This window comes from Dromiciops gliroides, chromosome 1, assembly GCF_019393635.1.
Source record: "Dromiciops gliroides isolate mDroGli1 chromosome 1, mDroGli1.pri, whole genome shotgun sequence".
Lineage (NCBI taxonomy): Eukaryota > Metazoa > Chordata > Mammalia > Microbiotheria > Microbiotheriidae > Dromiciops > Dromiciops gliroides.
Window position 1 is genome coordinate 154,060,900 of NC_057861.1, and position 288,358 is coordinate 154,349,257.

The 288,358-nt window shown below is 37.8% G+C and overlaps 1 protein-coding gene and 2 pseudogenes across 2 annotated transcripts; 1 reads left to right on the forward strand and 2 right to left on the reverse strand.

Moving 5' to 3' along the window:
• Nucleotides 1-8,485: 8,485 nt before the first annotated feature.
• On the reverse strand, nt 8,486-64,718 carry RIPK2 (receptor interacting serine/threonine kinase 2). Of its 2 annotated transcripts, none has more exons than XM_043977873.1 (11): nt 63,592-64,718; nt 56,386-56,539; nt 52,480-52,635; nt 37,292-37,449; nt 30,937-30,986; nt 29,628-29,786; nt 27,738-27,823; nt 25,203-25,286; nt 18,030-18,117; nt 13,242-13,391; nt 8,486-9,412 (listed from the first exon to the last, which is right to left on the reverse strand). In XM_043977873.1, exons 1-11 carry the CDS (start codon nt 63,786-63,788, stop codon nt 9,063-9,065), a joined length of 1,632 nt encoding a protein of 543 aa, XP_043833808.1. In that variant the 5' UTR covers nt 63,789-64,718; the 3' UTR covers nt 8,486-9,062. The 2 variants fall into 2 exon arrangements, with proteins under 2 accessions (XP_043833808.1, XP_043833801.1); XM_043977866.1 differs by having other exon boundaries at nt 13,242-13,394.
• LOC122736839 lies at nt 42,281-42,850 on the reverse strand (annotated as a pseudogene).
• A 22,411-nt stretch (nt 64,719-87,129) lies between the features above and the next one.
• Nucleotides 87,130-143,110, forward strand: LOC122746702 (annotated as a pseudogene).
• The last annotated feature ends 145,248 nt before the right edge of the window (nt 143,111-288,358 follow it).

A 288,358-nucleotide genomic window follows, 5' to 3' on the forward strand; every position in this document is an offset into this window, starting at 1 on the left:
GAAACGGACATTTTATTTACTTTATTTGTATAATTCCAAATTGCTTACGAAGATGGTTGCACTTATTCACAGCTCTACCAATAGTGGATCTGGTGCAACTCTTCCAACATTGACTGTTCCCATCTTTTGCCATCTCTATCCATTTGTGGGGTGTTAGGTAAAATCTTAGGATAGTGTCGATTTCTTTAAGGCTGACTTTCTTTTTAGAAATATTTCAAATCCTCTTTTTATTAAATGTCCATTTTTCCATATTGATGGATAAACTCAGATTCTTGGGGTAAGTCACCTTGGATTGCATCTTGCACCATTTTGCCTTTTGGAATACAATATTCCATTCCTTCCTGCAGTTTCTGGCAGATGCAGAATAGTCTTGTGCTGTTCAAATTACTTTTCCTTTATATTTGAAAGCCTTTCTCTTGATCCCTGGCAGAATTTATTGTTTGACAGGTGAATTGTTAAATGTAACCACTATATGTCTTGGAATTTGTAGCATGGAGGTTTTTTTCCTGAAGGTAATCTATAGATTCTTTGAATTGGTACTTTGATGTGTTCAGAAATTCTGGGCAGGTTTTTGTGGTATTATTTCTTGCATTATGGTGTTGAGGCTTTTTGGCTTGTTATATTCTTCTGGGAGATCTATAATCCTTAGGTTGTATCTATGCTTCCTGTCTTTGAGATTAATGGTTTTTTTTTGCTTATATTTTATCTTCTTATCTTTTAAAATGTTTTTGATTTTTCTTCTCTTCCATATTTTTCTTCACTATTATGTATTTGCATTTTCAATCAGTTATTCTCTCTTTTGTTTCTTTTGCATCACTTGCCATCATGAACTGAAATTTTTCTATTCTGCCATTTATTTCTTCTGTATAGGCTATACATTGTGTTTTCACGTTTTTTTTATTTGGAGGTTTTTTTCCCCCACAATTGGTTTTTAAAACATTCAAGCACATCCTGCTATGGCTTCATGATGTGTTGGAAAGGTCCTTTGCCTCCTCAGGTGTTACTTCATTTCCATTTGTCTTGCAGTATTGTATTATATAAACTAGTGGCTGGAGTGTGTTAGTCAGTGGGAGAAGGACTGTTGTCTTAGTACTGTTAAGAATTAGGGGTTGGGGGCAGCTAGGTGGCACAGTGGATAAGCACTGGCCCTGGATTCATGAGGACCTGAGTTCAAATCCAGCCTCAGACACTTGACACTTACTAGCTGTGTGACCCTGGACAAGTCACTTAACCCTCATTGCCCCACAAAATAAATAAATAAATGAAATTAAAAAAAAAAGAATTAGGGGTTGGGGGCAGCTAGGTGGTACAGTGGATAGAGCACTGGCCCTGGAATCAGGAGTACCTGAGTTCAAATCTGGCCTCAGACACTTAACACTTACTAGCTGTGTGACCTTGGGCAAGTCACTTAACCCCAATTGCCTCACTAAAAAAAAAAAAAAAAAGAATCAGGAGTTGGTAGCTTTCTTTCATGTTAATTCATCCTGTTTTTACCTGGGTTCTACTTGAGTTTTACTTGGGTTTGGGTTCTTGGGTTCTTGGTGTCCTAAACCATGGAGACAGCTGGTATTGCTTTCTGTCTTGTGCATAATTCCTATTTTGGAGAGGTTTAAGAGGTCATGAAGATGAGAAAAAATGTTGAGTCCTCCATCAGTCTTCCATCCCCCCACAAGTTATTCCGTCTTTCTGGTCCTCAGTTTCTTCATCTATAAAATGAATGGGCTGGACTTAATGATGGGTAAGGTCCCTCCAGCTCTTAATCCATAATCCTGATTTAAAATTTGATTTTGGTTTTGATGGACCAGCAAATCACCTACCTATGAACTGAATGATTTTTTTAATTGGGGGAGGAGTAAAATATGATTGAGACTATGGGGAGAAGGACTGATGGGAGATTTTGTTCTTTCTTTCCAAGTTCTGCTTTACATTTTGGACTCTTGTTATTCATTCAGATTCACTATATTCAGATTGTATTCATTGCTGGAGGGAGAAAAAAAACTATTTTCTCATCTTAAATAATTCATTTAACCTTTTTGGGCTTCAGTTTCCTTATCTTTAAATTAAAGAATTTTGATTAAATTATCTCTTTATCCTCTTCCATCTTTAAAATTCTGCCCTAATTATCCATCACAATGGGTATAGTCATCACCACATTACCAACTTCCCAGGAAAGAGGCGTGACAGTAAATATTAACTCATTACTCAGACATCTAGCCAATGACCAGATTCAACATGCATTTCCTCAACAGCATCAACATAGCTGCTATAATTTAAGTCCAGGCCTTGGACAGCTGAAAACTTACTTTATGAGACCTTCAGTCCCCCTCACCTGGGCACTAATCCCATCACCCATTGTCCCAGGACTACTGCCTGAATTGCTCTCTCTCCCTATAGTTTTGACTATACTGTGCCCTGAGGCACAGTTATGCAGTATAGTATACAGCATAGTTACACATTAGAGTAAAATCTTCATCCTCTGCTCTTGACACTATGCTTGAGCTTTTCTGTGATTCTGCATGTCCTTCTGTTTATTTATTTAATACCAACATTTTTGTCCCACTTCTCCAGCTTCAGAACTATTTCCTGGGCTGCCCCCTATTGTAATATGTATACTGTTTTAAAATAAATCCTCTCACCTCATCTATAAAACATTCCTAATTGGAATAATAACTCAAAGCATGGTATAGTAGATGGAATGTTTGACTTGGATCCAGGAAGACCTGGGTTCAAGCCCCCCCCCCTTTTTTTTTTGCAGGGCAATGATGGTTAAGTGACATGCCCAGGGACACACAGCTAGTACATGTCAAGTGTCTGAGGCCAGATTTGAACTCAGGTCCTCCTGAATCCAGGGCAGGTGCTTTATCCACTGCGCCACCTAGCTATCCCATAAATGTTTATTTATTGATTGATAGCATGTAAGCTTCATTTGACACCTGCACTTATTTGTTGTCTAGATATCTTGTATATGGTTGTTCAAATGATGTTTCTGTCTCTAGTTGTTAGTTCCTAGAGAACAGACAGCAAGTCTGTTAAATTCACTTGTTACAGCAACACTTAACCTGGAACACCATGCAGACTTTTCAATGTTTCAAGGATCTGTGATTTTGTACATGTGCACAATTCCTCTGGCAATGTGCATTGCAACCCTTCTTTAAAGCAGTGGCTTTCTAGTTTTGCTGTGGTACTCTGTTCTTTGCCTTTTAACACCTGGAATAACAATTTTATTGTCATCTTGATCTCTAAATTCCCTTTCAATTTTAGTGGGGAAATCATCTCATGTCATTCTTATGAAATTTCACCCAGCCAAGAGAATGATATCAAGTGAAGCTCCAAAGACCAAAGAGGTGTTTTTTGGAAGGAGGTTAGGCAACATTTCCTTGATAAGCATTTCATATTCCAAGCAACTCATTTAGGTCAGATCAGAATGATTGAAAATACACTCACAATTAGAGATCTGATTTCCTAACAAGTCTTTAGTTTACTGTCACTTTCTTTTTCTTCTTAAAGGTTTATCTTCAAGAAGCATAAGATGGAACAATGACATCGCATTTTTGTTTGTGGTAAACCCTCTTAAAAAGTTTCTGTTTAGAGTATTCCCAAAGACATCATGGGTAGTGTTAGAAGAATCAAGGTCTTAGACAATGGACAAGAAAAGACTGGCACTCAAATATCAGTTTGGATTCAGAGCATAATTTATATAGAGGAATTTTAGGGAGGTCTATGCCTTATTCCCTAACATATTAAGATGAAGCTATAAAGCAGGGCTTGTGTCTTCATCTAGCCCCTGGGGCCTTATCAGGTATTTACATATGTGACATGTGGTGCAAAAAGTCTGCCTACATTAAGCTTACAGGATGGCAGTATTAATTATCCAGCAAGGGAATGCAATGTCTTAGTTGCTCACCAAAGCAGGACTTTCCTTGAGCCAACAGCCCATGTTTTCAACAGCTTCTCTCTGAAGAATGTAAAGGAGAAACTTCCTAAAAGCCTATACACTAGACAGCACTCACCTGCAAATGCCTGGCCTGTCCCCCCTTATTACCAAATCCATAGTTTCATAGGATCCTAAATTTAGAGCTAGGAGGGACTTCAGAGCCCATGGACACCAAGCCCCTCATTTTATAGATGAGGAAATTGAGGCACAGAGATATTAAATGACTTGCCTAGGATCACAGGTTTAGTTAGGTATTTGAGGTGGGATTTTAGCCCAGCCTTCCTGAAGCTCATTATCTTATCTGTTGTCTGCTGTTTTAATAGTAGCACCAAACACTTTGCCTTAACCCCAACTTGCCATATTCAGAATTAATTTGAGGGATGAAATGGGATATTACTAAAATATTAAATATAATATCTCTGATAATATACATATAACTCATAAACTCCACCCTGTCTGGACTCACTTCAGAGTCCACTACACTCAAAGCACCTGTATACTTGTCATGTCATGTAGTAAACTGCATCAAGTGAAAAAGTAGATCAAATACTCCCAATTATAGATACCCATCCCTAGTCATCGCCTCAAACTTTTCCCTTTTGCCCTTTATAATTTGTGAGCCACTTGCACCTGTAGTATGTTTAGGAAGGGCAAAAGTGATGGGTGGGTGTCCACCCCTATCTCAGATCACAGACTAGAAACAAAGGAAAGTAGGAAAAGTGAGGAGAGGACTCCTAGTGAAATGGGATTTACAACAGCTGGCTGTCCTGGCAACTTGGGATCTTTTTTCTCCTTACAGTTCCCATCCCATCTCTCTGCTCCAAGACAGGAATCTCTCCCACATTTCTGATCTGCAGTCTTTCTTCTTCTTCTTCTTCTTCTTCTTCTTCTTCTTCTTCTTCTTCTTTTTTAGTGAGGCAATTGGGGTTAAATGACTTGCCCAGGGTCACACAGCTAGTAAGTGTTAAGTGTCTGAAACTGGATTTGAACTCAGGTACTCCTGACTCCAGGGCCGGTGCTCTATCCATTGTGCCACCTAGCCGTCCCTGATCTCCAGTCTTTTACTCATACAGCAGCAGCAGTAGCAGCAACTCTTGTTGCAGCAGTGACAGCAGTAGCTGCCACTTTAGCCACAGACCCAGTTCCTTTCTTTTTACCAAGCAGAAGTCCAGCAGTCTATAAACAAGCGTATCAGTCATTTCCCCAATTGCAACCAAAAAGTCTGATGCTCAGAATCAATAGAAGGAAAAGAGGGAGTCAACACTGGATGTTGAAGGTATTCTTGTCTCTCTCTCTCTTTCTTATCTTGAGGCTTCCAATATATTGGAATCACATGTTTCTTGAGATCCCAGGTGAAAACGGAGGACATGCATCCTTCTCATGTGTCAGGATCATCAAGAAATGTTGTCGGTTTCTTCTTCACTGAATCACTGTCACTGTGGGCTCAGGGATAAATGATAATTCAAAGAGACAGAGAAAGGCCTGGGACACCTAAATTAAACTAACCCAGATTAGTCAAAATTGTTCACTATCACCCTTGCTCAACTCCAGTATAATTTGGAGAGTGAACACTTGCTCCAAAGCCACCTTGCCAACCTTGTCCACTATTATCCTATACATCATCACACCAAAACTTTGAGAAACAATTGTCTACACTTGCTGCCTTCACATTTTAAACTCTTATTCACTTCTCCACACCTTGCAAACACTGACCACACCCCTCTGTTGAAACTGCTCTCCCAAAGAATATTGATGACAGCTTTACTTGCTAAATCTGATGGCCTTTTTTTTTTTTTTCTGTCCTCATCCTTCTGGACCTCTCTACAGGTTTGGACAACTGATCACCCAGAGGTTTTGGATTTGCCCCTTCTCTCCTCTTTCAAACCTCTCTCCCTTGTGGATCTCATTAGCTCTCATAGGTTCAATCAATTATAGCTGTGTCCTGATAAGTACCAAAAAAAAAAAAATGAATCCCCTGAAGTGATCACATCTTCAAAATGAGGGTTAAGTGACTTGCCCAGGGTGATACAGCTAATAAGTGTAAAGTGTCTGAGGCTGGATTTGAACTCAGGCCCTCCTGAATCCAGGACTGGCGCTTTATCCACTGTACCACCTAGCTGCCCCCACACTTAATATATTTTTGAGCTGAAATGTTAAAAGTAATTTCAGAAATGCATTTGTTTGTATTAAGAAGTTGATACTATCTCTAAAAGGGATCAAGACCTATTTCATAATGTTTTACACCATCAAAAGAGGAAATTGGGTGTTAGCTTCCTTTTCCCACGGGATTAAATTTGATACTAGTATTATAATGAGATAATAAAATGCAAACTGGCTTCATTTTAAAGCTGAAACAATATTTTATAGGCATTCATATCATCAGTGGTCTACATTTTGAGACCTGGTTTCAAATCCCATCTCTGTCCACATGGTCAAGTAACTTATCCTCTAAGAGAAACTCTTCCCTTGCCTGTAAACTGACTTGGACCAGGTGATCTCTGAAGTCTGAGATTAGGAGATCAAATGATGTCTGTTGATAGGAAAGGCATTTTCAAGTTTTTCCACTAAAGTGCTGCTTTACTACCTTATTGTGGTATACCTAGTCAGTGATGCCTGATGCATAAGCATTTATTAAGTGCCTACTATGTGTCAGGTGCTGTGCTAAGTGCTGGGGTACAGAGGCAAAAGATAATTTCTGCTCTCCAGGAGTTCACAATCCAATGGGAGGTGACAAGCAAACACTATCTCTCTCTCTCTCTATGTATATATATATATATATATATATATATATATATATATATATATATATATACACACACACACACACATATATATATACATATATATATATACATATACATATACACACACATATATACACATATATATACATATATATATACATATACATACACACACACAAATAAGCCATATATAGGCTAAATAGGAAATAATCAATAGGAGGTGTTGGGAAAGGCTTCCTTTAGAAGGAAGGATGTTAGCAGGGATTTGAAGGAAGTCAGGGAAGCTAGAAGGGAAAGCATCCCAGGCATGGGGAACAGAGAAAATGCCCAGAACTGAGAGGAGTGTCTTGTTTATGAAGCAGGAGGAGGCCAGGGACGCTAGATCAAAGAATACATGTTGGAGAGTAAGGTTTAAGAGTAAAGGTGGTGGTGGTGGGGAGGGGTTGTTATGAAGACCTTTGAATGTCAGAAAGATAATTTTATATTTGATTCTAGAGGTAATAGGGAATCACCAGAGTTTGTTGAGTTGGGGATGGCCCAGAGGGTGCCCTTGGATTTGGGAGGCTATGCCAGGGAAGTACAACTCAGAAAGCTCTTAGTAAAGATGGAAAGACTTTGAATATCAGTCTAGGGATGGATTGCCTATAGGGTCAGATATCTAGAGCATCTTAGAGGCCATCTAGACATTTTGAGGAACTAGAAATTAATGCCTATGGAAGTTAAATGACTTTTCTGAGGTCATATAAGTATTGTCAGTGTTAGGATGTCAATCCCAGATCCCCTGACTTGGTAGCCAGGCTGCCTTTTCCCTGTGCCACACCATGATCTGAGGACCAGGCTAGTCAGTGTCTTTTCTTTTCTTTTCTTTTTTCTTTTCTTTTCTTTCTTTTCTTCCTTCCTTCCTTCCTTCCTTTCTTTCTTTTCGGTGGGGCAAAGAGGGTTAAGTGACTTGCCCAGGGTCACACAGCTAGTAAGTGTCAAGTGTCTGAGGCTGAATTCGAACTCAAGTCCTCCTGAATCCAGGGCCAGTGATTTATCCACTGGGCCACCTAAGGCTAGTCAGTTTCAAAGAAGACAGGGTGTTGATTTTTTAGCCACAAGAATAACTAAAACTATCTAGGAGAGGCAGTGTGTGGTAGTGGATAATACTAATTATACCAGCTAGCATTTATATAGCATTTTCGGGTTTGCAAAACCATGTTGTTAACTAATTTGATTCTTAGAAATCTGATCCTTGAAGGAGGTGCTATTTGACACATGAATAAACTGAGACACAAAGAGGCTGGTTAAGTGTCTTGCCCCAGGGTCACACCTAAGAGAAGTGTCCAAGGTAGGAATTCAATTCAGGTCTTTCTGACTCCAAGTTCCATACTCTTTCCACTGTGCCATCTTGTATTTTAAATAGACTGTTTCCATGTAAGGAAGGCCTAGGTTCAGGTCCAGATTCTGATTTGTCACTTAAATTCTCAGTACTTCAATATGACACCCCAACTCTAAATTGCAGAAGAGGTGTCATATTGCATTGGTACAGGGGGTTTCCTCACTCAAGAGTTCTACAAACCAAAGAAATAAATCACAGGTCTGATTTTAAAAAGAAAACAAAACCAACCCCCCCCCCCCCAAAACCATTAAGTTAAAAAGGAACTTCCATCTTGCATTAATGGTGGGAGTGGTTACATTTCCAAAAGACAGATCCCTGAAATCCATAAGGACTTTTTGTACTTGGTCTGGAGTCAGGAAAACCTCCGTTCAAATCTGGCTTGAGACACTTACTAGCTGTGTGGTTCTAGGCAAGATACTTAGCCTCTGTTTTCTCATCTTTATTTAAGATGGGGATAAAAACAGCACCTACCTCTCAGGGCTGTTGTGGGGATCAAATGAGAGAATAATTACAGCACTTAGCCTAGCACCTGGCATATGGTAAATTCTATATAAATATTGGCTATTATTATTGTTATTGTCACTGTTGTTATTTGATGAACAAAGACATGTTTTTTGAAATCAATGCACTTTAGGCAAGTAATAAATACTTCACAAAGCTAGCAATTGTAGAAATGGCTTACATCACAAAAAGAGAATGTCATACAACATTTCTTATGAACAAGTACAAGTGTAATTATTTTATCCTTAAAACAACATCAATTTACAAAACACAACATAGCAAGCTATCTACTGCAGTGAAAAGTCGTCCACTTATATTCATAAAAAAATACTTTGATGTCCTATGTGGTTGAATCCGGAAATAATTAATATTAACTTTAAAAGATATCTCAGTGATATACCTAATTCTCAAAATATTGTTTATAATTAACGTTGTAGCTGAAGTATGAGAGAGAAAAGAATGTCTTTTCATATATTGACTTTCCCTCTGGGTAAGCAAACACTTAAAAGCTTTTGTTTTGGAATAAATTTAAAGATGTTACCCTAGAAACCAAAGATACTTCTGGGTAAGGCTGAAGACCCAACTGTCTGTTATCTTTCAATTTCTGTACTATAATTTTGGCAAATTCTTCTCCTTGAATGTCAGAGGTATCCAGCATTTGCCTGACTTTTGATGTCCGTGTAGGTTTGGTGTTAATAAGTTCATAGTCTTCCTTCATAAGCAAATCCTTAGAAAGAAGGGCATCTAGACACTGGTTGAGGCAAGCTTCAGTCATCTGGTTTACAATATCTTCCCTTTTGCTTTGGATCCATTGCTGGGCAATATCATTTCCCTGATTCTCTGACAGGAAGTCTAATGGAAAAATACAAAAGACAGATGTGAAGTTATAGAAGAATATTCTTTACTTTTCCTTGTAGAAATCCTCTCAGTTTATTGTTTTAGAAAATCCTCTAGTGGTTCACTTGCCAAGTGAAGTTTAAATTCATTAGGCTGGCATTTAACACTTTCTCCAAGTTTAGATGGCACTACTATTCTATTCTTTTAAAAATGTATTGTTAGGAACTTAAATATCAACAAACACAAACCTTTCCATATACAAATAATTGAAAAAGATCTACTCTAAATGTTCATATGGACTATTTGTACCCAACCTGTGGTAGAACCTTCCAAATTCATATTGGTCTCATCAGCTACAGTTGGAAACACTGTACCTTAACCCCAACACAATGATGTCATTTTATTTTATCTTTTTTTTTTTTTTGCAGGACAATGGGGGTTAAGTGACTTGCCCAGGGTCACACAGCTAGTGTCAAGTGTCTGAGGCTGGATTTGAACTCAAGTCCTCCTGAATCCAGGGCCAGTGCTTTATCCACTGTGCCACCTAGCAGCCTCATGATGTCATTTTAATCTTCTTCAAGAAGAAAGTACAACCACCATCCCTTACCCGTTGAGAAAGATGAAAGTATAGGAAACTCTAGGAGAGGTGAAAATAGTTCCTGTCCTCAAGAAGCTCATCTTCTAATGGTGTGTGTGGGGGCAATATACAAACAACTATGTACCTGCAAGATATATACAGTCTAAATGGGAGTTCATCTCAGAGGGAAGAAATGAGGAGAAAGGGCCTCTTGTAGAAGCTAGTTAGCTTAGTTTTGAAGAAAGCCAAGTGAGGACAGGTGGCAGAGGTGAAGAAAGGAAACACTCCAGGCATGGAGCATTGACAGTGTCAAGAGATAGAATATAGTGTGTGAGGAACAGCAACAAGGCCAATGTTACTGGGGTGTAGAGGAAGACGAGGGGAGTAAAGTATAAGAAGACTGGAGAGGGAGGATTGGCTAGGTTGTGAAGAGCTTTAGAAGCCAAACAGAGGATTTTGTATTTGATCCCGGAGGTAATTGAGACCCTGGAGTTGACTGAGTATAATTATGACACTGTCAGGCTTGCACTTTAGGAAAGTGCTCTTTGCCTGCTCATTAGAGGATATACTGGAAAAGATGGGAGGCAGGGATTTCTAGGACTATTCATACCACTCTGCTCCAGACAAACTGAATTACTCACTATTCCCATACATATCCTGCACTTTCACACGTCTGTGCCTTTTGGAATTTTCTCCCTTTTTTTTTTCCTGCCACACACATTGCACAACTATCCATTCTTTTTTTTTTTTTTTTTTTTTTTTTTTTTTTTTTTTTTTTTTTTTAGTGAGGCAATTGGGGTTAAGTGACTTGCCCACGGTCACACAGCTAGTAAGTGTTAAGTGTCTGAGGACGGATTTGAACTCAGGTACTCCTGAATCCAGGGCCGGTGCTCTATCCACTGTGCCACCTAGCTGCCCCCTCAACTATCCATTCTTTAAAATCTAGATCAAATGACACCTCTTCCAGGAAGCCCTCCTCAATTCCCTTAGTCAATAATAGGCTCTTTCCCCTCGGACTTTACATAACATTTCATTTGTGCCTTCTATGTAGATGGCATGTATCTGTGTTACAGTTATTAGGTATTGTGTCATATCCCTCTACTAGACCACAAGTCCTCAGAGGTCAGGAACTATAATTTATCTAAACTTTGTATCTTCCTTAGTGCTTAGCATAATGTTCTAACAGTTGGCAACTGATAAAGATCAGTCAAATTGCACTATCAAATACATAATAAAGATATACAAATAATAATAAACATCAGGTAAATTGTACTCTCAAATATGTAACACATATAGATATAATATACTATAATAGATATCAATTGAAATATATAAAGTATGAATATTAATTGAATTGACCTATTAAAACTATTTCTTCTCCTAAGGAAAAAATAAAGCATCTAAAATTTGAACCTTAATCTCACTGAATGTTCTGTTAGGAGGATTTTTTTCCTTCTATTTTCCTTTGGACTCAGGCATTTGCATGGCTCTTCTAGATGGAACAGGGAAGTGCAAGAGGCAATGAAGGGAATGCCAGAAGTTTGGGATATTCTTTTATCACCTAGAACATCTTCCCCACTTACTCTAAATTCACCAACATTTAAGACAAATATACATATATTATTATTTTTTTTAATTTAAGAAAATGGTCCGTTAGTTTAAAATGGTTCTCTTTTCCAGGCTAAAATGTGTTTTTGTTCTTGTCATACTACCCTGCTTTTGTTCCTTTATTTCCTCCACTGTGACCATGTCTGGATGGTATTACTTACCAACTCTGCTGAAATCTTATCCATCAAAGCCCACCTCAGATGCCACCTTCTCAATCAGCTTTGTCTTTTTTCACCTTGCTTCAGTTGAAAATAATTCTGCAATTGTAGTCTAATGTTGTTGTTTGTCCTTTGTTCTTGAAGACGATCATAATATTATAGTCTAATGTGGGGTAGCTAGGTAGCACAGTAGATAAAGCACTAGTCCTTAAGTTGAGAGGACCTGAGTGATCCTGGATAAGCCACTTAACCCCAATTGCTTTAAAAACATCTGGGGCCACCTCTAGTCATCCTGATAAATGTTTTGTCACTGAACCAGATGACTCTGGAGGAGAGAGTGAGGTTGGTGACTTTGCACAGCCCTCCTTCGCTTAAATCCAGTTCATTGCAAGTCATGGTTCTCTTTGAGAACAAAGGACAGTGGGCAGCTAGGTGGTACAGTGGATAAAGCACTGGCCCTGGATACAGGAGGACCTGAGTTCAAATCCAGCCTCAGACACTTGACACTTACTAGCTGTGTGACCCTGGGCAAGTCACTTAACCCCCAGTGCCCCGCAAAAAAAAAAAAAAAAGAGAGAGAGAACAAAGGACAAACAACAATAGTCTAATGTGTATTATAATTTTTTTGAGCACATATCTTTCCTATTATATTGGAAACTCCCTGAGGATGATGAAGCCTTATTCATTTCTCTATTATCCTATGTGACTAGCACAGTGTGTGCCTTCAAATACTTATGGGATTCACTAAAAATTCCTTCTCTCCAAAGAGAATAAAATTTGAATATTCTGATGTTTGAATATTTAATAATTTTAATAAGTATTAAGTCACAGGCCATTCTCAAGATACTATTCCTTATCTTTCTCCATAGTCAGGTATTCATCCAACCTCATTTTGACCAATGCTACCCATGGCATTTCAGTATGGTAATATATAATGTGTCAATGGATAGAGGCAGTGGGTGGTACAGTGGATAGAGGTCTGGACCGGGAGTTAGGAAGACGTGAGTAAAAATCCGGTGTCAGGAACTTCCAGTGTGACCATGGGCAAGTCAATTCACTACTGCCTCTGTCCTCATCTCTAAAATGTGAATAATAATAATACCTAATAATAATAATAAGACCAGGGTTGATGTGAGGTTCAAATGAGGTAATATTTGTTCTTTTTTTGTTGTTGTTGTTGTTGTTGTTTTTTTAGTGAGGCAATTGGGGTTAAGTGACTTGCCCAGGGTCACACAGCTAGTAAGTGTTAAGTGTCTGAGGCCAGATTTGAACTCAGGTACTCCTGACTCCAGGGCCGGTGCTCTATCCACTGTGCCACCTAGCTGCCCCTGAGGTAATATTTGTAAAGCACTCTATAAATTTTAAAGTGCCAAATAAATATTAATTATCATCATCACTAACATAGAATTATGGACAATACAGTCAGGGTTTCTATGAGACATATTGATTATTCATCTAGCCAATAATACCACTTTAAAAATGTCTACTAGTAACTTTTTACCTGGATTTCCTTCAACTGTGAGTGGATGTATTACTGCTGAGGAACACGTTGTCTGGTGGCTGCAAAATTTATCCCTTTGAACTGAAGAAATGTTACCATCCCAGCTATGATTTACTGCAGAATGAGGCACTGCTGAATACTTTTCATTTTCTACTGGAAGACACAAAGATTTCATTAGTTTGCCTTATTGCAAAATATCCCTTACATCACCCTGGTAGTCCCATTCCATTCAGTTTATGTCAACAGGCATTTATTATAAAAGACATCATGCTCAAAGGCAAGAAGAAAACCAGGCCTTGCACTCAGACAGCTTAACTTTTACTAGGGGATATAACATTGCTCAGATGAGGGCAGTTAAAACATCTTCAGGGGAAGAATACTAACAATAAGGGGGTTGGGAAAGACTTTCTGTAGAAGGTAGAGACTCACTGTGTCTTGAATTAGTTAGAAAACAGTCTCTTGTGAAATGAAGATGAGTATCTACCTGTGTTGCCAAAAGAGATGGTTATCCAGTGCTGGCCATGGAAAAAGGAATGTTGTTGTTGGTAGCTCACTGCTGACATATTCATATGAAACTAAGCGTGAAAAAAGAGGAGGTACACCATCTTCTCCAGATAGACCAAGGATATCAAGGAAAATCTCCCAACATTTACAAAACTTGACAACTGGTAGGAACTTCTGGTAATTCACAAGAAGATATAATATCAAAAGACCCCTTCAAGCTTCTCTAGAGATCACAAAGGCCAGGAAAATAAACTAAAAACCGGGTGGTATTTTTGTCACAGTTGCTGAATTAAGGCAGGAGCTTTATTTGTAAAATATGGCTAATAATAGCATTTATCTCATAAGATTGTTATGAGGATCAATTAATATAGCATATGTATTTTGCAAAACTCAAAGCATTTTATAAATGCTAGATATTATTATTGTTGGTAAGTAGTAGTAGTAATGGTGGTAGTAGTAATAGTTGGGGTGGTAGTGTTAATAATAATGGTGATGGTGGTAAATGCAGTGGTAGTGGTGGTGGTGGTAGTAGTAGTGGTAATAGTAGTAGTAGTAATGGTAGTGTTGTAGTGGTAGTAGTGGTGGCTGCAGTGATGGTAGTGGCAGTATTAGCAGTAGTCGAAACGGCAATAGCAGTAATAATGATGGTGGTAGTAGTAGTAATAGTAATAGTAGTAATAGTAGTGGCAGTAATGGTAGTAGTGGTGGTGGCAGTGGTAATGGTAGCAGTAGTTGCAACAGTAGTAGAAGTAATAATAGTAGTGGTAGTAGTAGTGGTGGTGGTGGTGATAATGGTAGTAGTAGTTATGGTGGTAGTGGTACTAATAGTAGTAGAAGTTGTGTTAGTGGTAGTGGCAGTGATGGTGGAGGTAGTTGTAGTAGCAGCAGTACTAGTACTAGGAATAGTAATAATAGTGGTGTTAGTAATAGTGGTGGTGGTAACAGTAGTATGTAGAAAAGAAAAAGCTAGCTATGAGAACGGCTAGCTATGAATAAGGTTTGGATACAAGAATAGTGGACTCTTGGGCCACTTTGATCTAGTGTAATATAACAAGCACTGGTCAGAGATAGAATGTTTTTAATACGGACCATAAAATATATATTTGCCTAGTGACTTTCATATATGATCAAAAGAATTGTAATCTGAAAATAAAAAAGAAGGGAGATCTAGTCAGAGTAACAACTCCTATTTTGTTTCAATTTTTTCTTCCAAAGAGAATGATGTTGGATTGTTGATGATAGAAGAAAAATGGGCAATAGTGAATTTGAAAGTGGGGAGATGGAGATTAAGAACTTAGATTGTTAAAATGAGTTCAAACCACCATACCCATGGAAGATAATGCCCCATTAGTGAAACAATTTCAGAAAGTGATTGTTAATAATAATAGTGATAATAATAGTTAGCATTTATATAGAGTTATATGGTTTGCAAAGCACTTTCTTTACATGTTTGCTTATGATCTTTTAAAAAATACATTGCATGGGAAAGATTCTGCAGAACTGGAGCTGAAGCAACATCTTCCCGACTTCCAAAAAGGAGAAGGTAGATTCTTTAAACTGTTGGTGTATGGTCTTGACTTCTATTTTTGACAAAACTGAACACATGATTAAAGGGAAAGTTTATGAGCCCTTAGGGAAGTGGTGACTAATCTGAGTCAGTCTGGGTTGCCAGATTAACCTAATTTCCTTTTTTGATAGGGTCACTAAATTGGTGGCTCAGGGGTATGTTGTAGCTCTGGTATCCCTGAGTTTCTATAGAATATCTGAAAAATATCCTCATATGATCATTGTATACAAAAGATAGAAAAGTAGGCTTTATGACAGGTCAGTTAAGTGCATTTGAAACTGGTTGAAGAATCAGACCCAACAAACTGAACAGCAGATTGATGTCAGTCTGGATGTAGGTCTTCAGTGGAGTACCTGAGATGAGATTTTTATCAACTTTGTAAATTGATACAAAGCTAGGGAAGGAGTTAACTAACACACTGGATGAAAGGCAAGATTCCAAAAGGTCTTACTTAGCATGCCAGAGTAGGGGTTCTTAACCTAGAATCTGTAAACTTACAAAAAATTCTGTTGATAATTTTATTTGAATATAATTGATTTCCTTTGTAATTTTATCTATTTAAAAACACGGTTCTGAGAAGGGGTCTATAAGTTTTGCCAGACTGCCAAAGGGGTATGCCAGGAATCCAAAAAGTTTAAGAACCCCTGGGCTAGAATGATGGACTGAACTTAATAAAGTGAACCATAACAGGAATAAATGTAAAGTCCTACACTTGGGTCAAAAATATAGCACAGGATAGGACAGATGTGGCAAGACAACAGTTTATGTGAAAGAAAACTTGAGTCTTTTAGCAGAAGTCAAGCTCTATATGAGCCAGCTAAATAATATAGCAAAGGTATCATTTCATTCCTGGCCTCATTATTAGAAGCATGTTTGGTCATTTCAGTCATGTCTAACTCTTCATGACCCCATTTGGGGTTTTCTTGGCAGAGACACTGGAGTGGTTTGCCATTTCATTCTCCAGTTCATTTTACAGATGAGAAAACTGAGGCAAACAGGGTTAAATGAGTTGCCCAGGGTCACAACCAGTAAATGCTGGAGGCCAGATTTGAACACAGGAAGATGTGTCTTTCTGACTTTAGGCCCAGCACTCTATCAACTGAGCTTCCTAGCTGACCATTAGAAGTATAGTGTGAACATGTATAATAATCTCTGATTGCTTACTGTCTCAGAGAGGAGGGAGGAAGAGGGAGGGAGGGATAAAATTTGGAACTCAAAATTTTAAATAAAAATGTTTAAAAAAAACAAGCATAGTGTCCATTAAAAATTAAAGTCATAGTTATGCTGGTCATATTATATCTAGAATATTTTGTTTGGTTCTGGGTGCCAGAATTTAGGAAGGCCTTTTACACTTTACAGCAGTGGCCATCAAACTCAAACAGAAACAGGGCCCATATTCGGCACTTCTGTGCTACAGAACATCCAGGTAAGCACAACAAGGATAATGATTGTGCTATAAAAGGATTACTAGACAAGTATCTGAAGGGCCTTCTAAGGAAGGAAGAGGCAGGAGAATTATTATAATTGACCTTGGCAGAAGAATTAGCAGAGAGGAGGAGTTTAGATTAATATAAGGAAAAGCTTCCTAACCCATTAGAGCTTTCCAAAAGTATAATGGAATGCCTTAGGACATAGTGAGTTTCCCATTTGGAACACTTTAGAGGTGGGATGGATGACCACTTTTGGGGAATGCTATAGAAGTGGTCTCTCGCTCACTTATTTGTTGGATTAGATCACTTCTTAGGTCCCTTTCAGTTTGATTCTACGTTCTGTTTCATCTGCTCTCCATAGACACTCCACTAACTCTTCTCTTTCTCTTTCTTTCTTTTCCTCTTCTTCTCTTCTCTTCTCTTCCCTTCTCTTTCTCCTCTCTCATCCATAGCCACACATCCACATCCATATACTTCACCAATCCTAATTTGTGATGGTGTAGAAAAAAGCACTAGATTTGGCATCAGAAGACTTAGATCCTAGGCTTGGCTTTGGAATTTACCGGGTTAGTAACCATGGGCTAGTTACTTAAGCCTCTCTCTGCCTTGTCTACCTCACTTATAAAAGAGGAATTATTTTACTCATACTTCCTATACCACAGGGTTTCTGTTAGGATTAAATAAGATAATATAAATCAAGGTGATTTAAACTGAAAATATTTCAATTCACCTATGATTTTATTGAACATGAGATTACCCCCTATATTGGTGTAGACGACACCACATCCACATTTCCTTGTCCTGTGCGATTCTTATTCCTGTCCTCCCAAATCTTTCAACATACTGAATGTTTCTCTCTAATGTCTTTATAGTAAGTTGTGAAGTACTGTCCCAAATCTGTTATTTCATTAGTAAAGGGAACTTCCTGTGAGGATTTTTTTTTTAAACCAATGTACCTGAGTAACTACAATTTATTGTCTTAGAGACCTTGAGGCACTGAGATGCCAAACGACTTTCCTAGGATCAAAAAGCCTGTATATATCAAAGGTAAAATGAACCAAGGTCCTTCTGAATTTGAGGGAATTCCCTATACATGATTCCATGCTGTAGCTCATTGTCTTCATCATTATTATTAACAATATTGTAATGGATTTTAAATATACATGAGATATGCACTTTATAAATATAATATAATATAATGCACTTTATAATATAATATAATGCACTTTATAAATTTCAAAGAATGTTGAATTTTAAGAGAGAAAGGAAAACTTTCAAATTACACACCAGAAGAAAAGAAGTTGTCTTGAGTGGCCGATACGGACCTTGCTATTCCATGATCGCTCCTTATAGTCAATAGATTACCACATGATTCCTAAAATGAGAAAGAAATAAATCAAATAGTATTATTTTTTTTCAAAACTATTTAATAGCATAACTCCTAAAAGATCTGAGGCCTTAAGTTTGCTTTTCAAAAGAAAAATAAATAAAGCATTATTTTTTATCTATTTTTGCCCTGGGCCTGGGGTTTTGAGTATATAGGGAACTTGCAGCATAGTCTCACATGGGCAGTGTGGCATAGTGGATAGAAGACTGGCCTTGGATTTAGAAACATGTCAATTTGAGTCCTGCTTCTGACTTTTACCAGTTGTATGGTAGGTCATTTAACTGCTCATTACTCCAGACAGTTCTCCAATACCATAAATTGTACAATTAAAAAACCAAACCAAACCAAACCAAAATGAACAGAAAAGCAAGTGAAAGACATGAACTACTTAATATAACTTAGATACTTAATTCTATTATCCATACAATTTAGTGGGAGTGATGGCAATGAGAATATATTATAAGGGATTCTTTCCCCTCCCCCATTATTCCTTGTGAATGTTGAAGAGCTTTTTTATGTTAGATAGAACACTGGATAAGATGTGTGAAATTTGGGACCCTGGCTGTTGGTTGACCGAAAGTAACTTAATCTCTTAACACTTGAGTTTCACCATCAGGAAGATAGTGAGTCCATAGGATGAATCAGTTACCCATACCTTGCAGTCTTATATGGCATTGATGTTTAATTAAATTCAATAAAAATAATTTAAATGTCCAACTCACTATGTGGAAAGCAGTGTGCTAGGTACTGGAGGTAGAAAGAGGAATAATGGTAGGGTTGGCCCTCAAGGGAGCTATATTTCTCACTTGGAGGATATAATATGTTCATACATGAGTGCACATAATATTGAATATTATATGTGAGTGAGCATTCATATACCTATGAGTGAGAATGAGTCAAACAAAGCATCAGGAAAACTTAAAGAAGGAAAGAATAATTTCTGGAACTCGAGTTAAATATTGAAGAAAAGAGGATTTCATTAAGTAAAAATGAGCAGGGAAACATATTCCAGGCATGAAGGACAGTCTGGATAAAGGTGGAAAACAGGAGACAACAGGACAAGAATGGAGAGTAGTCCAAGTTGACTGGATCACAGAAGGGAAAGGTAGGTTAGAGTTAGAATATGCAAAGTCTTAAATACCAAGTTAAGGAGCTTATACTTTATCTGATGGGCTATAAGTAGCCATTGGACTGTTGTTGTTGTTGTTGTTTTTAAAATCATCATCAGATCTCTGCACTTGGAAGGTTGGTTTGGCAGCTGTATGAAGAATGGACTGGAACATGGAAATTAAGTAGAAGAAGGTAGCTATTACAATAGTCCAAGGAGAAGTGATGATGGTGGAAAGGAGAAGACAGATATGAGAAAGAGTGTGGAGGGAGAATCTATAGGGTTTGGAACTAATTGGCAGTGGGTGGTTAGGGAAAGTGTTTAATATGACTCCAAAGCTTTAAGACTTGGTTACTAGGAGGATAGTAGCACCATCAGTAGAAATGGAAAGTTGGGAGTGGAGGTATGTTTAAAGAAGATGAATTCATTTTGGTACATTTAAAGTGCTGGCAGGTAGAGTTGACTGAGAGGCAATTAGAGAGATGGGACTGAGGAGGAAAGACTGAAGTTAGATATGCAGATTTAGACATGATTAGCACAAAGGTAAGATCACAGAGGGATAGAATATAGAAAGGCAAGAAAGCAAAGCTAAGGAGAAAGCTTTTTTTTTTTTTTTTGGTGGGGCAATGAGGGTTAAGTGACTTGCCCAGGGTCACACAGCTAGTGTCAAGTGTCTGAAGCTGGATTTTGAACTCAGGTCCTCCTGAATCTGAAACCAGTGCTTTATCCACTGAACCACCTAGCTGCCCCCAGGATAAAGCTTTAAAAGAGGCGAAGGAAAAACTAGAAAAGGAGATGAAGGAGCGAAGAAATAGGTAGGAGAAAGAGGAAAAAGCACTGTCATGGAAGTCAAGAAAAAGAAAAAGTATCCAGAAAGACATAGGGGTCAACAGGGTCACATGCCACAGAAAGGCCAAGGAGGATGAAGACAGAGGAATAAAAGTGTTTGAACTTAGCAAGTGAAGGTCATTAGGGTCACCCAAAAGAGCTGTTTCAACAGTGATGGGATAGGAGTACAAATTATAAGGAGCTGAAGAATAGATGAAGAATGGATAGGTAGGGATTAAGTGGAGGAAATGATTGTAGTTTTTTAGAAGCTTGGTAGCCAAATGGAAACGAAGATGTCTTAATGTAACAGCTAGGTCAAGGGAAGTTTTGTTTGTTTTTCTGAAGAGTAGAGACATGAGAACTTTGTAGACTGAAACTATTAGAAAGGGGCAACCAATAGGGCAAATTTCTGAAGAGGACAAGAAAGGTTAGGATGAAGGGCACATAGGAGGAGGCTGCCCTTGCCAAGGAGGACAGCTACATTGTTCTCAAACCGAAGCAAAGGCTATGTGAAGATACAGGGGACGGGAGATGAAGGAAGTTATGACTGATACTCTCAATCCATGGAAAAATTCAGAACAAGGGTGATATACAGGGAGAACAGGAAAGTTTTTCAGGACTAGAGGTAAGAATGAATAGCAGGTTGAGGAGTGGGGGGTGGGGAGAAGAGAAGGGAAAACAGAACATTGTTAAAAGAAAAAGGGACTTTGGAGTTCAGGATTCTGGAAGTTGTACAGGTTTGAGTAATGGTGAGGCTTAAGGTGCTGTGATCCCTATTAGTAGCTGTCAGGAGGCTAATTCTGGAAAGCATTTTGGATCTATGTCTCCAGTGTCACTAACTGTGTATTTCCTTTGACCCAATGATACCACCAGGTCTGTACCCTAAAGAGATTTTAAAAAGAGGAAATGGATCCATTTGTAGAAACGTTTTTTTATAGCAGTTCTTTTGTGGTGGCAAAAAAATCCCTTGGAAACTAAGGGGCTACCCACCACTGGGGAACTGGCTGAACAAATTATTGCATATGAATGTAATGGAATATTATTGTGCTTGAAGAATGATGCACGGGACGATTTCAGAGAAATCTGGGAAACTTGTATGAACCAATGCATAGTGAAGTGAGTAGAACCAGACCAATTTATATAACATTTTAAGGACAAACTTTGCAAATCCTGAGAACTCTGATCAATCAGGATTCTAGAGGATGGATGTTGAAGCATGCTTCCTACTTCTTAACAGAGAGGAGGTGATGGACTTATGGTGCAGAATGAGACGTCCTGTTTTGGACAGAATCATTGTGCGAATTTGTTTTGCTTTACTATGCATATTTATTAAAAGGGTCCTTTATTTCTTTTTTCTTTTTGGTGGAAGGGGTGGTAGGTGGGAGAGAAAATGAATGCTTGTTAATAGAGAAAAATTTTAAAAAGAAGTTAAAAAAGAATTTATAGGAAGTTACTCAATAAATATATTTTCCTTAAAACTAAAATTAGTGAGGGATTCACTCAATATCCCAGGGATAACTTGATTACTTTGATGGATTTGTGATCTCGAATGTAAGCAATTTCCAACAGTGCAAAACACACTACCTTATCCTATGTGACTAGAGTTCATGAATCTTCCTAAGTTATTCATAGAGAATCATCCAATATTCTGGGGATATTCTTCTACATCTCTTGATATTGTGTGGATACCACTAGTGTGTGCAGGCTGCCAATCGATTATCACTTGCTGTTGCTATATGACTTGTTCATTTCCCTTTCTGGCTTACATCTCTCTGGTGATGATCTTTATGCATTTTTTGCATGAAATTCTTCATTGATACAAAGATGCAGCCTACTTATGTCCTCTAATATACCTCTCATTGCCCTCTGGGTGATCTACAACTTTAATTCTTTGTGGAGTGTGGTGTTCAGTGATTTAAAGGGATAATCACTGGAGGAAAACATAATTAATAGTTGGACCTTTGCTTAAAGGAAAAAAATTTTACTGAGAAAACTAAAGCCATTCTTTATAAGCTCCCTCTTTTCCCTTTATTTTTTATCTAAAAAATAACCGACCTCCTCTAGTCTCTCTTCCTTTACTCCAGTCTAGGATCAAGAGATTGCCATTTTCCTTCCTAACGCAAATCTCTCTATCTGTACCCTTAATCTCAGCCTTTCCCCTCTCCTGCAATAGGTTGCTCCCCAAATCACTCCCCCTATCCCCTCAACTTCAGCATCTATCTACTTGCAGCTTCCCTGATGCCCACAAATACACTAAGGTCTCCATATCCTTAAAAAAAACCCTACTCATTTGACTTCAACCAAGTTATTAGCCTGTATTTCTCCTTAGCTGTCTACCCTCAATCATTTTTCAGTTCCTGAATCTCTTGTTCACTTTTATTTCTTTGGAAAAAGAAAAAAAATAAAGAAAAGAAATACAATTGCATTAAATTTTATCCCAAGAACTATCTGTGGATTTGGCTCACGAGAAGTTAAAATCAAAAACAGATGAAACAATCAACTGTGACAGATGTGTGAGTAGTAGCTGCTGCTTCTCTCTGTGTGTACTGTATATATATATATATATATATATGTGTGTGTGTATATATATACTTATACACATACATACAGTGTACATGTATGCATGTATATGTATACAAGTGTATATATGCACATATAGTATTCTAATTTTAACTTCTCATGAACTAAATATTTATAGACATGTATAAATATACATAAATCTGTATATATACATATATATATATACCTGTAAATATCATATTTGTACATAGTTGTTTCCATGTTAATTCCCCCATTAGACTGTGAGCTTCTTGAGATCAGGGACTGATTTTTGCTGTTCTTTTTACCCCCAAAGCTCAGTACAGTGCCTGGCACTTACTTAACAAATGATATGTCTATATTTATATCTATACATGTGTATGAATGTATGTATTTCTATAGCCCTAAGTCTCTCTCCTATATTCTAGTTCCGTATCACCAAATGCTTATTTGACATTTTGAACTAGATGCCCCAAAGGAATCTCAAACTCTAAATGTCCAAAACGGAATTCATTAACTAAACTCCAAACCTATTTCTTATCTTCCCCGCTTTCTATCAAGGGTACCACTATACTAATCACCTAGGCCTATAACCTTAGGGGTCATTCTCAGCTTTTCACTTTCCCTCATCCCACATGTTCAGTTTATCCCATTGAATTTACCTCCACATCTCTTGTATCCTTCCCCTTATTTCCAAGGTAGTTACTACCCTCATTCAGATCTCTCACCATTACCACAGCATCTTAATTGGTTTCCCTGCCTCATCTTTTCTTTCTTGAATCCAACCACCACACAGATACCAAAGTGATTTTCTGAAAGCACTTATATAGGAGGCATTTTATATATAGATTTAAGGTTTGCAAAATACTTAAAAAATATTATCTCATTTGATCCTTACAACAACCCTGGGAGGTAGGTGCTAGTATTATTCCCATTTTACAACTGAGGAATCTTACGATGAGAGAGGTTAAGTGACATGCCCAGGGTCACAGAACTACTAAATGTCTGAGGTCAAATTTAAACTCAGATCTTCCTGACTCCAGGAAGTGTTCTATACACTAAACCATGTCATTTCCCTGATCAGTACCTTCCAGAGCCTTCCCATTACCTTTTGGATAAAATACAAATTCCTATGATATTTAAAACCCTACAGAACCTGGCTCCAATCTATCCTTCCAGGTTTAACTTCTTAGACCATGGGTCATGATGGGGTTACATAACTAAATGTGTAGATTGTAAAAATTTTGGCAACCGTTAAAGGTTAAGAAGCTTTGTTATATACCCATACACCTGGGGTCACATGAAAATTTCTAGGGCGAAAAGTTGTTGGGAGTGGATAACTTTAAGAAGCCCTGGTCTAGACCACCAGTGGTGTCAGCTTTAAATAGAAATGAGAACCACTAAAACATACATAAGGATTCCTGTGGACTGCATAATGACTTAGAAAACCACATGTCAACATTATCTATGTTCCATTATATTTTTATTTATTTTGTTAAATAGTTCCCAGTTATATTTCAATGAAGCCTCAGCCTTGGGCTGTGCATTTGACACTTTTGGTCTAGACAATAGGAATTCTATAACTTTTTTTTTTCTGTGTGGACAGTCAAGTCAAACTCTTCTGAGTGATTACGGTTCTCATTTGCTCTCTTAAATATTTTGGAGGTTGATGCAGTCACCACAATGTCACCTACAAACTGGAACTCCTGGAGGACCTTAACATTTGGAGGGAAATATTCCATTTAGAACCTCTAAGGAACATCCTAGTGTCACAGTGGATAGAGTGCTGGCTCTGGAGTCAGGAGGACCTGAGATAAAATCTGGTTTCAGACATTTACTGTGTGATCTTGGGCAAGTCACTTAACCCTATTTGCTTTAGTTTCCTCATTTGTAAAATGAACTGGAGAAGGAAATGGCAAACCACTCTCATATCTTTTCCAAGAAAACCCCAATTAGGGTCATGAAGAGTCAGACACCACTGAAAATGACTAAACAAAAAACTGAACAATCTCTGTGTCAGTATACACTTTTTGGCAACAATATGTCTCCTTGTTTTATGTCTTGCTTCATGTTAATAATCAGAGGGGTTTTAAATAACTCTCTGTGGTTACATCTTTCAAAGAGTCTTTTACGATTTTAAGATATTTTTATGTGTCGTTTTGTTTTATCAAATTAAAATTTTTTAAAAGTCAACAAATAATTACAGTGGGATCCTATATTCTTGTACCATTAAGTCAATTTCTTGTAATGAAAATTATCTTTGGCATTTAGCAGAAAGATATTTACACTCTTGTAGATAATAAATAAAGCGATAATCATATATTCTCACTTTCTGAATCACCATAGTCTTTTTGATTTACATCGTGGCTAACAATGGGGATCAAAGTAAAAACAATAGAAACAAACAGCATGAAACATCACTGGTTTGGTAGCCTGAAGACCCCAGCTGTAATCCAGGCTCTGTCAGCGGCTAGCTCTATGACCTGGGACAATTCAAATGACCTCTTTCAGTCTTAGTTTTGTCACTTGTACAATTATAGAGATAGACTATGACTTTTAGTGCCTTTCCAACCAGAGAATTTATAAAGTAATATTTTACCTCCTGTGGACTATGATTTGCAGGTATGTTGAGAGGATACTCCATAGTCTTCTTGGAACATAAGGGAATGATATTTGACTTATTCTGTAATTGAAGAAAACAAATTTGTACTTTTAGTTTGAGATGACTATTAAATTACTGAAAGGTAATAAAGTCTACTTAAAACCTAAATTCAATCTATTTAACTTTCTGCCTATTGCTATCTTTAAAATGATCATCTGAACTACAATGAAGAGAAAATTCAAGATACCTTAAGGTAAACTTTATGTAAAATAGTGTATACTTTTGGATTAAAAATAAATCAGTGAATTTTACCTTAATTAATTATCTTAATAAACTTTCAGACCTATCTCTGTAATTCTTATTTTGGTGCTTATAAAATTCAGTTAAATAATTCTGATGCCAAAAATAGTTTCTTTGAATGATTAATGTAAATTAATATACACATGACATTCCTGGACAACTATGGTATATTCAAATGGTTTCATGAGTTTAATTAATGAGAGAATTACCAAGGGATGTTTTTTGGGGAGGGAGAAAAATCTCAATTTTTTCCACTAAAGAAATAGGTAAAATTAGCTTTAGAAAGAATATACTGCTTGAAGCTAGAGAAGATTTAAAGCTGAACAGAAAGAACCTAAAATTTCCAAATAGACCAAATCCAAGAATGGTTGATTTTTTTTTTCTCAAAAAATTCTATAAGAGTGGGCAGCTAGGTGGCACAGTGGATAAAGCATCAGCCCTGGATTCAGGAGGACCTGAGTTCAAATCCAGCCTCAGGCACTTGACACTAGCTGTGTGATCCTGGGCAAGTCACTTAACCTTCACTGCCCCCCCCCCCCAAAAAAAAACCTATAGGAAACAAAGATGTCATCTTCTTAGGAAACCTGAATTCTATTGCTGGCTTTATTATTAACTAGATCTCTTCATAGCTCTGTGCCTCATTTTCACTTAGGCAGCTAGGTGGCTCTGTGGATAGAATCTTGGGCCTGATGTCAGGCCTCTTAAGTTCAAATCTGGTCTCAGACCTTTATTAGCTGTGTGACCTTGGGCAAGTCATTTAACCCTGTTTGCCCTAATCCACTTCAGAAGGAAATGGCAAACCACTCCAGTATATTTGCCAAGAAAACCCCATGGCTGGTATTGGCATGTTATAGTCTATGGGGTCATGAAGAATCAGACATAACTGAACAACTCAACAACAACAACATTTGCCCTGTTTTACAAGATCATTATGAGGATAAAATAAAATAACTTCTATCACAACATTTGGAAAAGGCTAAAAGCACTATGTTAACATAAAATTATTAAATGGTGAACATATCAAAACGTTCCCAAAGTATTAGGTAGTCCTAAACATGTAATCTATTTTGAAGAAATGCCCAGCAGTAGGGATTTACAAGCCACATCTGTCAAAGTATTATATTCTAAACTCTTTGGTGTTCTAAAAACATAGGTATACGCTTCAGCACAAAGTCTATTAATCTAGTACTTTATGATAGACAATAGACTCATAGAAATACAGGGTTAATTTTGAGCTTTAACTAAGATAATCAGAGAACTGGACTCTGTCCTAGAGCACTTTGCCAAATTACCTGGAGCATTTATATGAAAACAATTTTTTCTGGACCTAAATCATACAATTATGCCAATCCTAAATTTATTTCATTAACAATAGTATATATAAAGGGGCAGCTCGGTGGCGCAGTGGATAAAGAACCGGCCCTGGAGTCAGGAGGACCTGAGTTCAAATCCGGCCTCAGACACTTACCAGTTGTGTGACCCTGGGCAAGTCACTTAACCCCAATTGCCTCACTAAAAAAAACAAAAACAAAAACAAAACAAAACAAAACAAAAACCAATAGTATATATAAAGACAAAATGTAATCAACAAGGTAAAGCATTAGAATCTAGTCACATTCTCAAAATTGCATTACTGATTTTTTTACACCTTTAACTTTACAAAAGAAATACTGTCTTTCCAACGACTCTTGCACAATAATTGGCCCTCCACGAATATTTGTTCACTTGTTTTGCTTTAATACAAAACCTTCCTGAAAAAGTTGTCAAAGTCTCAAGAATGTGGTAGAAGGGAAAGGTGCCTTTAAGGGAGGAGAAAAATAAATAGTTGTGAAGTGAGAAAGGTTCTGGTTATATGCTCTGGAAACTGCTGCTTCCCCTGTTCAGGTCTAGCTATACACATACAGAAACTCCCCATGCTCATAAAAAAATCAAATGAACAACAAACAGATTTAGAGTTAGGGCCAAATCTAACCCTCTCACTTTACAGGTAAAGAAACTGAAGCCCAGAGAAATTGCCCAGGTTATACAAATGGTAAATGTGAGAGCCAGGATTTGAATCCAGGTCTTTTGGTTCCAAATCTAACACTAAGGAGTTGCTAAAATACTGTCTCCTCAATTAGCAGAAAGGACTGAGGTTGGAAAAGCTGAAAGATCTTTTGAAGAAGATGGACTCCTCTTGCTAAAGTTTACAGCACATTGATTAACAGCTAATATAACACACATACTACTTACCTTAGTTTTCTTCAGCTGGAGGACAGCTTCAAGAATGCTAATGTCTTCAAAGGTTCTCACAACTGGTTCAAGTTCGATTAAACATTCTAGGTAAAAAGGGACATTCACATGTTTAGCTGTCAGCTCATAAAAGTGAACATAAACAAAAAATAGTAATTTCAGCTACAGATTACAGCTGAATTCTATTTTTAACTTAAATTATCTGAACTCCCTTATCTACTTTTAAGAATTTTTTTTGGTAACAGTCACAGAACTGGGAAAGGACTTAAATGGTCTTCCCTGAATGACTATTCTTGGGGAATGACTCTTCTTGGAATAACCCCAATTACTAGAACTCAGTATCTCTTGAGAGAGTCTGATAGGATTAATGGGAATTTCTTTCTTATATGAATTCAGAATCTGTCTCCTTTTATTTCCATTACTAGTTTGTAGTTCTGCCCTCTGGAGCCTCATTTAGCTCCTTATTTACCTTAAGCTTCAAGTTCTTCCTTCCTCTCCCCTTCTTCCCCGCCCCCTGCCAATTGTTTCAATGCTCTCCAAACCTTTAAACTCAAATTTCAAAAGGTACAGATTTTATAATGCCCTTTTGTAAAGTAAATGAATAAAAGTATACTTAGGGCACAGTAAGAAAAGTTGTCTCCTTAGAGAAGACAACCATATACATTAAGTTCAAACTGTTTTTTTGTCTGAAATCAAATTCCATCAAATTTTATAATAGAGGTTTGTGATAAAAATTTGAGAAGACCCAATAAAATTTAGTTATTAAGAAGAATATGGGGGCAGCTAGGTGGCACAGTGGATAGAGCACTGGCCCTGGATTCAGGAAGACCTGAGTTCAAATCCGGGCTCAGACACTTAACACTTACTAGCTGTGTGACCGTGGACAAGTCACTTAACCCCAATTGCCTCACCAAAAAATTTTTTAAAAAATGAATTAAAAGAAGAATATGCTTTGTGTCATGTATATAAACTTTGTTACACATATACATACCCTCTAAATCAGAGAGATTCTTATCGTGTGTGTGTTTGTGCGCGTGTGTGTGTGTGTGTGTGTGTGTGTGTGTGTGTGTGTGTGTGTGTCCTTTGATAGGCCTATGGGGCCAGTTTCAAAATAATGTTTTTACATGAATGAAATAAACCATATAGGATGACACAAGAAACTAAAAGTAATGGAAATAAAGCGGTAATGTTTTCTCCATACGGAAGTTCTCAGACTTCCTGAAATCTTTCCACGGAGGTTAAGGATCTTTATTCTAGATTATATGAAGCAGGGGAAGTGTAATTTGATTTATGGAATATTTGAGAAAATGCAATTTTATTACTTTTAAGTACACAGTGTTGCCTAACTTTATCCTTGGACTTGCTTTAATGAAACCATGTGAATGATTTTAACTAGCACAGTAATAATAACAAATGGCATAACAGGAGTACTTGAAGGTAATTGAAGAGTTTGCCTTTTCTCTTAGACATTTTAAATACCCTCCAGCAATTCAACATTCTTCCCACAGTCATGTTTACAGTTTCAATCTGTACTACTTGTGAATAAGAGGTCTGTTAAAAAAGGGCAATTTCAGCCCAGACTATGTGCAATGAAAGCCAGTTCTAAATGAATGGAGTTTTAACAAATGATAAAATTCAAAGCAAATTCAATGTGTTTCTCACTACAGTTTGGTGATGGTGCCCATTAAAGAACATGTAGTATAAAATAAAAAATGCATTACTATCTGATGTACCTTGGTATTTTCATAGCCAATCTAGTTCCAGAATCAGTATGATCATTTATAATGATCTTTTGATTTTTTTTTAAGTTTTACAAGCAGTATATCCAGATTGAAAGATATTCAAAATTAAGAAAAGATGTTTGGACTTTCCCTTCAACAAAAAACTCACTTAAAAAAGATGGCCTTTCATCTGGATTTTGTGCCCATCCATTTTCAATCAGGGAGATCATCCGAGTTCGATGTGGAATGTCAAGTGATAAGCTTTCTTTAGTGTCAGGTCGAGTTCCCTTTGACACACTATACATTATCTGCAAGGGGTTGATAAATTCTGTCAAAACAGACATCATGGGTTTATTAGACATTATTTAGGACCTGATGCAATCAATGTTATCAAAACTAACCAAATTAAAATGGGCCAGCTTTAAAATTTCATAAACAGTTATCAAGAATCTTAAATACTAAGCGGAAAAAACCTTCAAAAACAACTGGAAAAAGATACATGTATATGTATATACATATACATACATATACTGTAGAACCCAGACAAATCCATTTAAAATATATTCACATATATATGTTTATATCTATATCTATATCTATATCTATGTAACCCTAACTCTAACCCTAATTAAAAAAATGTATAAAAGTAGACATCATGAAAACATGGGTCACTAAAATCTTGGCAAGATAGCTTATATCTGGACTTGAGTGTCAAAGGATGTATATCCAGAGGTTCAAGTCCCATCAGACCCACTCTAGGTCTCTTATGACTATTCTGTTAACAACATTTCAAGGTACAGTTACCATTTAGTGACAGCACAGCAATGGTTAATCTCTGTATAACAGTGGGCCAAAATTTCTTTCCTGCAGTCTAACAGATGACATTGTCCTTAGTGGAGATGTGGTTCAACATAAGGCAGACTTAATGTATTTAGCCCCAGCTTGATATTTAAAAAGTCAGTCACAGAAACAAAATAAAGTTAGTCTTCTTTGATCAATGGGAAGAAGTCAAATGACTTTATATTTATATATATGTATATATATAAGTATGTAAATTTATACACACACGTATATATTTAAAATGGACTTGTCTAGGTTCCACAGAGCTAGTAGTCTAAGCAGGAGGGTACTGGACTTAGACTGGCTCTCAGAAGCCAACTGTTACAAATCAGGGCTTGAGAATTTGTTTTGTTGATTGTGTAGACTTAAGAAAATAATGGAAAAAATATTAACCATGAATGTTGTTTGTATGTTTTCAGTGAGCGGGTTATTAAACATTTACCCGTGCTCTCCTGACCAATCCCCTGATTTCTGATCCAGTGTATTCTTTCCACTCCATTAGACATGGTGCCTCAATTAGTATCCTTTATTAATATTAGGTACATTCAGAGTCAGTTTATTCTTAGTTGGTTGTACATGTGAACATTTAATAAGTCTTTGAATAGAGTAAGGTAGGAAAACTGATCAAGCTTACTTACCTTCAAAGGGTTGTTTTCTGGACAACACCTCCCACATGATAATAGCAAAGCTGTTTAAGGGAGAAATACATTGGAATATTTTATAAACTCAAGTTGCATAATAAAATAATAGATTTTAGTTGCTGACAGCAGTGCTGTGTCTTGAAAGAACAAGGTGGGGGCAGCTAGGTGGCTCAGTAGATAAAGCACCGACCCTGGATTCAGGAGGACCTGAGTTCAAATCTGGACTCAGATACTTGACACGTACTAGCTGTGTGACTCTGGGTAAGTCACTTACCTCATTGTCCCCCCAACCCACAAAAAAGAACAGTGGTGAAATATAATAGAAATGCTAAATGTCCAAAGAGGTAAAAGCGTCTAGTGTTTGCTTGTTTGTTAAGGGAGGAAAAAAATTAGCTCTGCTTTTGCTAAGATAAGTTGAACTGGTTATGTAGGTATGCTATAAACCTTTATTACTAGGAGATCCTTAGACTGGACAGATACCAAGTATTCTAGATTAGATTGAGTAGTCATATTTCAAGAACTAGAAAACCTTGACTAAGTACCTTCATATACAAGGATTTCATTATTTAGGCAAAACTAAAACTAAAACAGTTCCCCAGTCAAACTAACAACTTGACTCTTTTTTGGTATTGAACAAGATGCTTTTCATTTTCTAGAATCACAGAAAATCTAGAGAATCCAAATTCTACCTTAACACCTCTTTTTGAAAAAGCTGGCTCAGTTTTGGTAGAGGAAAATGATTTTAGCTATGTGAGTATAGTTCACTTTTGAAATAAAAGCTTCATCATTTTCCATCCATAGTGGGAGAACAGCTCACTGCTTACTTTTGGTGAAAATTGCCTTTTATAGACATTTTTCCTATTGCAAACCTTAAAGGATTCTGGAAATGTCACCCACCTGAATTAAGAGATATTGAATAGGTGTGAAACATGAATAAGGAACCAGAGAGAAGCTGGGGGTAGGGAGGAGAAAGGGGGTGGGAAGACTTGGTAACTTGAGCACGAAGAGACTTATTGTCATTGGATTCAGAGTATGCCAGTAATTTCTGCTTAGTGGTGTCCCTTAGACTAGACTACAAAAAATATAACAATAATAGTAATGTTAATAATGGTGATGATGATAAGATAGCTAGCACTTATACAGTGCTTTAAGCTTTGCAAAATGGGTTATATATGAGAGGATGAAGTGGAAGGTTCAATGGGGCTGCAGGATTTGACACAGAAAGAGAGAAATCTAAAGCTGACATTAGAAAGATATGATAAAACAGAGAATCTTCCAGGAATGGTAGTGCTCCTAATCAAAGTAACATGGTCAGTAGAGTTGTGCTTTGGATAGAGCACTGAGTCTGGAATCAGGAAGACTACAGTTCAAATCCAACCTCAGTTACTAGTTGTGTGACCCTGGGCAAGTCACTTACCCTCTGTCTCAGTTACTTTATCTGTAAAATGGGATAAAAATAGCACCTACCTCCCAGGGATGTTGGGAGAATCAAATGAGATAATTCTGAAGTGCTTGGCACAGTGCCTGGCCATATAGTATGAGCTATAGAAATGCTAGCTATTTTTATGATTATTAAGAGTCTAGGCTCAGATATGAACTAAGAACAAGAGATGAAACTCGGCATTTTCAACTAAAGATAGACTCAACTTTAAAAAACTGGCTGGTGATATTTGACAACAAACTTTCCAGTCAGGACTCATAAATGGATTAGAGATGAGCATAAGACTTTCAGGGGTTGGGGGACATAGAAACCTCTGGGAGGGGCCAAAAAATGATGACTAGGTTGATGTAGGACAGGTCAGAGGAAGAATCTCGGGGTTATATGGAAGTTCCTTCCTCATCTATGGAGTAAGAACTAGATTAGGGCCTGTAACGGTTAGGGTGGCTGAAGAATGAAGAATGAAAATAAAGTATATAAAGAGGCAGAGGGGATGGCCTGAGCTCACACATGGAGAAAGGTCTAAGAAGCAAATTTTGGAAGTGATTAAGAGACCTACCAAATTGGGCAGCAACATCAACCGGGATTAACAGTAAGAGTCTTGATCATCTAACCCAGAGTTGAAGCAAAGAATAGGAAACAAAGCCTGGGTATGCTGTAAATTGTGCCAGGGAGGCCAGAACATGGCAAGATTTGAGTTAAGTTAGAATAAGGACTTTTTGTCCTTATTTTGTAATTTGCTTTTCCTTTCCTTCACTTAGTTCTTGGTCTGAAACTTTGTTGTGGCATGAATGTGATTATGGGTTCCTAAAGGTTATGTCAGTGGATTGTGGGTGCTCTACCAGGTGCTATACCAAGAAAAGCTGGGAGATGGAATGAATAATGGCTATCATCCGAGGACACGCTTCACGAAGTTCGGCAAGGTTCATCACCAGACAGGCCAAAGGATGGCAGATTTCTGGGCCATTTTAATTCTTGAAGATCATTTGTTAAGACAGACCTCATGTTATCACAATTTGTTCTATGATTCTCAAGTGTATTTATCATGTTAGGTTACATAATCAGGACTAAAGAGAAAAATTTGCCTTGATGGGAGGGCAAACCCCCAAACAACAGCATGCTTGCATTAAGTACTGAAATAAGTTTCAAATATAGGATTTTTTAAAAAAACATCATCCTTATTTCAGCTGAACTACGGGCTCTATCTGCTGTTAGGCCAAGATAAACTAGGGAGGTATGCCTATCTGTGGAGGTCAGGTATGATTGTAGCATCTGTTGTCATGGTTCCAAGAACAAAGAGGGTGGAGAAGGCTATGATAACAGAAGATGAGAGGTTGCAATAGGACAAGTGTGATTACTTACCGTGGGGTTTTCCCTCACAGGGCCTGGGGTTTTCCCCTAATTGAACCCTAGATATTTGGAGTTTATTGTCTTAGGTCAATATTAAATAAATACTCCATTGTCTTGAAGTGTTTATAAGTCTATGTGTTTGTTGGGGGGGGGTATATTAGAGAGTTACAGGGAAAATCCCTCTTGACATCACTGGATATCCCCTCTGAATCTCCTTGACTACATTCATTCATTCATTCATTCATTCATTCATTCATTCATTCATTCATTTATTTATTTATTTGGTGAGGCAATTGGGGTTAAGTGACTCGCCCAGGGTCACACAGCTAGTAAGTGTCAAGTGTCTGAGGCTGGATTTGAACTCAGATACTCCTGAATCCAGGGCCTGTGCTCTATCCACTGCGCCACCTAGCTGCCCCCACCCCCTCCATATATTATTTTTTTTTTTTTGGGCGGGGCAGTGGGGGTTAAGTGACTTGCCCAGGGTCACATAGCTAGCACATGTAAAGTGTCTGAGGCCGGATTTGAACTCAGGTCCTCCTGAATCCAGGGTCGGTGCTCTATCCACTGTGCCACCTAGCTGCCCCTCCTTGACTACATTTAGAAAGTATGACAGAACAGAATATAGTGAGGTCTAACCCAGTTCACAATTCTAGAGAGCAGTCTGTTTTGGGTTAGTCCTGAAGTGATCAGTTCAGACTAGACCAAAGTTACTCGATGTTTCTTTGAAATTCACTCCAGACTTGACTCAGTCTCAGGGATATGAGGAACCAATCAGCTACTAGCAAGCATTAGCTGGAGAAGGGTCAGTTAAGTCAGTCAACAAGTATTTTTTTTAAAGGCTTACTATGTGCTAGGCAAAAATGCTAAATTCTGGAGATGGAAAGAAAGGTAAGAATGGTTCTTGCCTACAAGGAACTCATTCCTTTTATTTTGCAGGGCAATGAGGGGTTAAGTGACTTGTCCAGTGTCACACAGCTAGTGTCAAGTGTCTGATGTCAGATTTGAACTCAGGTCTTTCTGAATCCAAGGCCGGTGCTTTATTCACTGTACCACCTAGCTGCCCAAGGAACTCACATTCTTTTTTTTTTTTTTTTTGCAGGGCAATGGGGGTTAAGTGACTTGCCCAGGGTCACACAGCTAGTAAGTGTCAAGTGTCTGAGGCCGGATTTGAACTCAGGTACTCCTGAATCCAGGGCTAGTGCTTTATCCACTGAGCCACCTAGCTGCCCCTAGGAACTCACATTCTAATGGTGGATACATTGTGCAAACAACTCTGTACATACAAGATAAACAGACAGAGTAAATGAGAGCTGCTCCATGAACAGGATGCTCTGTCTGTTAACTCTGGACATTTTCTCTGGCTGATTTCTTTGCCCGGAACAATCTATCTTCTCTACGGCAACTGGCAATTACTGGCCTCCTTGGCTTCCTGTAAGTCCCAACTGAAATCCCACCTCCTATAGCAAGACAACCCTTCTTAATTTTAGTGCTTTCCCTCTGTTATTCCTTATTTATCCTGTATGTACTTCCCTTTGTATATATTTGTTTGCATGCCTTCTCCCTTATTAGGTTGTAAACACCTTGAAGTCAGGGATTTTTCTTTTTTGGCCTCTTTTTGTATCTCCAGCACTTAGCACAATGCCTGATGCATAGTAGGTGCTTAACTAATGTTTGTTGATTGATGCAGGTGGTCTCATATGGAAGATACTCATAGTTTGAGAGGGTTTAGGAAAGGCGTCCTGAAGAAGGTCATGTTTGAGCGGAGTTTTCAAGGAAGGCAGGGCAGCAAGGAAGCAAAAGTGAGAAAGGAGAGCACTCTGGGCCTGGTGAGAACGAATGAAGAGTCACAGAGTTGGGAGATGGAGAATGTGAGGAACAGTAAGATGGCCAGTGCAGCCAGAGCATAGAGAAGTAAAAGGAAAGACCGAAAGGCAGGGAAGAGCCAGTTTGTGAAGGGATTTAAAAACCAGAGGATTTTGTATTTTATCCTGAAGCCAAATGGGAGGCTTGAATGGGGGAGGTGACTTGGTCAGACCTACACTTTTTTGTTAAGTCATTTCAGTTGTGTCCAACTCTTCCTGACCCATTTGTGGTTTTGTTGGCAAAGATGTTTGAGTGGTCTGCCATTCCTTCTTCAGCTCATTTTTACAGATGAGGAAACTGAGGCAAACAGGGTTAAGTGACTTGCCCAGGGTCACACAGCTAGTAAGTGTCCAGGGTGAGATTTCAACTCAGGTCCTCTTCACTCAAGGGACAATGGTTTATCTACTGGTTTATTACCTAGCTGCCCCCAAACAACAACATCAATAACAACAACAACAACAACAACAACAACAGGTAATTAACATGTTAAAAGAAATTCACAAAAGCATCAGAGGACTTGCTGCTAAGACATTATTGAGCTATGTATGACTTTAGGCAAGTCATTCAACTTCCCTGGGATTCAGGTTCCTCATCTGTAAAATAAGGGGATTGGACCAGGTGTTATTAAGGTCTCTTTCAGCTCTAAAACTATGAAGTCTATTGGACATTAGGCAGTTACATATGAGAGGGAAATTTTCTCGAATCCTGCTTTTTCTATATTCTTTTTTTTTTCTTGTCAGATGGCCTTATTTCTTTGGAACAACATAGTGTGATATGTATTATCCTCTATTGTTCTAACAACACAGGTGTGGCCTAGCATCTATGTACACAAAAATCCCAAATTATGAAACAGGTGTATATATTGGGCAGTTATTTGCATTACAAGATTTCTCCATACACACACACACACACACACACACACAAATTCAACATTGGAATCCTTTAAATAGCCCTTCCCCAGTCCATTTAAGAACAAGTTAGCTTGTTTAAAGTTAATTGTTATAATTGCACATGTATAACCTATATGTGATTGCTTACCGCCTCAGGGAAGGGGGAGGGGATAGAAAGAAAGAGGGGTAGAATTTGGAATTCAAAACTTTAAATAAAAATGTTTATTATAAAAAGTTAATTGTTAGTGCTCTTCCAAACTGCCCTGCATTTGTTTTTATTTATCCTATGTATATTTATTCTGAATCTGCTTAGAGATATATTCATCCTCTTTTCCATGAGAATGTAGGGATAGTTTCATTCTTGGGCTTTGAATCTCCAGCACCCAGGATAGTAGCTGGTACAAAACAAGAACCTAAATGTTTGTTGACTGATTTTTTTTTTTTTCTGCGGGGAAATGAAGGTTAAGTGACTTGCCCAGAGTCACACAGCTAGTAAGTGTCAAGTGTCTGAGGCTACATTTGAACTCAGGTCCTCCTGAACCCAGGGCCAGTGCTTTATCCACTGTACCACCTAGCTGCCCCCTTGTTGATTGATTTTTAAAAAAACAACTGTAAGGCAGTAGGAAAACAGATTGTGATGAACACAACCTTTAACCTACTAAAGATTTGTATTGCGTTAGAGAGAGATATAACTGTAGTTATAAAAAAAGTTTCCCACTAAGTTCCAATTTTTTTTTGAACCTCATCTTGCAATAGGGGGAATAACCTTCTAAATGGGTTAACTATATGCCAAAGCAACATACTATACCTGTATATATCATGTTTGATGCTGGCTCGAGACTTCTGGCTGAGGTCATAGTTTTCAGGTGGCATGTAGATGATGGTCCCGCCCTCAGGAGTAGATATACTACTTCTTGACTTAGATAAAGACATCTGCCGCCATTTTGATAAACCAAAATCTGCAATCTGTAAAGGAAGGAAGTATATAATAACCATTTTCCCCTTGAATTCCTATGTTACTTTGGTATGCTGAATCTCTATTCCACTTATCATTTAATTTTTTTATATAGTTATCTGCATTTTTATCTCATTGCTCTATTAGAGTGGAAATTCCAGAAGGGCAAAGATGTCTTGTCCAAAATTTATGTTTTCCATAGTGCTTAGCACAGTACTCTGCATAGAACAAGAACTTCAATAGAAACTTTCTGAATGAATGAACATTGTTTTTAAAATAATGACTTTCTATTTTTGTTATTAATGTCATAGAAGTGACTTATTCTTGAAATGCAGAAGATCTTAACACCATATTTTTTCCAACATCTTGCTAATTGAGATTCCAAGGTGATCAATTCAAATCCCTTCCACGACCCAAGTGACACTCTCATAGCAAACTGGCAGCATTAGAAAATCAACTGATTTTACAAGATAGACTGGTATCCCATTATTGGCATGGATCCCATTATTGGGGACATTTGAATACTTCACATTTCATTAGTTTCATTGGTGTGGACACTTTCTCCAATGATGCACTGTATGCTTTCTGCTTTTAGTGGAGCTAAAAAACATATCATGGGGGGGCAGCTAGGTGGCGCAGTGGATAGAGCACCAGCCCTGGAGTCAGGAGTACCTGAGTTCAAATCTGGCCTCAGACACTTAACACTCACTAGCTGTGTGACCCTGGGCAAGTCACTTAATCCCAATTGCCTCACTAAAAAAACAAACAAAAAAACCCCCCACATATCATGGGGAGGCCAACTTTTCTGGTGATGAGCCTCTTCAAACTTAGCAAGGCTTATCCCTGAATGTCAATGTGTCTCCTGCCATGTGCTGGCAATCTTTTTAGCTTGGTAAGGCTTGACAGAGCTTATCATAGTCATTTAACTAACACATACACACACACACACACACACACACACACACACACCCAGAAAAACAGGTGACTTCCATGTAATGATGAATTCTCATACAAATTATATGAATAAAAAGTCTCTTTAAAAATGGAGTGATTATATCTGTAGAGAAAGCTACACTGCTATGGTATATCACTTCAGAAGTCTTCTATCTACTTATATCTCAGACCTGGACCTATATTTTATGGAACTTACATTATGTATCAAAGTTATTTGCTTTTATTGTAAAAATCAGCAACTATCCTTAACGTTTAAAAATGCAACTAAACACCATTGTAATGTAGTTGCCAATCATTGTTGTCCTTTGCGCTTTGTTTTCTGATTGACTTTTTTTTTTGGTGAGGCAATTGGGGTTAAGTGACTTGCCCAGGGTCACACAGCTAGTGTCAAGTGTCTGAGGCTGGATTTGAACTCAGGTCCTCCAGACTCCAGAGCCGGTGCTCTATCCACTGCACCACCTAGCTGCCCCTTGCGCTTCATTTACAAAGAGGACCAATGACATCATAGGGTGAGGTCTTGATTTGTGCATGAATTGGATTTAAATTGTGCAGAGTTGCACAAAGTCATCAGTCAAGTCACTCTCTCTTCCAGAGTCATCAAAGTCCAATGGCAAGACAAAAATCAAGATGACTGATGATTGGTCTGGAATGTGTTGGATGACCTTGGCATCTTTGATATCCGACCAAGCTCTAAGTAAGCACCCAATAGCACCTGCTTCGGCCACCTTCATGGAGCTGCCAGTAATGATTTTGAATAGACCACTGGTACAATAACATGTCCCTCACCCCAATGTGAATATACAGGAAAAGCCTGGAACAACACAGTAAAGTCAACAAGGGAAGTGTAAGCTCCTTTTTTTTTTTTGGACCAGAATTATTAAGAGATCCTATCATTAATTGTTACTTCCATGAGATTTTTATAGCAAAATGGAGATATAGACTGAAAATCCATGTCCACACCCTATATTCAACAGAATAACACTCTTTTGAAGTTTTTACTGGGGATGAACAGCAAACACTTCACCTACTAAAGATTTAATAAATATTTGTGCTGTTTAAAGTTGACCTTAACCAAGGGGAAAGTTAGGGTTGTGGACCATTCCCGCACATTGTCAGACTTGGTTGATGGATTGGTTAATTTTGTTGTACTTACAAAAAAATTCCTTTTTTATACTTTATTACAAGGGATAGCTTGCTGGGTTGCAGGAGATAAGAGGGAAATAAAGGCAATGGAAAACCAAAATATATTAACAGAATTTTTTTAAAAAGAAAAATTGTTAGCCATAAGAAATAAAGACCTATTCAATCCTGAGTAGATATTTGTATAGTATTATATAGTAGAGTAGATAGTATTTGTTATTTGCCCCAGAGAAAGCACTTGCTCTGAAGTCAGAGGGCCTGTATTTAAACTATCCCTGATTTGTACTTTTGTGACCTTGAATAAGTCACTTAACTTCCCATGGCCTCACTTTCCTCATTTATAAAATGAGGTGTGGGACAGATGGTTTCTGAAGTCCTTTTTTGCTTTAGGTCTATGATCTTAATTTGTCAGAAAAATGATCCTGAAAAGCTTGAGAACTATTATTTTATGGTAATAGGAGCAGCCTTTAGAGATATTTCAAACCCCTATTTTTCTTTCTTTCTTTCTTTCTTTTTTGTGGGGCAACGAGGGTTAAGTGACTTGCCTGGGGTCACACAGCTAGTAAGCATTAAGTGTCTGAGGCCAAATTTGAACTCAGGTCCTCCTGAATTCAGGGCCTGTGCTTTATCCACTGTGCCACCTAGATGCTCCCCCGACATTTTTCTTAAATTAAAAATTAAGGTCAGAGCATTAAAATATTTACAACAACATTAAATAAATATTTATTAGGCTATGTGCAAGACAAAATATTTGGAAATGGGTATACAAAGACAAGAAAAAATAGCCCCTGACCTCAAGAAACTTATTTTCTAATTGACAGAGGAGGAAGACATGAATTAAAATTGTTTTAATATTTTGATGGTTTTGTTGACAACCCAAATGTAGCTAAATGTGAAAAGGCATGTTCTTCCATGTTAAAGTGTTCGTTCATTCATTTAAGGATTTGTTCTGTGCAAAGTACTATGTTAGAGACTGGGGGAGATACAAAGTTTGAATGAGACACAGTCCACCACCCTTAGGGGGAGGCTCTTTTGGGGAGGGTTGTCACATAAACACAGATAATTAACACATCATTATATGATACTTTCAGGTCTTTGTAGGACTGCATACAACATTTATTAATTTGACTAAATACTGTTACTATGATGTTCTTTTTAAAATGTTTTACTTTATAAATGTTCTTATATATTCACCCTGGAATATATTGAAGCAATATATGGGACCATTCTGGTTTGGGCTGGTCTGGGGATGTTGGTACACTGGAAACCTTCCAGCAGAGACTGGATGTCCCTTGTTAAGCGACACTGTAGTAGAAATGATCCCTTGTTCAGGTGCTAGCTGGACTTCCCTCTGAGATTTCTGGGTTAAGCTACCAGGGAGTAGAGTCAAGGGGAGGAGGAGACACCATGAAAGTAATTAAAGGGCTCCAGGGATCTGTTGTCAGGTGGTAAGTGAAACTGAACCTGGGAGCTCGCTGCCCCTTAGTGCTCCCTGAGAATTTTGTGCGTTCCAGAATTGGCTTCCTGTTGGCTGCCTCTGCCTCACCCAAGATTCCTGATCTCTGTGTTTACAAATTGCAGGTGAGTAATCTGACCTGAGTTCTGACTGCTCTCTTTGTTAGAGGGTTTGTTTTTGGTTCTGACCCTGCACTGTGTACCATGACAGTAATTAATATAGCTACAATTCTCAGTGGGAAGGGCCAGACACAATGGGCTTACTCCAGAAGATATGGCTCAATGAGCCTGATTCTTCATCAGTGCTGGGGTGGGGGTGGGGGAGTGGCGAGGGAGGAAGGAGGGAGAGGGAAAGGTAGGAGGAATAATAGTAGCTTATAATTGAAAATTTTCAATCATCTACTCAGTTCATTCTAAGGAATGGGAACAGTCTTTAATTAATAATGGTGGAAATAAAACCCAGAGCCATGCTGCTTTCATGTCAGTCAATACCTCCCTAAAGAGATGAGTAATTATTTGAAGGCAAATATGGAATCATCATCATTACTATCATCATATTCAATCTTTTTTTTTTGGATGAGGCAATTGGGGTTAAGTGACTTGCCCAGGGTCACACTGCTAGCAAGTATCAAGTGTCTGAGGCTGGATTTGAACTCAGGTCCTCCTGAATCCAGGGCCGGTGCTTTATCTACTGCACCATTTAGCTGCCCAGAAAGGTGGCTTGTGGACATTTTTTTTGTGGGGCAGTGAGGGTTAAGTGACTTGCCCAGGGTCACACAGTTAGTAAGTGTCCAGTATCTGAGGTCGGATTTGAACTCAGGTCCTCCTGAATCCAGGGCCTGTATTTTGTCCACTGTGCCACCTAGCTGCCCCCACATTACCATCATCTTAGCTGATATGTATACAGAGTTTGCTGGTTTATGAAGTGCTTTATGTATATAAGCTAACCTGACTCCCAGCCAAGAGGGAATACAACTACCCCCATTTTTTTTTTTTAATGAATTAGGCTATTTCTTTATTATTGAGTTGGGAAGTTGGTGGGGGGTAGTGAGGGCATGTACCCAGTGGTGAATCCTCCCCACTGACCAGGCAGCAGTTTCATAAGGCACCTTATGTGACCACCCCCAGCCCCTGGGGGGTGGGGAGGGGCTGGAGCTGAGTACCCAGGTGGTCACCAAACATTTTGCTTGAAATTATCCAACACATGAAGTAGGGGCCAGAGCTTGGCTTCCAGCAGTGCAGTCAGTCGGAATCCCTCCATTAGCCATTCTCCAATACAAGTCCTGCTGGCATTTATTTGTTCTTCTTTGACTTTAGGGCTTTTGGCTGGTAGATCTCCTCAGTGAAAGGCTCTTCATACACAATGGTGACCGTGTAGGTGACAGCCACAATGACTGTCAGCAGGAGGCCTGTAGGGCTGGCATTCATGACTGACTACCCAAGGTAGTTGGCTGTGCTTCCCCAGTACATGGGATTGTCTAAGACATTAAATGGAAACTTTGTCACTCTTGCTTCCTTCAAGATTCCAAAGTAATCACCTAGTTATGTCCCAATGAATCCAAGAGCATGGAAACTGGAGAGCACAGAGATTATGCCAATTCCCATGATGACAAGGCCTACGCAGTAGGCCTCTAGGCAATCCAACCCTTCCATATTTGGCTAGTTCAACATAGCCTGGGTAAAGCAGTGAGACCTGAGGAAGTTCAGCAGCAGGATGATCGTACCCAGACAGTAACATGCCACATAGGGAGATCCAAAGGCTCGGCTCACCTTTCGTGTTTTGTGTTCCCATCTTACAACCTGGTAAAAATTCACATTCCTGAGTCCTCTGTAGCCGTTGTACCAGCCTAGCTGGCCCCTCATGGTTCTGGCTCTGGTCTTTCTTGAGATTCCCACCCCCCCCCGCCGCCTCCTCCTCCACCCCGTCACCCCATGGCCTGAAGGTTGCTGCCACCCTTGGTCTGAGGGATCAAAAGGGTTTGCGAAAGCTATCTATTCCCATATGAAAAAATGCTCTAAATCTCTAATGATTAGAGAGATGCAAATTAAAACAACTCTGAGGTACCACCTGACACCTATCAGATTGGCTAAAATGACAAAAAAGGAAGATAATAAATGTTGGAGAGGCTGTGGGAAAATTGGAACACTAATGCATTGTTGGTGGAGCTGTGAGCTGATCCAACCATTCTGGAGAGCAATTTGGAATTATGCCCAAAGGGCGATAAAGCTGTGCATACCCTTTGACCCAGCAATCCCACTTTTAGGTCTTTTGCCCAAAGAAATCATGGAAGGGGGAAAGGGACCCACATGTACAAAAATATTTATAGCTGCTCTTTACGTGGTAGCAAGGAATTGGAAGTTGAGGGGGTGCCCATCAATTGGGGAATGGCTGGACAAGTTGTGGTATATGAATACAATGGAATACTATTGTGCTGTAAGAAATGATGAGCAGGAAGAGTTCAGAGAAACCTGGAGGGTCTTACGTGAGCTGATGATGAGTGAGATGAGCAGAACCAGAAGAACATTGTACACAGTATCATCAACATTGAGTGTTGACCTACTGTGATGGACTATATTCTTCTCACCAATGCAATGGTACAGAAGAGTTCCAGGGAACTCATGATAGAAGAGGATCTCCAAATCCAAGAAAAAAAAAGAAAGAAAGAACTGTGGAGTATAGATGCTGATTGAACCATATTATTTCTTTTGTTTTGGGTGCTGTTGTTTTTTTTTTCTATTTTGAGGTTTTGCATCACTGCTCTGATTCTTTCTCTTGTAACAGGATTAATGCAGAAATAGGATTAATGTTATTATGTGTATATATATGTGTGTGTATATATATATCTATATGTATATGTATAGATATATATAGATATAACCTATATCAGATTACCTGCTGTCTAGGGGAGGGGGGAGGGAGGGGAGGGAGGGAGGGAGAAAAATCTGAAATTGTAAAGCATGTATAAACAAAAGTTGAGAACTATCTTTACATGTAACGGAAAAAATAAAATATCTAAAAAAAAAAAAAAAAAAGGGTTTGCGACCCTCGCTAGCCCCTAAATTTCTTCACACATCCTCACTGGAGCTTCCCAGGTTAACCCCCCCACCCCTGCCACCCAGGATCCCGCTTCACACACTTAGCATCAAACTACCCCCATTTTAGAGAGAAAGAAACTGAGGTTTAGCAAGGTTAGATGATTTACCCAGCGTGGCATAGCATGTAAATGGAAAAATAAAGATCTGGACCTAGGTTCCCTGAATCCAAATATTGCCAGGAAACATGTTCTTCCATGGAGAAAGACATTGGATTGGATGTTGCCAATCATGAGCTGTGTGACCTGCAACTTCAAATTCCTTAATTTCCTCATCTGTAAAATGATGGTGTTAGACTAGATGGTTTCCAAGGTCCCTTCCCATTTTACCAAACTAAAATTCTATGATATTGAGAGAAGTAGGAGGGAATGACTGAAACCCTGTTAGATCTTTTAAGAGGGCTGGAAGGTTCCCTCACAGGTGACTAGGTTAGCTAACTTTAAACCAAGGCTCCATTGCCATATTGAAGCTTATGCAGACCGATGAATTCCTGAATCACAGATTTACCATATATTTTCTTTTAGAGAAGAGATCACAGAATCTTAGAGCTGAAAGGACTCTTGGATGTCACGTAGTCCAAATCCTATCTGTACTAGAATGTCCTCCACAACACCTGACAAGTCATCATCAAGCCTTTGCCTGAAGACCTCCAGTGAGAGGCAACAACCATCTCAAGTAGCTCTAGATGGTACAGTAGAAAGAATGCCGGACCTAAAGTCAGAAAGACTCCTCTTCCTGGGTTCAAACCCCACCTCAGACACTTACTAGTTGTGTGTCCTTGGGCAAATCACTTCACCCTGTTTGCTTCAGTTTCCTCATCTATAAAATGAGCTGGAGAAGGAAATGCCAAACCACCCCCAGTATCTTTGCTAAGAAAACCCCAAATGGGGTCACAAAGGGTCATACATGACTGAAATGACTCAACAACAAATGGTGAGGGGCTTTTCCCTTTCTTTTTTTTTTTTAACCACCTACTCATTTCCTGAGTTTGAATCTTATCTCAGAGACTTACTAGTTATATGAGCCTAGCTGCCCTTCTAGTATTATTAATATACTATTACCAATACTACATGATAATTATCTTAGTATCATTACTCCTATTACTGCCTCTTGAGTCTTTTTTTTTTTTTTTTGGTGAGGCAAGTGGGATTAAGTGGCTTGCCCCGGGTCATAGAGCTAGTAAGTGTTAAGTATCTGAGCCTGAATTTGAACTCAGGTCCTACTGAATCCAGGGCTCTATCCACTGTGCCACCTGGCTGCCCCTTAGAGAAAAAGCTTATTCCCTCTTACACATGCCAGTCCTTTAAACTATTTAAGGCCAATTATTTCCATCCTTAAGTTTTTTCTTTTCTGGGCTAAATAGCATCAGGTCCTTCAATTGATCCTCATACAGCATGAACTCAAGACCATTCACCATTCTGGCAGCCCTCTTTCAACCTCTCTCTTCCTAAATATGGTACCCAGAACTGAACACAAAACTTCAGCACTTCTCTGGCCAGGACACTGGACAGCAGAAATATGCCATTCCTAGGCCAGGACACGATGCTTCACTTAATGCACATAATACATATGATTGCATCAACTTGCTTGGCTACCATAACCCACTTGTGACTCATACAGAACTTTTTTGCTATTGTTCCTTTAGTTGTTTCAGTCATGTCCAACTCTCTGTGACCCCATTTTGGGGTTTTATTGGTGAAGATACTGGAGTGGTTTGCCATTTCCTTCTCCAGTTCATTTTACAGATGAGGAACTGAGGTAAACAGGGTTAAGTGCCTGGGGTCACAGTAAAGGTCTGAGGTTAGATTTGAACTCAGGAAGTGGAGTCCTCCTGACTCCAGGCCCAGTACTCTATCCATTGCACCACCTAGCTGCCCCGTTTCCCCAGGTCTTTTGTAGTCTGGTCAATATGTTAGAAATTGATTCTTTCAACCCAAATTCGTCTTAACTAAATTTAATCTTATTTATTTTGTCTTAACATTCTAGACTGTGAAGAAAGAACTCTGAAAATCCTGAGACTGTCTCTTTTAACTGTGTCATTTGAAAATCTGATAAGCATGTCATTTATATATCTTTATCCAATTCAATGATGAAAATGTTCATCGATATCAGATCAAGAATAAATCTCTACTGGAGATCCCCTTCCCAGATAACACTGAACTATTAATGATTACTCTTTGGGTTTGGCCATTGAACTAGTTCCAGATTCATTTAGTCATTTAGCTATGCTATCATCTATCTCTACCTTTCTGTCTCTCTTTCTATACTTTACAAGAAAGAGATGAGAGACTTAGTCAAATGTTTTGCCAAAATATAAGTAAACTAAATCAACACCATCTCCTTGCTTTACTATTTTTTTTAAAAAAGGGTTTTGTTTGTCATGATGTTAATGAAGTCATGCTAACTCTTCAGGATCAACTATCAACTTAATAAGTGTTCTAAACATCCCTTCAATATTACTTTCTAAAATGTTACTGAGAATTAAAATCTAGCTAATGCTCCATCCCTTTTTAAAAAAAATATAGAAAATATTTGTCCTTCTTAAGTTCTAAAGAGCCTTTCCCATTACACATGGTCTTTAAAAGAACAGCAATCACATCTTCCAGTTCTCAAGGAGGTAGTTCAGGGGCCCCGGCAACTTGAATTCATCAGGGGGATCAATCAGCTCTTTTACTATTTCCTTGCTTATATTGGGTATCAAATGCCTATTAGCTATTTTTTGTTCCATCCTTTCTAGTTCAAAGATCAATCTCTTTGGCAAAGAAAACAAAAGCTCTGCCTTCTCTTTGGTGTCAGCTATCATTCTACCCACCCCAAGAAAAAGTGTTAACCCTTCTTCAATCCTTCTCTTCTCTCCAACAATATGCTCCCTGTCATTTTTTGTGTCTATTCATTTGTTTCAGTTGTGTCCAACTCCTCAGGACTCCATTTGGGGTTTTCTTGGCAAAGATATTGGAGTGGTTTGCCATTTCTTTCTCCAGCTTGTTTTCCAGATGAGGAAACTGAGGCAAACAGGATTAAGTGACTTGCCCAGGGTCTCACAGATAGAAAGAGTCTGAGGCCAAATTTGAACTCAGGAAGAGGAGTCTTCCTGACTCCAGGATTAGCACTCTACCCACTGCACTACCCAGCTGCACTTTGGTATCTTTAGCCTTCCCCCAAAGTCCCAGTGTACTCTGAGCTTTTAACACTCCTGACATTATTCTTAAATGACCAGGTTATGTTTCTGACCTTCTAAATTTCCATTTGGCTCATCTATCACAACCCTATTCGCTGGTCTCAATGAAACTTCTAGCTACTTCATCTCTTTCTAGTCACTTCATCATGTTCTGGTCTCACTTTTCTCCCTTTGAAACCTTAACATCAGTTTACCAGTTTAATTTTACACTGACCACTACTTTCACATCCCTTCCTGTCTTACCATTTCTAGTCTCTTATCTTATCATTTCTCATTAATTTCCAAACCTCAACCCTGTATTACTCCCACAATCCATTAGTTCTACTAAGAACTGCTAAAGACCACTTGAGTAATAATATTACTCACTAAAAATTCTATTAAATCTCAACTGGGCTCTCACTTCTGCATGGTGATCCTTTTAGTATTATTTGCCTAACCCCTCATTCTGTTCTCCGCAGTATCTGTTCAAAACCTTCTCTTCCCAAGTCACCTATACAACTCCTCTTCCCCACCTCTCCTAGCAGAAGACCATGCCTCACTTAGATTATCAGAAGTTCCTTCTCTCCATTTCTATAATTCAAATTTCCACAACACCATTCCGTGCCCTGTTCTTTGTATCCAAATATCAGAGGAAGACAGGGTTCTTTTCCTAGCCAAGGACAATCCTTCCTACTTGTTCCTCTTCATCATCCAGGAGCTTCCTCTTTGAATCATCCTCTCTTTATAATCTTCCGTCATTCTTTATCTACTGGCTGCTATCCTTCTGCTTACAAATATGTCCAGATCACCCCAATCCTTAAAAATGAAACCTTTTTCTTTGACCCATCCCTCCTTCAAACCATCAACCTATATCTATCCCCATTTCAACACCAACTCCCTAGGAAAAAAGCTGGCTATACACATTACTTACACTTTCTCATTACCCACTCACTTTTTGACCCATGGTAACCTGGCTTCTGACCCAACCCCTTCACCTAAAATCTCTTCCCAAGATTACCAAGGATCTCTTAGCTATTAAATCCAATAATCTCTTCTCAGTCCTTATCCTTCTGACCTCTCTGAAGCTTTTGACAGTTGAGCAGCTTTTGACTATATTTTCCTCCTAGGTACAATCTCTTTCTGGGTTTTCATGAAATCACTCTATTGATTTTCCTCCTACCTATTCATTCTCAGACTCCTTTGCTGGATCATCATCTATGTCCTGCCTGAGTGTGTACTCCAGACCTCTGTCCTGGGCAATCTCCTATTCCCTTTCTATAATCATCCTGCTGATCTTATAAAGCTTCCATGGATTCAACTATCATTACTATGCAGATGACTCTCAAATATACAAATCTTCATTTCTCCTGAGTACTACTTCTGATTCATTAACTGCCTTCTGGATAGTTTAAACTGGATGTCCTACAGGCACCTCAAAAGTCAAATGTGTCCACAATAGAATTCACTGTCTCCCAACTTCCCCTACTTCCCTGTAAAAAAAGAGAGAAAAACTAAACAAACAAACAAAATCCTGTTCCTAACTTCTCTATTTGTATCAGAGGCACGATTATTCTTCCAATCACCGGGGTTAGCAGCCTGGGAATTGTTCATGACTACTCTCTTCCTCTCCTTTCTTTGCAAATCAGCTATCAATTCTTGTTGGTTTTATTTTCATCTTCATCATTACCACCATCACCACCATCATTGTCAGCATTTATATAAGCACTTTAAAGTTTGCAAACTGTTTTACATGTTATATTATTTGATCTGTACAACAATCCATTTTATGAGGAAACAGAAGTTTCAAGATTAAATGATTTGCTCAGGATCACACAGTTAGTAAGTGTCTGAGGTAGGATTCAAACTCAGGTCTTCCTGTCTCTAAGTCCAGCACTCTCTCTACTTAGCTATGTAGCTGTCTACAATACCTTTCTCATTCATGGCCTCCTGTTCACTTATACAGTCAAATCTCTAATTCAGGTACTCATCCCATCTCACCTGTACTATTGCCATAACCTCCTAGTTTTTCTCTAGAATGTCTTTATTCTCTCCCCTCTCATATACATCTTCCTCACAGCTACCAAATTGAATGAATGAATAAAATATTTATTAAGCACTTACTATGTGCAAAAGGGCAGCTGGATGGCAGAGTAGATAGAGTGCCAGTCCTGAAGTCAGGGAGACTCATCTTGCTGGGTTCAAATCTGGCCTCAGAAACTTACTAGCCATGTGGCCCTGGGCAAGTCCCTTAACCCTGTTTGCTTCAATTTCCTCATCTGTCAAATGAGCTGGAGAAGGAAATGGCAAACTACTCCAGGATCTTCGCCAAGAAAACCCCAAATGGGGTCACAAAGAATCAGACAAGACTAAAAACAACTGAACAACAACAATGTGCGAAGCCCTGGGGATATAAATAGATCACAAAGAGGAGGCCAGTCTCTTCTCTCAAGAAGCTCATATTCTAACGGAAAAGATAACACATGGAAAGGTTTAGCCTGCAAGTCAGATGGAAAGTTCCCATGGTCCTTAGGCTGTAGCAGCAAAGCAGATGGTAATGCCTCTTCTTTAACATTATTTCCACTGATAAAATCGTATCATTTTAAACCATTTGATAGTTCCAAAGGCTTTAGGGACAAGAACATCATTTCCTTGGTCTTCAATAGATATTCAAACAACATTCTTAAAGTACATGTCTGACCATATCACTCCTCCCTTCTATTCCTTCCCATCTGAGATGACTCAATTTATCCCTACTGTCACCAGGATAAAATACAAACTCCAGTACGTCATTTAAAGCATTTCACAATCTGGTTCTAATTCATCTTAGCAGACTAACTACTCATTACCCTCCACATGTACTCTATATTCCAGTCAAACCGGCCTTGTTGTTCCCCGTACATGACGCTGCATCTTTTGAATCCTTGTCTCTGCCTAGGCTGTCCTTCAGTCCTGAAAGGCTCTCTTCTCATACCTGCCCCAGAGAGTAGCTTCCCTTTAAGGCAAGCTCAGGTGGTACCTCCTGTAGGAGACCTTTCTGGATCATCTAGTTGTTAGTGCTCCCCCCTCCCACAGGAAATTATTTTTGATCTACTCTATGTGTTTTGAAAACATTTATCTGTATATCTGCTATTTTTCTCTAGTAGAATGGAAATTCCTTGTGGAAAGGATCTATTTCATTTTTGTATTCAAGTCTCTATTGCCTAGCACAAAGTAAGCACTCAAAATGTCTTGCTGAATTGAATCCGTCCTCTATCACTTGCCCTTGCTTCCATTTTCAGTACATCTTTTAAAAACATAAGTTGGTTGGTTAGTTCCCTGTAGGTTTCTTATTTTTAAAAAAATCATTTGCTTTAGACAACTTCTCTTCTTCCTCCCCATTGGAATTGTTTCTCTTTGGTCTTCAGAATCTCTTGCTTAATAATTTTACACCCTCCTATGTAGAGTTTTTATCCATAGTGCTACCTATCTTTTTTTTTTCCTGAATCCTTGAAATATGTTTTCTAAATCTGAGGTGGGTTAAGTTCTTGTAATATTTATATCTATTTATATGTAAGTTCATGATAGGTGCACAAATAAATATAATACAAGGTATGGACTTCATGGAGGTGGTAGCAACTGAGATGAGCCTTAAAGAAGAAAAGGATTTTGATTAGGTAGAGAGACAGCAGCTCACTTCCTTTTCCATTAACACATTTCTCAGATGAATTTGTCAAATGATAGAAAGGAAAAAGGAATCTGAGAGCTGGAAGGGACCTTGGTAGACACCCGGGTTCAACCCATGCACAAAAGGAATACACCTCTGCTTGAAGACCTCCAAGGAGACCTCTTCAAATAGTCCATTCTATTTTTGGACAGCTCTAATATTGAGGAGATTCTCCTGACATCAATTTCCATTGCTCCTGGTTCTCTCTTCTAGAGCCAAACAGGGCATATCTAATCCTTCCTCCACCTGACAGTCCTTCAAAAAAGCAGCTTGTATACAGAAAGCAGGTAATAAATGTTTCTTGAGTTGAATCAAGGCTGGCCTTGAACAATGCTACTACCCAGTACTGACTGCCTGATGAGCCCATTTATTTCATTTTGAAACGGCTTACAGAGCCTTTCCTTATTATGGACTTCCCTCTTTCATAATGCCATTTGAACATTTTAAGAAAGTGATCGCAGCTCAGCAGAGTATTTTCTTTTACATGCTAACACTACCCAGTCACTTCAACTCAAATATATGGCTTTGAGTCCCTAACATCCTGGTTGTTCCTCTTAAAGTACAGTGCTCAGAACTCAACATCTACTCCAGATGTGGTCTGATTAGTACAGAGTACAGTGGAATTGTTGTTATTATTGTTGTTGTTGTTCAATACATTATCAATGACTGTGGGAGGCCAGATGCATGACCAAAAAAGAAGGCAGGCTGACTATGGATATTCATTGGGATATTCATGGACAACATATATAATCCATTGGTAACTATGCAATGTCAAGACAATTGGAGGAAGGCATAATGAACAGATCTCCTGTGGAAGATTTATGGGAGGATATAGACAATAATAATATAAAATTAAAGGGTGTGGATGGGCTATAACCTGCACTTGCTGGAAGGAGTATACACACAGATCACTGATTCAATGAAGTAATAATATTTTCCTACTAGACTGTAAGCTCCCTGAGGACAGAGTACTCATTTTATGTATTTATATCAGTGCACAGCATACGGTTCTACACAAAGTAAGTGCTTGTTACATGTTTGTTAAGTCCGTTGGTTTTGGATCTGTTCCAATTACAGGGAGGCAGATTTCAGCTAACATAAGGAAAAACTTGGAAACCAAGGTAGTACAAAATTACAAAGAGCTGTTTTAAGGAGGGGAGGGAAGGAGATTGATGTAATGTAGTGAGGTTTTGTTCACTGGAGGTCCCAATACAGAGGCCAAATGATCAATTGACAGAACTACTACTGAAAGAATTCAAGTTTGGGTTAGGGGTTAGACCAGTTGACCTCTGAGTTACCTTCCAACTCTCAAGCTTTAAGTAAGGCAAAAATCTCAAATGTTAAATATACACTCAATGCTATTCAATAATAATTTTCCAAAACATTACTTTAGGGGTGCTTATGTTTCCTATGAATTCAGGAAATATATTGTTATCACCCTTGAATTTATATCAAGGTTAATAGCTTAATTATAAACTACAAAACAATTACCATAGGGTACTCTAGAATTAAGATTGAACAAAAAAAGTCTATGTTTACCTTAACGTGAAATTCATTATCCAGTAAGATGTTTTGAGTCTTCAAGTCATGATGCAGCAGTGGTGGGTTCATATTGTGAAGATAATTTACTCCCAGTGCAATTTCATGCAGAATCCGGAATCTCAGTGCCCAAGCAATGTCAGGATAGTCATTTTTCTTTATTAAAACAACAGCAAAAAATAACCATATAGTGACTAAATGGCATAATATTTTATACTTGAAACCTTTAAATATGTTGGATAAGAAGCCTTAATTCTCAGGTGCTGGGTTTATATAAAAAACTGTTTCTGTGGTCATACCAATTAATTTTCTAGTACCTTAGCTCCTGCCCCTTACAGGGGGAATGTGCTGGAGCTAGGTCCTACTGAGAGTCTGAGAGAGTTGTTAAATGTTCAGTGTGAGCATTTGTCCCTTGGAAATCAGCAAGGGCTACAAATCAGGGCTTGATTTATTGTTTTGTGGATTGTCTAGATTTAAGAACATAATAGAAAAAATGTTAATAATGTGAATCAAACTTAAAAATAACTTATGTGGACAGAGAAGGTTATTAAACATTTCTCAGCACACCCCTAGGTACTACCTACATCACAGCGTTGCTGTAAAGAAGATGCTTTGTAAACCTTAAAGTGCAACATAAATATGAGTAATTATTAGGTAACCATTTTTAAAAATGACCCTTCAGTACATTAAAAGGTACCCCTTAGGACATGAAAGTAAGAGGGTAGCTTTTCAGGAGGTTAAAACAGTCATAAAATCAGCCAGGTAAAAAAAGACTAAGAATGAATCATTCCTTACAAGCCTCTGGGTTCATTTTTCTCAATGTTGTGGAAAGAACAGTGTCTCCTAAAAGCCTAAGGCTAATCTAGGGGAAATTCTCTGGGTCACCTTTGGGGCTAATGGACCTTAGGAATTGGGGCAGATCAGCTTGAGTTAGCTAGACTATAAGCATTTTAGAGTAGCTTCTTGTACTTAGCACAGCAGCCCATGAAAAAATAGATATTTTTTTATATTTTTATGATGAAGTGATCTCTTTGTACTTTTTAATGATAAAAGTATTTTATTTTTTTCTTTGTACTTTTTGACGCTCTCCAGGGAACAGCAGATTTGGAAAACAATGCAGAATTTAAGTCTCTGCTGTCTTAAATCTAAAATGGCTGTGATCAATCAACCAGTGTATTTTAGGAACTGGGGTTACAAAGGCAAAAAATACATACAGTTCTCAATCTTAAGGAGCTTAAATAATGTTAAGAGAGACAGCATATATATATAAGTTATTATATACTAAATAAAAGTGGAGAAAATAAATACAAAGTAATTTTAAAATACAGTATCATTTGAAAGATCAGGCACTAGTAGTTGGAGGGAATGAAGAAAGACTGTGTATAATGGTGCCAGGAATTCCAAGAGGTGCAGGTGAGAGTGGGGAAAGTCTTCTAGGAATGGAATACCGCATGCGAGGAACAGAAAGAAGGCCAGTTTCTTTGGATCTTTGAGTAAGAGGAAGCATGTTATTTTTCACTTTCTTTCATCTTTTCTTTTATTCATGTTTTCTTATGCAAAATGAATAATATGGTAATATTTTACATAATTGCACATGTACAACCTAGATCTGATCGCTTACTGCCTCAGGGAGGGAGGAGGGAAGGGAGGGATAGAATTTGGAACTCAAAACTTCAAATAAAAATATTTATTTTCAACAAAAAAAAGAGTGGTATGGAGAATAACGTACTATTGTATATAGTGTTGACCCTGATAAATTCTTACAGAAGAATGAATGAACAAACAGATGGAACAGGAGAAGCCTGGTAAGCATCCACCTAGGCAAATATCTAGTGTCAATATTCTTTGCCTGAATCTCTAACAGAATATGGTTTGTAAAGGTCATTTGGGCCTTTAACAGCTTAGTTTCTTCTGTTTTTCTAAATCCTGAATTTTTTTTGGTAATTATATAAAACATTACCATATTAGTCCTTTTGTACAAGAAAACTTGGGTAAAAGAAAAAATGAAAGAAAGTGAAAAATAGTATGCTTCAGTCTGTGTTCCATCAATATCAGTTCTTTCTTTGGAGGTAGATGGTATGCTTCGTCATTAGTCCTTTGGGATTGTCTTGGATCACTGTATTGCTGAGAAGAGTTGTCATCCACGGTTCTTCATCAAACAATATTGCTGTCTCTCTGCACAACATTCTCCTGGTTCTGCTCACTTCACTATACATCAGTTCATATAAGTCTTTCTAGGCCTTTCTGAAATCATCCTGCTAGTCACTTCTTATAGCACAATAATATTCCATCATAATCATATATCACAGCTTGTTTAGCCATTCTCTAATTGATGGGCATACTCTTGATTTCCAGTTCTTAGCCACCATAAATAGAGCTGCTATAAATATTTTTGTGCAAATAGCTCTGTTTCAATCTTGAATTTTCTAAATAGTATTAGTGTACTAGCCTGGAGAGATACACTGGGGCCAAGTACAGAAGGGCTTTAAAAGCCGAACAGGAAGTTTATATTTTATCTTAGAGCATAAGTTCTTAACTTTTTTGGTATGTTGGAGTCCTCGGATTGTTTTTGAATGCATAAAATAAAATACGTATAAATTGCAAAGAGAAACAATATTGAAATACAGTAATTAGACTATTAAAACAAACAGACAAACAAGTTCAAGGACTCCAGGTTAAGAAACTTTGTCTTAAAGTAAAAACATAAAAGTCAGTAAAATGCTAAACTGTTATATAGTTCCTTTAAATAAAAAAAAAGATTCTAAAAATGATATTAAAAAGACTATATCCTTTTTTTTGTGAGGCAATTGGGGTTAAGTGACTTGCCCAGGGTCACACAGCTAGTAAGTGTTAAGTGTCAGAAGCCAGATTTGACCTTACTATATCCTTTTAATTTATTTCACATACATTCACTAAATTGGTTAAGTTAGAGCTACAGGAATAGGTGTTGAAAGCATTTACCTTTTTTTTTTTTTTTTTGGGAGAGGCAATTGGGGTTAAGTGACTTGCCCAGAGTCACACAGCTAGTAAGTGTTAAGTGTCTGAGGCCAAATTTGAACTCAGGTCCTACTGAATCCAGGGCCGGTGCTCTATCCACTGTGCCACCTAGCTGCCCCAAAAACATTTACTTTTAATCCTAATTCTTATGATAAAATCATTTTTGGTAATGGGTAGTGAGCTGCAAAGTTTAAGGATGAAAGCTATATAACCATCAGGGTGCTGACAAACGATTAACAACCACTCTCCAAAATTGCATGCTATACTTTAAAATTTAATACTTTAAAGTATTTTATATATTAATGTACATGATATATAATTAACATGTTTAATATATTATAATCCTATATTAATACTTTTACATTTTTAAGTTTAATCCGAATTATTGACATTTTATCACTTGAAATGTGGACATTCAACAAGATACTAAATCAAGTTAAATTGGTAGCATTTGCTGATTCCCCAGGTGTAAATGCTCACAATGAAAATGTAATAGTTGTCTCAGGAACCCTCTGGTACATTACACACCTAGCTGGCTATTAGCCTGCATTTCCTCCCTTTTCTGTCCCTCCCCTACCAGATCTCAGCAAAAGTGAACACAGATGAGTATAAGGGGCGAGTGTTCTAAAGGTAAAGCATTCCTAATAGTAATATTTTGGTCCCTCTCTCACCCAATGCAGGTGGCCTTAACAGTATTTTGGCCTACGTGAACTGCAGGATCAACCACAGACATACCGGCAATATTGAAAGTTTTACCACTGAGAACTTTCATTACTCTTGTTTTCATTCATCTAAGGTTTTCCTTCCCTAACTAAGCTGAACAAACAAGAGTCACTAAGCAACACATCATCACCTTCATGAAAAGCAAAAGAGGAAAAAAAATGACTGCAGAAAATTTGGTGTCCTTACCCTGTGCAGGAGTTCATTGAGTGATCCGTTGTTCATGTATTCAGTGACTATTCCCAAGAACTCTGGCTCATAGCATATTCCCAAAATTGGAAGGATATAACTAAATCTTGCTTTGTGTAAAATCTTGGCTTCTCTTAAGATATCACTTATTTCACTAGAAGAAGAAAATGCATGTTTTAGTGTAAGTAATGAAAAATGAATACTTATGGCAATTCCATTAGCTAGTCATGAATTCATCACTAATTAGCAGTGGGATCTTTGGCACTTTGCTTAAATACTCTGTTTTAGCTCCCTTATCTTGAAAATGGGGCAGTAACAATCCTAACCATTGCACAGGATGGTCATGGCAATAAAATGACATCAGCATCTAAATGGTAAGAAGTGATAAACCAATGTAAGGGATTGTTATGAATATTAAGCTTTTGTTAGGACAAGAGAAAAGATGTGTTTGGAAAATGTGTTTAGGAAACATCTAAATTAGAATCAGTTTAGTGAGTGATTTATAACTAGTAAATACTGAAAAGTGAATAAATGATTTTGAAGAAAATATTGCCATTTGTCTGTAATATGTAGATAGCAGGTTAGAGAGCTGGTCTTAAAAGCAGGAATACCTGAGTTCCAGTTCTATATCTGGACAGCTACTTGAATATCTGAACCCCTAATAAGTCACCATCAGCAACTCTCTAAGACTACAAATTGCAAAGAAGTAATTTATCTGCCTGTACTGGTAGAGAAAATTTCCTCATGCTCAAGTTACCTATATGTAAAATAAACAGCCCAGGTCCAGTACCTTTGCTCTCTATATATTAAACTTCCACCCCCATCCCCACCCCACCCCACCCCCAAAATCCTCAGTATCCTATTAGAATTTTGTGGATTTAGAAAATCAGAAGAGACTAGCTGTACAAGGCTCAAAAGCTCCCAGGCCACATTTTTTAGGGACTTGGGCAAAGAACATTGACACTTGAAATTCACCCTGGTAGTTCCTTACCTTTAACTTCCCTCTTTTGCATATCTATGGAACGAAAAAAGATTTTCCTATTTTGGAATGGACAAAATTCTCCTATAAGAATCTATAGAATGGGGGCAGTTAGGTGGCGCAGTGAATTCAGTGGATTCAGGAGGACCTGAGTTCAAATCTGGCCTCAGACACTTGACACTTACTAGCTGTGTGACCCTGGGCAAGTTACTTAACCCCAATTGCCTCACCCCCCCCAAATTTATATATATAAAAAAATTTATAGAATGGGTACTATATGCAAGACACTATGCTACATGGTGCTGTGAGTTATTTGAAAAAAATGTTTCAGTGTGTTAAGGAGTTTATAATCTAGTAAGGTGGGGGAAAGAAAAAAATACTACACTACAAAGTAGGAAGCCCTATAGATTTATAGATTGTTAGAGCTAGACAGGACCTTGGCAATCATCAAGTCTAAATACCTCATTTTACAAGTAAGGAAACTGAAGCCTGGAGAATGACTTGCTTAAGGTCACACAGTTAATGGTACCCTGGAATTTGAACTCAAGTCTCCTGATTCCTAGGTAAAGAAGGCATCTTAGGGGGCAGCTAGGTGGCACAATGTTTAAAGCACTTGTCCTGGATTCAGGAGGACCGGAGTTCAAATTTGGCCTCAGACACTTGATGCTTACTAGCTGTGTGACCCTGGGTGAGTCACTTAACCCTCACTGCCTAGCGGAAAAAAAAAAAGAAAAAGAAAAAAAAAAAAGAAGGCATATTAGAGGCCATCTAGTCCACCCCTCTCAATTTACAGATGAAGAAACTGAGTCCCAGAGAGATTCAGCAATCTGCCCAAGGTCACAGAAGAAGTAAGCAGAAGAGCTGGGATTTCAGCACAGGTCCAATGACTCCAGATTCAGTGCCCTTTTTTTTGTCCTAGAAAAATTGGCAGGGTATGGATAGGTGGAGGTGGTACTAGATGAGGGCAGATAGAAAGATCCAAACAAAAGGTTAGTAGGGTCTAGACCTGTGACTTCGTTGCTATATGGCCCTCTAGAATAAGGAAACTCCCTCTAATCTTTCAGAGGGAATAATAAGGGCTTCTGAGAAGGGGAAATCATATAGGTATACTTTTAGAATATTAATGTAGAGAAGGACACAAGATAAAATTAGGACCTTAGAGATTGGAGGGAGATGATTTAGGGAAGATGCAGTGAGGGAATGAACAGTAGCAAAAGAAAGGAGAGGAAGGTTGAATTGACACTGAAGAATCACACAGGACAAGGAGATTCAGTAGAGACTGGGCACAGAGAGTGGTCAGGAGGAGTAAAAGATGACTCCAAGGTTTTAAATATGAGTGACTTGGAGAATGGCAGCGTCATTAATTGAGAAACAACAACAGGAAAGTCAGGAGAAGGAGGAGCTGGTATCGGGGTGAAGATGGGTTGACTCTCAAGCCACTTCAACCGGTTGGCATTTCCTGGACTAAGGATAACTAGGGATATTCCAGACCAGACACTCAGACTTGCCCTGAGCTGAGTTGTTACGAGAAGTAGAGGCAGGCAAGACAACATTTATGAGGTAATTTCACTGCCCAAGAGCAGGAGAGAAGAAAGTAGAAATGATGACTCCCGGGCAAGGAGACATAATGTTAGATAATAGTCCTGGGATGAAAGTTTCAGTTCGGCTTTAAACAACACCTAGCAGAGTGACCTCAACTGGCTATTGATGTTCTTTAGTCATGTCCGACTTTTTGTGACACCATTTGAGGTTTTCTTGGCAAAGATACTAGAATGGTTTGCCATTTCTTTCTCTAGCTCATTTTATGAATGAGGAAACTGAGGCAAACTGGGTAAAGTGAGTTGCCCCACATCATGCCACTGGTAAGTGTCTGAGGCTGGATTTGAACTCAGGAAGTTGAGTCTTCCTAACTCTAAGCCCCCGTCCAAGCTGAAGCCCTATCCACTGTACCTTATCATGTAACTGACCGGAATCTCAACAAATGTTTACTGTACTGAATGGAAGCATCCCTCTTCTACCCAGACACTTTACTTTTTCACTTTTACCAAAAGTGAGATGAATATTCTTGCTTGGTAGGTGGATGGGGGGAAGACAGCATTTGGGAGCAATGTTCTCTGTCATGTTTTAGGAAAAATAATTGAGCTACATTTTTTACAATGGTTTTAATACATTTCAGCAGCTCAGACTGGAGGAAATAACCCCATCAGATTTGATCTATATACTGTTTTTTGGGGGCAGGGCAATGAGGGTTAAGTGACTTGCCCAAGTCACACAGCTAGTAAGTGTCAAGTGTCTGAGGTCATATTTGAACTCAGGTCCTCCTGAATCAAGGGTTGGTGCTTTATCCACTGTGCCACCTGGCTGCCCCCTGATCTATATACTATTAAAGCATGCACTGGGAAAATGAAAAATCAATTGTTTTGTCCACAGGGCACCAAACATCTAGTCTGATTTTTTGCCTTCTCCATTTATCTTTTTCCTTTTGTCTTTTCTATGGGAGGAGGATCTATTATTTCAACCACAATGCCAATTGGATAGAAGGTAGAAGTTGTTCAATGTCACCTGCCTCTGAAATAAGAATGAAGAAGTTTTATGTCAGTATAAATACCTTCCCCTCTGAGGCCCCCCACCCCTACCCCAGGGCTGTCCTACCCCATGATCACAAAAGACAAAATCATAGATAAGTTCTCACAGACACTGTTCCTAGATATCTCAGATTTCCAGAATCGGTATTAGAACAGCCCAGAAAATAAAAGTGTGGGGCAGCTAGGTGGTACAGTGGATAGAGCACTGGCCCCGGATTTAGGAGGACCTGAGTTCAAATCCAGTCTCAGACACTTGACACTTACTAGCTGTATGAGCCTGGGCAAGTCACTTAACCCCAACTGCCTCACGAAAGAAAGGAAGGAAGGAAGGAAGGAAGAATGAAAGAAAGAAAGAAAGAAAGAAAGAAAGAAAGAAAGAAAGAAAGAAAGAAAGAAAGAAAGAAAGAAAGAAAGAAAGAAAGAAAGAAAGAAAGAAAGAAAGAAAGAAAGGAAAAGGAAAAAAAGAAAATAAAAGTGAGGTTTTGCAAAAGGATTGCGGTTCTGGAGGTAGAAGGGCCATTTAGTTCAGCTCCTTTGTTTTACAGATGAGGGAAGTGAGGCTCAGGGAAGTTGAATGGCTTTCTTAAAGTCACACAGACTGAGCCTGAGGTGGGATTTCTATCGAAAATTGATCCCTCTGTCAGACCATTTCTTCTTATTTTTGGTTCCCAAAATGGTCACTGGCCAGGAGGCAGGAATATTATTATTTTACTTTATAGGTGAGGAAAGAAACTGTGAGTCAATGTCCTGCCCAGCCCTGTGCTTAACCTAAGTAAATACTACTTTCTTAAAGACCAGAACGAAGGCATTCCAATGTCAAAGGCCTTGGTAACAAGTGGGAGAACAGGATGCATTGTGAAAAGCAAGAGTGGGCTTGAGGGGAGTTTGATTCACTGGTGTTTATAAATTCGTTCAGAAGGTGATGGGTGCTGAAGTGTTGTAGGGGAGAAAGTACTAAGCTTAGAATTAAAAGGACTCCACTGGAGTGCTCTGTGCCACTACATATGATCTTGGCCAAGTCACTTTAGAGACAGTCTGAGACTCAATTTGCCACATTAGGATAACTACTGACAGACCCTACAATTCACATTTATGTAGCTTGTTAAGGTGTGCGAAACACTCACCTTACAATTTAGTGAAGAGGTACAGATATCCCCACTTTACAGATGAGGAAATTGAGGCTCTGACTCCCTTGTGATCAAGTAGGTAGGTCATGTCCAAGGTAGAATTCAAAATCAGGTCTCCATTTCACTTTATCCACTACCCCATGATGCCTCTGATTTGATGGTTATGTTACCTTATAGCTATAAAGTGATATTAAAATTCTTGTTACTCATACTCAGGCAGAATCAGACTTAACTATTGAGACCAAAAGGTTATCAAGACTTTCTGATGATGAAATATGAGTATTGCCATCTCTAGACAATGAGCAACTAGGTGGTGCAGTGGATAGAGTGCTGGGCCTAGAGTCAAGAAGACTCATTTTCCAGAGTTCAAATCCAGCTTCAGACACTTACAAGATGTGTGACCCTGGGCAAGTCACGTATCCTTGTTTGTCTCAGTCATCTGTAAAATGACATGGAGAAAGAAATGGCAAGGCACTCCAGTATCTCTGCCAAGAAAACCCCAAATGGACTAAGAAAGAGTCAGACATGACTGAACAACAACAAATTTCTAGACAGAGGATTCTTACTGTACCTCTTTCCCTGCAAAAGACACTTTAGTTAAAACTTGCACAGTTAATAACCAGTTCTGTGCTTATAAGGAAAATAAATGTTTTTAGAGAAGACCAAATTATTTAAAAATATCTAATGGACCCATCAATAATATTTACATATAATATTTGCATAGGAAGGCCTAAAATTTATCTACCCTTATCAACAACTACTGAGTCAACATAAAGTCCTAAATCAGCTCTTCCAAAACAAAAGGAGCCAGAGTAAACAAACATCAAATCCTATGCATCATCAGACTGTACTCTAGTGTACAAGTGAGAGGCACCAAACTCCAGGGGTGTCCAAGTATCTAATGCTGTAAGCTGCCTGGTGGTCTACCCAAGCTTCAATTTCTGGCTACTTCCCACTTTGAATTGTTAATAGTTGAAGATAAGGTGGGAATGGGGGGGTAGGGAGTACAGCAAGGTGAAGAGATCCTGACAGTCCTGGGAGATAGGACTTGGAAGAGGCTGAACAATATCTTAAAAGTCTATTTAAAGAGAAAAACTCACACCGGGTTTTTCACTATACTGTAGTTTTTGTTTGTTTGTTTGTTTTTGTTTTTGTGGGGCAATGGGGGTTAAGTGACTTGCCCAGGGTCACACAGCTAGTAAGCTGCAAGTGTCTGAGGCCGGATTTGAACTCAGGTCCTCCTGAATCCAGGGCCAGTGCTTTATCCACTGCGCCACCTAGCCGCCCCTATACTGTAGTTGAATATTAAAAATCTACATACGCTTGTAGCAGAAAGGCCCCTTGGCCTAGAAGTTAAGCACGCGCACACACACACACATATATCAAACAACAAAGCCCTGAGTTTTCTGCCACCAAGGGAGGATGGGCAAATCACTTAACTTCCCTGGGCCCCAGTTTTCATTCCTATAAAATTAAGAAGTTGACTTGCTTGGAAGCCCCTTTAAGTCTCTTATAAATCTAATATTCTATAATTCTGTGGGAAGAGAAAACGCTGCCACCATGAAAGTGCAAAATGACTGTAGGGTACAGTTAAATTACAAAGGAAAGAACAGGATACACACAGACTAGTGTCTATGTCTAAAGTTGTCACAAATAGATATTGAAGTATTTTTTGTTTGTTTCTTTTTTTGTGGGGCAACGAGGGTTAAGTGACTTGCCCAAGGTCACACAGTATGTATCATGTCTGAGGTCGAATTTGAACTCAGGTCCTCCCAAATCCAGAGCCAGTGCTTTATCCACTGCACCACCTACCTGCCCCCACAAATAGATATTGAAGGATTAGGCTGCTGATAGTTCTGGAAGTGAAATCGAAAGTAGAGTTTCCTTAAACTCTAAGCCATTTCCCTTAAATCGGCCAGAGGCCATGAGAGTCAGTCCCCCACCAGTTACTACACACTACAGTTAACATACGAATAATAGGCAGTTTCTCAGGCAGCCAGTGTCCTCAATTCCAGAGTGGGAGGAGTAAATCTAGTCTAATACGCTACAGTATTTAAACTTTCTTAAAAAACAATCAACAAGAGGCACAACCATAACAAAACAAAACAAACCCCCTACTGAGCCTCTCCCAGAATTTTTTTTTTTAATGGCTTATCCATAAAGGCCAAACACAAAACCAAAGCAAAGGGAGGTGCATTTAGAGATGGCGTGGCAATGATACTGGATTTGGGATTTAGGAAACAGGCAGACAAGGGGGCACAAGAGCGAAGGTTAAATTTTCCTCACGCTCTTCTCCTACCTGCTTTTACTCTAAATCACAAGACAGCCTTGGTTAGGAGGAGGTGCCCAGGGAGAAGCAGGGAAGCGCTCACTTGGGCAGGTGAGGAGGTGCGTGTGCGCGCGCGCGTGCGTGTATCCTGGTCACCTCCCCAAGCCGCGAAAGGCGCAGAGTTGGGGTGTGCACATTTAGGCGGCTGGGACGCGAGTACCTGTGGACGTCGAGGAGGGTCATTACCTTTGCTGCAGCGGGGTCTGGAAATGCAGGTGTTTCACTGCCACCTGGACGCGCCAGTCGGAGTGGCGTGCCGAGGACACGGTGCCAGATGCCCCCCGGCTCAGGAAGCGCAGGTCGGCGAGCTTTTGGTAAGGGATGATGGGCAATGAGCTGGAGATGGCTAAGCTGTCCCCGCTGTCCACGCTGTCCTCGTTCATCCTCCTAGCGGCTCCGCTCCACTCACTGTCTGAGCGCTGGACAGAGAGGAGACTGCCCCCACTCTTCCAGTTACAGGCCGGTGTTTCTGGAGGGATGGTTCCGGGTTGGCAGCGGCTACTACACTCCCACCTCCTTCTCTTCCACCTCCCGCGGCGGGAGCGCGGGCATTGGTGCTTCTCCCCCTCCTCCGGAGGGCAGCGGTTGGGGACTGGCTCCCTCCCCTTTAGCACATGGGGAAAGCAAACTCCCTCCTCCCCCGACTCCGCAAACTCTTTAGGGGTGCGAACAAAGAAACTCTGCTGTGCTTCGACCGTCCGCAGCCCCGAAAGTGCTCCCCAGAAAGCGAGAGCAAACTTCCACCAAAGTTGCTTCGATCTTGACGTATGCTTTTCCTCCCCACCCCCGGAGGAAATTGAAGAATTCTTCCCGAACACTGTCTGGGTCTGGCTCCGGCCGCTCCTCCCCTCCCAAACTTGCCAGGCTACGTCAGCAGCTTAAAAACCTCCCCAGTCCTGGATCCGCGCGTGATAGAAGACGCGCGGCCGCCTGGCACTGGCCGCCCGGCCCAGCCTCCTTTTCTTTCCCCTCCCTGAGCTCGTAGGGATCACCCGATTCAGTCCCTCACACCCCGTGGCTCAGCGATCTCAGCCTCTCCGCCAACTCGCACTGTGTTGGAAGCCAACTTCCAGGTCTCCACCCTTGCAAGACACCTCCTCCTAAGAAGGGACTGTCCGGATGCTGCACTGTGGGAAGTAGGAGAAAAGTTTCGTTCTCGAGGCTTAAAGAAGCAAGGCGATCGATCGGGGGAACTCCTCTTTTGTTTTTTTCTTCTACCCTCCCCTGGCTTCAGGAAAGGCCAACCCTTTCTCTTTGGGAAAACCCCTAAGCGTGGCCGGCCGGTTGTTTTCCGCCTGGTCAGCAGGATCTTCCAATGGATCTTGGTAATTGCATAAGAGGAGATCGATATCTGAGGTGGGGAGTTTGGGTGGGGTGGGTAAGGAAGAAAGTAGCAAACTGAACTGGATGGAAGACATTGCTGAAAAACGCTAGAAAGCATCGGTTTTGGAAGGTTCTTTAATAAGATTAATTTTTGCTTTTTCTTTATTTTTCTCTCCCTCCTTCCCTCCCTCCCTTCCTTCCTTCTTTCACCTCTCACCTTTCACCTTAGTCTCAGGAATCAGACTAAGTCTTGTTTGTAAGTCTTTCCCATTGCTCCATCCTTATGTGAGCAGCAGGGAAAGAAACCTATCATAATATAATAAATTATAAAGGCATTTTATTTTTTAAATACCCTTTTAATTTTCCCCTCGAATCTTTTTTCTTCTTCTTTTCTTTCTGTCATCTTTAATCCCCTATCAGTGTATTTGGAAGGAGGGCATTCTTTTGAATTTGCTCAGGCATCCAGCTTTCTCAGGTGTCTAGAAAGGATCTCTTGAAGTCATCTAGTCCAATCTCACTTAGAGGTGATGAAACTGAGCCCCAGAGAGTTGTGACTCACATGAAGTCACATGGCCAGTGAGTGTCGGGTTAGGAATTTGAATTCTGGACTTTTGACTGAAAAAATCGAGTGCCTGAACCATTACACTAGACAACTTCTATTGGGAGGCAGGGTGGGAGAAGGAATCTAACTTCTTTTTTAAAAAACTTCTGACAGGAAAGATGGACTAAATTTCTCCTCGGTTCCCCCCCCCCCCTCCACATCCCCTTGATGAGGATTTTGTCACTTTGCTTCTCTAGAAGGAAGCTCTTAGACCTAAAACCACCTATTTCAATCAAATCAAACTTTGGCAATGAGTTTCTTGTTCCTCACTCTTTTTATGGAGGGGGTGGGGGAAATGGAGAAAAAGAGGACATATATGCAAAGATTTCAAGCTGGAAGAGATCAGGGTATCTATCCTCTCTCATTTTGCAGATGGGGCAACCAAAGTCCAGAGAACTTACATAACCTGTACAAAAGCATCAGCTGCTACTCAGTCCGCTGTGGGATCTTAATGAATATGACAGAAATAACAGGGGTCATCATTTGATTGAACAACAGGCTTGTAGATACAAAATATTTGCCTGCTGCAGGCATCCTCAGCTACTCAATAAGCAAGTGTTTCTTGTATTACTGCATTACTTAAAGGGCAAGTAGCAGTTACTGGTTTCATTGAGTGGAAGATTTTAATGAAAATTCTAAACCTTTCTTCTACTTTAAAATTTTTCCTTTAGGGCAGTGATGCCAAACTAAAAAAAAAAAAGAAAAGAAAAGAAAAGAAAAGGATCACATATTGACTTGGAAAAAGACGAATGAACCTTATGTTGCATTGTATTTTATTTATTTTGTACATTTCTCAATTTCAGTTTGATTTGGCTCAAATGGACACTCAGTTGGACCACTTGTGGCTTGTGTGCTAGTTTGACAGCTCTGCTTTAGAGAAATAGTTCGATAGTTCATTGAATAGTTGACATCGCACTATTGATGGGGATCAAAAAAGAATACTGCTTATAACCCCAGCCTATAATTTAATTTTCCTAGATTGCCATGCTTCCTTCAAGTAGGTAGGATTTATGGAAATGAGGTATAGTTGAACATCTAAAACTTTTAAGGTCTATTCAAATTAATTTTTTTTTGAAACTGAAAACAATAGGCTGTTTATTTGAAATGTGTAAGATAAGATTTTTTTTTTTTTAGTGAGGCAATTGGGGTTAAGTGACTTGCCCAGGGTCACACAACTAGTAAGTGTTAAGTGCCTGAGGCCACATTTGAACTCAGGTACTCCTGATTCCATGGCCAGTGCTCTATCCACTGCGCCACCTAGCTGCCCCTAAGATAAGATTTTTAAGGAAAAGCTAAGGTGCCTCATTTTACACTGGATCCAGAACACAGCCTTCATCTTACAGAACCAATATCTCCATGTCCTGCAAAGGCAGATAGACTTGCAGGGGGATGAAGGGTGGCATATGACCAGAGAACCTTTAGGGAAGAAAGCATATAGACCACAGGAATAGGGAGATCCAGGACAGTTCATGCTTGAAGGTACCTTGGGGTTCAAGCATCTACTTAATTCCAGGACTTTAGCCATATCAGCAAGTCACTTCATCAAGTATTTATTCATCTCTTATTATGTTTTAGGCACTGTGCTAAGCCTGGGAACACAAAGAAAGATAGTTCTTGCCTTCAGAGGGCTCTCATTCTAATTGGTCATGATGGTACTTAATGCTTTACTGTACTATTTTGAAATTGTAAGGCTAAGGGCAGAATGTGGTGGTTTGATCCTTAAATGCCCTCAAGGAGGATAAGGGCCTTGAAGTCAGGAAGACATCTATTTAAATCCTGTCTCTGACCGGTACTTCTTATATGATAAGTAACTTAAACTACCTCTTTGTGTCTTGGGATATTCTCTAAGATAAAGAAAAATACATGGTTTGTATTCAGGGAAGGATTTTACATACTGGGAGTTCCTTACATTTTGATGAACTCATAGGTCCAGAAAAGAATAGGTTTGTATATTATGCTCTGCTGATTGCTGGAAGATAAGACCACTGATTATCTAATACACTGCTAACATTCTCACTGTGTATCTTTTTTTTTTTTTTTTTTTTGGCTGGGCAATGATGGTTAAGTGAATTGCCCAGGGTCACACAGCTAGTTAAGTGTCAAGTGTCTGAGGCTGGATTTGAACTCAGGTCCTCCTGAATCCAAGGCCAGTGCTTTATCTACTGCACCATTTAGCTGCCCCCTTCACTGTGTATCTTCTAAAGTTCAATATAGAATCTCAGAGTTGGAAGAAATTTCAGTGAACATCAATCCATACCTGAAAAAGAATGCCTCCTACCTTTTACCTGACAAGTGGTTATCCAGCTTTTGTCTAAGGACTACCCGTGAGGAGAAAACTCATTACCTTTCTAATCAACCTATTCTACTTTTATAATTAAAAAAAAAATAGAGCTAGCATTTATATAGGGCTTACTATGTGCCAAGCATCTTAGTAAGTGCTTTGCAATTTTTATCTTAGTTAATCTTTCCAACACTTTGAGAGGTAGGTCCTATTACCATCCTCATTTTACAGATGAAGAAACTGAGGCAAACAGAGGTTAAAGTGACCTGTCCAGGGTCACACAGCTAGTAGGTATCTGAGGTCACATTTGACTTGGGTCTTTCCAGTTTAAGGCCCAGAGCTCTATTTCTCCACCAAGATTTTGAATAGATCTACTTTTTTTTTCTTTTTAAGTGAGGCAATTGGGGTTAAGTGACTTGCCTAAGGTCACATAGCTAGTAAGTGTTAAGTGTCTGAGGCTGTATTCGAACTCAGGTCCTCCTGACTCCAGGGCCAGTGCTCTATCCACTGCACCTAGCTGCCCCAATACATCTACTTTTAAGGAAGTTTCTTCTTATGTTATGCCTAAATTTGCCTCTTTGAAAGTTCCAGCCTTTACTTCTAGTTCTGCTCTTTGTGATCAAATAAAACAAATTGAATTACTTTTCTATAAGAAAGTCTTTTAAAATTAAATTTTATTTTTTTCAAATAGCAAAAATAACATTCTTTCCTACCCCTTATCATTGAAAAATAATTAATCTTTTAAAATATTTTAATTAAAAAAATTTTAAAAATTAATTAAAAGTTAAAATATTTAAATAAAAACAAACATTTTAAATTAAAATTAAAATTTTAAATTACATTAAAAATTTAAATTCTTGAAGACACCTATTATGACCCTCCTGAATCTTTTCTTCTCCAAACTAAACATTTCCAGGTCTTCACCCTATATGGATAAACTTAAAGTCCATTAAAATACTGGTTTCCCTCTTTGGGATATTCTTCAGTTTATCAATGTTCTTCTTAAAATGTGGTGCCCAGAACTGATCACAATACTCCCAGTGTGGTCTTAACCAGGGCAGATTACTACGTCCTTGGGATAGAAGCCATGTCTCTCTTAATGTTGTTTAAGATTGTGTTAGCATTCTTAGCTTAGATAACATGCTGTTGACTCATGCTATTCTTGTAGAAAAGCTAGTGTCAAGTGTCTGAAGCCGGATTTGAACTCAGGTCCTCCTGAATCCAGGGCAGGTGCTTCATCCACTGCACCACCTATTGTTAATTTGACAGGAAGTCTTCTGTGGAGTGCTCTGGGGATGAGAGCTTAGCTTTGTACTGTTTAACATTTTTTATCATTGCCTTTGACTTACCATAAATAAATGCTTATTAAATTTACATATGTCATAAAACTGGGAGGCATCGTTAGCATAATGAATCATACAGTCAGGATCCAAAAAGATCTTAAAAGGCTAGAATTTGGGGCCAAATCTCATGAAATGAAATTTATTAGGAATAAAATAGAAATCAAATGGGCAAGTATAAGATTGTAAAAGCATGTTTAGGAAGTAGTTTGAAGAAGGAGAAAGGGAAGAAGGGGGAGTTTTTCTATTATTTTATTAAATTATGTATTTTATATCTACATGTGTACATCTTAAAAACTAACTAACCTAACAATAGTTTAGTGTCTCATATAGACCTGTTTGCTATATGTTGAGATATTTGGGTTGTGGAGGTTTTGGTAGACCATAAACTATATATCAGTAATAGTGTAATGTGACTGCTGGAAAACCTAGCATGATCTTGGGCTGCATTATGATACCGTATATTCCAGGGGGCAGCTAGGTGGCTCAGTGAATAGAGCACTGGCCCTGGAGTCAGGAGGACCTGAGTTCAAATCCAGCCTCAGACAGTTAACACTTACTAGCTGTGTGACCCTGGGCAAGTCACTTAACCCCAATTGCCTCACTAAAAAAAAAAAAGAAAGAAAAAGAAAAAGATAACGTATATTCCAGGAATAATAAGGTGGTGTGTAGTTTTGCTATTCTTTGTTCAGGTCAGACTATGGCAGAGGAAGAGCAGGAAAGCATACTGCAGCTAAGGGACACAATTTGGGTAATGTGGAAGTCTGTGGCTCTGGGAATCCTGTAGACCTAACAAAACTGTCTTTGGAAACACTGATGTAATGAGAGAACAGAAAAGAATCTAGGCTAGAACTTTGTATACCTATAGGTGGGGGCTGTGTAGTGCTTGATATCCAATAAAGGATACCAAGGAGCAGTCAGGTAGGAACAAAAACTCTGAAAAGTCAGAGAAGACATAGCCAGGAGAAGGAGGTCAGGTGTCAACAGAGATATCAAGGAGGATGAGGACTGAGCATGCTTCCTATCCTCATCCAAGTTTTGATAACATTACACAGGACAGAGCCCTACAGCTAGTTATTGTAGACCATTATACTGGTTAATATCCCATTGGTCTTTCTCGTCAATTCAGCAAATATTTATTGAGTACCTGTAATTAAAATGAAATGGTTTTCCTTTAAGAAGTCAGGTTATAACGTGCATAAATTGCTCATTAAAATGCATGGTTTTGCTCCAATAAAAATTAGGGATGTAGAACTCAAATCAGTATAAAACCTGTGGTTCATATAACAAGTTCCATATAACAAGATATATGCAAGTTCCAACTTGGAGTGCCGATTAACATCCTAGTTCTTTTTCTATGGGTCAAAAGTATGTCTGATATGGCTAGGTAAGGTGTGTCCTCTAGAAAGTGTGGAAGATTTGTTGTGGTGAATCAGTATAGTGTGCTTGATAATAACATCAGATGATGCATAATGCTGATAGAGATAATAGGACTTAAATAACCACACTGTTTTGCCTGCTATGGATTGTACAATACTGTATAATAACAGAGATGTAATCATGTTGTTATTAAAATCACATGTAGAGATTGTGGTAGGTCACTCACGATAGAGACATTGGTTTCTCACCCTTGTGAGAATCAGGGTGCCACGCCCTGCTGAGAAAGACATTGTGAGAACCAGAGTAGTTCTGCCCTGAGGAGAAAGCATGTGAGTTGGCGTCCGGAAGTTGCCTGGCATCTGGAAGTTACGTCTATAAAACCACCTGTAAGTTATGTCAATCAATGCTACCAGCCAATCAGCTTGGAGCTGTGTGTGTGTGTGTGTGTGTGTGTGTGTGTGTACACAACCCTGCTTCCTGTTTTACAAGGGGCTTCTGGGAGAACCAGCTGTTGGTGGCAAGAGTGGTGAGAGTAGAGAGAGTAGATGAATCTCTTTATTTCTCCACGTGTTTCTCTTTACTAACCCCTAATATACTTTAATAAATGTTTAATGCCCAAAGACTGGTGCTAAAGCTTCTAATTTAAGGCGACCACACATTAGATTTTTAGACATCACAGTTAGCTTTTAAACATCACACCCTAATTAAATACCCTAAACAAATGGAGATAGTTTATATGTTGTAAACATTTCTAATGGCATTCTTTCTAAAAAGGAAGTATTAAGGTGTTTTCCTATAGCCCCAAAACAAGGTACAAAGATGTTCCTTTATTATAGGATCTTATCCACTGGATGAAGGCTGCTGACACCATGTAGGAAACAATCACGTATTGACTGAGAGAATCAGTGATGCTCCTTGGTCCTATCTATCTGTTTATCTACATAAATATATATCAATCCACACCCCTCCTTGTCCTTTTCCCTCTCCCTCCCCCTCCCTGTACCTCTCCATCTTCTTTCTCTCCCTCTCTTTCTCCCTTTCCATCTCTCCTCTCTTCCTCCCCATCTCTTTCAGTCTAGGAGGTCAAGAGAAAGAGAGGCCTGGAGGAGAGAAATTTTATTCACCCCCTCCCTTGCCGTCCCTGCCCCTCCCTCCTTCCAACAATACCCATCAGTCTTATTGCTTTAAGTAGTACTATACGTAGTAGACATACAGATACAGAAGGAAGCATCTTTAAGGAGGAGAGGGACTTGTGGCAGCAGAAAGGAAGGGAAGCCATCTATGTGTGTGTGTGTGTGTGTGTGTGTGTGTGTGTGTGTGTGTGTGTGTGTGTGTGTGTGTGTGTGTGTGTGTGTGTGTGAGAGAGAGAGAGAGAGAGAGAGAGAGAGAGAGAGAGAGAGAGAGAGAGAACGAGTGAGCTCTGGCATTTGAGAGTTGAGTTGAAGAGAGGAGAAACCCTGAGAGACCAGCTGTGGTAGCATGGAGAGAACTGAAGCTGTAACATTGCTTTCTTCCCCATAAATCCAGGACACTTCCACTAGGCACAGATTTAAAATATAATGGCAGTGAGGTGCCTGAGTCCAGGTTACTGATTACTTTGGTAATGTAGTCTGGAAGTCCTTTGTTTCCTGGGGAATCCTCAAAGAGTTCTCCTTTGGGCTCAGGGTTGCTGAGCTAATTAGGACGGAGGAGACAGAAATCCCATTCTCCTCTTGCTGTCTTCCACAGGCATCTCCTGACTGATTTATCTTCCACTCTTCAAACTGCTGGATGGCTCTCTTTCCTTTTTATAGGCTCATGGTGTGTGGGTATGTGCTTGTATGTTGTCATTGATTTGGCCAATCACTGTTTCCTATGTGGTGTCAGATGCCTTCATCCAATAAGCAAGGGCCTAGGATCTTCTCCAGTTGATTAAGGACCTTCTTCACACCTTCTTGTGGAGTCTTGGAATATTCCTAATACATAATTATGCTTTTTTCACACCTTGTTGTAAGGTTGTGGTAAAACTCTTTAACATACCATTATACTTTTAACATTATAAGGGGTTTTATAGCTCAACAAGAGGTGATTATATACTTGACACAAATGTGCTTAAATCAGCTTAGTTTTTAATATAAAATGCAATTGTAAATTACACCTTCCTTGTTCATGCATTTCTTCCAAAGAGTCAAATGGAAGGTTTAGTACCTATTAGTAGGACTGGTGGCATTTCTGTAGTCCCTGCTACTGGGAAGACAGGCTGGTGGATTGCTTAAGCTTAGTAGGGTTAAAGCCTATTGAGTGTCCACATTAGGTCCAGCACCAATGTGGTTGGGAATGGGGGAAGGGAATGAAGCTGCTAAGGATAGATGAAGCAGCTCAGGTGGGAAACAGAGCAGGTTAAAGCACCTGCATTTGGGTTGGCCTGTGAGTGGTCTTTGCACTTCCAACCTAGGTGAGATAGAGAGACCTAGTCTCAAAAGTAAAATAAAACAAAATAAAGCATATGCCTAGTTCAATGTTTGATGGGTTTTTTTTGCAAAAAAATCCTCATGAATATTTTAATGAGCTACATGTATAATATAAAATTCAACTTTACAGCAAGACTGCAAATATAATAATTTTATTTTTGGACTGTGCAGATACTGCTCAGCTTGCCACTTTTAAAGCAAAATTGAGTTTCTTATTCAGAGTCCAAAAATGTAGGGAGTTCTAAAAATATAGCAGAAGCACTTCCTCACACTGGTTTCAGAACTCTAGTTTGTGCAGAGATGTTTCCATTAGATTCACAGAGCATGCTTTAGAAGGAGAGACTTCATTTGGTCAGATGTACAGTCTGCAGATCTTCAACAGGTTCCCACTTTTGGTTAAAACTTTTGAGGCTCGGAAGGATTCACATTTTCCCATGGTTCTGGCTTTTTCTTTCTATTAACGATCATATCAGTTTTGAAAAGGGAATATATGGACACGTAGAGTGCTCCAATTCCAGTAATACTCACAAATGTGATCAAAGGAATAAGTTCTTTCTTTTTCTTCATGAGTTTGTAAGAGGTTCATGATTGTCCCTTTTGGGGTGGTGGTATGGTATTTGGGTGGCTCTTGCTAAAGCTGAGAACTATTGGGGTTGCTTTTTTTAAAACTACTGGAAGTATATGTAGAGATAATTTGCTCTGAACTCCTTATTTTATAGATGAGGAAATTCAGAACCATAAAGAGTAAGTTACATGTCCAAGGTCATATAGCTAATTAATAGCAGATTGAGCCTAACACCTTACTCTCTACCTTCCTAATGCTATTTCCTCTACATTTAGAATTTCACATTCAAAGTTGTTACCACTGTGAACAGTTTTACCATTTGTAGGAACATCAGGAAAAGATGAGGTTAAAAAATTAAATTCTTACCCTACTAAGTACATAGGATGACAGAGTTTTGACTACATATAAAACTCAGACTCATCACATTAGGACTTTAGAGATTCCTTTTCTTGAAATGAACCACTGCTTTAAAAGATGATGTTCAAGGAATCTGTGGCTTGTGTGTTATATTATCCTTTACATAGAGACACATGGGTTCCTAGTGGCTTTATTATTTATAAATCAGAGATTGCTAGATGAAATGTTACCTTATCTTTTTTTGTTTTTGTCTTTTTTTTTGTTTGTGGGTTTTTCTTGTGGGACAATGAAGGTTAAGTGACTTGCCCAGGGTCACACAGCTAGTAAGTGTCAATTGTCTGAGGCTGGATTTGAACTCAGGTCCTCTTGAATCCAGGGCCAGTGCTTTATCCACTGTGCCACCTAGCTGCCCCTGCCTTATCTTTTAAACAGAGTGCATTTCCTCATTTCTTTTGGGACTTTTTAATAGTTTCTTATTTGATAGAGAATTGAGATATGTGAATCCCTAAAGAAGATCTTTATCACGCCACCCACAATAAATATGAGAGTGACAAGCTCTGTTCTCATTCCTAGGCCCTTTAAAAAATAATATTGAACATGAAATAATGAAAAGTGAAATGAGCAGGACTAAATGAATGTTGTACATAGTAACAAAAATTTTGTTCTAAGAACAACTTTAAATGACTAATTTAATCAAGTACAAAAGACCTATGAAGATGCTATACCTCCAGAGAAAGAACTGATATATAGAAGTATGCATAGTATGATTTATATATATGCACGTATATGTGTGTATGTTTAATTGTAGCATTCTCTAAGGTGGATTGGGGAGGGAAGGAGAAAAAGTAAGTGTATAGCAGAGAACAAAATAAAACTTAGAAGGTAGTACAGAAAAGCCAGGTAACTTTGAAAGTAATGTGTAGTATTTATTACATTTTTTTAAAAAAAGTAAACAGTTTGAAATGGAAATTCATGATTTTATATTTAATCTTCTATATTGTGCTGTGTACATGGAAATTATTTCTTTTTTGGTCTTTTTGTATTTAAGTTAAAAATGAATAAAAAATTTAAATAAAAAAATAAAAATAATGGAAACACAAGACTGCAATCAAATAATGAATAAGCATTAAGGAAGTATATTAAAATATAGGAATGGAGAGAAAATTGATATTTTTCACCATTTACTCTAGCCCTGAATTACTTCTTCATACATCTGCAGAGTACAATTGTCCAGTTTCATTTTATAGAAGAGAGAAATTCAGTAGCAAGTGGGAATTCCCCACCAGCATAGACTGGATTAGGAAAAAAAAAGTTTATTGGTGGGATTTTCCTGGGGAATTCCATTGTCTTTGGTGTTCCACTGGACATTTCCCCAAGTACATAGCATGAGGTTAGAACTAAAAATTCATTTCATTGTAACAATTTTCCACTGAGATAATTGTTATGTTCAGTGTATATGTGTTTTTAAAGACAATTTTTTCCCCAAAAGCTTAAGCCCCATACACTAAGTTAAATATTTAGTGAGAAATGTTATAATATTCATCAGTTGTTTAGAACATCATGAGAATTAGGCCAAAGCCCTATATTTAGTTTCCTTATTATCATATTGACTGGGGTAGGCACAAAATAGGGGTAGGATTGTTTGGTTTGAGGTAGCTTATTGTGTTTGACAAAGGGCCTGCTCAGGTTGCCATGTATTTTCATTAGTTAATCAAAATATTGGGGCATCTTTTTCAGAACAGAAAGACTTGGTCTGAGCCTAGAATATGGTTAGTTTTTTGATTTCCTGAGAGGAAAAGGGAAGGAAATAAGCATTTATTAAGCTTCTAATATGTGTCAGGCACTTTATGAATATTATCTTATTGGATCCTCATAACAACTCTGGGAGGTAGCTGCTATTATGATCCACGTTGTACAGTTGAGGAAACTGAGGCAGACAGAGGCTAAGTGACTTGCTCAGGGTCACATAGCTAGTAAGTGACAGAGGTCAGATGTGAACTCACCCAGTTACTTTATGCACCACCCAGCTGCATAAAAAGGGAAAAGCTTCCTTAAGGATTTTGGATACCCAAGGGAGCTCAAAGCCAACCAGTCTGCTCTTGCTACCTTTAGACTTTTCTGGTCTTAATAACTGCTCACATTCATCCATTATTTGAAGGTTTGTAAAGCACCTGATGTCCATCATCTTACTTAAACTTCACAACAACCCTGTCCAACCCTATCCAAAGAGGCTACTTGCTAAAATAGAGTAACCTCACTCTTATTTCTGTTATACTCTCCTTCCTCTGTGACCCTGTCACCCTCCAGGATAGGAATAGAGGTCTTGGCTATGTTGTAGGCCCATGTAATCTATAATTGCCAGAATTCATTTCATACTATCTGGTTTAGGGTTTCTACCCTTCTTATTATATGCATAACAATTATCAATCTAAACCTGGAAGGGACCTCCGAGCACATCTTGTCCACTTCCTTTATTTTACAGAAGACACAAAGGAGGTTAAGTGACTTGGCCCAGGGTCACAGAGGTACCTGCAAATGTTAGAGGTGTGTGATTTGAACCAGTGTACTCTGACTCCACAGTAAGTAATTTTCATATTTAATGACCATGGGGTTTGCTCTGGCAAATTTTATAATTGCAAGTGCCATCCGTCCTCACTCTGTGAATATAAATGAGTTAATATTGCTTGGCTATATATGTGTGTATGTATATATGCATATGAAAACATATATCTATATGCTATACAATATGCATAAGATATAATCACATGTATGTATACATGCATAGTAATAAATGCATATGGATATGTGTGACACACAGGCACACATATTATACTTATCTATATAGGTCACTAATTGAGACCTTTTTTCCTTGCTAGGATCTTTGAATGTCCAAAGTGTATTCTCTTTCTCCCCTAGCATTTTTGTAAGCATTCCTTTGTGGAATGCTAACAGGGAAAAGCCATAAGCAAGAACCCTGAATTCTCACTTGAATAGATGACCCAAAGCTATTTTCCTGGTTCTGGCTAGGAAATCATAAGATGGATCTTCTCAGAAAGATGATTGTCAAGGTTAGTTGACTATGCTTATGTATATCTATGTGATTTTTATTACTTATTGTTCATTTATTTATTTAGAATTTTCCTCAAGTTACATGTAAAAAAATAATTTTTTCCACAGTGATTTTTAAAACTTTGTGTTCCCAGTATCATCAACATTGAGTGTTGATCTACTGTGATAGACTATATTCTTCTCACCAATGCAATGGTACAGAAGAGTTCCAGGGAACTCATGATAGAAGAGGATCTCCAAATCCAAGAAAAAAAAAAGAACTGTGGAGTATAGATGCTGAATGAACCATACTATTTCTTTTGTTTTGGGTGCTGTTGTTTTTTCTATTTTGAGGTTTTTCATCATTGCTCTGATTCTTCTCTTATAACATGACTAATGCAGAAATAGGAATAATGTTATTATGTGTGTGTGTGTGCGTGTATATATATATATGTATATATATACATACATATATGTATATATATATATATATATATATATATATATAAAACCTATATCAGATTACTTGTTGTCTAGGGGAGGGGGGAGGGAGGGGAAGGAGGGAGAAAAATCTGAAATTGGAAAGCTTGTATAAACAAAAGTTGAGAACTATCTTTACATGTAATAGGCAAAAAAATTAATTAATTAATTAATTAATTTAAAAAACAACAACAACAACAAACTTTGTGTTCCAAATTTTCTTCCTCCCTCCCCACCCTAAGAAATCAAGCAATTTAATACAAGTTATACATGTGCAGTCATGCCAAACATCTCCACATTTGTCAGGTTGTGAAAGAAAACAGACACAATACCTTTAGAAAGAGGAACTAACAAAAAAATTATGCTTCAATCTGTATTCATATACCATCAGTTCTTTCTCTGTAGATGGACTGCATTTTTATAAGTCCTTCTGATAGCATCCTGCTCATCATTTCTTTCTTTTCTTTTTTTTTTTTTTAGTGAGGCAATTGGGGTTAAGTAAGTGTTTTTTTTTTTTACTGCCCCTCCTGCAATCTGCCCTCCCTTCCTTTAACTCTCCCCCACTTATCCCCTTCCCCTCCCACTTTCCCGCAGGCCAATATATATTACTATACTCACTTGAGTGTGTTATGTTATTCCCTCTTTGAGCCAATTCTGATGGGAGTAAGGCTCACTCACTCCCTTGTTCCCTCCCCATCTTCCCCTCCACTCCATAAGCTTTTTCGTTTTTATTTTATGTGAGCTACTTTACCCCATTCCACCTCTCCCTTTCCCTTTCTTCCAGTGCATTCCTCTTACCCCTTAACTTTATTTTAAAAATGTCATCATGGGCCAGCTGGGTGACACAGTGGACAGAGCACCAGCCCTGGACCTAGGAGGAACTGAGCCCAAATCCGGCCCCAGCCATAAGCTACCCCACCCTGTGTGTCCCACAATAAAAAGGATAAACAAAAAATAAATGCTTTACAGATATCATCCCCTCATATTCAATTCACACATGTGCCCTCTAAGTATATTCCTTTCAGCTGCCCTAATTCTAAGAAAGTTCTTATGAGTTAGAAGTATCATCTTCCCATGTAGGAATGTAAACAGTTTAACATTTTAACACCACTTTTTGGTGTTTTACCTTTTTATGATTCTCAAGGGTCTTACATTTCAAAGTGAAATTTTCTATTCAGTTCAGCTCTTTTCATCACAAATACCTGAAAGTCCTCTTTTTCATTGAAGTCCCATTCCCCCCTCCGCCCCCAAAAGATTATGCTCAGTTTTGCCAGGTAGGTGATTCTTAGTTGTAATCCCAGTTCCTTTGCCCTCCAGAAAATCATATTCCATGCATTCTCATCCTTTAATGTTGAAGCTGCTAGATCTTGGATTATCCTTACTGTGCCTCCACAGTACTTGAATTGTGTCTTTCTGGATGCTTGCAATATTTTCTCCTTGAGCTGGGAGCTCTGGAATCTGGCTATAATATTCCTGGAAGTTTTCATTTTGGGATCTCTTTCAGCAGGTGATTGGTGGATTCTTTCAATTTCTATTTTACCTTCTACTTCTAGAATATCAGGGCAATTTTCCCTGACAATTTCTTGGAAGATGATGTCCAAGCTCTTTTCTTGATCATGGTTTTCAGGTAGTCCAGTGATTTTCAAATTATCTCTCCTGGATCTATTTTCCAGGTTAGCTGTTTTTCTAAATTACCCCCTATCTTTTTTATTCATTTGGATTTGCTTTATTGTGTCTTGATTTCTCATAAAGTCATTAGCTTCTATTTGCTCAATCCTAATTCTTAAGCAATGATGTTCTTCAGAGAGCTTTTGTACCTCCTTTTCCATTTGGCCAATTTGTCTTTTCAGGCTGTTGACTTTTTTTCATGACTTTCCTGCATCACTCTCATTTCTCTTTCTATTTTTTCCTCTACCTCTCTTACTTTTCCTTCTACATCTCTTACTTTGTCTTCAAAGTCCCTTTTGAGTGCTTCCATGGCCTTCTTGGAAGCTTTGGATATAGGAGCTTTGACTTTGTTATTATCTTCTTCTGGGGGTGTATTTTGATCTACCTTGTCATTAAGAGACTTTTGATGGCCTGCTGCTTTCTCTGCCTACTCATCTTGCCAGGCTCTTTCTTGGCTTTTAACTCCTTTTTTTTCAGGGCAGTGAAGGAATGACTTGCCCAGGCTCACACAGCTAGTAAGTGTCAGGTGTCTAAGGCCAGATTTGAACTCAGGTTTTCCTGAGTTCAGGGCCAGTGCTCTATCCACTGGGCCACCTTTTTTTCTTTTTTCTTTTTTTTCCTTTTAACTCTTTAATGTAGAGCACTGCTTCCAGGATGCACTATCCCAAACTTCAGGGGGTCCTAGGTGGTACAATTTAATGAGAGGCTCATTTTCAGCCTGCCTGGCCTATAAGTAACCACAGGCCTGCTTGCTCTTTAACCCGGAAGCAGAAATCTGATTGAAATCTGATTCTCAGTGGTCTAAAAGCTTGGCATGCCTGTGCCCCTCCCCCACTGGGCCTCTGCCACTCAAGTCCACTTCCTGGGCAATGTGCTCTGCCTCTGCTCCTGTGGAGACCCTCACTATTTCCTCCCAGGAAACCACTGGACCCCCACAGTAGCCTGTGAGCCGAGATTCAGAAGAAGCTGCTGATGCTGAAGATTCTGAGGCTCTGGAGGCGTGTTCTACCTGGGGCTGAATCTGCATCGTGTGCTAAGCTCCTCTCTCACCCTGGTATAACAGACCTCTCCTGCAAAACTTCTAAGCTGTCTTTGACTGGAAAACAATCTCACTTTGTTCTTTTGTGGGTTCTGCTGCTCTAGGAATTGTCTTATGGCATTTTTTTGAGGTATGTGGATGGATCTGTTTGGAGCTCCCAGAATCACAGCCTTTCCTCTGCCATTTTGGCTCTACCCCCCCATTACTTATTGTTTACTTTTACTTTCACTCCTATAACAGGTGTCCCCTTGTCTCCCAAGTTATAAGTTCATAGGTAAGTGTTTATTTGACTGCAAATTACCCTACGATAGCTGGAATCATAGATAAGGACTACCATAACTCCTTGGTTAGCCAATCCTGAGGAAAACTGAAACATTCTAGTCCCTTGCTTTCATCTTTTCTCTTTAAACAATTACTGTGATCATAGATAGACCCCAAAGGACAAATCAAAGGCAAAGAGTTAGTAGATAAATACCTTGTTCCCCAACAGCGACAATTCTTGAGCCCTACCTAAAGGAGGGAGTATTTCTAACATATCAGCTTTTCCCATATATGAAAGGGAAATCTGGAAAACAATCTTTGGAGAAGGTGCCACAACATCACACCACCTGAATCTGAATGTAGATTTAGAAGACTGTGACACCCCTCTTCCCTGCCCCCCTTTCCCCAGCTCCTGTGGCCTATAAAGAAGTATCTTATAATAAATCTCTTTTGTACACCTGAATCTTGTGTATGGGCCTCCTCTTTTTCCTATCTCTAATGAAGATACCAGATTACCACATAATTGTTCATTTGGAGAGGCCTTGCTGCCTAATAGAAGAATTGAAATGGGTAAGAGAAACAGATCAAGTCTTGTTTTAAAACACCTTATTCTTACACAGAATCTTCATTCTAATTTCTGTTGAGTGGTCTTAATTGGTGGCACTTGGATCCTGATGGTGAAACAGTTGGCTTTGTATAGAAAGGTAACCTTGTCACTATGTGCATGCATCTTTTACCTCTTCAGCTGTCACAAATGTATGCCATTGATCATAAGGGTGTAGTGGAAGGAGTGTCAAATTTGGAGTAAGAAGGCCTGGGTTTGAACTCTACCCTGCTATTTACCACCTATGTGACATTGGGCAACCACGATACTTTGAAGCCCATGGGGTAGATGATGACTGCTCTGGTATTTCCTCTATGAAAAGAGTGGCTCAGACTTGACCTGTCAATTTCAATAAACATTTATTAAGTGATTACTATGCATAGAACCATATGCTAAGGGAGATGCAAAGTTTAGATAAGAAATAGTGCTTGCCTTCATGGAGCTTATAGACAAATGGTTGAATAAGACACAAATACAAATGCAACCATAATATGTACCATTGCCATCAGGTGAATTAGAAAATTATAACATCAGGTGCCACATGAGGTCCTTCTACCATAAATCTGAGCATCCTATTGGACAACTCGATAAGGGGCTATACTGATGTACTACAAACTAACCTGTTACTGAAAAAGGAACTTCATATATACATGGCAACACAGGATGTGGTACAGTCACATGGATTGAAATTGTTAATGTATATAGGTGGTACAGTGGATAGATCACTTGAAATCAGAAAAATTCATCTTTATGAGTTCAAATCTGGCCTCAGACACTAGTTGTGTGACTCTGGGAAAGTCACTTAACCCTCTTTGCCTCAGTTTCCTCTTATGTAAAGTGAGCTGGAGAAGGAAATGGCAAATAATTCTAGTATCTTTGTCAGGAAAACCCCCCAAATAAGGTCATGTGATGATTAAAAATATGAGAGACATAGTTTCTGGGTAATTTAATAATTCTATTAATAAAGCCCACTGGCTATTAATAAAAGGATAGTTATCTGGCCATCTATCTCAGACCAAAGACCCCTAGTGGCCGTGGGGTCATAGTTTATATGCCCTTTGAAGATGAGGTGTTCCTAAGGGCTGTCTAATCACCCCTCATTGGTTATTTGAATGGGAGGTGGGCTGTCTTGGGGTTTGTGGCATAGGTCACTCAAATCTTGGTCAAAGAGACATTAATGTCCATATCACCTATTTTAATAATTTGGAGAATCAATATTTTTCCAGGACCTGTCTGACCAAACACAACGAGTAGGAATATACCCATTAGCCTAAATTTAGATTTCTTTTACAGTGTGATTAAATGTTGGCCTGGGTAAATCTCTAAGAGAAATTTCTCACATAGTAGATTTCTGGATGAGGAAGTAGAAAAGGGGAAAAACCTTGGACTTAATACAATAAGTAGTTATTAAATATAAGAAAGAAATTTCTCACAGTCACAAAGAGTCAAACATAACTGAAATGATTCAATAACCACACAAAAACCCCAAACATTTCTAAGAGCCTAATTTACTCCTGGGAATGACTAGGTAAAATTCCTATGACTTTATAAATAATGCTAATTTTGTCACCTTTCAACACATTTGATGCTAAGTCCTTACTTAAGGCTTGATTTATTTTTGTTTTTGTCAGAAAAAAATCTTTTAAAAATATGTCTATTTTGATACTGATTTGTTTGGCTTAAAATAATAGCCGAATTATAATTATTTGGGGGTTCATGGCTTTTAAGTTAAGTAGCGAGGTGGGGGACAGGATCAGAAATAGCAGAATGGCATTGAGAGAGAACTGTGCTGGCCTGGCCAGCCTGATTGTTTTTGTTTTCAGTTTCATAGCACAAAAGGGCTGTCTTCCCTAGTAAGGAAGAGCTGAATTATGCAAACCTCTGAGGGGATAAGGATGCTGTTAGAGCCTCTGTAGCATCTTGATATCTGCTCAAAGATACAGCCCAGCCTAAGTATAGAGCCACTGAGGCATTGTGACACTCACAAGACAAAATATTCCACTAAGGTGTCACAAGAGGGGGGCCCCAGGAAGTAGGGAAGACCCTTCACATGATTCTTTTTGTTTACTCTGTCCTATAAAAAGTTGGCAGTTTCTTTGCTTCAGAGAGGTTGAGATATAGGATCTCTCCTCCTGGCCAGTTGTTCTATTGCAATAAACTGAATTCTACTTTTATCTAAATTATTTGTTGTATGAGTTTAATTCTTTAATTGAGGATATCCAAGAACTACACATGACAATAGAACTGTCAACTTTATGAGCTATTTGTTAAAGTTTTGTTTGACTCATGTTAATATGTGTGTGTGTATATATACATACACACATGTTTTATATATGTATAATAGATGGATTAAGGTTTGCAGAGCACTTTCACACTATCTCACTTGATTCTCACAATAGCCTCTTGAGGTTCTACCCTATTATTATTCCCATTTTACCAATGAGGAAATTGAGGCTCAGAGAGATTAAGTGACTTTATCCAGTGACTAGCTGACATAGGATTTTATTAAATAGTCATTAACATACTGATAGTCAACTCCATCCATTGGAGGGAGTCACCCACTGCCATTGAAACCACATGCCTGTTCACTTAGGAGATGTTTTAGCTCTGTGGTCTTAACATTCACCTTGATATTGGTACCCAGTTCATCTAGCACTTTTGCTTTTCACTATTTGCTATAGTCCATGTAAATATTCATTTTTCCTTCTCTTTACTACCCTGAATCTTTTGGGCAGACTGAATACACATACTGTAAGTACCCGGAGAAGAACCCAAGATTTCTCTTCCATCACCAAGACACTTGGCTACACTTCTTACCAACAATTACCCAGAATGCTATTGCAAGTCACCCTGCTCATCTACTTGCAACTTGTGACACAATTTCATGTGGACAATGAGATTTACTTCCAGTTTGTCCTTTCTTCTCCTTGCACTATAATCCTCTAGGGGAGACTGCCTTACAAACCATCTTAAGATAATAACATGCCTAGAGTCATGACTAGTAAGTGTCTGAGGTAGGATTCAAACTCAGGTCTTCCTGACTCCAAGTTCAGTGCCTTATCTACTGTGCCAGTCAGTTATCTTTACATGGTGGTGTGTTTTTTAAAATTATTGCTATTGTATTTTATAAATTAATTGCTATTTATATATTAATGGCTATTGTATCTGTTTTGGCAGTAAGCATTTATTATTAATTAATATCAACAAAGTATTGACCACATGTCTCTCTAACTTCTTATAGTCTCAGGCCTTCATACTTACATAGTCCTAAGAGGAAGAGTATGCACCAAGAGAAAGCATCTGAGCTAAGGGAGCAGGTCAAGGGAGTCAAAAGAGTGACCCACAAATGGTCAGTTATCCAATTGTTACATATAAAACTCAGATACAAGCAAAAAAATTAGAACCCTATTACTTATACTTAACATTATTTCAATCCCCCATCTGGAGGATGAGATTCCTACTAAGGAATTTCAGACTCCTATTTATAAGATGTACTCCAATACAAAATCAAAATCTTTTCATCACAAATGCCTGAAAGTCCCCTTTTTCATTGAAGTCCCATTCCCGCCCCCCCTTAAAGATTATACTCAGTTTTGCCAGGTAGGTGATTCTTCATTGTAATCCCAGTTCCTTTGCCCTCCAGAATATCATATTCCATGCCTTCTCATCCTTTAATGTAGAAGCTGCTAGATCTTGGATTATCCTGACTGTGCCTCCAGAGTACTTGAATTGTGTCTTTCTGAATGCTTGCAATATTTTCTCCTTGACCTGGGAGCTCTGGAATCTGGCTATAATATTCCTGGAAGTTTTCATTTTGGGATCTCTTTCAGCAGGTGATTGGTGGATTCTTTCAACTTCTATTTTACCTTCTGCTTCTAGGACATCAGGGCAATTTTCCCTGACAATTTCTTGGAAGATGATGTCCAAGCTCTTTTCTTGATCATGGTTTTCAGGTAGTTCAATGATTTTCAAATGATCTCTCCTGGATCTATTTTCCAGGTCAGCTGTTTTTTCAAAGAGATATTTCATATTGCACTCCATTTTTTCACTCATTTGGATTTGCTTTATTGTGTCTTGATTTCTCATAAAGTCATTAGCTTCAATTTGCTCAATTCTAATTCTTAAGCAATTATTTTCTTCAGAAAGCTTTTCTATTTGTCTTTTCAAGCTGTTGACTTTTTTTCATGACTTTCCTGCATCACTCTCATTTCTCTTTCCATTTTTTCCTCTACCTCTCTTACTTTTTCTTCAAAGTCTTTTTTGAGTGATTCCATGGCCTGAGACCAATTCATATTTTTCTTGGAAGGTTTGGATGTAGGAGCTTTGACTTTGTTATCTTCTTCTGAGGGTGTATTTTGTTTTTCTTTGACACCAAAGAAACTTTCTATGGTCCTCATTTTTTCTGTCTGTTCATATTCCTAGCCTATTTCTTGACTTTTAAGTCCTTCTGAAAGTGGGATACTACTTCCAGGGTGTACTCTCCCAAGCTTCAGGGTGTCCAAGGTGGTACAATTTGAGGAGAAGCACGTTCTGCCATTCCCTGGCCTGTGTTCTGGTCTGTAAATTACCTTAGGTCTGCTTGCTCTTTAACCTGGAACAGAAATCTGGTTCACTGTGGTTGCAAGCTTGGATGTGCCTGCACCCTTTCCCCACCTGGGCCATCACCACTCAAGACTGCTTTCTGGTTTTTGAGCACGGGTAACACTTTAGGGTTCTGCCACATTACCAGCAGAAACCCCTGGTATCTTCCCCCAGCCAACTGCTCAATCCCCTCACTGGTCCATGAGCTGAGTTCCAGAAGTAGCCACCACTGCCTCTAGCACGGCCTGCTTGGGGCTAGATCTGCATGGTGTGGCCACAGGGCTGGGTTCTACTCTCACTCCAATACAACATTTCTTTCCTGCTGACTTTCTAATCTCTTTGCCTGGAAAATTATCTTAACCCATCCTTTTGTAGGTTCTGCTGCTTCAGGAATTGTCTATGGCATTATTTGGAAGTATTTGGAGGGGATTGTGTGGGGAGTTCCTTGAAGTTACTGCCTTTCCTCTGTCATCTTGGCTTCATCCCACACAAAATCAAAATCATATAAAAGTTGCCAGATTAACTTCTAGTTGTAATAACCTCTAACAAAAGTGGATGTCTCTGTAAGGTATTTGCAAGAGTCCACAAGTTATGCTGATATACCCTTCTTTACTACAGAACTGAGACAATTGTGAGATTAACTAAGAAAAGGATGCATATCCTGGTTTTATCACTCTTTGCATCAATTATCCCCTTGATAATATGAGAAATTAAAGAATATAACATAGCTGGTAACAGATATCAAGGCCAAATCCAATATTGTGTTCATCTTATGACATCTGAGATGATTATAGGAAGTTACCACAAAAGAATAGGGAGTAAGGGAGGAGAAATCTTTCCCAAACTTAATGACAATTCCAGGCAAAAGTTACACAGACAGCCAAGTGTATTGAATTAGGCTCAAAGTCATTTGGTTGGGATATGTTTCCACTCCATGTATCATATTGGGGAAATTAAGTGAGGAGAATCTTACCTCAGCCCTTGTAAGAGTCATTCTCCCTCCTTTCCCCATGACAATCCACCACCTGTAATTCATGCATGTAAGACCTCTCAGGGTTGTTGGCACCATGGCTCATTGGCTCAGTAGTATTCCTCCATGATCATACCTGGAATCAGATTCAGAATAATATCGATTAATAGTCCCATAATGTCTTAAATAATAAGTTCCATTAATCAAAGCCTCATATGGATTCAACATAGAAGATAATAATGATAACAAAGAATGTGAATTTGCTTCTTGACTCAGGATATAGTTACAATATACAATAATTCCAAATAATACTACAAATATATAATTACCATAAAATAAATTAAATGACAAATGTGAATGATTAACATCATTATTCTTTACTACATGATTTCTATTGATATATTAATAATTACAATCACATTACCTCAAGAATCAATGTAATTTGTCCATGAATCCCTTATTTATACGCTAAACCTATACAATCATCAACATATTCTTTTTTTTTGTTTGTTTTGTTTTGGGTTTTTTTGGTGAGGCAATTGGGGTTAAGTGACCTGCCCAAAGTGACACAGCTAGTAAGTGTTAAGTGTCTGAGGCCAGATTTGAACTCAGGTCCTCCTGACTCCAGGTTCTCTATCCACTGTGCCACCTAGCTGCCCCCATCAACATATTCTTTATCCATAGTGTGTACTGCCAAAAGTTTTGTCTTTGATGGAAAATCAGAGTATATTCTAATATAATAGCTAAAGCACAATTTTAAAAGAATAATAATCCCCATGATAATAAAAGTCCATTTAACTAAAACTACCAACAGACCAGACCCCTGTAACCAGATAAACCGTGAAGAGTGTTCCCACCAAGAGCCCTTATCAGGTATCCCATCAGTTTCTTGCATAATTTGCTGAGTGTCATTCATAATTCTCTGAAGCTGATGGACATTTGTAACAATCTACCCATACCTATTAATACAGGAACAACAGGATTAGTTAATGAGAGTACAGGCTCCTCCTGAAGCTACAGTGAGAAGATCTAAAGCCAATCTATTCTGTAGGACTGTTTTTGCTAACAAGTCAATTTCTTCCTGGAGAAAGAAGAAAGCTTTACTTGTCTGAGCTACGGCTTTCAACCTCAGCAGAAACATTTCTAATTGAATCAATTACTGCCATCATACCAAATGTGGGTACGATAGCCCAAAAGAATATTTGGGAACATTTGAATTGGACATACAGAATCAGGTTTGCTCACTAGACTGATCTTGAAGTTTAAAGTCATATCATTTGTCTAAGGTCTTGCTGTCTTGTTCTACATTCCTGCAAAATATGCCCTTGTCTATTTTAGTAGTGACAAATTTGTGAAGGCTGATGGTGAGTTTTTGCCACTTGTACTAGATTTCTAGATATTTCCTGTAGGGAAGCTAAAATACTTTGGATTGTGTTGGTTTCCTCAGGGGTCATGGTGTTTAGCACATGGTCTTTGTTTTGTGCCTCTTTCTCCAACTTAAGTTTCTCCTCTATTTTACTCTCTATAATCTCTTCCATCTTTTCTTTCTCTTTTCCTTAAGTAAGTCTCTCTTGTACTTCCTTCTGTAAGGGGCTAAAATTCTAGCTAGTCTATCTAAAATACCTAATGAGTGGTCGCCAATAAATTATAAGCTTTAGCAAGAATTTAGACTTTTAAGCATTTATTATGGAAAATAAAAATTTGGTGAGAGAGAGAAAGGCCTAGGTTCATCTATCTATTAAAGGGAGAGCGCATTTCTAGCTCCACTCTCAACCAGAGTCCTGATGAAAGAGAGCGAGAGTGCCAGCCTCACCCCCTCTTCCTTGCACAAGCCAATGCCACTTCCTGACGCCAAAGAAAAGCCACATGTCTTGCCCTCAGGCACCTTCTCCTCATGGTGGAGCTTTCCTACAGTAAGTCTCCAGCAGGTGGCGTCATTCCAATTGTTACAGTTCTCTACTTTCTCTCTTCTCTCTCTCCCCCCTTATTCCCTTCATATACATATGATACAATTTCTTTTATTCTTTCTGTTCTCAAGTCATTCCACCTTGGACAATTTCAAAATACCTCCTTCTTTCTGGTAAAGATTGATTTACAAAATGACTACAAATGAAATGTGCATCTCTATGATTTGAGGGATCAAATCCAGTATATTGCTTGGCACTCTTACATAATCTGTCATGAAATCTGTGAGGTCTTTCATTAACTTCCTGAGTCATATCTAGAAATTTTTGCCAGTTATCAGTTATCTGTTTTGCTAGCTCATGATTTCATTGCTTTTTAATAATGTTTCTCTTGCTTCTTGTAAGTTATTAAGATGCTCAGGGATATTGGGGTCCCAGTTAGGATCTTCTAAAGGCCAGCAAAGATATTGTTTTGCCATTTTTTTCTCCAGTAGATTAAGGCAAACAGAGGTTAAGTGACTTACCCAGGGTCACACAGCTAGTAAATACCTGAAGTTGAATTTGAACTCAGGTCTTCCTGACTCCAGCCCAAGTTCTCTATCCACTGAACCACCTAGCTGCCATATGCTTAATAAATGCTTATTGGTTGTTCAGTTGATCCAGTTCAGCATCCCTTAGTCCCATTTTGCAGATGAGGAAACCACATTAGAGAAGTTTAGTAACTTTGCTGCATGAAACCTTTATGCAGATTTCCCTTTGGGGAAACTGATCAATCAGGCAATCAGCCCATTCATGGTAGAGAATCTAATTGGACCTGTGGCCAACTATTGAAAGCTACCAGACTCTTCTCCTGTTCCATCCTGTTTCCCATAAATCCCAGCTCTTGTTTGCATACCTAGGCCAATCTTTATTCATTACATCTACATGTCTCCCCAGTGATAATCAGTGATCACTAGAAATTTGTCAGAATGATAGAATTAGACTCTTAAAGGCATCATGGTCCCTTGAGATATTTTTTAGACTAGGAGAGTTGGGGACCTGAGGAAGGAACCTGGGGATCTCTCTGTAGCTCTCTGAAGTTTCTGGAGGCAATGTACTGTCAAATCAAAATCTCAGGCAATTGAGAGGCACCCAAAGGGAATGGATGATGTCAGAGCCACCTCAATCCACTGCTGCAGTGTATTAGTAAGGGAAGGTATGTTTCTTTGTTTGTGTGTGTGTGTGTGTGTGTGAGAGAGAGAGAGAGAGAGACAGATAAGGAGCTAGTTATATAAATAGGTCTGCCAACTCTGACACCTCAAATCTTATCTCTTTTATTCTCCTCCCAGTTGATGTTATTTTTTTTTTTGGGGGGGGGACTTAATTTCTACCTGCATAATGACTTTAATTTGCAAATTTGTCCCTGAGTACATTTGCCTTAATATTGTTTGTTTTTAGAAAAGAATCCTGTGAGGCCTCATTCAGAACTCAACTTTAATTAATCACCTTAGTTCCAATCTTTACTTTCCTTAACAACACAGTTTGGAAGCAGGAATGCCTCTGCCAGTCTCTGGGCTTTCATTTACCTTGTTTTTCATCAGCATCAACTCACCTCTTCAGCCAGTCAGCTGGACCCTGTGACATCTCAGAGAGAGATAAAGTTTATTTATTTGATAATGTTCACAAAAAGACTTTAAAAATGTTTTATATCATATGTACCCTCCTTCTCTAGGCCTTTAATTTTATGAAATTATCCTGTGACTTTTTTTATCTCATCTTTGAAGTTTGTCCTACTATTGGGGTATGAAATTTATCCAGTATCCACTTTTGCAAAGGGTTCATTTAGCCAAGCTATATTTATTGAATTCCCTGAGGATATACAATATGTATTTGTTGGTTTGGCTAAAAATGAAGGACAACCTTCTGTCCTCAAGAAATTTATAATCGAATAGGGAAATACAAACATGCAATCAACAGAAAGTCTTTATGTAAATCCAGCAATTATGAAAGTAGAAAAAAGGGAAGGGGCAGGTCAGAATTTACTCAAGTAGTTTGGGCAGTGTGATTAATTGAGTAAAACCTCCAGGAGCAAAAGAGCAAAGGAGAGAAAAAAGTTAACTGCAGGAAATTGGGAGGTTGAACACAACTTAGGCTGCTAGACTGAGTTAGAAAAATGAGGATATAGTTGCAACTGGGTTGGAGGAAATTAAATGCTGGTTGTCTGATTGGTTGGTCCAGGTAGGGTAGCTAGTTCCCTATTTCATTGCCTGTCTACTTATTGGCATAGCCTACATGGCCACCAAATGAACCAGTCTATATCTTCTTGCATTCTATGTTTGCTACTGTTTCCATGGGAGTCAGACTGAAGTCAGAGAAAGGCTCCAGAATGAATACTTGGGGGGAAGAGGTGATTAGAATGCAATTATGAAAAAAAAATAATACAATTATGGTTTCCCTTGAAGAGAGGACAGGATTTTGTTTAGGTTTGGTCTCCTTCCTTGAGGTTAGAGGATCCGTGGTTCAGTGATCTCTGCCCTCACAACTTATTAGCCATAGCCCTGGCTTAAGGGCTGTATACAGGGAAGCTACAATATTATGTGTTCTTAACTCCAAGTTCTTGGGAAGAGTTGGCTACTAACAAAGAAAACAAGGTAAGGAGAAACATTTGGTACCTAATAGAACTGAATCAAGATATTTTGGCTTTTGGTGGGAGAAATAGCATTTCTGGTAGGAGAAATGAAGAGAGGGTATAACTCTGGAGATCTGGAGAGGTGCTTTCTTTTTTAACATAGCTCTTTGCAGGAAAATTGTGTCTTTTATGTCCCAGGAGATCTCAGATCCTTGGAGAAAAGGGTGCCAACTGACAATGGGATCCTTGGGAAGGTAAAAATTCCCTGTTTATTCAGGGAGTATGGAATTGTTTATCTGTCAGATTTATGGGCAGGGGAAGAATTTAGGACCAGAGAAGATAATAGAGAATAAAATTAAATGTAAAATAGATCATTTTGATTATATAAAATTAAAAAGCTTTTGCACAAACAAAACTAAAGTAACCAAGATTACAAGGAAAGTAGAAAACTGGGAAAGAATTTTTGAAATAAATATCTCTGATAAAGGCCTCATTTCTCAAATATATAGAGAACTGCATCAAACTTATCAAAATACAAGTCATTCCCCACTTGATAAATGGTCAAAGGATATGAACAGGCAGTTTTCAGACAAAGAAATTGTGTTGTTTAAAATCTAAATTGTGGGTTCTAATCTGCCCCCAGTCTTGAGGGGAAGCTGGCTAAAATCATTGATAAATTCAGCAAGAATTTAGGCTTTTAAAGATTTATTAAAATATATATATATTATAAGTTAGTGAAGAGAGAGAGAGAGATTGAGAACAGATTCCTTATAGCATGGAAATCCTAGCTCAGATCTAATTCGGTATAGCCAGAGAGAAAAAAAGCAATTTCCTTTCCTAGCAGCCCACTTGAAAGCGCTCACCACCAAACAAATGTCCTGAACAACAAGGGGGACTCCTGTTCTCCCTCTCTCAACACGTACCTCTTCCTCACCAAAAAAAATGAGTTCTTCCCTCAGCAAGCATTCACTTCCTCATTACTCTCTCCCTCCCCCAAAGGGGAGGTCCTTCAAGCTGGTTGGTTGAGAGTGATCTCTTGTTGACGTCAGTAGTACACCAACATGTCACTCAGGGCCAGCCAGGTGTGGCCTCGATCCAATCCTCCTTAAGTCAGTACTTAGTCAGTTTCTTATTCTCAATTCAAACAATACTAAATCAATCAGGTGAGGCCCCTTGGAGTCTGCCAAATTCCATTATTTTATCACAAAATCAAAGCTATCTATAATCATATGAAAAAATGCTCTAGATCATTATTGATCAGGGAAATGCAAATTAAAACAAGTCTGAGGTATCACTCCACACCTATCAGAAAGGCAAATATAACAAAATGCAAAATATTGGATGTTGGAGGGGATGTGGGAAAGCTGGGACACTAATCCACTGTTGATGAAGTTGTGAAAAGATCTACCCATTCTGGATAGTAATTTGGATCTATGCTCAAAGGGCTATAGAACTGGGCATACCCTTTGATTGAGCAATACTACTTATAGGTTTATATCCCAAAGACATCTCCCCCAAAAGAAGAAGACTTATTAGTACAAAAATATTTATAGCAGCTATTTTTGTGGTGGCTAAAATTGGAAATCAAAGGAATACCCATCAATTGGGGAATGGCTAAACCAACTGTGGTATGTAATGGTGATGGAATATTATTGTTCTATAAGAAATGACAAGCAAGATAACTTCAGAAAGGCCTGGAAAGACATGTATGAAGGGATGTATTACGAAGTGAGCAGAACTAAGAGAACATTTTACACAGAGACAGCAGTATTGTTTAATGAAGAACTGTGAACGACTTGACTATTCTCAACAATACAATGATCCAAGACAATCCCAAAGGATTATTGATGAAACATACTATCCACCTCCAAAGAAAGAACTGATATTGATGGAACACAGACTGAAGCTTGCTATTTTTCACTCTTTCATTTTTTTCTTTTAATCAAGTTTGCTTGTACAAAAAGACAAATATGGTAATGTTTTACATAATCATACATGTATAACCCATATCTGATTGTTTGCTTCCTCAAGGAGGGGGGAGGGAGGAAAAGAGGGATAAAAATTGGAACCCAAAACGATAAATAAAAATGTTTATTATTTAATAAAATAAAATCAAATTCCCTGCTTTATTCTTTCTCTATGTATGCTTTACATGTGAATTTCTCTATAGGATCATAGTTCTAGCTTGAAGCAATCTTAAAGGTCATTTGGTTTAACTCATTCATTTTACAGCTGAGCACACTGGGGAGATTAACTAACTTCTGCAAGATAAAGAAGTATGCATGTGAACCCTGGTTCTCTGAATCTAGAACCAAATGCTTTTTCAGCTAGGGCTAAAGAAATCATCTGGAAGACTGGGAAATTTAGTTTGAACTAAAAATACAACCCCAAATAATCAGTGTAATGTATTATCTGCAATACATGTAAACTATTTTCAAGGAGAAATTTGTGTTAGGTATGATTTATTGGGTATATTCCTCCAAAATATACCCTTGTTAAGGTAGAAAGATTCCAAGTTCAGGGGCTCAAATTCTCTTTAAGCAGGAGTTTTTAACTTGGGGTAGATAGATTTTAGAGAATCTTGTGAACTTGGATGGAATCCATATCTATTTTCACTAACATTTAACTGAAACTTAGCATTTCCTTTAATTATGAATAAAAAAACCCTATTATTCTAAGGAGGGGTAATAGAGGCTTCACCTAATACAAAAAAAATCTGGGGAGCAGAATTCTCAACAGTCTTATGACAGTGCTAATATTTGAGTGGTACAAAACTTGAACAATTCCTCATGACGTGTTAATTTTTTTTTTTTAGTGAGACAATTGGGGTTAAGTGACTTGCCCAGGGTCACACAGCTAGTAAGTATTAAGTGTCTGAGGCCGGATTTGAACTCAGGTACTCCTGACTCCAGGGCCGGTGCTCTATCCACTGTGCCATCTAGCTGCCCCTATGACGTGTTAATTTTATTAATTTTTTTTTTTTTGCAGGGCAATGAGGGTTATGTGACTTCCCCAGGGTCACACAGCTAGCAAGTGTCAAGTGTCTGAGGCCGGATTTGAACTCAAGTCCTCCTGACTCCAGGGCTGGTGCTTTATCTACTGTGCTACCTAACTGCCCAATTTTATTAACTTTAACAAATTTTATTTCTAAAATATCATTTATTATTTATTTTTAACATTATTAAAAAAAATCTGTGTTCTTAATTCCCTCCCTCTAGCCCCTCCCCTGTCCATCCCCATCCCCTTCTCAAGCAATAGAATATCAATTATATATGTGAAGACACATAAAACAAATGTCCATATTAGCACTTCTATTGATTTTAAATTTAGTTGTTAAGGTATCCTTGTTCACATGCATATGTATCAACCTATAGTTTGAATAGTTGTATTGTTCAAGGCTCTTTCAAAACTTAACATGATTCTTACCCTCTGAGAGTTTGGGGATGGGGGTGGGAAGGACAATTGTTCTGGGTTTGGCAAAGGCTAGGTCAGGTGTTATTTACCTGTTCACCTTGTTCCCACATTGCTCACCTATGAGCTCTCAGTAAATACTTCTTTCCTGAGTAATTTGTTAAAGGCAAAGGAACCTGTTGGATGCAGCACTTTCATTCATACAATGTAGCATGTGTTCTAAAACTTCAGGCTAGCAAGTGAATTCATAAAATGTTTGCAGAATTACTGAACTGGCTTTTAGGAGCTAGACTGTGCCACAGTCCATACTTGTTCCCACCTTCTCAGTTCTTGCTGGGACTATTCTCAGGAATAATTCTTGGCATCCTAGGAAGAGCTTTTAACATCATAGTTATAAAGACAAAGTTACATCTTAGTAAAGGAATACTTTGCTGGGGTAAGAATATATGTGTGCATCTCTACCTACCTACCTATCTATCTATCTATCTATCTATCTATCTATCTATCTATCTATCTATCTATCTATCTATCTATCATCTGTCTATCTACACATATTTCTATCTAATCTATCTTTATATAAATAGACACACATGTATGTATTTCTATCTAAATGCATATATTTCTATTTATCTATATCTCTACATAAACATATATATTTCTACCTGTATCTCTCTATATAAACACATGTATATATTTTATCTGTCTCTCTATAAACATAGACACATGTGTAAACATACATATATGCATATTTTAATCTTTTTGTAATTAAAAAATTTTAATGGGAAAACTTTCAGTTTGCCTCAGATGTCCCTCAGTGGAAAGGATATTTTAGGTCACCTACCTTTACTCTGTTACTAGTTTTTCTTTTGATTATTCTGCTTTTGAGTAATATTATTCAAGAAAACATAGGTAATTAAAATGCAAAGAGGACTACAATTCAAATTTTAGCATTGTAATGTAATTGGAAAAATCATATACCTTCTTTGTTAGCTTCCTCATCAGTAAAATAAAAGGTTAGACTACATGAGCTCTGAGTTCCTTTCTAGCTCTAAATGTATGAGCCAACCATTCTATGAATTGCTCTTATTTGTTCCACCTTCACGACTTTGAATTAATTTTTTAAGTAAGAAACATTTTTATTTATAGTTTTGAATCCCAATTTTTATCCCTCCTTCCCTTCCTTCACTCCCCCCTCTCTGAGGCAGCAAGCAATCAGATATGGGTTATACATGTACAATTATGTAAAAACATTGCCATGAGTCAATTTGTACAAGAAAACTTGAATAAAAGAAAAAAATGAAAGAAAGTGAAAAATAGCATGCTTAGTCTGTTTTCAGTCAGTATCAGTTCTTTGGAGGTAGATAGTTTGTTTTATCAATAGTCCTTTGGGATTGTCTTGGATCATTGTATTGTTCAGAATACTGAAGTCACTCACATTTCGTCATCAAACAATATTGCTGTCTCTGTGCACAGTATTCTCTTGGTTCTGCTCACTTCACTATACATCAGCTTTGAATTAATTTGACTGTGCTAAATCATATTTTATGAAATTAAACGATAGAGTAGCTAGTTCCTTGGCAGACTGGTTTCTAGCTTCTTAAACTGTGGGTTGAAACCCCAAATGGGGTCATGTAACTGAATGTGGGGGTCACAAAAAATTTGGCAACAGTAAAAGGTTATGTGTACTTATTTTATATACCTATATATCCAGGGTCACATAAAATTTCTTGGGTGAAAAGGGGTCTCAAGTCGAAGAAATTTAAGGAGCCCTAGGCTAGTTGAAGGGCAGAGAAAATGCTTTATACTCCAGAAATGTATGAATGTGTATTTTACTACCAAGGTTCTGGTTTGTAATTTTGTTATGATGTGGTCTTTATTAGTAGAGGTGATATACATTTTCAAATTGACTAAATATTTGCCTTTACATGAAATTCTAATTTGGCTGAGTCATTGTGTCTATGAAGGGAGAATAATTCAAAATAAGGCTGGAAAAATGGATTGGAGCCAGTTGGATTACAGAGGGCCTTAAAGCACCTTGAGTAGTTTGTATTTTTGTCTAGAGGTAAATAGGGAGCTACTGAAGTTTGAGCAAAGGAGTGACTTTGTCAGTGCTTTAAGATTATTTTGGCATCTGTATAGAGAGGGTGAATTGCAGAAGAGAGATTAGAATGAAACCAATTAGGAGGCTACTGCAGTAGTGCAGTTGTAAAGTCCTGGGAGACTGTGTGACTTAAAAGAAAGGTTCAGATTTGAGAAGCATTGTGATGACATGAATCACTCAACTCATCCATTAGTAAGCATATATTAAGTCCTTACTATGAGTTATGTAGCGTGCTAAGTGCTGGGGATACAAAGAAAGGAAAAAAAAGGGGGCAGCTAGGTGGCGCAGTGGATAGAGCACTGGCCGTGGATTCAGGAGGACCTGAATTAAAATCCAGCCTCAGACACTTAACATTTACTAGCAGTGTGACCCTAGGCAAGTCACTTAACCCTAATTGCCTCACAAAAAACCAAAACAAAACAAAACAGAAAAACAACACCCCCCCCAAAAAAAAACAAAGAAAGGCAAAAAACAAATGTCCCCTGCCCCTAGAGAACTCACATTCTATTGGAAGAAACGATGCATACATTTATAGGTATTTACCAAATGAATACAGAGTAATTACTGGACTTGGGGGGAATGCATTAGCTACTAGAGAAATTAGGAAAGGCTTCATATGGAACTGAATCTTGAGGATACACATGCTCTCTGTTATTACTACCTGGACATTGCTCCCTACTCAGCCTTTATTCACTATGAAGTGCAAGGGGTGGGGAAAATAATGGGAAGAGTGGAACTGCTGCTATTGAGATCATGGTGATGAGGGAGAATGGAGTGAATTACTACATCTTACCTGGAATCAGAGGCCTTTCTATCACTGTACAACCCATTCAGTGGTAGTTCCTAGGACTGTGGTGGGGATTAGAATATAAGCTCCCTGTTGGTGAGGAATGTTTCATTTTTAGGTCTTACATCTGTAAGAACTAGCACAGTGCCTGGCTCAATGAATGTCTTCTGCTTGTTGAAGTGAATTGAGAGGAACCAAAGAATATGTGACTTCCCTAGTTACATACTCCCTATTGTTTTTATTGTTGTTTTTCAGTCATTTCCATTATGTCTGACTCTTTGAGACACTGGGGTACTTTACCTTTTCCTTCTCTATCTCATTTTACAGATGAAGAAACTGAGGCAAACAGGATTAAGTGACATAGCTAAGTGTCTGAGGTCAGATTTGAATTCAGGTCTTTCTGACTCCAGCCCTGGTACTCTATCCACTTCACCACCTAGCTGCCCTGCATACTTCCTAGATTAATAAATTCCTTGAGGGAAGGAACTGTTTAATTTTTGCTTTTGGATTGCCAGGACCTGGTTAAGATCAGTGATTTCACTGGTATAGAGAACTCTCTTTACCTATACAAACTAGCATCTTCTCTGCAACTTCGTCTTAGAAAGTTGCCTAGAACATTGAGAGGTTAAATGATTTACCCAGAATCACATAGTCAGTATATATCAAAGGTGAGAGCTGGACCCAAGTCTTCTTGATTCCCCATCTGCTATGCATGCTGCCTTTAACTGGTATATAGTAGGCACTTATAAGATGCTTCTTGATTGGTTGATAGACTATTGGCTTCTTTTCATCATGCAAACTTCCCAACCACCACTATCATTTTTTCCCTTTATGGCTAGTACTTAATGAATATTTATGGCATGATTGATACAGTGACAGAGGAGAGAAGAGTTGTCAACTCAACAGGGAGCTTCCAGGAGGATTATTTGGGAGGGATGTCTGTTATCCCAATCCCTCAGAGGAGCTTAGATCCCCATACTCATAACTGAGGTGAGAAAAAAGAGGCTGAAAGAGTCTAAATGATTTGCTTAGTATTGACAGCAAGTTAGTGGAAGAGTTTAGATTAGAAATTAGGTCTCCTGACTCATTCCAGTGCTCTTTCTACAATACCACACTATTCCTGGGAAAGGGTCTGAGTTAAGGAAATTTGGCTTATACATCTAATGTCAAGTCCTCAAGACCAATGGGACCATAATAGAATATTCATGCTATCTCACAGGTATGGCTGTGCAAAACACTTTGAAGAACACAAATGTATAACACATGACCTATGGCCCAAATGGGGGTCCTCTTTGACCCCAAGAAGGCAGCCTGTTTCAGGTTTTTAGCAATTAAAAAAAAACAACCTTATTAGCTGCCAGATATGAATTATCAAGCCCAAGGGGTCCAACCTACCTGTAACTATCATTGTGTTAGTTACTGCTTGTTACCAAGTATCAAGCTAGCAAACTTGGATCATTTAGTAATTGTAATTGAATATGAATGTGAAACTAAGTATATTTTTTTAGCCTGGACACAAATGTTTTTCTGATTTCATGGCCCATCATTAAGAAATGTGAATGCTCTACTATAGAGTACAGATTTAATTTTTAAAATTTTAGACATTCTCCCTGACATTCTTATGACTTCTACCAGGCAATCAGTGGCCTACTAGTTGGTCTTGTGGGTCCAGTGGACAAATTCTTTTTTTTTTCCTTTGCGGGGCAGTGAGGATTAAGTGACTTGCCCAGGGTCATACAGCTAGTATGTGTCAAGTGTCTGAGGTTGAATTTGAACTCAGGTCCTTCTGAATCCAGGGCTGCTGCTTTCTCCATTGTGCCACCTAACTGCCCCCATCAGTGGACAGATTCTTAAAGTCAATTCAACCAATGTTACTTTAAAAATAATAAACCTAGGTTTCTTGACCACCAGTTTGATGTCCTTTCTCTTAAAACATAAATTATTTACTAGGTGTAAATATAGAAATATTATATGAAACAAGATAACAAAACAATACAAATGGATACAAGTTAACTTTTTAAATAGCTCCTTTTTTTAAACCAAGTGATCAACCAATAAACAAATATATATTAAGAGCCAGCTATGTGCCAATCACTTTACTAGGCACAGGGCATATAAATACAAAGAATAAAATGATTCCCTCTTGCAAGGACATTTTATTCTATTGGGGAGACAAGGGCACATATACACACATATGAATGTACATATATGTTATATGTATACACTACCTATACATGTACATATAACATTTTAAGCACATGTGAAATAAACATCTGTGTATTTATATATAGAATAAATATAAAGAGAATAAATGTGATTAAATATAAACTAATTAAATAAAAGGTAGTTTGAGAGGATGTTATCAGTTGAGGAAATAATGAAAAACTTTATGTAGGAGGTAGTGCTTGAAGAGAGTCTTTAAAGAAGAGAGAGATTCCTGAGGAAGAGGAGTACCTTTCTCACATGGGGACAGCCACAACAAAGGCTTGGGAATAGGCTATGGAATGTTATAAGTGAGGAACAGAGAAGGCCAACTTGGCTTCGGAATGTAAGTAAAGGAATAATGTATATTTGGGCAAGGAAGACAGGTTGGGGCCAGCTTGTGAAAGGCTTTAAAAACTAAACAGAAGAGTTTATATTTGATTAAGTGGCACCACTAGAATTTATTGAATAAGGAAGTGGCTTCTTCATGTTTGCATGTTAGAAAAATTTGATGGCTCTTTGGTGACATTGTTGAGGATGGATTGGGGGCAGCTAGGTGGCACACTGGATAGAGCACTGACCCTGGAGTCAAGAGGACCTGAGTTCAAATCTCACCTCAAACACTTACTAGCTGTGTGACCCTGGGGAAGTAACTTAACCCCAATTGCCTTAAACATCCAGGGGCCATCTCCAGTTGTCCTTATGTATATCTTGCCGCTGGATGTGGATGGCTCTGGAGGGGAGAGTGAGGTTGGTGACCTTGCATAGACCCTCCCTCACTTAAATCTAATTCAGTGCAAGTCATGGCATCACCCCAATGTCATGGTCCTCTTTAAGAACAAAGGACAAGGGGGCAGCTAGGTGGTGCAGTGGATAAAGCACCAGCCCTGAATTCAGGATGTCCTGAGTTCAAATGTGGCCTCAGACACTTGACACTTACTAGCTGTGTTACCCTGGGTAGGTCACTTAACCCTCATTGCGCCCCCCCCAAAAAAGAACTAAGGACAAACAACAACAAAAACAAGGAGGATGGATCGAAGTGGTGAGAGACCTGAAACTGAGAGCTCAATTAGGTTGTCTTTGAAATAATCTAGCCAATAGAGGTAGTAAGATCCTGGGACAGTGAGACAGTGGAAGAGACAGATTTTAAACACATAAGAAAGAAATATTTTTTTAAATGTCAAGAAAAGTCCAGAAAAGTGAAGACTGAGAAAATACAATGAAGTTTGGCAAAGAAGAGATCACTAGTAAATTTTAAGAGCTCTTTCAGTAGGGTAATGAAGTCAGAAAGTGGAATGCAAAGGATTTGGAAGTGAGTGAGAGAAGTGGAGACAAGCAAGTGTAGACAGCTTTTTTTGGCCGAGAATTGGGAGAGAATTTGATGGTATCTTGTGGGAATGGTAGTCTCTAATGAAATATTTTAAGGATGGTGGAAATATGGGCATGTTTTGTTGTTGTTTGTCCTTCATTCTCAAAAGGGAATTGTGGTGATGTCATGACTTGCACTAAATCGGATTTAAGTGAGGGAGGGCTGTGCAAGGTCGCCAACCTCACTCTCCCCTCCAGTGTCATCTAGATCCAATGGCAAGATGTAGATCAGGATAACTGGAGATGCCCCTGGATGTTTAAGGCAATTTGGGTTAAGTGACTTGCCCAGGGTCACCCACCTAATAAGTGTCTCAGGTGAGACTTGAACTCAGGTTCTCCCAACTTCAGGGTCAGTACTCTGTCCACTGTTCCACCTAGCTACCCGGGCATGTTTGAAGTCACTAAGGAAGGAATCTTCAACTGGTCTCTGTCTACTGGCTGCTCCCCCACTGCCTACAAAGATGATTGACTAATAAACAAACATATATTAAGAGCCTATGTCTTTCCCATCCTCAAAAACCCTCACTTGATCCATCAATGCTTGATGGTTATCATCCCATATCTTTCCTCACTTCTGTGGCTAAACTCCTTGAGGAGATCATCTATGATAGGTACCTCTGCTTCCCTTCCTCTCATTCTCTTCTTAACTCTTTGTAATCAGGCTTCTACCCTCATCATTCAACTAAAACTGTTCTTAACAACATTACTAATAATCTCTTAACATTAGCTTCCTTCAAGGCTCACCCAAAGTCCCACTTTCTGCAAGACGCCTTTCTCAGTCCTCTGTAATCTTAGTGCCTTCCTTCTGAGACTTCTTCCAGTTTATTCTGCATATATTGTTTGGTAAGGCAATGGGGGTTAAGTGACTTGCCCAGGGTCACACAGCTAGTAAGTGTCAAGTGTCTGAGGCCAGATTTGAGCTCAGGTCTTCCTGAATCCAAGGCCAGTGCTGCCCCCTCTCCCATTATATTGTAAGCTTCTTGGCAGCAGAGACTGCTTTTTCTTTCTTTGCTTTTTTTTTGGTGGGGGCATCCCTAACACTGAGCATAGCATTTGACATACAGCAGATTTTAATAAATGATAGTTGACTGACTTATACGAATTTATAATGTGTCCTGTCAACATAGTTATGTGACTTCCTTTAGCCCCATTCAGAAGCAGGTGAATAGGAGCAGAATAGGCATAATCCAGGGCTGAGGTTTGTTATAAAACACTAGTAGCAAAAGGACAAGGGGGAAAATGATGTGAGAGGTGAGGAGAATGAAATGCTGACAGGGTAAAGATTAGGGATGAGAGAAATGAAATTAGGACAGGGGTGATAGCCTGAGAAAATACTAAGGAGTTGAGATATTAGAAGTCTTAGGGCAAAAATAGGTTTAGGATGGGGGAGGTTTAAAGAGAGATAGAAAGATAGAAGAGTGTTGTCAGGTAGAGGAATCACAGAGTTTAAGTAAGGAAAATAGAAAACTTCCAGGTAATAATAAGACCAAAGTATGAGTTCCCCTCTAGGTGGCTTCAGTGGAGGAAAGGAGGAAGTCATGGGATTTAAGGAGAATGAAGAATTGGTAGGCTAGGTAAATAATAGATCATAGGACTTAAAACGGAAAGGGACATTAGAGAACATCTAGTCATATGATCGTTCATAGGATCATAAATTTAAAGAGGGAGGTGACATCAGAGGTCATAAAGTCCTACCTACTTCTTTTTGTACAGGTGATTTAAATTTAATTTGTCATTATTTTGAATTTGATAACATCAGTAAGCATTAACATTTCCATATACAAAGAACAGAAAAGAGGGTTGTATATGAAAATGCAAATCTCTTTTATACATACTTCATTTTTTTAGGGTATATAATTCATTCAACACATTGGTTCCAAAGCTGTTATGCTTGTCTCTGTCTCCCTTTGAATGTTCTTCTGTATTCTTCAGTGCAATTAAGGAAAAAATTTCATTGACTCTCTTTTCTTCTTTTTGGCATCATTATCATTAGATGCCCTCTCTCCCTCCCCTCAAAACTTTCCTTTGTAACAAATAAACATAGTCAAACAAGACAAATCCATACACTGGCTATGTTTGGAAGTGTGTCCTATTCTGCACTCTGGTGCAAGACCTTTCTACCAAAAGGTAGGATACATGCTTCATGATCAATCTTCTGGAATCATGGTTGATCACTGATTAGAGCTGTTAAGTCTTTCAAAACCGCTTTCTTTCCAATATTATAGTCATTATGTAAATTGTTTTCCTGGTTTTGCTCATGTTGCTTTATATTAGATGCAAACAGAAAAGCAAAGACAGTCCCAGTTTTGAAGGAGCTGAAATTTAATGGGGGAGACAACAAACACAGGTGAGTGGTGACCAGAGGAAACACTTTGGTTTAAACCCAATGGATGCTGGCTTCATAAGATTGTGAGGAAATCACTTTATAAAATAAAAAATGCTATATAAGAATGTCATCCTCCTCCTCATCAGTTCATCTTTTCAAGTAGAATTTAGATAGATGCATCACTATTCTGTGGTTATTCTTTTATATTTAATGCACTATGGACAATTGCACAGGTACATAAAATGTCTGCTTTTTGTAATTAAAACAAGTATTGGGATGCAAACTCATCTTTTGTAGACTTACTGAGAGCATCTTTGGGATAAGCCTACTAAGTCAATGGGGAAAATGTATACTAATCCTATTCCTATATGGTTTTGATTACTTCCAATAGAGGTCTATATTTTTAGAAGGCTTTTCATTTCCCCTGGTTTGGAGATCGTGAGTATTTGTTATGGTGACATCTATTGTTTGAAAATTTTTATGCATCTATGTTAGGGTCAGGAGATAGTGAGCAACAATTTTGCCTTTGATAATGCCCCAAATTTCAGTAGTTTCTTGAATTTTCAAGCATAGCTTGGGGTCTACTTGTAGCACTGACATTTGTCTTTTTGTTAGTTTACCAAGGATGATGACCTAATGGTGAATGATTCTGGCTGGCCATCTGATTGTGCCCTTGTAGGGATTCAACATTCATTTTGCAAACCGAAATAACCTACCCCTCAGTTTCTACTGTTTCCTTGCAAATCTGTATCAGTGTAAGGTCTGGCTTCCATAAGAATGCCTTTTTGGAGGGTAATGTCAGGTGATGTGATGATTAGCATAAGGACTACCAAATCAGATTCACAGAATTGGAGAGTTGGAAGTGACCTCAGGATCCAGCTAGTGCAATCTATGTAGAAAAAGATGATAATGGTGGGCAGTGTGATATAGTGCATAGAAAGCTAGCTTGGGAGTCAAAATGAGTTGGGTTCAAATCCTGATTCTAATATAATATTCTGGCCATGGGACCCTTGACAAGTCACTTAACTTCTCAGTGTCTTAAGGAAACTCTGCAAGAAGCTAAAATACAGAATCATTTCTGAACTGCAGTTATTATGTACCTGAAGGCACATTGTAAGCTACAAGGTACTAAACAAATGTAAGGCATCATTATTGTTTTAGTGGAGAGCCACTAGCCCAGAGAGAATGTGAAAATTTCTGTACTACTAAAAGAGATAAAGGGCACCTAATTTTACGATCTAACTTTCTGCCAGCCGGTGTATATTAATAATGTATTTTATTAGTGTTTGTTTGGAAGGATGACTGGTTGGAGAAGTTAAACATGTCTAACTTGTTCAGAATATATACCTAATAATTAACCTAAGAAAATAAGATACAAACTTCCTCCTAGTCCCTTTCTGATGTAAGACTTCTCTGGTGTGTAGTTAAGGAAGTTGGAAGGAGCCAACATTCTTTGGATGCTTTTTTGAATGACTGTGCCTGATCCAGCATGCACCTGCAAAGAGTGCTTTGAAGACCCATGGATTGTTTGTGATTGAAAAGTTTAGAGTAGTTCTGAGTCTTTTTAGTTATAGTTTGCCAGTTTCCTTGAAGATATAGTTCTCTAATACAGAGGACAAGTTAATTATCTGCAATTAAAATTATTTATCATTAATGCTTATATTTATGTGTAACCCTAATGAGTTTGTTGCATAGGTCAGGTGAAAGAATTCCTGTAAAGTTCTCACAAATAGGACTTACTATTTTGCAGGCCTAGATTGGAGTTGTCAATATTTTAAATGCTTTTTGTTGTTGTTTGTTTTTGTTTTTTACAAGGTAATGAGGGTTAAGTGACTTGCCCAGGGTCATACAGGCAGTTAAGTGTCACCTAGCTGCCCCTTAAGTTGTCAACATTTTTGATGTTTCCTGTAGTGGTCTGGTGAAGCCTTATGGACCCCTTCTCAGAAAAATCAATCAATCAACCAATTGATCCATAAACACTTATGTGACAGGAAGGCAAAAGACAGTTTCTGCCCTTGAGAAGCTTAAAATCTCATGGGGAAGACAACAAGCAATCAAATATGTATAAAGCAAGCCATGTACAGTAGGATAAATAGGAAATAATTAAAAGAAGGAAAACACTGACATTAAGAGGCATAAAGGAAGGCTTTATTTGGGACTTAAAGGAACCTAGAAAAGAAAGTCTTTAAATACACAAAATAAAATGTGTAGGATTACAAAGGATATCAGTTATATGAAAATAGAGTTGTTTTTTAAACAAGGCCACAGAAACATGATTAAGAACTCCTAGTCTAGGGGCAGCTAGGTGGCGCAGTGGATAGAGCACCAGCCCTGGATTCAGGAGGACCTGAGTTCAAATCCGGCCTCAGACATTTGACACTTACTAGCTGTGTGACCCTGGGCAAGTCACTTAACCCCAATTGCCTCACCAAAAAAAAAAAAAAAAAAGAACTCCTGGTCTAGATCTAGGTCTGCTGTGCTGAGCTGTGCTGTACTTCCCTTTTGCCCAAGTGAGAACGACCTTTCCTGAAATCTCTTAAATCATCTCAAATTGGAAGATTGTGTCTCTCTGTCTTTTTTCTAGGTTCTGTAGTTCCAGAATCTATTTAGAGGCTTGATTAAATGTTTTTTTTTTTTTTTGAGGGAAACTCTGGAGAGCTCAGGCAATTTCCTGGCTTCTCTCTGCCATCTTCCCTTGTGCTTTTATTTATATATTTATTTATTTTGGTTGGGCAATGAGGGTTAAGTGACTTGCCCAAGGTCACACAGCTAGTAAGTGTTAAGTGTCTGAGGCTGTATTTGAACTCAGGGCCGGTGCTCTATCCACTGTGCCACCTAGTGGCCCCCCAATTCTTTGTTATCACAAAAAAGTGCTACTATAAATATTTTGGTGTATTAAACTCCTTTCATTTTGTCAATGACCTTCTTGGGGTACATGCTTAGCAGGAAATCTCTGGATCAAAGGGTATGGACATTTAAGTTACATTATTTGCATAAATCCAAATTGCTTTCCAGAATGGGTATAACAATTCACAACTCCACTAACATTTCATTAACATGCCATAATAGCCTTTCTTTTTTCTTTTTCTTTTTTTCTTTTTCTTTTAACAACAAATACTTATTTTATTTTTTCCAGTTACATGTAAGGGTAGTTTTCAACATTCATTTTCATGAGATTAAGAGTTCAAATTTTTCTCCCTTCCTCCCTCCCTTTTCTCCCCCCTCCACAAGACAACAACCAGGTTATACATGTAAAATCCACAAGTGCTCTTTTTATCAGTTCTTTCTATGGGGGTGGATAGTAAGCTTTGTCATTAGTCCCTTGGGATTGTCTTGGATCATTGTATTGCTGAGAGTAGTTAAGTCATTCACAATTGCTCATTGAACAATACTGCTGTCACTATGCACAATGTCTTCCCAGCTCTGCTCACTTCACTGTGCATCAGTTCTTGTGTCTTTCCAGGTTTTTCTGGGATCATCCTGTTTGTCATTTCCTATAGCACAAGACCATTCCACCACAATCATATACCACAGCTTCTTCTGTCATTCCTCAATTGATGGACATTCCCTTGGTTCTCAATTCTCAGTCACCACAAAGAGTTGCTATAAATATTTTTTGTACAATTTTTTACCCTTTTCTCTTTTTCATGATTACTATGGTTAACTGTTTCCTTTCCATCCTATTCCCTTCCCCATGATATTTATTCTATTATCCATCTTCTTTCATCCTATCCCTCTTCAAAGGGGATTTGCTTCTGTCTGTCCCCTCCCCCAATCTGCCCTTCCTTCTTTTGCCCCTCTCTCTTTATGCCCTTCCCCTCCTATGTTCCTGCAGAGTTAGAGAGATTACTCCACCCAATTGAGTATGTTATTTCCTCCTTGAGTCAATTCTGATGAGATTGAGGTCTTTGAGCCAATTCTGATGAGTGTTAGGCTCATTTACTACCCAGATTAAATAGATTACTCCACTCAGTTGGGTGTGTGTGTGTTAATCCCTCCTTGAGGCAACTCTGATGAGTTTAAGGTCTTTGAGCCTTTTCTGATGAGTGTAAAATTCATTTACTGCCCTGCTCCTCCCCCATCTCTTCCCCTACTCTATAAGCCTTTTCTTGTTTCTTTCATGTAGGATTTCACCTCTGCCCTTCCCCCTCCCCCTGTGTATTCCCCTCACCCCTCAATTTAACCATAAAGATGTCATCATGGAGCAGCTAGGTGACAGAGTGGACAAAGCATCCACCCTGGATCCAGGGGGATCCCAGCAAAAACCCAGCCTCAGACAGAAGACAGTCACCCACTGCATGACCCCAGGTATGTCCCCCAACTCCAATTTTTTATGGTTCTCTAAGGTCTCGTATTTGAAAGTCAAATTTGCCATTCAGTTCAGGTCTTTTCATCATGAATACCTGAAAGACCTCTTTTTCATTAAATTCCCACTTTTTCCTCTGAAAGATAATGTTGACTTTTGCTGGGTAGGTGATTCTTGGTTGTAATCCCAATTCCTTTGCCCTCTGGAATATCATATTCCATGCCCTCCAGTCCTTTAATGTAGAAGCTGCTAGATCTTGTCCTATCCTGATTGGGGCTCCACAGTATTTGAATTCGTTCTTTTTGGTAGCTTGCAATATTTTCTCCTTAACCTGAGAGCTCTGGAATTTGGCCAGGAGTTTTCCTTTTGGGATCTCTTTCTGCAGGTAATTGGTGGATTCTTTCAATTTCTATTTTAGCTTCTTCTTCTACAATTTCAGGGCAATTTTCCCTGACAATTTCTTGGAAGATGATGTCTAAGCTCTTTCCTTGATCATGGTTTTCATGTAGACCAATGATTTTCAAATTATCTTTCCTGGATCTATTTTCCAGGTCAGCTGTTTTCCCCAGAAGATAGTTCACATTGACCTCTATTATTCATTTGGATTTGCTTTATTGTGTCTTAGTTTCTCATAAAGTCACTAGCTTCCAATTGTTCAATCCTCATTCTTAGGCAATTATTTTTATCAGAGAGCTTTTGTACCTCCTTTTCCATTTGGCCAATTTGACTTTTCAAGCTGTTGACTTTTTTCTCATGTCTTTCCTGCATCACCCTCATTTCTCTTTCCATTTTTTCCTCTACCTCTCTAACTTTATCTTCAAAGTCCTTTTTGAACACCTCTATGGCCTGAGACCAAGAAATATTTTTCTTGGAAGCTTTAGATATAGGGGCCCTGACGTTGACATATTCCTCTGAGGGTGCACCTCAATCTTCCTTGTCACCAAAGCAACTTTCTATGGTCCTCACCTCTCTCTGTCTGCTCATCTTGCCTTTCTTTTACTTGACTTTTAGCTCCTTAAAGTGGGGCACTGTTTCCAGGCTTCACTGTTCCAAGCTTCAGAAGTCCCAGGTGATATGATTTAAGGAGGATCAGGTTCTTCACTCACCTGGCCTGTTCCCTGATCCATAGATGACCCCAGACCAACTTGCTAATCAACCAGCTTTGTGTTTTGTGGTTGTCAGCTCTGAGGAGCCTGTGCCCCTCCCCAACCTGGGCCATTGCTACTCAAGCCTACCTCCTGGTTCCCAGCAGGGGTGAAAAACCCAAGTTCTGCCTCAGCACCAGCATAGACTCCTGTAGTCTCCCCCCCTGCCAAGGGCTCAGCCCTCTCACCAGACTGCGAGCTTAGTTCCAGATGACACTGCCGCTTCAGCTGATTCAGAGGCTCTGGGGGTCTCCTTCTCTGGTGAGGCCTTCCTGGGACTGGATCTGTGTCAGAGTGACTGTGGGGTTGGGCTCCACTCCTGTCTCAGCACAGCAGCTCCCTCCTTCTGACCTTCCAAGCTATTGTTGGTTAGAAGATGATTTCAGCACATTTTTCTGTGGGTTTTGCTGCTCCAGGTATTGTCCTATGGCATTATTTGGATGGTTTTTGGAGTGATAGTGTCATGAGTTTGAGAGCTCACTGCCTTTCCTCCACCATCTTGGCTCTGCCCTGGAAGTACAGCCAACTCACTTCCCACAATAGCCTTTCAAATTTTTGAAGACAGCTTTTACATTTTACCTAAATATACTTCTCTTTAAGTTAAACATTTCTAGTTCCTTCAACTGATCCAAAGTGCTATGACATGGTCTGACCAGGGTAGAATTCCTTCCTTCTGGATACTATACCTTGCTGGACTTGGCATCCTAAGATTACAGTAACTTTTTATTTTTAGCTACCATGTCATTTTCTTGATTCCCATTGAACCCCCAAATCATTTTTAGATAAATATTTTATTGATAATTTTAATATTAGTGTGACTTTCCAAAGCATAATCCTCCCCCATCCCAATTCTGTTTTGTTTTGTTTTGTGAGGCAATTGGGGTTAAGTGACTTGCCCAAGGTCACACAGCCAGTAAGTGTTAAGTGTCTGAGGCCGGATTTGAACTCAGGTTCTCCTGAATTCAGGGCCGGTGTTCTATCCACTATGCCACCTAGCTGCCCCCCAATTCTGTTGTAACAGAAATATAGTTAATAAAGAAATATTTTTCGGGACATTTTGAAACTCTCAAAAATCTTGGTGCAGTTTTAAGTTATTAAGACTTGCACTAATGCTTGTGGGACATCTGGTATAGTTTCTATCCCAATTCCTACTTGTCCTGGTAACTTGGTCCCCCTAGGGAAGACTGCTATTCAATTTACCCTCAGAGTTTTAGGGGTACCCCTGAAGGCTATGGTGTTCTTCGAATGTTATTGCATTGAGCCCCCATTCTGGTGAGTTTCCTCCTAATATTAATTTCCATTGATTACTGTCACAATATCATTTGCCAGCTGATATTTCTGTGATATAAATGATAGCCAATTAATATCAACTAGTTTTTAGAAGAGGATATTTACTGAGAAGAAATAAGAAGGATGGAAACCCAAACACAGCACTCCCTAATGAAGGCACACTTTCCTTTCTACCTTTTGGGTCCCTGGAGAGGGTTGGCTTAAATTTAAAATGGCTGCTATAACACCCCACCCAATCCACTTCAGGTGCCGCATGGCTGATGGATAAGTCACTTCCTTGCTTGTAGAATCTAGTTTCTCATTTGCCAGAAGGACCCAGTGCTGGGCTGGATTTATCAATTTGCTCTCTTTGCCAGGCCCAGCCATGGTAATTCTGTTGGGTCTTTCAACTTTTCTAAGCTCGCAAGGTTGTACCTTAGTCTGTTCCTTTTCCAATACTTATCTACTTAAGAGTAGATAGGGAAAAATAACAGGGACAGAAGAAATATCTGTATCATTCATTTAAGGCCTCATTAGGCCAGGTGGGAAGGGTAAAATAACTACATTACCTTTTCCCTTTCTTCAGTCACAACCAGGAAAAGAGACTGAATTTGTTGGTACCTCTCAGTTCCAGATCATCAGACAATTGAAAATGTTTTTCTTCATTACACAGTAAGTAGACAGGAAACAGCCATATATTCCTGAAGATGCTCTGACTTGGGGGCAGGGCCTCTCCATGATGCACTTCTAGAAGCAAGCTCTTCCACCCTTCCATGTGGGTTAGAAGAAATCAGAGCACACTGTACATTATCCGAAGGCTGCGCTTGTTATGGCCAGTATCCAATTATAATAGTTTATTTCCCAAATTGTTTTACAGAATGGTTTGGCCAATTTACTTCTATAGCAATACTGTATTAGTATGAATATCTTCCAAAAGTCTCACCAATATTTACGATTTTGTGTTCTGCTACCTTTTGCCAATTTGGTGAGTACAAATGAAAACCTCAGAGGTATTTTTAGTTCTGATTCTTTTATTATTAGTAATTTGTAGAATTATTCTGTATAATCAGATATTTTGCATTTCTTTCTTTGAAAGCTGTCCTATTAATGTGTTTTGGCCACAAATTTATTAGGGAATGGGTCTTAAACCTCCAGATATTTTTCATAAGGACCATTGTCTGACTCCTCAATATTCTTTAATTGTGAATTGAAAAATTCAAAGTAAAATGCATTTTGTTACTATTAAATTTCATCTTTTTAGATTAAATTCATCATTCTGGACTTTTTAAGATCTTTTTGGATATTGACCCTCTTATCCGGACAGAATGATATAATTGATTAGCTATGGGACTTGAAGGAGAAGGAATTGCTGATAACGAGTCTCAACAGCAAAATGGAGTTTAAGGAGGGTTGGGTGTGTATGTAGTGGGATAGCATTGGGAAGATAAGGAGTTCCATTTTGGAAATGTTGAATTTGAAACCTCCACAAGACAGATAGTTGAAGATATCTAGTAGGCAGTTGGTTATGTGGGACTGGAATTATGGTGGAAAAGTCATGGTGGGTATATGAGTGATCTACATAGAGGTAACAATTGAGTTCATTAGGTATGATGAGATTAATACCATTAATACTCTCTGTTAGGGCCCACAGAGAGAAGAAGATCCTGGCCAGACTTGAGTAACATGCAAGTTAGGGAGACAGGAGACAGAGATGATGACCCCAAAAAGAAGAAGGAGAAGGAGTTGTCAGAAGGGAAAGAGCTGTTACAAGAAATATTACTGAGGAAAGAGTAACCACTAGGAGGAGGTTGGTGATCAACTGTATCAAAAGCTTCATTGCCATCAAAGATGATACGGATTGAGAAAAAAACACCACATTAGGAAACTAAGAGTAGCCTCTTTCCCTTTTTTAGAAAATTGATCCAGTGTTCTAGCATTTCTCTCATCCTATAAAATCTTTGAAGTATCATGAACAATAACATATGCCAGCATTTTTAGTTCCCTGGGTTTGCTGACTTGATCTCTTTTTTTTTCTTTTTTGGTGGGGTAATTAGGGTTAAGTGACTTGCCCAGGGTCACACAGCTAGTAAGAATTCAGGCCCTTCTGAATCCAGGGCTGGTGCTTTATCCACTGAGCCACTTAGCTTCCCCCTATGCACCATATATTAATCAAGGTGAAAGTTGAGGCAGAAATTACAAAAGGAATATGTGTGCATATGCACACATGCATTCATATATGCATGCATATAAAGGCATATGTATGCACACACATTTATGTGTATTCATATATCATACCCACCCACATGTACATATTTTGTCCTAAAAGTCTTAGTTCAGTTTAAAGGCTTAACAGCTAAAACCATACTGTCTTTTAGGATACTCTGTATATGTGGCATAAAGCAAGCTAAGGACAGAACATTGGTAACTATCTATCTTAAGAGGGTCATAAAGATGAATCAAGAGAAGAGAAAGAGGAGCAATGATTAGGAAAACCTTACAATGCCACATGGGAAGCTATTCCTGTATCTCACTGGCCCTGTATGCTCTGTGAAAATCCCATGACAGGAAAGACCTATTTCATAGGGCCCAGGGACATAATAATGAGATTTTAAAGTATGTTCGCTTATATGGTCTTTGTTGTCTGCAGATTAATACAATCCATCACTAAATTACACTTTAATAGTTTACAAAGACATTCCATTTCTTTATGTCCTTTCTATTTTTCCAAACTGTAATGGAAATAGGGGCTCTAGATGTTGTTACAAACTAGGTACTGCTATCTTTTGTCTGTTCCCTACAGTAAAATATCTGTCGAAAACTTAGATCAGAGAAAAGGCTAAATTCCATGGCTTTGATATCTGTGAAATTTTTTTAGGCTTTTCTTATGCCATCTTGTGGTCATTATAGAGAAAGCACTTAAAGTTGGAGAACGGCGAACCCGTCTTTTAGCTCAACAAATATTTTTATTAGTTTTTTACTAGAGGAAATTTTAATTAGAATAGTGTCTGTGTTGTTCCTAGGTATTATTTTCTCATATTCAGAATCCATTAGCTAGCACTATGAGGGTGGCTAATGTGACCCCAAAATTGAGCTCATCATATCAACATTATTTCCACTTCCTTTTTTGTTGTAAAATTTGTGACTGCTATTAGATTCTCCTACTCATACCTTTTTAGAATTTGTATATCTAATTTTTATGTTTTTACCATCTGTTAGTAACCTTAGATTCTTCTCTTTTTTACTTCATTTTATTCTCTGCCAATTATTCTTTTGTAGCACTTAGTTTCCTTTGTCTTATGATATTTGTGGGGTATATGGGGTGTTCAGGGAGGGCTAGCACCTCTGGTGTGAGGGCTTTCTGAGCCCTTTTCAGGGCTGCTCATTCACTTTTGGCATCCACCTGATTTAACCCAGCTCTTACCTGTGTCTCCAAGAAGCAGGAGCAGCAGCTATAGCCCAGTAAACTGTCTCAGCCAATGGGCTAAATCAGGTTGTGAGTAACTGACAAATCTCAAACCCGTTGGTGAGTTGGGGGATGCCCACTCCAAGCATATGAAGACTTTCCCTAGCAGAATGGGCAGATGAGAACAATTTGTTCCAGCAGTCACAAGGCAGGCTAAAGCAGGTGCTGTGGGGTGCTTAGAGATTAGTGAGGCATAGATGACTCAAGAAGAGAGAATGAGACTACTGAATCCAATTCACACAAAAATCAAGCCATTGCCTGTTTTATCATTGGTCCTCTGAAAATTAAAGATAAACAACTACATAACATTTGTTCATATGTTTTATTTTTCTGACCATCCTCGTGCCCTTCACCTAATGGTCTGTTGTATCATTAAAATGACCACTAGAGACCACATTCTGTAGAATCTCAGTCATTTGTCTTTGGGGTTCCAATCCTGGGGTCATGACATACTCACTGGCATAAGCCCTCAATATCTAGTCTGACCTGGGCTTTGGTGTTCTACTCTTTGGTCATCTTCTTGTTATTTTTATTTATTTATTTAGTTTTGTTTTGTGAGGCAATGAGGGTTAAGTGACTTGCCCAGGGTCACACAGCTAGTAAGTATCAAGTGTCTGAGGCCAGATTTGAACTCAGGTCCTCCTGAATCCAGGGCCAGTGCTTTATCCACTGAGCCACCTAGCTGCCCTGGTCATCTTCTTGTTATTAACCATGCTGTTGCTAAAGCCAATGTAGCAGACTTCAACCACTCCCAGGATACTCTTCCCCATTCCTTCTTATTCTGGGAGTAGTAAGTCAAATCAACACTTTTTTGGTTTTGTTTTGCTTTGCTTAGTTGTTTTCAGCAGTGACTGACTCTTCATGACCCCTTTTGGGGTTTTCTTGTCAAAGAGACTGGAATGGTTTACCATTTCCTTCTCCAGCTCATTTTATAGATAAGGAAACTGAGACAAACAGTGTTAAGTGACTTGCCCCAGATAACAAAGTTAGTGTTTGAGACCATGTTTGAATTCAGGTCTTCCTGATTCCAGGTTTGGTACTCTACCCACTGCACCAGCTACCTTCCCAATTCATTGTTACTCTTGCTTATGAAGATGTGTGTCAATTGACCACCCCATTGCTCCACTCACCATACTTGTGACTTTATAGACCAAAACAATATTCCCTGGTCACCTTTCTACTGAGCAGGTTATCTTCTCTAATAATTGATCAATCAATAAACATTTATTAAGTGCTTACTGCATACCAGGCACTGTTCTAAGCTATTAGAATGTAATGTCCTTGAGGGTAGGACATTTCCCCAGTGTTTAGCATGACTGGCACATAGTAAATGCTTAATAAATATTTTTTTCATTCATTCATTTTTGTATTTATTTTTCTTTCAGATTTTAATTTTGTTTAAGGCAGGGACTGTCTTATCTGAAAATTTTTAGGATTAAAATTTTGCATTTTACATAGGTTTGAAACTCATAACAATCCTGTATCTTTTTCTCTCCTAGGCCATGAACACAGTGCCTTTGCATAATATTTACTTGTTTCCAAGCTATAGCCACTTTCTCAGACTCCTTACCAAGTCTTCCTCCCCATTCTAGCCCTGCTTTATGTGTTATGTTTCTTTGTTAGAATATAAGCTCCTTGAAGGCAGAGACTGTCTTATTTGTTCTTATTTTTTCCTTAGCACAGTGCCTGGCACATAGGACACTTTTGATAAATGTTATTGTCTGTCTGTCTATCTATCTATCTATCTTTCTATCTATAATCTATCTACCTATCATTTATTTCTCCGTCTCTACCATTTGTCTTTATATCTATCAAATTGTTATCTCTCTCCCTCCTCTCTTTCATCTGTCTGTCTATGTCTCTCTGTCTATTTTCAATATTTTAAGGATCTTGGCATAGTGAAGAAACACTCATTGTGGCTTCAGAAGACCTGGGTTCAAATCATACCTCTGTAGTCATTACCCTCCCTGGGCCTCTGATTGCTCCTCTGTAATATGCTGAGGTTGAAGTAGATCAGTGGTATCAAACTCAAATAGAAATGAGGGCTGCTAAACCTTATAAAAGGATCCCTGCAGGCCACGTATTGTTTAAAATGAAATATCATTTATGTTTTGTTGTATTTTTATTTATTTTGTTAAATATTTACCAATAACATTTTTTTTTTGGTGAGGCAATTGGGGTTAAGTGACTTGCCCAGGGTCACACAGCTAGTAAGTGTTAGTTAAGTGTCTGAGGCCAGATTTGAACTCAGGTCCTCCTGATTCCAGGGCCGGTGCTCTATCCACTGTGCCACCTAGCTGCCCCTCCAATAACATTTTTTGTTTGTTTTTTGTTTTTTGTTTTTTTAGTGAGGCAATTGGGGTTAAGTGACTTGCCCAGGGTCACACAGCTAGTAAGTGTTAAGCGTCTGAGGCTGGATTTGAACTCAGGTACTACTGATTCCAGGGCCAGTGCTCTATCCACTGCGCCACCTAGCTGCCCCCCAATAACATTTTAATATGGTTTGGGTTTCACTTAGGAGTGTTGTGGGCCACATGCAGTCTGATTCTGGACTACAGGGTCCTGAGTTCCCTTTCCTCTTCTAGATCCATGATGCTTTAGACTTCCATTTCCCTATCTGTAAAACAGGGATAGCAATAACACAGACTTCTTAGGGTTATTGTGAGACTCAAATGAGATGACACAGGTAAAGCAAACTTTAAAGTGTGATGTCATTGCTGTTGTTATTCTCATCATCATCATCATTTTATGATCTATAATTCTGTCAGGGTAGGTATTCTTTCCATGCATGGAGATCACAAAGCCCTATAATAACATAAATGGTGTGGTTAGTTTTTGTGACCAAAAAAGGTATTCCCCCTGTGACCCACCTAGTGATGAGTCTTTTTGCACTGAGCTGGGCTGGTCCTCTGACCACAGACATATAGTCCGTCACTTGGCTCATATTCAGATTCATTTTTGCTTGTTACAGCCTGCCAGAGCATGCATGGCCTTTGAGAACCCTGGGTCAGCTCCACATTGTAATAAAACATTTTCGTGTTTAAGTACATTAGCATAAGTATTCAATAAATATTTATTGAATGAATAAACAATCCCTCTAAAATGATTTTCCCTATTCCCCCCACCCTCATCACAGAATATTAGAGTTGGAAGGGGTCTCAAGGGTCATTTACTTCAACTCATACATGAAAATTATTCTTCATTATATTATAACTGACACATGTTCCCCCAGCCTCCACTTGTAGAACTTCAGTGATGGGGGAACCTACTATGTCCCGATGTTGTCCATTACATTTTGGGACGTCTGAGTGTTCAGAAATCTCTTCTTATATCAAACCTAATTTACCCCTTTGCAACTTTTACCTTGGTGCCCCTTCTCCCCTCTCCCTATTTCCAGGGTTCTTACAATCTCCCCTCTTCACATGCATTCTTTGATTCAGTGACACTGGTCTCTTTGAGGCTGCTTGAACATGACACTCCACTTCCTGACCCCAGGCATTTTCATTGGCTGTCCTCCATGCATAGGATGCTTTCCCTCCTCATCTCCTACTGCTTTCTTCCTTCTAGTCCCTGTTAAAATGCCACCTTCTACAAGAAGTCTTTGCCAATCTCCCTTAATTTTAGTGCCATCCCTCTGTTCCAATTTATCATTTATGTACATTGTTGGTACCTGGTTTTTTATATGTTGTCTCCTCCACTAGATTGTGAGTTCCTTGAGAGCTGGGATTGTTATTATTCCTCTCTTTCTGTCACAGCACGGTGCCTAGCATATAGTAAGTGCATAATTAGTGTTTATTGACTGATTGGGTTTCAGAATACCACTCTCTCCTGATTGTCCTCCTACCTATCTAAACATTCCTTTTCAAAAACTTTCTAGATCCTCATTCAGATTATATCCTCTAACCATAGGTTCTCTGAAGGGTTCTGTTCCGGGCTCCCTTCTCTTCTCCCTCTTTACTACCTAACTTAGTGATCATATCAATTCCTATGGATTTAATTACCATCTATTTGCTGATGATTCCATAATCTACATATCCTGCCCTGACCTTTCTATGGACCACAAATCTAGCATTTCCAACTGCCTCTCAGACACCTCAAAATGGATATCTTGTACACATCTTAAACTCAACATGTTCGAAATTGAACTCATTTTCTCCCTCCCTATTCCTAACTTCTCTATTTTCTCTTTTAAATAGTAAGACAATTTTAAACATTCACTTTTATATAAAATTTTGAGTTCCACATTTCCTCCTTCTCTCTGCCCCTGTGCTCTACCTAAGAGGACAAACAATTTTATATAGGTTATATATGTGCAAGCATGTAAAACATATTTATATATTAATCATTTCATGAAAGAAGAAACAAACCAAAAGGAAAAAAAAACTGTGAAAAAATAAAGGAAGTAAAAATAATATGCTTTGATCTGCATTGAGATTCCATCAGTTCTTTCCCTGGAAACGTATAGCATTTTCCATCATGATTTTTTTAGACTTGGCTTAGATTGCTGTATTGCTGAGAAGAGCTACTTCTCTATTATTGGAGAGCCAGTTGAAGTTCACTTATTTATAAAATATCCTTGAATCTAATTGTTTGTGTGAAGATGGGGATGCATGGAACATGGATTATACTTGGTAAATTCCCTGTGAGCTGTGATTCTCTTCTTTGAATCTAGAATCCAACTATTATAAAACTGTGTAATCTAAAACCACAAATGGAGTTGTTAAGCCTATGACTAAAGTAGACATAAAGATTTGGAACTATATTTGATTGTTTATTTTAATGTTTTAAACGTACCCATTATTTCATTAGTATTGATACCCCCTCTGCTGATGGAGATAGAGTACTGGCCTGGAGTCAGGAAGATACTTCCTACCTGTGTGACTCTGGGCAAGTCACTTAACCTCTGTTTGCCTTAATCCACTGGAGAAGGAAATGGCAAACCATTCCAGTGTCTTTGCCAAGAAAACCCTCTAGAAAGTATGGTCCATAGGGTCATGAAGAGTCAGACAAGACTGAGCAATTGAACAAGAACAGCAACAAAAACAACTGCTGGTGTAGAGTACAATCCTTTCATTTCTCAGTAGATGGTTTAATGAGATAAAATGTCACCTAATATTCTGTCAAGGTAATTTGGTTACTTATTTCATTGACAGGCAAAATTTAACTATAAATACTATATATAAATACTATAATGACTAACACCTGTATTAGGGACTTTATTCAGAAATTAGGGAAAGCCAGGAGATGATAGGGGGTGACGAGATATGAGAGGTGCTGTTAGCACTTTGAGATAGGGAAAGCAGAAGAGCTACAGAAGAAATAAGTGAGCAATGGTGGCCCTCACTCTGGGAGAGTGCAGTGGTGTTTTTGCTCATCTGAAGGTTGTATGTTTATATAGTAGGGAAGCAATAAACATTGCTTATGTTGACATCTAGCTCATATAGATGGAGAATAAGAAAAGCAAGGGGAGCCCCAAAAGGAGAGATGTGTGACCTTTGCTGTGGAGAGAGCCAACAGGTCCTGCCTCTCTATGTGTGCTCCTGTGCTATACTGGGAGCCTTCTACAAGATGAAACAATGAGCAGTGTCTCATTTGTGACCCCTTGTTAAGTCTGGTGGCTCTGCAGATTTATTTTCTGATTACTGGTGCTCTGGGCAGAGCCCATAGAGTATGAAAAGAAAAGTGGTTTGGTGGTGAGCTAAGTGTTGTATGCCTCACAAGATCTTCCTGAGGGTGTGCCTTCCTTCCTTATGTCTACATCAGGAGCCAGGGAGAAATTGACTTCGATATTGGAAAGAGAGGTGGGAAGGGTTCTTTAAAAAATTATGTTTGGGTCCAGACCAACTGTCTTCTCTGTTCTTTCATTCAAGGTATATTTTATATTCAAAAGTCTTGAACCTGGCTTCAAATTCAGCTTTGCCACTTAATGTCTGTGTGACATTGGACAGGTGACAAATATTTCCGGGCCTCATGTTTTTCTTCTATAAAATAAGTTGTTTACCCTAAATGACATCTAAGACCCTCTCTAGCTCTAAATCTATGATCCTACCAAACTAATAATTATATTTAGACATTTAGTTGTGAATTAAGGAAAGATAAGAGGTGGGAGTGTGGGGTGGCAAGAGGTCACCTTTCTAAAGGAAGGTAAAAATTTTTATTAAGCACCTACTATGTGCCAGACACTGTACTCAATGTTTCATTCATATAATCTCATTTGATGATCACAACATTGGGAAATAGGTACTATTATTTTACAGAGGAAGAAACTGAGCCTGACTGAGATTAAGTGAGTTGCCCAGGGTCCCATAGCTAGTAAGTATCTGCTAGATCTTAAGTCAGGTCTCTGTGATTTTAGGCTCAGCACTCAATCTATTGTACTTTCTAAATTGCAAGGAGAGGAACCCTAATTCCTCTTGCCTCCTTTGTTATTCTATGCTATGATATCTGCCTGATGGTATGTAGTAAATTAGGGATGATGGATTTATATAATTTTTATTATTAATGAAATTATCTTCCACATACATTATACTAGTTAGCAATTCATTTGGATTAAAAAGTTCCCCTTTTTTGGATACATACATATCTGGGATGGTTAAGGCTAATGATTGTTTGCATCTCACTTTGAACTATTTTAACAAAATAATCAGAATTCCAAGTCAGGGCAGCTAGGTGGTGCAGTGGATTAAGCACCAGCCTTGGATTCAGGAGGTGAGCTCAAATCTGGCACTTGACACTAGCTGTGTGATCCTGGGCAAATCACTTTACCCTCATTGTCCCGCCCCCCAAAACAAACAAACAAACAAACAATAAAACAAAACAAAATATTCAGAATTCCTAATACCTAAGTAGGATGTGCGAAAGGAGATTTTGATGGTTGACAGAGGAAGAAAAGAGTATGTAGGGGAGAGGCAGACATAGCTTGATCTGGGTGCAAGTGTGAGGAATTTTGAATTGCAATTGAGGTGTGAGGGCACTAGAGAGGACTATATAAAAAAAGGAGGTGGGAGACTGAAAATGCAAACAGCCTCCTCTGCAATTTTGCCAGTAGCTTTCTTGGTGGTAGCTACCATAGAGTCAGTGAAAATAATCTCCTGTGCTGACTTTGGCAAGCTTGTCATGGGTTGTCTGATGCCTGGAATACCATGTAAATATTTGCAAATTGTGTCCTGGTCATATGATTTAAAGACTGTGTGTATTTGTGAGTCACTCTAACTTGAACACTGTGATTCTATAACTGGGGAAATAGGTCTCATTAGATTACTAAGAATGTGACAACGGCTGTAAATCACATTAAATCAATTAGTACATTTTTTTGGCCAGAATATTGTATTTATTTTTGACAACTTATGACAAACTTAATATTAAATGTCATCACAGCTAATTAGACTTGCTTTGTTATTATTTACATTTAAATAAATGGATTTCAGTGCTTAAAATGTCATATCATAACAACTTCTCAGGCTCTCCTGTCTTCATCAGGATTTTTTGTCCATTCATTCCCATTCACTTTTTCTCTTATGTGAGCATGGTTAGGATATACTATGTTATTCTTTCTTTTTCTTTTCTTTTCTTTTCTTTTTTTTTGCAGGTCAATGAGGGTTAAGTCACTTGCCCAGGATCACACAGCTAGTAAGTGTCAAGTGTCCGAAGTCAAATTTGAATTCGGGTCCTCCTGAATCCAGGGCTGGTGCTTTATCCACTGCACCACCTAGCTGCTCCCATACTACTTTATTCTTTATGTGTTCTATTGGAAAGAGCACCATGTTTTGCATCAGACAAACTAGTTTCAAATATTCACTCTACTCCCTAGCACATAACCTCTCTGGGCCTCAGTTTCCTAAAATGAGGGATTTAGACTAGATAACCTCTAAGGTCCCTTTCAGTCATGTCTATGATATTAAAGAGTCTTTCCATATGACTTTAGTTTCTCTTACTTATTGATCTTAATTGTATTATAAGCATCCCCTAAAATTAATTTACATAATTTATTTAGTCATTCCCCTTGTGTTGGATATTTAATTTGCTTCCAGTTTTTTTGCAATTAAAAATAAAATTTGCTAATATTTTCTGTTGAACCTATCTTTGTTCATAGACAACATAATGTACAATGATCTCATGTTGCTGTTAGTATAATTGCATTGCAATAAATACTATTACAAAGAAAATTTCTATATAACAGTTATCTAATGAGGGAAAACCAATACTCCCAGAGGCAACCAAATCCATGTCTGGACATTTCTATTGTTACAGAGTTTTTGCTTGGGTAGCCCTTAGCAAATTTAACACAGTTGACCACACCCTCTACTGGATAGTGTCTTCCACTTAGACTTGAGAGACAACTTTCCAGATTTTCTTTCTCTTTCCCTTATTGCCTTTTCTCTGTTTTCTGTGGTGGATTCTTGTTCTTATAGTGACTTCATTGGGTAAGTGTTCCTATGAAGATGATTTTCAAGTCTATTTCTCCTGGGCAGCTTGGTGCCAAAGTACAGAGTGCTGGATATGGATTCAGGAAGACCTATGTTTGAATCCTGTTCAGATACTTACTAGTTGTGTGTCTATTCCGAGGCAAGTCATTGAACTTCAAGTACCTTAGTTTCCTCATTTGTAAAATAGGAAAAATAATAACATATGCACTATAGAATTGCTGTTAGGATCAAATGAGAAAATATGTGTAAAAGTACTTTGCAGGCCTTAAAGTCCAGTTCTAGCTGTCATCATCATCATTATCATCTCTGACCCAGATTTCTCTTCTGAGATTCAAACCCACATCTTTAATAATCTATAGGAATCTCTATCTTGATGCCCCACTGATAACTTGAGCTTAGCATATACCAAACTGAGATGTTCATCTTTTTCTCTAAATTGGTTCCTTCTTTTGACAATTATTGCAGTGAGTGTCTATTACCATTATTTTGTCTGGAAACTTATATTTCTATATATTATGATATCATATAATTATCTCTGCATGTGTATTAGTTACAATAATGATAATAGTTCTGTAGTACTTCTAAGGTTTGCAAGGTGCTTTGCATATATCATCTTATTTGATTTTACTATACCACAAATGCTAGGAGGGCACAAGTCAACATCTTATTTAAGCTTTTTATTTTTTTTATAGCCTTAGCTTAATGCTCTGTATGCAGTTGGCATTTAATATTTTTTTAATTGAGTTAAATTTACTAGTTTAGTACAAAGAGGCTGGATATCAACTCTGTTTTTATCTTTAAGCCTGGTAAAGTGGAAATGTGATTTTATACTGTAACTATTACAAGACTGTATTACAAAATCTAGATTTTCTATAGAGTTTATCATAAAGGGAGAAAATGAATGAGCTTTTTGGCCAATAAAATATCATTTAATAAATAAAATTCAGTATGCTAAATATCTCTGCCAATTATGAATGTTAATATTGCTAGACATAATAATTGACATTTATATAATGCTTTAAAGTGTACAAAGTATTTTGCATACAACAACTTTGTGATATAGATAGTACTAGTATTGTTGTTTTATAGATGAGGAGATTGATGCTCAGAGAAATGAAATTAATTTCTAAGGGGGATACATTTAGGAAGAGGTGTGATTGGAATATGTTGTGTGGACCCTGAAGTTTAGCCACACTTTAATGGACTGGAAACCCCAGATGAAAAATCAATAACCAACCAACCAAAATGGTTGACCTAGCATTTTTAGCTGCCTTTTAACAGCCTAACTGGAACAATTATATAAAAATGTTATTGACATGATTTTAAAAAATCATGCTCTAAATCATGAATTCAGTTGTTGCAGAAAGATAGAGCTTAATTTCCAGGTGGAGTTTATATACTCAAAGTAGCTGTCCTGCAGAACCCAAGTACATATTCAACATTAATAAGTAATAAGTGGCTAAAATATCTGGAGGGCAGGTCTTTCATCTATATTTTTGTTATTTTTGAATATTGTTAGGTGAGGCTATTTAAATTATAAAGTCACACACCATTTGTATAATTTGCTTTATCAGAATAAATTTTTCTCTGAAAAGTCTTTATAAAGCACAGATATCCCAGTTAGTCAGCTAGCCACTGGATGTCACTGTTGTAACACACAAATGGGAAAGAAACCATTTATTTTTTTCATTTAGGAGATGGCAGTAAATGAAGGTTGAATGTGATAGTTTCAGATGTGCAGCAGTTTAAATAAAATAGCCTTGTTTAATACAATTCCAATCACACTTCTTTTTAATATTGTTCAAGAACATGTTGAAGTCAAGCCGGCTGATTTGGAAAGGTTCTTTCTTTACTAGTGCCTCATTAGCCATTGAACTTTCTGTGAATTTGACTTATAAAACTGAAATAATCCTAGCCCCCTTTCGTCTCTGCAAATTTTTATTTTGGTTATTCTCATCATAGTTTCATGAAATTCTTTTCTCTTTCTCTGGGTCCCTTACATTACTAATGTCCGCTTTCCAAGGGGCATTCAGGAATTGACTTTTCTTTTTGGTCAATTTCATATATTTTGTAAACATGACCTTTCACCATGTGTGGAGATCAATGGTAAGATAATAGGCATTCATTTGGATTCTCTATTCACAGGTCAGAGGTCAAGCATTATATACTACTAAAGGTTTGAAGGTTTATGTGAAGAGGGGAGGAATTTTGTTCACCTTCCCTTATTGTTTTCCATTCCCATCAGGAGGAATGGCTTTCCATTTGATCCCTAGGTTTTATAGATAACATAGGGTTAATTCTCTCCCTCTCACAATGTAACACTTTATTGAATACTCAGCTCTGAGTCAAAATTGAGGAGGATATGTAAGAGCTATAATAGAATTCTGGTACCTGGGGCAAATTCAAGTGAGTGAGGGAGGGGAGAGTCAGTCATTTTTACTGATGTAATGTCAGCAGACTACCATCAGAGACAGATCCTTCCTATGTTAGGGTCTAGGGACTAACAGTCATAGCCATAGGGAATATGGAACAAGTTCTTTCCTCTTCTATAGTCAAACAGCATACATTCTAAGAGGCAACATAACATGATGGAAAAAAGTCAGACTAGGAGTCAGGTGACCCTATCTGAAACATTTGCTAGCTGTGTGAATATGGATAAGTCACTTAATTTCTCTGAGCCTCAGTTTCCTCATTTGTGAAATGGGGATAAAAGAATAAATGAAAAAGTTTTAAGTGCTTTCTAATGCAAAGCAATGTACTAAGCACTGGGGATACACTCAGTCAATAAACATTTATTAAGTGCCTATTATATGCCAAGCACTTTCCTAAATTCTGGAGATACAAATATAAAAAAAAAATCCATGTCCTCAAGGAATTAACAATCTGATGGGAGTAGACAATAAACAAAGGAAGCTGAGAAAAGGTGGTGGGGAACATGGGAGTATGATGGAGTCCAATTCAAAGGAATGCAGCTGTTAAGAAACAAAGACATGGGGGCAGCTAGATGGCGCAGTGGTTAAAGCACCGGCCCTGGATTCAGGAGTACCTGAGTTCAAATCCGGCCTCAGACACTTGACACTTACTAGCTGTGTGACTCTGGGCAAGTCACTTAACCCCCATTGCCTAAAAAAAAAAAAAAAAGAAACAAAGACATGGATGGACTCTAAGGCCTCTATAAATGGAAGCTTTGGTCTGCCGGACAGCCCTCTGATCATGGTGGAAAAAGGTCCTGATGAGGTATGAGTAGCAAAGCTGATGCAATCTCACAGGATGATGAGTTTCCTTATGATGAAGTTTCCTGGGGCCTTGATGGAGTCAAATCAAAAGGAACACAGCTGGTGAGAAATGAAAAGAAATAGAAAAACAAGACAGTTCTTACGTCACAAGGAGCTTACATTCTAAAAGAGGAAGACAACAAATATAGAAGGTTTCTTTCAGCTCTAAGTCATATGTCAAAGCCCCATGACTTTTCACCTATGGCAGCAAAGCACCTATTAAGGCATCTTCCTTAATCTCTTTTCCATTGTTAAAAACCAGATCTTTTTCTGATGTTGAACCATTTGACAGTGCTAAGGACTTCATTGTCGAAAAAATCCTTTTCTGAGCCTCAAAGGGCTGATAATGCTTATATTATGAATCTCACAGGGTTGTTGTTAGGAATGTGCTTTGCAAGACTTTAAGTGTAACATGAATGTCATTTGCTATTATTATTCCCTGGGGGTATCTGGGAAAATCAGACATATTTTAAAAACCTGGTAATTGTAAAATAATTATTCAAAACCACAATTATCATGAGTACCGTTGCCATTATAAATGAGTATGAATTAAAATCCCACCAGCTCATTGTCAAATCTAGATAAATAGGAGACACAGTCTACCCCTTCTGAAAACTCATCATCGAAGGCTGGCAGAACTGAGGACAACAAATCCATGGATACAGACAAATGAACATACATTGAACAAATGTATTAATTCAATATGAAGTATTGTATCCTAACATATGAACTGATCCAGGGTTCATTCCATGCTCCCTATCTCTTGAGTGCAAAGTACTTATTTTTGGTCAGTGAGGACCACAATGGGGCTATTGTAGTTAAGTATCATAGAGTCAATGAGATTTGGAGAGTATAATAACTGACCAAAAACATCCTCTCTCCCCTATAGTTTATAGGATGTATAACATGAGGTCATACAAGACAATTTTATACGGCAGCGATTTGGAGGCCTTATCAACAAATGCTGGCAGTTATAAAAAAAAGTATTAGAAAGAAAACATGATATATTATATCACATTTCCTAAAAATCAGCCTGTGTCTGCACTGGAAAGATTGTGGGGATTTGTGGTTCTTTCCCTTTTAGAAATATATACTGAAAAAGATCCAGAGAATAGCAATTAAATGCTCTGAAAGATAGAGATTCCAGATTTAAGCTCCCCTTACCCCTTGTGAGTTTAACACTATTTCCACTATGTCATGTTGCCTCTCAGAATATATATTCCCTGATTACAAAAGGGAAGTGTTTCCTTTGTATTTCCCAGGGCTGTAACCAACACAGGACAACCAGGGCTTTGTCCCAGGACATTGAAATAAGGGATTTGCTTCTCATGGTCCTCTGCTAGCTTCATACCACCCAGTATGACTGCCCTCCCCACATCCCTTATTACCTCACTCAGTTAAATTTGCCCCAGGTATCAGAATCTATGCCTAAAAGATAGTTCTCTGAATGATCTAGTTAGATAAGTAGATTATATATGGAAACGGACCTGGACTGAGAGCTAGAAAGCCATTTTTATACTCCCAATACTGTTAGTTAGATGTAGGAGCATGAGCAAGAAAATGACTTTATCTTTTTGGGTTGTAAAATGAGAGGACAGAACCAGCTGATCTCCAGGGTCCCTTAAAGATTCAACGCTCTGTGATATTATTGTTGAGAAAACTAGAAAACATCTGGAAAATTGATTGAGAAGGGATTAGATGAAAAACTTAAAAATCATCTAAAGTATGAATAAAGTGAATACATATCCATTTCATCAAAATCTAAATGAAATTTAAGGAGCATTTAATAGATGCCTACTATATGCCAGGCATTTTGCTAGATTCAGGAATACGAAGACAGAAAATATAACAGACTTACATCGTTTTGGGAGGAAACAACACATATACAGAAAGAAATGAAATAGGTAGCTAGGTGATACAGTGGATAAAGCACTGCACCTGGAAGTCAGGAAATTTTGAGTACAAATCCTGCCCCTGATATTTTCTGGTTATGTGACCCTGGAAAAGCAACTTAATCTCTGTGTGCCTCAGTTTCTTCATTTGTAAAATGATAAGAGAACCTACCTTTCAGGGTTGTTGTGGGATAATATTTGTAAAGTATTTTGACAAACATTAATAAATGTTTTATAAATGCTTTATAAATGATAGTTGCTATGATTGTTAGTGTTATTACAAAGTTATTAATACAAAGTTTGTTATTATTACTGTTATTGCATAAAAAGTAATGTCAAGGGGCGAGGAATCAGAAAAAGCTGACTATAGGGAGAAAATGGCACCTAAGCTCTTATTTGAGAAACTAGGGAATTGAAAAGGCAGAGGGAAAGAGGGAAACACTCTAGGCATGGGAAACAATCTGCCCAAGGGCATGAAAGTATGGGATGGCATCTGGTATGTGAAGAACAGAAAATGGGACACTGTTTTTCTAAAACCACTGTGTATTCACTATTTCTGAACCAGTATATTTGATTTATTGACTTATACAACCTTGATTTCTATGTGATTAATGTATGTTATAGAAAGAGGGGATAAATCCATCTGTGATCTCATTGATGAGTATTTTCTCCTATGATGCTAATCCCAACCCATTCATGCACTCTTACCCAGACATATTTGGGCTGGTTTATTGCTCTGTATCAGCCTTTTGCATGCTTGGGCCATGAACATTCCAAGAACATCCCTTCTATGGAACAGGATGGCGCCACTTCCTTTTGACACTTTTTCCTGATTGACATCTATGGATCCTTGTTAAGTGAATAGTTTTGATAGCTTTGGCTCGTGGGCAAGTCACTTATTCTCAGTTATCTCAGTTTCCTCAACTGTGAAACAGAGATAACAACAGCACCTACCTGAAAGGGTTGGTTGTTGTGAGGGTCAAATGAGATAAGATTTGTAAAGCAGTTAGCACAGGGCCTGATGCATAGTGGACATGATATAAGTGCTTATTCCCTTTCCATTCTTCTTAACATCTTATTTTCCTCTATGCAGTCTGCATTCCAACAACACTGACCTATTACAGTTCCTCAGACATTATACTTCATCTGCCAAATCCCATGCCTTTGCACAAGTTCTGTGTTGTTTGGAGTTCCCTGTCCTCTCACTTCCATCTTTTAGCTTTTTAAAAATTTTCTTTAAGACTCAACTTAAATATTACCTATTCTAGGAGGTTCTCCTGATCCTCCCAGATACTAATAACTTGCCTTCTCAGAATGCCTTTTATCTACATTTATCTATATTTTATGTGATCAGTTAGTTACATGTAGACTACCCCACTGGCATGTGAGCCCTGTGATAGCTGGGACTGTTGTTTTTCTTTGTATCTCTAGTGCTTAGCATACTTCCTGGCTAACCACCTTGAGAGGAAGAGAGGGAGAAAGGGAGAGAGAGAGAGAGAGAGAGAGAGAGAGAGGGAGAGAGGAAGAGAGGGAGAGAGGGAGAAAGGAAAGATGAATGAGAAAGGAGTGTGATATCTTGTCTCTGTTCTCAAAGAGTTTATACCGCAGGTCATCAGAACAATATCATGTAAATGACACTTTCATACATGGACAGCAGAAGAATACACCTGAACAGTAAATGGAGCTGTAATCTATCTCGTTATTGGTTCTTTAAGGATAAATGCATGGCTTGCTAGTTGTTTCATTTGTTTTTCACTTAGTAGTTTTATTTTTTCTCCTCCTTTCTACCCATGGATCCTAGTCCCATTTTCCAACATCAAATAGAACAGTCTAATTATTTTTCCATTTGACAATCCTTCAGATACTTGGAGATAGTTATCATGTTTCCCCTAGGTTTTCCCTTCACCAGTTAAACATCTTTAGTTCCTTCACTTGGTTCTCATATAGCATAGTCTCCTGTTCTCTATACGGGTCCCACCTTCTTCATGAAGCCTTCCTTATAGGGTCACTCCATACTGAGCTCTTCAGTGCAGCTAATTGGTACAGTGGGAAAAAGAATTTAGGTTTTGGAGTCAGGAAGATCTGAGTTTGAATCCTGTATCAGATACTACCTAGCTGTTGTAATAAAATAATGGAATTTGGCAGACACCCAGGAGCCCCACCTGATTGACTTAGTATTGTTTGAATTGGGTGAGAATAAGAAACTGACTAAGTACCTACTTGGGGATGATTAGATGAAGGCCACACCTGGCTGGCCCTGAGTGACATGTTGGTGTACTACTGATGTCAGCAGGGGACCACTCTCAGCCAACCAGCCTGAAGGACCTCCCCTTTGGGGGAAGGAGAGATAAAGTAAGAAGGGAACGCTCACTCATAGAAGCTCTTTCCTCTTGGTGAGCTTCGGAGAGTACCAGAGAGGGACGGCACAGCTGACTCTCATTGAAAAACTAGGACCCCAGGTGGTGAGTTTGTGGAAGCAAGGCCAGCTTTTCCAGCTAGCTGAACTGGAAGCAAGTTTGGGGTTTGAGGCAGTCTTTGCTAGAGCCAGGGAGCTTATTTGTTTTTCTCTTCCCCTATTCCCTTGTCCCTGGCTTTATTAACTTCACCTTTGTTGTAAATTTTATTCCCATTAATAAAACCTGGTTTGTTTGTGGAAAAGAGGCTGTTAATCTCCTTTCTTATTAGTTTGAGAGAAATAACTAAAAAAGGCGGTTTGGAAGGGAGGAAACTTTGGATCTAGAGGTCTCTCATTATTTTATGATCCCCAATATTATGGCGAGCCACCCAATTAACTCTCCCCATAATAAATTTGTCCCCTTCACTGTGCTACCTTGGGAAAGTTGTTGAACCTCAATGTGCCTCAGTTTCCTCATGTAAAATGGGGATAACGATAGCATCCTTCTCCCAGAGTTGTAGTGAGGATCACATGATTGCATGAAATAATTAAGAGCAAAATGAGTAGAACCAAGAGAACATTGTATACAGTAACAGAAATATTGTTTGAGCCAATAAGTCATTTTGACTATTATAAATACCTAAATTAACTAGAAAGGACATATGAAAGAAGATATTATCTGTATCTAGAGAAAGAACTGATGAATAGAAGTTTGTATAATATATATGTATAGGCATATTACCATTTAATGATAGTCATTTTTAGGGTAGGAGGAAGAAAGAAGGGAAAAAAATAATTTACATGATAACTATTATATATTTAAAATAATTAGCAAGTTGTACATAATAGATTTGCAGTTTCATGCATAATTATCTATTTTTATTATACTGTGCCATGGAAATTCTTGTTTTATTCCATAAATTAAAAACAAAATAAAAATTATTAAAAGTGTTATATAAGTGCTAACTGCTATTATTACTATGCATTAACATCTTATCAATAAACCAATCAACACATTTATTATCTACAATGTGCCAGGCAGTGAGTTGGGTGCTAGGCATACAAGTACAAAAAGTGAAATAATTCCTACACATAAGAAGCTTACATTCTGATGGGGGAGACAACAAGCACACATATAAACATATAGCCTATATAAAAAGGGATAAATAGAAACAAATATAATGTAGTTAAATAGAAGGTACTTTGGGAAAGGAGAACACTAGCAGTTATGGGGGAGTGACAAAAGGCTTCTTGCAGAAGATGGTGCTTAAAACATATATTAAAGAAATAGAGGGGCTTTATGAGACAGAGCCAAGGAAGGAATTCATTTCAGGCATATGGGATGGTTAGTACAAAGACAAAGAGACAGCAAATGGAATGTTATGAGTGAGGAATAGAGAGAAGATCACTTTGGTTGTATTGCACAGTATGGTAGTGGAAGTAATGTCCATTGAGACTGGAAAGATAGGTAGGGACCATTTTGTATGGGGCTTTAAAACCTAAACAGTTTATATTTTATCTTAGAAGTAATTAGAGGCCACTGGAATTGATTATGTACGGGAATCACATAGTTAGATCTGCTCCTAAGGAAAAGTACTTTGGTAGCAGTGTGTAGGCTGGACTGGAGTACTGAGAGATGAATCAGGGAGACCAATTAGGAGACTGTTGGATTATTACCTAAGTGAGAGGTGATGAAGGTCTGAATTATGGTGGTATCTATGTGAGTGCAGAGTCACATGTTAGAGATGGTATAGAGGTAGAAATTACCAGATTTAGCAATTGATTGGCTATATGGGGTGAAGGATAGTGGGGAATCAATGATTATGCTGAGTTGCAAACCTGGGAAACTGGAAGAAGGGTAGTGTCTTGGAAAGAAATGGGGAAAATTGGAAGATGGCAATGTCTTTGGAGAAAGATGAATATCCATTTTAAAATGTTGAGTCTGATATGTCTTAAAGTGTCTTTTGAAATGTACAATAGCGGGGCAGCTAGGTGGCACAGTGGATAAAACACCAGCCCTGGATTCAGGAGGACTTAAGTTCAAATCTGGCCTCAGACATTTGACACTTACTAGCTGTGTGACCCTGGGAAAGTCACTTAACTCTCATTGCCCCCTCCTGCCCCCCAAAAAAAGAAAAAAAGAAATGTACAATAGGCAATTTGTGTTGTGGGACTAAAAATTAAGGTTGAGATTGGAAAGTCACACACACATGTACTTACATATGTATATAATATATGTGTGTATGTGATATGTGTAGAGATAATATTTAAATCTATGGAAGTCATTGAGGTAACCAAGAAAGAGATGTAGAGGGAGAAGAAAGTGTAGGGTAGAACCTTAAGAAAACCCACAGTTAGGGAGCATGCTGTAGATGACGATCTCACAAAGGAAACTGAAAAGGAGATATTAAGAGGAAGAGAACCAGGAGAGAATAGTATAGCAAAGATACAGAAAGAGTATACAAATAGAGAGGGTGATTAACAGTGACAAATGCTGCTGAGAGGTGAGATGGATTAGGAGTAAACAGAAAAATAAATCATGCTAGGCAGCTTTGAGGAAGTAGTTTTAGTTGAGTGATGTGGTTGGAAGCCAGGTAGCAAGTTTGAAGAGTAAGTAAAAAAGAGAGGAAGTGGAGGTAGCGAATAGAGACAACTTTTTCAAGGAGTTTGACTAAAAAATAGAGAATGGTAGTTTTAGGGATGATTATAGGGTTTAGTGAACATTTTTCAAGGAGCCAGGAGGCTTGAGTATGTTTGAGGGTTGTAGGGGGTTAAAAGGGGAAGCTGAAGTTTAGGGAGAGAGGAGATGATTGAGGATACAATCTTCCAGAGAAGACAGGAGGGGATGGGATCAAGTGCACATGTAGAGGGGCTGGCCTTGACAAGGAGATGATTCTACTACAATTTTAGCATCTTATCGCCAGTGTATCATTCTGGGGGTTGGCTACAGTTTCCACTTATTGTTCCATGTATGACATCTTCTCAGTCAGACTTTAAGCTTCTTATGAACACCAATTGTATTTAAAAAAAAATAAAGATAATTGGTGTTTCACAAAACCTAGTAGAATATAATTTCCTAGAGGGGAGGGGCTACTTTTGGAATATTACAGTATTAAATGAATACTTTTTTTTTTTTTTTTGCGGAGGCAATTGGGGTTAAGTAACTTGCCCAGGGTCATACAGCTAGTAATTGTTAAGTGTCTGAGGTCAAATTTGAACTCAGGTCCTTCTGACTCCAGGGCTGGTGCTCTATCTACTTCACCACCTAGCTGTCCCAATGAATACTTATTGAATGAATAAATTAGTGAATTTCTCTGGACATGCCCCAACTTGTCAATGTCCTTTTTCAAATATGACCCTCAGAATTCAACACAGCATTCCAGACATATCTGACCAGGGGAGAATACAGTGGGGCCTTCTTCACCTCTCTCATTCTGTATACTTTATTTCTATAACCACAGTCTAAAATTGATTTATCCTTTTGTGGCTGTTGTGAAAGGGTTTGCTAGAGCCAGCTTGAACAGCTCAGGAGAACTGATTGGTAAATTTTCCAGTATGAACATTTGTACATTGGAAATTGGCAAATGCTACAAATCAGGGATTGATTTATTGTCTAGACATGAGAAAGTGATAGAGAAAATGTTGATAAAGCATATTAAACTTATGCACCATCCTAACAATTTTTTCCTTTCCTTTTCTTTTTTTGAGAGCTGGTTGTTGAACATTTACCAATACACCATTGCTGCCAGGTCTCAGTGTTTATTCATATTTAGACAGACTTTAATCCAGTAAACACGAAGGTGGTTTTTGTTTCATTTGTTTTGTACAAATTGCTTTTTAACTATATTTCTTCTAGTCTGTACTAATATAGTAAAATTATTATATTTATCTCTATTTTGTTTATTATTGTTGTTGTTATTGTTATATTTTTACTATATCTGTATTTCATTGTGTGGGAAACTTCCAGTGAGTAAACTCCCTCTATTCTTGCAGATTAACAACTATTTTTTAAAAAATTTGTTGCCTGGGACACTGAGAGATTAAGTGCCTTGCCAAGGGTTACCCAGGCAGTATGAGTCAAAGGCAGGATTTGAAAATGGGTCTTCCTGACTCTGAGGCCACCTCTCTATTATGCCATGCTAACATTTCATTTAGATTCATCTTTTTTATTTTTTATTTTTTGCGGGGCAATGGGGGTTAAGTGACTTGCCCAGGGTCACACAGCTAGTAAGTGTCAAGTGTCTGAGGCTGGATTTAAACTCAGGTCCTTCTGAATCCAGGGCCGGTGCTTTATCCACTGTGCCACCTAGCTGCCCCTATTTAGATTCATCTTATGACCATTATGCTATTTTGGAAGTGATTCATGTTTCTGGTAATTTTTAAAATATTTGACCTCTGATGCTTCTATTTACTCTCAACTTCTATGATTCAATGAAGTCTTTATTCACTCCTGATCCATTCTTCTTTGGTTTGCCAGAACAGGGGCCACTTATTAGTTATCATTTGTTTCTCTCCTTTAGTTACTTTCCTATATGCCTGCTCTATATTGCAATAGCCTGCTGTTTATTCTCTCCTAGCTATGTCTCTTTCCACCCCAATTCAGCCTCAGCTCAGCTATCCAATTAATTTTCCTAAAGCACAGATCTGACCAAATTCTGAAATTGCTTCTAGGGAAGCATGAAGGAGTTACTTTGATCCAATCCTGTCTTCTCTGGCAGAATGTTTTCTTTGTTTAGCTTTTAAAACTTTCATAACCTGGCCCTTTCCTAACTTTCCAGTCTTTTTTACATCTCACTCTCTTCCACATGCTCTGTGAATCAGGTCCATTGACGTCATTTCTGTCCCTCACACACTACACTACCACTTCCCAACTCCAAACATTTTCACTGGCTGTCTCCCATGCTTAGAAGGCTGTCCTTCCTCAACCCTGGATTTTTTCAAATCTCATCTGAAGTCCCTCCTTCTGGGAGAAACTTTTCTCAGTCTTCCTTAATCCTAGTGCCTTCCTTTTGAGACTCCCTCTGGTTTGTCCTGTATGTAGCTTATTTATACATAGTTGTTTGCATGTCTCCCTCATTGGACTGTAAGATCTTTGAGAGGAGGGACTGTTTCTTTTTAACCTTTCTTTGTACCACTATCACTTAGCACAGTGCCCTAGCACATAGTAGGAATTTTTGTTTTTTGTCCCTCCTTTTTGAAGAGTGACACCATAGGGTGATGTCTTTACTTGCACATGAATTGGGTTTAAGTGAGGCAGAATTGCACAAAAGTTGTCAACATCACTCTCTCTTCCAGAGTCATTGGAGTCCAGTGGCGATGGCCTGGGATGAAGTGGATGACCTCAGCATCTTTGATGTTTGACCAAGCTCTAAGTGTGTCACAGTTCCTGGTTCAGCTTGCCTTCGTGGCCTTTGGAATAAAACTTTCTCACCTGACCACTCCCCCAGGTGAAATCTTCACATGCTTGGGGCAGACATCTCCCTAACTTACCCAATGGGTTTGAGGCCTGTTGGTTATCCTCAATTTTGTTTAGCCCATTTGCCAAGGTGATTGTACTGGTGTTTGGCCACTGCACATGCTACAGCTTTTTAAGCCTACAAGGTGAGAGTTGGGTAAAAGGTGGATGAACAGCCCTGAAAAGGTTTTGGCAAGCCCTCACACCAGAGGTGCTAGTCCTCCCTGAATGTCCTGGGGCATAGTAGGCATTTAATAAATGCTAGTTGACTGATGAAACTAGCACCAGGCTCTGTTTTCTCTCAGATTCCATAGTAGGTCTTGATAGAAGGGATATTTTGAGTTTGGGGTTTCATAGCTATTCACTCCAAAGTTCTCCACCTGATTCACCTTCCCTTCCTATTTGAAAATATTCCATATATTGTATCTCCCAATATTCCAGGTTTCCTTTGGTTCTAAGCTCATTGGCAGGACTGGAATGATTGACATATTCTCAGTTTCCAATAAGTTCCCTGCCTATCTTTTATAATACTTCCATATTCCTTTCCACATCCTCAAGAGAATGTTAAAAATGAATTCACAGAAAATGCTTTTCATATGCAATAAAAGATAACATATAATTATCCCTCTTCCCCAAGCCCCTTCCCTGATTTCAACTACTACCAGTCAAGGTAATAACAATAATAACTAGCATTTATATAGTACTTAAAGGTTTGCAAAGTACTTTACAAATATTATTTTATCCTTACAACATCCCTGGGAGGTAGGTGCTATTATCCCCATTTTTGGATGAGGAAACTGAAGCAAACAGTGGTTAAGTGATGTGCTCAGGGTCACACAAATTATCAAAAGTCTGAGGCAGGATTTGAACTAATTCCTCTTAACTCCATGCTTAACTCTCCATCCACTGTGCCACTCTGGGCAAATTGTACAATAAAGAAATGATCCTATTTTCTTATAGAGACAGAATTTCCCATAAAAGGTAATTGGTAACAATTTTGAATGAATTCTTATTATTTATTTCCCCTTCTTTATGCTATTGTCTTTTGATCAAAATGTAGTTATGTCTATTTTTTCTTTACATAAATAACAACACTTGTTTGTATTAGAATAATAATCCTCACCTAGTACACTGAACATTTTACAAAAATTATTCTTTGAAAAGCTGCTGCTCCCATGGTTTAAAGATGATGACTTTATTTTTAATCCATCTCTTAGACTTCTAGGAAGCCACAAACTGTATTTAAAAGAGAGACAAGCAGATTTTCTAATAGCCTCAGGAAAACAAATATAGCTATAGACACAAAAGAATGCACCTGTAAATAACACTACACACACACATGCGTTTGTTTTATTTACTTTTTCGAATGCTTGGCTTGGTCAATAGTCTAATTTTCCATTTAGCACAAATGAATCCATCACTGCCTAGTTGCTGATGTTATTGCTTTGAATCAATACCTTGAAGAGGTAAACGGACATTTCCGAGCCTTCAGCAAACCTGTAACGTTCGGTCCAATTGAATTCTATTTTCTTAACCTGATCTAACACCTTGTGGGAACTCTGGCCATATAGTTCTTGTCATTATGTTTAAGAGTAGGTATGAAAATTCTCCCAGCACCTGTTATAGAGTAAGCAGAAAACAGAGGAACAAGCATTAGAAACATGTGCTGATCTTGTTATCATCCCAGAATGTCTAGAGGAAAGGTGGATTGTTAGGGAAAATTGAAAGTGCAGAGAGGTTAAACCAGGATTTCCCCCTCTCTGGTGCTGGCAAGATGTGGAATAGCCATGTTTCTTTCCGTTCAGTGTCATTTCGATCTGACCTCCCTCCCCACCTCCACCCCCTTTGTTCTCCTGTAGGTAACTCACAGTCTATAAACTGGAGGCAAAATATGCTACAGTGATGTGACCCTCTTATGGGCATAGTAGATAGTCCTAGGACTTGAACTCAGGAAAACCTGAGTTAAAATCTAGCCTCAGAAAGTAGTTGTGTGACTGGGCAAGTCATTTAATCTCTGCTTCATTTTCCTTAATGTGCAATAGGGACCATAATAATGCCTAACTTTCCGAGTTGTTGTGACGATCAAATGAGATAATATTTGCAAAGTACTTAGCACAGTGCCTGGTACATAGTAGGTATTTAATAAATACTTCACCCCTTCCCTCTTCCCTCCCTCCCTCCCTGCTTCCTCCCTCCCTCCCTGCTTCCTCCCTCCCTCCCTTCCTCCCTTCCTTCCTCCCTTCCTCCCTTCCTCCCTTCCTCCCTTCCTTCCTTCCTTCCTTCCTTCCTTCCTTCCTTCCTTCCTTCCTTCCTTCCTTCCTTCCTTCCTTCCTTCCTTCCTTCCTTCCTTCCTTCCTTCCTTCCTTCCTTCCTTCCTTCCTTCCTTCCTTCCTTCCTTCCTTCCTCCCTCCCTCCCTCCCTCCCTCCCTCCCTCCCTCCCTTCCTTCCTTCCTTCCCAGACCAGATATGTGATAGCCCACAATACAGAGATGCCTTTCTATAGCACATAATTGCAACAGTATAGATCTAATTTTGTGTGTGTGTGCGTGTGTGGTGGTTAGAATTTTCACATGGGCATTGTCTGGTTCCAGACTGAAATTTTCTTTCCCATTCTCCAACCTCTGAATTACCTTCTGTTTTGTGTACTTAAGGGATGCACTCTAATTAGTCTATCTAAATATAATTTGTAGCCACCTGGAAGGCATATTTTCTAGGGGAAAAACCCTCTACAACCATAAAGCACATTTAATATACATAGAATTTTAGAACTGTAAGGAACCATAGAGAACATCTAATCTAATCCATTCATTTTACAGATAAGTAAACCAAGGCAAAGAGAAATTTAAGTTATTCAGTCAAGAGTAGGTAAAAGATTCAGGTTTTGCAATTCCCAGACTGCCTCCATCTTTAGCTGTTATTTTGGATTATGCAAACCATTACTTTTCTTCTAGTAAAGTAGATATTTGAGAGTTTACTTTATTGTTACTATTCTGTGGTGTACCATAGGGCATTTCCTGCTCATTCAAACATTTCTCCTCCCTCCACTTATTCAGACACTGATTTCACAATGGAGGCTGCTCATTTATGTTATTTTTTAAAAATGGTGATGGGCTGGTCATGTGGCAGAAGTGACAGATGGCAGGTGGATAGGCCAACTTCTCCACTGATTTATATTCTTACAATATCAGGACAAAGTGAGGAAGGCCCACAGCACATTGAAAGGAGCTACTGTATTTATGGCAGGACATAGAAAAGATTTTTCACAGAATGAGCAGCCATCTGTATCATTGGAGGGAATGTACAAACCAATAAAACCATAGATCAGTTTGCATGTCCAGGAATGACTGTGTCTTTCTTGGTCAGATATGGTGTATAGTGTGTTGGATTTGTCTCTTTCGACCTCAGAAAGTTGAAATTTTCGCCTCTGACACTTAAAAGCTGTGTAACTCTGGGAGTCACTTATCATCTGTCTGCCTCAGTTTCCTCATGTAAAATCAGAATAATAATAGCACTTACCTCTAAGGGTTGTTGTGAGGATAAAATGATGTCATATTTGTAAAGTGCTTCGAAAACCTTAAAGAGCTATATAAATGCTATCTATTATTAACAAGAGCACTGAAGTCTTGAAATAAACACAGTTTGGGGCCCATCTTAGTTGAGTTGGACGTAATTAGCAAGCCATGCACATAACTATTCTTTTCTTTTTTTGGGAACCTATGATTTCATAAAGTGAATGTCTAGTGTAGAAATGTCCTTCACCTATGCAGCTCAGTCTCTCTGTAACTTACAGTCTTAGAGAGTTGTCTGGGAAACTGAGAAGTGAAGTCACACGTCCAGGGTCACATGTTCAGTATGTATCAGAGGCAGGGCTTGAACCTGGGTCTTTCTGATTCTAAGATTGGTTCTCTATCCAACATAACAACTTACAGTTCAAGCGCCAGGAATGGAGAATAATATTTGAGAGTTACTCCAGAGGCAATTCCACTGATGGGGCATTTTTTGCAAATGTATAGAAACAATAGAGGTGGAAAGGCCTGTTTGGTGCTCATCAACCAAGGAAGGAGGTAGCTCCTTTTGAGGAAAAATTCAGGCTGACCACAAATTAGACAAACGTTGCCAAACCCTTCAATAACCACAGCATCTTTGGATCCAAGGACAATCCCTGCCCACATGTGGCTGTTGCCTGTCTGTCTGCCAGCTACACCCACTTCTACTGAGAGTGATAATTTCCAGTACTTTATCTTCGATTGCAAAGGAGAGCAGCTATGTGCACCCACAACTGAGAGATGAGATGAGGCAAGGTTCCCAGTTCCATCACAATGCTATGAAATTCGCCTTTAAACAACAGAGAGCGCTGCTCATGGAAAGCCTGCAGGATTAGACTTCTATTTAAAGCACAGTTTTCCAACAGCCAGTTTTACCCATCTTAAGTTAATGTCCTGTCAGAAGAAGGATGATTGGAATCAGTCACTTCCAGAAATGAAATGTTTGAGAGTCAGAAATGGACAGCTTGAGTCAATCTTCCTGGCAAGTGAGGTTATTTAAAATAAATGTATAAAAGATGATGAAGCCAGAGAGAGCTTAATTAAAGTTTAGTGGAGATTGCAACATAAATGTTTAGGAACCCCAATTCCCTTTTCATGCTTGATATCCATTAATTCTCCTCGTCCATTACTAATTTATTCTCTTGCCTCTCCCGAATTGATAGTGTGGCTACAATTTTCAACTTGGTAGTTAGCATAACCTCAAGGGAGTAAATTTGCCTAGACAGTGAACTTGCTGAAATGGAGCCCAATTCACTGTTCATATTAGTCAGTGGTATTTCTCCTCCCATGATGATCAGTGAACTGGGAACTTGAGGGAGTTTGTATCTCTGGGAAAAGAATAAAATAGGTTTTTAAAAAATTCAGCACTTTCATCAAGAAGGTCATGGTCTTTGTTCATTACCTCACTCAGAGAAGCACCTCGGACATTAAAATGGAGCATCAAAAATTGATAGGGTAGCTAGCATACTGAATTCAAGGAGTGCTAGAGAGACTCTCAAAAAGTTGCCCACTCTACACTCCTGGGATGCATGGGCATGTTTCCATGAATTACATTAGACTTCATCTGGAATTTTAAAATTGAAAGTCCTATTTTCATTATTAGGTATTTGTGAAATGTTATTGCTATCATTTTATTAGCTATTCAATCTAATTCCTCACTCTTTTCCAAGCCTGAGACTGTGCCTTTTCCCATATATCTCAGAGAGGGAAAAGAGTCTCTTTTGGCAACACTACCCAGTTCCTATTTGCTTGGCCTTGATACCTGGGTGGAAGGGATAATGAGTGGACCATTCCTTAAGGAGTCATGTACCTGATGGTAAAGCTGTCTTTGTAAACCCTATTTTAATGTGGCTAGAAATAACTATGCATAGCAGAGGAGACCTGGAACCTCCCCTTGAAGACTACAGGTCTCTTCCTGGAAGTAGAAATGCATTAAGGAAGAGGCATTACAACCTCCTTTGCTGCCACACCCTAAGTACCATGGGGCCTTTCCATCAGACTTACAGTTGAAATTTTTCATATGTGTTATTTCCTTGGTAGAATGGGAGTTTCTGGACAGCAAGTCTTCCTTAGTTTTCTATTTGTATGTATAGAATTAATTGTTAATTGAGGTTTTTATGCCTCTGCGCGCACTGGCCTGGTGCTCCGCAAACTGCATGATGCTCCACCCACTGGTTGTAGCCGTTGCCATGGTGCTGGCACCTCACACCTCACCACTTGCTGACACCTACACGGGCCTGGCAAAATTATAATGATTGGAAGCCTAGTGAGGGCAGTCATGTGACTGTCAGAGCAGCCATCCCATTGGCTGGGGCGGTATGGGGTTTTCTGGGATTGGGAGAGGAGAATTGGGCATTCTAGGTGGAAGCTGGAAGGCGACAGGCGTTCTGCGGCATATTCTCAGCTGATTCCTGGGCGGTGGTATTTTCTCAGGTATTATAATTTCCCTTTCCCCATTTTATTTCCTTTCCCTTGATTCTACTGATCCTGTTTGTGTGTGTTTTTTTTGTTTGTTCTTGTTAAAATAAATCCTGTTCTATTTTGAGGGAGGCTGCTGGTCTCCTTCCTTGCCCCAATATTGCGGCGAGCTGCTTAGCTAACACTCCCCAATTAAAAATTGGTCCCCAGGGGCAGCTAGGTGGTGCAGTGGATAAAGCACTGGCCCTGGATTCAGGAGGACCTGAGTTCAAATCCGACCTCAGACGCTTGACACTTACTAGCTGTGTGACCCTGGGCAAGTCCCTTAACCCTCATTGCCCCCCCCCCATTGGTCCCCACATGTATTCTCATTATTTAGCACTGCACTTTGCACCTGAAAATGCTCAATGAATGTTTCCTTCCTTCCTTCCTTCCTTCCTTCCTTCCTTCCTTCCTTCCTTCCTTCCTTCCTTCCTTCCTTCCTTCCTTCCTTCCTTTTCCTTGCTTCCTTCCTTCCTTTTCCTTGCTTCCTTCCATTTTCCTTGCTTCCTTCCTTCCTTTTCCTTGCTTCCTTCCATTTTCCTTGCTTCCTTCCATTTTCCTTGCTTCCTTCCATTTTCCTTGCTTCCCATGACACATTTCTATTTTCTTTTCTTTTCTAAGAAGCTATGGCTAAATGCTGGGGTCAAATTATTTGTGTATGGGAATGGTTTTTAGAGAACTTAAAATTTTTGTTCCTTCTTTCTGTTGCTTTTTCACAAGACAATAAATGCAAATAATTTCTTTTTAAATATTTTATTCAAATAAAATTATGAATTTAGTACAATTCTAGAACAGCATACAAAATCTTAAATAATACAAAAATAATGGAACATGCACATATGCATTGCTTCAATACATTATAATTTTCATATTTATAGCTTATAAAATAATAACAGTGAGGTTATTCATGTGGTAGCTGGGCTCATTTTTGCAGCAGTGTTCCTCAAAGCTATGGTTGATGATGTTGGCATTTGTCTTTCTTTTTTAAACACTAATCAAGATTGATGCTTGTTGTCTTTATAACAGTAATAACAGAAAACCCTATTTCACACAAGTGAGATGTTATGAACAATAGTACAATATCACAGAATCATGGATTTTGAGAGATGGAAGGAACCTTAGTGTTTATCTAGTTCAACCTCTGCATCATAAGAACCCTTACTATACCATAACCACCAAGTGGTTGTCCATCCCCTGTTTGAAGACACCCAAGGAGGAGGAACACACCACTTCTATTTTGGGATAGCCCTAATTGTTAGGACTGGAGTCCTTGGGTGGTGCAGTTCTGGTCGTGGAGTCTGGAAGATTCCTATCTCCTGACTTCAAATCCAACCTCAGGTACTTACTAGCTGTGTGGGCAAGTCACCTCAGTTTCCTCATCAGTAAAATAAACTGGAGAAAGAAATGGGAAACCACTCCAGAAAAATTCAAATAGGGTTTCTTACTCATCCCTCCATCCCCAGGTTCCCTGGGGGAGGGTCTGGGCCCACCTGCTGCCACCCCCACCTGTGGGCAGCTACCCAGAGCCCTTTGATCCTGGGAGGGGGTGTGGCCCAGCCTTTTCAGGCTCCAGAGGTTCCTGGGGGTGCCCGCCTCACACCTGTATGCACCTAAGAGGCTGATACCCAGTGATATCTTCCTCCTGTGAAGACCACCAAGAAGTATTACAAGTCTAGGATGGAGCTGCTTTTTAGCAGCTGGATCTCCCAACCCCTGCAGCAGATTTCACCTTCATAGATGGTGAAGACCCAGAGTTACACCTTCAGGCAGGAGATCATGTCATCAACACCTATTGTTCTACTATAAACACATGCCAGACACTCTGCTGTAAGATGTCTGTGGAGTATGAAAAGTTCATCAAATCAGGAAGGAAATGGTTCTGGCATGTGGATGATGACAATTGTGTGAACTCCAAAGGGCTCCTAAAGCTGCTCTCTGGTTTCTCCCCAAGTCAGGATGTCTATGTGGGGCCACCTAGTCTGGACCAGTCTCGTGAGGCAGCTGACAGAGCCCAGGGAAGTGGAGCTGCATCTACAGTCAGTTCTGGTTTTCTGCAGGAGGGGCTGGGTTCTGCATCGCCAGAAGTCTTTCCCTCACAATGAGTCCTTGGGCAAGCCCGGGCAACTTCATCAGCACTGCCGCGGTCAGACTCCCTGATTACTGCACCAAGGGCTAGATCACTGAAGGGCTGCTGCAGGTGAAACTGTTGCACCTCACCTGATTCCACTGTCACCTGGAGAATTTGCAGAGATTGCCAGGCGACACCCTCCTCAGACTGATCACCCTGAGCTACAGGGCCTTGGAGAACAGGCAGAATGTGTTGAGTGTGGGTGATGCATTCAGCCCACAGCAGGACCCCACGGAGATTAAATCCATCCTGTATGCTGACACTACCTGGTGTCCCCTGATGATTGGATGAGCTACAGGACAGGATTTCTTTTTTTTCCATGGGGGACCCTAGGACCATTCAGCACTGGGCTGGCCCTGAAGCAGGTGCAGGTTTGGGGAGATCTTGGTGATGACAAGGGAGCCACAAATCCCCTTCTCAACATCTACCTCTGAGTCCCTCTCTATTCAAAGGTTTTGACGGGACATGATGAGGACCAGATAAAATCCTTAGCTTTCTGGCCGCCTCAGACATCTTTCTAGCCCTAATTGGGCACTGAAGGGAAGCTAAGGAACCTTGGCCTACTCTGAACCAGAGCCAGGGTTTAAAAATTAGACTTTCCCCACAATCTGCTTCTTGTTTTCCAGTTGCCCTTTACCCCTTGAATCTTCCAAGAAGTGGGTGGAGTGGGAAGGAAAGGGTATGTTGTTGTCCTGCCTCCCTGGCCCCAAACTAATTCAGCCAGTTTTGAGGGTCCCTAGATACCCACAGCTGGAGAGCCCATCAACCCAACCAGTTCATGGTTTTGAAGCCAAATAAATAATATTTAAAGTTTAAAAAATTCAAAGCTACATTTATAAAGATTGGGGCACTACTTGAACCAACTGAACAACAAATTGTTAGGAAATTTTTTTTTTCACATTAGGCCTAAATTTGTTTCTTTGCAACTTTTGCCCTTCTGGTGCTGAGGCCAAGTCAAATCTCTCTTCTAAGTGTCCCTTCCCATACTTGAAGGTAGCTATAACATACCTTTTCCCCATACCCTAGTCTACCCTTTTGCTAACTAAAGATACCTATTTCCTTTACCTAGTCATTATATGCTGTGGACTCAAGGCTCTTCACCCCCACCCTGTACATTCTAGAATTTATCAATGCTATTCTTAAACTTTACTTCTCAGATATGAAAACAATGCTCTCCAGGTAAAGTCTGATAAGGACAGAGTACAATGGGATTATCACCTTCTTTTTCCTGGAAACTAAGCCCCTCTTATTGCAGCCCAAGTTCTCATAGCTTTTTTTTTTGTTTTTTTGTTGGTTTTCGCATTGTGCTGCTGAAACATATTTAGCTTGTAGTCCACTAAAACCCACAGATCTTTTTCAGTACAATGGCTGGCTATTGATGCTTCCCCCATCTTACACCGGTGAAGTTGATTTGGTTTTTTGTACCTAAGTGCAAAGCTACATTTATATATATGGGATTTTATGTTATTAGATTCAACCTAATGTTTTAGCCTGTCAGAATCCTTTGGATTCTGACTCTTTTATCTCTGTTAGCTATCCCTCCCAGATTTGCGTAATTTGTAAATATGATGAACGTATGTATGTATGTATGTATGTATGTATGTATGATCTATTTATCATCTCTCTCTCTCTCTCTCTCTCTCTCTCTCTCTCTCTCTCTCTCTCTCTCTCTCTCTCTCTCTTTCTCTCTCACCCTCCCTCCAGGTCATTAGTAAAAATGTTAAACAGAATAGGGTCAAGAATAGATACCTGGGGTTTTATACTAAAGTCTTTCTGCTTCACTGATATTGAACCATTAACAACTCCTCTATGAGACTGGTTATCCAACCAATTGAGTCCATTTGATTCTACTATTGTCTAATCCATATCTCTTCATCTTTTCCACAAGAATAGTATGAGATACTTTATTAAAAGCTTTGTAAAAATTTAGTTATTATGGGGGTAGTGATACATTCCCCGTCTTGGAAAAGACTAGGAAGCTTGTTTCTGGAAAGGTATGCTAAGACCCAATGGAGGTGGCTAGGAGAGATTTTGAGCACGTGCAGGTATTCTGTAACTGGTTCTGGTTTTCTAACTATGTGATGAAGAGGAGCCTCTGTGATTGGCTACAGAGATGGAACTTGGACATATTCAAAAAGGCACTTGGCTCTTGGCAAGGGTTTTTCCTTGACTTGCTGGTATTTGAAAAGAAGAATGAGCTGCTAAGGGCTTCTGAGTGGGGGAAGGGCCTCAGGTGTCAAGAATGCATAGATCTATTGTTGCTTCTGTATTTGTTATATCCATTTTCCCCCACTTTTAGCAGAAAGAGAGTGGGATTGGTTATGATATTGTGGGCTTAAAAAGGTCAGGAGAGCAAGGTCCAGGGGCAGAATCTATGCCAGGTTTTGCAGCCAGCATTGAGACCCTGAGGAGCCAGGATGATCTTCACCTATCATAGCTAACTTGCTGAATCATCTAGCAGCTATGCTGCATTTGGGTATGAACTTGGCAGGACAAGCAATGTTATGTTTCCACTTTTTGTTGAGTCTGAGCCCATTCTCCCCCTGGGACTGAGATGATATGAGGGGACTTGACCCTCCAACCAGTGGGGTGAATTTTTTGTCCTCCTCTTGCTTTTCTTCCTTCCTTCCTTTCTTTTTGTGGGGCAATGAGGGTTATGTGACTTTCCCAGGGTCACACAGCTAGTAAGTGTCAAGTGTGTGTGGCCAGATTTGAACTCAGGTCTTCCTGAATCCAAGGCCAGTGCTCTATCTACTGTGCCATCTAGCTGCCCCTGTCTTGCTTTATTTTCAAAGTAAATATCCCTTTATAAATGCCAATTTGTGTCTATTGATTACATGTAACTGGGGAGTAAATCAATGTTTGAATGGGAGCTTGAACTGATAGCATTAGAGAAGAGATCCTCTCCTCACTAACCCCTCAAGAGTGTCCTTAGCCAACCAGGGTGGGAGAGTGAGGCTGGAGCCATTACTACACAGATTAAACATATTGAGGACATTCTCCTCATCAATTAGCTCAGTCAAAAAAGGACATGGGGTTAGTCTGCCCTTATTTTATTCTTGATGAAGCTATGCTGGCACTTTGTAATCACTGATTTCCTATCCAGACATTTGCCATCCATCTCTCTAATGATTTGTTCTAAGTTTTTTCCAGAAAATATAGATCAAGCTCACTGACCTATAGTTTAAAGTATCTGTTCTCTTTCCATTTTTGAAAACAGGGACAACCTACACCCTTCCACAATACTGTAGTACCTCTCTTGTTTTTCATCATTTTACAAATATCATTTACACTGGAATTACTATGAGAAATCAGATAACTAATGCAGCTAAAAGAAAATTAGATTTTTGGGTTCATTATTTTTTTTAAAATACAATCATAAGTCTATTAATTTTCCTTATTTAGATGCAATAAGGACAAATGCATTGTATATTCATAGGTCTGGAACTAGAAGGGACTTCAGAGGCCATTTTGTGTAACTTTCACATTTTACATTTGAGAGAACTGGAGGTCCCATTACTAACCAAAAGTCACACAGAAATTGTGTCAGAGGCAAGATTTGAACCCAGTTTCTCTGAGTTTAGAGGAAGTACTCTTTACATTGTACCATGCTATAACCAACTGAAAAGGCGTGTAGAGCTCCTCACTCATATTTTTTGATATAAGTAATTGTCAAGTATATAATGTGTCTAAATTGCATAAAGTGCCACCTTTGAAAATTAGTGTTTATCGGCTTGTGTTTCTTCTTGACACTGACTGAGCTCCAATACAATCTAATGCAATCCCATTCATGGAATATAATTTTCATGAAAAAAGATCTGTCAATTACATTGAAAATTTCTCTTGATGCAGCATTGTCATCCACAGGGTTGCAAAATAGAAAGTCTTCTCCTAGCATCAGTTTCAATAGCATGCTCCACAAATATAATCAAATGCACATCTTTAGCTACATGTATTACTTCATCCACTTGCAATGGAAGATAGAAAGATTTGATTTTTCTTAATTAATCACAAATTTCTTCACATATATTGGAACTTCTTCCAACTGTATTATCTGAAAATGGAACCTTTCAAAGTTGCCTTGCATATAATTCACCAGTGATTGTTTGGTTAATATCAAGAGTAGTGCCTATATTTTTCTTATTCAATGAGGCTTTTTATACCTAGTATTTCTGTAGGCAACCCTTTAGGATTCAAGAAATTCTTTTGATGCCACAGTCATAATTCTCAAAGTTTGCTTTTCTTATTAAAAGCATCTAATTTTCATTGGATAATTACCTAAAGTTGCTAATATATTCTACACGTACATTTTGTGTTCTTGTATTTGTATTATAGAGGAATTTCCTGTTTTGTATTGGTTTTTGTTTTAGCTATATGGTATTTTATTTTTGGGGAGTTAGGTACCACAGTGGATAGAGGACCAGGCCCAAAGTCAGGAAGATCCATTTTCCTGAGTTCAAAGTGACCTCAGACACTTATTAGCTGTGTTGCCCTGAGCAAAAATCACTGGTTTGCCTCAGTTCCTCTTCTTTAAAATGAGTTGGAGTGGGACAACTAGGTGGCACAGTGGATAGAGCACTAGCCCTGGATTCAGGAGGACCTGTGTTCAGATGCAGCCTCAGACACTTAACACTTACTAGCTATGTGACCCTAGGCAAGTCACTTAACCCCAATTGCCTCACCAAAAAAAAAAAAATGAGTTGGAGGGGGCAGCTAGGTGGCGCAGTGGATAAAGCACCGGCCCTGGACTCAGGAGGACCTGAGTCCAAATCCAGTCTCAGACACTTGACACTTACTAGCTGTGACCCTGGGCAAGTCACTTAACCCTCATTGCTGCCCCCCCCCCCGCCCCCAGTAAATAAGTTGGAGAAGGAAATGGCACAGGACTCCAGTATCTTTGCCAAGAAAATTCCTGATGGGGGCATGAAGAGTTGGAAATGATGGAAATGACTGAATGACAAAGCAGTAATTTTATTCTTTAGCTTTTCTTATATTAATGACAAGTTAATTAATTTTTACCTAACATCTAAGTATATGTCATGAAAAACTGTTTGCATTACTTAGAATCAGCTATTTTGATCTTTTCATATCAATCTAGCCTACAAATGGCTAGCATTCATAGAGCATTTCAAGGTGCTTTACAAAGCACTTTCTAGATTATCTCATTTGATCCTTATAACAAAAACCTTTTAAGTTAGATATAAGTATTATCATTATTCCAGTTTTACAGATGAGGAAACTGAGGCTGAGGGAGGTTAAGTGACTTGCTTAGGGTCCTTGCCCATAGGGAGGATTTGATTTCAGGTTTTCTTGACTCCAAATCTTGTACTCTATCCACTATGCTACGTAGTTGTCTCATATTCCTTTGAAGTGTAAGAATTATGCCTGTATAGCTCAGTCCTCAAAGGAAATATCACTGTTGAATCTTATGATTTGTCTTTTTCTTGATGCCCATCAAATTATTTTGTTTATAAACTATTACTTTTCTCTTTGACATTTATATTTTCACTTTGCAGAAGACTGTCTCCTGTGGAAATTATATGGGCAATGTTAATATAGTTTAGGAACAATACAAATCTTGAGATGTGGTGGCCTTGAAGTCTGAAAGACCTCAATTGTTACATATACTAGCTGTGTGACTGTGGTCAAATCATTTAATTTCTTAGTTCCCCAGGCAAGTCTGTACCATTACAAGATAAAAAGAATTATTTATCTATATCAATGGAGAGAGTTTCCACAATGGGACTTCTCTACAGGGATCAAATTATGGGTCTGGACAAATTTCCAAAACATTATTTTCCATTCACGTAGTATTTCACAGCTTACCAAGTTTTCCTGACAATCACTCTGTGAAGTAGATTGTACAAAATATTATTTCTTCTTTACTTTTTAATAGAACTCCCTGTTTTTCCTTTGTTCTTCATTCTCTGTAGAGTTGCCAAATTTATATTCTTATAATACTCCTGGCTCAAAAATCTTCAATGGCTTTCTATTGTCTTGAGGATAAATTAAACATTCCTCATCGTGTCATTTAAAGCCTTTACATTCTGGCTCCAGCCTATCTTTCCAGACATATTTCTTATGATTTTCATGTAAACTGGATTCCTTGCTATTCTCTGAACTTCATTTCACATCTTTACATTGGCTGACTCTAGTGCCTATAATACCCTCCTCTTCCTAGCCACCTCATAGAATCCTCTGCTTTTCTTCAAGGCTCAACTCAAGTATCAGTTAGTATAAAAAGTTTTTCCTGATGACCGTAGTTTTTATTATTTTCTCCTTCCTAAAATTATATTGTATTTACTTACCCATGGACATGTTGGGCTTCCCTAGCAGAATATAAGCACCTTCTTTTTGTGATGGCAAGGAATTGGAAATTGAGGGGTTGCCCATCAATTGGGGAATGGCTAAACAAGTTGTGGTATATGAATGTAGTGGAATTCTATTGTGCTGTAAGAAACGATGAGCAGGAGTTCAGAGAAACCTGGAAGGACTTGCATGAACTGATGATGAGTGAGATGAGCAGAACCAGAAGAACATTAGACACAGTATCACCAACATTATGTATTGATCAACTGTGATAGACTAGATTCTTCTCACCAATCCAATGATACAAGAAAGTTCCAAAGGACTAGTGATGGAAAAGGCTCTCCAAATCCAGGAAAAAAAAGAACTGTGGAATATGGATGCTCATTGAACCATACTATTTCTTTTGTTTTTGGTGCTGTTGTTTTTCTTTTTTTGAGGTTTATCCTTTTTTGCTCATTTTCCTCTTATAACATGACTAATGCAGAGATATGTTTAATGTATTATATATATGTATATATACATACATACACACACATATATGTATATGTATATATATACATATATATATGTGTGTGTGTATAAACTTATATCAGAGTACCTGCTGTCTAGGGGAGCAGGGAGAAAAATTTTAAATTGGAAATCTTATATAAACAAATGTTGAAAACTATCTCTACATGCAACTGTAAAATAATAAAATACTTGTATCAGGAAAAAAAAATGTAAGCACCTTGAGAGTCGACTTAAGTTATTTCAGTTGCGTCTGACTTTTTGTGAATCTGTTTTGGGATTTTCTTGGCAAAGGTCCTGAAGTGGTTTGTCATTTTCTTCTCCAGCTTATTTTACAAATGGGGAAACTGAAGCAAACAAGGTTAAGTGATTTGCCCAGGGTCACATATCTAGTAAGTGTCTGAGGCCAGATACTGAGAGAAGATACTGTTTCATTTTTGCTTCAGAGCCTATAACAATGCCTTGAACATAGTAGGTGATTAATAAATGCTTGTTGAGTTGAATGGAATTCCCATTTTATACATGAGGATATTGAGTCTCTGTGAGATCATAAAGGATATATTTGGCTAGTCAGCAAGGAATTATATTCTTCTTTAAAAGGGCATCCAGAAGATAGGATTCACTTCATTAGACATCAGAATTGTGCCCACTTTTCCTATTTCTCCTCCTGTCTCCTCCTCCTACCTTCCACTTCATTAGGAGCTCCTTTTAAAAGTTTTCAGTCTCTAGAGTCTGTTCTTCTGCATCTTGTACTGACACCGCCTCTTTCCCCTGGCAGCTGTAATGCTGTGCTCCAGTGCCCCATACATCTTTTAGCTGTTCTGTCTCTACTTAGGTCCAATCATAGGCAGAACAGCTTAGAAACCACTAGACTGGCAAAACAGAGCAGCTGTCAAGGGAACAGAGCATGACATTTTTGAGATGAGGAAGAAACACGGATTTCTTGGGTTTAGAACATCTTACCCAGAGAGCTTTTAGTGTATAACTAGTTCCTGAGTTTGGCAAATCTATGAATTTTGGCAAGATGGACTCTTCCTAGGAGATAGTCTTTCCTCCCTCCTCTTCCCCTCTTCTCATTAACACTTGAGAAATAGAAAATTCTTTTGATGGGGGAAAATGACAAAAAAGAGGAAGATACCTTTTTCTAGTTTCAAACACACTTGATCAGAATAGCTCTTACAAATTTGTGGGGCCATTTCTAAGTATGACCTTTTAAACCTGTGTCTCCAATCCATTAAACTCTTGCCTCTTTGGTAAGTATTTCTGTGTCCTTTGATTTGAATTCCGGGAGATTCACATTCCTTAAGACTCTTTAAAGCTCCAGCAATCTCATTTTGTCTCTTTCCTCCTCTGTGTTCTTAGAACAGTTGCATTTTACTTGATGGAATTTCTGCCAGGGTCCCTTTGCATAATTCAAATCTCCTTGCTGAATTCTTATTGCCTTCATGCAATAATATTCTCCTTAGCCAGGAGTGTGCCTTTGTGAGTTCTTCTATACTATGTCTTTCAAGAGAACCTTTAGAACACATTAGAAAGTGGTTCCAAATGTCTGTCTCATTGTCTAGATTTGTTTTCATGAGGTGCTCTTGGTCCTTGCCTGTCAGCTCACCTCTTTTCTTTTTCTTTTCTAGATATACTACATTATGGAAATGGATATAATGTACATATTATTCCAAGTAGTGAAACGAGACTAATTTTAAAAAGCTTTAAGCTAATAGCAAAAATTCCAGAGACTTGGTATCTGATCTTGCTTGTGCAATTAAATTTGGATAAAAAATTGACAACATTTGCAATTTAAAAGTCTACAATCCAACAGCCTCTGGTTAAGGTCAGCCCAGTAAAGAAACAGAACAGCGGAAGGTGCATCATGAAAAATTTAAAAAATATTTTATACTTGTTCCTGGGACCATATACACTATTGAGGAGATATGAGCAGGAGAAAAGAATGAAAATTGGCCTCAGGCAAAATTATGAAGTAGGTTGAATTTTCTTTGCTAGTTACAGCCTTCCAATGTTTCCATCTCGTGTCTTTCTTCTCATACCCTCCTCTCCTAATTACTGGTATCTGGTGTCTTCAATTTTTTTCCCCCAACAAGAACTTTTCTGAGACTTTTTCTCCACACTGATGTACATATATGAAAGAGAAGAGTTGTTCTGTTGATGGAATGCTAGCACAGACACCCAGGGTGTATGTCTTTCTTCCTCTTCTTTCCCCCAAGATCCCCATTTAACGATTTCTTTCCTGAGGTCTAACTAGTGTATCCTATACACTAGTTTTCAAGCACTATGAGAGGCTCTGAAAGAGATAATATACCAAGACACACAAATCAGTTTGTCTTTAGCCTCAGAGGGAGGAGACAACGGAAGGGATGGGCCAAAGTGGGTGATGGTGGTCACAATGCCTGAATCCTGGGGTATCCTGGGGAAAAAGGTGAAATTGTTTGCCCCAACCAGACTGAGAGTAAAGACTGGGTAACCTAATTTTAGCCAATGGAAAGTGACACAAAGACAGAAGATGATGAGGACAGTGGAAAGAATAAGCCTTATTTCTACCACTCCATGGCAAAGCAGTAAAATTAAAACCTCTAACTGTATCTCTCTGGCACTCTGTGCTATATGGTGCTCAGTGGTATGTGCCTGAGACTGACTCTGAAAGAGATCGTTTTCAAATAGCACTATTAAAATGCATGGAGCTTGAAGGGGGGTGGGTAGTGGCAGTGAGGTGTCTAAACCCCACCCCCCATAGATTCACTGTGATGGACTAAAATCATACATGAGAATTCAACCCAGGAGGAATGGGAAACCATCAAGAATGAAATTCTGAAGATTGGAAAGGACACAATTTTGATGAAGATGATAAAGAGGAGTCAGTACAAGATGCAGAAGAACAGACTCTAGAGACTGAAAACTCACCAGCTTAGACTTTTTTTTTTGTTTGTGTGTTTAGAATTTTATTTTCCAAATTACATATAAAAACAAATTTTAACATCATTTAAAAAAAACTTTGTGTTCCAACTTCTCTTCCTCCCTCCCTTCCCACCCCTCACCCCAAGAACTCAAGCAATTCAATATAAGTTATAGATGAATAGTCATGAAAAACATCTCCACATTAGCCAGGTTGTGAGAGAAAACAGATAAAAACAAAAATTCAGATTAAGGAATAGTAAAAAAAAAGTGTTTCAATCTGTTTTCAGTTATCATCAGTTCTTTCTCTGTAGATGGATTGCAATTTTCATAAGTCCTTCAGAGTTATATTGGATCATTGCTTTGCTGAAAATAACCATGTGCTTCCCAGCAGATCAACTTACACTATTGCTGTTATTTTGTATACAGTACATTTCCCTCTGCTTCAGTTCAAGTAAGTCTTTCCAGGTTTTTCTGATAGCACCCTGCTCATCATAACTTTTATATAGTACCTTAAACTTGACAAAGAATTTTCTTCACAATAGCCCAGCAGAGTAGGTACCATATGTTTTGCCATTGTAGTCAATCATCATAACTATTTCCCTCCATCCTATTCCCTTCCCATGATATTTACTCTATTTTCTATCTCCTTTTACCCTATTCCTCCTCAAAAGTGTTTTACTTCTGACTGCCCCCTCCCCCGCTCTGTCCTCCCTTCTTTCACCCTTCCCTCCTTATCCTCTTCCCCTCCTACTTTCCTGTGGGGTTAAATAGATTACTCCTCCCAATTGGGTGTGAATGTTATTCCCTCCTTGAGCCCACTCTGATGAGGTTAAGGTCTTTGAACTAATTCTATTTTCTAAATTTTTCTTCCTCCCTCTCTCCTTAACTCTCCCTACGAAATCAAGCAATTCAATATGTCATACATGTGCACTTATGCAGAACATCTTCACCTTCCTTGCTTTTTACTGCTCCCTCCCCCAATCTGCCCTTCTCCCTTTCCCCTCTTCCCCTCTCACTTTTCCTCAGGGCAAAAATATATTACTATGCCCACTTGAGTATGTATGTTATTCCTTCTTTGAGCCAGTTCTGATGATAGTAGGGTTCACTCACTTCCCCACTCCTTCCCCCTCTTCCCCTTCCCTCCATAAGCTTTTTTCTTGTTTCCTTCATGTAAGCTACTTCTTCCCAGTCTACCTCTCCCCTTCACCCTCCCTCAGTCTATTCCTCCTACCCTTCAACCCTATTTTAAAGATGTCATCATGGGTTAGCTAGGTGGCACAGTGGACAAAGCACCAGCCCTGGACCCAGGAGGTTCCGAGTCCAAATCCATCCCCAGATATAAGACACCCCACCCTGCTTGCCCCACAAAGAACAAGGATAAACAAAAAATAAATGCTTTACAGATATTATCCCTTCATATTCAGTTCAGACCTGTGTCCTCTGTCTAATTGTATTCCTTTCAGCTACCCTAATACTGAGAGAGTTCTTATGAATTCAAAGTATTATCTTCCCATGTAGAAATGTAAACAGTTTAACCTTTTAATATCCCTCATGATTTCTTTTTGCTTTTTACCTTTTTATGCTTCTCTAGGGTCTTTTATTTGAAAGTCAAATTTTCTATTCAGTTCACATCTTTTTATCACAAATGCCTGAAAGTCCTCTCTTTCATTGTAGTCCATTTTTTGCTCTGAAAGATTATATTCAGTTTTGCTGGGTATGATTCTTGGCTTGTAGTCCCAGTTCCTTTGCCCTCTGGAATATCATATTCCATGACTTCTGGTCCTTTAATGTAGATTGTGCTAGATTTTGTTTTATCCTTATTGTAGCTCCACAGTATTTGAATTCCTTTTTTTTTTTTCTAGCTGCTTGCAATATTTTCTCCTTGATCTAGGAGCTCTGGAATCTGGCTATAATATTCCTGAAAGTTTTCATTTTGGGATCTCTTTCAGGAGGTAATCAGTAGATTCTTTCAATTTCTATTTTATCTTCTGCTTCCAGAATATCAGGGCAATTTTCCCTGACAATCTCTTGGAAGATGGTTATCTAAACTATTATTTTGGTCATGATTTTCAGGTAGTCCAATGATTTCCAAATCCCTCCTGGATCTATTTTCCAGGTCAGCTGTTTTTCCAAGGAGGTATTTCATATTGCCCTCTATTATTTTATTCATTTGTATTTGCTTTACTGTGTCTTGGTTTCTCATAAAGTCACTAGCTTCCATTTGTTCAATCCTAATTCTTAGGCGATAATTTTCTTCAGTGAGTTTTTGTATCTCCTTTTCCATTTGGCTTTTCAAGCTGTTGACTTTTTTCTCCTGCATCACTCCCATTTCTCTTTCCATTCTTTCCCCCACCTCTCTAATTTTTCTTCTATCTCTCCTACTTTTTCTTCAAAGTCCCTTTTGAGCACTTCCATGGCCTGATACCAATTCTTATTTTTCTTGGAAGCTTTGGATGTAGGGGTTCTGAGGTTGTTATCTTCTTCTAAGTGTGCACCTTGATCTTCCTTGTCACTAAAGAAACTTTCAATCTCATCATCTTGCAGTCTTTTACTTGACTTTTAATCCCCTCTTACAGTGGGGTCCTACTTCCAAGCTACACTGTCCCAAGCTTCAGAGGGTCCTGGGTATTTCAGTTTGAGGGAAGGCAGATTTTTCTTTTGCCTGGCTTGTTCTCTGGTCAGAAGATAACCTCAAGCCAACTGCTAATCAACCAGCCAGAAGAACTTTGTGTGTTGTGGTTCTTAGCTTCGAGGAGCCTGCACCCCTCCCCCACCTGGGCCTCCTGCTGTTCAGGATTTCCTCCTGGTTCCCTGCTGAGGTGGGATAGTTGAACTCTTCCCTAGGTCCCACAGACACCCCTGTACTTTCCCCCCTGGCCAGCCATTCAGCCCTCTCACCCAACCACAAGCTCAGTTCCAGAAGACTCTGGTGTCTCACCTGATTTGGAGGCTCGTGGGTAAGTTCCTCTGGCCCAGTGTGCCTGGGTCTGTGTTGGCATGATCGCGGGGTTGGACTCTTCTTACAGCTCAGCATGGCCCTTTAATGTCTTTGGATGGAAAATAATCTCAGCCTGTCTTTTTCTGTTTTTTTTTTTTTTCCTGCTCCAGCGGTTCTTTTATTGCTGTCTTTGAGCTAATTATATCAGGAGCTTGGCGTGTCTAATGTCTTTCCCCAGCTTAGACTTTTAAAAGACATGTAAAGTGGATGAACAAAAAGGAAAATAGAAAATGAACAAAAAAATGTGGCATAGGCCTGAAGGAATAGTGTCAGAAGTACTCACATTTGGAATGAGTTGAGGTTACTATAAAATTAAGGAAAACCCAAAATATGACATTGGAGAAAGAAGAAGAATCAAAGAAAGGATAGAAATGCTGCTCAGGGTAGGTGGGATGATAATGGTGGATGATAGAAAGAAGGAAGAGTTATTTAATTCTAATGTTTCTTCTGTGGCTTCTCTGCCAAGGAGAATGCCAACAAAAATGGCAGAACAAAATGGATAGTAGGCAAGCTGAAGAGGATATGGTTACATAGGAGCTAGGTTAATAAATTCAAGTCAACTGGCCTAGATAAACTACATCTTCAGGTACTGAAAAACAAAACCAAACAAAACCAAAAACTAGCAGATGCTATAGCATAATGGGCAATGTCAGTGACATTTGAAAGATTGTGGAGAACAGGAAAAGTACAACAGAATTGGAGAAAGACATGTATTGAATATTGCCTGCTTATCAAAATAAGGAAAAGAGAATGTAATATACTAACGATAGGCTAGAGTTTCATTTCAATTCCTAGCAAAACTATGATTTATTATTATTATTTTTAAATTTTTTTAAAGTGAGGCAATTGGGGTTAAGTGACTTGCCCAGGGTCACACAGCTAGTAAGTGTTAAGTGTCTGAGGCTGGATTTGAACTCAGATACTCCTGACTCCGGGCCAGTGCTCTCGCACTGTGCCACCTAGCTGCCCCAACTATGGTTTATTATTAAAGAAAAAGTTAACAGACATTTACAGTAGCAGTCTCCAAAGTAGGGGGGCCAGATACTCCCAGTGGGTTGTGGCATGACCAAAAGGAGTAACCAATTGGAGGGTGGGAAGATTAGTTGCATCACAATCTTGGGACTTTTTCCAGAACAACTGAGTCACCCTTTTCATTCATTATCATGCAACATGCCCCCTAGCCTTCCCTGGTGGCAAACTTCAAACTTCTTCCCTGATGGGTCAAGTGTCAGCCTCTCAGGGCAGACAGCATCTGTGCAAGTATCTTTTTAGAACCCCTCCTCTTCCCCACTGTATCCACACCCCAGCCCCCAGATCACTTTGTAGCTGTGGCAGGTGCTACTTGATGGGGTGGGATCTTTACTCTAGGGCAGTGGCTATTAAATAAGAACCCTTCCCTCCTCTCCTTTTTGTGTTGAGTAAGAACGAGTTATACAAGATAAGCAGATATGGAAGGGTTGCTGTATAAATCATGGATCTCATTATATTATCTTTCTCCCTAACCCTACCCCTGTTCTGAATTTCCCTATTTCTTATGAGGACATCACTTTCCTTCTGTTTTTCCAGGTTCTTACCTCCATCCTAATCATTCTTGATTCTTCACTTAATTAGAATTGCTCCTTCCTTTACTATAAAGTGGCAGTCATCAAAACTATCTGGTACTGGCTAAAAAATAGAGTGGTAGATCAATGGAATAGGCTAGGCTCAGGAAATGCAGTAGTAAATGACACTAGTAATGTAGTGTTTGATAAACCCAAAGACTCCAGCTTCTAGGATAGGAACTCAGTATTTGACAAAAACTGCTGGGAAAACTGGAAGATAGTATGGCAGAAATTAGGCATAGACCAACATCTTACACCTTATACTAAAATAAGGTCAAAATGGATACATGATTTAGACATAAGAGGTGATACCATAGGTAAATTAGGAGAGAAAGGAATAGTGTACCTATCAGATCTTTGGAAAGGAAAACAGTTTTTGACCAAACAAGAGATAGAGTATATTATAAAATGCAAAATGGATGATTTTGATTATATTAAATTAAAAAAATTTTGTACAAACAGAAGCAATGCATCCAAAATTGGAAGAGAGGCAGAAAGCTGGGAAACAATTTTTGAGGCCAGTGCTTCTGATAAAGGCCTCATCTCTAAAATATATAGGGAATTAAATCAAATTTATAAGAATCCAAGTCATTCCCCAATTGAGAAATGGTCAAAGGATATGAACAGGCAGTTTTCTGATGAAGAAACCAAAGCTATCTATTCCCATATGAAAAAATGCTCTAAATCTCTAATGATTAGAGAGATGCAAATTAAAACAACTCTGAGGTACCACCTGACACCTATCAGATTGGCTAAAATGACAGAAAAGGAAGATAAATGTTGGAGAGGCTGTGGGAAAATTGGAACACTAATGCATTGTTGGTGGAGCTGTGAGCTGATCCAACCATTCTGGAGAGCAATTTGGAATTATGCCCAAAGGGCGATAAAGCTGTGCATACCCTTTGACCCAGCAATCCCACTTTTAGGTCTTTTGCCCAAAGAAATCATGGAAGGGGGAAAGGGACCCACATGTACAAAAATATTTATAGCTGTTCTTTATGTGGTAGCAAGGAATTGGAAGTTGAGGGGGTGCCCATCAATTGGGGAATGGCTGGACAAGTTGTGGTATATGAATACAATGGAATACTATTGTGCTGTAAGAAATGATGAGCAGGAAGAGTTCAGAGAAACCTGGAGGGTCTTACGTGAGCTGATGATGAGTGAGATGAGCAGAACCAGAAGAACATTGTACACAGTATCATCAACATTGAGTGTTGACCTACTGTGATGGACTATATTCTTCTCACCAATGCAATGGTACAGAAGAGTTCCAGGGAACTCATGATAGAAGAGGATCTCCAAATCCAAGAAAAAAAAAAGAAAGAAAGAACTGTGGAGTATAGATGCTTATTGAACCATATTATTTCTTTTGTTTTGGGTGCTGTTGTTATTTTTTTTCTATTTTGAGGTTTTGCATCACTGCTCTGATTCTTTCTCTTGTAACAGGATTAATGCAGAAATAGGATTAATGTTATTATGGGTATATATATGTGTGTGTGTATATATATATATATGTATATGTATATGTATAGAGATATATAGATATAACCTATATCAGATTACCTGCTGTCTAGGGGAGGGGGGGAGGGAGGGGAGGGAGGGAGAAAAATCTGAAATTGTAAAGCATGTATAAACAAAAGTTGAGAACTATCTTTACATGTAACGGAAAAAATAAAATACCTCATACATTAAAAAAAAAAGTAAAAAAAAAAAAGAATTGCTCCTTCCAAAATGACCAGTGATCTTTGATTAGACATATCTACTGGCCTTTTCTTCATTTTCATCCTTTTCAGCTTGTCTCCATCATTTGATAGTTGGCCACTCTTTTGTCTATAATACTTATTTTCTCTTCTCAGGGTTGGTGAAAACTAGGTAAAAATTCAACTTATAAAAACATCTGTAAACTTAAAAACCTTGAAAATAAAACTTTTAGTTTATGTAAAAAACTTCAAAGTAAAAGATTTTAGTGGTTTTCAACCCATTTGTTGATCTTTGTCTGTCTTTAATATTTATTTATCATCTTTCACCTTCCAATTAATCTGTAAGAACAACTGATTGAAATTAGGGAAGATGAAAATTTACTATCCAGATTTCAATAAAAAACTTTTATATAATTGGTGGATGGGAGTGAAGAATGAGTGCCATGTTTATGTAAGCCCAGACAATCTTTTACTTATTCCATTTGGATCTTTGTGAAGTACCTTTTTTTCCAGCTCTGAAAACAATTAAAACCAAGTATCAAAAGAAACTGAACTTTGAGCCAGACCTTTGAATTGCTCTATCACCAGCCAAGATAAATAATGAAACATATTTAATTACATTGTCCTAAAATAAAGTTATTTATATTATTTTAGTAAGAACAATTTATAAATAAAATATGGCACCATTTATAAAGTATTTTCAAAATACTATTTCATCTTAATCTCACTCTTTTAAAGTTCTATTTTGTGTAATTTTAAAAACATCATTATCACATAATTATAAATACAGTAGTATTTGTATATAATTTAGGATATGTCATAACAAAACCCCTTGATGTCACCCATACCCCTCTCCACTCCTTGCTCCTAGTCTTTGTTCTTGTTTGTCCTTCGTTCTTGATGAGGACCATGACATCAGGGTGATGTTATGACTTGCACTGAATTAAATTAAAGTGAGGGAGGGCTGTGAAAAGTCACCAACCTCACTCTCTCCTCCAGCTATCTAGGTCTGATGGCAAGATATATACCAGGATGATTGGAGATGGCCCTGTCTGTTTTTAAGGCAATTGGAGTTAAGTGACTTGCTCAGGGTCACAGAGCCAGTAAGTGTCTGAGGTGACATTTGAACTCAAGTCTTCTTGACTCCAGAGTCATTACTCTATTCACTGTACCACCTCAGCAGGTGCTCCTTATTATATGCAAAGCCAATTTCTTTACACAGGCACTTTTTTCTGTCCCCTCTGATCTTCTCTAGTAAATTGCAATCTCAATCATCCCTTCTCTAATCTTCAGTTTCTTTCCTATTCTGCCTTCAAACATACTCATCACCTCATCTTAAAAAAACAACAAAACCCAAAACAAAACACCAAACCCTTCACTAGATCCTGTCATCCCTTCAAATTATCATCTTATATTTTGCTTCCCTTTTTAAGGCTAGAAAATATTGTCTATAATCATCACTGCCCTTACTTTTTTCTTACTCACTCCTCAATATTTTTGTAATCTGGCTTCCAACCTCATCATAACTCAACAGAAATTGCCCTCTCCAAAGTTACCAAGGATCTCTTAACTGCCAAAATTGATGATTTTTTTTCCAATTCAGTCCTCATCCTTTTTTAATCTACCTGTTGTATTTGACATTGTTGGCCACATTTTATCACACCAGATACTCTCTTATCTATGGGTTTTCATGATACTACTCTCCTTTTTCTCCTACTTGATTCACCATTCCTTCTCTGTCTCCTTTACTGACTCATCATCTCTTTCTCCAAAATGTAACTCAGCCACAAGCTTCTATAGATAGCCTTTTCTGATCCCTTCAACTGTTAGTTCCTTTTCTCTCAAAACTATCTAGTATTTAACTACTTAGCATATATTCTCTTCATATTTATTTTGTTTATCATTATGTATTCCTTGTTAGGAATCTAACTCTTTATTTCATTCATTATATTTGTATCCCTGGGGGCTAGCACAGTGCCTGGCACATAGTAGGCCCTTCATAATACTTGATTGGTTGATTTATATACTTATTCTGTCATTTCAGTTGTGTCTGACTCTTTCTGACCCCATTTAGGATTTTCTTTTTCAACACAAGAAAGACATTTTAAGTTCTTTGTTAGAAAACTTTTACTTGAAAAAGTAGCACATGAGAAATTGAAGACAAGAGTTTTCAAATATATAAAAACATGTGCAGTAAGTCTAACATAAGAATAAAAAAGATAGGGGCAGCTAGATGGTGCAGTGGATAAAGCACCTGGATTTGTGAGGATCTGAGTTCAAAAATGACCTCAGATACTTGATACTTATTAGCTGTTGAGAAACATCCAAATGGTGTCGGCTTGTGGCCAAACTAGGGAGGGTGGGAGGGTCCTTAAGGTCCCATCTGGGTCGCCAAACTGTGAGATTTAAAATTGGATATTAGATCATAAATCTCCCCTGCTTAACCTTTCCCTTAAGTTATCTCCCAGACTAGTAAATGGAAGAAACTTTTGGTTTTCTAGATAGACCGTTTATTGTTATGGTAGTCACAAGGTGATGTTGATTAGAAGGATAGGAAAGTAGAAACACAATACAAATCGTCTTAAGTCTAAGCTTAGTCTATATTCCTTATAAAAACTCACCTAAACCGAAGGCCACCTTTGGAGAGAGAGAGAGAGAGAGAGAGAGAGAGAGAGAGAGAGAGAGAGAGAGAGAGAGAGAGAAAGAGAGAGAGAGAGAGAGAGAGAGAGAGAGAGAGAGAGAGTAAGAGAGAGAGAGAGAGAGAGAGAGACACCGTCTGTGCAGTGCAGTCAGGAGACCAGCAGAGCAGGAAAAAGCTCCACTTCCGTTCTCTCCTTGCCTTTTCAGCTCGAACCCCGGAAGTCGAGTGCATAGCAGGCAGTCTGACATGCGCAGCAGGTGCACAGGCGTGAGTAGCTCATGCCATTGGTCTCCTCCCCGAAAGGGTGGTCCTTAAAGAAAAACTGGCGTCTTTCAGTTATCCTAACTGACTGTTAAAAAACTTTCATATTTTTTTTACCACATTGTGTGACCCTGGGCAAGTCCCTTAACCCTCATTGCCCACCGCTGCCCCCCACCCCAAAGATATCCCAAACCCAGGTTTAAGGCACAATGCCCCTTTTTGGAAGGCACTATCTTTTTCTATAACATTTAAGGACAATCCCATCTAGACTTGGGAAAAGACCCTATCTTAAACTTCTTTCAAAGGAAAAAGGAGTATCAATCCATTCTCCCTTGGCCCCCACCAAAACAGAACATATATCTGAGCAGGGCCAATAAGACTACTTTCATATAAGCATATTTTATTGCCACAGTCCAGAAACTAAATGGCTGGATAGATAATGCATATGTGTTGACAGGTTCTTTAAAAAAATATGTCAACCTTTCTCACCTAAATGCCTCCTTCAAATACAAAGAAAAACACACGCTGACAGAATGATGTCCCTCCAAGCCTCATTTCTGGGTTCCATATAACATTGTAAGAACATTACTTGCTACACCATCACTATATACATGCATCCTAGTTCATAGTTTCCAGTGAAAATAAAATTACAAAAGACTGCAATTAAACTTTCATAAATTAACAGAAATGGAAATTGGCCAAAGGTTACCATGACAATGGTTACTGAAGGTAAGCCCAGTCTCCTTGGCGCCATGCCTTAGGTGCTGCCTAGAGTAATTTTTCAGCAGTAAGACCAGGTAACCTTTCCTCCATTGTCTTTGGTGGAGGATACACCACCCTGTTCTTCATTCCCCAGCCCCTCCCTGGTGGATTGATTCCTTTTCCCTACTGGTGTTGGAGTTTGGGGGAGGAATTTTTTTCACTGGTTTATGAGAGATTAAGATTTTTCTACATAAGTGTTTCTGTATTGTTTTAATATGATTCAGTTTAATGTTGAGTATTCTGTGATTTTTAGTAATTTGTCTGGGCTGAGTAGAGACTACACTGGATGGGGACTCGGAACATATACATATACATACTTTACATAAATATATACATATATACATACTTTAAGTTATATCAGTTATTTATATGTAACAAAGGTATCCCCACACCATATATTCAGGTTCAGGTAGGGGAAGGGAACAATGTGTGTATGTGTATGTGTATGTGTATGTGTATATGTGTATGTGTATGTATATGTATATGTATGTATCCACATATACTGTATATACATATATGATGAATCAAATGAGAAAATAATTTTAATATTCTTAGCTCAGTGCCTGGCACATAGTGCTATATAAAATGTAGCCATTATTTATTATTATAATTATAATTATAATTATTCCATGTGGAGAAGGAAAATATATGTGTGAATATATATTAGGTTAAATATGGGGAAAGAAATTACATATATACACATACATGCATATCTATGTATGTGTATATACACGCACACACATACATACATGCGGTCTATGATTAGCTATATATTTATCTTCTCTGACATGAAATCTGAGATATATGTCATATACATGGCCTATATACACACATATTTTTCTCCCCCACATTGAATATATATGTGTATTGATATATATGTGTATATATGTGTGTATGTGTACCTATACCTATATACCTATACACCCACACACCCACACACCTATGCACACCCCTCCCCATATAAATATACTGTGTGTATGTGTATGTATGTATATGTATGTGTATATATATATACACTGTATGTGTATATATATATATACTGTATATATATACTGTATGTATATATTTATACTCTGTATATTTCCTTTCCCCCACACAAAACCCCATCTGCGATTTTCTTGGCAAAAATACTGGAGGGGTTTGCCATTCCCTTCTCCAGCTCATTCTACAGGTGAGGAAACCAAGGCAAACAGTGTCAAGTGACTTGCTCAGGGTCACACAGCTAGTAAGTGTCAGGGGTTGGATTTGAATTCAGGTCTTCCTGACTCCAGGCCTGGTGCTCTATCCATTGTGCCACTTACATTTCCCTTTCCTACACTGAATTTATGCATAGCATGGGTGCTCCAGAGGTACCATGAGTCATTCTGGTGGGTGTTTAACAATGGACTTTAACAAAATCTATATGTAGCACACTTTTAAGTTTAATATACATTATTAACATTTCTTCCATCAATTTCTTAAGTCTAGACAGTCAGGAAAAAATAAATCAAGCCCTTATTTGTAGCATGGGTCAATACCTGAGGTGTAAATATTCACACTGACAATTTAACAGTTGGCTCTTGAGAGCTGATTAGAGCTGGCTCCAGCAGCAATGCTTGCCCCTGTTATGTATAAGTAACTGATTATAAATTAAAGTGTTGACCCCTTCAGGGATCATATATGCTACCGGGGATAGGCAAGGTAAGCAACAGTTTAAGGAGCAATTAAGGTTTCATTTTGTTATGACTTTTTATAAAAATATTTTTTTAATCCTGAAAACTCCATTCTCTTTGGTAATTAGTTACTTAGTTTGTGATAAGTTAAGTCTCACATATTACAGTGAAGGTCAAAGCCTTCAGTGGACAGTAAAATAAAGGGATGACAGTGTTTTGATACTGGATGGTACACTTATAAAATCTTGCCTGGGGTGCCCTAATGCTTTATCTCAGTTCTATCAAGGGCATGTTCACTGTTACAATTAGAGCTTTAAGCTGAAGGGAAGAAACTCCAGTGATGATATTTCAGGCATCCAAGCATGTGGTGCATTATTTTGGTTGTAGAATCATCTCCATGCCCTTGAATCAAACCCATAAGCAAGTTTTACTCCGCCCACACATAAACGTTTCACAGCCTTCATAGCAAACAGGACTAGGCAACCAAGAACTGTGACTGATCAAACTTGAGTCAATTGCATTCAGTTCAATGAGCATCTATTAGGCACCGACCCCAGGTAAAGTACTGTTTTGGAATCTGGGATACCAGATAAGAAATGACAGCTCTGCCTGAAGGAACTTATAGATAGATGGGGAGTTATAGCATGTGGACAAATAAATATTATACAAGATCCAATGTTATCAGGGTATAGGTGTGCCCAAAGGTTGGGTAAAGCGTGCCAGTGTTGTTCTCAGGTATGGACAGGTGAAGAAAAATAGATTCTACTCACACAGACCCCATACTTTGTACACACCTAAGGAAAAAGTGATTTTTTTTGGGGGGGCAGGGCAATGGGGGTTATAAGTGACTTGCCCAGTGTCACACAGCTAGTAAGTGTCAAGTGTCTGAGGCCGCATTTGAACTCAGGTCCTCCTGAATCCAGGGCCAGTGCTTTATCCTCTGTGCCACCTAGCTGCCCCCAAAATGATAACTTGCATCAGGAAAGATTTCATGGAGGGGGAGGGCATCTGATGTGGGCTTGAGGGAAGGATATAAACAGGTAAAGATGAAGAAGGAATGTTTTCTAGGCATAGGAGACAAACTTTGTCTATAGGTAGGATGAGATCAGGGAATAGTTAATGGACTGATTTGTCTGGAACACTGTGAAAGAATAATTGTGTGAAATATACTTCAATGATTGCTAAGGGCCTTATGTGGAAAGTTTAGGAATTTGCATTTTTATCCTATAAGTAGGGAGCTACTGAAAAATTTTCAGCAAGGAAGTGACCTGTTCAGACATGTACATTAGAAAGATTAATTTGGCAGCAAAAGTTAAAGGGTGGATTGGAGAAGGGAGAAGCTAGAGGCAGGGAATCCAGTTGGAACATTACTAATCCAGGCAAGAGATCATTACAGCATGAAGTAGGGTAATGGCTTTGTGAATGGAGAGAAGAGAACACATGGAATGTCAAAGAGATGGAGTCAATAGAACTTGTAAATTGATTGGATAGGAGAGGTTAGGAAAAGAGAAAAGTCAAAGAGGACTCCACATTGACAAATCTGGGACACTGGGACATGGATGGTGCCATCACCAGAAACAGGATAGGACAAGTTTAGAAGAAGAAATGATAAATGCCATTTTGTACATATAGAATTTGAAGTCCAAGGAAGATATCTAGTTTGAAATGTTTAGCAGGCAGTTGATGATGAGGAAATAGAGTCTGGGATAGTGGGACATTAGAGGACTGGATATACAGATTTGGAAGGCATGGGTACACATAAGTGAATGCACAGGAGTGGGTGAGAACATCAAGAGAGAGAGAGTATAAAGATGAAAACTGGGCATTTTTGCCCCTTTCTATGCTTCTGTTTTGGGGAATTCCACAATGGAATTCCATTTGGTTCCACTTACCATTAAATCAGTACCTCTCTGTGCAAGACAAGAAGCACCCTGATGGAGTGGATAGAGGACTGGATTGAAAGTCATAAAGACCTGGGTTCAAATCCTTTCTCTCACACCCTTTTTGTCCTCCGGACAACTCTTTAAGGCTTTAAATTACTGATACATTTTGGAGTTGAATTGGTAGGAAGGAGTTTCTCCTCTTAAGAAACCTCAGATCCAAACCAAAAACAAAAGCTATGGATGTATGGGGCACTGTGAGTACAAGGATAAGGTACCTGTCTTTTCCTCATTAGACAAATCTAAGTAAGTAGGGAGAGCATTTGTGTTTATGTGGTAGAACTGAGAGATGATCAAATTCTCTTCCACAAGTATCCAGGGTTTTTATATACAAGAATGGCTTGAAATATGAAAAAGTATTTTGCAATTTTTAGTTAACTTTTATATATTTCCTAGCTTAATGATATTCTCAGAGCAGCAAAGAACACATTTAAAAATAATGAGACATCAATTCCCTATAATTACTCTCCTTTGAGTGTCTGTCATTTTAGATTAGAATCTGGCTTGATGGGGTTTGTGGTATTTAAAAAAAATCTTGTTGCAGCATTCCATCTTATTTCATATAAAATGTAGAGCTGGAACAATAGGTGTATTCTGGTCATTTTGCTCAGCTGTTTCAGTTATGTCCAAATCTTCTTGACCCCATTTGGAGTTTTCTTGACAGGGATACTGGAGTGGTTTGCCATTTCCTTCTCCAGCTCATTTTATAGAGAAGGAAACTGAGGCAAACAAGGGTAAGTGACTTGCCCAAGGTCACACAGCTAGTAAGTATCTGAGGCCAGCTTTGAAATCAGGTTTTCCTGACTGCAGGCCAAGTACTCTATACATTACACCACCTAGCTACCCCTCATTTTGAGGGCATTTGAAGCCAAAAAGTTAGAGACTTAGTAAGGACTATAAGGATTCCTAAGAATGCAATGTCTTTTCCTCTATCACCCTATCTCATAAATGTTGACAATTACATGCCTCAGAAAAACAGCATCAGCCTCAACATCACAGGCCAAGACAATTGTAGTGTATAATTTATATGCTTTTGAAGTCACCACCTCGGTCTCACTCCCCCCTGCCCTTCCCCTTTCTCCGAAACCAAGGGTCAAAGACATTATGTGTGTCATTGGCATGAAGGACCTTGCTGAAGAGAACTCTGTAAATTGATTAACATCTATTTTTAGAGCAACATAAATAATATGCAGCTGTCAAAGGCAGTCATATGATAATTGAGGAAATGTGGAAATAAACTGTGGAGATGGAGCATTTGTGAATTTTGAACCTGGAAATAATCAAGCTTTATATATTCCTTGAATGACTCAAGATTTTAAACTTTTATTATACAAAAGTGCAAAAATGCATAATGCAAAAAAGTTTGGCATCATTGACAGGTTATGTAACATTGCTGGGGCAGTCTTTTTCTATGGATTAGGTAGGTACTTGCCCTCCCCTCCACCCCCCCCCCCACTGTGATTTTGCTTTCTTTAGGAACCGATGAGACAGGGAGGCATGGAGCTGTCTTAGAGGTCTGGGGTGGGGGCTGTCCTGAAGGACAGTCCACTGTCATTATCAATCTGACTTAAACAGCATATACAGTGCTATGTGTCTCCTTGCTCCTTTGGGATTTCATTAGGTATTGGGTGCACTTTGAGTATTTTCAATCTTTTCCTGACTGAGGCTCTGAGGAGGTATGACTGTGACCCTGGGAGCAGATGTAGGAAGCTTATTGTGTGATAATTCAGGACTTTCCCTGGATGAATGATTGAAATATTAAGCTGCGGATTAATCTGTTCCAGGATAGGAGAGGGACTTGGGAAAAGGGAAGGGAGAGGAGGGGAAATGAAGTTGCTAAAATCATTTGCCTCACCCTCTTCCTTCACTCCCATGACTTGGTAAGTGGGCATTGAGGGAGTGGGGAAGAATGCCTGAAATCTCTTTTCTCCTATGGCACAAATATGCCCATATTCTTTGGACCTTAATTTTCTTATCTTTATTACCAAAGAGATGAATGAGGAGCTGAGCTCTGTGGTATGACTAGGATGGCTATCAGAGATTGTGCTGTTTTAAAAAGGGCTGGTGCTAGTCTTTGAAACTCTCTATGCTCATTTTATAAACTCCCTTGCTAGCTCTGGAATGAGTTAATCAAATAAGGTGAAGCTGTCTACATTACAGTAGGTTAGCATACTGAGCACTGTCTCTCGAAGTGGGTTGTATTCAATGGCAAGAATAGTAAGCATTTATTGATACTAATAGCTAGCATTGCTACATTTTGCAAATTGATTTACATATATGATTTTCTTCGATCCTTACAACAACCCTGTTAAGTCAGTGCTATTTTCATCTTCATTTTACAGATGAGGAAACATGCTTAATGATTGTGAAGTTTTTGTTGTAAGCATTTATACCTCAGAAGTCCACAAATATTACAAAATCAGGGCTTGATTTATTGTCCAGAATGTCTGGACTTCAGAAATGTATCTGATGGAGAAAATAATGCAGATTAAACTTAGAAGTGTCTTGTGTAGATTTTTTTTTTCCCCAGAGAGCTGGCTACTAACATTTGCCAGAACACCACTGTATAATAAATCAACTTAAATGCTGATTTAGCAGCCATGCCTCAGCTGCCTCTTGAATCCACTCTTTCCAGCCCCCTCTACAATTGGTGAGTTCCTCCAGGATACCTCACTTCAGGGAAAGACCTGTGACCAGCCATTCTTCATTCTCTGGACTTAGCCACCCCACTAATTGCTTCCATTCTTATCCCCCCTTCTCTTCAATCTCCTTTGCACTTCTTCAGATCCCTCAGTAAAAACGGAGGCGCCTTGAAGACAGATGCTTTCTTTCTTTTTGTTTGTATTTATATCTCTAGCCCTGGGTACAGTGCCTGCCTGACATTTAGTTAGCACTTAACAAATGCTTGCTGGGTTTGGAGTTAGGAAAATCTGAGTTCAAATCCTACCTTTGATATTTACTAATCGTGTGAGACAGGAAAGATAACAAATTTCTCTGTGCCTCACAAGCATCTTGTAGGATTTATTTACTAAATGATAGAGAGTATTCCATAGTGAAGAAATCACAGAAGCTTTGTGTATTTACTATTAAATATATCTACATAATGGTAGAATATCTTTAAAGAGTTTGTTTAAATTATTCTCCAGACACTTTGGGACACTTTCTTGCCAGAGAGAGTTGTCCCAGTAGAAATTATAATTTTTCCAAAAACCGCCAGGAGGTGAGACTACAGAAAAACCCAATAAACCCAAGTAATGATTTGGTTGAAGCAGAATGATCACAACGAACAAATTTGTATGTAAGTGTGAGATGACCACCCACTAGCCTGAGGCTTTAAGGTTTGTGCCAGAGCTTGGCAGTGCATACAAAAAAAAAAAGAAAGAAAAAGAAATAGCTGACAGTATATTTCTGAGCAAAGCAACTGTCCTACAGAATCTCAGATTCTGCTCCTATTCCTTGGCTCTGGTTTCTGCATGCTCTTTTCCTTGGATTGGACTTGGCTTAGGTCCCTGATTGTGGTTATCTTGGCTCACCCTCAGGAACTCTCACTTGTCTCCCTCCTCCTCAACCCTAGAATTTACAGAACTCTTATTTAATTGGATTGGATTGGATTTCTTCTACAATTTTATTTTGCTTGTCCTCAGGCACCATCACCTGGCTTTTTCCTCTCCTCCCCTATCTCTTCAGTTCTTCAAAAGCCCCTGCTGCCTCTGATTATTTCTCCTCAGGTAGAGCGTAGTCATGTCATGGCCAAGGATTTTTCTTTTTTCTTTCCTCCCCAAACCTGGGACTCCCCAGCTGATCCAACTCTGACAAATACAAAGTCATAGAGTCTGACTCTTTCCTTTGAATACCTCACATTACATGGTAGGCTGTGTTAGGTTAGACTATTTTCTGGCCAAACAGAAGCCCAGACTCTCTTTCTTATTTTCAAAGTAGCCCCCCCCCCCCAATCATGCTAGTTTTGATAGAAGTAATTTTGTAAGATTCAAATTCTATTTCTGACCAATCTTGTTATAGACAGAATATATGATCATGGTCCAGATATTAATGGGATTTCAAGCTGGAAGGGACCTTAAAGATAATCCCTTCTTTTTGTGCATGAAGAAACTAAGTCCAAGAGAAATTTAGTACTTGCCTGAGGCCATAAAGGTGGTAGCAAAGCTCAGATTTTAGCATAGTTCCTCTCACTAAAAATTCACTGTTCTTTCATTATGCTGCACTTCTCCCAAAGTCTTTTATTCTCCAAAATAAACACAGATGATTTTTAAAAAAATGCTCTTCATATGACATAATTTCATATTCTTTCACTCTCTTCTGGATGAAAGCCACGTTGTCTAAGTTCCTCTTGAAAATGTGGTGTCCAGAATTGAACGTGATGCTTTTAGTGTGATTTTACCAGAATATGGAAGTATTTTTTCCCCCTTAATCTGGACACCATGTACTTATTCACATAGCCTAGGATGGTGTCAGCTTTGAGTAGTCACCACTCTTGGCTCATATTAAACTTCAAATTTCCCAGATCTTTTTTTAAAAAATATGAACTTGTCATATCTTCCATTCTGTTAGTTGGTCAAATATATTTATTAAGCACTTAGTGCTGGGGATACAAAGAAAGATTGAAAAACAGTCTCTGCCCTCCAGGAGCTCACAGTGTAATGGGGAGACAACATGTGAACAACTATGTACAAACAAGGTATACGTGGGATAAACTGGAGATAATCAACAGAGGGAAGAACATCAAGGGAGAATCAGGAGCAGCTTCTTATAGAACTTAAGATTTTAATTGGGCCTTGAAGGAAGCCATTGAGGCCAAGAGGTATAAAGGAGGAAGAAAAGTATTCCAGGCATGAAGGAAATTCAGGAAAAGTAGCTGGAGTCTGGAGATGGGGTGTCTTGTTTGAGGTATAGCAAGGAGGTCAGTGTCATTGGATCACAGTGTGTAGGAGTATGTAAGGTATAAGGAGTCTGGAGAGGTGGGCAGGGGGATGAAGGGCAGGTTAAGAAGGTCTTTGAATACCAGACAGGATTTTATATTTGATTCTGGAGGTGAGAGCCACTGCAGTTTGAGTAGAGGAGTGACACCGACAGACTTGTGTTTTAGGAGCAGCAGTTTGGTAGCTGAGTGGAGGATGAACAAGAGTGCTGAGAGACTGGTGGCAATCAGATCAATCAGCAGGCTATTGAAATAGCAGACATGTGAGGTGATGAGAGCTTGTTCTAGGCCAGCAGCATTGTCAAGACAGAAAAGGGAATATATAAGAGATGTCATGAAGGTTAAATGGACAGAACATGGCATATGGGGTGTGAGAGAGTTGAAGACAACAACTAAGTTCTGAACCCATTGACTGGGAGGATGGCGAAGAACAAGAGAGCAGGGTGGGGAGATGGTGAGTTCTGCTTTGGACATTTTGAATTTAAGATGTGTACAGGAATCCAGTTTGGGATGTCCGATAGTCAGTTGGAGGTGCTAGACCAGAGGTCAGTTGAGAGGTTAGGGCTAGATAAGTAGATTTAAGAATCATTAGTATATTCATAATTAAATATATGGGAACTGATGAGATAAACAAGTGAACTGGTATAGAGGGAGAAGAGAGTGGGAATGATGGGGAGTGGGCAGTGTTCTGGAGAAGAAGGGATGGAATGTGATCACTTGTGCACGTAGAGGACTTTTCCTTGGTAAAGAGAAGGGACACCTCTCTATATGAGACAAGGGTGAAGGAGAAGATAGTAGCAGAAGAGGCATCTGCATGATGTGAGATGAGGAGGAGGAGGGGAAAAGAGAGATCTCTCAAGGTATGGCCTCATTTTTTTCAGTAAAATATGAGGAAGGTTTTTCAGGTTCGAGGGGGAGCCATGAGAGAAATGAGAAGAGACAAAAAAGTTTAGGAGAGCTGCTGTAGTGAGTGATATAGTGAGTTAATTTGTTATATAAGTTGAACATGTGAGTGCTGTACAACCATACCTTTATCTAAATAATTGATGAAAATGTTGACTAGCAAAGAAGACTGTGTTGTGACAGTAGAAATCTCCCCCCTTCCCTAGTTGGTATGGGACAGTTCAGGCAGATATAAATCTATTTTCCTGCCTGGTTTGTGTAAAATGTCTTTTCATTCATTAGCATATCCAAGGAAGGACATTCCAAACTTTGATGGGAGTGTTCCGGATCTTTTAATTTTATTTATCTCCCAACATTTCTTGGGGGGTAGGGATGAAGTGTCCAAAACAGAGCAGAACTCACAGGGGAAAAATGGAACTCAGAAGCTACTTGAAGAACAGGAATCCTCTGGGAGTGGGGCTATTTCTTCTTTAATTTTGTTTAGACTTACCTAATTTTTCCTCACAGGCCAACACTGAGCACAATTCCTGTTTTTGTCCAGGGCAATGAGGGTTAAGTGACTTGCCCAGGGTCACACAGCTAGTAAGTGTCAAGTGTCTGAGGCTGGATTTGAACTCAGGTCATCCTGAATCCAGGGCTAGTGCTCTATCCACTGAGCCACCTAGCTGCCCCTCACAATTCTTTTTTACAAAGAATGTTTTCATTTTATTTTTCTCAATTACATGTAAAATAATTTTTAACATTTATTTTTTATAAATTTTTGAGTTACAAATTTTCTCCCTTCCTCTCTCCAAACCCCACTTCTTGAGAAGGCAAGAACTTTGATATAGGTTATACATGTGCAATCATGCAAAACATATTTCCATATCAGCCCTGTTGCAAAAGAGAACACAGAACAAAAATAGAAAAACAAATCAAGAAAATAAATAATGTAAAAAAGTATGTTTTTGATCTGCATTCAGACTCCATTCTTTTTCTGAAGTAGATAACATTTTTTAACATAAGTCCTTTGGAATTGTCTAGTATCATTGTATTGCTGAGAATAGCTACATCACAATTAATATACATTCAATATTGCTGTTTCTGTGCACAATGATCTCTTGACTTTGCTCACTTCACTTTGCATCAGTTCATATAGGTCTTCCCAGGTTTTTCTGAAACTGTCTGAGAAGACTCCTTCTAATTTATCTTTGCAGGTAAATATTTTCTCAGGATCTTCCTTAGTCCAGAAGCCTGCCTTTTCAAATAGAATGGGATGATTGATGATGATGATGACGACAGAAGAATTGTATCATTTCTGTGAAGGAATTTTACTTACATTGAGGAAATTATGGTTCAAATTGATATAGATGACTATCTTTATTATGTTTAAGATTTGGAAAGGCATAGTGTTTCCTGTGCTGGCAGAGTACTGGCAATGTTATTCAGGTTTTTTTAATGATATTATGAGGGTCCTATTTAACTGTTTGAGAATATTATTTAAATTATTTTTTGGAGAGGAATCATGGTAGAGCAGATAGAGCACTGAATCTGGAGTCAGAAAGACGGGTTCAAATTTTATCTCTAGCATTTAATATGACTATGGACAAATCACTTAATTCCTCTGAGCCTTGGGGAACTTTCTAAAGCTATCTATTATTGCTTCTGTGGTGGAAGTTCCCAGGAAATACAGCCCTTCAATTTGTGTTAAGTTGTAAGTGATTGTTGAAAAACCATATAGACCACTCCCCCCTTTTCCTAATGAATAGCATGCTAAAGTCAGGAAGATCTGAGTCCAAATCTGCACTCAGATAGTTATTAGTTGTATGAACTAGGGGAAATCAGTTTAACCCTTATTTGTCTCAGTTTCTTCATCTATAAAATGCAGAAAATAAGAGCACTACCTCCTAGAGTTGTTGTGAGGATCAAATGAGATAATAATTGTGCTTACAATAAGCACAGTGCCTGTCACATAGTAAGTACTATATGCATGTTTATCATCATCATCAATTTTTGCCTTGGAATATTATACCTATGTAAACTACATGCTTATCAGAGCAGTATGATGGATTTTGTTTAAGACTTTATTATGATAGGAATAGGAAGTGGACATATGATTTCAGAGGGAAAGAGAAATCTCCAGTTAATTCTCTCTTAAGCACCTGCTATATGCCAGGCACAATAATAAGTACCGGGGATTCAAAGAAAGACAAAACAAGTTTCTATCCTCAAAGAGCTTTCAGTCTAGTGGGGGGAGACAACATGCAAACAATTATGTAGAAACAAGATATAAACAGGGTAAATCAGAGATAATCAACCAAAGGAAGGCATTAACATTAAAGGAAACTTGGAAATGCTTCTTAGAAAAATACGATTTTGACTGGGACTTGAAAGAAGTCAGAGAAGTTAGGAGGTAGAGATGACGAAGGAGAGAATTCTAGTCATGGGGACATATGAAAATGACCAGGGTCATGGGATTGTAGGCTACATGTAGAATGTTATAAGGTATAAGAAGACTGGAAAGGTAGGAAGGCATCAAATTCTGAAGGGCTTTCAAGCTAACCTTGTTGGTGAGTCATTTTTTATTTCATTCTTTGTGACCCCATTTGGTGTTTTCTTGGCAAGGATACTGGAATGATTTGCCATTTCCTTCTCCAGCTCATTTTTATGGATGAAGAAATTGAGGCAAACAGGGTGAAGTGACCTGCCCAGGGTCACACTTTGAACTCAGGAAGATGCGTTTTCCTGACTCTAGGCATAATGTTCTATCCACTGCATCACCCAGCTGTCCTATCAGAGGATTTTACATATGATCCTGGAAGTAATAAGAAGCCATTAGAGTTTATTCTTCCCCAATAAGGAAATTCCCTTTTCCAATATTGGTCAGGACCTTCCTTACAACTTATAATTTTAGAGAATTGCTTAAAGCATCAAGAAGTTAAGAGACTTGCCTACGGTCAAACAGCCAATATGTGTGGGGTTTTTTTTGTTTTTTGGGTTTTTTTTTTTGGTGAGGCAATTGGGGTTGTGACTTAGTGACTTGCCCAGGGTCACACAGCTAGTAAGTGTTAAGTGTCTGAAGTCGAATTTGAACTCAGGTCCTCCTGAATCCAGGGCTGGTGCTCTATCCACTGTGCCACCTAGCTGCCCCTAACAGCCAATATGTGTAAGAGGTAGTACTCCAACCTAGGTCTTTCTTGTGTAGAAATAAGTCTCTATGATGTCATGTCATCCATTATGTCACACAGCTTCTTCATTATAGTAAAATGCAAAACAGGAATGCTCATTCCTATGGTTCAGGATTTAGATAATTTACATTAATCGGTAGCAAAATACTTGGCTCCCTTGTGATAACCACACTCTTAATGTTCCTCATTATTCTTCTTTGTGCTAAACAGGTTTAGACAGCATCACACAGCGCAAGGCTTTATTTTTCACCTTTGAATCATGCATACGTTATTTTCTACCTGTCAAAAAGAAGATCCACAGCTAAATTACTGAAATAATGCTCATGTAAGCAACTTCTTATGAATTGTACTTTCAGGATGATTTATTATAGCATTATAGCCTGTGCTGTGACATTTTATGCGTTTAAAATTATGTTTAAAATAACAGCACCTTTGTAACGCGACCGCAGTGAGAGGAACCAGATGGCCTGGTGAAGGAGCCAATTTGTGATCGAGATCTCCAATTTTTCTCCACCTCGTTTTCTGAATGGGCCTTAGAATAAGTAATAGGCTAATTCTTTCTGCTTGAAGATTCTACTGCTGATGTTGATTAGCTTTTCCTCTGAGTGCATGTTCCTGAAAAGATTGATACAGGGCTGTCAGCTGTTTCTACACCATGCATACAGAAGGCCAGTTCCTTTAGTTTGTGGCCTGAAGTTACTATTTTCAGAGCCTGACCATGGTTAATCTCTGCCCCACAATCTACCTGACACTTTTGCAAAAAGTCACACTTTTTTATTCCTTGTTGCTCTTCAGGCTGGTGCATAGTGTTGACTCTCAATTAACTAGTGAGAGGTTGCTGATAGCAGGGAGGCAGCACTGAACTTATGAAGAATAATTGTAGATGTGGTGCAATTTTAGAGGCATTGGAATAGTCTCCTGAGGCAATTTACAGATTACAGATCAGGAACTAATAGGAATGTCAAAGGCCAATTAGTCTAACCTCTTCATTTAGAGGCAGCTACTTAGAGAAGTGGAAAGAATGCGCCTGGGTCTGAAGTCAGGAAGTCCTGAATTTGAATCCTGCCTCAGACATTTATTAGCTGTGTGACCATGGGCAGGTCACTTAACTCCTGTTTGCTTCAGTTTTCTCAACTGTAAAAAGAGGAGAATGATAGCATTTACTTCCCAGGGTTGTTGTAAGGATCAAATGAGATAATATTCATAAAATGCTTAGCAGAGTCTGCTTGTTTCCTTCCTTCCTTCCTTCCTTCCTTCCTTCCTTCCTTCCTTCCTTCTTCCTTCCTTCCTTCCTTCCTTCCTTCCTTCCTTCCTTCCTTCCTTCCTTCCTTCCTTCCTTCCTTCCTTCCTTCCTTCCTTCCTTCCTTCCTTCCTTCCTTCCTTCCTTCCTTCCTTCCATTAGGAAACTGAGATCCAGAGATATTAAGTAATTTTTTCCAGGTCACACAGGTAATAAGAGGTGAAGGAAATTTATGACCTAAGGTCTAAGTTTGAACTCTTCCAAGTTCAGTGCTTTCCCCATTATACCATGATGCTTTTCACTGCCCTAGAAATAGTTTGTAGTCTACTTACATCCTGGAAGACAATGTCTTTCCATTGTTCTTTGGGTCATTCTTTAGGTAATTTACAAGTTTGATTCTTCTGAGAACATGATACTCCAAGATGCATGGCATCACTGGGAGGATATTGATGTTAAAAAGATGGGATTTTATGTTGGCAAATAGCTTGAGGTCTTTGAAAGCACTGCATAATTTTCCATTGTGATAGAGCTTGAAGTCCTCCTCTCATTTGGTCCAATTTGGTCCAATTCATTGTCCATTTCATGTTCTTGTCCAAGATCATTAAAGAGATGGTTAGTAACTACCTAGAGAAGGATGTGGTGATTATAAAGAACCAATATGACTTCATTAAAAACAGGTTTAAAATTATTTCAACTTTTGAATGGGTTATTAAATGTATAAATTGGGGGCATGATGTGGATATAATTTATCTAGATTTTAGAAATCATTTGATAAAGTACCTTTTGCCTTTTTTTGAGTAAAATAGAGTTGTACAATCATGCAAATGAGTGGCTGAACTCATTATGTCAATTTGTCAGGAGATTTTCAGTGGAGTTCCTAAGGGACCTCTGTTTGGTCTTAGGCCATTTAATATTTTTGTTTATAACTTGGGTAAAAGTATGGATGCCATGCTCATCAAATTTAAATGACATATTTTCCCCAATTACTCTTATTTTGGCTTCCTTTTAGTAATCTTTTTATTTATGGTGTTGTAGTCCTTTTGTATATTATTCTCTTGGTTCTGCTTATTCCAAATTCTATCAATTCACACAAATCTTCCCATGTTCTTCTAAAATCTTTATATTCATTATCTTATTGTATAATAATATATCATTACATTTATATATCTGTATATATTACATATTTGCTATTCTTTAATTGATGGGCATCTACTTTGTTTCTAGTTCTTTGGCATCACAAAGAGTGCTGTTATGTAAACTTTTTTTGTACACAATGGACCTTTGTTTCTATCTTTGACTTCCTTAGGGATATGTCTAGTAATGAGATTGATGGATCAAAGTCATGGTCATTTTAACTACTTTTCTTACATAATTTCAAATTGGTTTTGATTTTTTTTTGTCCTCATAAAAATAACTGCTATAAATAGTTTTGTGCATATAGGACTTTTCCCTCTTTCTCTGATTTCTTTTGGGTATAGATTCAGCAGTGATATAGCTGGATCAAAGGACATTTATTGTTTAGCTACTAGTCATGTATAATTCGATTTGCTTTTGTTGGATCTATTCACAGGTCCACTGATAGTACATCAGTGTGACTGTTTTCTTCCTCCAACATTTTCCCTTCTCATGAGTAGCCCCTCTAACATTTGCCATTTTTCTTTTTTTTTTTTTTTGTTATCTTTACTTATTTGATAGGTATGAGGTGGAATTGCAGAATTGCTTTAGTTTACATTGCTTTAATTATTAATGATTTAGAACACTTTTCATAGCTAGATTGGGCTTCTGTCTTTGAGAACTGCCTGCTAATATCCTTATACAATTTTTCAATTGGAGAATATTTCCTCTTCTTATAAATTTGAATCAGTTCCTTATATATCTTGGAAATAAGACCTCTATAATAGAAAATTGCTGCAAAGAATTCCCCCCCTGGGTTAAATAATTTCCTTTTTAATCTTAGCTTTATTGTATTTGTTTTTGCAAACTTTTAAAGTTTTATTTTATCAAGATTATTTATTTTATATTGTTGTCCTTGTTATCATATGCTTAATCATGAGTTTTTTCTATCTATTGATATGATAGGTGATTTTTCCATATTTCCTTAATTTGTTTCTAATGTGGCTTTTCTATATAGTTCACACATCTCTTTCGAGTTTTTCTTGGCATAATGTGTGAGGAATTGGTTTAAACCTAATTTTCAGACTGCTTTCCAGTTTTCCCATAAGCTTTTTATGAGTTAGCAAGTAACTGGAAACTAGAGATGCTCATCAATTAGCTAAGCTATTGTTTAGATTTGCCCAATTTCCATTGCGCTGGAATAAATGACCATATTATGCATAATTATAAGCTAAAATAGTGAGAATTTGGATTCATGTGATCACTTCATGGGCAAAATTATAAAAAAAACCATGCATAAGTTAAAAGAAGAGATACAAGAAGACACCCCATCTCAATCCTTTGTAGAGGTGGAGGATCCATAAGTATTTCACATTACACAAACTTTCAGACTTTTAAAAAGCTTTAGTTGGTTATCCTGATTCCTTTCCTTTTCATTTTTTAATCTTTAAAAACAATACTATTTGTTATATGGGATGACTCTTTGGGGATGGGGGCAGAAGATCCTTTGGGAAATATACTAGAATATAAACTTCATTCTCTACACACATGCCATCCTGTGGTGATATATTTTTAAAAAGATATCAATAAAAAACTTTTATTTTATAAAAAATAAAAATGAATTCCACTAGGAATTATTATATATTACTGGGAATTTAATGCTGAAAAACCAACATTTTCTGCCAAACAACTAGTGGAATGACAGAATAAACTGAAGGCATTTTCCTTTCTTGTGATTCTGTATATTTGTTTTTTGTTTTGTTATTTGTCCTTTGTTTTTGATATTGATATTGCAATTGGTGATTATCTTGACATGCATGAATTGGATTTAAGTGAGACATTAGGAATAAATTTAGGAACATTACTTCTATACTACTCTAAAGAATATTTTTGAATTGATAAATGGTCAAAAGTGAAGGTGACTCCCTTTAATCTAGCCATATTACTACCAGGGTTATTCCCTGAATGAAATAAAAGAAATAGGAAAAGGAATTATATGTATAAAATTATTTATAGCAGCTCTTTCTGTGGTAGGCACTGGTTGAAAACTAAGGATGTATTCTATTAGATAATGGTTAAGCAAATTGTGGCCTGAAAGTAATAGAATAATATTATGCCATAAGAAGTGATGAAAAGGACAGTTTCAGAGAAAACCGGGAAGATCTATATGAATGGAGGCAGAGCCAAATGAGCAGAACTAGAACAACTTGTGCAGTGCTAATAATATATAGAAAAACAACTTTGAAAGACTTGAGAACTCTAGCCAACACAATGATTAAACTATGTCTAAAAGAATGAAGAGGAAATCGAATGAGAAGTGATTACTTGAAATGCAAAAAGAGATATTCATTTTCAGGGATTGTTAATCCTCATGCCTTTCCTTTGCTAAACAATAAACCTATCTATTGAAGGATTTTGTTTTCTTTTTTAAAAATTTGCTCAATATTGGAAGGGAATAGTTGGAGGGACAACTTAAATTAAAAAAGAGAAAAATCTCAAAGACCATTTATGCTATAATATCATACCTTTGTTGCAATACAATTAATTGCTGTGCAATTGTGTTGTTCTGAATTAAAATGAAGGTACTGAAACATACTGCAAAAGAGGAATGCTGAAACTATATTGTATCATCTTGTAACTTACATATAGAATATTATACTAATGATATGAATATGTTAGTCACAAATATTAATTAGAAAATACATTAATTTTTAACAATTAAAATTATTTAATAGATAATAATATATATTTTTGTGTATTGCCTTAATGGGGTAGTACTTGTATGGATATAACTATAATTAGGAATGAACAGGGAGTATATATTGAAAAAATGTGTTGTGTACAGGATTAAAAGTGGACATTATTTGTATTTTTAAATCATTTCTTGGCTAAAGCATATATGCTATATAATAAAATAATAAAAATGAAGGAATATATAAAACACCTGTGTATATATACATATGTATATAGAAATGCATATGTGTGCACATATGTGTGTATATATGTATGTGTGTGTGCATATATATGGAGAGAGAGAGAGAGAGAAAGAGAGTGTCTGGGATGACAGATGGTGGTCACAGCAGGCTAAGAAGTTTGGTAATTGGGAGCCATTGAATGTTTTTGAACAGGGATTTGCTATTATCTGTGCTATAGAGAGACTTCCTGCAACTTCTGAAATGTCAAAGAAAGACAAAAGCTTTTAAACACAACAGGATTTCCAAGAAGTAATGTGAGAACTATTTTGGGGATCTCATAGTTCTTTCTTGCTGACAAAATAGAATCACAATGTGACTTGGCAATAATGAGATGAAGAGGTGCACTTGCTATATAGCAACTGTAGAAAAAGAGCAGAGAATAAAAATCAGTGTCTCTATTATGCTCTGTTTTAACAGCTTTTGATACTGTAATTAGAACTACATCCAATAGTTCCTAATCATGTTTGGATTACTCCTCCCCCCATCCCTTTTGTGACATGCTCTGTTCTCTTCCCATCTGTCTGAGTGGTCTTTCTTGATCATTATTTGTGTCCTATCCCCTTTCTATAGGGGGTAACCCATGGTCCTGTCCCACACTCTATCCTTTTCCCTCTCTATGTTTTTTTTAATAGGGATCTTATTAGTTCATGTGTGTTTGACTATCACCTTTTATTAGATGGCTATAAAACCCTCTCTCCCTAGCTCTGGTATTATAAATTCATCTGCCTGATTGGCATTTCCACTTGGATAAACCCTTGTTATTTCAAATTCAATGTGTAAAAAATAGAACAAATAATTCCTCCCCATCCCCAAATTCACCCTTCTGCCTAACTTGCCCATTTCTTTTTTTTTTTTAACTTGTCTATTTCTGTTGAGGGTACCACTATCCTTCAAGTCACTCAAGTTTGAAACCAAGAAGTCATCACTTTCATCACTTTCACAAGCTTTCCATATTGAATTAGTTACTAAGTCTAATCAATCCCACCTCCATGGTATGCCTCACATTCATCATTTTTCTATTCAGAGCATCACCACTTAGTCCAGGTCTTTATCACATCTCTCCCTGACCATTACAATAGCTTCATAATTGGTCTCATTATATCTGGTCTATCCCCTCTCCAATACATACCACAAATACACCAAACTTATCTTCCTACAATACAGGGATGACCAGATTGTCCCCCTGATCAAGAACTTCCATAAATCTTCATTGCCTTTAGGATTAAAAACACTCTTTTGTTTGTCATTTAAAGCCTTTCCCAATATCATGGCCATCTATCTTTCCAGTTTGATTTCCCATTGCTCTTTCTTTCTCCTCCATTTCTCATTACAGCCAAACCAGCCTACTTGCTACTATACTAATATAATATTCTGCTGGCCATCTCCTTGAAATTGTTCAGGCAATGTTTGAAATCCTTTGTCTCCTCATCTTGCCTTTTGGAACTTCTAGTTCCCTTCAAGGATCAGCTCGTGTCACTTATTAAAATAAGCATTTGATAATATCATCATAATAGTTAGCATCTATTATGCACCAAGTACTGTTCTAAGTACTTTACCTATATCAGCTGATTTGATCTTCACAGCAACTCTGAGAAGTAGGTGCTATTATTCCCATTTTATAGCTAAGGAAACTGAGGCAACAGAGGTTAAATGACTTACCCAGGGTCATATAGCTAGTAAATAGCTAAAACCAGATTGTAACTCAGGTTTTACTGACTCCAGGCCCAATACTCTATCTACTCTGTCACCTAGCTGCCCCATTTTCCTGGATTCACCAGCTTGTTAATGCCCCCCACACACTGTTTTTGTGTGTGTGCCACACATGTATACATATATACATATACACATATTTGTATATATGTGTATGTGTAGGTATACACAATATTGTATACATATTCTATTATATGTAATATGTACAATGTAGACATATAGTATATATACACATGTAATGCATGTTATATATTATATATTTTATAAAATATATTATATACCATCTTATAATAATGCAGTGCATGTTATCTTAATTACAAGACTTGTGCATACATACATACATACACACATATACATATATTTATAACTCAATGTATTTATACACACATATGTGTATATCTTGTATTTACTTAGCTGTGATCATATTTATTCCCCACTAGAAGATAAGCAGGGACAATTTCATTTTTGTTTTTGTATCCCAAGTGCCAAGCACAGTGTACAGATCTTTTTAAGACCGATTTGATGAAATAAAAAAAAAAAGATTGATTTGATGGATTGACTTTTTGAATAGATAACTGAGATCCTAAATTATTGCCAACAACAATAATAATACTAATGATATTACTAATAATAAATGCAACATTTAAATAGTTGTCCCAATATAAAATTGTAATAATTTCCAAACTATGTGGAATGAGGTTTTGGAAAAAAAATTATATCAAAGAAGGCCAAAATTAAGTTGGTGGAGGATGAGATATAGGTCATCCTTGTCTTCTTTTGTGTTCCTGGAGTTGTATTGAGGATGCTTTCAGTGAGCCAAGGGATAATATTTACAACTTAAATACTTATTTAACTACAAATAGCAGTTATTTTATCCACTTGTGCAATACAACATTATAGATGTGCGTGTATGTGTGTGTATGTATGTGTGTGTGTGTGTATATATATATATATATATATATATGTAATGTCTGTATATACATACACTGTACAACATTAAATGTAAGAGAATAGGATATCTTGTCCCAGGATTGTTTTTGTCAGAACCCCATCAAAATATGAGAATGAGATAATAATAACAACAATTATCGAAATTTATATTGTGCTTTAAGAGTGTAAAGTACTTTATACATATTGTCTTTTAAAAATTCTCATATCATCTTGTAAGGTAGATACTGAAGATACTATTAATAACCCTAGTTTTATCAATGAAGGAACTGAGGCTTAGCAGTTAAGTAACTTACCCATGGTCACAGAATTAGTGTCAGATGTGGGATTTGAGTTTAGGTTTCTGTTAACATCATGTCCAATATTGGCTGGTATCATTAGAGTTTGTTTTCATTTCTCATCATCAGTGGAACGAAATAGGGCTGCTCAATCTGTTTAGTGTTCATAGTGTTTTAAGAAGACAGTGAAGGACCTGGAGACTTTCCAACTGTCTGTGGATCATTCTAATCTCAACACCGTATGAACATCATTTCACACCCAGCTCATTGACAAGGCTGATGAAAAATGGAAATAGTTAATGCTAAAGGAATTATTACTAGATTTTAATATGACTAGTGTATTGTTGGTAAAGTCTAAATAGGTCTAAACATCAATGTGAAATTATGCAAGAAAGGCCACTAAACTCTCCTTCTGACCCACTCATCTAATACTGCATATACTCTGTGGCAGTCAAAAGAAACAATTGCCATAAGGAATTCACAACCATACAAGAAGACTTACAAGGAGTGATAGAGAGTAAGGAAAGCAGAATCAAGAGAAAAATATATTCAACAATATAAATGATGACAACACTAAAAAACAGTCAAACTGATTAATTTTAATGAACAAGCCCAGTCCTAGGGCACTGAAAAGGAAACACCTTTTTTCTTCTTTCATGAGAGAGGTGGAAACTATGGATGCTGGAATGAAATAGTGTCAACACAGCTGTTTTGTTGTCTGTCTTTGCTTACATGTTCTTATTTATTACCAAGAAAGTTTCAATGGGAAATAGCATTGCAGGGGGAGTGGTGTCTCAATTATTCAACCAAAAACAATAGTAAAAGATTTTATATGATGAAAAGTTAAGCACTTCAGAAAAAAAAGTAGGCATAAGGGGAACATGATATATAATGAAAAGTGCCAATAGAAACCAAGGCTGAACTAGAGGATTTTGGCAATGGTAAGTGGATTTCTCAGAATAAAGAAAAAGGAAAAGAAAACCTATCAATGGGCATCACTTAAAGTACTTGAGAGATTAATGAACTATTAATGGATTATACTTGAATTTAAAAAATATGCCAAGAAGCAATGCTAATTCACTTACCATTTCATAGCATTAGTACGGTCCTGATAGAGATGCCTAAAAAAGATCACAGTTGTCTCATAGTCAACTTTTTTTGTGTGGGGGGCAATGAGGGTTATGTGACTTGCCCAGGGTAACGCAGCTAGTAAGTGTCAAGTGTCTGATTCTGGATTTGAACTCAGGTCCTCCTGAATCCAAGGCTAGTGCTTTATCCACTGGGCCACCTAGCTGCCCCTGTCAACTTTTTTAATAATTAAAAGATCTATGATTTCATTCATGTGGAGCTTCCCTCCATCAATGAGCACCTTAAGTCCAGCTTGCCTTCCTTGACAGTGTTCATGAGTTGCTATGGTGCAAAGCAATTATTATTCCCTGGATAGTCTTCTGGTCATGGCTTTTTCTGTATTGTTCTATGTTGGTGCTAAGAAGCCATACAATTTGATCCTAGGTCTGTACTTCTAGTGTTTCCTGCTTGTTAGAACCTATCAGGGCTTTATATTTCTCTGGTAGAATATGAGAACCCACACTCCAATGAGACATTGGAAGACGTTTTTAGTGGACAATGTTAATAACTTACTTTGGGTAAATACACAGATAAAAAAAGCAAAGAAGGAAGTGGTCACTGAATTCTACTGCCTAGAGTCCAACTCCATGGTCCTGAAGGATAAAGGAACATGAATCAAAGATGATGTGATCATCATTACGAAAACTGAATGGGAGTGTGGCATCAATATGATACCAAGCTTTACATCTGACATCAACTTTGAAAAGAGTGTTCATTTTCAATATTTTATATGCATACAAGGCTTACATTGCTTTAGAGGCCACATCTTGCTTTTATGAGTAGCATCATCAGTGTCATTGTAAGCGCCATGTGTTAAAAGGCAGTCAGTGCCAAGAACCTAGAATTCATTCAGTTTGCTAGCACTGAAATGACATTTATTGATTCCCAAGTCTGATTCCACAATATTTCCCATACCTGTCCCCTATTCTGACTTCTCATTGCCACCACCTTAGTTCAGGTCATTATTACCAGGCTTTGGGAGTATTGTTGTAGTTTCAGTTCTGGTTTTTATGGTCTCTACTCTCATTCATCCTTTTTTTTTTTTTCAGGGCAATGGGGGTTAAGTGACTTGCCCAGGATCACACAGCCATTAAGTGTCAAGTGTCTGAGGCCGGATTTGAACTCAGGAACTCCTGAATCCAGGGCCGGTGCTTTATCCACTGCGCCACCTAGCCGCCCCCTCATTCATTCTTTATATTTCTGTCAGAGTAATCTTTTGACATTGGTTTATATCACTGGTCTTTTCAAATTCCTTTACTCACTCTCTAGTGAATAAAGCCTAAATTCATTAGGTGGATATTCAAGATCATCTGCAATCTGCCCTCAAACTCTTTTAGAGGATTTATAATCTACTACAAAATTTAGCACCTAATTTTACATGATTTTGTGTTTGCTACAGTTCTTATGTAAGCTATGTTACTCTAGTTGTATAATAAGGTCATTGGAAACAGGAATCACATTTTAGAGTTTTCCTATGTCTCCCCAACCCAAAGGACCTAGTACAGTGGTGAGCACCTAGCAGACATTCAGATAAATAACTGATTGGTTCCCCAAAGCCATATTCTCCACAATTTTAGTCACTGTGTATCAGAACACTAGAACTTAGGAGCTTTTGATAATTTTTTCTCCCCTCTTCTTTCTCTCCTTTATACTTTTCTCCTTTCCTTTATTAGAACATTCCTTGAAGATGGTCAACCATCTGAGGGAGTCATCGAGGTATGATTGAAAAAGTACTGGCCCTGGAAAAAGTCACCTTAGCTTCCTGGGCCTCTGTTTCCAAGGAAATTAGACTTGATGACTTCTAAGGTCCCTTCCAGTCCTGAAACCATGATCTTGTTATTCTATATTGATTGTTAGGCCAATATTCTGTGGAAAAGCATAGGTTATGTTGCATACAAATTGTATATACAGGGTGTCCCAAAAGTCTAAGTCAAATTTTAAGCATTAGTAGTTTACCAGTATACTAAGCTATTTAGGGAATCCTGTATATTTATTTTATATAATTATAATCCTGTATAATTATATTGATCTAGAATCATCAGTATATGTATGTATATGTGTATAAAATATACATATTTATTATTAAATTATACTACTACTGATAGCTAGCATTTGTATAGAGCTTTATTGTTTGCAAATGTATTTGCATGTTATTTTATTTGAACTTCATAAAAATCCCGTTATATGCTATAATTCCTACTACCATTTTATATATGGGAAAGTTGAGACACAGAAAGGTTAAATGACTTCCTCAGGGTCATTTAGCTAGTATCTGAGACAGAATTTAAACTTGGGTTTTCTTATTTCTATCTACTTCATTACTTAACTGGCTCAGTATATGTGTATGTAAATATGTACATGCATATATATGTACTTGAAAGCATACATATTTATCATATCTATTTTCATCTATCATCTATTTATCATCTATCTATCCATCCATCCATCTGTCTATCTCTCTCTCTCTATCTATCTAATGGTACTAGATCTGTGATATAGGCACCATAATTTAATGGAAGGAGGACAGTGGGATTACATTTTTAGAAACAGTATAGTACTTAATAATTCTAGGTTTCACCTTAAAACTAAGACCTATCTTTTAAAGAATATTTTTCTAGCTAAATTACATGGTTGTGAATCATGGAATACTTTGAAAAATTAAAGTCATTGGACAGCCAAAGGGCAATGGAAAAGCTCATGGTGGGGACAAATCAGTAACATCTTATTATTAATAAAGAATGGAACACCAGAAGCATCCTTAAGGAAATAATAAAAGAATTATAAGATGAGGTAGACCAATTATTTAATGGGAGAAGGGGATAAAAATGGTGGTCTTTGTGCTCCACTATTAGTCACATAATGCCAAGATATCTAACGAATGGGCCACAGCATACTGGGTAGATATGGAAAGGACTTCCATAGGGTGAAAGGGTGTGGATGGATTTCAATCTGTACCACTGGAGATTACATATACGTCAAATTATTTAAGAAATGAACACTGCTCTTTCTTGGATGTAGATTCCTTGGATTAGGTGACTTCCAACTCGGGGATTCAATGATTCTTTCTTGCATATGGAAACAAATAGTCTAAAGTACAGGGATGAGTTCATCTCAGCAGAATTATTTATAAAATGAACATTTTGTAAAATATTTGAATGCGTTTCTAAGTAGAGCTCAGAGATCTAGAATTGGATGCATTTCATTAGATAAAAGTGAAACAAAATAATGTAAAACAGAATTATTTTCCTATTCTAATTATGTAATATTTATGGAATAGACAGCTCAAGCAGATATTTTTCACAGGAATGGTTCAAAATATGATTTTGTATCATAGCACATTTTTCTTAACATTTTAACATTGCATAAATCTATCTACATTAACTTGCTATAGTTTATGTATATGATATATAATGCATATATGATATAGATGTGATACTGTAAACAATTAACAATATAAAAAATTGATCTGAATCTGTTACTTTGTAAATGTAGGAGAACTCCAAGAGAACAATCTCCCTCTGTTAATGCAGGTTGCCTGTAGAACTGAGTGATCGTGTTTTTCCAAGCATTACTGGGACAGTATATGTCAGACATAGCACTTGAACCCAGATTTCCCTAACCCTGAGGGTTGTCCTCTATTCACTGTCATTTGGCCAATGAATTATAAGCTTGGTAAGCAAAAATGGGAATGAGCTGTAGGATTAAGTTAGAACCAGTAAATGACCTTGATCAGTGGTAAATTGTATATTGCAAGGTAATAAGAACTTTTAAAGTTATAATTGAAGAGGTGCTCAACAATGAAATGAATAAAGGTGTCCTTATTAACTGTTACATTCCATTGTTTTGAACTACAAGAGGCAGTTTTCAGGGTGAAGGCTAGAAATCTGGCCTTAGTGTTAGGAGGACAAGCTGCTGATACATACTGTCTGTGTCGACTCTGGACAAGTCATTTTACTCACTGAGTTAGGCAGCTTTCTAAGAATATAACTTGCAGAGAAGGTACCATCTTGTATTGATAGAGTTTCTCCACCTGGAAGTTCCCAATACCTGTGAAATCACACTTATTCTTATGGCACTATATCATTTCTACCAAAAATATTTTCTCTTAGAAATTTGGCTGCAAGTACCCTCTCTATAATTTGGAGATTATATATTCCTTGCGGGAGTGTTACATGCCTCCACACTATTATTGAAAGCTTCCGACATGCATATAAACCAACACATTACCCCACTTCTCTGAAAATAGAAACAAAAGAACATTGGGGAATATCTGTGAGGTTTATTAGTTCTTGAATATGAGCAAATCTGAATCCTGCCAATTACTCTAAGAATTCTCTAGTAACCCAGGGGTTCTTAACCTTGCATCCATGAACTTGTTAAATTTTATTTTTATACTAGTCTATTTCTATGATATCAATTTCTTTTGTAATCTTATACATTTTATGCATTTTCAAACATTACTTTGAGAATGGGTCTATCAGACTACCAAGTCCCCAGACAAAAAAAAAAGGTTGAGAATGCTGGAAGCCTAGTCTTTGAAGCTTATTCTACTATAGTCTATAGAGAGTCAGGGTTACACTGATTCATATGAATTGAATACTGACTGTCTCTTATGCCTGGAATCCTCTCTCTCCTCACTGCCACTTTCAAGCAGCAGCTTTTGCATGAATCCTGTCCTGAATCCCCAAAGACTAGTGCCCTTGTGCTTTGTATTTGTTTGTATTTATTCACTTTATATTCATGCTGCATGTGTTTGTATATTTAGGGATTATTTTATCCCTTGTACTTAAGTCTCCTGACTAGCACAGTGCCTTTCACATAGTAGGCATTGAATAAATGCTTGTTGATTGATTTTTAAAAAAAAGAAACGCTTTGTTATCCTTGTGGCCTGGCACAGTCACAGGAATTAGATGTGTTATGTCAACACAACATGATGAACCAACCTATCATCGTGTAAGGTCTTTTATCCCCAAGAACTCATTTCATCCAAGACATTATACCATCTAAATCTTCTCCTTATATTGACTCATCCCTATTGGCAGAGATTCAGGGGCAACGTTTAATCCATAATAATTGTTTAAAATGTTGTTTCTCATTGTGTGCTTGTGTGCTTACCAGTCCAAAATAGGCCCTCTTTGGACAGGCAGAGTACTTGTTATGAGAAATAAATAGACACAGTGGACCCAGATCCTTACATGGTGTGGCTTTGGCAATCTTTGTGAACATGGCCAGCTTCAATCTGGACTATGTCTGACTTGACAGTACTTATTAATCCAAGGTCGGCATTCCAGACTTGCTGATGTCTGTCTACAGCTGAGCAAAACTTCATGGAAAGCCATGTGTGCATTGTGTGCAGTGTGTGTGTGTGTGTGTGTGTGTGTGTAGATATATCTGAGACTAGTAACTGATTTGTAAGTTGAACTACTGGGTTAATAACCCTGATTTTCTCCTGTTTTCAGGGGAATGTTGTTTGGGACCTTCTTCCTCTTTAGGTAATATCTCCCTCTATGCTAAGTACCTATTCCTTCTCCTCTTTTTCTCCTCACCCCCACCTCCCCACCCCTGTCTGGCATCCTTCGCCCCTCAGCCTGGAGCCCAGAGGACTTCAGGTCAATTCCTATCTTTGCTACATACTACTTTTGTAACCTTGGGCAAGTCTCTTCACCTGTGATGCTCTAGGTAAAAAATTGTAAGGTCCCAATCCACATTGTTAGAGAGGAAGTTACCCAGCAGGAGTTAGGGTATCCCTATGCTGAAGAAATCAGATCTACTCCCTATCCTTCTCTGTTGTTGTTCAGTTGTTTCAGTGGTATCCGAATCTTTGTTACCCCATTTGGGATTTTCTTGGCAAAAAATACTGGAGTGGTTTTCCATTTCCTTCTCCAGCTCATTTTATAGAAGAGGAAACTAAGGCCAACAGGCTTAAGTGACTTGCTCAGGGTTTCCCAGCTGGTGAGTGTCTGAGGCTAGATTTAACATCAGGAAGATGAGTCTTCATGACTCCAGCCCAGCATGCTATCTACTGCTTCTCCTACCTTTCCTGTCTTTCTCTATTCTCCTTACATTAGAATGTAAATTCCTTGAGAGCAGAGACTGTCTTTGCTTTATGTTTTTAGCCCTGGTGCTTAGGACTGTGCTTGGCAGATATAGTAAGTGCTTAAAATGATTACATTCATTTGTTCATCTTCATGACACATAAAGAAATATTACAGATAGGGATGAAACGGCATGCTCTAACATTAAATTTTTTTTTTTGGTTTTGGAGTTTGGTGGCTGGGTTCATGATTTACTCTCTCTGCGAGTCCTTTGTCTCTTCTTGAAAATGAGAGGATTGGGTTAAACAAATTTTGAAGATTCTTGCCAACTCTAAATCCCATGATCTCTCTGGGTGTACAGTGTGTGCTCATGGCAGTATGTGGCAGAACCACTGTATGGTCACACACAATTTATGCTTTGGGAAATGGAGTCTGACACCAGGGATTTCAGGAGCAGGTGGGGTGACTCCCCACCCCAAAACCCAATTGGTGATGGTCTTCCTGAGAGAACATAGGCTAAACTGACCACAATGGCATTCTCGTAGGTAGTACACTCCTTGACAGAGAAGCCAGAAGGGAGGCAAACATCAAATCGGACTTTTTATGTACCGTGGTCTGCTTTGTTGAACTCTATCATAATTGCCTTTTCCAAAAGCTTTATGGGTTTAATTAGTTTTAGTTTTAGCATAATTCTTTATACTGTGCAGTCTTAAGATTAACCCCATTGATCGTCTTTTTACTTTTCAAGTGTAGCAACTTATTAGAGATTTTTATTATTACCCTATAAATTCGTCAGACTTAGGCTCTGTGTGGCAGGAGCTGCATTTTCTACATTTTGTGGGCTCCTTTAATTGCTTCTCTGAAGTGTGGATGAATATTGAGAGAAGGTCACAGTTGCTTTCATTAATCCAATGTTATTTTCAGAATCTTTCTGCTTTCATTTGAATCCAAAATTCCATTAGTTTTTTTCTTAATTATTTGATCAAATGAGTCCTGTTTTCCATTTTGTAAGGGAAGCATTTCATTTTCTGAAGGTCAGCTACATTGACTTGTGTGTCTAAATTCTCAAGTTCTATTTGTTCTTTTCTACACATACCACAAAGTCAATTCTATAGTTACTTTGAGATCTTTTTAGGAGATAAATTCCTGTGTAGATTAGCTCTCCCTTTCATTTTGCCTTTTTCTTCCTATTCTTTCCCTCTGGGTTATTTCATGATACAACAGGCAGCTAAATGGTGTAATGGGTAGCGAGGAGTCAAGAAGACCTGAGTTTAAATTAAGTCTCAGATACTTATTAGCTGTGTGAGCCTGAGCAAGTCATTTAACCTCTGTCTGCCTCAGTTTTCTCAACTGTAAAATGGGGAGAATAAAAGTCCCTACTAGTTGTGAGGATCAAATGAGATAATACTTGTTAAGCTCTTATCACAGTGCCTGGCACATAGTAAGTGCTTACTAAATGCTTTCTACCCCCCTACAATAATACCTTCTTTCTATAGAGGTAGCTTGGAGGGAGGATTGAATAGAGAGTCAAATGGACTTGGAGTTTGTAAGCACTGGGTTCAAGTTTTGCCTCTGACACATGGTGCTATTTGACCATAAGTAAGTCACTTAATCTTTCAGTGCCCCATGACATGCTTTAAGACAGTAGGTGCAGAATAGGTACATGCCTGCAGTGGTAGAGGACAACTTCCCCATTAGGAGTTTCCTGATAGGGAAACAACAAGTCCAGTAAAAATAAAACAAGACAGAACACTAAAAACATCAAAGAAGTAAACAAAACACATTCTATAAGGCAGGGTCAGGGGGAGGAAGTGAAAATTCAAAAATCTAACCCTGCTATTTATCTACGTGGTCAGCTAGGTGGTACAGTGGACAAAGTGTTGACCCTGGAGACAGGAAGACCTGAGTTCAAATCTGACCTCAGATACTTACTAGCTGTGTGACCCTGAGCAAATCACTTAACTCTATTTGCCTCAGTTTCCTTATCTGTAAAAAGGGCTGGAGAAGGAGATACAAACTACTCCAGCATCTTTTCCAAGAAAACCCCTAGTGGGGTCATGAAGAATCATACACGACTGAAAGGACTGACCAATAACAATTTCTCTAGCCAATGAGGAACGGTATGGCATAAGGATAAAGGGCCCATCTTGCAGGTATGAATACCCAGGTTCAAAACTTATCTCTGACACATAGTAACTTTGTGACTGTAGATATTCATTCAGTCTCTCAGAATCTTAGATAGCTCTCTGTGACTAAGTTAGGGTTGACTTGGCAATCTGTAGTGGTGGAGGGAGTTTTTATACTAGGAATTCTCCACATTGACAAATAACAGGTTTGGACCCCTTCCTCCTCCCTAGCCAAAGACTTTAGACAGTATGGTGGGATGGACTTAGTAGCTTTGGCGTCTAGTTCTAACACTGTCTAAAAAAGATGTCTGTTCTTGGGAAAAATATCTAACTTTTCTGGACTTCAGTTTTCTCATTGCCAGTCATAATGGAGTTAGATTATATGACTTCTAAGACACCTTCTAGCTCCTGAATTCTATGCCCTAATGAGAGTTTTGCTTAAAAAAAGAAAGCAATGAAAGGTCATTGGGGCAAATGTTTAAAACTAGTAATGTCTGACATTTATATTATGCATTAAAAAATTTACACAGTGATTTCCTTCATATTTGATTCTCACAACAATATAGTGAAGTAGGTACAATAGATAGTAATAATCCCATTTTATGCTTGAGGAAACTGAGGAGGGAGGGAGTAAGGGACTTGCTCATGGCATTAGACTTGGGTTTGGAACCCATGTCTTTTCTGATTCCAAAATCAACACTCTTTCCCTTGTGTCATGCTATTTCTCATGAATGACTAAAACAACTAGTCAAAATGAAGTCCTTTGATTGCCTGTGGATTCTAATAACCAAAATTATTTTACCCCCAGTTACTTCCATGCTTCAATGAATCTGTGTTTTTCTTTATGATAGAAGGATTCCCAGGATAGCTTGCAACTCAACTATGCATTCCCTCTTGTCCTATGTATTTCTTTTCAATGTTCTACAGATTCTCCTCAGAGGATCTGGTTAGCATACCAGAGCTTTCCTCAAGGTCTTTTTACCTTTTGCGGGTACAAAAGGAACACACTGGCTGTCTATGTTTTATCCTTCATTCTTGTCCTATGATTGGCCAATTTTCCTTTTAGATTATATGTTTCCTCAGTGATTTCCCTTTTGCCACTTTTAGAGATATTATTATCATTAGCAATATCCTGCCACCCTAGGTTTCTATATTTGTTAATAAGGATAGCTAGCATTCATATAGCTCTTTAAGATTTACCAAGTACTTTATAAATATTATTTTGTTTGATCCTGGAGGTGCTATTATGAGTCCTACTTTAGAGATAAGTCACTGGGGAAAATGACTTGCCAAGGGTCATACAACTAGTAAATGTCTGAAATGGGGTTTGAATTTAGGTCTTTCTGGCTCTAAGTCCAGGAATCTACTTGTTGTACCACTTAGCTGTTGCTAGACTTCTACTGATGAGTCTCATCATACTGATTTTGGTCTATGTTTGGAATATTTCTAGCTAGGTAGAACCTCCAGAGATTGTGGTAAATTGGCAAAGTTTTTCAAAACCCAGCATCAACTCCAAACGAGTGAAGCATTGGAATGAGACATTTGTGAGGGCAGGTTCATCATATAGTAAGACTCAAAATAACTCTGATGCATATCCCCAGTGCTACATTGTTACCCAAAAGATATTTAAAGAATCAAGGGAAGGCCAGTGGTACATAGAAATCCTGCTCTTAAGAACTCAAAAATTAGAGAGGAAGCATGAGTTTCAAATGAAATTTCATACAGACACACATATATACATACTCACACACACACACATGCACACACACATATATACAAAGCATCTTGTAAAACTTAAAGTATTATTTAAAAACCACACATTACTATTACTAGCAATTAATATCTGTATCTTAAAATTCTCAAGTTACTGCTAGGTTGCCCCCATCATGCCTTGTTGTTTTTGTTTAGCCCTTTCCAGATGTATCTGACTCTGCAATCCCTCTTGGGGGTTTGGTAAAGATTCTGGGGTGGTTTGCCATTTTGCAGATGAGGAAACTGAGTCAAACAAAGTTGAATTATTTGCTCAGGGTCACACATCTAGTCAGTGTCTGAGGCCAGATTTGAACTCAGGTCTTCTTGGCTCTAGGCTTGGTGCTCTATCCACTGTACCACCTAGCTGCCCACTGTCATGTTTAGAAGAGGATAATTTAAGATACTTTCAATGAAGGTTTAGGTTTGACATAGAGAAAGAAGGAGAAATGAGCAAGTGAACAACTAAAATCTAAGCTAGGCCAAGAAATGGGCAGTTTTCTTTATTTTAAAAACTTTAAAAAATTATTTATTTATTTAGAATTTTCCCCAAGTTACATGTAAAAAACCCCACATTTTTCATATTGATTTTAAAAAAACCTTTGTGTTCCAAATTTTCTTACTCCCTTCCTCCTCACCCCTCCCTAAGAAGTCTAGCAATTCAATATAATTTATACATGTATAGTCATGCAAAATATCTTCACATTAGTCAGCTTGTGAAAGAAGACAGATAAAATAACTTTAGAAAGAGGAACTAATAAATACAATTATACTTCAATCTATATTCAGATGCCATCAGTTTTTTCTCTGTTGATGGTTTGCATTTTTCATATGTCCTTCTGATAGCATCCTGCTCATCATTTCTTTCACAATTACTTTTGCTAACTGTGTTACCCTCCATCCTATTCCCTCTCCTTGATATTTACTCAATTTTCCATCTTCTTTCACCCTATCCCTCCGCAAAAGTGATTTGTTTTTTACTGTCCCCTCTCCCAATTTGCCCTCCCTTCCTTCTCCTTTCTCCCTATTTTCCCCTTCCCCTCCCACTTTCCTTCAGGGCAAAATATATCACTCCACCCACTCAAGTGTGCATGTTCTTCCCTCTTTGAACCAATTCTGATGAGAGTAAGGCTCACTCACTCCCTTGCTCCTTCTCCATCTTCCCCTCCACTCCATAAGCTTTTTCTTGTTTTGTTTATGTGAGCTACTTTACCACTTTCCATGTCTCCCTTTCCCTTTTGTCCAGTGCATTCCTCTTACCCCTTAACTTTATTTGAAAGATATCCTTATGGGTCAGCTAGGTGATACAGTAGACAAAGCCCCAGCCCTGGACTCAGTCAGGGATGCCCCGAGCCCAAATCTGGCCCTAGATATAAGCCACTCCACCCTGCTTGCCCCACAAAAAACAAGGATAAATTTTTTACACATATCATCCCTTCATATTCAATTCACACCCGTGTCTAAGTATATTCCTTTCAGCTGCCCTAATACTGAAAAAGTTCTTATGAGTTGGAAGTATTTTCTTCCCATGTAGGAATATAAACAATTTCACCTTTTAATATCCCTCATGGCTTCTTTTTCCTGTTTACCTTTTTATGCTTCTCTAGGGTCTTATATTTGAAAGTCAAATTTTCTATTCCATTCAGTTCTTTTCATCACAAATGCCTGAAAGTCCTTTTTTTTATTGAAGTCCCACCCCCCCCCCCAAAGATTATACTCAGTTTTGCTGGGTAGGTGATTTTTAGTTGTAATCCAAGTTCCTTTGCCCTCCAGAATATCATATTCCATGCTCTTTCATCTTTTAATGTAGAAGCTGCTAGATCTTGTGTTATGACTGTAACTCCACAGTTTTTGAATTTCTTTTTTCTAGCTGCTTGCAATATTTTCTCCTTGATCTGGGATCTCTGGAATTTGACTATAATATTCCTGGAAGTTTTACTTTTGAGATCTCTTTTGGGAAGTAATCAGTGGATTCTTTCAATTTCTATTTTATCTTCTACTTCTAGAATATCAGGGCAATTTCCCCCGAGAATTTCTTGGAAGATGATGTCTAAGCTCTTTTGTTTTTGGTCATGGTTTTCAGGTAGCCTAATGATTTTCAAATCATTTCTCCTGGATCTATTTTCCAGGTCAGCTGTTCTTCCAAGGAGATATTTCATATTGCCCTCTATTTTTTTATTCATTTGGATTTGCTTTATTGTATCTTAATTTCTCATAATGTCATTAGCTTCTATTTGCTCTAATTCTTAAGCACTGATTTTCTTCAGAGACCTTCTGTGCCACCCTTTCCATTTGGCCAATTTGGCTTTTTAAGCTGTTGACTTTTTTTTCATGACCCTCCTGCATCACTTTCATTTCTCTTTCCATTTTTTCCTCTACCTCTCTTACTTTATCTTCAAAGTCCTTTTTGAACACTTCTTTGGCCTGAGACCAATTCATATTTTTCTTGGAAGCTTTGGATGTAGGAGCTTTGACTTTGTTATTTTCTTCTGAGGGTGTATTTTGCTGTACCTTGTCACCAAAGAAACTTTCTATGGTCTGTTGCTTTCTCTGCTTGCTCATCTTGTCTGCCTATTTTTTAGCTTTTTACTCCTTCTTATAGTGGAGTTCTGCTTCCAGGATGCACTGTCCAAAGCTACAGGGGGTCCCAGGTGATATGATTTAATGAGAGGCTTGTTCTCAGCCTGCCTGGCCTATAAGTAACCACTGGCTAGCTTATTCTTTAACCTGTATGCAGAAATCTGATTCAAAACTGATTCTCTATGGTCAGAAGCTTGGTGTGCCTGTTACCCTCCCCCACTGGGCCACTGCCACTTGAGTCTGCTTACTAGTTCAGAATATGGGTGCTCTGCTTAGCTCCAGCAGAGACTGCAGCTATTTTCCCCAGACAACTGCTGGACCCCCTCATCGGTCCATGAGCCAAGTTTCAGAAGTAGCCACTGAAGCTGATGTTTCTGAGGCTCTGGAGGCATGGCCTGCCTGGGGCTTGATATGCACCACATGCTGTGTCCCTCTATCAGCCTAGTTCCACAGACCTTCCCTGTTGCCCTTTTAATAAGTCTTTGGCTGGAAAATAGTTTACTTCTGTTCTTTTATGGGTTTTGCTGCTCTAAGAATTGTCTTTTGGAATTATTTTGAAGGTATATGGATGGTTTGTGTTGGGAGCTCAAAGGGTCACCACCTTTCCTCCTTCATCTTGGCTCTGCCCCAGTCAACAAACAAACAGGCAGTTTTCAAAGAGGGAGATTGCTATGATAGTTTGTCACAAAGTTTTCCATGGATTTTACTAATCTCCTATAGTATTCACAATATTTGAGAAAATTAAAATATTGATTCATTGTTTGTTTTGAAAAAAATTTAAACCCTTTTATTTTTTTACCCTCCCAGAGAAAATAATTTAGTCATTTCTATGGCTTATAATGACTTTTCCTAACTTGCTCTTAAAATGTTGTAAAAGAATTTGTGGAGTGAATATGAAGCACCCTCTCTGGACTTCTCCCCAACTAACACTGTCAGGTTGGGTCATCAAAAGCCACCGCCCCCTCCCCCCCATTTGAATGTAAGCTTGCTGAAAGCATATATGTCTTTAGAATATAACACAATGCTGTGGACATAGTGAATACTTCATAAATGCTTTAAAAACTCATTCCCTTCATTCATTTGTTATACAACCTTTTGGGATATTGTACAGATTCATATTCAAGTGGAGGTTATACTAGATGGCATCTGGGCTCTCTTCCAGTTCTGAGATTCTTTGATACCTTTCCGGCATCAATGTGCATGCCTGACATTTAAAGACTTTCCAAAATCTGGCTCCATGCTGCCTTTCCAGGCATATTCCATAGTACTCCCCTTTATACATGTTTTAGTGTAGTCAAACTGGCTTTGCAATTTCTGGTCCATGACATTACATCTCCTATCACTGTCCCCCCATACCTGCACTTCTTCCTCACCTTGACCTTATAGAATTCCTAGCTTCCTTCAAAGTTAATTTCAGTTGTTGGATCCTTCAGGTGGCTTATGGTATGCAGTTATTTTCCTCATCTTGTAAATAAGGAACTGAGGCTTAAGAAGTTAAACAACTTGCCCATGATTGTGCAGTTAGTAAATGTAAGAGGAAAGATTTAAGCTCAACTTTTTCTGACTAAGTCTAGCATACTAATCATTATGCAGCATTGCCTTTCTAGGAGAGCCTCCTAATAAGGCATATATACATAGTATGAAAAAGTAAATAGAATTTGAGATATATTGGGAAGAAGCAAGTCCCTCTTTGCTAATGGTCTTCAAACCTGTTCAAATATGGATTGAGCTAAATGGTTTTTGAGGTTACTTCCAACTTTAATATCCTGTGATTGTGTAATATTTGGTATTAGTAAGATTTGTAGTCATGGTGATATATGTAGCTTTGGGTTGTGGTTTCAAGTAGGCAGCTAGAATGCCCACCCCAACTGCTTCCTCAACTGCTGGGGACCTGTTAAGCTAAGGCTTTGTGGAGGCTGATGACTCCAGTTGGGTCCTTGTTCTCTCCAATCAATTTTAAGCTCCTCACTAGGAGAGATTTATGGAGGCATGTAAGGGGAACAATGCCTCTCCTTTAAATATATGAAAGGGGACTATTGTGGTGGTACATTCTGGAGTTGAGACAGGGGAATTGAACATTTTCTTTTTAGGAGTTGGTGTTAATGTAATACTCAATTTTAAATCTGTTTGTTTCTGTATGGACAAATTCACAGAATTAGGTAATTTGCAGCTGGTTTCTTAGTTATTGATGCGTGTTATTAAGATCTCACTGTTTCATTTCTTTAGCCCTATAAATAAAGCACATCAAGGTTAATAAATGTATGCTAAATATTTAAGATTTCTACCATGTGGTGTACTTTCTTTGATTTTCCCCTTCATTTTGCTTCTCCTCAGGTAGTAAAGATAGAGTTTTAAAAGAAAAAAATACTCATTTATTTCTATCCCTTTTCTTTTTTTTATTCACTAAAATCTGTCACATGTATTTCTATGACTTATTATGTATTTCTTTTGCCTGATTTCACTGAAGCAGTGGATTTTAAAGGGGGGAGGGTAAGAATGAATAGGACATAAGTTATATCAACATTTTATTTTGTCAGATATTTTTCTCTCACTGGGGTCTGATATTTTACTCTGGTTAGAGGGGTAAATGTATTTAAAGTCAAGTCCCTTGCTTATGTATCCAAAATGTCCACTTCTGTTGGAACTCTTGCCCTGTTTTTCATGGTCAGCCCTGGGAAGTTCCCCTCTGCTGTCCTTGAGATTTATTTCTGCTCTTTGATTGGCTATTTAATGAGAATGTATTATTCATTTATTCGGCACTGTGCTAAGTACTATGGAAACAAAGAAGGCAAAAACACTATCCTTGCCCCCAGTGAAAGAAGGAAACAAGATTTTATTAAACATTTACTACAGGCTAGGCACTATGCTAAACACTTACCTATATTATCTCATTTGGTTCTCACAACTACCTTGGGATATAAGTGCTATTATTATCTCTATTTTACATCTGAGGAAACTGAGGCAAACAGAGGTTAGGTGACTTGCCCTGGGGTCACAGCACCCCTATTTTAGTCCAGATTTGAACTTGAGTCTTTTTTACTTCAGGGCAAGTTCTATATCCATTGTGCCACCTAGTTGCTAAGGGGCTTACCTTCTAATGGGTGAGAAAATATGTAAACAACCAGGAACATAAACTATAAAAGGAGTATATGGAAGATGATCTCAGAGGGGAAAACTTTAGCTAGCAGGTGTGGGGAATGGAAAAGGCTTCCGGCAAGAGATGGGATTTGAATTGAGTCTTGGAGGAAGCCAGCTAAGAAATGGAGGTGAGGAGGAAGAGCATTCTAGGTGTGGGGGACACCCCAGGCAAAGGCATGGACAAAGGACATGGAGTATTTTATGCAAGAAACAGCAAATAGGTCAATTTATCTTGACCATAGAGTATGAGGAAAAAAATGTAAGAAGAGTGGGAACTTAGGAAGGGCCCAGGTAGCTGAGAGCCTTGAGTGATAAACATATGATCCTTAAAGGTCCTGACTTTATTTCTGTCAAAGACTTTTGGAACACCATAGTGCCATTATATTCATGGTTAAAAGGCTTCTCTTGGGCAGGCTTGGAACCTTTATTCCCCTTTATAACATTATTCATAATAAATAACAAGGTTTGAGATTTATATAGGACCTTGCAAAGGTTTTACAAAGGGCATCATATTGACATTGTTCTCATTGGATCCTCACAACAACTCTAAGAGGCAAGAACAGCAGGTTTCATTATTCCCATTTTACAGAGAAGGGGAGTTAGGTTCATAGAGGTTAAGCAATTTGCTGGTGGTTCCAGAGCCAGCAAATTAGGCAGGATCTGAACATAGATTTGATTTGATTCTCCGCACAATATTCTTTGCATTACACCACAAAATGAGTTTATAATTTCAAATAAGCAACTGACAAATTACCTTTTGGAACATAAACTGCATGTGATATTCATAATAATAGCACTTTTGTGTGCGTGTGTGTGTGTGTGCGTGTGTGTGTGTGTGTGTGTGTGTGTGTGTGTGTCAATTGGAATTAAGTGACTTGTCCAAAGTCACATAGCTAGTAAGTGTTAAGTGTCTGAGGTCAGATTTGAACTCGGGTCCTCCCGAATCCAGGCCTGGTGCTCTATCCACTGTGCCACCTAGCTGCCCCCAATAATAGCACTTTTATATATGACATTTATATAGCACTTTCAAGTTTTCAAAATACTTTACATATATTACTTAATCGAGCCTCACAATACCTCTGTGAGTTTAGTAGCTTGAGAAATTAATAACCAGAAAAAGTCAGAGGTCTTCCTGACTTTGAGTTCAATTTTTTCTCTACTATCTACTGTCTATTCTGTCAGTTGAAATGGCCTTTGATTTTAGGGTTAATGAAAACTACAGTGTTAGAAAGTCTTCTCTTGGGAATTGTCATTGAACTTTAAGGAAGTCAGAGAATTCTAGTTAATATGCAAATTATAGGGAAGCAATCTTCTCTTTTCTAGCCAAAAGTTCACTCCATAACAGGATAAAGAAGTCACAGGGCCCTCATGACCTTATCTTTGGCTGTCTTTTAAGTTGCAGCAAAACCAAAGGGGCTACTCTCTCTATAGGCATTGGCTCTGGAGTAATGAATGAGTCTTGCTCCTTTGTATGGAGTTCTTAATGACTTAACCCTTTCCTCCTCCCTTATTTGGATCTCATTCCTGGTGAGATGGTCAGCTTTGGTACCCTATTCTTCTTGTGATATTGGGGTTACTGAGGTTCTGGGGGTTCTTCTTCCATCATTTTTCATTATTTTATTTTTATTTATTTATTTACTAAGCCTTATTCATTACAAGGATTTTAGGATTATAGATTCAGATCTGGAAGAGATCTTAGAAGACCTACAATCTAAATAACATTTATTTATTTATTTTGCATGGGGCAATGAAGGTTAAGCAACCTGCCCAGGGTCACACAGCTAGTAAGCGTCTAGTTTTTGAGGCCCGATTTGAACTCAGGTCCTCCTGAATTCAGTGCTGGTGCCCTAGCCACTGCTCCACCTCACTGCCCTGAAGACCTACAATCTAACCACTTCATTTTATAGATGAAAAAACTGAGGTCTAGAGAAAGTGAAGTGATTTGGTCATGGTTATATATTATAGGATTTGAACTGTGGCCCCCTTTCTGCAAATGGAATTTCTGTTCCATTGTACCACTTCCCTTGTATCAGTGAATCCCACTTAACTGGAAGGGCTTGGGCATACTTTGGGGAAATTTGCTTCTCTGGTGTTGCCACCACCATTGTGATTTGGAATTTCAGGATCTGGAATTCCTTGAAGGTTTATCAAGGCTCCCTTGATAGACAAAGAAGCTTACAAAGTCTCAATATATGAAAATTTTCATTATAAGGTAGGTAGTAGAAATACTTGGACTCTCAAGTGAGCCAATGGAAGTGACAAGTCCCTCCCTCCCCTTCACGCCCAGGATCAAGTTTTTGCAATGTCTGTTATAGTCTTTGTGTCTTACAGTACTGACCCGGGTCAAGGTTCTGGTTAGGATGGGTTAGGGTAATCCTTTGAATGTCAGGTCCTCTCTGATAGATGTTCTAATTGCATTTCATTGCTTTTCTTCTTCAGCTCTCTTATTCTCAGGTGTCACTTGTTATTGCTTACTGTTGGTATACTCATTCCTTGTTCCAGCTCTCTGATTTAACTCTCTTTTTCCCATCAGTGTCTCTGTGAGACCCAGCTTCACTGCTTTCTATCATGTAGCTCTTCTAGCAGATAACATTCTCCCCCTTTCCCTGGGAACAGACTCACAAAGTTGTCTTTATTGGGTCAGTCCCAATAAATGGACCTTATTGGGCGTTTTTTCACATCTCACAAAACCAAGAAAACAACCAAATAAAACCCCCACATTCCTCCAATACTACTAAGTTTTGTTTTGGGTGTGTCCCCTGAGGCCCTCAAGGACACACTTATTGGACTCCTAAGCCTCAAGGCTTATGAGGACTCACTTTTCTTCAATTCTTCACAACAATTTCTATCACTGACACCTCATGGGACTGTAATAATAGTAACAGTATTGACAGTAAACCATTACTGTTGGCCATCTTTGTCTTCTAGCACCTGGACAATGTATCTTTTTCTTACATAAGTATCCTCCATCCCACTGGGTCTCAGGATTCAGGGAAGCACCCTTTCCCTTTCCCTATTTTCCTTCTCCCTCCTCCCCCTAATATTCTCTATTTGTCTACTTGTCAGAGATATTTTAAAGGTGAGTTATTTTTATATCAGGTTTGGATTAGATCCCCTTTTAGGTCCTTTCCAAATTCAAGATTTTGTGATTTTATGAATTTGTGAAGGTTAGATAGGAAGACAACAAATAAAGGACATTCCAGACAAAGAAACAACCTGAGGAAAAGCATGGAACTGAGAGAGTATAGTGCATGTTGTAGAGGAAGAGATTACTTGCTAGCAGCTAGGTGGCACAGTAGAGAGAACATTAGACTTGGAATCAGGGACACCTGAGTTCAAATTCTTCCTTAACTACTTATTAGATACATAATATTGGGCAAGTCACTTAACTTCTGCCTGCCTCAGTTTCCTCACCTGTAAAATGGGAATAATAATAGCATCTCCGTGACAGGGGTATTGAGAGGATCAAATGAATTAACATGTGTAAAGCAGTTTGCAAAGTTTAGTGAAAGTTTAGAGTAGATGAAAGATTTTATTTCGAAATAAGCCTGGAAAGGTAGCTGGTGTCATATAGTGAAGGATTTTGCTTATTAAAAGAGTTTGATCTTTACTCAGGAAGCAAAAGAAAATCACTGAAGATTTTTAGGCAGAGAAGTGTCATGACCAGATCTACATGTACATAGAATATTCTGGCCATTTTATGAAGGATGGATTCCAGAGGGTTAATAGTAGAATTGGGATAACCTGTTAATATGCTATTAAGATAGTAGAGATGGGCCATAACAAGGACATGTACTGGTCCAGTGAGAATAGAGAAGGGACAAGTAAGAGGGATGCTACAGAAATGGAATTGGCAGGAGTTAGCAAATTATTGGATGGGAGAAGTTAGGGAAATGGAAAAGTAAAAAAAATAACTTCAAGATTCTAATAATGGAAGAGAAGTTGAATGTACAAACCAGAATTGATTGAATTTTGGACAAATCAGTTTTGACTTTATCTCATATATAATAAAAACACATTAAATAGGGCAATCTCTTTTGGGGATATTTGTAATGGAAAATGTGACTTGTATTGAAGAATATGACTAAGAGTTGAGCAGCATTTCTGGAACCTGTGTAATCCCAACAACTTTGACTAGAGAAGATATCATTTAAACAAAATTTGTTGATTAATATTTAAATTATGGTTGTAACTTTTTACCACACTTATCTGGTTTGATACATAGTGCAGGCAGAGACACTGAATATAAAAATTCAAGACTGGGCTAACAGTACATACACAATTTTCATGATGAACATCCAAGATGCTCTCGGTGGTCTATTAACCACTGGAAACCAAAAGAGAATTTCTTTGGGCTATCCTGGAAGTGTTTATTTATTTTTCTTAATCTATCTGACTTTTATCTTTCTACAGTTGCTTCAAACATGTAGTGATTTTGCTTTTCTTGTGTCAATTTTTTGGAGCAAGTTATCTTCACTTGTCAGCAATTCAATTCAATTAAACTCTCACTCAACTATACTCAACAATTCAAATTAATTCAATTTATAAATATATAAATATGCTGGGCAGGCAGGCTAATTAATGACTTTATTCTTTAATTTCATTGATTCATTTGACTCTCATATAAAATATTAGCCTATTTCTGAGTTTATAGATTTTTTTCATCCTTTTTTACTTCAGTGGCTTATAATTATTTCTTTTAATCAGTTCACTTTTAATTCTTCAAAATTGTTTTTAAGTCCACTGTTAGTAATTTGGAGGTCCATTCACAATATTCTGTAAATATTTCTTGTTAAATATTTCATTCAATGTTGAGGTTGTTGAAGTGGTTCTTAATGAAATTAAAATGTATAATGATAATTCATAATAGATTAATTTTGTCAATACCATTGTAATTTCAAGTCCTATGAAAAAGGAAAAAAAAAACCTTTTCAATGATTTGTTGTAGGGATGGACACCTGAAAGTGCCATTTTCTAAACTTATCCCCAAATGTGGCACCTAACTTTACAACTACAGTATTATGCTTACTTGTCATTCTGTAAAGCACTGTACCTCTGCAAATAACATCTCAGCAATATAACAATAAGAAAATAACAGCAATAAGAACAGAGAATAGAACCTGGGCTTTCATTTGTTTAGGGAACTTTCCGCTGTAGAAACTCTCAGCCAATGCAGGTAAGTCTTTTCTGGGCAACTCATAGTCTTAGATTAGAGGAAGCCAGGAGACTCAGTGGGTAGAGAGCCTGAGTTCCAAATTCAGCCTCTGACACCTACTAACTGTGTGATACTATGAAAATCACTTAACCTCTGCCTGCTTCAGTGTTTTCATTTCTAATAATAATAATAATAATAATGTCTACTCCACAGTGTTGTTCCAGTTCTTAGCATAGTGCCTGGCACATAGTAGGTGATTAATGAATTCTTGTTTCTTTCCCTTCTCAGAGAGCTTCCTACAGCAAAGAAAAGTTAAATGACTTGTACAGGGTCACATATATTTTGTATCATAGGCAGGACTCAAATCCTCAGCTTGTGTCTTTGAGGCTCCCTCCTCTATGTATAGCATACCACACAACCCTCGCCAATAATGAAAGTTTATAGTTATATAGTGATTTCAGGTTTTGAACTGCTTTGTTTATTATTATCTCATTTGATCCTCACAACATCTTCATGAGGTAAGTAGTGAGGGAGGGACTTATTATTCCCATTTTCTAGACTAATAAGTAGATATCTGAGAAGTGACCATGATCACAAAGCTAGTGTGAGAATTGGAGCACCACCAACCTGCTGAGAAAGACATTGCAGGAAAGCTCTGCCCTGAGGAGAAAGCATGAGGTGACCTTTCCGGGTTTTGAAGGTCAGATTGGCATCTGGAAGTTACATCTATAGAACTGCCTGTGGGTTGTGTCAATCAAAGTTACCAGCCAATTAGCTTGGAGCTGTATGTGTGGCGGCCCTGCTTCCTGTTTCACAGGGGGCTTCTGGGAGAAGCAGTGGAGGAGCGCAGTGTTTTCATTCAGGGACCGGCTATGAGCAGGAGGAGGACTTTCTCTCTCTCAGATAGCTAGATGAAGGCTGTTTTTCCTCTTTTTTTCTCTTTGCTAACTCCTAATATACTTTAATAAATGCTTAATGACTGAATACAGGTGCTAAAGCTTTTCTAATTTATGGCAACCACATATTAGATTTTTTCCCCCTTTTTTGGTGGGGCAGCGGGGGTTAAGTGACTTGCCCAGGGTCACGCAGCTAGTGAGTGTCAAGTGTCTGAGGCCGGATTTGAATTCAGGTCCTCCTGAATCCAGGGCCGGTGCTTTATCCACTGTACCACCTAGCTGCCCCCCACACATTAGATTTTAAATATCACAGCTACAATTTTAGGCTTTACACTAGTTAAGTGCTAGGGGTGGAGGGAGAAGAGTGGGAGAGGTGGTGTTAAACCCAAACCTAGCTAACTCCTTGTCCAGATTCTATAAACTGTACCATGCATAATTCCTGGAAACATTATCTCTGTATAGTGACTATTGTCCAAGACAAAAGGAGGTAAGAGAATAAACATTTATATAGTGCCTACTTTGTTCCAGACACTGTGCTAAGCACTTTTTATAAATATCTAAGAAAATATTCAAAACAACTCTGTGAGGTAGGTCCTATTATAATTTCCATTTTATAAGTGAGAAAACTGAGGCAAATAGAGGGTGACTTACCCAGAGTCATACAACTAGTTAGTGAGGCTGGATTTGAACTCACATATTCCTGACTCCATGCCCAGAGCTCTACCCTCTGCACCAACAGCTGCCTTTAGACAGAAGTATATATGATTTCCTTGAGTTTGTGTAATTTAAGATTCTAAATGTGGATTCTAATCTGTTCCCCCAGTTTTGGGGGAAACTGACTAAAATCACTGATAAAACAAGTTTAGGTTTTTAAGGGTTTATTGGAAAATAGAAGGAAAAAGATTGAGAACAGAATTCCAACAGCCTGGCATTCCTATCTTTCCTCAAATTTCCTGTGAAGTCCTCTGCCGCCACCACCATCCAGTCAGGAACCCAAAAAGCCCCAGAGTTCTCTGCACAGGCTCCCTTTCCTCCTTCCTGTCTCCTCCCAGACCATAGGAGGCTCCTCATGTTGATTGGCTGGTAGCCTTGATAGACAGCCCCCATGAGCAAACGTCATTTCCTGACGTCAAGAAAAAGCCACAATGCCTCTGAGGCATTTTCCTCATGGTGGAGCTTTCCCACAGCAAGTCTCCAGTAGGTGGCATCATTCCAATCATTACAAGTTTTTGGTACAACTAAAATAAGGTATTTTTTTTTGTCAGTTGGACAATCTAAGTTAAGTAACCTTGCTGTTATGACACACAGTTTTTTGCACTTGCTTGCATATTATCCTCTGGCTCAGCTTCTTTTGTCAGAATTGTTTACAAAATTGCCCCAGCGATATGCTCCTAATGAATAAATTGTGATGTAAATAATGATGATAAGTCATTATAATGCATATTGAATTCAGTAAAACTGAGCAAATCAATGAATCAGTGAATATTTGTCATGTCTACTGTGTGCTAGGCACTGTGTTAAGTGCTGGGAATAAAGAAAAAAGAAAAAAAAGAGGCAAAATTCAATCACTGCCCTTAAGGAGCTTACAATCTAATGGGGGGCACAATATGTAAAAAGATAAAAAACAAAACCTGGGTACAATTCCCCTCTCAGAGGGGAAGATACTATCAGCTATGGGGTATTGAGAGATAGCATTCACTCTATTTTAGTAAATTACTCATTCCTTCAAGTGATGAATAATTTCTTAGTTTGCAATCCAGTATATGAACATTAGTCATTTAGTGATTGAAGTGGTTTAAGGCAAAGCCCTGGGAAGAAGTAACTTGGGTCAATGGAGAAGAGAAGAAACTTGGTCTTGGTCTCTGCCCCCATTCCCATGACCAAAAGAGGACATTGTTGACATCAGGGAGCTGGAGGATTTGGACTTTTCTATGAAGTACCTTCATATCTTCCCTGGAACATCAGTCATCAGTGGCAGTGTTTGCATCAGCAGTCAGGGACAAACTGGATAAACAGAAGAAAAACAACTTCAATATTCTATAAGAAACCCAGCAGAAAAGCTACAGTATGCCTAAGGGGAATTTCATGAATCCCCCATAAAAGGGAGAAAAAGATTTCCAACAATCAGGAGCTGTGAGTTATCCCTTTATCCCATGTGTTCTCTTGGATTGAACCTACTTTTTGCTAGACTCTCTATATTGTGGGTGTGTTGTTTAAAATCTAATGTGGGTTCTAATATGCCCCCCCCCCAGTTTTTCGGGGAAACTGACTAAAATCACTGATAAATTCAGAAAGAGTTTAGACTTCTAAGGACTTATTAAAAGATATAGTATAAGATAGTGAAGAGAGAGAAAGATTGAGAACAGAATCCTATAAGGATAAGCATGGAAATCCTAGCTTTCCTAGCAGCCCATGTGAAGTTCTGCCACCAAGTTGATATCTCAAAGCAAAAGAGGAAGATCCAGTCAGCCAGCCTTAGCCTCCTACTTCGTGTCTTCCTCCTCGACATGGGAGGTTCTTCAAGTTGATTGGTTGAAAGTGGTCTCCTGTTGATATCATAGTCTACAGCCTCTGAGAACACACTCTACTCAGGGTTGGCCACATGTGGTCTTAATTTAATCAACCTTAACTAGGTTCAACTTCTGAGAACAACAACCTACTTAGGGCTGACCAGGTGTGGTCCTGATTTAATCATCCTTAAGTAGGTTCTCAGTCTCTCAGTCTCACCCAATTCAATCAATTCCAAATCAATCTTCAGGTGGGGCTCCCGGGCATCTGCCAAGTCCCATTATTTTATCACATGCGAGAGTATGTCACAAACTTTTGGGGGGATGTTTTATACCTATTTTTCTTACTATAAAAACAGGGTAAATATTCACTTCTAAATGCTAGTTGTCTAGATGATTAAGCGATGCCAACTGATAATGTGGGGAAGCTCCCTGGTATGGGGCTTGTGAGCCCTTATTAAGAGTCCCTCAGAACCCAGAGAGGATACAGTAGCTACCTTCTAGAGACCTAACCTGTCAGTGTGAGAAGTGTTGGTAGAGTGGCTCCAACAACTGTATTACAAAAGATTTTGCAGTTTATAAAGCACTTTACCTATGTTATCTTAGCTGATCCTCATAACAACCTGTGAGGCCATCTCAGAATTTTTTATCCATTTTTCAAAGATAAAGAAACTGGGGCTAAGAAGTTAAGTGGCTTTCCCAAGATCACCCTACTAGAAAGTTGTATAATCAATACTTAGCTCAGGTCTTCTCACTCCAATTTCATTGATCTTTCCACTATATCACAATTCTCCTTGCATTCTTATGCATTCTTAAGATTCTGTAATTTGCCCAAAGTGACATATAGAATGTAGATGAACTAGGAATAGAATTCAGTGCCAAGCCCACTCCTGCTTATGGGAATGGGGTTGAGAATGATACAGTTCAAAAGTTGGAAAATGATTATTTCAAATGAGATAATCAATGTTAGTGGTTTTTGAACTTAGAGATGTAAGCAATTATACAAATGTATGTTTTATTTAAAATACAGATGAAGAGAATCATTTTAAAAAGCTTGCAATATTTGAAACACCTGTATATTTTACTTTTAGTTTATGAAATAAAAAAGTATTTCCATAATATAGTAGAAAAAAGATGATTGTACATGAAACTGCAAATCCATTAAGTACAACTTGCTATTCCTTTTAAATATATAAAAAAGTTAATCATGTAAGTTACTTCTTTTCCCCTTTTTTCTCCCCCTTTCCTGCTGTAGAGATGGCTACCATTAGACATATGTATGTGTATGTGTTATGTATACATGTATGTATATAACACACACATATATGTGTATATATACATACACACACACACACACATATATATATATATATACTTTTATACATACTTCTATTTATCAGTTCTTTCTCTGGTTATAGATAACATCTTCCTTCGTATGCCCTTTGTAGTTATTTTGGGTATTTATAATGGTCAAAATGACTTATTGGCTCAAAATTGTTAAAACAATATTCCTGTTACTATATACAATTTTCTATTGGTTCTCATTTTGTTCATTATTTCATGCAAGTCTATCCGTGTTTTTTCTAAAATCATCAAGCTCATCATTTCTTATGGCACAGGAATATTCCATCACAATCACATACCACAACTTATTCAGCTATTCCCCAATTGATGGAAATTCCCACAATTTCCAGTTTTTGTCACCACAAAGAGAGTTGCTATAAATATTTAAATTACAATCATTAGAAAAATCTTACAATAGCTTATGGTAGCTACTCTCATGGTTATATGATGGTGAGGGAAAACAAGTAAGCCTCATCTGCTATAAATTTCACTCTATAGAAATACCCATTTTAGCAAGAGATAGTGTGTAAGGAGGATGGAGGATGGGAAAAGGAGCAAAGGCGTAATAAATATTTATTGTATTGTTGAAGGAGATAATAAATAACTGAAGGGATACAATGACATAGCTTCTTTAGCATAATATTATTCCATACTGGCCTGCTCCAACACTTTCCTGCCCCAAGACATATTCCCAAAGAACCTTGCAAATAAGTTTTAGAAGCAGAGCTGAAAAAGTTGCAGTCAGAATGACCCCTAAAATTTCATAACAATGTGAGAAAGATCATTTCCCATAGGAAATGCAGGAATCCTGCATGTTTGCCTTTCTTATTGATGTTTTCTCATCTTCTTATTCCATTAGCATTACGGAATCAGCCATTGATGTGAAACCAAACTGTCAAACGTAATGCAGAATTCTATAAAACTTACAAAATTGAAGCTCTTAGTTACAACAAGGGGGCCAATTTCAGTTTCATCACATGCTCTGTCATATCACATGAGACTGTGCTTCAAGTCTCTGTCACTCTTATGGTTTCTTTGTACTACACACCATTATGGGGCTGCTATATTTTTTGCCTTTCCCTTGCTTAACCAACGGCAGAGGTGTTGAATGAACAGTGACAAGGATGTCAGTACTTGGCAGTGCCAGACACATTCAGATAATTTAATCTTGCTTCTAAATATACAGTCACTGCCTCTGCATTGATATTTATGGGATTTCAGCATCAGGGTAAATGGTTTTGAAAGATTCTAATCCTATAGTGGTCCGCACTGTGGTGAGGAGGAAGCTAGATTTATTCTAGGATCTACTGCTGGTTCTGCAAGTGAAATAACTGTTTGACCCTTCTCAAAGTTGTTTAACCTCTGGGCCTCAGTTTCCCCACCTGTGTATGAAAAAAGTAAGACCTGTTCTGCCTACCTTACAGGGTTGTTATTAGAAGCAAATGAGATAATCACTGTTAATAGTTTTTGAAGTTGTAGATGTAAACTGCTATACAAATGTATGTTTGACTTAAAATACGGAATAGGGCAATCATTTTTTAAAAGCATAAAATAAGAACAAGGAAGATTCACAATTATTTAATAGTCTTCGTGCAATTGTTACAGCAGCAGCAATCAAGCAAAAGTATACATTATCATCTTAGAACAATCTCACAAAATCTGAGGATGCTTTTGATGCAATGATTAGCATTAATAATAGGTAATATTTATTACATATTCTTTAAACAAAGGATCACAACTCCACCTCCAACTCTCCTGTGAGGTAGTTGTGGTAAAGGATATTACATAAGTCATTGAACAGATGAGGAAACTGAAGCTATCGGAAGTTAAAGGGACTTCTCTTTGGTCACATGTATAGTAAATGTTGGCGGGTTTCAAACTCAGTTCTTCTTGACTTCATGTCTAGCACTCTATGCACTATTCCACAATGTTATTAAAGGTCTGTGGCCATTATAATTTCTTCCTCCTGACTCTTTTGCCTGATTGAATTATTTGTCTTTGTAGGTCTGCTGACAGCTCAATGACTATTTTTTGTGTGAGGCAATGAGGGTTAAGTGACTTGCCCAGGGTCACACAGCTAGTAAGTGTCAAGTGTCTGAGGCCAGATTTGAACTCAGGTCCTCCTGAATCCAGGGCTGGTGCTTTATCCACTGAGCCACCTAGCTGGCCTCATGAGCATTGACTTTTGGAATAAATATATTGGTCTATGATTCTCTATGATGGGAAGGAAGGGCTTATGCTAGGCCTTGTCCTAGTTTTAGGCATGTTGATATGAACTGAGGAAGATTTCAAGGATCTGTTCATATTATGAGGCATCCATGTCAACCCTTCTAGATAGCAACTGGGAGGCAGGAAAGTTTCAACAGACAAACCAATAGGTTGTGTTTTGTTTTGTTTTTCTTCTACACTCCAAGAGAATGACTGCTGAGTATTTCAAAAACTGCTTTGGCCTCTTTTGGAATGGAGATGATCTGGAACCATGTTGATTTCTTCAGGCCATATCCAATTTGAAATTGTGGACACAAGGACCATTTGTGTTAGCCTTCAAATTTATTTATTTTTTTATTATGAACTTACTCATGAATACATAAAAATATTTCAAGATACAAAGAACAAAAAATATTATATATAATACCATGAACTGTTGTGTACAGTTTGTTTTTAAAAAATGGGTATCAAATTTAATGAGTTAATAACAAAATTGTTCTGATCACTTGAACTATAATTTTCTTCTGTGTATTTAAAAATGTTTTATTTTGCTCTTTACTTTCTTTTTTCTTGGTGAAGTCAGCCTTTTCAACTTTTAGAATGTAAGAGAATGGATTAAATTAAAGCTCATTCCATGCCATATCCCTCACTAAAGGATTTTAAAGCCTTATATGACTTTAATTTTATTCAACTCATATGTGGTAAAAAATGGCTTAGAGCCCACTACATAATTTTTTTTGGGGGGTGAGGCAATTGGGGTTAAGTGACTTGCCCAGGGTCACACAGCTAGTAAGAGTTAAGTGTCTGAGGTCAGATTTGAACTCAGGTCCTCCTGAATCCAGGGACGGTGCTTTATCCACTGCACCACCTAGCTGCCCCTCCACTACATATTTACGTTACATAATCTCAACTAGGCATTTGCTGCAGCAAGGTAGGTATTTTTCCTCCTCACATCCCTAATTGCTATCATTTACCGCGGTGATTTTTAAACTGTTTCATCCCTCTTGTGACTACAGTGGCTACTCTTCCCCTTGCCATCTCAGTTGAGGACCTTGCCACCTACTTACCTGAAACAATTGAGGACATTTGCTGAGAGTATACATGTATACTTGAATATTGAACTGGGGATCCCAAGAGTCAACCCTAGCCCAGCAGCCCACTAAAGAAGCCTTGTGGCAAGTCACTTATTCAGTGTCAGTGGATACTGTGGAGAAGTGAGATTCTCAGTTAAGCATAATCTATTAACTGCTAAAATTTTATTTTAAAGTTTTATTACAAATATTTCTAAAGACTGAACTCTTTACTTCCCAGACTCAGGTCTTCCTAAGTCCAAGTCTGACTGCTACACACTATACCATCCAGGTGCCTCTTGATTATGTTCAAATCTAGATATTCTGAGATTTTTTCATATTATTGCTTATGGTTTAACTCTGAGCAGCAACAGGTATGATCTCAGCATCTTTATCTATTTAAACAATAAACAAGCAAGCTAGAGATGACTTCTTGAGGATAAGCATTAATATTTAGTCCTATGATATAAAGAATATGATAGTGATTCCATAGAGGTATCAGCATCGTGGAACCTCCAACACAAAGACTAATTCAATGCTGACCACAGATATTTTTATATTATCAGACATAACATCATTATATTTTTTGGAGCGTTCTCTTTTCTGTTAAGTGGTCCATAATCAATCCTGTACAACTATTCTGTAGGTACATCTTTCCATAAACTTTGCATCCAAAAAATTACTTTCTTTAAAGAAAATGTTTTCCTATTAGCATTATCTTCCTCCCATCTCCCTACCCCTCAAATAAGAGAACAAGAAAAATGGAACACCTATTTATATATATATATATATACACATATATATGTATGTGTGTGTGTATGTAAACACATATGCATGCATGTGTATATATATCTCTCCATATATGTGTCTATACTCACACATACATATACATACACACATATATGTATATATGTAGACAGAGATGGAGAGACAAGAAAACAAATTCCCACATTGGCCATGTCCAAAAAAAGTCTCAATCTGTACTCTGAGTTTTTCATCTCTACATCAGGAGGTGGGTAGCATATTTCATTTCAAGTCCTCTGGAATCATGGTTGGTCATTGCCTTGGTCAGAGTTCCCATGTCTTTCAAAGTTGTTTGTCTTTACATTATAGCTATTATAGTATACTTTTCTATGGTTCTACTCATTTCACTCTGCATCTGTTCTTTTTTTTTTTTTTTTTTGCAGGGCAATGGTGGTTAAGTGACTTGCCCAGGGTCACACAGCTAGTAAGTGTCAAGTGTCTGAGGCTGGATTTGAACTCAGGTACTCCTGAATCCAGGGCCAGTGCTTTATCCACTGCGCCACCTAGCTTCCCACCTCTGCATCTGTTCTTAAAAGTATTTTCATATTTCAGAGAATTACTTTCTAATTATGATATATTGTCAATATTTGTGAAGAGTTATCCAGGCTGGTTCCCTACTCTTTAATTCGTAGATGGCTGATCAACATTTATTAACAAATATGGTGATTCATTTTATAAAATGTAGTCTTTACTTAATGTATTGTTAGAATGAGGAAATTAATTGAGGACTGCTGTTTGCCAAGAGTGAAAAATGAGATCAATGTGAATAAAACCCTTCTGTATACCTTTAATGTTGAATGGAATTGAATTGAATGTGTAAATGTGGTTTATAACTCTACTGACAAAGTTCTTCTGATGCCATAACAATGATATTTCATATTTACACTTTACAAAGGATTCTTTTCTAAACAATCCTGTAACATAAGAAGGGCAGATATTATTATTCCTATTTAATAGATTTGTAGGGAGGCTAAATGGGATGTTTAGGGAGGACTGGCACATTTGGTATGAGGGCTTACTGAGCTCTTTTTAGGGATTGCTCATCCATCTTTGGTGTTCACCTGGTTCCAAGAAACTATAGCGTGTACAGAGGACACATCCTGGTAAACCATCTTGGCAGATGGGTTGAGGGTAACCAATGGGCCTCAATCCCCTTGGTTATGTCTGTCTCAAGCATGTGAAGACTTTCACAGGTGGAATGAACAGATAAGAACAATTTGTTCCAACAGGCAACGAAGGTCACTGAAGCAAGTTACGTGAAGTTCACAGAGCTTGGTCAGATATTTTAGATGCCAAGAACATTTACTGTATCTCTGGCCATCGTTAGTCATCTTGACTTTTGTCTTGCCACTGGACTTTGATGACTCTGGAAGAGAGTGAGGTTAATGACTTTGTCTTGACAGAAAGATTAAAGCTCTTTCTTTTCTATCATATTGCCTCTATTTGCACAAATACTTTATTATAGTAGTATTTAATGGTCACACTACAGCATACAGTTATAGTTTATGTGTTATTGTTTATTTTGTTACTACAACTATGTATCCAGGTTTTCTTTTAGTACAATGAGGCATGGTGGATAGAGTCTGGACCTGGAACCATGAAGATCTAGTTTAATTCCCACCTTCAGTGTTTACTATTTATACGCCCATAGTCAAGTTACTTCACCCTTGTGATACTGGACTTCCTCACCTACAAAATGAGAATGACAATACTTGGCTACTCCTGGCTCTTTCACAGCAAATTTATATATTGTTATTGTACCCTTAAGAGAGAGAGAGAAGGCATGGAGTATTGGGAACTGACAGTTTAACTACATTGCTGAGAGGCTAAAAGAAGACAAAAAAATACCTTCTTGAGGAGATTTGGAGAGTTAACTGTCATAGAGAAAGAGTATGTGAGGGATTATGAGAGTTAGCTGCTATCTTTTAGAGAGGCTGGAGAGATAATCTGAAAGAAATGAATTCAATTCTTGCACTGTCAGGAAGACATTCTGAAAGACTTTAACTCCCATCCTAAGAAAATTAAATTGTTGGTCTTTGGTTTCTATGTTTGAGAAGGATCATCAGGAGGTGGGTAGCATGTTTAGGGGTGACTGGCTGTAACTTTTCTTGCAGCTATACCTTGTTAAAATATTAATATATTTCTTTGCATTATTTGTTACTGTTAATAAATTATATAGATAGTAACATTGATGTTTATCTAAACCCATGAAGCTGAGATTTGAGACTCAAAGCATTTGGGAAATGAGATTTTCCCAGTTCTTTAAAAAAATAAAATAGGGTACAAATTTAGCTAATTGAGATATTTTACTTTTAAAAAAATATAAGAAAATCTCAAAACATGCTCCTTGGTTGTCTTTGAACCAGACATCAGAGAATTAATATGGTAACAAATCAAGTGATAGGCTCACAGATGAGAGATTTGGTATGTTTGTCCTCAATTCCTATCAACCTGCGAATTACATCATAACTACACAAAGATCCCCTACAGGTGGATAATAAAAGCCTTATTGAGTGTGAGATGTAGAACAAAACCCATTACACCTACTATACAGGGTTGTTGTGGCTCAGATGAGATAATATTCATAAAATACTTTGCTAACCCTAATATAAATGTTAGTTATCATGAGCAGAATTCTTATATTTTAAGGAATTTCACTCTTTTGTTTATTTATACAAGTGCCAATGACATGGATGAACTTGGAATTCTGCATCTTCAGGGAGGGCTTTCAGATCATGATCTACAATATCAATGTTATTTTTTTTCCCCTTTCCTGTTCTCAAAAAGAAAAGCTCTTGCTTAATGCCCCTCCCTTTTTTGGGGGTGGGACAATGAGGGTTAAGTGACTTGCCCAAGGTCACACAGCTAGTAAGTGTCAAGTGTCTGAGGCTGGATTTGAACTCAGGAACTCCTGAATCCAGGGCCAGTGCCCTATCCACTGTGCCACTGGTGCACCGAGCTACCCCCAATTAATGCCCTTTTAAGAATATTTTGAATTATATTTACGTGTTATCATCAAGGGGAGTATGCTAAAGATTCTGTATTTTTTAATGTTTGTACATTAATTTTGTGTTAAATTAAAAAAAGGAAAAGTATCTCTGCCTTTAAACATATAATAGTTAAATATTTAGGGTCCAGCTGTTCCTCATTCATCTGCCATGCTATTTTTTCCTTTACTGGATTTTCTTTGTTCATACTTGAACTTCATAAAACACAGAAAGAGGATTTCTGAGTCCCCTACTCTACCAGGAAGAGAATCTTTGGGTATATAGCACCAGGTGGCTTTTTATTTTCTAATCTTTTTCTTAAAATAGCATTATAGGAATGAAAGAATAAAATATTTACAAAGTGCTTACTATATTCTTTAGAAGGATACATATAGAAAATTGAGAGCCCCTGCTCTCAAGGAGCTTACATTCTAATATATCTAGCAGAATGAAAGTACAAAGAAATGAAAGGCTGCTGGTTGTTCCTCTGGCTTTTAGAAAGGGAGTTCTCTTTCCACTTCTTTCTACAGAGTGTTCCTGTGCTTGATGCCAAAATCTGTTTTTTCTACAAGAGAAGAAAGGAGGCCAGAGAACTCAGAACAAAAGCAAAAGCCAACTCTTATAATGGTCAACCAGAGGAAAAGAGGACAGAATCAAAGGCAAAGACCTCAGAAAGGGGAAGTTCTCTCTACTCGTTATAGTCATGAGATTTTTGGCTAAGACCCAATGTTCTTTTTCAGCAACTTCCCCTATGACTGGAGCAGTATTTCTGACTCTGACAGTAGAGAGATGGGAAGGAAATAAGCATTTATTAAATGGCTACTCTGTGCCAAGTACTTTACAAATATTGCATTAGATTTTCACAACAACCCCGGAATGCAGGAGCTATTAGGACTTCCATTTTTATAGTTGAGCATACTGAGGCAGACAGAGAGCTTAACTGACTATCCCAGAGTCACATAGCTAATAGATGTCCCAAACCAGATTCATACTAAGGCCGATTACTCTATCCTTTGCTCTTTATCCTTTGATCTTTATTGAATTGAGGTTACCTAAGCCAATTCTTTTTTTAAAAAATTTACATCAAATATATTTTGACAATATGTCCATTTATAGATATACCTATATATATGCGTGTACTTTTGTATACACATATACATATATGAAGCCATAGTCCAGAAATCCAAATTCCTTTCTCATACATTCCTTTCTTTCTTTTCTTTTTTCTTTCTTTCTTTCTTTTCTTTCTTTCTTTCTTTCTTTCTTTCTTTCTTTCTTTCTTTCTTTCTTTCTTTCTTTCTTTCTTTCTTCCTTCCTTTCTTTCTTTCTTCCTTTCTTCCTTTCTTCCTTCCTTCTCTCCCTCCCTCCCTCCTTCCTTCCTTTTCTTTTTTAGTAATAAACTTAATAGAAAACTACCTACTAATCCAATCTATGTGAATCATTAGGGGATCATGGTCTTGAATAAAGGTGACCCTGCTCTATTTATAATGCTTTCCTCATTCAATGAACTATTAGTGACCCTCAGTCTACTAGTTGGAACTAAGTAGGGGAGGGCATTTCTTTTATGCCCTCATGCCAATTGAAACCATTAGAAAGTATCAATTGTTAACTGTAATATTGACAGATATGACAGAATGGGGGAGGCCTTATTACAATTGTGTTAACACAACATTTAGATAAGATAGATAAGTTATAGGATCCTGCCTTCAGAGAAGTTATGATTTAGTAGGATTAAACACAAATAAACTATAATATGAAACATTAATAATAGGTAGCATTTATATGGTACTTTAAAATATTTCTCTATTCTATCTTCATAACAACCATAAATAGTAAGTGCTATTATTATTCTCATTTAGTAGAAGAGCAACCCTAAGAGGTATGTGCTAATATTATTCTTGTTTTATAGGTTTTTTGAGGTTAAGTGACTTACCCAGGGTCATATATCTGGAAAAGTATGTGAGATAAGATTTGAAACTAGGTCTTCCTGAGGATCCCACACGATTACTCTAAGCTACTGTACTGCCTAGTTGTCTCTACTTATTATTAAACACACATAGACTGCCCCCCCCAAACCCCTTACAATTAAACTTAACAATTTGAAATTCCCGCTTTTTCAGTCCTTTCATGGGGTGGTGGGGAGAGAAGGGAAAGAGTATATTTAACTTAAAAAATGTGTAATATTTCTTTGGTTAAGTATTAAAGCCATTTTTCTCCCACATGCCTTCCAGTTTTATAAATTATTTATTAATATGGAACAATAACTGTAGTTGCTGTTTTACTATGTCAATAACTGAGCAAGATTCTTCAATTTCCATTCAAACTTGATACATTGTTTTATGAGTAACAAATGCCATGCCGATACTTTGTCCTCTTGATATATTGGTTTTCAATAATTTACAAAACATACACATTTAGTTTTTAATCTGCATCCATATTTTGTAATTATTGACAACTAAATTCACTGAAATGAAAGGTCTGGTAATTGACAGCATTCTCATGGGGCTGAAGGGATTGTTGGTGTCCATTTGTGGGAATATTTATCACAGGAAAAGAAAATATCATCAACAGCAGTAGATGTCACTAGAGCCAAAAGAAAGTAACTCATACATTTTGGTGAATATCTTACTGTTGAAGATGAAAGGAGAAATTATAGAATTATGGCTTGAAAGGAATCCTCAAAACTCAGTGTGTCCATCCCCTAGTGTGTTGTGAGGGAGGTCTAAGCCAACATGTCTTTGTTTAAATCATCTTTAGATAGCAGATTTATATCCTTCATAGGAATTCTGTTCTAACTCTTTATTGCCCTTAGGGTCAGGATGCTTTTCTGTATCGTAAATGTAAAATCCTTCTTGTGGACTTTAAACCAGATCCTCTTTCTCACAACCTAACACAATAGGATTGGACATTATTGTTCTATTCCAAAAGAATTTTGTGGCATAAAAGAGGGGTGCAATACTAATTTTCTACTTATTGGGTAAGGAGAGAGATAAGTATGGCACAGTGGCTAGGACACTTGATTTGGAGTCAGGAGGATCTGATTTAAAAATTCTGACCTATAAACTTAGTAGTTGTGTGGTCAATTAACAATTCTTAGTCTCAGTTTCTTCATCTGTAAAACTGGGAATGATAGAACCTGCTAACAAGTTTTTCATGAAGATTAAATAAGAAAATGTATGTAAAATATCAGAGTGCTAACAAAATATGAGCTATCGTTATTTTTTTTGTTACTGATTATTTTAGCTTCTTAAACATTATGAGCCCTCATTTCCTTATCTGTAAAATAGGGATAATAATACTTGTTCTCCTTTAGTGGGGATATTTTGAAGATTAAATGTGGAATTTTGATAATAAATTCCTCTAGGTTTTATCTGCCTTGAAGTAAATAATATATTTAATTATTTTATAAACAATAAGGTTATATTTTAGAATATATTATTTTGGGATCTAATCCCATCTTTTTTTTTTTTCAGGGCAATGGGGGTTAAGTGACTTGCCCAGGGTCACACAGCTAGCAAGTGACAAGTGTCTGAGGCTGGATTTGAACTCAGGTCCTCCTGAATCCAAGGCCAGTGCTTTATCTACTGTGCCACCTAGCTGCCCCTATAATCCTATCTTAAAAGGACTTTTGTATATTTTACTAACTTTGGCATTTTTAATTTCTTGTTACATTTTTTTAAAAAGCTCAATGACAATAAATGTAACATTAAAAACTAAATTTTTTCATGATTACTTGAAAATTTTTTCTTTGTAATTCTATAGTTTATTAATTGGTTCTTAGTTGCAATGTTAATTTCTTCATGTGTTAGTTTTGTATATTCTCTCTAACTGCAGTGTTGGTTGTCTGATATTTGTTTACTCTGCAAAGTCTTCTCCAATTAACAAATAAAATATATCATATAACTTTTTTACATCTTCTGACATCTCAATTAATCTATTTTCCATGCTGCTGTCCTGCATAATTTCTTTTCTTGTAGGATATTGTCTATTCTGGAAATTTTTCTCTAAGTAGGTCCTTGATTACAATGTTTAACTTTTATTTCTTGCTGTCTTTTGGGATACTAATAAATTCCTGTTTTTTACTTTGTTTCCAAAATCTGTTACTTTGTTCAGTTTATCCATTAGTTGACTTTTACAATTCATTAAACAAAATTCTGCTAGTTTATCAGTTTTATTATTACTTATTGATCTTTCCTCTAATTTGCGAATTCTATTATTTGCTATATCTTCAAATGTTTTTAGTGTTTGGATATGATTTTTAATTCACTCAGTTTTTCCTCATGTTTTTTTTCCTTTTTTGCTTTATATTTATTTAATATTTTAATTTTCCCCAATTACACATAAAACCAATTTTAAACATTCATTTAAAAAATTGAGTTCCAAATTCTCTCCCTTCTTTCACACAGCCTCCCTATGATGGCAAGCAATTTAATATAGATTATATATATGCAGTCATGCAAAATGTATTTCCATTTTAGTCATGTGGTGAAAGAAGACACATCAAAAAATGAAGAAAAATAAGGAAAGCAAAAAAAAAAAAAAGATGTGTTTCACTATGCATTAAGACTCCATCAGTTCTTTCTCTGGAGATGGATAGCAGTTTTTTCATCACAATTCCTTTGGAATTGTCTTGAATCATTGTATTGCTGAAAATAGCTAAGTCACTCACAGTTGATCTTCATAGAATATTGCTGTTACTGTATACAATGGTCTCCCGGTTATGCTCATTTCACTTTGCATCTGTTCATTTAATTCTAGGTTGTTCTGAGAGCATCCTGATGAACATTTCTTATATTACAATAGCATTTCATCAGAATTATATACTAGAACTTGTTCAGTCATTCCCCTTTTAAATTCTTTGTCACCAAAAAAGTTACTATACATATTTTGCACACATAGATCTTTTTCCTTTTTGGTTTTTATATCTTTTGGGATACAGAACTAGTAGTGGTATTGCTGGGTCAAAGGGTATGCATGTTTTTATAGCCCTTTGGACATAGTTCCAAATTCCTTTCTAGAACTTTTGAATCAGTCCATAACTCCACCAATAGTGCATCAGTTCATAACTCCACCAACAGTGCATTAGTGTCTCAATTATCACACATCTCCTCCAACACTTGTCATTTTCTCTTATTTTCTTTTCCTTTTTTTGGTCATATTAACCAATTGATAGATGTGGAATGTTTCAGAATGGTTTTGTCATTTCTCTAATTAATAGTGATTTAGAATATTTTTTATATGGCTACAGATAGCATTGATTACTTCATCTGAAAATGGCCTGCTGATAGTCTTTTACCATTTATCAATTGGGAAATGGCTTTTATTTTTATAAATTTGACATATTTGAGAAAGGAGACCTTTATCAGAGAAACTTTCTGTACATTTTTTCAGTTATGATTACTATGTATTTCTTAATATCCCATTTTTGTCCTGTTTATTTTAATTTCTCCTTTCATTCTGTCTATTCTCAAAAGTGTTTTACTTCTGATTATCACATCCCCAAATTCTCCCTACCTTCTATAATCCCTCCTACTTCTCTTATACCCATTCCCCTCCTACCTTACTATGTGATTAGATAATTTCTATACCCAACAGTGTCTTATTCCCTCTTTGAGCCAATTCCAATGAGAGTAAGGTTCAAGCACTCACCCCATCTTCCCTATCATCCCTTCCATTATAAAAGCTCTTTCCTGATTCTACTTTTTTCACTTTCTCCTTCTCCCTGTGCATTCTTCTTTCTCACTCCTTGTTTTTTAGCTATCATTCCATCATATTCAATGTACACCCATACCCTCTGTCTATATATGTCTTCTAACTGCCCTAACAATAAGAATCGTCTTAGGAGCTACAAGTATCTTCTCATGTAGGAATGTAAATAGTTTAATCTAATTGAATCCCTTATGAGACCTCTTTCCTATTTCCTTTTTTATGCTTCTCTTGAGTCTAGTATTTTAAAGTCAAATGTTGTATTCAGTGCTTGTCTTTTCATCAGAAATGCTTGAAAATCCTCTATTTCATTGAATATCAATTTCCCCTGCAGGCTTATATTTAGTTTTCACAGGTAGGTGATTTCTTGGTTGTAAACCTAACTCCTTTGCCCTCCAGAACATAACATTCCAAGCCCTCAGTCCTTAATGTAGAAGCTGCTAAATCTTGTGTTATCCTGACTGTAGCTCCATGATATCTGAATTCCTTCTTTCTGGCTTCTTGCAATATAGGGAGCAATGGAATTTGGCTACAATATTCCTGGAAGTTTTTCATTTTGATATCTCTTTCAGGATTCTTTCAGTTTCTATTTACTTTCTGGTTCTAGGATATTGGGACAGTTTTCCTTGATAATTTATTGAAATATGGTTTCTAGGGTCCTTTTTGATTATGACTTTCAGGTGGTTCAATAATTCTTAAGCTAACTCTCCTCAATCTATTTTTCAAGTCAATTGTTTTTCCAATGAGATATTTCACATTTTCTTCTATTTGTTCATTTTTTTGATTTTGTTTTATTGTTTCCTGAAGTCTCATAAAGTCATTAGTTTTCAGTTGCCCAATTTCAATATTTAAGGAATTATTTTCTTCAGTGAGCTTTTGTACTTCCTTTTTCCTTTGGCCAATTCTACTTTTTAAGGAGTTTTCCTCTTCAGTGAATTTTCATATATCTTTTTCCATTTGGTCAATTTTGCTTTTTAAGGAGTTATTCCCTTCAAGAGATTTTTGTGCCTCTTTTATTATTTTGCTTATTGTTTTTTTTAACATTTTATTTTCTTTAAATTTTTTCTTTCCTTTACCAAGTTATTGATTTTTTTCATGTTTCTTTTTGCATCACTCTCATTTCCCCCCAATTTTTCCTTTATTTCCTCTTATTTGATTTTTTAAAATACTTTTTGAGTTCTACCAAGAGCTATTTTGGAGTCTGAGACAAATCAACATTTTTTTGAGGTTTTGGATGTAGTAGTATTAATTTTTTTTTATCTTCTGGGTTTGTGTTTTCATCTTCCCTGTCACTATAGTAACTTTCTAGTCACATCCTTTTTGTTGTTGTTTGCTCATTTTTCCAGCCTAGTTCTTGACTTTTAACTTTATGCTAAAGTTGGGCTATGTTCTCTAGATGAATTGTCCTAAGCTTCAGGTTTTTTTTATGCAGCTGTTTTCAGAGCTAGTTATGGGGGTTTATGAGTTTTTAGTTCTTCCAAGGTAGTATGATCTAGGGAGAAGTGTGTTTATTAGTCTCCAGGACTGTGCTCTGGTCTGTGAGTGACCACAAGCACTCTTTCCACCCTGGAACTGTGACCAGGGTCTTGGCCCCTCTTTGGCTACAAACTCTGGTGTGCTAGTGCTTCTCCTTGCTCTGGAACTGGAACCAACCCCAGACTGTGACCTGAATCTAAATATGGGCAATGCAATAGAGTCCTACACCAAGTGCCAGCAAAGGGACTTCGATAATCTCCTTCTGACAAGTTGTCTGATCCCTTGTTGTCTGTGGGCTGAGAACTCAGAAGCCTCTGTTGTTATTTCAGTCTCCCCACCCCCACCCCAAGGCCTGATGCTGGTTTGCTAGCGCTTGGCCTGTGCTCCATGCTCACCTGGGGCTTACTGTCAACTTTCTATAAGTTGTCTTGGAAATTGTTTCATCTCATCCTTTTGTAGGTTCTTTCCCTCTGGAATTCACTTTGAAGCTTTATTTAAAGTTGTTTGAAGGGGGATTTGGGAGAGCTCAGGCAAGTCCTCTGCTTTTTTTCTGCCATCTTGGCTCCACATAACCATTTGTATTTTAAACTTAATTATAAGCTTCTTTTAATTAATTGAATATATTTATTATACAATTTCATGTTCTCTTTAGTATTTATTACATGCTGTCCATTAAAGCTTTCCTTTCCTGTAGAAATTTTTTCTCTTTGGCCTTTTATGTGACAGAATTCCTTTATTATGTTTTGAAATTTCAAATCACCACTCATATTCTTGTTTAGGCATAGCAGTGGAAGAAGAAGTAGGCCTAAAAACATGAATTCAGTATGAGCTAAAGATACTGCTTCAGGGTATAATAAGTTTCAAAGGATGAACTATTAGCTGCTATTAATCATCTAAAAAAATGCTCAACCTCATTACTAATCAGAGATGCAATTTAAAACAATTTTGTTTCAAATGAGCCCAGGAATGAATCTCAATGCAGGTCAGGTTTTAGGAAAAAAAAAACAGGTATATATTAATTTCTTGTGGAATTTCAACCCAGTAGAAATTTTTTCTTTGCAGCAGAATCTGACATTGAGCAATAAAAGTTAGGAAAATAATCATATTCTTTGATCCTGAAATTCCATTGTAGGGAATAGTCTTTGAAAGTATTATTTTTAAAAAAGGCAAAAACAAAATGACCTATCCCTTTTTCTAATAGTATTATTTGTAATGGAAAAAAGGGAAACAATGTAAATGCTTAACAATAACAGAATGTTTAAATAAATGGTGGTATATTAATGTTTGATTGTATACATTAATTGTAATGCATTTCAGGGTGATGAAAGAAATGAAAAACAATGTAAAGCAAAAAAGTAAAACTAGAACAATATACAATTATGCATATATATTAAGAAGAAAAGTGAAAGGGAGTGAATGACTGAAGAATCCTGGTGGATACTCAGAGGGAACAATAGAATAGAACATTTTATTCACTGAAATTCATATATTTGCCTATAAATAGTTGAAAAGCAAATTTAGTTGTATGTATATTTGATATTAAATGTATATTAAATCCTTTGTAACAAGAGTTAATGGGATAAAAGACTGGTCAGCTAGGTGGCATAGCAGATTGAATGCCAGACCTAGTGTCAAGAAGACTCCTCTTTATGAGTTCAAATATGACCTTAGACACATCCTTTGTGATCCAGGGCTAGTCACTTTACCCTGTTTACTCAGTTCCTCATGTGTAAAATGAGCTGGAGAAGGAAATGGTAAACCACTCCAGTATCTTTGCCATGAAACCCCAAATGGGGTCACAAAAAGTTGGACATGACTGAAAAATGACAATAACAACACAAAAGAGTAACTATAATTTAAAAATGCCATATAAGTGAAAGATATTCTTATTATTATTTATTAATGCTAGTTCTCAATGTGAGGCCTTCAGAAGCTCAAAAGCTGCAATGAAATCTCTACAGGTTTCTTGTTCTTTGTAGGTAAGTCAATTATTTTTAACCATCTGGTGTATTTTTTATGAAATAAAGGATGAGGTAGGTGCAGTAGGGGATACAGTGTTGGGCCTGGAGTCAGGAAGACCTGAGCTCAAATAAAACCTCAGACACTTATTATCTGTGTGATGCTGGGCAACTCATCTAACCTCTCTCTACTTCAGTTTTCTCATATTTAAAATGAGGGAAATAGCACTTTTCTCACAGGGTTGTTGTGAAAATTAAGTGAGATAATATTTGTAAAGTACTTAGCATGGTGCTTGACACATAGTATGAGATATTGGTATCAGCTAGTATTATTATTCTATTTTTTTGCTTCTGGTCATAGTGCTTTCTAGATATTTTTCTTTAAAAGTATTTCACTTAACTCTTTAAAGTAGAATAAGTTCTATATTGTCAAATAAATGCTACAGAGTGGGGGCAGCTAGGTGGCACAATGGATAAAGCACTGACCCTGGATTCAGGAGGACCTGAGTTCAAATAAGGCCTCAGACACTTGACACTTACTAGCTGTGTGACCCCAGGCAAGTCACTTAACAATTGCCCCACAAAACAAACAAACAAACAAAACAAATAAATGCTAGAGAGTACTTAGGGAAACTATAATTTTAATGTTCTGGTAAGAGTCTTCTTATTTCTAGAAGCAGAGTACTAATAAGCATTTCCCCTTGGTGAGTGAGGTACCATAGATTTAAAGCCAGAATCACCTTAGAATCTGTCTAGTCCAACACCCTTTTTGTACTGAACAAATGAGCTAAAATTAAGGTCTAACATAATAAATAGCAGAGCTGGGATTTGAACCCATGCCTTTTCATTTCAGATTTTATATGTTTTCTATTGTAGAGGAAAAAAAGCATTTCTTACTTTTTGTTCTATCATGAAACTGGTACTACTGCCATAGTAGGGATTTCAATTTTTAGTAATTTCTGACTCTTTGTGATCCTATTTGGGAATTTGTCAGAGATACTGGAATGGTTTGCCATTTCTTTCACCAACTTTTTTACAGATGAGGAAACTAAGGCAAACAGGGTTAAGTGACTTGCCCAAGGTCACACAGTCAGTAAGTATCTGAGGCCAGATTTGAACTCAGGAAGGTAGGTCTTCCTTACTTTAGGTTCAGTACTCTATTCACTGTACCATCTGCCTTTTGTATCATAATAGTGATACTTGTAGTAAAAACCTTTCTTGAGAGCTACATCAAAGAGCAGGGAAGTATTGGAAAAGAACTCTCTTATCTCCCAGCTATATTCCTTCCTAGAAGTGCACTATCCTACAGAAGTTCAGAATGATCATATATGTGATACATTTATATTACACAATCTCAAAACCTCAGTGTTGGAAAGGACTTCAGAAGCTAGATTTTCTAACCTTCCCTGACCAGAATCCCATTTACAGCATACATGTATGCTCATCTAGGTCTTCCTTCCAAGGAGAGGAAACCTATTGCTTTCTGAGGTGCTTTTGGATAATTTCAATTGTTTGAAAATTTTTCCTTGTGTCAAGCTAAATTTGTCTCTTTGCTATTTCCACTGGCTCTTCTAGGCTTCTGCTATGGGGCTAGAAAGAACACATCAAATAACCCTTTTCCTCAGTGATGGGCTCTTCAAATTCTTCAAGACACATTATGTATTGTTAAGTCTTTTCTAAGTCTTTTTTTCTATGTCTGAGAGAGTTGAATACTTTCTTTTCACTAGAAATCCTTAGCTAAGTGTATGTGAGTGGATTGTTTATTCATTCATTCACTCACTAAGCATTCACAACATCTTAAATTTATAAAGCATTTAATAGAGCTGTGAAGATTACCAGATCACTCCAACACAAAGTGAGTGTTCCCTACTCTTGTTTTCTATTATACTTATTATCTACACTACTTATTTGCAAATTAATTGTGTGCTACCTTGTTACTTTTCTTGTACTATTACTAACCTATCATTTATGTTGTTTAACTTTTCATATATCTTTTTTCTTATTTCTACAACTAAATTTTAAGTTGATTAAAGTCAGGGACTGTATATTCATTCAGCAAATAGTTACCAAACACTAATCATGTGTGTTTGCCTTCCCCACAATGCTTTGTACAAGAGATGCAGTCATACTTATTGATTGATTGATTGACATAATGAATGCATAAAGCTAAGTTCTGTGTCATGAAAGATACAATAGAAGTAGAAAATTTGGTCTCAGGTCTTGAGGTGTTATAGTTGAGGGAGAGAAAACACACATAAGTCAAACAAACCAAGGATGAATATATGCTACTTACAGGAGGAACAGGTAAAAATGAGTCCAGAATTATGCCAGTTTAATAACTTGGGATTTGAAAATACTTCTATTCTTAGATATTTTTGCATATATACAAAATATTATATTAGAGACTGTTGGTGCTGGAAGAGATCATTTTAGAGATCAAGCCATCCAGCCCTCTCATTTTAGGGATGAAAAATGTCAGGCCAGGGACATTAAATGATTTCACCAAGGTCATACATTTGACAATAAGTGCTAGTAACCATATTTCCTCATTATCCAACTGAGTGTTCCTCCCTCCCCGCCAGGATGATGTCCTTCCTGCATTACATTTATTGAGAGCTTTTCTGCATGTTAAGAGTAATATTTCTGGAAGAATATGTCTAAAGAGATAAGGTACTATTCTGTTCTCTATAAGTATTTGGAAGGGTTAAGTCAGTAGAGCTATGTGAGAGGTAAGATAGTGATCAAACTGTACTAGTCTGTCCTTTAACACTACATTCATTCAAAATATTCTTATCTATGTGAAAAATTAGAACTTTTTTGTTAGGATTTTGCAATTTTCAAGAAAAAACATAACTTTCAGAAATACTCATCAGAGCCAACTGGCATTTTCTCCCAATGGAAAAGGTTGTCTTTTTAGAAAACTTAGCACATTCGGTAGGAAGAAGTTTGATAATTTCCATTTCCTTTAAAGATTGTGATAAATTGAGACCATAACCTCATTGTCATAAAGAAAAAGCCCATAACAGTTATGACGATAATATTAATAATAATAACTGATATTTATATAGCATTTTATAGTTCACAGAATGTTTTCTTCAATGCAACTCTGTGAGGTAGATAAGTACAGATAAAGAAATTAAAGAACAAAGATTAAATGACTTGTCTGGAGCCATAAAATTAATAAATTCTACAGTTAATATTCAAAGTCTTCTTTTTTTTGGGGGGGAACAATGAGTGTTAAGTGACTTGCCTGGGGTCGCACAGCTAGTGTCAAGTGTCTGAGATCGGATTTCAACTCAGGTCCTCCTGAATCCAGGGCCAGTGCTTTATCCACTGTGCCACCTAGATGCCCCCCCACCCCAAATCCATATCTTCTAACCCTTAATCAACTATTTTTTCTCATACTATAGAAGTCAAAACATTCCATGTTTAATAATCAGATCTCTCCTTTGTCCTTACCACTCCCCATGTATTATACTTACCTTTGTACAGGTCATAACTCCTCTTTCTCATCCATCCCCTGCCCTTCCTACCTTCTTCTCTCATTCACCCCTCCACTTTATATAATATAAAGTCCTTTGAAGGTAGGAAATACTTATTCTCTTTTCTATCCCTAGCACCTAGGAAAGTGCCCAGCACACAAAAGGTACTTAAGAATATTATGTTATATGAAGTGACATTATGTGCTAGCTTGTCCCTAAGTCACTTTTGTAAAAAAAAAAAATCGAAACAGTATTTTGTTCTAAAAAAGATTTGTTAAGTCTTACTCTTTTCTAATTTGGGAATTCATGGGAGCATAAATTTAGAGCTGAGAGGTTTATTGAAGTCCATCTACTCTAATGTCTTCATTCTACAGATAAAGAAACTGAGGTGGAGAAAATAATTTGTTCAAGGTAAGACAGGTAGTTTAGGCCAAAAAGATAACATTCAGTTCAATTAAAAACATTTATTAAAGTCTAATAATTTGTTAAGTTCCAGGTGTAACAGAAATGAAAAATAATGCCCTTATAGAGCTTACATGCTACTACAGGCCAATACAGATAGGTCTGGGGACTATAAGGGTCATAAAACAATGAAAAATCAAGAAAGGCGAGTGGGAGAGAAACAACTTGATTCCTTTTTGGAGCATTTACAGTGTTCGGATGTAGGATAAACTATTTCTCCCTGCAGGGCTGAGTTGAACAAGCTAACAAGCTAAATTAGAGGCTTCTTTACGCTCACAACTTTAGCTAGTACTCAACTCTTGCTATTTCTCCTCATCACTGTTATAATAGGGCCTTGTCTCAACAGTTATATTGGCTCCTCATGAGCTATGACATGCCTTCTTTCCTGTTGCTAATTTGAAAGTATTCAGCCAAGGGCCATGGCAGCCGCTGGCACACAAACAAAGGTCACTTTTAATTGGTAGCTACAGCTAACTGATGGTGCATCACCATCTATCCCCAAATGAATCACACTCTGACTCATGGAACTACTAATAGACAAGAGTTAGTTCATGGAGACAGATTGGCAAAGTGATCTATACGCAATCCCCCAAAGAAAAATGGGGCTGCTCCAGTGGTAATATAGATTTAACTAGAGAGATTGTCTACCATGAGAGTCATCTTGTGGCAGAGATTTAGGAAGTGATCATAATTATTTTCATTCATGGGGTTTTGGGAGAAGAACTTGGGGTCATAGAGCAAGGAGATAAGCATGTCCTGGATACGAGTAAAGAATGGAAGGCAGCCATATAGTAAATCCCTACCTCCTCAACATGTTGAATGTTGTGTTGAAAAATAGAAGTGACAGGAAGCCAGTCCACAGGGAGATTATTACAAACCCAGTCAGGCCAGCCTTGGGTAGAAGTGGAAATTAGTTGTAACCTACTTTCTGTTTCAATGTTCATTTCTATGCAAGACATCTTATCTCCTGCTCCTGGTACCTGTCCTATACCCATAGGGCCTTCTTTTATAGATATCTAGGTTAGAAAGTTATCTGAAAGAGCATCTCTGTTAATAACATTAGCAGATCACCTAGGATTTGAACCAAAGTCTTCCAAAGTCCTATTTAGCATTTTCCTAGAAGCGTTTTCATCTGGAAAGGGGATGCTTGAAAACTGAGAGTTCCTTAGACCCGGACAAATCTTTTATGGTGGAGTCTCAGGAACCATGGTGAGCCAGTAGGGAAGGTTTTAGGAAGAAATGACCTCATATTACACCATGTAGTTGACTTCCTACTTGGTATATTTGTTCTAGTAATTTACTTTTTTCTTGTGTATCTCAAGGAGTTTTCTTGCATTTGAACAAAAGACTATGGGCCAGGACATCTTGTGACTTTGTTCCATGTTTATTCTCTATGCAGTCAGAGATCATCACTATACTTGTCAGTCATTCAACAAATATGGATTGAATACTCACAGAATCACAGCACCTCTGAGATGGAAGGAATCTCAGGGGGCTTCTCTGTGCTTCCAAGTTAGGGATTATTGCAGGGGACCGGTAGCTGAGCCACTGTGTTTGTGGAACTTTTAAGGGCGAGTTTGCCTTAGCCATGGGAAGATCCTTGTCCTATTTTGTCCTTTTCCTAACTCTTCCAGCTTCTACTTTTATGGGTAATCCTGCCTAACATTTTCTTTCTTTCTTTCTTTCTTTCTTTCTTTCTTTCTTTCTTTCTTTCTTTCTTTCTTTCTTTCTTTCTTTCTTTCTTTCTTTCTTTCTTTCTCTCTTTCTTTCTCTCTTTCTTTCTCTCTTTCTTTCTCTCTTTCTTTCTCTCTTTCTCTCTTTCTCTCTTTCTCTCTTTCTCTTTCTCTCTTTCTCCCTTTCTCCCTTTCTCCCTTTCTCCCTTTCTCCCTTTCTCCCTTTCTCCCTTCCTTCCTTCCTTCCTTCCTTCCTTCCTTCCTTCCTTCCTTCCTTCCTTCCTTCCTTCCTTCCTTCCTTCCTTCCTTCCTTCCTTTCTTGTGAGGCAATTGGGGTTAAGTGACTTGCCCAGGGTCACACAGCTATGTAAAGAATTAATTGTTATTTGCACACACTGGCCTGGGGCTCTGCAAACCGCAAGGTGCTCCACCTACTGGTTGTAGCTGTTGACAGGGCTCTGGCACCTCAAGTCATCACCACTCCCCAATGCCTACATGGGCCTGGCAAAATTATAATGATTGGAAGCCTAGTGAGGGCAGTCATGTGACTGTCAGACAGGCCATCCCATTGGCTGGGGCTGTGTGGGGTGTTTCTAGGTTTGGGGGAGGAGAATTGGGCATTCTAGGTGGAAGCTGGAAAGCCACAGGTGTTCTTCTGTGTATTTTCAGCTGATTCCTGGGCGGTGGTATTTTCTCAGGTATTATAATTTCCCTTTCCCCATTTTATTTCCTTTCCCTTGATCCTACTGATCCTGTTTGTGTGTGTGTGTGTGTTTTTAAAGTTCGTTCTTGTTAAAATAAATCTTGTTCTTTTTTGAGGGAGGCTGCCGGTCTCCTTCCTTGCCCCAATATTGCGGCGAGCCGCTTAGCTAGCACTCCCCAATTAAAAATTGGTCCCCACAGATAGTAAGTGTCAAGTGTCTGAGGCTGGATTTGAACTCAAGTCCTCCTGAATTCAGGGCCAGTGCTTTATTCACTGTACCACCTAGCTGCCCCTGCCTAACATTTTCTATATACTAATTGGCTGTTTAAGAGGTGGTGGTTGGAGGAGGGGGTGGGAGGGAAGTACTACTTGAAGTATACAGCTACTTGAAGTATAAAATACTTTGCTTTTGGGGAAATGACATTCGAAGACTCACCTGAATGATCTGAGGGAAAACCTCTTGTGTTGATTCTGCAGAAGAGAAAAGACATTTTTGTATTCTTTTAAGTTTAAAGTGTTACTTTAATGTCTAATTAATAAAGTAATTTTTAATTGAATTTTTATGACCCAAGAATGTTGCTGAATTTTAAATCTCTAGTGTGATTTATTAGGCTGGCCTACTTTGGTCCTGCCCCAGAATACCATCCATTTCAACCTACACCAGAACAAGAATCCCTCCCATAACATTTACAACAAATTTTCATCCCACTCTCCTTTAAAGGTGTCTAGTGAGGGGAATCTCTGAATCTCCCAAGGTCACGCATTCTACTTTGGCTCAGGTCTTATTGCTATAAAGTGTTTTCCCCCTAACAAATCCTAAAATTGCTTCTCTATACCTTTCATCATCCACTGTTTGTAGTACCTCCTCCTCTGTGCACCAAAGCAGAACAAGCCATCCTTTTTCTACCTGACTACCTTTCAGACATTGAAGACTGCTTTCACAAAGTCTTTAGACTTTCTCTCCTGACAGGAGATAGCCATTTCCTTCAGCTGATCCTTGTAGAACCTATTGTCCCTATGATACTGGTAGCCTATGAACAGGGGTTCTTAAACTGGAGTCACCTTTAAAAATATGTTGGGATAACTGTACATCAATATAATTGGTTTCTTTTGTAGTCCTAGTTTTGCTTCACTTATTTAGAAACATCCTTAGGTATTCATAGATTTCACCAGCTGACATATAACGATAAGCATAATAATAACTAAATTTATATAGCACTTAGTATGTGTTAGACACTGTACTAAATGTATCTCATTTGATCCTCACAACCACCCTGTGAGGTATGTGCTTATTATCCCTATTTTGCAGATAAGGACATTAAGACAAACAGAGGTGAATTGATTTCCCCAGAGTCCCACATCTAGTAAGTATCTGAGGCTGGATTTGATCTCAGTTTTTCCATACTCCAGTCGCAGGGCTGAGTCAGGACTCCATCCGCTGTACTACCAATGTCAAGGACTCCTGAACTAGATGCACTCTAGCCTGTCAGTATCATTCCAGAAATGTGGTACCAGGAAATCAATACAGTTTTCCTAATATGGTTTGATTAAGGCAAAGTGTAACAGCTATCACCTGTCTCTTCTGTATGCTATGCTTCTTTTAATACAACCTAGGTAAAGAACAAGGTATTTTTGATATCTCTAGCATACTGTTGACTCAAACTGAGTTTGTAGCACACAAAAACCCATTACCCTTTTCCACACATATAGCTCAGACTCATGAGAGACAGCATGGAGATGTTGTTAGGGAGCAAATCTTGAAATCAAATTTCATTGGATTGGCTCTGTGACCCCATGAAGGTCTCTTAAGATCTCAGTGCCCCAGATAAAATACTTTTTTAACTTAAATTTTTTTCTATTTAAGATTTTATATTTTATTCTGAATTTAACAAATGTTCAATAGAATGTATATATATATATATTTTAAAGCTTTTTAGGTTTGTTCTAAGTCTTTCTCTTTTTTTTTTTTTTTGGTCGAGGCAATTGGGGTTAAGTGACTTGCCCAGGGTCACACGGCTAGTGAATGCATATTTTTATATACAATGTAGAATAGAAAAAAGAGAGTTACATACTAAACTGTGATTATTATATACAATCAGCTTTTCTTTAGGTTATATGACATAGCCACCATCATACAGATAATAAAAATTGGAGGCAACATTCAAATTTAGGAATTCTGATTCTGAATCCAGGGTTCTCTCCACTGTGACAGAATTTTAGGGCTGCAAACTAGTACAGCCCCTTCCTAGAAAAGAATCCTGCCTACAATATATAGGACAAATAAGCCTCTGGGTTTTATTTGTAGTCCTCCAATGAGGTCCAAAGCAACCTACATCATTTGGGGAATAGAGTTGCATTTGCTGGTGGGGATGTCACCCTTTTGCCATGACTGCTTGCTCAGAAAAAGTCTCCCCTTACCCCCAGGGATGTAGAATACTTCTTGGCTAGGCAGCTTTCTAAGACTAATCTGTGTTTGTAGAGAAAGTCCCTCATCTGGAATTCTCTAGACCAATGAAATTACAGTCCTAGTTTAAAAAAAAAATAAAAAGTCCCAACTCACTGAGTTGTCCTAATACTAGGTGCAACCTGGTAAAGTTTTAATCCTCAAGGGTTTTTCTAAGAGAGAGAAAAAGGAATAAAATCACATTTTCTGCATAAATATGGATGTTTAACCTAATCTCCATGAGAAGACATTATAAATTGGCAGATTGGCAGATCAACTAATCCTCTATTTTTAAAACCACATGGTATAGTGTAAAGGTCACTAGATTTAGACTCCCAAGATACGGATTCAAGTCTTTCCTGTGCCACTTACCAACTGTATAACTTTGGGTAAATCACAGCCTCAGTTCTTCCTCTTTAAAAAGATGATAATAATAGCTTCCCTACCTACCTCCCAGGGTCATTATAACAATCAAATCTCATAATATAGATGAAAGGACTTAATCTATATTATTATTATTTTTTATTATTTTAGTGAGGCACTTGGGGTTAAGTGACTTGCCCAGGGTCACACAGCTAGTAAGTGTCAAGTGTCTGAGACTGGATTTGAACTCAGGCCCTCCTGACTCCAGGGCCAGTGCTTACCTAGATGCCCCCCCCCCCCCGGCCCTATCTATATTATGGTGGAAATATTAAATTGCAAGGTCATCACCTGGTGAGGGAAGATTCAGAGGGTAAAAAAGTGATATTACTCTTTAAAATAGGGTTGAGGTGTAGGAGGAATGCACTGGGGGAGGGGAAGGGGAGAGGTGGACAGGGGATTGGTAGCTCACATGAAGGAAACAAAAAACTTATGTAGGGGAGGGGAAGAGGGGAAGGAGTGGGGAAGTGAGTGAACCCTACTATCATTAGAACTGGCTCAAAGAAGGAATAACATACATACTCAAGTGAGTATAGTAATATATTTTGCCCTGAAGGAAAGTGGGAGGGGAAGGAGATAAGGGAGGGGGGAGAGGGGAAGGAAGGAAGGGCAGATTGGGGGAGGGAGCAGCAAAAAGCAAAACACTCTCAAGGAAGGTGAAAATGTTCTGCATAACTGCACCAGTATGACATATTGAATTGCTTCATTTCATAGGGAGGGTGAGGAGGAAGGGAGGAAGAAAATTTAGAGCCCAGAATTAGATCAAAGACCTTGATCTCATCAGAGTTGGCTCAAGGAGGGAATAACATACACACCCAATTGGGAGGAGTAATCTATCTAACTACAGGAAAGAAGGAGGGGAAGAGGATAAGGAGAGAAGGGAGAAAGAAGGGAGAAAGAAGGGAGGGCAAGGCAGGGGAGGGGACAATCAGAAGCAAAACACTTTTGAGGAGGAATAGGGTAAAAGATAGAAAATAAAGTAAATATCATGGGAAGGGAATAGGACGGAGGGAAAGAGTTATGATGATTGACTATAATGGCAAAATGTATGGTACTTACTTTGCTGGGCTATTGTGAAGAAATTTCTTTGTCAAGTTTAAGGTACTATATAAAAGTTATGATGAACAGGATGTTATCAGAAAAACCTGGAAAGACCTACATGAACTGAAGCTGACTGAAATGTACTTTATACAAAATAACAGCAATAGTGTAAGATGATCTGCTGGGAAGCACATGGTTATTTTCAGTGAAGTAATGATCCAATATAACCCTGAAGAACTTATGAAAATTGCAGTCCATCTACAGAAAAAGAACTGGTGGTATCTGAAAACAGATTGAAGCATAATTTTTTTTGACAGTTCCTTAATCTGAAGTTTTTTTTATCTGTTTTCTCTCACAACCTAGCTAATGTAGAGATGTTTTCCATGACTACTCATGTATAACTTATATTGAATTGCTTGTGTTCTTGGGGGTGTGGGGTGGGAAGGGAGGGAGGAAGAGAAGTTGGAACACAAAGTTTTAAAAAATTGATGTCAAAATTTGTTTTTATGTGTAATTTGGAAAATAAAATTCTAAATACAGAAAAAAAGCAATGTGACATTATTTGTGGAGGAAGGAATTGTACTTAGGACATGGAAAGATGGAATTGTTTCTAAGATGATCTACAATATTTTTCACATTAAGCTTTACACAGACAATAAGACAGATTGGATAGATCAATGGAGGGAAAACTCTTGGAAGATGTAAAAACTATGTTTGCTTAAAAAGGGAGAAATGTTGCAGTGTTTAGCAAACAGGAAGAAGATTTTTTCAACCCAGTTAGAATGGCATAGGTAGGAGTTTGGAGGAAGGGCCCTGAAATATGAGTGAGATCACACTCTATTAAAGGAGAACTTGTCCACTAGGAAACAGTGGAAGAGGAAAGGAGACAGAACTGATAGGGATAATCTTGAAGGACAGCTCTGAAAGCAAAGTTCATAAGTTTATATGTGATGTTGGCACATCATGGAGTGCCAATGAAAGGTTTTGAGTCCATGACTGAAACTGTCAAAACTGAAGGCTTGGGGAAGAAAAAAAATGGCAGTTGTCAGTAGAACTGTTTGAGGTAGATGTAGGATGGAGTCTTTAGAGGCCAATTAGAAAGGGATTTCTGCCTTACTGGTGTGAGATGATCAGCATGTGGATATAGCATTTGGTACATAAGAGACAGAAAGGGCAGACAGAAACATAACCTTTACTACAATGCATAAACTAGACAGCAGAAGACTTAAAATTGGGTTTGTTACCAGAACTAATCTGAAGCAAAATTGTAAAGGAGGCAAATGGTTTTTTGGCAGTCTTCTACAGATCTTTCTGTACCTTTTATCCACATTGCTCCCCTCAACCCCACATTTCTCTTTTAGTCTCTCATTTTTAGTCAGTGCCCTTCCCTTCAGAAAAAAAGAAAGAAATCGTTGCCACTTCTATGGTAATTAGTTCAAGGTTCTACTCTTTGGGAGTTGTTTTTAAGAAAGAGAAGATAGATGAGATATCCAAAGGAATGTATTTCTAAAGGTGGAATTTCAGATCTTGTGTTTTTTAGACCTAGAGGACACCTCAGAGGCAATCTAGTCTAACTACCTCATTTTAGAGATAAGAAAACTAATACTCAAGTTAAATAATTTGTCTAGGGTAATAGGAGTGACACTAATGGACAAAAGGACATTCTTGAGATCCTGAAGTAATTCCACATATTCCACTTCTTGCTTTTCCTGTGAATAATTCTTTCTTTTTCTTTTTTTTCTGCAGGGTAATGAAGGTTAAGTGACTTGCCCAGGGTCACACAGCTAGTAAGTGTCAAGTGTCTGAGGTCAAATTTGAACTTAGGTCCTCCTGAATTCAAGGCTGGTGCTTTATCCACTGTGCCACCTAGCTTCCCTCACCTCTGCATAATTCTTGACCTTGAAAGGGATGTATAACGGGTAGAGGGAGGTAGAATTTGCATTGATATTGAGGTAGGAAGAGAATTGGAAATACTAATTTATTTTATTAGATAACAAGAACAATAAAAAGAAAGGATGGCCAATGAATTCCTGGAATGTTTCCATTAGTATCAAATGTAAGAATCAATTAAACAGGAAAAAAACCTCAAAAAATAAAACAGAAGTTTTAGCAAAGACCCCAAGTAAACACAGTTTCACATAGTGAGAAAGTATTCATAGTAGAAGCAATAAACAGGAAGGCTGTCATCTAGTTAGGGAAGATTCAGAAGGTGAAAAGGACTGGAATGTTAAGTAAGGAGAAGAGAAATGTTCTTAGGGTTTGTAAAACTGGCACCACTTCCAAGATGATCTACAAAATTTTGTAAGGCCTAAGGGATAGCAATGCAACAACACATAGACACGGCAGTGGGGAAAGAAGGCAAAAGGTGCATATTATAATGTTTTTTTGTTACTAATAACTTTGGTTGTGAAGCAACTCTTCTATGCATTGGTTTTTCCTCCCTGTACCTCAATTTCTCAAACATAAATAGAAAGTATGTTGTTTACTTCCCAGCAATATCTCACACATGATGAGTGTTTCTAAGGATGTATAAGTCAATGTTTGTTTGTGAAATGCTTTACCAATACTTTTGTTATACTTGACTATATTAAATTATAGGTGGATGACAGAAAAAGAGAATTATATTTTTAGCCTTAGTTTATGAAAATTTTTATGGTTGACATTTCATTCTTCAAAATCTCAATGCTGGTATTTTGAGTCGTGAAGGGAAATGTTCTACAAAAATGTTTGGAACTGGACTTGGAAGGAATCAAAATCTGATTCTTGCCAGTTACTCTCTGTGAGCTCAGATAAGTCACTTGCCTTTTTAGTGTCCTTATCTAATAAAAAAGCACATTGCTAATTAGATCTATGGGCAAAGCACAGGAATGGTTTTTATTTTTAAAGAAATGCAATCAACAATTACACGAAAAATGTGCCAAATAGTTAATAATAGAAAAATCACACTAAAATAGCTAACATTTCAAAGTTTGACAAAGATGATGGAAGAATAGAAATACTCAGAGGCAGAAACAGGCTCACCAATGCATTATTGGTGAAACTGTGAATTGATTTTACCATTTCAAACAATTGGGAACTATATGAGAAGATTCATTAATTTTCTTTGACTCAGTAATCCTATTATAGAGTTTATAGCACAAGGAGGTCAAAGACAGAAAGCCTAACATATGCCAAGATATTCATAGAAGCCGTCTTTGTCATGGCTAATGATTAGAGACAAAGTGAGTGCCTGTCATTTAGGGAATGGATGATGCAATTTTGATATGTGAATGTAATATAATATTATTTCACTGTGAGAAAAAAATAAATATGATTTCACTGAAAGATGAAATGACACATAATTTGATGCAGAGTGAATTAAGAAAAATCAAAAGAGCACTATAGGCATTTAAATAAAAAGGTCAGTACAAAGAATCTCAACTTTGAACAATTATAGTAACCAATCTTGGTTTGGGAAAAGAGATGATGAAACATGCCTCCCTTCTTCTGATAAAGATGTGGTGGGGGAGGGAGATTGGCACAAAATGTTGTGTGTGCTGTCAGCTGCAATCATTCTATTTGTTTGTTTTGGTTAACTTATAAAATTATACTTGAGAAGGCAGTTGTGTGTGTGTGTGTGTGTGTGTGTGTTTGTAGGGGGAATATTTTTTGAAATAACTTATATAAAGACATAAAGCATCGATAATAATTTACAAATAAAACAAGGGGGGTGACTAGTTGGTTTTAAAGTTATCTTCCAGCACTAGTCTATGTTTTTAATGTCCCAAGAATTACCATGACATTCTAGGCCCTTTCTGTTGGTTGATCCCTAGAGGTGAGCTAACATTCTTTTAAAATGCTTCCCTTTCCTTGTGGTTAGACAGTCACAGTGCTGCATTTTTTGGTAAAGCTACTGTTTCAATAACTGGAAAATAATATGGAACCCTGTAAGCAAAGTTATTAAACTGTCTGTAGCCTTGACCAAGTCATTTCACTAAGATGGACTATCCCAAGGTGATCAGAGAAGGAAGGATGGGGCTCATATGTGCCATCTCTTAACCTTGCTTTTGGTGGTGTCTGCTTTAGGAAATTGCTAACTGGGTAGGCCCATTGCTTCTGGATAAATTTCTTGCTTTTTATTCATGCTCAAAACAATTTGTGCCTAGCAACAGTTTTCTGGCGTGCTGAGTTGTACAGAAAGGCAGAGTTTTTCTGGCGATGAGCTTTGGCACGTTCTTCATGGGGGTTTAATTTAAGAAATTGCAAGAGGGTTCCTTCTGAGTGTGCTTCAGAGTCAGAAGAACTCTCTGGCAATCCTATTTAGATCAGGAACTTTAAGTTTAATTTTGTCCTCCTTCAAGGGACATAGTGATATCAGCAAACATGCTGAAGGTTGAAATGCCAATTGCTTTGAAGGGACCTCAAGCCTTATGAATTTGCATTAGGGCTATGCGCAGCGGGAGGATAATATAATTAAGATATATGTTCTTCTATTCTTATAGGACAAAGTAAAGCCTAGGATGAACCTCCAGAAGCACCTCTGGATAGGCATGCAGTTGTGTCGGAGCCGACAGTCAATAGTCTTAAAAATAAGCCTTTGGTGACATTTATTTCTCTGATGCTGTCAGACTTTTCTTCATTCCCAACATGTGCTTTGTTGAGCCCTGACCTTTTTTTCTTAAGTCCTTCCCATATATACTGTGCTGTTTTATACTAGAAGCACTCATTCTGACACCCAAGTACTCAGTTCCTGAGATCAAATAGCAATTTTGTGTGCCCACACCCGTGACTGGAAGACCTGATGTGTTGTGTATTTAATTAGAGTACAAAGTTTTCTAAGCTTTTAAAGTAGTTTCATGAAGACTGTGTGTCAGAGCAAGGGTTATGGGGGGTGAGGGGGCGGGGAATGTAGGTGTTAAATGGCACTCCTATTAGCTCCATTCTGAAAGCACTCAAGAAAATTCTGTTTCCTTGAAGAGGGCTAGAAGAGGACTACTAAACGGTAACTGGAACCTTCTTAGAAGTGAAAGACGATTCAATATTTTACATTTTTAAGAGGATTTCAGCTTTTATTTTACATTTCTCTTATGACTCCTTCTTCTTAAACTGTCAAAATAACCTGTTGGGATTTCAGTTAGTTGGTGGAAAGAGAGAAAAGGCTTACAGCAAAAGCTACTAGTGTTATATTATGGTACCCCAAGCCTAGACAACCCAGTAATACTGAGTTCTCTGGGGAAGCTACTAATAGTATTCATGGACAATTACTTTTTTCAACCTACTTTCAATGAGAAAACATTTATGCAGGGATATGAGGTTTACAAAATACTTTGCATATATTATTTCATGTAGTCATTATTTCATTTGATCCTCACAACAACTCTGTGATGTAGGTGTTATTATTATCCTCATTTTACAAATGAGGAGATTGAAACTGATAGATGTTAAGGTGATTTTCCCAGGGTTGCACAACTAATAAGTATCTGAGGCAGGATTTTCAAATCACAAATCTTTCAGACTCTAGTTCCAGCCCTCTGCATTCCATTATGCTGCTGGGCAATGTCAATGGTACTGCATGAGCCATGACTGCCATAAACAACACAGGCTGAGAGTAAATTAGCAATGTAACCCCTGTGGGAAGATACCAAATGTGATGCAGATTTATTTAGGGACAACTCCCCCCCTCCACCACTGGCTCATCTGCTGATTAATTCTCCTTCAGGTTCAAAGGCACTCTAGTGAATAAGCTCTGGAATATTCTCAGTGAATCACTACAATTGCCAAAGCTGTTCTGCTCAACTCCTACCTAGGAGAGATCCAGGGTTATTGGGCAGCTAGGTAGTACCATGGATAGAGCAATGCACTTAGAAGACATGAGTTCAATTCTTTTTTTTTTTTTTAAATTATCTTCCTTTTATTGATATCTTTTTTTTTTTTTTGGTGAGGCAATTGAGGTTAAGTGACTTGTCCAGGGTCACACAGCTAGTAAGTGTTAAGTGTCTGAGGCTGGATTTGAACTCAAGTCCTCCTGAATCCAGGGCTGGTGCTTTATCCACTGCGCCACCTAACTGTCCGACATGAGTTCAGTTCTTACATCACACACTTATTGGGCAAGTCACTTAACCCCTCTCAGGCTCAATTTTCCAGTCCACAAAGTAGGGATAACAATAGCCCCTACTTCACAGGCTTATAGTGATGATCAAAGGAGACAATATATATAAAGTGTTTTGTAAACCTTAAAGTGCTATAGAAAAGTTATTTTTTGTTGTTGTTCTTAACATGGTCTAGTGTCCCTTTTCTCAATATCAAATCATGTACAAAAGACTTTAACAAAAGCACTGCTGTCTAAGTGATTTACTAGCTATGTGAATATAAATACACCTTTAGACAACTTAGAGAAAGCTGTAATTGGGCTCAAGGGTAGAATCACAACTTTCCCCCTAAGTTTATGGGCAGGAGATAAGTGAAGAAAGGAGTGTAGATTTATTTTTTTATTTTATTTTTTGGTGGGGCAATGAGGGTTAAGTGACTTGCCCAAGGTCACACAGCTAGTAAGTGTCAAGGGTCTGAGGTCAGATTTGAACTCAGGTCCTCCTGAATCCAGGGCTGGTGCTTTATCCACTGCGCCACCTAGCTGCCCCCTGGGAGTGTAGATTTAAACTTTGGATAAAAATCTCCCCATCTCTGCTCTGGGAGCAAGAGACTGAAAATGAAATGTTGGCAGGACTTCCCTCTTACTCAGCTGCTGCAGCTACTGGCTTGGCTTGATCTCAGCTCCAGCTTACTTCTGTTATACTCCTGTCTTCTCTCTTGTTCTTGGCTCTGCAAGCTCCCCTGATCTTGTCTTATTCTAGCTTCCTCTCTCTGGAACCCTCAAACTTCATGGTCCCTAAACTACCCAACACATACTGCCCTGGATTCTTGGGAACCTTCTATCCAAAGGGTTCTCCATGATTCTGAGGAAGTCCTGCAAAATCTCTATGATCCTAAATCTCAGCCACCCATGGCTACATTGGAGACTAGACCAATTCTCAAGCACACGGAGAGAAGCCTTATCTAAAAAGCAATAGGTAAGTATGGAAAACAAAAATGATTAGATTTACTTTGCTTGGTCCCAGAAGTCAGATTTCAGAATAGTAGGAAGTAGTTATGAAGAGGAAGATTTGCAAAGCTCTTAGCAAACCTTAAAATACTATGTAGATGGGGTGGTTAGGTGGCGCAGTGGATAAAGCACTGGCCCTGGATTCAGGAGTACCTGAGTTCAAATCCAGCCTCAGACACTTGACACTTGCTAACTGTGACCCTGGGCAAGTCACTTAACCCCCATTGCCCTGCAAAAAACCCAAAACAAAACAAACAGAAAAAAACTATGTAGATGATGATGATCTCAATAAAAAGAAAAATAATCCTTCCGAACAATTAGAACTGTCAAGTAGAATGGATAGACTCATGTGATAGCAAATTCCTAAGTACCAGAGATTTTCAACCTAAAACTTGAACAGTTCAATTTAACAAACATTTGTTACATGACATGTGCAGTGCATATATTCTGGACATACAAAAATGAAAAATGACATTGACCTTGACCTCCAGGAGCTTAAGACATGATGGGGATATTAGACAGATAGGCAAATGATTATAATACAAATGAGTTTGAATAAGGGAATAAGAAAGGTCAAGCAGTACCAGGAGAGACTTAATGAAGGAGAGACTACATGGGGGTGGGAGGGTGTGATTCAGGGAGGTAAAACATGAATTGAGCTGTAAGGAAGAATAGAAATTTCAACAAACAGAAATGTGAGACATCCATTCATGACATGAAGGATGACATATGCGAATACTTGGAGGAAGGACAGAGCAGAATGACAGAAGGTGTTAAATAGTTACGTTTAGTTTAGAACATTAGGAAATATGACATGTTTCGTGGGGAAAAAGTGTCTCATGAAGCATATGTGGTAGAAAAAGCACTAGTCCTAGATTCAAAGGACTGGGTTCAAATTCTGCCTTTGACATTTACTCCTTGTGTAACCTCGAGCAAGTTGCTTAACTTCCATGGGCCTCAGATTTCTCAACTGGAAAATCAGTGTATTGGATTAAATGGCCTTTGAAATTTCTTTCAGCCCTAAATTTATGGTTGAGTTTCTTTCTTTTTCTGTTTGGACATGTTGGAGATATACAGGTCAGGCAATCATTTAATAAGGTATATAAAGAACTGACAAAATTATTTGCCCTAAAGGGTAGTTATTGATGACTCATTTCTGAAAAAGGGTGTTCACTAGTGTAGAACAATAGCAACAACAACAAATATTTGTAGAGACCTTTAAGGTTTACAAAACACTTTACATATATTGCCTCCTTTGATCCTCCAAGAGGTATATATGCTTGACTCTGTGTTGTTTTTTTCAGTGACTTGAATGAAGGCAGAGCTGACGTGATTATCAAATTTTCTGGTGACACAAAGAAAGGAGGAATAGCTAACATATTGGGTTACAGAGTCAGGATCTATAGAGATCATAACCATCCGGAATAATGTGATAAATATGTAATATGATGAAATTTAGTCCTGCATTTGTATTGAAATAAAGTCCTACATTTGTTCTAAAAAGAATTAATATTCAGTCCTGCATTTGTATTAACAAGAATTACTTAACAAGTACAAGATGTAGAAGGTGTGGACAGATAAATGATCTAAAAATGATCTGTTGGTCTTGCTGTACTTTTTAAACTCAAAATCATTTAACTGAACAAAATGGTAGGTAAAAATGTGAATGTGATATTAGACCACATTAAAAGAGGCATAGCATCCAGAAGGGAGGTGATCATTGTTTGGTACTTTATTCTTGTCATGTCACATATAGATGATACAGTTTAGGATGGACATTGATATACATGGAAGCGTTGAAAAGGGAGCAACCAAAATCCTAAGGGTGGGAATTTGTGTCATATGAAGATTGTTAGAAAGGATTAGAGATGGAGAAGAGGAGACTGGGGGAAAGAGGTGGTCAATAGCTGTCTTCAAGTATTTGGAGGGCTACCATATGGAAGGAGGAGGAGGCTTGTTCTGCTTTATTCTAGAGGGTAGAACTAGGAGCAATAGCTGGAGGTTACAGAAAGACAGATTTCAGTCCAATTTAAGGAAAGACCTAAAAATTAGACAAATTCAAAAGTGGAATAAGCTTCATTGGAAGGTAGTGTGCTCCCCCCTCCCCTCATTTTAGGTCCTTGAGCAAAGGCTGGACAACCACTTCATAGGGATCTTGTTCACATACCAATATGAGTTGTCACCAAGTCACCAAGCATTTATTAAATGCTTACAATGTGCCATGTACTCGGTTAAGTATATTAGTCATATTTCATAGTAGAATGAAATAGGATTGCATGTGTAAATTAAAACCAAATTTTGTAAGGAATTAAATCATAGGCAATATGGAGGACATTTGTCAAAGGGTTAATTCACAAGACATGGTTGCCAGACATATTTTTCTCCCATTCATGGAGTGTTCAAGAAGTTTACATTAGGCATTAACCTTCTTGGCTGGTTTCTTTGTAGAGCTGAGAATCTGCATCCAGTCTGCCATTGGCTCCCAGTGCAGTCATTGTTTTAGGAGATGATGATAGGACCCGATGGGAAGATAAAGAATCCTAAATCCTTTATCCCCTTTGGAGTTTACAAGGTCTAGGTGGGTGGTGGTGGGAGGAGATAGGAGAAAGAGACCAAGCTGTAGTGCTCTTCTCCCCCTCTCCCCAAGGGGCACCTCAAGGGACTTGGTAGGAATGTTCTTTCCTTGTTTGCTGTTCCCTAGAATCTGAATCTGCCAGATACCAAAATAGCCCAGATAATCAGATTGTGAACTCTTCTTCTTTTTTATAAATGACCTACAGGATATGGCTGTTTCCAGTCTGAACACTCTCTTATATTTCTTTAGCTATTCCAAGGACATTTTGTACTTAAACTAAAGAAGTCTAATTGATTGATTGAACTTGGGCTGCAGCTAGTCCTACCTTCCCTATGGTCTCCTAATATTGCATGAGTACTAGTTCAACATTTGAGTTGCTATCTTTTGTCTCTCATTCACCTCCTGACTGCTGTTCATTTTTTCTCATCCTATTTGTTCTTCATGATACACTATTTTGAGTGTACACATCATAATCAGTAACATGCCTCATCTTCCTTATACCCACCATATGTCTTTCTGTTGTTTGTGTTACCTTAAATTTTTTCTGTTTAGCACCATCAATATCCCCATTTGGTGATATTCCATGATTTGCTATGTAACATCAGTGGGAGAATATTTGGGTTAAAAAGACAGGCTATTGTGGCAGGGAGGAGGTTAGGATCGTTGTGTAATCTCCCATTTAATTTTGAGCCCATTCTGTTGTCCTTCTAAAGTTCTGACCCTATATAGAATGGTAGACTCATTTGATGAGCTGCCCATCTGCCTACATGTCATCACCTGGGCAAATGCACTCTATTTCATTTTTCTTGTATGGATTACTAGATCAATTCCTTCTGAGTGACTGCATCATGGATCCCATTAAGATGACCCTGAACTGTTCCAGGGCTACAGGTAATTAGTGTTATATCATTTGCAAATGAGAACATCTAGAAAACCTCATCCATAGGGATGCTGTTTAAACTTTGTATAGGGCATTTTCCATGCCAAGAGAACACGTTTACATAGCAAATGACACTTAGTTTTATCCTTTTCTTGATATCTGTACTCAGAGAGTCATTGAAGAAAGTTAGCTTTGCAGTTTCATCTATCCAGGAATCATTTAAGTTCTTAATATTTGTGTAGAAAACATGTCATTGGAAGAGAATCTTTGAGGGTTAATTTTGCTCTTCTTAATCAAATGATCAAAAAAAATTAACAATAAATTCTCTAGAAGTATCTTGAAGTGTCTATATTATATCTTTACATAGGGAAAAAAGAAGCTAAGGACTATTGTAGGAATCTTTTATAATCAGCTGTGTGCAGTCAGACCATAACTACTTAAAGCAAAGGTCAATATCTCCACTAAATTAGAAGAAAAGATAAAAATGAGAAGATGCTTGAATGAAGTGCCAACAGCTCCAAAATGTCCCTTTAAACAAGTTAACTGAGAAATGAGGTAGGGATGGAGGAGTTGATGATATCTCACAGAGTTGCAGTGATGATCAAAATAAATAATGTACCTGACAGGGCTTTTATAAAGTGCAATGCAAATCTAAGGCATTCTTAGTAACAACAACAGCAACAAATGGTTAATCAATTAATTTGGCTGCATCACACTGACCATTCCCCATCCTGCAAATATACTCCCTTCTTCTCTTAGCTTCAACTAATCCCTCTTTTCTTTCGGGACTCAGCTTGAACATGATCTCCTAAAAGAAGTCTTTTCTGGTCCTTGCATTAACTGTTAGTACCCTCCATAACTATCCTGTTTTTATTCTGTACATGGACAAATTGCTAGTAAAAGTACTTAGTAAATTCTTACCTTATGCCAGTCACTGTGTTAAGTGCAGGGATCCAAATACAAGCAAGCAAGACAGTTCTTCTCCTCAAGGAGCTTACATTCTATTAGGAAAAGATAGTACATAAAAGGGAGTCAAAAAGTTGAATTGGTGAGAGGGACACATCCTGAGGCATGGCAAGGAGATGGGAGAGAAGTTCGGTGGAAACCAAGACATAGGCAAGATAAATCCAAAGCTGGTTTATCAAAGTCTAGGGTGGTTCCAGGGACAGAGTCCATTTCTCTGGTGGAGATGGTGAACTGAGTGGAGACTGCCAGACTGTTGTCAACTTTAATAGAATGTAAGCTCCTTGACAGCAGCAACTATTTTTTTGGGAGGGGGTGTCTCATATAAACAAAACCCATTATTTTGCTGGACATTTATTAGGTGCTTAATAAATACTTGTTAATTGATTGGTTAAGATTGGAAGATACAATTTATCTTCACCTCATCAACTAGCAAATTGATTTCATCCTTTAAAAAATGTCAATGCCTTTTGACTATAGCACATTTCCACTTGCAGAAATTTTATTTGGCACTCAAAATAGGCCATTTGTATGGTCTTTTCACCCTCCACACTCTACCCCCTAACCCATTAAATTTTTTGAAACTACTCACTTAGAAAACCCTATCCTGTTTCCTGACAAAAGGAAAATATAATTCAGTGCCTTGTTCCAAATCCTCCTCTTGAATGAGTCAGTTGACTTTCTGAGTCCCTGTTATTAAAAAAAAATCTAAAGCATTAAAAACTAGGGAACCATAGGAGACAATTTAAGCTGAGCTAAGAAAACAGAAGTATAGAATGATTACAACAAAGTAAATTGGAAAAAAATGAAGCAAAACTGAACTCCATATAATTATAATGACCAAGCTCAGCCTGGAGAAGAGATGAGCAAATGCATTGTACCATTCCACTGTAAAGTTGGGAACTACAGGAGTGGAAGTTTACATAGGTTGTTAGACGTAGACAGTTTTGCTGAAGTGTTATTTATTTTAAAATTTTTGTTGCAAGGGAAGGTTGTATTGGGTAGAGGAGGGAGGGGGAGAGGGATATACTTGAAAATGAATGGGATGCAAAAAGAAAAGGCATAAATCAACCAATAATAATACAAAAAAATCTAAGGCACTAGGTCCCTTTCACTCCTGCTCTGTTACACACTAATGCACATTGATTTTTCTTTACTTCAAAGCAGAGGAGATGTACTTTTCTAGGGTTGATAAAATCTAGGAAATAATTCCTCAGGAATTAAGAAATGCATGAATAAATGAAGGGGAGCCAAATCTTCAGTTAAACTTTAGTCCCACAAAAGCAAATAGCACCTCCAAAAATACATAGAAACCTTTATTTGATAATTCATAGTTTTTGAAGACAAGGCAACTTCCCTTCTCAAAGATAAATAAATGATACAGTTGAGAAAGACCATTCCAAACTGAAATGAATCTGGATGACAGATCTCCTCAGTAAATTAATACCAAGGACTTCATGAAAGGTTGGATTACCCAAGGAATTACTAGAGGAGGTAAATACGGGAAGGAGAATTTCATGATGAATGAGAAGGGATAAAAGACTTTTGGGGATAAGCTTGAGGATTATGATTCTGTTTAGTATATTCTTTTATAACATGGGGCCAAAAGGTACCTGGTGCTCAAAAGAGAGAGAGAGAAAACATCCACAAGAAACCAAACCCACACAGCACCATTTCTTCACACAGTACCTCCAGAATCAAGACAAGTCAACCCAAGCAAGGACAAATTCTCATTTGGTCTAGAATGTTGTCCATAAAAGACTGATGACAAGTGACAATGTTGTCCAGCATCACTTAATTTAATGCTGATTTCCATTTGAAATAGAGAAACAGTGCCTTGCTTCCTGTCAAAGCCAGGGACCTTTGAGAGACACTTTATTATGTATTCTAATGTGTATCTTTCCAGGTAATGAGGTGTGAGAATGACTGATACATTTGTAGAATGTAGAAGAGAACAAAATAATAAAACAAGTGCGTACACTATTAGTCATGATTGCTTATAGTAAATAAACTGTGCTGCTTTCCTAACAATGGTTTGAGCAAAGGGGAATAGAAAATCTTTTGAAGTTTTTTTTCCCTTGGCTAACAGTCTTAGTAATGCAAATGAATTTCAATTCTTCAATCACTTTGCTTTAATTAGTAAAGAGCTTTTAACAAGTGCCATGAAATGTAAATTCACAAATTTTATAATGAACTTCAAGTCTACATATTTTGGTAGGTGAACTTGCATATATATGTATGTATGTATATATACTTACACACATTTATATATATGTATAAATGTATGTGTGTGTATATATCTATCTATCTATCTGTACATACATAATACATCATACACACACACATATATAAATTTCCCCCTTTTTAGATCTTTTTTAAACCGACAATTTCAGACATATTTTTTTCCCTTTCCTGATCTTTTGGTCCCAAGGTCATTTTATTCATTTTGGGTTAACAGAGTGCAAATGGAAGACATTTCATCAGGCAGTTTGATGGAGAAATAAAATGCTTTTAAAGTACATATTTCGACTTCAGAGTAAGTCCTGATGACTTTCCATTTTAGTGGGGTCAGGGAAAGATTTTATATTGATAAAAGTAAATGGTCCTTGGATGGTGCTCTGAACACATTAATTATTTCCATAGTAGGCTCCCCAAAATGTGTTTTTCTATTGGGTATTTGGAAAGATGTGAGTGGTAAGATGAAGTACAAATGGACATGTTGAGTATATTTTGTCCTTGTAGGACCAAATAAAAATGGCTTCTCACAGTCATAATATTTTGTACACATAAGTGCCTCAATATACCAATAGCTTAGCATAGTGCTAACTTTTATTTAAAAAAAAATCCTGAGTCTTTTAAGCAAATAATTTAACAAATTTATTGTGTCTAGTACTGTACATTATATACAGTAGGTGTTTATTAAATTTTTGTTCAGCTGGCTTGAATTTAGGCTTCTATAATAAGATTAAAGTAATGCCTACATCCATCTGATGGTCTCCATTAGAGGCTCCATTGCAAATGAAGAATATTTTTTAATGCAGTGTGGTCACAAATTTTATGACTTCAAGTCTACTGCTTTTGATAGGTGACATGAATATCTATCTATCAATCAGATTTTTGTTCCCTTTTTAACTGGTTATATAAAACTGACAGACTTTTTCCCCCCCTTCCGGTGATCTTTTTTGTCCAAGGTCAGTTATTCATTCCTGGGTTACCAGACTACAAATTGAAGATGTTTGGATCATTGTATTTGACTTTATTTTATTTCATCCTCATATCCTCCAAACACTCGGTCTAGACAGGTCCATGAGGTACCTAAGATTATGAGTCATATTTTTCTTTTTGTTTGGATAGCTAATAAAAATGTAGAATGACAATTTGTAATTTTATAATTCAGGAAATTATGTCTCAGGCATTGACAGGATGTCTGCCTTAACAACTGAATATACTGTACTTTTCTGGATGACCACAGCTGGAGAGTGATGATTGTTTTAAAATATTCTGTGTACATATTAGCAGTTTATATTTACCATTTGTTTGTGTGGATGCTTTGAGAAAGATAAATATTAAGGATCTTCTCTATTAGAGCTTTACAAAGATACTTATAGGTTCTTATAAGCTCTTTTCATTTTAGATCTATAATATCAGAGCTTAGATACACAGACTATAAGGGATTACGCAACCTCTGACAATAGTAAGGTCATTGTCCTTGCCAACTGAAAATGGCTAAACAGATTGGGGTACTTGACTGTAATGTAATTATGGCATGTCATAAGGCATGATGGGTACAAAAAATACATTGGAAGACTTCTACAAACCAAGTCAGGGTGACTTAAGATGAAACAGAAAACTAATATATTCGTAACTATAAGTGTATATGAAAAGATCAAAAAAGAAAACTGAATGCTTTATATTTATAATGACCAACCTTGGCTCAAGAGAAGAGTCAAGAAAATGTACCTTCCTCACTTCTTTGCAGAGGCAGGGAATTACAAGAATAAAACATTGAATATACTATCAGAGTTGGTTGAAGCATTTAGTTTTGCATAAATACTTCCTTTTTTTCTTTCATTTTTATTGTTTTTCAGGGAGTGAGTGGGTTCAGGCATAAGTTGTCAAGACTCTGTGTTAGTGTCTGCAAGAAATACCTTTGTTTACTCTAAAGGATAGACCTGGTCACTATCCTTGTAAAAGAACAGACTAAAAGAAGCAAAAACCCCTTTCTACCAGGGAAAATAATGATTCTTGTTTGGAGGGGAATGGAGAGGAGGGTTTGGGAAGAAAAGTATCAAAAAATCTACCATCCTATCCCGTTCACTATGTTGGGACTTGTCAGAATCAAATTTTCTATGCACTCTTTTAGAAGATTAAGGTGTTTTGATCACAACTTGTATTTAGCAGTTAAGAGATTTCTTATAAAGGAGTTGCACTGAGGTATTTCAAGCAATATCTCAATTAAAGCAACATTCCCTCCCTTAGTTATGAAGCATGGGAAGACCCTAGATAAAAATTTAATAAATACATGTTCCTATAAAACAACGCTTTAGTCTCAAGAGCATTGCCTCTAATAAGCATGCTAACAAGTCTATTTTATAAAAGGAATAATTTTCCAAATACCTGACTAAATTCCTAATCAGTCAGTATACAGCTTTCTGAAAATATGAAATCATGAAACATAATAATACATGAAATTATGTTTTCTGGATTTGCATGTCATTCTGGCAGATTAATTTAACAGTAAACTAACAATAACACAGCAAGTACCCACTACAGGAAGTTTAATTAATATTTCAGTAATTAATCTGAGAACAGAAACCATGAGAGGTGCATCCTGCTGAAACGTATCCAAAAATTATGGCTACTACCCAAAGTATTTTTGTGAAGGAAATAATTTTACCTCGAAGCAGAAGGATTGTAAAATGTCCCACTGACATATGGGAAAAGAACTCTTAGTGATTTTTAAGAAGGAACACAAAAATCCAGTCAGATAAATAGTGAACTGTCACTGGCTGAAATACGCATATATGCTTAGTAATGAAAAATAAGGATAACTAGACAAAAACTGCTTCTCTCTTGAAAGATGCAACTTTTAAAATGCTGACCAAATAAATGAAACCTTTGGATGCTGATTCATGCCAATAATGTCATTATGGAAATTGAAATTTCATCTCTCTTTTGCCATATTTCTGTGGCAACCAAGCATTACTGGTAATATGAGTGAATCTACCAGGCTTGAAGATTCACTTCTTTGAATATTACAATTTGGTCTATAAAATAAATCTGTGATCACATTTTAAATGAATTTCATGGAATATAGCATCCCAGTACTAGGTAAGATTTTGAAGGCCATTTCATCTATCTTGCTAGTAGGAGGAATCCCATCTAAAACATCCCTAAAGAGTGACTGGACATCCATCCCCAACTAAAAGAACTCCTGTGATGGGGAACTCACTGCATCTTTTTTTTTTTTTTTGGTGGGGCAATGAGGGTTAAGTGACTTGCCTAGGGTCACACAGCTAGTAAATGTTAAGTGTCTAAGGCCAGATTTGAACTCAGGTCCTCCTGAATCCAGGGCTGGTGCTCTATCTACTGTGCCACCTAGCTGCCCCCACATCTTAATTTTGAAAAATGTCGTTCACATGTCTGACCCTTTTCGACCCCATTTGTGGTTTTCTTGGCAAAGATACTGGAGTAGTTTGCAATTTCCTTCTCCAGAACATTTTACAGATGAGGAAGCTGAGGCATATAGCATTAAATGACTTGTCCAGGGTCACACAACTAGTAAGTGTCTGAGGCCAGATTTGAACTGAAATCTTCCTTATTCCAGATGCGACACTTTATTTACTGAGCCACCTAGACATTTAAAAAAAAATAGATTCTTAGGAAAGGTTACTTACTCTATTAAGTAAATTTGACCACTGATCTGTATAATACAGCCTCTCTAGGATATTTAAGATAACTCTTTGAAAAAGAAAGATTTTTATTTTTAATGAACATTATTTTGGAAGAAATCACAGGATTATAGATTTAGTTCTAGGAGGAACCTTAGAGGACATCTAACACAATGCCCTTATTTTCCAGAAGAGGAAACTGAGACTTGGTTTCAATGACTGGTCATTACAACAAGCTATCTTTCAATAACAGGGAATTTCTCAGTTGGTTCCAATGGAGGAAGTTGAGGAAAACCTCCTAATTATTGATCAATGGGTCAGGTTTCTATTTTGCTTTATTTTCAGTTCAATTTAGCAATCATTGATTAAATTCCTATCCATGAAAGACTCAATATTAGGTACTTCCAGTTATAAAAGATGAATAAAATGATTCATGATTTCTTCCCTCCAGGGATTTATATTGGACTACTTAAAAATATTTATATATATTTAGACATGCACTATAAAAAAAAATCCATTTGAAAGAAACTATACAGAACCATTTGGAAATGCACTCCTTGTGAAGACCTCATTACAGCTACAATGAGAGAGTAGGGTAGGCCCTGAGAAAACAGAATTACATATAAATTAAAGAGCTATTCGAATAGTTTCATATTTTAAGATGAAAAATTATGCAATGAAAGGCTCTATGACGTATTTTTCAACAGTTAATTGCAATTTATCATGCCAAATTTATATTTTATATTGCTCCTGTTCTTAAACTGTGAAATTAAGCATAGTTAATTTATATTTAATAATTAAGCAAATAAAATAGTTGTCCAACAAAATAAGGTTGTACTTTTTTATCTTTAGCGCTTTTGGGAAAACAGTCATTGATGAAGATGCTGATGCTGATGTTGACTTTTTTTATTTTATTTTTCCCCATATAAATATTTTATTGTTTTCCTGTTACATTTAGAGATAATTTTCAACATTTTTTTTTATAAAAGTTCTAGTTCCAATTTTTTCTCCATCCCTCTCCTCAGGACAGCAAGTAATCTGATATAGGTTATATATGTATAATCGATGTTGATGGTTTATAAAAAAGATAAAAGATGTAAAGGTAGGAGAACTGGACACCTTTAAGAATCAAGGGAATTTTCCAAACCTATTTAATGCTGAACTTCTTATACTTCTTAAATTCCTAGAAAGGATATTATTACCATCTTAAATAAAATTCAATATATTTTAATGATTTACTTTACCCAATTATTCATATTTTTGAAGGTTATTTCAATTCATATAACACTTAATATTTCTCTTAATACAAGTCTTCAAAACACTTGGAATGAAGATGGAATTTCTCCCTCTTACAGTTGTATAGCTATATGTGAATTTGTTGAATTCCTTTTAAATGGCTATGGATCCTATGGGAAGGAAAGCAATATATATAAATGTAAAATATCACTTGAATCATTTCAGAATTCCTCTTGTGATTCCAACTCTTGAGGAAATTGCATGAGAGTGTCACCTTATCAGGGAATGTGTTAACCTTTAGAAACTATTCTCTTTTTACATTAACTCTAAACTCAGACATGGATTTTCTAAATATTGTCTTTTGAAATTTAACTGAATTTTCCCAATTGGTAAATGATCAAAGGATATGAATAGGCAGTTTTCAGAGGAACAAACCAAAGCTATCAATAAGCATATGAAAAAAATGCTTGGAATCACTAATAGAGAAATACAAATTAAGACGACACCATAACCATTAGCTTGGCTAAGATGACAAAAAAGGGAAAATGACAAATGCTGGAAGGGATGTGAAAAAATAGGTACAATAATGCACTGTTGGTGGAGCTGTGAATTAATCTGAACATTCTGAAAAGCAACTTGGAATTATGTCCAAAAGGCCCAGTAATACTGATACTAGGGCTCTACCCTAAAGACATCAAAGAGAGGAGAAGGACACATATGCACAAAAATATTTATAGCAAGCTTCTTTTTGTGGTGGTAAATATTGGAAAATGAGGGGATGCCTATCAACTGAGGGATAGCTGAACAGATTATGGTATATAAATTGATGGAATATTATTGTGCTTTAAGAAAAGGATGGTTTCAGAAAAACAACAACAACAACAAAAACCTTTGGATGACCTATATGAACTGATACAAAGTCAAGTGAACAGAAACAGGAGAATAATCAACATAGTAACTACAACATTGTAAAGATAATCAACATTGAAAGACAGTAATTCTGATCAATAAAATGACCCAGCACAATTCCAAAGGACTTGTGATAAAATATATTACCAGTCTCTCAATAGAGAACTGATACAGATTGAAAATTTGTTTTCCTTCCTTCCTTCCTTCCTTCCTTCCTTCCTTCCTTCCTTCCTTCCTTCCTTCCTTCCTTCCTTCCTTCCTTCCTTCCTTCCTTCCTTCCTTCCTGCCTTCCTTCCTTCCTGCCTTCCTTCCTGCCTTCCTTCCTGCCTTCCTGCCTTCCTTCCCTTCCTTCCTTTCCCCCCCTCCTTCCTTTCTTTTGGAACATAGCTAATGTGGATTTTTTTTTGTACATATCTGTAATAAGTTTTGTTTTTCCTTGACTTATCAATGGATGCAGGAGAGGCTAGGAGAAGGCAGAGAACATGGAACTAAAAAAATAATTAAAAACTGTACTTTAAAAAATAAAATGAAGAAATTTAACTGATTTTGCTTACAATTAAAATTTTCCTGTAGCTATAAGAACAATGAACAAATAATTTATCAGTTTTTGACTACTTGGGGATGGGCCTGTAAATGTCTATTGGCCTCAGCAAGAAACAAGATTCATAGTTTATGTATTTATGTCAGGGTGCACTATGGCATAAAATCAGATTTTTTTCCTTTGAAATCTTTACTCTCCTGTTCATTTTGTATTGCTATAGGGTTTAAATTTTTTCCAAGATAAGGTTTGGCCTAGAGTAATTTTGTAGCAATCAAGTTGAATCATGCTGAAGGCATGAGTTTCCATGGGACCTAAGAGCCTTGATAAAAAAAAAAATCCATTTTGATTTTGCTGGATAGTTTTGGGGGAGGAACTTATAATTGTGTTAGATTTCTCAAAGTGACAAGAAATGCTCCTTCTTCCACTTCAAATCTTCTCTGCTGCAATCAATGTTCTACACTAGATATTTGAAACATATGGATTGTCAGAGATGATTAGTGACTTACTTCTGAATGCTGTTGTGTCCCTTGAGCTTAAGGAATGTGTGGGTATTATAGTTATCCAAACTGTCACCATTGTGCCACATCACCCTCAATAAAATGGTGTGGCTTAAAGGATGAGACAAACTACAAAGGATGCCCTGAAGAGGATTGTCAGAGGAGACTGGCTCATGAGGAATATCAGCATTCTCATTCCTTAAAAAGTAACTCCTTTTCAACAATAGGAGCTACTCCTGTTAAATTACTACTGAGGAAAACTCATTGGCCATATTCTTCTAGGCATATATGGGGAAAACAAACAAAAAGATATTCTGAATATCTCTTTGCCTACACCAATTATCTGTCATTTTTTGCCATGAATTACAGTCATCTTCATAAGTAATTATGGAGCTAGACCAGAGTTTTTGATAGAACTAGCTTTCCAGTTACTATAATTTAGTCAACAAAGTCTGTACTCAGTAGCAATGGCATTTGACGTGAGTGTGTGTGTGTGTGTGTGTGTGTGTGTGTGTGTGTATTACTCTAATATTTTACAAAGCACTTTATCTACATTGTGCCAGGCCATCCTTACAACAACCCTGTGAGATTAGTATCATAGGTATTATTATTCCCATTTTACATGAGGTAACTGAGGTTTGGAGAGTAGATGACTTGTCCAGAATTGTACAGTTAAGTCACTGTCAGAGGCAGGATAGGAAATAAAAGATCTCTAGAGTATAGATGGGTCAGTAACATTGGCATGCCAATCAAATATGGAAGTGACCTTCCCATGGTGATTTAGAACCATCTGGGTTTTTTTCCACTTAAAAACCATTTTTTTCTCTCTCCATCTTGCCCAGTCCCATTGGAAAAAAAGAAAAGTAAAACAAACCCCTCCAAACAAATATTCACAGTCAAGAAAAACAAATCCTCACATTGGTCACATCCAGAAATGTGTGTCTTATTGTGCATCTTGAGCCAACACCTCTGTTTCTGTCAGAAGGTCAGTAGCATTGTTCAGTCTCAGTCCTCTGGAATAATGGTTGTTTATTGAATTGATCTTAAGGAGATCAATTTATACTGCAACAACAAAGCTCTAAAAAGCAACAGTTTTAGTTGTTATTTTTTGTTTTGTTTATTTTTGGGGGTCAGAGTCAGTGCTACATCAGAGGACCCACTAGAGCTGGAATATGAGTTGCCAAACATTCTTCTCTTGCCACTACAAAAGCTGAAATGAAATCGCCTACAGCTATAAACAGAGAATGGCAGTGGTCTTTGTCCCATGGTGCTGAGATTTAGAGGAGACTGACAGCACTAGCTTGGCTGTCCAGTAGGATGGAAACAGCTGAGCTTACCACCTAGTTAGCAATAATAACTAAAATGGAAAACACCAGGAACTTCCTCTCCCTAGTGGTCACACTTGAGCTGAATATGTTCCCACTGGCCTTCTCAAAGAAATTAATTCCTTCCTAGCACCTGTACTTCAGGTGAGCTTCTATCTGTCCTCTAAGCTCACAGCCCTTGCACCCTCACCAATGGTGGCCTTGTGGTGCTCTGTGGTGCCCCTCCCCCATTCTTTTATGATGCTTGTCCCATGGAAAAAACAAAAACAAAACAACTCTCAATTTCAATTTCAGAGTAGCCTATTATTGTTATACTGCTGAGATAACACTGAGACCATCTCAGCAAAGGATATTCTCCTGCCGATGTTAGCAAATGGAGAAGTGTGTGATTTGTATATTCCAAGCATCACTGTGATTCAATATAAGTTGTTATTCCCTATAAATCTTGATTTTTTTTATCCTTTAGAGCTTCCTTAATTATGTACTTTGATGATTTTCTAGGTATTTTGCTCAAAATACTTGTACAATTATTATATTCAGCCATACTGAGGTCTGTCATTATTAGCTCTTTGATACCCAGTCTTTACTGACACCCAAATACAATGTCATTTTGCAAACTTGCCCTTAATTTTTGTCTCTCCCCAGGTGCCTAGCACAGTGCTTTATAAAAACATAATAAATACTTAAACCAGATGAATGAATGAGTGGGAAAAACACACTAATAGCAATTTGATATAAGATATATAGTATGGGATGTGCTATTGGTATATCTTGTGTCATGACTGGTTGTAGGCATCTCAGAACTCAATTTTGTTTTGAGCTTTTTAACATTACTTTTCCAGTATCAAATGAATTCTCAACACTTCTCCCCACTATGACATTTTCTCTCTCTTTTCACAGGTGGCACGCTTTATTAAACAGAATACCTTGTATTTTGACTTTTCCTTTATGAATCATTGTGGGCTTTTGCTGGCTGAGTGGAACAAGAACCCCAGAGAAGATTAAAGTGATGTGCCATAAGAAATCAGACTAGAACCCAAATGGTGGTTTAAAATGCAGCATGTTTCTTAACATCTGTTTGCCTGGCTTGTGACTTGTGCTCTGAAACATTGATGAATTACCCTACGCTGTTGCTAGGTGCCCATCAACCTGTGAGAACCTTGAGGCATTGAATGTGTTTAAATTTAGCAAAAGGCATTCTCTCATCAGTAGGTTAGAAAAAAGCTTTCTCTCTCTCTCATATACACATACACACACATGCACACACACATACATACATACATACATACACACACACACACAAACTTCTCTCTCCCCTTCTTCCCTCATTCTTTATCTATCTCTCCCTCCTTTCTGGTGACTATGTTTTTTCTTTTTTCTTTCCTTTTTTAAAAAAAAGTTTAAATTAAATTGTCCCATGAACCTAATGGGTTCAAATGTGTATACATTTATATGTGTATAATACATTTTTATATGTATATTTGTGTTCATTTGTACTCCACAAAGAATACTTCAATATCCATCTTCTGAGTTTTTTTATAAAATGCTTATTTAATTTGATTTTTATTAATTTTCACACTAAATGGTTTATCTATTTTAAAAATCTCATTTTAGGGATTCCTTTTGTTTTTATATCATCATCATTTCCAAATATATTCCTCTCCCTTCTGCTATTCAGAGAGACATACACTGTAAGAAGATAAAAAAAAGAAAAGAAAAAAAGGCAATTGAGGAAAACCAACCATTGCATGAGAGGAAGTGTGGTCAGAAGATAAGGCTTCAGATCCCACCTTTTCCCTTTACTACCCATGTATCTTGAATCAGTCAATTAACTTCTCTGAGACTTAAGTTCCTTGCTGATAAAGTAATACAGTTAGGCCAAATAGTCTCCCAACTCTGTATCTATGATCCCATGATTAACCATCTAGATGTGCCAGCTAGATGGTACAGTGTATGGAATACTGGGGCCTGGAGACAGGAAGACCTAAGTTTAAGTCTGACCTCAGACACTTACTAGCTAGGTGAACCTGGGTCTATTTTCCCTTATTTTCTCACATGTAAAAATGGAAATAGCACCTATTCTCCTAAGAAGCTCTTGGAATACTGTCTGGCTCTTTCCTTCCTTTTCTATATGCAATTATTCATTTGATGCATGTATATTTAAAAAAATAGTTTTTCAACTCTTCAAAGAAGTTAAGGAGGTTCATTTACTCTTTTAAAGGCCTAGGCTTGGTCATTATAATTACAAAGAGTTTAATTTCATTTGTTTGTCTTTTTCATTTACATTGTTTTAGTTGATAGATGCAATGTATTTTTTTCTGATTCTGCTTACTAACCTGTGTAGCAGTGACTATAAGTCTTTCATTGCTTCTTTTAATTTTTTGTATTTGCCATAATTTCTTATGGCATGGCAATATTCTATTATATACATGTATTGTAACTTCTTAATTCCACAATGAAAGGGCATCTACTTTGCCTTTAGGTTTTCTATACAAAAAGTATTGCTATGAAAATTTGATATAAGTGGAATCTTTCTGTATTTAAGTTCCTTGTAGGGATGGAGGTAGCATTCTACATCTATTGTACTTAGTTGATTTTTAGCATAGCTTCAAATTGCCTTGTAGAAAGGTTTGACTGACTTATAGGTCTTCTGAAAATGTATTAGTGAGTCTATCTTTCTGCTTCCTTTCCAACATTACTGTCACCATTGTTTATTATCCTTGCCAATTGGCTTGGGGATAAATGAAAACTGGGAATTATTTTGATTTGTATTCTTCATTTTATTAGTGATTTTGAGCAATTTTTCTTGATTGCTAATCGTTTGCAATTCTTTTTTTGAGAAATGTTTGTTCATATTCTTTGATTACTTAGCATTCTGCCCTTTGATTTGATAATGATGGAGAATGAAGAAAGTTTTTAAAAATTACTCATGTATCCATTTTTTGCTACGAATATATCTTTTACTCAGTTCATTAGACTTAACTTACTCATGTCTGATAAAATACAAAAGGAATACTTAAGTCTTGCCCATAACTATAGCTTTGTCTCACAAATTGTTTAAGTGCTGATATTAAGTTAAGCTAAATGATTGCTTTTACAAATGTTCCTTTGAGGTAGCTATCATACTACTATTCTGATTTTGCAAATGGGTGAATTCTCTACTTCCAATCTGTCAGAATCATTTTCTCTACTTTATTTTCCCTTCACTTTGCAACTTGTCCAAATGACCCATCTTTTTCCTTCACAGGGTTCCATAGCACATCATGAGGTCTGATACTTACCTTGCCATCCAAATTCACCACTACTACCTGATTAACCCAGGGGCCATTCAGTTGAATATCCCAACTGACTGTTGTGTGGCACTTTATAGTCCAACTAATTAAGGAGTTGGGGAAATAAATCCTTAGAGCATGTAACAAATGATCTGATAAATCACTTAACAAGATTCAGCCAATTGTCCCTTTTAAATGCCAGTCTAGTGCTTGCATCTTGGAATTTGCTAGACCCCCAAATTCAACACTTTATAAAAGATCCATAAATGGTCCTCTGAAAAAAAACAACAGTTAAAAATCACAAGATTACTTTGGTAATGTTGATTATAATTCCAAATTATCATACAGTGATCAGAGCTAACTAAAGCATCTCATAGCATTAACATTTTAAAAGTAATTTAAAATTTGTATTAATTCTTAATCCTCTAAACAACCATACCCTCCAATAGAGACTCAAACATTGTAAATTAACAAGGATTCCCCCCTTTAAAACATTTAGGCTTAGTTAAATAAATAAAAATAATTCTTCAAACTCTTAGAATTTCTCCTCATGGGACAATAGCATTGAATGATGAAAACCCAATCACAGTATTTACAGATAAGAGAACTGGAAAGTAATTAATGGGAATAATAGGCCCAATAATTAGACCCTAAGCTAGTGAAATTTACAAATGAAGAACTTCTTAAATCCAATAGCAACACACAACAGAAAGGACCATAAAAATTATTTGAGAAAACCTTTATTCTTTAGCTTCTGTGGTAGAAAAATACCATTTAAAATTTATGTCAATATACAAATAGGCATTTTTAGCTCATTTACTTTCAGACCTGTTGATAATTTTCACATAACTGAAAATGTGATATACTTTTGTACTTGTTACAAAGGGATATTTACTGAAGTGATATAGCAAAAACTAAAGTATCACGTTATCTCTACTCACTTCCCCACCCCCTGCCATCTGAGTAGTGCCTTCAAAATATTGCCCCTAAAGTGGGACATACTCTTCTCAAACACATTGATTCCTGGGGAGAATAGACTCAAAATTAAAGTAGTAACTACAAGGTATTTTTCTCACCAAGTTCATTTCTGGGTTGAGCATAGCTAATGAATGAGTTGCTCTTCTACTCACAGGGCATGGTGTCTAGGCTGCTCAGTAAGTTCACTGCTGGGCTGGATCAAACATTCACATCTCAGTTGTAACGATTGGAATGACGCCACCTGCTGGAGACTTACTGTAGAAGAGTTCCGCCCATGAAGCGAAGGTCTTTGAGGGCAAGACCAGGAGTCTTTTCTTTGGCGTCAGGAAGTGACGTGGGCTAGTGGGAGGAGGAAGGAAGAGACTGGCACTCGGTCTCGCTTTCTTTCCTGAGGATGCTGGTGGAGAGGGGAGCTAGAAATGCGCTCTCCCTTTAATAGATAGGAATCTAGGCCTTTCTCGCTCTCTTTACCAAATTCTTATTCTCCTTAATAAATGCTTAAAAGTCTAACTCTTGCTAAAGCTTATAATTTATTGGCGACCACTCATTAGATATTTTAGACAGTTTAGCTAGAATTTTAGCCCTTAACACAGTGTTATACTGCCTCACCAGGTTCTGCTGCCACACTTAGGGCAAACACTACTGTGGACTCCCAGCACTTGTGGTTCTCCTGACCTTTTAGAGTTTTCAAGGGCATAGCATCTCTAATACAAATTCACCCAAGACTAAAAAAGAATATATATAAAAGAGAAACAAGAAACAAAATTGGCATATGTCCATGGCCACATGCTGACCAGGTAGAAGAAGGCCTCTCTATCTGGAGACATAGCATTTCTTCCTCCTTTTTCTCATTAAGAAGAGAGATATTTAATTCCTCCTTTGGAGCACTGTGTATGTACTCCTAATTCTAGTTTAGCAGCCAAAAATAAAAGGCTTTTCATTACCACATGGTAATCAGGTAGGAAAATATCACTGAATACCTGCATGTGCAGTGATGTGGAGATGAGAGCCAACTATTATGTATGATCTTACATTTCTAGAAGCAGCCTTCCCAAGCCTCCCTATGGATGTGAGGCAGAAAAATAAAGCTCATGCTTCAAGGATTAGGACTTCATTGGACATTATTCCAATTAGAGATGAGTAATTGTTCAAATAAAAAATAGACAAATGGATTTGAAGGATTGAAATTTGAGATTTTTTTTTAGGACACACAGTTAAGTTCTACTAACCCAAGACAATTCCGAAAAAAACAAAAACAAAAACAAAAGAGGGTGATCTAAGTTCTTATAAATCTTAACTATATCTAATATGACCTATTTTTCTCTTGCTTAAATCAATTCCTTAAAATGAAGCACTTTGGTTCTTTTATTATTGTATCATTTCCTAACAAAGAACACAATGAGTTAAATCTTATCTGAAGAACTATGCATTACAAGTTAAATAAAGGGATATATATGCATATATATATATATACACATATACACAAGTATATGTATATGTAAATGTGCATATATTTGTATATATACACATATAAGTATATAAATATATACATGTATGCATGCATACACTGTATCTATGGCCCCAATAACATTTCCTAAGGTGAAGCAAATTGTATCACTGACAATTTTGTCCAACAACTCACATCTAAAATAGGATAAGAAATGTAATAAGAGTTTGGATCATTCTCTTTCTGAGGGATGAAAGAAAGAGTAATTTAGGCCCTGATTACATTCCTAAATATGTATTAAAATGGTTTGGTTTGTTATTACTACAGCATTATTGAATTATACTTGAACTGTGCCATCACATAGAGAGAGAATTAGATTTTGAGCGATATTAAAAAAAAAGACTGAAGGATTCTCAAGTAAAGTCAACAAGCATTTATTAAGTAGTTAATATGTTGGAAGCCCTGTGTAAGTACTGGAGATTCAAAAAAAGGCAAAAAATTGCCCCTGTCCACAAGGATCTCAAATTGTAATGGGGAGACATGCATATAACTATGTACATAAAAGAGATATATAGGGAGAATTAGAGGCAATCTCAGTGGAAAGGCACTAGCATTGATAGGGACTAGGAAAGACTTCTTGCAGGAGATTTAATTTGAGGGGAGACTTAAAAGAGGTCAGGAAGAATAGGAAGAAGGAGAATGTTGCTTGAACATAGCATATGTGGAGAGTTGAGTATAAGAAGACTGGAGATATAGGTTCAGGTTGTGAAGGTCTTTAAAATCCAAGCAGAGTATTTTTATATTTTATACTGGAACCAGTAGTGTGCCCTTAGGGTTTAATGAGTAGGTGAATGATAGTCAGACCTGAGCTTTAGGAAGATCACTTTGGAAATGAATGAAGAATAGAATAGAATGGGAGTCTTGAGGCAGGTAGATCAACCTACAGGCTAGGACAATAATTCAGGTGCAAAGTGATGAGGGCCTGTTCCATAGTTTATGACTGTGTCAGAGGAGAGAAGTGGTAGCTGTCACAATGAGAATGATATGAAGGGAGAAATGATGGGACCTGGCATCAGGTTTGATATAAGGGGCTGAGAGTAAGGAGTCAAGGATGACACCTTGGTTGTGAGCCAGAGTGGTTGGGAGTTAGCTGGTGCCCTCCATGACAATAGAGAAGAGGTATAATGAGTTCATCATTGGACATATTGAATTTAAAATGTCTAATGAAGATCCAGTTAGAAAAGCCCAATAGAGATATAACTGAAGGTCAGTGCTGGATAAATGGATGTGACAATCTTCTTAATAGAGATGATGATTGAATACATGAGTGCTGATGGGATTACTAAGTAAAATAGTATAAAAGAAGAAGAGGACAAGGCCCAGTTAGAGCCTTGGGGAACATGCAACGGGCAATCTGGATGAAGAACCATGAGAGAGACAGGTAAGAGGAGGACCAGGAAAGAGCAGTGTTGTGAAAACCTAGAGAAGGAAGTATCAAGGAGAAGAAGGTGAGGATTTATAGTGTCAAAAGCTGCAGAGAGGTAAAAAGGATGAGAACTGATAAAAGACCATTAGAAATGGCAGTAAATTAAGACAGAGGAATTGGTGTCTTCTCACAATTATATTAAATTGATGACAAATCAGAAAGTCAATATGATATGGTGTTTTGGACAATGGGTGGGACAAGGTGTGAGTCAGGAAGACTTGAGTTCAAATTCTGCCTCAGACACCTTCTAGCTGGGTGATCCTAGCAAGTCACTTAACCTTTTTGGGTCTCAGTTTCCTCATCTGTAAAATGAGAGGGTTGGACTCATTGGTTTCTAAGGTCCTTTCCAGCTCTGTCTGTGATGCTATGATCCTCCTCTGGGTGCCAGTCACATTCAAAATTTTAGACAGAAAATTGAACAAACTGCCAATCTGACTGTATGTTAGAATAAATATTTGTTTATTTATATAACATTATAATTCACATATATAATAGCAATATTTACATACACAATATGTATACATGTACATATACACATGTGTATGCATGTATATTAGAAGCAAACCTCTAAGAGTGGGTGGATGAAGTATTCCTTTCAAATAAACTCCAAAAACTTAATTTTGAACAAATATTTGCAGGTTCTGTATCCATATTCTAGTGTTAAATGCCAGATATCCTGTGGCATTGACAGTAAAGAGGGAGAAGAGAAGAGGGTAAATCAGAGCCTTCAGAGAAACTCAACATTGGTGGGAATAATATGAATGAAGATTCAGCAAAGGAGACTGAGAAATGATCAGACAACCCTGAAGAGAAGCAGAAGAGAGCAGTGTCTTAAGAATTTTGAGAGAAGAGTATCTAGGAGAAGCAGGTTACTGACCATGTCACAAGCTGAAGAAAGGTCAAGAAGGATGAGAATTGAGAAAAGGCCATTAGACTCAGAAGTTAAGAGATCATTTGTGACTTTGGATAGAAGAGTTTCAGTTGAATGGTGAAGTTGGAAACCAGACTGCAATGAGTTTATAAAAGAATGAGAGGTGAGGAAGTGGAAGCGCTCAACTTCCCAAGGACTTTATTCATGAAAGGGAGGAGTGATATAGGATGATTGCTGGTGGGAATGGACAGATCAAGGGAGCATTTTAAAATGATTGGGGAGACAAGGACATGTTTGTAGGCAGCAGTGAAGTTATCAGTACACATAGAGAGATTGAAGATAAGTGAAACAGTGGGGATGACTGAGTAGACAATCTGCTGGAGAAGATGGCATGGAATGAGATCAAGGGTGCATATAGAGGGGTTCAAGGAGAAGAGCCACCTCTTCATGTGAAACCAAAGTGAAAGAGGAGGAAACTCAATTAGGTGTAGCTTAAGTAGCATACCAATGGGAATCATTTTAGAATTCCATTAAAACATATAATAACATACTAGCAAGTGACCATGCTAATGTGTTTATTAAACCCAAATATCCAAGCTTATGGGACAAGAACTCCCTATTTGACAAAAATTTCTGGGAAAGCTGGAAAATACTTTGGCAGAAACTAGTTATAGACCAACATCTTATACTATATAGCAAGATAGGGTCAAAATGGGTACATGATTTAGACATAAAGAGTGACACCTATCATATTAGCTAATATGATATAAAAAAGAAAATGACAAATGGAGGGGATGTGGAAAAATTGGGACACTAATGCACCATTGTTATAATTGTGAACTGATCCAATCATTCTGGAGAACAATTTGTAATTATAACCAAAGGGCTATAAAACTGTCACACACTTTGTTTGACCCAGCAATACCATTACTAGCTCTGTATCCCTAAAAGATCAGTGAAAAAGAAAAAGGACCTATTTGTACAAAAATATTTATAGTTGCTCTTTGTGTGATGGCAGAAATTGAGGAGATGTGCATCAATTGGGAAATGTTTAAACATGTAGTATATGATTGTGATGAAATACTGTTTTGCTATTACAAATAAACAGGATGGGGCAGCTAGGTGATACAGTGGATAGAGCACCTGCTCTGGATTCAGGAGGACCTGAATTCAAATCCAGCCTTAGACACATAACACTAGCTGTGTGACCCTGGGCAAGTCACTTAACTCCAATTACCTCACCAAAAAAATGAAAATAAATAAACAGTATGGTTTCACAAAAATGTGGGAAGACTGATATGAAGTGAAGCAAAGAGAAGTTGAGCAGAATCAGGAGAACACTGTATACAGTAACAGCAATATTGTATGATGATCCATTGTAAATCATGTAGCTATTCTTAGCAATACAACCACCCAAGATAATTCTGAAGAAATTCTGATGAAAAATACTATTCATCTCCAGAGAAAGAATTGATAGAGTCTTGATGAAAATGAAAACATAACTTTTTCACTTTATTATTTCTTTGAGGTTTTTTGGGTGTGTTTTTTAGTGTTGCATGACAATGCTTGCATAATCTATATAGTATTGCTTACTTTCTCAAGGAGGGGGATGGAAGGGAGGAAATAATTTGGAACTTAAAATAAAAAAAATGAAAGTTAAACTTTTTTACATTTAGCTAAGAAAAATAAAACAAGAGAGAAAAACATATAATAAACACCCATTATTCTTTATTTATTCAATAAAAGAAATAGTCCTTTTCCTTCAAGGAGCTTATATATGACTGGGGGAGGTAAGCAATACATACATACATACATACATATATATATATATACATATATACACTGATAAGTAAAATAAAAGGTAAATTGAAAAAGAAAAAAACACTAAAAATTGAATGATCAGAGAAAGCTTCATAAAAGAGATGGTACATAAGCTAGACCTTAAAGAAAGATGAGGATTAGGAGGGATGGAGATGAGAAGGGACTCCATTCCAATGCAGTACTTCTCTCACTCTCCTAACCTTCACTTGAACTGACAAGTTAAATCCCATAGGGTGGCTGACTAATTCTTTTCTCAAAGTTCTGTAGATAATTCTGAGGGGGGAAATGGTTTCAAACATTATTGCTCATGAGCCCACACCAGACACTTCAATATTCAGTTGGTATCAGTCAGCCAGAGTTTCTTTTTAGTTAGGGGTATTTACTTAGATGAGGCAGCTAGGTGGCACAGTGTATAGAATGCCAAGCATGGAGTCAGGAAGACTAATCTTAAATGAATTTGAATCTGGTTGCAGACATTAGTTGTGTGATCTTGGGCAAGTTACTTAACCCTGTTTGCTTCACTTTCCTCATCTATAAAATGAGTTATAGAAGGAAATGGCAAACTAGCATCTTTGACAAGAACACCCCAAATGGGTCGCAAAAAGTTTGAAAATGACTAAACAGATTTACTTAAGTAGTATAAGAATAATTGGTATAAAACATTTCCTTTTTCCCTCTCTGCACCCCACTCTGCCCCTCCCCTCAAGCACTGGCCACTCTCTCACAATCCAGGAGAAAGGAAGCTCAAGATTAGAAAACACATGTCACAAAGTGGTCACTACCAGTTCCTGTTAGAATGGAATTCCATTTCTTCCCTTCTGGAATTTTAATGACAGTCCCCTGAGTTGTAGTTTTCTTCTGCTATCCTAGAGTTGGGGCATTTGTAGAATTCTAGTTCTGCATTTATCTTTGCCCTGAAGAGGTCATACTATCCGATGATGCCTCTTTTCAGCCTGTCTGGCTTGTTCTCTACCCCTATCTAGATGCATTGTTTGTGACCAGTCCATTATCTTCAATGACATGATCAATGAGGAAAGGAAGGTGAGCGTGACATTCCTTTTGGGTTTTTTCCTTCCCCTCCCCACTGCCCTCTGATTACAGGTGCCAAGATTTGGATCCTCCAAACTCTCCCAAAGCATTTGGGGAAGTATTTCTGCTAGAATCACCTTATCTGGTACATGCAGGGCCAGAAGAAGTATGTCTAATTCTTTCAACTAATCCCAATATATATGATGATCTGATTTCATTAAATGGCTCAAAACACTTCAGTCTTTCCAACTTGATTAACTCAGTTATTTATAGCTAGTTTATATTTCATTTACTGATTGATTCAGTAGTGGTCTTTAGAAATCAAAGATGCCCTGGTGGTCAATATATAGCCATTTCATTCTCTTACAAGATCTATATCCACATTTATATCTTTATCTTTATCTGAAAGTGTGTTATATATGCATAGATAATACTCTATGATGAAAACTGATTTTCAGAAGCATACTCTGTAAGGATAGTAAAAGCTGACTGTCAATTATGCTCAACAATCTTGTTAATCTTAGAATTTTAGGATTTTAGAGTAAGAATTGAGATAAAACACCTTGTAGAACCCCCTTATTTTATTGAGGAGAAAGGTCTGATAAGGCTCAGAAAATGTATCTATAAATTTCAGAAAAATTTTGACAAAGGTTGAAAAAAAAAGGATTTTATAATTAAACATAAAATTTGATTACCATATTTAGAATTCTGGTTGGTAGAAGTTTCACTGTATCGAGCTTGGCAATACCCACATTTTAGCTTCAGTAACATCTGGACTAGTTTCTATATTGGTCATATGCAGGTTAGCCACATTCTTTTCTTTAGAATAGAATTAGACGTGAAGAGATCCTGCCATGCACCCCATACAAAAAATGAAGAGGCTATCTCACCATATCCTATTGATAATTTTGCTAGAGTGACTTTCCAAGGTGTGTTGGCTTGATTTTGAAAAGAATTTTAAAAAGCAGTCAAAATTTGGCCTCTAGACACTTAAAGTGGTTAGGGTATAGTAGCAAGAGGACATAATGCCTTGTTGTGAGCAGAACTGACTGCTTTGTTTGGGAAATTACTCTTTTAAGTTCATCCTTAGTGATTTTTGGCAGGAAATACTTGACAGCCTATGAAAAATAGAGCACCAACACTACGTGATGGGTCAAAGTTTTTGTCAGGAGAAAAATAATGTTTTATGAGGAAGCTGTTAGCAAGGGGCATTTTCCTCACATATCCTGTAAAACATTTCCTGAAAACCAAGGCTGTATTTTAAAATATTAAATCCATTTGAAATCAGTCTATGATAATTCATATTCAAAATAGTTGTTGTCATTGTTGTTTTAATACAACCTAATTCCAACATTCTCAACTTGGCAACCCTGCTCACACCAGCTATAAAATGACTGACCTCTAGGGCTATTAATTTAGTTGTGACAACTTTATATATAAGAAGGTATTGGAGGTGGCTCTAGAACATGTTTATGTCCTTTATTGTCTTCTTTCATCAGCTTGTTCGCCTCTCATAGGCAGTTCCTGTTTATTTCACTGTCTTGGTATATAAATGGAAAATTTTTCAATAGGAAAGAATTCTAAAGCTGAATGATGAAATTTAATACAAGGTTCCTAATATATATGAAATGGACTATTTTGGTATTTATCTTCATGGCCAAGTCACTTGTGAGTTATTCTTCTCATTTGTAAAGATAGATTCTATAAACTAATAATCCATCATGGATTCTTTTAAAATAGACTCTCTCTGAGCAGAAGTACATTGCACATACTTCACTGATATGAGACAATTTAAGAATGAGTTATTCTTTATGCATATTTGGAAGGTGGATATAGTCTATAAACAGCAGTGTGGGAGAAGGTCAAATCATGATTGATGTTTCCACCAAAATATGATTCAGCTACCCAGAGGGATTTAATTTAGAAAATTCTTTTGGTGCTTACTAAGCTGATCAGTATTCATTACTACGTAATCACTAGGTAATGGGATGGGATGAAAATAACTACTGCCTGCAGGTATTCTAAAAAAAAAATAAAAGTTGATTCATTTCAAAATGAAGACGTCATATGCTAGCATCATTTCTATGGGGGGGGGGAAACCAGACCCCTCCACCCCCCAAAATCCCCCAAAACTTCCTCCATTTGATTACGCAAGATAGGCCTTATTGCATAACATTTTGGTTTAGAAAAGTTTTATGCAGGGATAAGAATACATAATGATCTTCATTCTTTCTGGGGTAAAAAATTGGGTTTTGTGAGGTCTAAGGAACATGGAGAGCTCATGATATTCCCAAAGTCACCATTAATACATATTTTTAAAGAATTTCTAATGCATTTTAAACATTTATTTTAAAAGACATTTTGAGTTCCAGTTCTTTTATTTTTTCCTACCCCTCCTCCACCCATTGAGAGCTAAGTAATATGATATCAATTATACACATGAAGAAATGCAAAACATATCTAATTAATTTTAAAGGAAAGAAGTTGGGGGCAGATGGGTGGCACAGTGGATAAATCACTGGCCCTGGATTCAGGAGGACTTGAGTTCCAATCCAGACTTAGACACTTGACACTTACTAGCTGTATGACCCTGGGCAAGTCACTTAACCCTCATTGCCCTGCCCCCCAAAAACAAACCAAACCAAACCAAAAAAACCCAAAAACAAAAAAGAGAGAAATTAACTTCAGGCTTGAATTGATAAGAAAACTATGTGTCAATACCTGTATGAGCTTGCCACGGATGAAGGTAAAATATAGCACTTTCATTTTATTTCATTATGACATTGATGCTCTCATGATGAGATAATAATTGGGCCCAGAATGATAAATTTCAGGCACTGAAATATTTGGTGGCATCTCTGATGAACCTGCATGAATAAGAGACCTTAAGTACTTGTAATCAAGGTCCGATTATCTCCAAATGGGTTTTGCATCCAGGCTTCTATTCCTGTCGTTTCTAAATTAAGGGGAGGAAACAAATGATTCAACTGCACTATGCTCCAGTACATCTTAACTTTGCAATAAGGATATTTCAAACAGGAGGTTAAGAGACCAAGCCATGTTGGTTTTTCTAGCATAAACTAAACCTGACACTTTAGGAGAGTGTCATGATTTATTTATTTATTCTTTTTTTTTTTAACTTTCACGCATAAATATTTACTTCAGAATATATGCAGAAACATTCAAATGTATTCCCCCCAATTGGTGGGAGGCATAATCCTCCCCACCCTTTTATACCACTTCAGTCTCTAGGGAGGGGAAGAGGATTAAATTCATAGATTAGATCAATTCCCATAGAGCACAGTCCCAATTCCAAATTCAACAGCCCTCTCAGACATAATTTCTTAAAACTGTGAATGCTAGAGCTTAGGGTCTGACTATTTCTTCATTTACTGAAACTCTTCCATGCCTGGAATTCTTTCTGTTTTCATCTCTACCTCATGGCTTGCCTGGCTTCCTTCAAGTCCCAGCTAAAATCCCGTTTTATTTGAGAAAACTTTTGTGATCTCCCTTAATTCTATATCTTTCCTCTGTTAGTCATTTCCAGTTTGTCTGGTCCATATCTGTTTGTTCATAGCTGCAGGTACGTTGTCTCTTACTGTTAGACTGTGAGCTCCTTGAAGATGGGGATTGTTTTTGCCTTTCTTTGTACAATGCCTGGCACATAGTAGGACCTGATAAAGGCTTCTTGACTCAATTCTTGTGTTTTATAAAATTAACACATCTTCAATCAGTTTCTCCTTCATCTCATCATCCTTGCTTTTAATATTTTCACGTTTTACATATGTGTATAACTTTGTAAAATAATCTGATGTGAGAAATATAATTTACTTTCATTTGTAACTTTGAAATAAACACCTAAATGCTCCTTATTATGGCATCAATGCCAGTGAAGTACATGTTCTGACAGTTCTCAATAAAGTAAAAAGAATATGGGCTTGGTGAGTGATGTTGTATCTGTTGTTCAAGGTCCAACATAGCTGAGGATTTTTTTTTTAATTATAAAAGTATTTTATTATTTTCCAGTTACATGTAGAGATAGTTTTCAACATTTGTTTTTATAAGATGTCTAGTTTCAAATTTTTCTCCCTCCCTCCCCCACTCCCCAAGACAGTAAGTAATCTGATATAGGTTATGTATGTACAATAACATTAAACATATTTCTGCATTAGTCATGTTATAAGAGAAGAATCACAGCAAAAAGGAAAAACCTCAAAGAAGAAAAGCAACAGCACCAAAAGCAAAAGAAATAGTATGGTTCAATCTGCATCTAGTTTCTACAGGTTTTTTTCTGGATTTGGAGAGCCTTTTCCATCATGAGTACTTTGGAACTATCTTGTACCATTGTATTGCTGAGAAGAATCAAGTCTATCACAGTTGATCAACACATAATGTTGATGATACTGTGTACAATGTGATCCTGGTTCTGCTCCAACATAGCTGAGTTTTGAAGGGCTTTACACCAAATTGGCTGCAGAATGATGGGGTTTCCAGGTGAGGCAACACTTGAAGTTCATTTCCTAAGTTTTTAGAGGGATTGTGATCTGTGTTGGTGACAGGAGGAGTGAATTTCCAATGGTGAAATGACAAATCCCTGAATTATTCCACAAAACTTGTATTGAGCACCTGCTAAGTAAAGTGAAAAGCACCTTATATTTTTATCGTGCTGCAAAACTTCCAAAGAACTTTTGTATCCATTATCTGATTTGATTCTTACAACACACCTGTAAGGTCTTCATTATTGTCCCCATTTTACAAGTAGGAAGAATGAGGCTCTGAGGGGTTAAGTGTCTTCTCCAAGGTTCATGGATAGTCAGGGATCCAACTAGGAGTAGAACCCAGGTATTCTGACTCCTACGTAGGACAGAACTCTTGCTAAAACATTACACTAGGTCAACTAGAGTGTGTTATGAACTTTGAATGTTTTTTATCAATGGTGGGAGAGGATGACAGTGGTCTGTCACCCCACGAAGTTCTGCTCAGAGGCCACAGAATTTATGTGGCCTGCTTCACAGAGGTAGTACAATTTTATTTGCATGCCACAGGTGAAAAAATGCCAGTAAGAGAAAACATCATTGTTCAAGTTTCTTGTTTTAATGACAGGAAATGTTTAGAGGATTAGAATCAAGTTAGTGATTAGTATTGTTTTATATGGGAATAATACCCATGAATTTAGGATTTGTTTCCTCTAATGAAACACACTCAATGTCACATACTCTCACAACATATATGTATATACATATTTTATATGTATATATATATAGCATGAAATTTATGTAATAAGTTGTTAATCTCTATATCTCTATGCTTCTTTTAATCTACAGCAGATGGAGGGAAATATGCAATAACATTACAGATATAAAAACAATTTAGGAACTACTCTTAACCATGGAACTAAAAATATTATTCTATAAGTTAAAATCATAGAACAGGGACCCAACTACTCATTTATACCTACCTTGGTAAGGGATATCTTTCTACTTTGGTTTTCTTTCATATTTATATAGCATTTTTTAAATTAAAAAGAAGTTTTACATCAATTAGTTCATTTAATTCTCAATCTGAGTCAGAGAAGATGCTATTTTCTCAGTTTTTTAAGAGGAAGAAATTTAAGTTCAGAACTTGTCCAAGGTCACAAACTAAGATCTGAGTTAAGATCTAATTCCAAGCCCAATTAGCTTTCAGTCACTCCACATGGGGTAAAATAGAACAGCAACAATGAATCAGAGAGCTGGGAGGAACTTTAAAGGCCATCTCATTCAATCTGAATCTAGACAAGATCCTCTTTATATCAATTAATCAGGCAGCCTGTTCAAGGCTAGAACTGGCAGCAGTTTGGTGGCCCAGTGGACAGAGGGCTAGGCCTGGATTCAGGGAGACTGAGTGACCCTGGGCAAACCACTTCACTTCTGATTTCTTCAGTATCCTCATCTGTAAACGAGGGAAGCTAATAGTACTTCCCAAGGTTGTGAGGATCAAATGCCAAATTAATCGTAAAGTATTTAGTAAAATACCTGGCACACAGTAAGTGCTAGATAAGTGTTTGTTATTATTTTATCCCAAGGTGAGATAGTCCCTGCCCTCAAGGATCTTACATTTATTTTAACGGGGTGAATCAGTTCATATGGGGAGGATTGGTTAGGAGCCTATGCAGTCACAGAAATTATGAGTAGATACATAGGGCAGTAATATCAGTCATTTACAGTAAATATTAATATGAATTTAGTGTTACTGTAGCATGAACAAGGAGTGTACAGCAGAGGGATAAAGATTATACACCCCATGACAACATTGTTGGTATTCTGAAAGTTGATAGAAAGGATGTGAAGCATGGTCTGGGATTGACTAGGTTAGGGGTTGGCAAAATACAACCCAAATCTGGCCTACTACCTGTTTTCCTATGGCCTGTAAGCAAAAAAATGTTTTTGCATTTTTATGTAAAATAGATGGTGGGCCAGATTTGACCATTGCATAAAAAACCTTCTTAACTTATTGGATCTGGCCCACAGGCTATCATTTGTTATCCTCTGGATTAGATAGTGTGTTGAACAAGTTATCATTGAACTTCTGCTTTAGGAGGTGTTTTTGTTTTTGTTTTATAACTAAAAGGGGAATCCATCACCTCCAGAGGTTATCCATGCTGTTTTTCTTTTGATAAGCTCTAATATCTTTCAGGAAATTTTTCCCTACATAAGGTCTAAATTTACACCTGCTACTTCTACCATTGTGGCTAGTTTTGCCACAGGAGAAAAGCAGCCCTGTTTGGGTCCTTGATGAAGGTGGTAGGTGCTAGAGCAAAGACATACTGTTGACATCAAAGGGATGGACTTGGCATAGCAGAGGAATGCATTTTTCTTCTGAAACAGAGGTAAAGAAGAAGGTGGATCAAGGACCATAGACTTCTGGCAGCAATAGAAAAGTCTTTATTAGGAATATGGAAACTTTCTGACAGCTTCAATATTTCAGTACCTCAAGGATCCATGATTTCCTGGGTTATTTGTATCACTCTCCCCACTGAGGTGGTTTAGCACAGGGCTTCTTAAACTTTTTCCATTAATGACCCCTCCACCCCCCAAGAAATTTTTATGTGAACCTGTGTATATAGGTATATAAAGTAGATACACAAATTAGAGATTAACTGCCAAATTTTTCATGACCCCCACATTCAGTTACACAACCCCATATGGGGTCGTGACCCACAGTTTAAGAAGCTTTGGTCTAGTAATTATTTTTTTAACTGCTGTGGTTATAATTATTATCACCCTGGAGCAAGCCCAAACTTAGCTAGATAAGAGTAAGACAAGAGACCAACTGGACTCTGGCATGGATCAATCATTCAACAAGCCATTAATATAGTATGAGCAGAAGCATGGTATAATAGATAGAGCAAGTTTTGAAAATAGGAATGTCTGGGTGGGTTTAAGTCCTGACTCTGATCCATATTAGCTGTGTGACCTTGTACAAATTCCTTAACCTCTCAGTGCTCTTGGCAAATCTTTAAAATTTTTAAAAAATATCTTTTCCTTCATTTAAAAAAAATTATTCTGAAGTTTAGAAATAAAACAAGCATTTCTATAACACAATGGAAAAGGGAAAGAAAGATGGCACATTAAACTGCACATCTATTTTGTACGACTTGCTATTCCTGTTAAATATATAATTGAAGTTATCATGTAACTATTTCCCCCTTTTTTTCTTCCCTTCCCTCCTCACCCTAGGGATGACTACCAATAGATCCAAATATGTATATGTGTAAAATCATTCTATACATCCTTCTATTTATCAGTTTTTTCTCTGGATGAAGATAGCGTCTTCCTTCATAGGTCCTTTGTAGGCAATATGGACATTTATAATAGTCAAAATCTTAAATCTCAATTAAAATACCATCTTTTACAGAAAGTATTTCCCAGAGTCTCTTAATTCTAGTGTTTTCTGTCTTTTAATTATTTCTTCTTTATTGTATTTATATCTGTATATATATATATATGCTATACATATAAACAGGCTATATATATATATATATATTTATAGGGAGAGAGAGAGAGAGAGAGAGAGAGAGAGAGAGAGAGAGAGAGAGAGAATGAGAACGGAGACTGTTTTTTGCTTCCTTTTGTATTCCCTGGGCCTGGCACATAGTAGATGCTTAAATATTTACTGACAATTTATAAATTATAGAGCAAGTGCTCAACCGCATTGGAAGAAAGAATTCCCTCTCCTGGGAGTTCACTATAGGGATGAAATGATAGGTCTGGTCCCTATGTCTTGCTATGTGCCAGGCAAATGAAGCCTTTCCAGCTTGGTAAATCTTGTCACACCTTGAGCTTTCCTGGCATGGCCTTTTAGAGCCTGGGGTCACCCCCATGATGTGTTTGAATTATCAGAGCAGGACTTTTGTGGAGGCTTTTTCCAGCTTTGGTTATTTATATCCTTTAAATTCAAAAGGTATTGCTCAAACTTCCTCTCTGCTTTTACTCTGTAGAGCTGACTCCCTGAAAATGAAAGGAATAAAACAATTATCACCTTAGTGGGAGTGACTGATGTGCAATATCTTTGTTCCTATCTTCCAAATATGAATTTTTGAGAAATAGAAGGAAGTTGTCATTTGTCCATTGAATAGGATGGTTTTTGTGGGGTGGTGGTGTCTAATTCATAACGTGCTTAGGATGGTGCCTAAGTAGAAATAGTTGGTACCTAGTACATGTTTTTCCTCTTTCCTTTCCCCTTCCTGAGATCTGGCAGAAACATTCCTCAAATGCTTTGGTGTATCAGCTGTTCCAGAGCTCAGGAAGAAGGTTCCGTTTCTAACACAGAACTCAGCCAGCTTTCCCACTTATATAACATAGAGGCATCTGAAATATAGCTGTCTCAGTATGAATGAGATGAAGTTAATAGCAATAAAAAGGAAGGGGAGAGAGTTGCTGCAGGGAAGCAATAGAAGTAAAATTGACAGAACTTGGCCTCTTTGTTACCATGTCCTCCATAGTCCTATTCAGGAGATTTTGATAGGAGCCTGCTCAGTGAGTTATCTCTGGCCATATAGTCATTGCTGATTAGTCCCTTATTATATATACTCTCCTTCCTCTCCTTATTCTCTCTACAGGCACTACAGGAGTAATAGGTTTCTCCTATTTCCTTGAATCCTTTGCCTCCTTGTCTTACTACAGTTCATGCCCTACCTACACTTTCAACTGGGATACTAGCACTGTTTTCTTTCTGTGGTTCTATTCCTGAAGGTCTGGGGGAGGTCACACAATTGTGCCAACTGGGTCCACTATGAAATCATGTTATCTAATCTCAACAGGGCTTAGACTGCTGCAGAGTCCCTAGCTGCCTTAATGAGTTCACATTACCTGACCCAAATGAACTGTATCCTCAGGTACTGAATGAATCTAGTAGATGTGGTTATTGAACCACTGTTAGTAATATTGGAAAGATCATGGTGAATAGGAGAGATATCTTGGTACCAGGGAAGGGCAAGAGCTATTCACAATTTTTTGAGAGATGGAAAATTATAGAAGCTGTAAAAAAATACACTCAGGACCTTAACTCTGATTTATTGATAATTCTAGAACATATCATTAGTTTTTCTATTAATATACCTTGCTAAAAGATATATATGTATATATGCATATGCTTATATATGTATGTGTATAGTAACATGTATATACCTACACACAAATATATACATACACACACAAATATATGTATATATGTATATGTGTGTGTCTCTCTCTCTGTGTGTATATATATATATATATATATATATATATATATATACACACACAGATATATTTATATATTATATAAATTTAATTTAGTGGTACTAGCAGTCCCCTGCTTGTCTACATCCTCTTCAAAGGAATTCAGCAAAATCATCCATGGAAGGGTGTTAGAAATTAACATCTATTCCATTATCTGCTTAGTCACTACTGTCTTTCTATCTAAGCTCAGCAGCTTAAGAGCCTTGAGAACTCAGGAACTAGAGTTTCAGTATGTCTAGACCAGGTCAGTCCAAATACATTTGTCTTCTTTTATCTGACATCTCCTGCTTCAACTTGGCCATCACAGCTTTGGTCTTTGCTTTCTGAATGGTCTAGATGTAGCCTCCATTGCTTCTGATCTCTCTCTTGTTTTACTCTGCCTGCATCCAAACATTCTGGCTGTCATTACCACCATCTCACCACCACCCTGGTGAAACTCTTGCAGCTTCTTCAGTTCATCAATTAAGTTCATTGTCTCATTAATTATTTAATTTTATTTTATTCATACCTTGTAGTTTTTATATCACAGCCATCTCTGTCCTTACTTAAAAGAAAGAAAAAAATCCATTTAAGTAAAACTAAAAAATGCAGTAATGGTATTTAACTGCATTTGGAACCTACAGTCCATCCCTCAGCCTCTCCCCTGAAGGAGTCACATTTTATGATTTATGCTTTGGAAATGTTTATTGCTTTACTCTGTTTAACTACATTTTAGCAATGTTTACAATTAGCTTATAGCCATTGTGCATGTTATTGTCTTGGTTTGACTTTCTTCATTCTCTATAAGTCCATTTAATCTTCTTATGGTTCTCTGAATTCTATATCATTTGTTTTGAGTGTAATTCACTCACCCATTTCCCCAGTCAATGGACATCCATTACCCAGTAGCTTTTTTTGCAGCCACAGAGAAATAAATAATGTGGTTTAAATGGGAACTTTTACTTTTTAATCTCCTTGGTGGGAATGCCCAATAATAGGATCATTGAGTCTAAAGGTATGAACAATTTGATGACCTTTTTTATATAATTAAAATTATTTTCCAGAATAGTTAACTCACAACTCCACCAATGGTAAATTAGTATGTCTGGCTTCCCCTAACCCTTTAACCTTTATGTGTTTATCTTTAATATATTGTTTTAAACTGTCCTTACTGAAAGTTCATGCTGCTATGATGCAACCTTATATAGAACACTCTGGGAAATGTAGTCTAGAGAATTCTTTCTGCCTTTCCTTTGCCTACTCCTCCCACTCCCATAACAGATCCCTCTTTTGGCCCCAATCACTGTGAGAAAATGGAGTCTATGCATCCCTACACCAGTTAAGTTGGCACTGAGGTCATGTTCTAAGAGATAGGAAATGGGGTTCCAGTTAGGTATTTGAGGAGTAGATAAAGTTTGGAGCAGCTGAAGTAGGTGGGATGCTAGTGAATCAGGGACAAATAAAAGCATTGCTAATAGAACAGTGAGAGCCCAGGTGAGATTAGACAGTTTTGAATTGGAATGACCTTAGAACAGTTGTGTGATTTTCTATAGCTGAGTTTAGAGTGCATGGGTAGAGGCAGAGAAGGCAAATGGTGGGCATAAACCAAAGTTGAAGACTGACAGGGGGTGAAGAGATCATGAGGCAAGGCCACTGATGAAGGTCTAGATAACAGGGAAGGACAGAGGAACATACTGAGGTCACAGTGAAGACAAAATAGCTTTAGGAGAAATGAGGCAGAGGGAGAATTATTAGGTGAGGAATTCAGAGAGGAATCCCAGAGGTCAATATCATGGAGGTAGCACTGTCATAGATGATGGTGATGTCTAAGATGCCACCAATCTTGTGGTTTCCTGAAGTAGCACTGTGATATGAAAGGGTTAGTAAACTGGGAGGTCAGTGTGCTCTAGGGGACATTGATGTATATATTGACAGTGCCAACCATGGAGCTGGGGAGTGGGATTGAGAGGGAGAAAGACTATATACTACATTTTATACTCCTTGACAAAGTAGGAAGACTAACCTTTATGATAATAGTAACACAGATATGGACAGGGTGATATGGATGGATGGACTGAACTTATAAAAGGAAGATATTTGTGACTGACAGTGAAAAAAGAAAGGTCTGAGTGTTTCAAGAAGCATGCTGACAGGGGTCAGCTAGGTGGCGCAGTGGATAAAGCATCAGCCCTGGATTCAGGAGTACCTGAGTTCAAATTCAGCTTCAGACACTTGACACTTACTAGCTGTGTGACCCTGGACAAGTTACTTAACCCTCATTGCTCAGCAAAAAAAAAAAAAAAAAAAAAAAAAGAAAGAAAGAAAGAAAGAAAAAAAAAGAAGCATGCTGACATCTTCTCTGTATATGCCTCTGGAGGTAAGAAGGTGCAAATGACACTGGAGAGGATGGTCAGAGATGAGGTACAATATGGAAAAAAAGACAGCTTTCTGTAAAGCTCAATGCTATGGAAGGACTGTGAAGAGGAGAAATCTCAGAAGAGGGAAGTATGCTAATGATCAGGTTTGTTAATGTCATTATTCTTGGGGGCATAGAGGAAGATGTGGACAGAGGATTGGGAGTGAGGAGTGGTAGGGCAAGTTGGGTAAGGATGAGACTTTAGGTAGAAGGGAAAAGAGGTTTTGCTTCACAGAGAGATAGTAGCTATAATTCAAAAGGATTAGAGGAGCAAGAGGTGGGTGTTTCTAATCATAGAAAGGGCCAATTGATTTTTTTGTTTTTTAGCATATCAGACCTAGAGACTTAAACATTAATAGCAATGGTGGTCCAGAAAGTTCTGTGGTGAGAAGGGCATCTGACTCCCGGCAGCAAATGGCTGGGATGCTTTTTTTCTGTCTTCTGATTTCCATCCCATCTCCTAAGAGGGGCTAAGGAGGTTTTGAAGTAAAAGAGGAGCTTCTCGCTCCAGGTAGTATTCAGTCACGTGACCTTGATGTCCCTCTCCACTACAATATTAATGAGGGTCCCTCATCAATGTTGAGAGTGGGCAGTGGTGATAGTAGTGCCTTTTATTCTCCTTGGCCACAGTACTCTCCCCCTCCCCAATATTCCTGAAATTTTGGTGATGACTGAAAGCTAAAATTGCTGTTTTTCCTCATATGGTAACAATGGACACTACATAGTGATGAAGAGAAGAATACATGCTTGGATAAGAACAGTTGTCTTATCCTTGGTAAGTTATTTAACCTCTCAAACTTAGACTTGCCCTGGAGAGGGAAGGAGATGACCACCTGAGATATTGACTTGCTGTGCCCAGTCCCTCTTGTCCTTTAGTTTTTTTCCATTTCTAGCAAATCAAATATTGTATTCTCTTTCCCAAGGGACTGCCAGAAGAATCTGCTAATGGAAAAAATTGTTTGGATTTTATGCAGGACTTATTCCATGATATGGGTGAATTTCAAAGCATTTTTATTAACTTAAGAAATAGTGAATACAATGGAAAGTAATTAAAAACACCTTTATTGAATCATTAGCCAGTGAGTTATAAAACACCGACATTGATTAAAGTAATCTTTTGAATTAAAAAGGAGTGAAATTACTTTAATTTGATTATTTGATTTGACACATTGCTTTTCAAGTCAACATAATTATTATTCAAAATTAACCCAATCATTTGAAAGTGCTGAAATGCCTTAAAACTGGATCAACCTGTACTTTGCTTTTGTGAAAGCTTCAATATACCAATTTGTATCTGGACACATGCCAATACAAATAGGCCTGTTTCTTCTTACATGTGCATATATATGCACAACATATATACATAGACATATATAATCTATGTGGATTCAAATTTATAAATGTTCCTGTACTTGTCCATATCCGTGTTCTTTTCAAAGGGCTCTTTCTAAAATCCCTAAATCAGAGTAGGAATTGGCATAAGGCACTGCTCCTTCACATGGCTCTGGGCTTCCAACCACCACTCTCTCCCATCCACTCCCATCATCTGCCACCAAGGTGGACTGAACCCACTGCAGAACCTGGCCTAGGGTGCTATGCTAGAAAGGCTGCCTGGAGGGATATAGGATGAGTATCATCAATAAAGGCAGAATCAGTAAATGCAAACTTCCTGAAGGCAGAAACCATCTCTAATTTGTGTTTGTATTGTCAGTCCCTAAAGCTATATATGGACATGGGAGGCATTTAAAAATGCTTATTGATTGTTTTATATACTGGTTGCTTCCTCTTTGAAGGTTGGCACTGAGACTTACACCTCTTCCTTGGTCTCTTAAGTGTCAAACACAGTACCTTGCACAGAATAAATACTGAATAAATGTTTGTGGGGTTTGAATAATCCCCACCATTCCACCTTCCTTAAACCAAGTGAAGGAGATCCATCAGAGAATCAACATTTACAGAGTCATATGATACTAATTGACACCTTGGAGTTGATTCAGCTTCTTATAGTAACCATTTAGCTAGGAAACCCCTACTTTCTGTGACTCCAATTAGTCAACAGTTACTAAGCATATACTATGTGCCAGGTGCTGTGAATACAAAGAGAGGGGGCATAGAACCTACCTTCAAGGAGCTCACCTTCTAATGGGGGAACAAATGTATCCAAGATAAATACAGGGTAAAAGGAAGGTTATCTGGTAAAGTGGGAGTAATGGAAGACCAGGGAGGGGCTTCCTGCAGAATGTGTGATGTGAACTAGTCTTTAAGGAAGCCAGGAGTTGGAAGTGAAGGTGAGGAGGACATGACAGGAATGGAGAACAGCCAGTATCTTTTTTAAACATAATAACCATTTTTATTCAAAGTTTTGAGTTCCAAATCTTATCCCTTCTTCCTTCCCTCCCTTCCTCTCTCCCTGAGACAGTAGGCAATCAGATATGTTTTACATGTGTAATGATGATATTAGTCATTTTGTATAAGAAAACTTGAAGAAAAGAAAAAAATGAAAGTGAAAAATATCATGCTTCATTCTGTGTTCCATCAATATCAGTCCTTTCTTTGGAGTTGGGTACTATGCTTCATCATTAGTCCTTTGGAATTGTCTTGGATAATTGTATTGCTAAGAATAGTTCACTCATTCAGAGTTGTTTATCAAACAATATTGCTGTCACTGTGCACAACATTCTCTTGGTTCTTCATACTTCACTATACATCAGTTCATACAAGTCTTTTCAGGCCTTTCTGAAATCATCCTGCTTGTCATTTTTCTTTCTTTCTTTTTTTTTCTCTGTTTAGAATTTTATTTTCCAAATTACATGTAAAATCAAATTTTGACATATTTTTTGAAAACTTTGTGTTCCAACTTCTCTTCCTCCTTCCCTTCCCACCCCACACCCCCAAGAACCCAAGCAATTCAATATAAGTTATACATGAGTAGTCATGGAAAACATCTCCACATTATACAGGTTGTGAGAGAAAACAGATAAAAACAAAACTTCAGATTAAGGAACTGCCAAAAATTATGCTTCAATCTGTTTTCAGTTATCATCGATTCTTTCTCTGAAGAAAGAACTCCTTCAGAGTTATATTGGATCATTGCATTACTGAAAATAACCACATGCTTCCCAGCAGATCATCTTAAACTATTTCTGTTATTTTGTATACAACACATTTCACTCTGCTTCAGTTCATGTAGGTCTTTCCAGGTTTTTCTGATAGCATCCTGTTCATCATAACTTTTATATAGTACCTTAAACATGACAAAGAATTTTCTTCACAATAGCCTAGCAAAGTATGTACCATACATTTTGCCATTATAGTCACAACTATTTCCCTCCATCCTATTCCCTTCTCGTGATATTTACTCTATTTTCTATCTTCTTTTACACTATTCCTCCTCAAAAGTGTTTTGCTTCTGTTTGTCCCCATCTCTGCTCTGCCCTCCATTTTCACCCTTCCCTCCTTATCCTCTTCCCCTCCTACTTTCCTATAGGTTTAGATAGATTACTCCTCCCAATTGGGTGTGTATGTTATTCCCTCCTTGAGCCAACTCTGATGAGATTAAGGTCTTTGATCTAATTCTGTGTTCTAAATTTTCTTCCTCCCTCCCACCTCAACCCTCCCTATGAAATCAAGTAATTCAACATAAGTCATACATGTGCAATTATGCCGAATATCTTCACCTTCCTTGAAAGTGTTTTGCTCTTTACTGCTCCCTGCCCCAACATGCCCTTCCTTCCTTCCTTCCCCTCCCCCTTTTCTCCTTCCCCTCCCATTCTTCCTCAGGGTAAAATATATTACTATATCCACTTGAGTATGTATGTTATTTCCTCATTGAGCCAGTTCTGATGAGAGAACAGCCAGTATCAAGGGACAGAGATGGGAAACAGGGTGCTCTCTGTGTGAGAGAAGGCAAATTGGCCAGTGTCACTAGATTGTAGAGTAAGGAATAAAGTGTAAGTGGACTTGAAAGGTAGGAAAAGGCTAGGCTGTGAAGAGCTTTAAATGCCAAATGGTAATTTCTCATTCCTGTGGTTCAGATCTGCCATTTGCCTAAATTCAGCCCTTGCCTTCCACACTCCAGATCCGTTCAACTCCCATTTCCACTTCATTTTCTGGAATCCTAAGCAAACTCCATTTTATCTTATAACTCTTCCTCTAACATTCCTTTTTATCCTCCAGTACTCACTGAAAGCTCATCTCTTGAAAGTACATCTCTTAGTCCCCTCTCCAAAGTTTGGCTGCTCCTTCTTTCCCCAGCATATGGGGAGAGGAGGAAGAGTTGACACACTATTTTTCTCAGTGTCAATTTCAGACCCTCCTTCTGCCACTATCACTTAGCAACCACCTCTCCTCCTGAAAAGTTTACTTTATCTTCAAAATTTCCCTTAAGACACCTAAGCCATCTGCCATCTGCCATGCTATTGTGATCCTTGTTATTATCATCTATAGACCTTCAGGTCACTATACTTCCTCCCCAGTAAATTCAGCACCTGGCTCACAGTCTTCTCCATTCTAACTCCTGACCCCTTCAAAAATTGATCTATATGTTCCTCAATCTCTTCAACCCCCCAAGTTGCTTTCACTTAAAAAATGTAAATGTTATTTTTATTATGAACATAAAAAATGAAATTTTCTGTATACAAAGATGATTATATATGAAACTATGTATTTCCATAATGTAGTTTTTTAAAAGCACATCTTAAATTTAGCAACAATAGCAACAACATTTCCTAGCTTGTGTGTGTCCTCATTTGAACTTCCTTCTGCTCTTTGAGAGAAAATTTATTGATCCTTTTTTCTGTATTTTCTTTTTTTTGTATTACTATCACTACCTACTCTGTCTACGGCTCCACTTCCCCAAAGATAAGTCCTGCCTTATAACAAATGAGTATAGTAACCCAAAGACCTATTTGCCTCAGTTTCCTCATCTGTAATTTGAGATTAAAAATAGCACCTACTTCCTAGTGTGGTTGTGATGACCAAATAAGATAACATAACATGCTTAGCAGTGCCTCGCACAAAGAAGACACTTAATAAATGTATTTTCCCTTCTCCTTGACTCTAAAAAACCCCACACATTAGTCATGTCTGAGAATGTATGTTTCATTCAGAACATTAGCCTGTCCTCTCTATGTGAAATGGTGGGAAGCATGCTCCAATACAAGTCTTTTGAAGTCATAATAAATTATTGCATTGATCTGAGCTCTTAAATCTTTCAAAGTTGTCTTCTTTTTTCATTACAGTAGCCATTATACTACTGGTTCTACTCACTTAAATCTGCATCTGTTCCTGAAAATCTTCCTAGATGTTTTTTTTTCAGAATAGGATTCCCTTTTGTAATTTATTTATGTCCCAGTATTAGTCCATATAACAAACTATAATTTATTGTCATTCACTAATTAATGGGCACACACTTTATTATCAATTCTTTGATAAAGTAAAAAGTATTACTATAAATATTTTCTACACATGAACCATGCCCTCTCTTTCTAGTCCTTCTAGTACAGGGGAGTTTCTACCTTAACCCTTATTTTTTTTTTTTTACCTGGCTATGATGGTTAAGTGACTTGCCCCAGGGCACATGGCTAGTAAGTGTCAAGTGTCTGAGGCTGGATTTGAACTCAGGTCCTCCTGAATCCAGGGCTGGTGCTTTATCCACTGCACCATCTAGCTTTCCCCAACCCTTACGTCTTGAACCAAGACCCCACTAAACTGAATTTGCTCCAGATCCCAAAAATTTCTAGTTACAACTCTGAACCAAATATACACAAACTATATACTTTCTTATCCTATTAACTATCTTCAAAGAAAGAATGGGGTCTTGAGTTGAAATCTTTACTGATTGGCAATAAATATAGAATATGGAGGAGTGTAATTTAAAAACAAAAACAAAGTTTTTTTTTTTAAGGGTATCCTAATATTACTTAGGCAGTCACAGTGAGGACTCCATACAACCTCTTGGGGCATTCTTTAGTAGTGCAGTTATTTTTGGTCATGTCCAATTCTTTATGACCCCATTTGTGGTTTTCTTGGCAGAGATACTGGAGTGGTTTGCCATTTCCTTCTCCAGCTCATTTTGCAGATGAGGAAACTGTGGCAAACAGGGTTAAATGACTTGCCCAGGGTCACACACCTAATAGGTGTCTGAGGCCAGCTTTGCACTCAGGAAGATGAGTCTTCCTGACTCCAGGTCTACTGCAATGCCTAGCTGCCCATTCTCTAGTGAAGGGCATCACTATTCAGCAATAGTGGCAGAGGAAGTGTGGCATGGTGGACCCAGGAATCCATTCTCACAACTGACACATACTGGCTTTATGGCCTTAAGCCAGCCTTTAAAACTGTAACCCAAGCAACTCTAAGTCTGCAAGCTTTAAAAACAATTTCCTATCTACTCTGGTACCTGAAGTCACCTTATTGGAAGTTTCCTACACAATGAAATCATAAGTAAAAGTAAATGTGGAAAGATATTTAAAAAGCAAATACAACAAAAATCACTAGCATAATTAGAAAATTACTAGTACATTATGGAAAAGGGGTCTTCTCATTAGTCTAGGCATGCACGGACATTTCCATCAATACATATATATGCATGTACCATTTTGTTTTCAGTTATCCTTAAGTAAGAAAAAAAATTACATAAACTAAACCTCAGATGGGAATGTTATGACACAGTTCACTATGGGAGATAACATATGCTAAACGTTCATAGCATTTTAAAGGAGCAACTCTACTCAGCATATTAATTTTGTGACCTAAACTTAGCAAAATAAATCCTGATATGCTCTGACCTTTCCATGGTAGCAACTCTCTTTAAGATACCTAACCCATCTGCCATCTTTTGTTTCATAATAATAATCTTAATGTGATGCAGCCAACTTTTCTTTAAACCTCATTAACTTCCTCGCAGTAATTTTGGAGTACCAGGTATTAAAAATGTTAGATGCCTCA

What these genes read in the sequence shown, in the direction of transcription:
- RIPK2 (XM_043977866.1), bottom strand. Translation starts at nt 63,788, where the DNA reads ATGAACGAGGACAGCGTGGACAGCGGGGACAGCTTAGCCATCTCCAGC. An exon ending in ATAATGAATTTCACGTTAAG is followed by an intron (nt 37,450 to 52,479) that starts GTAAACATAGAC and finishes CTTCCTTTACAG; the next exon opens with ATTGCAGATTTTGGTTTATC. An exon ending in TCCAGCTGAAGAAAACTAAG is followed by an intron (nt 25,287 to 27,737) that starts GTAAGTAGTATG and finishes CTTCAATTACAG; the next exon opens with AATAAGTCAAATATCATTCC.